Source organism: Ochotona princeps, chromosome 24, assembly GCF_030435755.1.
Source record: "Ochotona princeps isolate mOchPri1 chromosome 24, mOchPri1.hap1, whole genome shotgun sequence".
NCBI classification, from domain to species: domain Eukaryota; kingdom Metazoa; phylum Chordata; class Mammalia; order Lagomorpha; family Ochotonidae; genus Ochotona; species Ochotona princeps.
This window is the reverse complement of record NC_080855.1, coordinates 19781081-20030246: the sequence shown is the minus strand read 5'-3', so window position 1 is coordinate 20030246 and position 249166 is coordinate 19781081. Positions and strand designations below refer to the sequence as shown.

The 249166-nt window shown below is 38.9% G+C and overlaps 5 protein-coding genes, 1 non-coding gene and 1 pseudogene across 11 annotated transcripts; 1 reads left to right on the top strand and 6 right to left on the bottom strand.

The window, feature by feature from the left end:
- Positions 1 to 9692: 9692 nt before the first annotated feature.
- On the bottom strand, positions 9693 to 79423 carry LOC101526661 (phospholipid-transporting ATPase ABCA3-like). 5 transcript variants are annotated; one of them, XM_058680722.1, is made up of 31 exons: positions 79320 to 79423; positions 78798 to 78885; positions 78238 to 78490; positions 76484 to 76611; positions 74300 to 74441; positions 68367 to 68626; positions 66676 to 66786; positions 65872 to 65989; positions 62912 to 63085; positions 58789 to 58970; positions 55753 to 55887; positions 53742 to 53859; positions 48270 to 48424; positions 44439 to 44594; positions 43901 to 44111; positions 42237 to 42387; positions 39408 to 39506; positions 35723 to 35888; positions 34071 to 34362; positions 30861 to 31107; positions 30535 to 30739; positions 27872 to 28091; positions 27238 to 27402; positions 24594 to 24778; positions 22376 to 22501; positions 21929 to 22123; positions 17965 to 18152; positions 16934 to 17104; positions 16375 to 16565; positions 10477 to 10550; positions 9693 to 9895 (listed from the first exon to the last, which is right to left on the bottom strand). In XM_058680722.1, the coding sequence occupies exons 2-31, from the start codon at positions 78855 to 78857 to the stop codon at positions 9737 to 9739; spliced, it is 5037 nt and encodes a 1678-aa protein (XP_058536705.1). In that variant the 5' UTR covers positions 78858 to 78885; positions 79320 to 79423; the 3' UTR covers positions 9693 to 9736. The 5 variants fall into 5 exon arrangements, with proteins under 5 accessions (XP_058536705.1, XP_058536703.1, XP_058536701.1 ...); XM_058680720.1 differs by lacking the exons at positions 66676 to 66786; positions 68367 to 68626; positions 74300 to 74441; ... (2 more) ...; positions 78798 to 78885; positions 79320 to 79423 and having other exon boundaries at positions 16468 to 16565; positions 65872 to 66010; XM_058680718.1 differs by lacking the exons at positions 66676 to 66786; positions 68367 to 68626; positions 74300 to 74441; ... (2 more) ...; positions 78798 to 78885; positions 79320 to 79423 and having other exon boundaries at positions 42237 to 42369; positions 65872 to 66010.
- LOC118757804 (U2 spliceosomal RNA) lies at positions 23349 to 23530 on the bottom strand. The gene has a single exon (XR_009247616.1). It is a non-coding gene; the product is annotated as a U2 spliceosomal RNA (small nuclear RNA).
- Positions 24869 to 27130, bottom strand: LOC105941909 (deubiquitinase OTUD6B-like; annotated as a pseudogene).
- A 2936-nt stretch (positions 79424 to 82359) lies between the features above and the next one.
- On the bottom strand, positions 82360 to 142400 carry LOC101526410 (phospholipid-transporting ATPase ABCA3-like). The gene is made up of 31 exons (XM_058681090.1): positions 142057 to 142400; positions 138528 to 138655; positions 136602 to 136752; positions 132457 to 132716; positions 129840 to 129956; positions 129412 to 129529; positions 128616 to 128725; positions 127678 to 127738; positions 125520 to 125693; positions 124614 to 124792; positions 121535 to 121669; positions 115681 to 115810; positions 113239 to 113393; positions 112852 to 113007; positions 111929 to 112139; positions 107908 to 108058; positions 106512 to 106610; positions 106070 to 106226; positions 104596 to 104893; positions 102160 to 102409; positions 101805 to 102009; positions 95000 to 95216; positions 92650 to 92817; positions 88667 to 88845; positions 87484 to 87609; positions 87032 to 87226; positions 85413 to 85600; positions 84587 to 84757; positions 84010 to 84191; positions 82984 to 83057; positions 82360 to 82627 (listed from the first exon to the last, which is right to left on the bottom strand). Exons 1-31 carry the CDS (start codon positions 142289 to 142291, stop codon positions 82487 to 82489), a joined length of 5121 nt encoding a protein of 1706 aa, XP_058537073.1. The 5' UTR covers positions 142292 to 142400; the 3' UTR covers positions 82360 to 82486.
- Positions 142401 to 150391: 7991 nt separating this feature from the next.
- On the bottom strand, positions 150392 to 209316 carry LOC101526161 (phospholipid-transporting ATPase ABCA3-like). The gene is made up of 31 exons (XM_058680882.1): positions 209083 to 209316; positions 207250 to 207372; positions 205450 to 205702; positions 203154 to 203275; positions 201943 to 202105; positions 198578 to 198834; positions 197070 to 197186; positions 196723 to 196840; positions 193765 to 193938; positions 189696 to 189877; positions 186514 to 186648; positions 183775 to 183907; positions 181557 to 181711; positions 181166 to 181321; positions 180684 to 180894; positions 176616 to 176766; positions 174775 to 174873; positions 173596 to 173743; positions 171284 to 171581; positions 168763 to 169012; positions 168405 to 168609; positions 164476 to 164698; positions 162235 to 162393; positions 161038 to 161216; positions 158391 to 158516; positions 157940 to 158134; positions 153809 to 153996; positions 153187 to 153357; positions 152657 to 152847; positions 150971 to 151044; positions 150392 to 150590 (listed from the first exon to the last, which is right to left on the bottom strand). Exons 2-31 carry the CDS (start codon positions 207307 to 207309, stop codon positions 150456 to 150458), a joined length of 5028 nt encoding a protein of 1675 aa, XP_058536865.1. The 5' UTR covers positions 207310 to 207372; positions 209083 to 209316; the 3' UTR covers positions 150392 to 150455.
- Positions 209317 to 209416: 100 nt separating this feature from the next.
- CRYM (crystallin mu) lies at positions 209417 to 231139 on the top strand. 2 transcript variants are annotated; one of them, XM_058680964.1, is made up of 8 exons: positions 209417 to 209494; positions 213032 to 213185; positions 215070 to 215132; positions 219463 to 219564; positions 221153 to 221336; positions 227686 to 227807; positions 228361 to 228445; positions 230884 to 231139. In XM_058680964.1, exons 2-8 carry the CDS (start codon positions 213045 to 213047, stop codon positions 230946 to 230948), a joined length of 762 nt encoding a protein of 253 aa, XP_058536947.1. In that variant the 5' UTR covers positions 209417 to 209494; positions 213032 to 213044; the 3' UTR covers positions 230949 to 231139. The 2 variants fall into 2 exon arrangements, with proteins under 2 accessions (XP_058536947.1, XP_004587157.2); XM_004587100.4 differs by lacking the exon at positions 209417 to 209494 and adding an exon at positions 211552 to 212506.
- Positions 231140 to 235042: 3903 nt separating this feature from the next.
- ANKS4B (ankyrin repeat and sterile alpha motif domain containing 4B) lies at positions 235043 to 246201 on the bottom strand. Its single transcript, XM_004586803.4, has 2 exons — positions 245900 to 246201; positions 235043 to 236977 (listed from the first exon to the last, which is right to left on the bottom strand). Exons 1-2 carry the CDS (start codon positions 246061 to 246063, stop codon positions 235891 to 235893), a joined length of 1251 nt encoding a protein of 416 aa, XP_004586860.2. The 5' UTR covers positions 246064 to 246201; the 3' UTR covers positions 235043 to 235890.
- Between the last annotated feature and the right edge of the window lie 2965 nt (positions 246202 to 249166).

Below are 249166 nucleotides of genomic sequence, written 5' to 3'. Positions count from 1 at the left end.
GGGATTCGTCCCTGGCTGTGTTCTGTGAGCCACGGTGTTGGTCCTTGTCCGCTTCTCGCTTGGTGAAGCCTTTTCTAGATCCTTAATCTCCGTGAGAGCAGAGGCCTCGTCCAGGCTGTGTCCCCCAGAACAGGCCGGGGATGCACGTCCGTGGGTTCGAAACCCAAGCGATCACAGCCAAGGACCATGCCCGCGTGGAATTGACTTTTGGGGGCTAGTGTTTTGCAGAGAAGTGTTTTCTCTAGGAGAGTGTGTGCGTCCCACAGGAGCAGAAAACTGCCTGCCCAGAAAGTGGTGTAGCGATCGAAGGGAATGAGTGCGGAGCTGAGAAAGTGTAGGCTGCCAGGCTAGAGGTTAAGGCGTGCTACGGGGCCCGTGTTTCCTGCTTGGGAAACAAAGTACCAGCAGGGATATCATTTGGGAGTTTTGTTAGAAATGTTGAGCTTCTAGGTTCCCCCATTGGATCCAGTCTGGATCCTGAGGTGGCAGGTGCGTGTTTGAAGTTTCAAAAGCTCCGGTCATGTAGACGTTAGAAGGCCTAGCCAACAGTGGACGGTGTGCCCAGATGCACATGTTGGATTTGGTGGTCCATTGGCACCCGCAGAGGACATCTGGTACCATAGCACAGGAAGGAGGACAGTACAAATTGGTCAACTACCCCAGCCAAGCATCGACAGCAATTATCTGGATGAATAGAGACTAAAGCTGGGCTATGTCAGCCAATGGACCTTGGAAAGAATTCCCCCTCATCCTTGGAGCAGTGAGACCAAGAGCATTTCAGAGCTATGGAAGCCACTCTAGCAGAACCCTCAGCATGCTCCACATCAGGGACCCTGGATGACACTGGGTGGCTGTTCTGCATTCCTGGATACAGAGGCAGTGTTGGGAGGCTAGGTGAGGCTTCTCCCCTAAGTCCCTCCCTTCCCCCAGATACAAGAAGAAGAAAAGGAAAATGTGTAAAACAAAGGTCTCACCCACTTTTCCACTTAGCCTTCCCACCCTAATCAACTATGTAAACATCATCAAAAATAAAATCAAAGAAAGGAGGCATGGCTAAATCTGTGTCTTCTTTTTGCCTGGTCGCAGAAATTCTCCACGTGTACATATGTCTGTGCTCTTTCTCCCCAGCAATCTTCCAGTAACCGGTTATGAAGAATCTGGTCCATTCTAGTAAATCTTAAATTTTTTTTAAATAAAGTATTTCAAAACAAACAAAAAATGAAGCCCAGGAAATATTTTTGGTTTGAATAAAATATTTGTATTCACATTTAAGAAAAGTTTACCTGGGAGGCAGAGGATACAGAGAAAGCAGCAGTAAGTCAGCTATCTTCCATCTGCTGCTTCACTGCCCAGCTGGCTGTTCCGGCCAAGACGGTGCCAGGCCAAAGCAAGGAGCTTCGTTCTGGTCTCCCGGGGTGTGGCAGGGCCCCAAGCATTGGGTTCATCTGCCACTTTCCCCAGGAGTACTAACAAGGAGCAGAATTTGAAGTGGAGCAGTTAGGAGACACAAACCAGTGTTCAAATGGAAGGTTGGTGCCCAAAGGTGGTGGCTTGACATGCAACACTACAACTCTGGCTTCTACTGTCACATTAAAAAAAAATTGATAACTAATGAACATAAAACAAAGCAGCATGCATACTTACAGTGCTTGCCAGACGCCATGGTGTCGGGGAGCGAGGGCTGCCAGTACTCAGGTCTTTGATGTGACTTTAGGAAGGCATTCAGGAGCTATTGGGACAAAGGCAAAGAGTGAGTAGCACGTGTTTTATTGGGAAAACAAAGATACATACTGAAGAGAGGTGGGGCCTCGGAGGAGAGTGGCCCTCACCAACCCATAACCACCCGTCCAATCCATACTGTGTGATATGTTTATTTGAAAGGCAGAGGGAGTGTGAGATCTTCCACCTCCTGGTCAGATAATTACCCTTCATGTGGTGCATGTGATGGTTTCAAACTGGTACATGAAAAAGCACAGTTCCATTTTAATAGTTTATTATGGCGAACAATTCAAATTATGAGCTTCCTCTTTAAAGACATTTACAAAAGGAAAAGTTCATTTAAAAAATGTTATGTAGGGGCTGGTGTTGTGGTTCTGCAGGTTAAGCAGCTGCTTTTGATGTGCATCCCATATGGGAGTCCTGGTTCCAGTCCCGGCTGCTCTGTTTGCAAGCCAGCTCCCTGTGAATGTGCTTGGAAAGGCAGTGGTTCAAGTGCAAGGGTTGTTGGTTCAAGTGCAAGGGTTCCTGCCACATGGGAAATCAGGATAGATTTCCAGTCTCCTGGCTTCCTCTTGGCCCAGCACTAGTTCCTGCAGCCATTTGAGGAGTAAACCAGTGGGTGGAATACCTTTCTCTTTCTCTACTCTGGTGCCCTGAGTTTCACACACATAAATCCTTTTTTTTTTTTAAAGATTTATTTTATTTTTATTACAAAGTCAGACATACTGAGAGGAGGAGAGATAGAGAGGAAGTGGAGCTGCCGGGATTAGAACCAGCGGCCATATGGGATCAAGGCGAGGATCTTAGCCACTAGGCCACGCTGCCGAGCCTTTGCACACATAAATCCTTTAAAAAAAATGTTAAGCAGCTATTGGTGATTTGGATACATGGCAAAATTCATGAAAGTATTGTACTGACAAGAGAAGCTTTGGAAATGCTCATAAGTTTTCTGTACTTCAAACTCTTCAATGACTTAGTTTTTCAGCATAAAGTTCAGCTTTACTCATGTGTCATACAATACTATTTCTTTTTTTTTTTTTTAAAGATTTATTATTATTGGAAAGCCGGATATACACAGAGGAGGAGAGACAGAGAGGAAGATCTACCATCCAATGTTTCACTCCCCAAGTGAGCCACAACGGGCCAGTGTGCGCCGATCCGATACCGGGAACCTGGAACCTCTTCCGGGTCTCCCACGTGGGTGCAGGGTCCCAATGCATTGGGCCGTCCTCGACTGCTTTCCCAGGCCACAAGCAGGGAGCTGGATGGGAAGTGGAGCTGCCGGGATTAGAACTGGCGCCCATATGGGATCTCAGGGCTTTCAAGGTGAGGACTTTAGCCGCTAGGCCACGCTGCCGGGCCCTACAATACTATTTCTAACACTTTTTAAAAACTTACTTATTGGAAAGTCAGATATACAGAGTTAGAGAGGAACCCGCACCCAAATGGGATCTCAGTGCATGCAAGGCTAGAACTTTAGCCATTAGGCTACTGCGCTGGGCCCTGTTTCCAACACTTTTAAATTACCACTCCCAACTTAGAATCTGAGCAGTGGAATGTTATCATTTCGCAGTTCAGGTAAGATGGCAGTGACACACACATCTCCATGTACCTGGGCACAGACATGTGCTATTAAATGTTCCCTTATAGGGCCTAGTGCAGTAGCCTAGCGACTAAAGTCCTCACCTTACAGGCGCTAGGATCCCATCTGGGTGCCGGTTCTAAACCCAGTGGCCCCACTTCCCTTCCTGTCCCTGTTTGTGGCCTGGGAAATCAGTTGAGGATGACCCAAAGCCTTGGGACCCTGCACCCAGGTAGGAGACCCGGAAGAGGCTCTGGGCTCCTGGCTTTGGATGGGTGCAGCTCTGGCCATTGTGGCCACTTGGGGAGTGAATGAGAGGATTCAAGATCTTCCTCTCTGTCTCTCTTTCTCTCTGTATATCTGACTTTCTAATAAAAATAAAATCTTAAAAAAGTTCCCTTATAACCCACATTGTAACCCAATCTACAAATGTTACTGTAAGCATAATCTCCTAAAGAATAAAGAAAACTCTATTCAGACTGTGGGGGGATTTGAAAAATTTATATAATCTGATAAATAAACTATAAAATATGTAGTTGATCCAGTGGTTTTTTTTTTTTTTTTGAGCCAGTGTTTTCAGTGTTACACAAGTTCCTGTCAAGCTTCAGACCATACAAGAGTGCCATCTTGTGGTCAGATCTACTACTACCACATCAAGTGCTCTACCTGAATTGACTGCGGCTCTTGTGGAGGGTTCTGCCTTACATGGTCAATTGATATTTAACCTTTGCCTCCTTTAACTAAAGAAACAAAACATGATTGGCGTTTCCAGACATAAGTAGAAGTTGAAAGGCTAGTACAATTAACTCCTCTTTATCTGTCACCCAATTTCAATCATCATATTTTCTGTGTTGAATTTCAAGTTCCTTAATGACACGATTGAAGGTGGCGTTTGTCACAAGCGAAGGGCCAGGATATGTGTCACACCTAAGGGAGGGTAAGGCACTGGTCTTGCTACCCTCACAGGTATGTGTGGCTATATCCAGGGGAAATGTCGGGCCACAGAATCTAAATCATGCACAAATCTCCATAGCTAATGTTCTTTCTCTGTCTCTCCCCATCCAGCCTATTCACCTATCTCATACACAAAGTCATGTATCTCTATTATTTGCAAGTGACTAAATAAGTCCTGGAAGCATCCTGGTGTGTTCTCCCGGTAACCAGGTAAAGACGTGGTAGTAACTATGTTACTAGGCAATGTTACTTATGGTAGAAACAGACCTTGAGAAATGATAGCTGGACAGGAGAAGCACACACCTGACAAAGAGGCCATGCCCTGGGCATCCTGGGGTGCAGTGACCTTTGTCACTTGGGCTTGCCAATTGTGGAGACTCTGGAAGCTCAGCCTGTGGGATTGTGTTTCAAGAGAAATGGGCACTTGTGGGATATGAGGCTTCAAAGCCAGAGATTTCCCTACCTGCTATGAATTGTCTTTTAGTGCCTTAAAAGAAAAAGATTTATGTTATTTTTATTGGAAAGTCAAATTTCTAGAGAGAAGGAGAGAGACAGAGAGGAAGAACTTCCGTCTGCTCACTCACTCCCCAAGTGGCCGCAAAGGCCAGAGTTGAGCTGATCCAAAGCCAGGAGCCAGGAGCTTCTTCCAGGTCTCCCACAGGGGTGCAGGATCCTAAGGCTTTGGGCCGTCCTCGACTGATTTCCCAGGCCACAAGCAGGGAACAGGAAGGGAGGTGGAGCAGCCGGGATAGGTACTGGCGTCCATACGGGATCCTGGCATATGCAAGGTGAGGGCTTTAACCACTAGGCTACTGTGCCAGGCCCTTCTTGCGCCTTCTCATGCCACAAGAATTTCAGAAGAGCAATACATAATGCTGCTGTGTCATCCTGCTGCAGTTTCTGCCCTGTGTCCCTGAACAGACAGACGTACCAAGTATGGCCTTTGATAATCTTATGAAGTACATGTTATTTCAAAATAAGACAGTTCCTGGTAAGCTTATGATGGATCCACAGCCATAGAGAGTGAGCTGGGTCTTTTTTTTTTTTTTAATCACAGTTATCCCATATCCGGTTGCCTAGGATCAAGCCTTAGCTGTGCTGCTGACTCCAGCTTCCTGCTGTTGCACACCTGGAAGGCAGCAGGAGACGGCTCAAGTACACTCGTGTGGGAGTTACGGAGCACTGCTTCCTGCCTTAGCTGGCTTAGCCTTATATGTTGTGGGCATTTCAGGAGGGAACCAGTGGGTGATGGATCTCTGTCTCTCTCTTTAATCTTTTAAAAATGAGCAAAGGTTGCAAAAGGAACTAATCAGGTTGTAGCAGTTTCTGCTAGGGAGAATCTTGTTTGAGTAACTAAAGCCTCTTGAATAAACTCCCTGTCTTAAGATTAGAATGGGTGAGGGGAAAGCCATCCTCTTACCCGAAGTTATTGATGAGTTTATTGTAAAGTCAACCAGCAGAAGGGCACCGGCTATATTTTTAACAATTGGCCATTGTGGCCATTTGGGGAGTCAACCAATGGACTGAATCTCTGTGTCCCCCTTTTTCTGTAACTGTCTTTCAAATAAATAATCTTTAAAAATATATTGAGTACCTCCTATGGACTGTATACTATGCCAAGTACTTAATAGTCTTACTGTGAAGAGCATGTCTGTCTCAAACTCAAAAATATCAGTAATCATATGAGTTCATTCATGTCAAAGTGCTGGTACATGTAAGGTGGATGCTTGAGGTCTCATTAGTTAAGCAGGAATATGCAAAATAAGGCCAAAACTAGTTACATTTTATACCCATTTAAGTAACATATTTGGCTGCAGGAGTTGGACAGGATGTGAATCAAGGCTTTGACAAGTTGGAAGGGCTAATGTGAATCACCACAATATTTTTGGAAAATAACTTAGCATTATGTTGTTGAAGTTGAATGCTTCCCTACTTTGTCACTCATGAATTGCTCTTCTGGGTCTAGTGACTAAGAGATGCTTTTACACTAACATAAAAGCACCTGGAAGGACATTACATTGTGCAGCAAACAGGAAGTATCTTCAGTATTTGATAATGGATTATTGAAATTATGAAAGATTAATTATAGTTATACTGAACAACACAGTTGAGTCTTAGAAACTGCTAATTTAAAAAAAAAAAAACAGGGCCCAGCGGCGTGGCCTAGAGCTAAAGTCCTCACCTTGAAAGTCCCGGGATCCCATACGGGCGCCGGTTCTAATCCCGGCAGCTCCACTTCCCATCCAGCTCCCTGCTTGTGGCCTGGGAAAGCAGTTGAGGACGGCCCAAAGCTTTGGGACCCTGCACCCGCGTGGGAGACCCGGAAGAGGTTCCTGGTTCCCGGCTTCGGATCGGCGCGCACTGGCCCGTTGTGGCTCACTTGGGGAGTGAATCATCGGACAGAAGATCTTCCTCTCTGTCTCTCCTCCTCTGTGTATATCTGGCTGTAATAAAATGAATAAATCTTTAAAAAAAAAAACATTCAGTGACCACATACAGTAATGATGCCCCTTTTGGGGTTCAAAAGAAAAAACTACACAATACAGTAAGTGCATGTGTAAATGATTTAGACTAAAGAGAGGGAACAAAACCCATAATTAGTAAAAAAAAAAAAAATGGGGGGGATAATTTGGTGTGAACTAACATGAGTAGAATCTATATGGTGAAAAATAGATCTACACATTCAATGCACTATAATCAAAATCCTCAAAGATCTTTTTACAGATACTAAGAAGGTGGCTCTAAAATTTACATGGAAAAGCAGTTTTAAACAGGGGTGATTCAGATGCCAATATTCCACATTTAAGTCCTTTGGTTCAATTCTCGGCTCCAGCTCCTGACTGTAGATCTTCCTGCTAATGCAGACCCTGGGAGATAGCAGTGAAGGTTCATGTGGTTGGATTCTTGCCACTCTTGTGGGAAATCTCATTTCCAGCTCCTGGTTTTGGTCTGGCCCTGTCATGGTTATTGTGGGCATTTGGTGAAGCGGACCTATGGAAGGAAACCCTCTCTGCCTCTCAAACAAATCACATGAAAAAAAAAGTTGAAGTAACATAAAGGCAGGGTATATAAACTTGTAAAGAAACAGTGAATATAGTAGGAGAGTCCTGGGAAAAGCGGAGAGGAGAAATTATTAAATAAGGAAAGACATTTTTCCAGAGTCTAAGAGTTGATATTCAGAGTCTGTTGGGTGACAAAATGAACAAGATGCTAGCAATACCAAGAGTCATTGTCATGAGTGTCAGGGATAGAGGAAAAAAAAAAAGATTTGAGGGAAGCAAAGAGCTGGCTGTTGACTTTACCTCCAAAGGAGTACTCATCGGTAACTCTAGATGTCAGGAGGGAGACTGCAGAAATATCCTCAATGATTTGAGAAACTACTCAAAGTAGGATCCCATACATTGACACTCCGTTCTTCTTCCCCTCAACTAGATTACATGTGATTTTACTCTGGCAATAGGATAGTGGAGATCAACAATTAGGAGAAGTGTACTAGGAAAAATGGGATCCAGGAGGATAGTAAGATGCCAGGATAATGATGCATACAAATTTAGAACCCTTGTTCCGTGCATATGAAAATTTGGCTGCTGGTCTTTCATCTTTTTTATCAGATAACTCTGATCACACTTTGTCATTTTCCTTAACCTTCCTGAGAAATCTGTAGTAGATGTCAGGTGATGGCCCCATTTCCTATGCAAAATGCTAACACCTATGTCTCCATCATCCTCATTTTTGTGGCAGTTGTTCTACTTTTCTAAGAGGTAAATGCCGTGTGGCTTTTGGCATAGACAAACATGACAGGTTGGATGAATTGTCCTTAGGGTTCCTTCCAAAAGCAAGGTTTAAAACCGGTGTGTGAACTAGGAATTACAGAGAAAACAGTCAGGTATTGTCAAACCATGTTCTCTCACTGATGGGAGTCCCACTTGGGCAGCAGCATTTGTAAATATTTTCCAGAGGTACACATACACGATTATACTATTAAAAGATTAGCTTATTTGAAAGGCAGAAATGATGCAGGGAGGGGGGTGGTGGCTGGCAAAGGGAGGTGACAGAGAGACAGATACACACTGATTTTCCATCTGCTGGTATACTTCCCGAAAGACTGCAATGGACAGGTAGGAGCCAGAAATTCCATCTGGGTCTCCCTCGTACAGACCCAAGGACTCTGGCCATCCCAGGTGCATTAGCAGGAAGCTGAGTCAAAAGTTGAACATCTGAGACTTGAATAAGTACTTTGATGCTGGTGTTGCAAGTGTGTTTAACTGGCTGTGCCACAGCACTGGCCCAGGATTATAGAATTATATAAAATTGAGGAGCTAAAAAAAACCATATTGACTGGCATCTTCTGATATCTGAGAAAATGTACTGTAAGGCATTCAAGTCAGAATCTCTTTGCCAAAATCGGATGGGGAGACAGAACCTTATTCTAAGACTTCTTTGCAGGCCAGAGGGGAGCAGTGCGTATAATTACTGTAATCACTGATATATCCCACTGACATTATCAGTGCTGCCAATCAAGCAGGAAGTGTGATACTTTACAAGGTAGATGCAAGTGTTTTCAAAGCCTGTTCAGCTGGTTTGGGTCTCTGACTTGGAGTGTGGTGGAGGTCAAACATTGTAGGTTACCTCTATCCTGTTCTTTGAGTTCTATCGATTGTAACCTTAGAAACTGTATGAGACAAATTAATTTATCTCAGATTTAAATGGTTGATTGAAGGCATACTCATGGAGAAATTTTTCCAGAGGGCAAGACGATATAGATATTAAAGATAGATATTACTGGGACACACTTTTTCAGGAGTCTCTTGCATTTCTGCATGAGTTATAAGCAGAAGTATTCGCTAATTTTTGTTCTAGACTATTTTATTTTTTTTGGAAGCATGACTACAGAACAAATGGCCTTTGAAGAAAGGCAGTATCTGACTCTGGACAAGAGGGGAGATTTACTTTAATGTTCAATATAACGGGTGTAATAAGAGTGTTTTCTTCCAGAGCAAACATCAGGCAGGTTTGCTTAGTGACCGTTATAAAGGAACTGGGTTCTGCAAGCTCAGGATTTCTCTCCTATCATAGAGCAAACATCATTTAGCTCTTTGGGCTGCACTGTGACAACTGGGGACTGTTGGGGAATTGGCACTGTTTACATTCTTTTATTGCGATTGCTGTAATAGAGTTCTCTGATGTTGTCCCAGGATTGCCCCTGTGTTTTGCCATCACCCGCAGAAGTGTGGGCAAGTTGATTTGTTCATTTGGAAGAAAGGGAACATCTCAGATCCTCTGTAGTTCTTGACAACACATCACTCACTTTAATTCCCCCAAATGGTGAATTTTCTTCTTTGGAGTTTCAGTTCGTGTTTGTCTGCTTGTGCACAGAGTGCGAGGCCAAGGGCAAGAGCTCAGAGGAAGCGTGCGTGCAACAGAGCAAAACAGCTTCTCTGTGTGTGCAGTGGCAGGTAGAGGCTGAGAGACAGAGGTCGGTCACTGACTGGAGCTGCATGTCACAGCAGAGCTGTGATGACCATCTTGCATTTCATCAATATCAGCATAAGTCAGGAAGATTTCTTCCAGTGTTATCTTGCTGATGGAATAATCTTGTAAACTGAGTAACACTTTCGCTTCCTCCAAAACACGAAACACCTTTAACAGAAAAGGAAATCACGGAGTTACCACTGCAGTATCCCCACATGAACCCACCCACCCCCACTAGCATTCCAGGTTTATGCTTAGGGATAAAAAGAAAAGAAAAGAAAAGAAAAGAAAGGAAAGGAAAGGAAAGGAAAAGAAAGGAAAGGAAAGGAAAGGAAAGGAAAGGAAAGGAAAAGAAAAGAAAAGAAAAGAAAAGAAAAGAAAAGAAAAGAAAAGAAAAGAAAAGAAAAGAAAAGAAAAGAAAAGGCTCAGAGCCAAAATACAACCTTTCCTCCACCAAACCCTAAACATCCATAAGGGGAAAGTAAAAAGAAAAAAAAGAAGGAAAAAGATGTCTGAAAATCAGGAGAGCAAGCAGTTTTATATTCCCATTTTCTTGATAGGGATGGAATAGTAATAGAATTTAGGTTCAGAAGTCTCAGTTGAGTGCGTGGAGCAGTCTCTCAGCAGTAACTTCCAGTGTCTGATGCTCTGTTACTATTAGGATCCCAGTCCATATGCTCGAATTCAAACGCTTCCTAGCAGTCCTCTATTAACACATCATGTCAGAATCAGACGAGTTCTACAATCACCTTTCCCCAGCAAATTTCCTCGCTGGGAATGTGGCAGAAAATAGTCCCTTGATATTCTTGGTTTATGATGTTACCTAAGGAAGGAAAGATATTGACAAGTGAGTAGTGAAGAGAGGATCCTTATTAGATAGAGGTTAACAAAATCCCTAAATAATTCAAATTCCAATTATCCAAACTAATTGAGCTCAGAATATAACCCATATGCAGTGAGTACATAAACCAACTATAGTATATAACCCAATTATAGGCCAGGAAGCATTTATTTTATTTTTGGTAAAGTTAATGTAAGTAATATTGTTTTTTTACTTTAAATTTTGTTTGTCTACTGCTGGTGTACAAGAAAGTGAAATATTTCTTTATATTAACTTTGTCTTTACCCTTACTATATAACAGTTTATTAATTCCAGGAGTTTTTGTCAATTCGTCCAGGTTTTTCTACATAGATACTCGTGTTCTCTGTAAACAGAGTTTAATATTTTCTTTCCCAAATATGCATAGATTTAATTCTATCTTTATCTTATTCTATGAACTGGGTCTTGTAAGTAAGGGTGAGAGAGAACATTGGCCTTGTTCCTGATCTTAGCAGGAAAACTGAATTTCTCACCACTGAATAAGCTAATTACCATCTTCATACACATACTTTTTATAAGTTGAGGACGTTTCCCTCCCTTCCTAGTTTAATGAGATTTCTTACCATGAAGTTGTGTTGGATTTTATCAAACAGTTTTGTTTTCATTTATTTGCACAATTGTATGGTTTTTCTTCTTTAACCTCTTTCTGTGATGCAGTCTATTAACTGAGTTTAAATGCTGAAGCTGACTTTCATATCTTGGATAAATCTCACTTGGTCATGACGTATAATTATTTTATATACACTGTTGGGTTCAGTTTAATAATGTTTTTAGCTAAGGGTGTTTGCATCTCTGTTCATGAAAAATATTTCTCTATGGTTTTCTTGGAATATCTTAGGTATTTTTCATATTAGCATATTGTCAGCCTTACAAAATACTAGACAGTATTCTCTGTATGTTCTGGAAGATGCCATAAAAAACTGGTACAATTTTTCTTTTAAATAATTGGTAGAATTCACTAATGATCCCAGTGGGACCTGGTGCTTTCTGTCTTGGAAAGCTGTAAACTATTTATTTCAATTTCTTTAATAAGGTAGAACTATTCAGTGTCTTTATTTATGAGTTTTGGCAGATTTTCTTTTTCTTTTTTTTTTTTTTAATTATTTATTGTTTAACTTCAGTAATTACATTGTATTATGTGACACAATTACATAGATACTTGGGTTCTCCCCACCCCTCCCCAAACCCTCCCACCATGGTGGATTCCTCCACCTTGTTGCATAACCACAGCTCAAGTTCAGTTGAGATTTCCCCATTGCAAGCGTATACCAAACACAGAGTCCAGCATCTTATTGTCCCGTCAAGTTCAACGGCTTCTTAGGTATACCCTCTCTGGTCTGATGACAGAGCCAGCAGAGTATCATCCCAGTCAATTGAAAGCTCCAACATACCATCAGCAAAAATTTACATCATTATGGAATTAATTGACATAGTAATGAGTAACCAATATGTTAAAAGTAAATGCGGGTTCCCAGCCACCTTCTGTGACCACCTCACCTATACTTCAATTTTAGTTTATACACAACATATAACATTCAAAACATAACATGTTATACATAACATCATATCATCTTAAATTAAGGCAAACATGTGGTATTTAACCTTTTGGGATTGGCTCATTTCCCTTAGCATTATGGTTTCCAGTTTGGCCCATTTGGCCACAAAGAACTGCATTTTGTTTTTTTTAATAGCTGAGTAGTATTCCATGGAGTAGATGAACCATAGCTTTCTTATCCAATCCTCTGTTGATGGGCATTTTGGTTGTTTCCATGTTTTTGCAATTACTGATTGTGCTGCTATGAACATAGGAGTGCATGTTGGTTTCTCATAAAACAAGTGTTCTGGATATATTCCTAGGAGTGCTATTGCTGGATCATACGGTATGTTGAATTTGAGTTGTTTGAATATTCTCCATACTGATTTCCATAGAGGCTGTACCAGCCTGCAGCCCCACCAGCAGTGGAGTAGGGTTCCCTTTTCCCCGCAACCTCGCCAACAAGTGTCGTTGGTGCTTTTATTCATGTGGGCCAGTCTTACTGGCGTTAGGTGGTACCTCATTGATGTTTTAATTTGGATTTCCCTTATTGCCAGGGAACTTGAGCATTTTTTCATATGTTTATTTGCCATTTGGGTTTGTTCCTTTGTGAAGTGTCTGCCCATTTCCCGTGCCCATTTCTTGAGTGGGTTGCTTGTTTTGACATTTTGGTTGTTTTGTAGCTCTTTGTATATTCTGGATATTAGCCCTCTATCACCTATGTCGTGTGCGAAGATCTTCTCCCATTCTGTGGGTTGCCTTTTTACTTTGTTGATTGTTTCTCTAGCTGTACAGAAGCTTCTTAGTTTGATGAGGTCCCAATTGTTTATTTTGGTCTTGATTTCTACTGCATCTGGAGTCTTTTTTAAGAAGTGAGGGCCTACCCCTAAGTGTTCCAGTGTGTTTCCAACATTTTCTTCCAAAAGTTTGAAGGTTTCTGGATGTAGGTTTAGATCTGTTATCCATTTAGATCTGATCTTAGTGTATGGTGAGAGATGTGGATCTATTTTTTTGTTTTGGCAGATTTTATTTTTCAAGGAATTGGTCCAATTAACCTGCTTTCAAATTATTGTGCACAGAGTAATTCATAAGATTCCTTGATTATGCTTTTAGTCTTTATGACTTTATAGTGATGTTCATTATTTATTTGTGATATTAGTAATTTTCAACTTTTTATTAGCCTGTTCAGAGGCTTATCAACTTTATTGATTCATTGTTTTGTTTTGCTTTCATTGTTTTTAATTTCATTACTTTTGATTGTATTTTTATTTATAATTTTCCCTTATTACTTTGAATTTGTTCTTCTTCCAGTTTATATGGAAGCTTAAATGCATGATTTTAGATATTTCTTCATTTCTAATAAATGCATTAAATGCTATAAATTCCCTTCTAAACTCTTCTTTCACTGTGTCACACAAATTTATATTTCCATTTTCGTTTAGTTCAGAGTATTTTAAATTACTCTTGAGATTTCCTTTGTGAGATGTTATTTAGGAGTACATTTAATATCCAAATATTTTGGGATTAATCAGTTATCCTTATGATACTGAATTCTAGTTTAATTACATTATATCCTGATGCCAAGCATTGTATTTGCATTCTTTTAAATTCGTTAAAGTGTGTTTTATGACTTGCAATGTGGTCTGTGTTCAGGAGTATCCCATGTGACCTGCAGAAGAATGTTTCAATTTTGCTATTCTTCATTAGGTCCAATATCAGTGTTGTCAATTTTTGCATGAAACATCTGTCCACTTCTTGTGGAGGAGTGCTGATGTCTCCCAACTACATTTTTTTAAAAGATTTATTTATTTTTATTGGAAAGGCAGATATAGAGACAGGAGGACAGACAGGAAGATCTTCCGTCCGATGATTCACTCCCCAAGCAGCCGCAACGGCTGGAGTTGAGCTGATCTGAAGCTAGGAGCCAGGAGCTTCTTCTGGATCTCCAAAGGCATTGGGCCGTCCTGACTGCTTACCCAGGCCACAAGCAGGGAGCTGGATGGGAAGTGGGGCTGCTGGAATTAGAACCGGCGCCCATATGGGATCCTGGGCATTCAAGGCGAGGACCTTAACCACTACGTTATCGCGCCAACTACATTAATGGACTCATCTCTCTCTGTTCGCAGTCTTGTCAGTTTTTGCCTGATGTATGTTAATGCACTATCATGACAACACATACACTTCAAGGGCCATTATGTCTTCTTTCAGAATTAACGCCTTTATAGAGTGACCCTCTTTTCTCCTAACTTTCCCTGAAGTGTTCTCTGTCTGAAATGAATATAGTTACTTCTACCTTCTTCTGATGAACATTAGTATTGTATATAATTCTCCATCCATTTAACATAGATATATGACTTTATACTAGTGTGTGTGTTATAGACCGTGTACAGGTGGGTGTTCTTAGATCCATTTTGAGAATCTCTCTCTCTTTTTTGTTTTTGGTAGAAACCACTGACATTCAGCAGGCTTACTGTGTTTAGGATATTTTATTACTATCTGTTGCTCTTGCTCTTTGTTCCTATTTCTGCCTTTCATCCCTTTTGGTCTTTTGCGGTTTTAACTGAGCATTTTGTATAATTCCATATTCTCTACTTTACCATTATATTAGGTATGCTTTTTAAAAACATTTTTGTTCATTTTTACTGGAAAGGCAGATTTATGGAGAGAAGGGGAGGCAGAAAGAAAGATATACTATCTGCTGGTTCACTCCTCAAATGGCCAGAGCTGAGCCGATCCTATCCGTAGCCAGGAGTCATGAGCTTCTTCTGGGTTTCCATGTGGGTGCAGAGTCCCAGTGATCTGGGCCATTCTCTGTTTGCTTTCCCAGGGAGCTGGATGGGTAGTGGAGCAGCTGGGATATGAACTGGTACCCATATGTGTTACTGGCATTTGGAGATGGAAGATGGGTCAATTGAGCCATTGTGCTGACCCCTACAGTTCTGGTTTTTCACTTAGGCATCCATTACTTGTGTGGAAGTTTTGGCTCCTGGATCCTTCTCCATAATCTTTGGGGTGTTCATTGCCACTTTCACATATTTTAGAATTGATTTTTCCACTTTTTAAGTTTTATAAGGTACATGCCTTATGAGATAATTAGGATTAGATGAGGCTGTGAGTGGAGTCCCATAATTTCACCTATGGTTTTCTGAGAAGGGAGAGGTGCACTTGCGCTGTCCTATCATTTTATGCAGGAACAAGGTCCCCTCACAACCTGCTGAGTAGATGACAGTGTCATACGCTTGGGCTCCCTAGCCTACAGAACTGAGAACTTTTTTTAAAATGTCCCAGTCTCTAGTATTTTATTGTAACAGAAAGTGGAAAGGTACCGGGCCTGGCGTGATAGCCTAGCGGCTGGAGTCCTCGCTTGCAGGCACTAGTTTACCATGTGGGTGCTGGTTCACATCCCAGTGGCCCTGTTTCCCATTCAGCTCCTTGCTTGTGGCCTGGGAGAGCAGTCAAAAACGGCCCAAGGTTTGGCACCCTATGCCCACGTGGGAGACTTGGAGGAGGCTCCTGGTTCCTGGCTTTGATTGGCTCGGCTCCAGCCACTGTGGCCACTTGGGGAGTGAATCAGTGGACAGAGGATCTTCCTCTCTGTATATCTAACTTTCAAATAAAAAATAATAAAAAGAAAGGTACCTATCAAATCAAAATTATTAAAATGTTTGTTATAAATCTGTTTAATGATTAGAATAAAGTAGCAGGGGTAGAAAAAAAACTAGATGCTATAAATGACTATTGTACTGTGTGTACAAGGGTGACTAACTGAAGTCGGCAAATGAAGCAGAATGATCTTCATGCAACTTTTCTTGGTAATTTCCTTAAGAGGAGAACAGCAAGTTGATTCTTTCTGTTTATATTTCTTAAGTATTGGCTGATTTAGGAATCAGGAAAAGGAAGAGAAAGTGTGCTCAACAAGAGAGGGACTTGAATTAATGAACAAAGATTATAAATAAGACACTGATCCCCAACAATTTATCTTTACACAAAGACAGAAGAATAGGTTTATCCTATTGGCTGATTCCTATAAGATATTAGCGAGACCGTCTACCATTCTGTGCAAGCTTCTTAGCATAATTGTGACAAGTTCATAGAAATTATGCAAAAATGAGCTTAATATAAATGCTCAATGCACATCACTGTATTATTGGAAAAATAATTATTTAGGATATGCAGCAGCTCAAATAAATATGACTTAACACAATCCCCACAAGTCAGCCCTACTTACATTACCTGGAAAAGTATTTTCAATGAAATTTTTGAACATCTGTAATTTTTCTTCATTCTTATCAATATTAATTTTTGCTGTCAGAATGCATATATTACCATACTTTTTCCTGAGGTGCCGAGGGCTGCCTAGGTAGGTGAATCTGCCTTTTGCCATGATGGCGAGCCTGGTACAGAGGGCCTCGCATTCTTCCATGCTAGGAGAACAAAGGAGACGGGGCTGAAGAGACTCCCTTTCAGAGGACAAATACTGACTGCCAACAGCCAGGACTGGAACACTTAGAATCAGAAAGCTTAGAACTTCATATCTGGGAAGAGATTTTACAATTCAAAGTAACCCATTAAATCCATACTAGGAAATTAATTGCTTTATTGTCTCTCAATTCCTGATTCTAATTGCTCAAATGAGGATTTCTGAACTACTTGTTTAACATGTTCGGCCTCTACCCACGTGCCCTCCTCTGCAGCTCATCTATAGTGACTGTATTCTTGACTCCAACTAATTCTATTTTATATCGATTGCAACCATTTATATTGTTCAGCTGAGCCTGCCAATGTGTCGTACCTGTGAGAAGTTAGGATGATAGCTTTACCAGTTTTACAGATCCATTTAATGGTATCCCAGAGGAGATGCCGGGCTATTGGGTCCATGCCAGTTGACGGCTCATCCAGGAAGACAACTGAGGACTGTCCCATTAGGGCGATAACAGCGTTAAGTCTACGTCTGTGTCCTCCACTTTGAAGTCAAAGAAGGAGAAAGAAAAGTGGAGGGAAAGAAAAAGATAATGACACACGACAGAACTAGCTCATACACCCAGAATGCTGATTTGGTAATAACTAACAAAGCACACCGACATCCAAATGTATGTATGTATCAATCCATTTCCATGGAAATAATTTTTTTGGTAATTTGTTTCAACATCATCAATGATGAACTGTTTTTGGTTTGGGGGAGATGACAAAATAACCTCAGGGAAATAGAAATAAAAGTGTTCTTTTTCTTTTTTCTAAATCCAAAGGCTATGGTTCATGTCAGTAAAAAAAAAAGTCAACATGTAAGTGGGATTTGCCTTATTACTGGTATCTGAACCTTGACAGCACATTAGGTTTATTTCAGTCATTGGCTCTGTGTGATTGAGATTTAAAATGAGTTTGGGGTCCGGCGCGATAGCGTAATGGTTAAGGTCCTCGCTTTGGACGCGCTGGGATCCCATTTGGGTGCCGGTTCTAATCCTGGCAGCTCCATTCCCCATCCAGCTCCCTGCTTGTGGCCTGGGAAAGCAGTCGAGGACGGCCCAAAGCCTTGGGACCCTGCACCGGTGTGGGAGACCCGGAAAGAAGTTCCTGGCTCCTGGCTTCGCATTGGGCGCAGCACCGCCCATTGAGGCCGCTTGGGGAGTGAATCATCGGACGGAAGATCTTCCTCTCCATCTCTCCTTCTCTCTGTACATCTGCCTTTCCAATAAAATAAATAGATCTTAAAAAAAATAGATGAGTTTGCAGGCTTGATGCTAAACAGTAGAGTCAGGTATTAAGTATAATCAAGTATTAAGCATGGGCAGGCAGCTTACTACTTGCAGCAGTGTAATGTCTCACCTGTATGTGTACACAAACTTGTCGGCATAGGCATCCAGGGACACGGAATGCAAAAAGGCTTCCACATATTTGCAGATATCTGGCTCAGGGACACCCCACAGCCTGGCATACATGACCAGCAATTCTCGACCTGTCATGTGGTTCAGCATGGAGTCAGGCTGAGGACAATAACCAATTCTTGACCTAACCTGAATCAATAACATAACTGTAAGTCACAGACCCACATTAACTAATACACCCAGCATGCAATTCACAGAGATGAAATTGAAGACCTTGAAGTTTTTGACTCATGACACTAAAAACAATTTCATCATGAATTTTTCACAGAACTTTCATTAAGAATTATTTTTTTCAGTTCTATAGAATCTTTATAGCTGGAACTTACAGGGGTAAAATGGAATACTAACATTCATAACTGGGATTTTCAATACATTTATGCTGTATGCTATTGTGCACCCAAAGTTTTTTTTTTTGTTGTTGTTAGATGAAGTTGCATATCCAAATATATTAGGAAAAGGAGGGGATGTTGTGTTACAGAGGATTAAGTCACTACTTGGGATGCCCGGATCCCATATCAGAGTGTCTGAGTCCTAACTCCTCTGCTACTGATCCAGTTTCCTGTTACTGTAGAGAAAGCAGTGGGTGATGGCCCAAGCACTCGGCCCAGCCCTGGCTGGTGCAACCCTCTAAGCAAGGAACCAGTATATGAAGATTTCTTCTCTGACATTCTGCCTTTCAAATGAAAAATAAATGTTAAGTATTACTATGAAATAGTTCTAGACATTAATACACAGAATTCTAATTCTAGTAATAGTCAAGCAACATCTATTAGATCAATGCTTTCAAAATAATTAATTGTAGGTCATATATTGATACGCCTATGAATCTATTGTATGGAAGGTACGTATAGCTAGCTAATGCTATAAAAGTTAATGCTATAAAAAAGTGAGATATCAGCTAATGACTAATACAAAATTTTGATGTGTGAGTTCAGCCATCTTAAATGCCTGCTGAACACATTCAAAACTACTTGAATATAAAAAAATGAAAGCATTCTATAATATATTATCACAAAGTTAAGGATGCAATCAAAACTAACTGAAAAGTGAAGAACTGGCAAATACTACTCTTATTTCAGGGAAAAGAAAATGGAGACTGACTCCCAAATAATCAAGTTATCAAGATGATCAGAAAAAGCTTTAAAGAAATTCTTATAATTATGCTCAAATAAGTAAAGGAAATTAGAAAGAAACTTACATCCCACACAATAATGTCCCAGCTCTGCTTCTAGCTTGCTGTTGCACATCTTGGGGGTCGACAATAGATGGCTCAAGTATTTGAATCCCTGCCACGTACCTGTGAGACTGTAATCAACTTTTGGGCTCCGGCCCCGCAGCATGGCCTAGCGGCTAAAGTCCTCGCCTTGAACGAGCCGGGATCCCATATGGGTGCTGGTTCTAATCCCTGCAGCTCCACTTCCCATCCAGCTCCCTGCTTGTGTCCTGGGAAAGCAGTCGGCCCAAAGCTTTGGGACCCTGCATCCTGGCTGTTGCGCTCACTTGGGGAGTGAATCATTGGATGCAAGATCTTTCTCTCTGTCTCTCCTCCTCTCTGTATATCTGACTTTATAATAAAAATAAATAAATATTTTAAAAAAACCAAAAAACTTTTGGACTCCTGGCTTCAGCCTAGTCCAGCCCTGGCTATTGTGCGCCTCTGAGGCAGTGAACTGATAGAGGATCTCTCTTGATCTATTTCTCTTTATTGCACTTTCAAATAAATAAATGCTTTAAAAAAAAAAACCCTGATAATAGGCTGAGTAAGTCTGCGGTACATACTGGCAAGCATGGGAACCCGGGTAGGGGGCAGGCCTGTTGGGGGATATGGGGAGTTGCCCCGACTAGGCTGCAGCTCCCACTGGTTTGCATGAGGGCTGAGTATGAAGTGGGTAGGATTGGGCTGGACTGCAACACCCATTGGTTTGCGTGGAAGACAGGGCTGGAAACAGAACTGACCCAGCAGTTGCAACCACCAGCATATGCATGAGCTGACTGGGACAACAGACTGTGCCGGACCCTGTACTGGCAAGCACACACAGGAATCAGGTCTGGGATCACCTCAGACGAAGTTTCCTTGGAGATCCCTCCAACTGAACTGCTGATCTCAGAACTCCAACCATGAGGAAACTATGTCAGCCAGTGGATTTTGAAGAGATTTTATCGTGCCTGGAGCAGCGAGATTGGCAGCAATTCAGAACTGTTGAATTATCAAAACTGCCCGAGCAGGACCCTCGGAGCATGCCCCACATTGAGGACCTGGGATGGGTGGGAGGTTGGGTGGGGCTTTTCCCTTTGTTTTTCTCCTTACCCAGGATACAGAAAAAAATTATATTAATGTGGAAACAATGGTCTTACCCACTTTCCTGTAACCCCTGACCCTTTGTGCCCTAATTAACTATGTGAAGATTACCAAAATAAAAGATTTAGAAAAAAAACTGATAAAATGCCCCTATGAAACCATAAGAGAAAAAAAAAGATTCTATCTGTGGGGTAGATATAACATTTAAATGTTCTCATTGAGGAAAAATGAAGAAGAAAAATCTTCATAAAAATACAAAACTGGAAAAAACAATCCCTATATTGGTAAAAGCTCCTTCAAAAAAAAAAAAAAAACAAAAAACAAAAAACTGTATTAACTTCAGAAGCCCTCTGAAAACATAATGTCTATGAGCAAGTGGTTTGTTCCAGGATGCAGCGGTAAGTTGGTATTAGAAAATTTACATAAGTTCATCCTATTAATAGCTACTCAGAAAAAGACTATAATCTCTTCTATGGATAGCAAAAATCTTTTGACAAAATTGAACAACCACAGGTTAAAAATAGACATTTAAAAACATTAACAAAGGAAAATAAATGGTCAATTTATTAACATGTTTCATCTGAAAAGAAATCCGTTTTGGACACAAAACATAAGTAATTCTCGTGCACCATAAACCAACTAGAGAAGGTAACTCCTTGACTATGATGGAACAAGACAGAAGTAAGGTTCTGCACCTATGGACCTGTATCTATGTACCTATAATCTGTACTTTTCCTAGTAACAAAAATTTGTTTAAAAAGTTACCAAAAAATATTAAATTGAACAAAAAAAAAAAGAAAGAAAGAAAGAAAGAAAGAAATATGGCTACTCCACGACTATGGCGGAAATAAAAGGGAATCACAAGATTAGTACTGACACAGTCAGGACTCAACGGGCACCCATATGAGATACTGGCATTGTAGGTGACAGCTTTATCTGTTAAGCCATAATGCCAGTCCATACTATTTTTTTTAAATAAAATTGCTGTTTTATTTCAAACTCTAATTACGCTGCTACAGGTTAAATGCAATTACTATTCTTCCTATTTCCAATTTGACCTGCTTACAGATGTCCAGCAGCCAGAGGAAGGCTTGCCTTTCCTCAGAGTCAGTATGTTACCACGCCTATCACTGCTCATCGGACTCTTGTTACTTTCTGGAAAATAAAATTTATAGTTTCAATTCCCTTAGTTTTCTTTCCATGTCCCCCATCCTGCCTGGTTACCTTCTTTAAAGCACCAAGTCAGTGATGAGGTTGAAAAATACTTTGCTGGGGTCCAGCGCGATGTCTAAATGGCTAAATCCTTACCTTGCAACATCAGGATCCCATATGGGTGCCAGTTTGTGTCCTGGCTGATTCACTCTCCATCCGGCTCCTTGTTTATGGCCTGGAAAAGCAGAAGGTGGCCCAGAGCCTTGGGATCTTGTAACCACGTGAGAGACCCGGAAAAAGCTCTTGGCTCCTGGCTTTGAATCAGCTCAACTCCAGCCATTGTGGTCATCTGGGGAGTGAACCAGTAGGCAGGTATTCCTGTCTTTCCTGCTCTCTATAAATATGATCTGCCTTTCCAATAAAAACAAATACATATTAAAAACAAGAAAAATACCTTTCTGATATGTTCAACGATGCTAATGCCATCAATTAATACAACTCCAGAGGTGACGGTCTCATCTCCAGTCAACATTTTGAATGTGGTGGTTTTTCCAGCTCCACTTAACCCAAATATTCCAAAGCATTCTGACTTTTTGACTACGAGGGAGATATTTCTTACAGCTTGCACAACTGGACATTTAAAATAAACCTGAAGAAAAAGCACACACACACACACACACACCACACAATGTAAAGCAACACTGACTATGGGTAGTCAGCACCACCATAACCTGACAGATGGCCTCCTGTGGACGTTTTCACAACAGTTTTTCCCTATTAAGCTCTCTAGTTTACCAGAATATATATAGAACCTGTGGCACTCCAAATGAACTAGCAGGACCAACCACAAATTCTTGGCAAGGAAAACAGGTATGGCTCAGGACGATGGTGACCGCTTTACCTTTCCAAGTTCTTTGATAAGCAGCGGAGCTTTCTGTGACCTTTGAAGCATATTCAGTGCTTTATTTCTTTCATTTTTAACATTTTCATCTTCATAGTGTTTGGTTACTTCGTTGGACACTGTGGCCTGCATTTTCAAGACAAGGATTATAGATGTGAGTACTCTTTGGACAACTTATTTAAAGTGAGTTGCTTGAAGTGATATGAGAATGTCAACTCCCAGAAGTTGGAAAATGTAACTTTTTGGAGCCTTCCCACCAATTTCCTGGGCTCAAGCACAGACACATTCTTGGTTTGTTTACTTTTGGCTTGTTTATATATAGTCATGAGCAAATGTCTACAGATGTAAGTAGGCAGTATGTTCTTGCCAGTAACTTAGACAATTAATGGAAAATAAATCCGATACTACTAATTAGTTATTGTTTGATGTGATTTGTTTCAATTAAAATATATTCAAGACACCATAACATGCAGGAGAGGAGAGAACAAACTCATTTTTTCCTCTGAGAGATGGCTTTTTTATGGGTAAAATATGAACTGAATTTGAAGAATAGGCAAGAGTGTATTCAGAGAATGAAGATTTCAGAAAAACTGAAAAGCCATATTAAAAAGTCTGTAGTAGAGACTTAGAAATACATAAGAATGAAATAATAATATGGTATGTTCTGTGATCAGTAATTTGTGTTGATTGGGCAAAATCTTACCAATTTCAGCATCAAGTGAAGTATTAGTTAAGGAACATTTAGGCTGAATACGTTAGTTAAGTCTACACGCTAAGGAGGAGAGCTACCTTACGGTGTATAGTTGTACAGGAGTGGAGAAAATGGTCATTCTTGTCCTGTTTTCAATCGTAGTAGGAAAACATTTGGTCTTTCACCACTACGTTGGCTGTAGGCATTATATAGATGCCACTTATTAGGAACAAAACTAGCTCCTTTTTAAGTATGCTGTTGCTCCCCGCCCCCCCCCCCCCGAGTGGGTGTACCATTCCTGGAGGTACTGCAATACCATGTAAATGCACGGAGTGGAAGGAGAAAGCTCCTATTCCAACTCTTAATTCCAAAAATCCATTTACTATATTGTTTTTGGATAGAGGCCATATCAGATATTAAACTGATAGCAGAAAGTATGCTGTTCTTATGGTAAATGAAGTTGAAAAATTTTAAATGTTTTTTTCCTGAAATAATTGATATCACTTTAAAAAAAAAGATTTTAGTTTTATTGGAAACTCAGATACACAGAGAGGAAGATTTTCTGTCCGTTCACTCCCCAAGTGGCTGCAACTGCCAGAGCTGTGCCGGTCGGAAACCAGCAGCCAGGAGCCTCTTTCGGGTCTCCCACGTGGGTGCAGGATCCCAAGGCTTTGGGCTGTTCTCAACTGCTTTACCAGACCACAAGGCGAGGACTTTAGCCACTAGGCTACCATGCCAACCCTGACATGACTTTTTTTTTAAATGAAGATATTGAATATTGTGGAATACACTGATTCAAACATTAAGTCAACCTTACATTTGTGGAAACAACACCACTTTTTCTATTATTCCTTTCATATTCATATTTTACTGGATTATATTTGTGACTATTTCGTTAAGCATTTGTGTATCTACGTTCCTGGGGAATACTAATTTCTTGCATTTTATTTCTCTAGTTTTGGTACCATGGTAATTATGACCTCTATAAAAGTTGGCAAATTCTCTTTTCTCTTTTACTTTCTGGAAGAATCTGAGTGGAAAAGATGTTTCTTTTTAAAAAGATTTGTTTTTATTTGAAAGGCAGAGTTACAGGAAGGTGTGTGTGTGTGTGTGTGTGTGTGAGTGAGAGAGAGAGAGAGAGAGAGAGAGAGAGAGAGAGACTGACTCTTCCACCCACTCTTCACTCCCGAGGTGTCTGCAATGGCCACAGCTGAGCTGATCCAAAGCCAGACAGGAGCTTTTTCTGAGTCTTTTACATGGGTTCAGGGAGGCCAAGGACTAGAGCTATCTTCTGTTTTCCTAGGCCAGAGGCAGGATGCTGGATTGCAAGTTGAACAGCCAGGACACTTATATATGGGATGTGTCACAAGTGGAATATTAGTTTGCCACCATGGCGATGCCAGCTCAGTTTGGGAATAATTTAGTGATATTCTATGAAATAATGGAGGTATGCAAATGTAAACCTATACCCTCTGGTATAATATTGAGCTTTCTTTGAATTATTTAAAGTCCACATTTGTTACTCACCTTTCTTTTTATGATTTTCTTATAGACATCAGACACAATGTAATAAAAGATACAACTTTTCAGGCTCCACAGTACTGTCTCCAGAAGCAAAAGCAAGAGGAGGAAAAATAAACCCATGACAGCCAATGTAATCAGGAACTTTGCAATTCCATGTTCTCCAAAATTATAGACATTGTTCTGAAGAACTGGGGATGACAGGAGGTAGTCTTACTTTAACAACTGATCTTTAAGGTGGAACTAAATAGTAACATATATAGGATGACTTGTTCATGAGTTTAAAGAAATATCTATAGAGAAATATAGAATACAGGAAACAAGTAATTGCATTGATACACTGTTTGATCTTCTTTGATATCTTTGATTATTACAGTTCTTCAGTCACTCATCCTTGTTCTGGTTAGTATCAGCTTTAAATTCTTTAAAATGAATTTTAAAGACTGAGCCTGTGTGAATAGAATACTTAGTAACTGAATAAAGCATACAAAATAAAGGTATCTAATCCTTACTATAGACCACGCAGATATCCTTAAGAACCTTCAAAGATAACTCTATTCCATAAATATGAAAAAAAGTTTTAACAGAGCATACTCAAAATAACTTGATAAATAAAATTTAAGAGCACTATAGCTGAAATTTTTTTACCTTACTACAGAGAAAATTTTCTAACAAAAACAATTCTATTCTGGATATGAAAATAAGGGACATCACTGAGAAGCAAAGATAATAAAACCATCCTCTTTTTATAATAATTGTATTTTCTGTCAAATCTATGTTAATATACAGAAATGCACTATGAATTTGTTTTATTCTAATATTTACCTTTAAAAAAAGATTTATTTATTGGAAAGTCAGATTTACAGAGAGGAGGATAGACAAAGATCCTCCATTCGCTGGTTCTCTCTCCAAGAGGCCACAATGGCTGGAGTTGAACCAATCTGAAGCCAGGAGCCAGGAGATTCCTCCAGGTCCCCCATGTAGGTGAGGGTGGCAGGGCCTTGGTCCATCCTCTACTATTCTCCCAGGAGTTTGTAAAATGTGAGCTAGAGCTCTCAGCTCAAGCTGACCTCCCCATGCAGCTGTGTTTACAATTTCATTACAGTACTTTCCAAACTTCTAAAGTATACATATTTCTCACACTGGGGCTTGTTAGAAACGGCAGGAAGTCTTCCACATGGCTTTGCATATATTCAGCATCTTACAGCTGCCACAGTCAAGAGCACAATTCTGTTCTTTCAGTTGATCTTCAATGCCTCAATCCATACAACGGCCATCTAATGTTATCTGTTTAATTTCCAATTGTCCAGCAGCCAATATATGAGCACGTGTTTCATTTTCTGTATGTCTAGCTCCTATCTCTATCCTTAATTTCAGCTTCTGCTATTCTTTGTTCCCCTCCTTTTCCAGTGCAGCTTTTATTGTGCTTTGGGTATGGTGGTGGCTGCTTCTCCAACACTAAGTTTGAATTGCTATCAGCGACAGAACCTATCCTGTTCTCAGACATTAGCTTTAATAGACCTAGCTCCTCTTTATGTGTCTGTTTCAGTCTTGTTCCAGCCTAGCAACATTTTCAGTGAGCTGCTTCCTCATCTTTTTTCATTCTTGGGAACAGCAGTTTATATACCCTGAATTTTGGCTTGCAACTTGTTCTCTTTAGGATGCCTTCTAAACAGCAGCTCCTTTTCATCAAGTTCTTTAGCAGACACTGCCTCCGTGATGCCCAGGTAATCTGGCACATGTGACAGAGGAAAGCCTTGGATGCTGTAAGCAGACACCTTCACCCCTCAGCTCTCACCTGGAGCGCCATAGGCTCTAGGCAGGACTTAATAAGTTTTCTATGCTGTGATCTTTTTTCTTTATTTATGATACTAGATTTTCTATCTTTGTCTATATTTACAATTCTGTGATGTATTTAAATAGCAGCATGTTAACTTTGTAACTTAATAAACAGTAAAAAAAATAAGGGGGGAAATGGTGGGAGCAGAAATTGGGGAGAGACAAAGTTGGAGGGAAAATGGGGAACCCCTATACTTAAAAGATGTATCATGAAAAATAATAAAAATAATTTAAAAAGTCTTACATTGTTTCCTTTGCATTAAGTAATACTTCAATGACTGAAGTGATTTTGAAACAGATAAAGTTCTTCCCTAGTTTTTCCTAAAATCAAATATTTATCTATACACACATTTCTTACCTCAATATTAAAATTGTTCTTTGACTATTCTGTGAATTTACTGCAGCTAAATTTCCATTTAATAATAAAATATTAAATTTCATGACTGCCATCATCTACTTGAAATTAATTCTGAAGTCACAATCTTAGTGAAATATACTCAGCTATACATATTTATTATACATAAATTAATACTGAATGTTACAAAAAACCACATAATACTGGACTTAAAACTACTTGCACATTGTAGGTGAATGACTAATACTCATTCTAAATATGGTAATGACTTAGTGACATTTATCTTGGATTCTTCAGTTTTCACTCTGAAAATAAAAGACACAAAATAGCCAGTCTTACTTGTCTCCATTGGAGTGATGACAAGCTTTCACTTACCTTGCACACTCTGAATCTCAGTACAAAAGGCTGTAATGGAATAACATTGTTTTGGGGAACTTGAGGAGTCCAAATACTCACATGGTATACTGCAGTCCAAGTAAACATTTCGAAATGGCTTGGCACACAGTTTTTTCACCTCATAATCATCAAACAATCTGCTGATACTCATTGCAAAGTTGTATGTAGGAAGCACCATTAATATAGTACTTACAAGGTTTTTAGTGGGGCCGGAAAATTCAGTCTCTGTGATAAAAAAGATGATGGATTATCTTCCATTAAATTAAAAAAAAATATGGAAACTGACTAGAGAAACAAACTCCTCCGTCAATGTTTAAACCATTCAGAGTCGGCAGTCTACTAGATTATCCTAAATTTGTTGACCCAGACAGTTTGTGGTTTCAGTTTGTCAATTACAGAGTTCAAAAGAGAAGCATTTTGTAACAATATTTCCCTGGCATCTGTCTTCCTCCCTTGTTATTCTGTTCCCTTTTATCCCTCCCCCTTTTCCACTCACCCTTCCCTCCTTCCTTTTTCCTCTTCCTCACTTTCTCCAGACCTATTTCTCACGTATCCACTCAATAAATATTTATTGATTTCCAAAAAAGCACAGGCTTTTCAAAATTTTTGTATATTTTAATCTTCGACCTTTTCATCCCAATGTATTTAAAAGTATTTCCCAGAAAAAAAAAGGAAAACTGTGTGAGGCTCTTACCATGATTTTTTATTACAGTGTGAATGATGATACTGAAAACGGTTGAAAAGTAGTTAAACAAAGTAAGCTTGATGTAGGCAGTGGTACTACTAGAAAACAGGAAACTTCCAAGATAAATTAGAGGAACGACACACCAGCCGTACAACATAAAGATCAGCACTGTGTCTAGGAAGTGGTAATCCACCACAAAGGCATCCACGTCACAGAACACGAATACTACCTGGATCGCAGGGCATAAAGGCAAAAAGCAAAGTCAAAGAAAGTGTGCGACAAGTCAAGACAGAACACTTAGAAAGGAAAAACACTTCATTATGGCACGGGAAATTTCCTAACTTAAATCCCTTTGTTCATAGTTTTAAGAGTCTTCACTTTTTGAACCCGAAGTGAACAACCCAGTCCTTCCTTAATATAGAACATTCCAGCCAACAGAATGACTATACTTGTTTTCTCTCTTCGCTATAGTTTTAATTTTTTCTATGACCAAAGTCAAAGAAATTACGTCTGCATAAAGTTGATTTTTGAATTATCCTAGAAAAATGCATAGGAAGCGACTGAAGAGTTGCCCTACTCCTGTCACTCGGACTGCACCCTGGTCTCTGCTATGCTCTGGTCTCCATCTCAGTAATTCGGGTCCTGGAGTCTTGAATTGTTCTTTATTGTATCTAAGAATCAGACAAGGCAGTACAAATTTAGAGTGGATTACAAGAAGAGAGACTCTCAAGAGTGATTAAAAACTGATTTTGATTGGTAAAGTTTCCCCAGTTACAGCAAAGTGACTGTCTCTTTTTGAGTGATCAAATGATCACTTAGAAGGCTAACTAATAGAAGGAGAGAAGGGATAAATGAATAAAAACATCATTAGAAGTTTAGAAATAGTCTCTACAGGTAGTATATCAAGACAATAGCGACAGAGGGTGAAAAAAAAACTAACAGTTACAATTATCGTATGGCTCCCTTTATTGCCATGTTAATACACATGTTAATATAAATAGGGAGTTAATAAGGGAGTCAGAACTTTTTTTTTAAAAAAGATTTATTATTATTGGAAAGCCGGATATACAGAGAGGAGGAGAGACAGAGAGGAAGATCTTCCATCCGATGATTCACTCCCCAAGTGAGCCGCAACGGGCCGATGCGCGCCAATCCGATGCCGGGAACCAGGAACCTCTTCCAGGTCTCCCATGCGGGTGCAGGGTCCCAAAGCTTTTGGGCCGTCCTCAACTGCTTTCCCAGGCCACAAGCAGGGAGCTGGATGGGAAGTGGAGCTGCCGGGATTAGAACCGGCGCCCATATGGGATCCCGGGGCTTTCAAGGCAAGGACTTTAGCTGCTAGGCCATGTCGCCGGGCCCCAGAACTTTTTTTTTTTTGAAATAAGATAAACTGATTTCAAAGTTTATCTATAACATGTTAATATAAACAGGGAGTTAATAAGGAAGTTGAGAAGCCTCAAACCATGAAAGTATGGCTAAATTTCCTATAAAACTACCATAATTAATATAGACTGATAGTGGTACACTAGAGTTATGACAACTCAACAGAAAAACAATATAAGATACACTGAATGAATACTGTTAGTCAAAACAAAATGAAAATAATGTTTCAAGACCATGGAAAACAATGTTTTTTAAATTAAAATTACTTTTATTTACTTTTTATTTTTCATGAGAGAACAATGATTTTTTAAAAAGATGTTAGAAAACTGGGTTAACCCTTATAAAAAATCTTTACTTGCTTTCTGGCCTGGAAGGGGGGAAAAAATCTTCCTATAGACTTTCTAGTACTAAGCTGTACGAAGATGCAAAGGGCATAATTTTGAGGAATATTTCCAAATCAATACTGAATTATCTGTGTAATCCTTTGGCAAGACCAGTAATTTTAATGCTGACTAGAATTTATCAACAGATAAACCTTGTCTATCTTCTCTCTGCTGTATTCATAACAAAAGCAGGAGCTCAATGTTTGTTGTATAAATAACTTTTTACATTCAGGCAGCCCTCCAAACAGAATGTTTGTGTGTCGTGAAGGGACAAGGAGGATTAGCACTGAAAATCAGCAGACATTGGTGACAGACAAGTGACAGATATCATTTATACTTCCACAGGAGATTTTTGCACAATGATGTGCAAACATACAGAATGCGAATGTAAGACAGACTTTTCAAAGAAAAACGCTATTCTTGAAAAAGAAAATTTGTGCATCAGGGTGGTGGCATTTCAGGTGACTTCTCAACCTGTGGCAATGGTATGCCACATGGAACAGCCCTGGCTGTTCCATTTCCAATCCAGCCCCATGCTAATGCAACTGGAAAAGCAATAAAGGATATCCAAGTCCCTGGGACCCTGCACCAACACAGGAGACCTGGAAGAAGCTCCTGACTCCTGGCTTTGGATCAGCTCAGCTCCGGCCATTGGGGCCATTTGGGGACCTCTCCCTCCCCCTCCTTCTCTCCGTAACTTTACTTTCAAATAGAAATACAAAAAGAGAACATTCACATCATGAGATTTCCATCATACATTCTCTGGCATAACAAGACAACATACTTTCAAATCTTTGATAAGCATTAGTTTCAGGATACAATTAATTGGACAGGTTTTTTTTTTGAGGGGGATGGGGGAGAACATAAGTAAAATGACACTTCAGGTTAATTTCAATTAACACTCACCAGTAGTAAGCAGCAAGAAATGAAGAAGCTGATGAGGTCCCACAACAAAGCAGAAAGCCAGTAGGCAAGCACATAGACCCCACTCACAAACTGGATGTGCTTTGTTTTACTGATTCTCTCATTCACTGTCTGAAGACAGAAGTTACCCACCACAACAGAAATGCCAAAAGCCAAACATAATACTATTTGTAGTCCATTTGTAGGCCTACAGAAGATGAAATCAAAATGAAATGGTGATTTCACTTCATATTTTCAAATGAATTTGCCCAGACATCAACAGAACATCTTAGGGCTCAATTTCAGTAAAAAGAAAAAAACATACATACACCATGTTAGAACCATAGATGGGGAGGGGTTGAGGCTTGTTGGTCACTCTGATGGAGGCATTGAAGCCAGAAAGCGACATAAAAAGTACGTTGTCTAACACTGCCAAGGATGTTGGAGCTGAATGATATGCTTCATTGTTGAACAAAATAGTCAATACTATTTTGTTTTCCTCAACCTCAATGGAAAGTGCAATAATGCAGAGCTCACGACACTCATTAGTTTGGATAATGAAATCCTTTACATTGCCTAAAATAAAGAAATGGGTCAATGAGTCAGTATCTAATATATCACCTACTATATATGTAGGAGAGAAAGGATCAAAAAAAACATTTTTGGTCATTCATTATTGCTTTTTTAAAATTTCCCATAATGGCTATTTCAAAAATTCATCTTTTTCTTCAAGAAATTGGCTCTATCACTAATCCCTACAATAATCTCAGATACAGTCGACAATTCAATAGAAGTTAAAAGTTTAGCTGGAGCCTGGCGGCGTGGCCTAGTGGCTAAAGCTCTCGCTTTGAATGCACTGGGATTCCATATGGGTGCCGGTTCTAATCCCAGCAGCTCCACTTCCCATCCAGCTCCCTGCTTGTGGCCTGGGAAAGCAGTCGAGGATGGCCCAATGCTTTGGGATCCTGCATCCATGTGGGAGACCCAGAAAAGGTTCCTGGCTCCTGGCTCCCGATCGGCACAGCACCGGCTGTTGCGCTCACGTGGGGAATGAATCATCGGACGGAAGATCTTCCTCTCCGTCTCTCCTCCTCTCTGTATATCTGACTTTGTAATAAAAAAACAAATAAACAAAAATAAAAAAATAAAAATAAAAAGTTTAGCTGAATTATGATAGAAACGGCACTGAGCCAAGATAAATTTCGGAAGAACTGCTACCCTAACAATATTTAGTCTTCCAATCTCAACACAAAATGTGTCTCTGTGCATGTTTACTTTTCCTCAACAATATTTTAAATGCTTCCAATTTTCATTTCTTTTGTTAACTTCATGAATACAATTTTGTTTCTGAAGCTATTGTAAGTTTTTATCTTATTATTATTATTCTTTTTATTTTAGAGGCAGTTAGAAAGGAAAGGATACAGAGAGCAAGAATCTTCTATCCACTAGTTCACTCTTCAAATGGCTGCAATGGCCAGGGCTGGGTCAGTCCAAATCCAGGAGCTAAGAACTTCTCTGGGTCTCCCACACGGCGGGTGGGGACCCAGGCACCTGGGCCGTCTTTCACTACATTTCCAGGTGCATTAGCAGGGAGCTGGATTGGAAGTGGGGCAGCTGAGACTAATTGGTGCCTCTACGGGATGCTGGCACTGCAGACGCTGGCTTAACCTGATTAGCCACAGCACTGTGCCCAGCACTGAACACTTCAGATTAGCGTATTTCTTTCTATGTGGTTTCCTTTTGGTGATTCTTCATTTGCACCTTTTTGATTTAAGTACATATTTTAGACTGTAGTGTTTCAAGTTCCTTTGTTGTTTGACTATCTAAAAAGTTTATATTTGGAAGATGGGAGAGATACACCAAATTTAAAAGCTGCTGGTTCATTTCTTAAGTGCCTGCAATAGCTAGGGCTGACAAAGATGGCAGTCAGGAGCCAGGAACTCCATTTGAGTTCCCCACATGTGTCACGGACTTAAGTACTTGGAATATGGTTGACTGCCTCCTTGGTTCAGCAGAAGAAAGTTGGATCAGAAGTAGAAGAACCAGAATTTAAACAGGCACTGTCACATAAGGGGCATCTCAAGCAGTGGCTTAACCTGTTGTGCCATAATGCCTGCCTTCGTTTTAATATTTACATCTGTTATGAACTTTTTTTTTTTTTTGGCCAATAGGTGCTCTCATTTCTTCACAAGTAGCAGATTTACTGTCCAGTTTCTTCATTTCGGAGTGAACAAATCTCTTTAATATTTTTCATAGGTAGCAAAGTTTGCTGGTGATCAATTCTATGTGTTTACATGGGAATGCCTTTCTTTTCACTTGCTGAAGGAGAAATGTGTTAGATGTAGGATTTTTTCAAAGACTGATTTATATTTATGGGAAAGGCAGATTTACAGAGAGAAGGACAAATAAAAAGATCTTCTGTCCACTGGTTCACTCCACAAGTGGCCACAATGGCCAGAGCTGAGTCGATCCAAAGCCAGGAATCACGAGCTTCTTCTGGGTACCTCACGCTGGTGCAGCGTTTAAGGCTTTGGGCCATCCTCTATTGCCTTCCCAGTTGCATGAGCAGGGAGCTGGACGGGAGGTGGAGCAGTGTCCACATGGGATCCTGGCATGTGCAAGGTGAGGATTTAGATTTACGTCAACATGGGAGACCTGGAGAAGAATCGGCTCAGCTACAGCCATTGTGGCCATTTGGAGGAGTGAGCAAGAGATGGAAGATCTTTCTGTGTCTCTCCTCTCTTTGTAAATCTCTTTTAAATTAAAAAAACCTTTAAAAAAAAAAGAGTCTGGCCATTTTAGAATGGCCATTATAATTAACGTCAACTTTCAGATTTTGGAATTGACATTTTACCCTGTGAGAGTTCCGCGACATGTCTGAACATAACCTGGTTAGTTATAATAAAAATTCTATGCTGTTGTACTATAGTATTTTGATTCTGAAAGTTAATGCAAGTAGCTGAAAGGTCTCTTAAAGTCAAAACATATACACTAATTATTAAGTTTTGCTATCAACTATCTTTTAAAATTCTTTATATTTATTTTTATTGAAAAAATAGATTTACAGACATAAGAAGAAGAAGAAAAAGAGAGAGAGAGAGAGATCAGTCTTCCATCCTCTGGTTCACTCCCCAAATGGCCACAATGGCCACAGCTGAGCTGATCTGTAGCCAGGAGCCAGGAGCTTCCACCAGGTCTTTCACACGGGACCAAGGTCCCAAAGCTCTGGGCCATCCTTCCCTGCTTTCCTGGGCCATAAGCAGGGAGCTAGATGTGAAATGGAGTAGCTAGGACATAAACCAGCACTCATATGGTGTGCCAGCATTTGCAGGTAGAGGATTAGCCAGTTAAACCATCGTGTTGGCCCCACCAATAAATCTTGAAGTGAATGTTTTTTTCTTTTGAATTAACAGTCTTCATTAAGGTGATAACCAGTTGAAAAGAAATAAATGAGTAACTGAAAGTCAAGAGATATAAAGTTAAGTTCTTTCCAAGAGATATAAAAATCATCTTCTTATATGCAACCCTATGGATTTTACCTGGTACTTTCTTTAGTTCTTGGTTTTTGGTGTGTAGAAAAATCTCAAGGTTCTTTATGAGTTTCAGAGCCAGGTCAGAATTCCCTGAAAGTGAGTAAGGAACAGTAGTTCGACCATATTGACTCAGATCAATTTCTCTGGCATGCACATTTCTTACTTCCAGACTTAATAAGAGATACGAAGTAACAACTAAAATCACTATTATCTGTAGCAACATAAACTTCCAGTTGCGCCAACTGAATAATGCCCTTTTTATAAACATGGAATAAAATTGCTGGAGGTAAAGTGGAAACTAAAAAAGAAGAAAACATTACACTAGTTAGTGATTCAAGTAGGATATTCATGCTAAAAACCATTAATATACATGCTTAAAAATTACATGGTGAAAATATATACACTTAATATTATCATAAGCATTAAAATGAACCCAAGAAAAGAACAAAATATTGTATTTAAGGTATTAAGTAAAAGGATTAAGACCTGGAGTCTTGTTTCTTATATCTGCAATTGGATATCCACTTGCCCCAACAGCATTTATTGAAGAGACCAACTTTTTTCCTTAAGAAAATGGTTTTCCGGGCCCAGTATGGGTGCTGGTTTGTGTCCTGGCTGCTCCACCTCCCATCTAGCTCACTGCCTGTGGACTGGAATAGCAGTCAAGGACGGTCCAAAGCTCTGGGACCCTGTGCCTATATGGAAGACCCAGGAAAAGCTCCTGGCACTTGGTTTCAGATTGGCTCAGCTCTGGCCATTGTGACCACTTGGGGAGTGAACCAGTGGGCAGATCTTTCTCTCTTAATATCTGCGTTTCCAATAAAAAATAAATAAATCTTTAAAAACGAAAAAAGGAAATGGTTTTCCTTCATGAACATATTGCATATTTCAGATGAGATAATCAAAATTACATATTATTTTACAAACAACTATTTTTTTCTGTCTCATAAAGAAAACATCACCAAAAAAATATGATTTTTTGCCTGGCTGTTACAATTTATGGTGAGAAAAATGTTCTCAATTTGGTAAAAAAAATATCATTTGAGTACTATATTACTAAGTTCTGGCCTTGTTAGAACTGAACAAAGGGTAAATTTGCAAGGCAAACTTTTTTTTAAAGATTTATTTATTTTTATTACAAAGTCAGATATATAGAGAGGAGGAGAGATAGAAAGATCTTTCGTCCAATGATTCATTCTCCAAGTGAGCGCAACAGCTGGTGCTGTGCCAATCGGGAGCCGGGAGCCAGGAGCCAGGAGCCAGGAATCAGGAACTTCCTCCAGGTCTCCCACACGGGTACAGGGTTCCAAGGCTTTGGGCTGTCCTGGACTGCTTTCCCAGGCCACAAGCAGGGAGCTGGATGGGAAGTGGAGCCTCCAGGATTAGAATAGGAGCCCATATGGAATCCCAGTGCGTTCAAGGTGAGGGCTTTAGCCGCTAGGCTACGCCACTGGGCCCAAGGCAAACTTTTAATCTGAGAAATAACAATAATGAGAGCAACAGCTGTAATCTTTATCTAGAATCTATTTCTTTTGCATCTCTTAATGGGAGTTACAGTGCTCATTGGCCCAAATATTTTTCTAAGGATTAGATAAAACCAGTGTGAAGATCTTAAACCCCAAACACATTAAGTTAGTGTTTTTAGTGAATATACTTACCCCAGTATTAAATTTAATGGCAGCCGTGTCATGCAAATTGAAAGTAACTGTTCTTTCACTTTCTTTGGGCATATTCATATTCTGATTCTGCTTTACGTGTTGGGCTTTCAAATAAAGGGAGTTGAGAGCCCGAACTTTTAATTCAGATGTTGCCAGCTTATTGACCCTATAAACACACACACAAAAAGCAGAAAGCAGCTTGTTTCAATCATATCCTCAATCTATCTTACTTGAATGTTGGAATTTTAATTACAGAAGACTCACTCATTTTTCTCATTTATTGGAAAGAAGAACACTGCATAGAAGTAGTCTGGTGACAGTGATTCCCAAGAAATAAGTCTGAGAAATACTGCCAGTCTATGGCAGGGTTCTGTCATTCCAATTGGAGTAAAACACACGTGAGAGAAACATTTCTGATATACCGTATCTCATTAAATTTAACTTGTCTAAGTTAAATGACTCACATTTAAGTTCTCCTTTTTGGGGAATTCATTTTGAAAATTTTATAAAATGATAGAGACAACTGAAAAAAAAAGTCTTTACAACTTCTGTTATTGCTTATGTCTGAAGCTTGGTCTTTAGGTGTGGATATTTAAAGATTAAAGAGATATACACAAACAGTTATAATCTAAGGAGCGAAATGCTCAGTACAGTATTAGAAAACAAGGTGACAGCATAGCAGCAGAATGGAAAATTAATTTTAACAGTAGAAGTGGTAAAACACTGGGTGGAAAATAGTTATCCAAAAGGTATATTCTAAATCACAGAGCTATTAAAACCACTTATATATCTTCCTGATGGCAGTTACAGAATACGATATGAGTAAACTCTCAACTATGAGATTCACAATGAATAAATCAATGTTTTAGCTGACTTTTAAAAAATCAAAAGTCAAATACAGATTCTAGAACTTCAAAATGTCCCTGAAGCTTGTTTTCTTGCTTAATAGTAAAATGACTGATGACTATGTGCTGTAACATATAATTACTTAACATTTTATCATTTGTAAGCTTTAGAATTATTTATAGCTTATTCACTGACAATAAATTTTCACTGGGACTATCTCATAAGAAGTAGCCAATGAACCTCCAGATGCTATGTCTAGGTGGCTAGTATGCACTGTCCATCATTGACCAAAACATTTTATGTGGCACATGATGATAAAGCAAAAAGTGACATATTTTGGTTTATAAATAACATCTTACCATTTGTTTTCCATTTGCTCTCTTTTATCTTTTAACTTTCATTTGGAATCATCAGATTTTATTACAGTTTTATATTTTGTTGGCTTGTGTATTATAAACTCAAATGGTTACCCTAGAGACATGTTAAAACATGTATCTTTGAATTACTCTGATACAAATGAATGGTTGACTACTTTCAAAATTACATATGCACCTAAACTAATTCTATATATCTATCCAGTCTATCTTTTGCAGTTTTGTAAACTTTAATTTTATACACATATTTTTAAAATTAAAAATTATAGTAAAAGACCTTTGAGATTTACTGTATCACCTATTTAGATGCATAGCTCACTATATTAAGTACATCTCTATTTATTTTTTTTTTAAGATTTATTTTTATTGGAAAGGCAGACTTTACAGAGAAGAGAGACAGACAGAAACAGCTTTCATCTGTTGGTTCACTCCCCAAATGGCTGCAACAGCCAGAGCTGAGCTGGTTCAAAGCCAGGAGCCAGGAGCTTCCTCCAGATCTCTTGTGTTGGTGCAGGGTCCTTGGGCCACCCTCTGCTGCCCTCCCAGGCTAGAAGCAGGAAGCTGGATGAAAAGTGAAGCAGCTGGGACATGAATTGGCACCCACATGGGATCCTGGCACTGGTAGGTGGAGGATTATCTAATTGAGCAATTGTGCTGGGCCCAAGTATATTTATATTTCCATGTAATGATCACCACCACTGATCTTCAGAACTGAACTGTAAATGGAGCATCCAGGACACAAACTGGTGCCCATATGGGATACCAACACTGCAGGTGTAAGAATAGTCCCACTGTGCTGGCCCCCAATCTGTTTCTTTTAATTGGAGAGTTAAGATTATTTATACTCAAGTTTATTATTGATAATTACTTGGTCCCATTATTTTGCCACTGACATTCCTCATGTTCTGGATTTCCTTTGCAGTTTTACTAGGAGATTTCTTCTTCACATTCATTCATAATGACGACTATTGTTCTCTGTTTCTGTGTGCAGCACATCCTTAAGAATCATTTGCAAGGCTGTTTGATGACAATTTCTTCAAATTTGTTTGTTTGGGAAGGTCTTTATTTCATCTTCATTTATAAATGAGAGCTATTCTGGTACAGTAATCTGGCTTGACTTTTTTTTTTTCTTGTAGGACTTGGACCGTTTTCTCTTAACCTGTAGGCTAATCAACTGCTAGTGTAATTGGGGATTTGGTAAAGGTATTTTGGCATTTCTCTGGTGTATATTTTAGAATCTTTCCTTTATGTGTTAATGTCGAAAGCTTGATAATAACGTTTTGCCTTGAACATCTTTTCAGATCATGTCTATTAGGCACTCTGTGCTTCCTGTACTTGGGTGTCCCTTTCTTTCTCCAAATCAGGTAGATTTTCTGATATTATTTCACTGAACAGGCCTCCTAATCCATTCTCTTTTCACACCATCAGAAAATCCTAAGACATATGTTTGGTTGTTTGATACTTATTCCTATAAACCTTAAAGATTTCTTATTTTTCATTCCTTTTTTTTTTTTCTGAGATATTTCCAAAGACGTGTGCTATAGGTTGAGATTTTCTTTTTCTGCCCAACTAGGACTTTCCACTGTCTTTCTGGGACACATTTTGACACATTTTTCACTTCTAATATTTCAATTTTATTTCTCTTCAAAATTTCTATCTTCCAGCACAATTTTTCATCCATATTGTATATTGATTTCACTCATGTACAGGGCCTGGTGTGATGGCTTAGTTGGCTAATTTTCCCCTTGCAAGCATTGGGAACCCATATGGATGCTGGTTTGTGTCCAGGCTGCTCTACTTCCCATACAGCTCCCTGCTTATGCAACTGTGAAAGCAGTGGAAGATGGACCAAAGCCTTTGGACCCTGAATTAACTCATGTATTTTTGCTTCTATGCATTTTTAAAGTAATCTTATGACCATTCGTTTGAATTCCTTTTCATGCATTTCATCAATCTGTTTTCACATTCTAATATTGAAGTGTCATCGTGTTCCTTTTGGGAAGTCATATTGCCTTCTTTGTTCATGTTTCTTCTTTTTCTATATTTATTTTTAGGAATTTGTGGAACCACTTGTTGGTTTCCTCCTTTGATGAAACGTTTTTGACTTTGAACTATTCTGTGTCTTTAGGGTTTCTGCTCCTTCAGTGGATATGTAAGGATTCTGGGTAGGGATAAGGGAGCTTTTAGCCAGTGCTCAAGAATGGGACAAGAACTAAGGTGACACTTGTATCAGACACAGAAAAATTCTATCAGCTGGATATCGGATATGATCTAAATGGCTGCTGTCATGGCATCAGCTCTTCTCTGTCACACAGAGAGAGAGAGACAGAGAAAGAGAGAAAGAGAGAGAGAGAGAGAGAGAGAAAGAGGGAGAAATAGTTGTATCTTCCATCTGCTTGTTTACTCCTCAAATATCTATAACAAACCAAGCTGGGCCATTCTGAAGCTGGGTCTTTATTACTCACTTAACATAGACATCTTCCATGGTAGTGACTGAAGCACTGAAGCTGGCAATGCCAAGGTCTTTCTGTTTCATTTCCAGTTCATTAAACAAACCTTCAAATCTAGAAGGGCAGAAGAAATAAGGAACTAGGATTAGATGTATTAGATAAATTTTATTTACTTAAATTCACTTGAATTAATGAAAAATCTGAACACTTCTCATTTAATATTTCCAATTGTCTTCTTCCCTATTATTTTTATTGTAGTAGACTGTATAATATAAACATTCACCATTTAAATTAAAATTTTTAACCACTGTATGAATTTTATCAATAGAGTGACACTAATATAAGTGGAGGTGGTCTTGTTCACACAACACAGGACTTTCTGCCTTACAGAAATTATGTACTTATTTATTCCTCCCCTGTTTCTTGCCCAAAAATCCTCTTTATGCATTTACTGTAAGAACTCTGTAGATTTGTTTCCCTCCGAAGAAATGACAAAAACTGTTGAGTGTACCACCTTACCTACCCCATCCATGGGAGAAATGTATTCATTCAGAGAGAGTATTTTGTTGGCTCCATTTAAAATTATTTGAAGTATACAATTTAAGTACCACTAAGTACCTTCACAATGCCATACAGCCTAATTATGAAACATTACCTAATTCTGAAACATTTTTGATAACCCAAAGTGAAACTCTATATCCATTAAAGAATAATTTCGCTCTTCTCCTTTCCTTTTAGTCTCAATTCTTCGTTTCTTTGAATTTCCAAAGAATACAATATTCATCTTTTCGTGTCTGGCTTATTTCAATTAGCATGCTTATTTCTGGATTCTCTCATGTTTTTAGCATACACTACATATTATTCCTTTTTCTAAAAGAAGACTGAATAATATTCCTTGTTATATATCGCATGTTGCTAATCTAATTTCCAAATTTTGTGTACTGTGAATGCTGCTGCCGTGGACACTGGTGTACAGATTTGTGCTCCAGTGCCTGTTTTTAGCTCCTTGGGTTATTACATACACCCAAACGTGGAATTGCTGCATCACACGGTAATTCCATACTCTTAGTTTCCACTTATCTTAACTAGGATGGTCATTCTAGCTAAAATTATCCTTCTTGTCTGTTCCTTCTGCAACTAATCTGGCTAACTGCTGGGGTCAATCTTTGTGTCTTTGTCACCTCTACTCCGAAATAGTTATCCAAACTACCTTTTACCCTCATCATTTAATACATTTATATAAGAAAAGTGATACACTATTAATGTATTACCATGAGTTATCCTTATAACGCCAATAAGCAATAGCCACTAGGTTGCAATCTCTCCCTCTCCCTGCTCATCATCATTCCCCCCTCCAAACCCAAGCCAAAAAAGAAAATATCAAATATTGCTGGGGGGCCTGGCGGCGTGGCCTAGTGGCTAAAGTCCTCGCCTTGAAAGCCCCGGGATCCCATACGGGCGCCAGTTCTAATCCCAGCAGCTCCACATCCCATCCAGCTCCCTGCTTGTGGCCTGGGAAAGCAGTCGAGGACGGCCCAAAGCTTTGGGACCCTGCACCCGCGTGGGAAACCTGGAAGAGGTTCCTGGTTCCCGGCTTCGGATCTGCGCGCACTGGCCCGTTGCGGCTCACTTGGGGAGTGAAACATCGGATGGAAGATCTTCCTCTCTGTCTCTCCTCCTCTCTGTATATCCGGTTTTCCAATAATAATAAAATCTTAAAAAAATATATTGCTGGGGTCTGTGTGGTGGGTGTGGAAGACAGGAGGGTGTGAAGAGTTCCATTGTTCCATTGCAGGCAGGGCCTCAAGGAATTTCCCTCTGCTGCGCAGGGCCCTGGGGATGTCTCTACAACCACCTGAATGCAGCTCCACCTTTCTTTGCAGGGACACCGGACAACCCCGCTGAGAATTCTGTAATCTATTTAGGCCTTGCCTGCCACTGCGGGAGTTGGTGTTTACTACCAATGTGAGCTTGGAAGTTGATGTTGCTGATACTGTTTTAGCATAAAGGCCTTTTATTATTCATGCTGTTTCGGCCTTCCCCATTGAACATATGCTAATCAAGGGTGTTAAGTCTCCCATTGATCATATGTTAATCAAGGGTATAGCAGGGACCTATGCTTAGGGTTCTCCTGCCCCCACTGACCATAAGCTAATCAAGGGTGTTAAGTCCCCCATGTGAGTAGGAATCTATTCTTCCCTCTCTTCTTTATCTTTAGCTCCCTCCTCTGTGATGCTTTCCCTTCCTTAACTGATTCAAGTTGTAGAATGACGATTGTAGCAGGAATGTATTACTGATTGATATGTGCCATCTATTGAGAACTTCCTGACTACAGGATTAGGATGGCAGCTATCCTGCCTCAAGGAAACATGGCAAAATATCCTTAGGAATACCCGCTTGACCAGGTGTGAAAAGTCTATGCCAGCCTTTGTGATAGCTTCTGTATAAATAAAGTGGATAGCTTTCTCGTATTGTCCATTATGATCCTGGAATTGTAGTGGTCCATTTCATTTCTCTTTGTGCCTCATCCACGCACCCTTTGCAAGTTCTGAACTCAGCTGGAACTGGACTCCAGCAAAATATGTCTTGAGAGAGCACCGAATCCTAACCACTAGACCACCAGGGAGCCTTGAGAATACTGAATATATAAGGCCGTCTTTTGTTTAGTGAGAGGTCTCTTCAGCTAGGAGCATCCTAAGTCTAGGTGGTGAATGACAGCTGTTCATTGGAGAATTGCTAGTTACAAAAACATTGTGCACTAAGCTTATTAAATCTACAAAAATTAAAAGAAAATGATTACTGGTCACTCCAAAACTATTCATCTAGAACTCTCTGGATCCATACCTTGTTGTATATCTTTTGGGCAAGATAAATGATAATTCATCTTCATTATCATTCTCCATAGTGGCATTTGGAACATGAGAACGAATCACTGTGGAGATCTTTTGTACATCACAATGTGGTCCTTTCTGCAAAACTATATGATATCCAGCACCTGAGAGAAACCATTTAGAATAACAAAGGAAGAAATTTCTAATTCCCTTGTTGGGATCAACTTTGACTGCCAAGGTCCACAAGGATGATGGTGTGGTACGTACATGACATTTGGTTATGACTCTAACAAGGCTCATATTTAAAGCTTCCAAATGATGCTTTAAAAAATTGATATCATAATAAAACATACTTCCTAGCCAAACAAGAGAGATAATTGAACAGAATGTTAAGGAAATATAAAGCAGATAAAGGACATATAAAATGTTGAGGAAAGATTATTATGCTGAGACAAAGGTGTAGGTATCGTGACATCCTGTGTTAAGCTACCACATCCTACGTCAAAGTGACAGGGTTCCAGTTCTGATAACTCCTCTAATCAGGTTCCTGAAAATGTGCCTGGAATGGAGCAGGTGATGGATTAAGTTCATGTTTCTCTGCCTTGCATGAGGGAGACCAGAGAGTTCTTAATTTTTGCGTTTGGCCTGGTCTAGCCCTAGCTGTTGCAGGTATTTGAGGAGTGAACAATAAGACAGAGGATCTCTTTTTGTCTGTATCTCTTTGCTTTTCAAACATGTAAAACCATGCACTGAGAGGATGAAAAGCCAGTTAAATAAATCATCACCTAGAAGGTCTATACTTAAAGCCTATTATCTATTTTTTTGATCTACATAAGAAACTTAAACATAAAAACCTGTTAGGTGATCATAAACTCTGAACTAATGGGTATTTAAATATGACGGTAGAAAAGTTTTGTTGATATGTCTGGGTGAAAGTTAGGTATTTTATAAAGTGAAGCTATTATTCTGAATTATTTTCAATAAAACTGGGTAGTATAACAATCAATATACAGAATATAACTGAAATTGAATCAAAATAATACCAAATAATTTATGAATCACTGAAGTAAATAACCCTTAATTATTTACACATACATTTATATCTTCTCATTTTAGAAGCCTATGTCTGTAATTTTGGCTTCAATAACTTATTGTTTAATATATCCATTTTATCTCCCTTGCAAGCTGCATATTTACCAGAGTCCAGAACATTTTTGTTCTACTTATATAATCCTTTCATTATGCACTACATTTTTACTGTCAATTGTCACATTTCAGAGTTATCTCAACATTTCAGGGATTTTATGTCAATTTGGCATAGCATCAGGGTCATAGATGTCTTATTTCTCTTCTTCTCATCAATCAGTTACTCAAATATATCTGGAGGCACAATTGTGTTTTAGGGACAAACAAAACTGTCATTGAGTACAAAATTTTACAAATAAGCATGGTCTTCATAAGTTGATAAGAGGACTTTCTGTGTCTGACAATCACGGGGTAAGTACATAATGAAATATACACACTGCAAAAATCAACTCTAATGGCTAAGACTCAGGAGGACAGAGGGCTGTTACTGAGTTTTGGGTATATGGGCAAAATATAATAATGAATATCACTTTAGGATAATGTTATTAATACAACAATATTTTAAGAATGATCAAAGAGAGATAGAGAGACCATATATTTGTTTCAGGAAGACTGAAGAGCCACAACAGTGCAGGGTCCCCATGACCATGATGGCAATGCGGTCACCCAGAATGTCAGCTTCATCCATGAACTGGGTAGTCATTAAGATGGTACGATTGTGCTTATATCGCTGAAGGAGATGCCAGGTGACCCTCCTTGAGGTTGGGTCCATGCCAGATGATGGTTCATCAAGTATCACTACCTAAAGTTAGAAGGAAAATTCCATGACCACTGATGATGATATGCCACTTGTAGGCTTACCTACTATTTGATGGGAACACATTGCAGCCAGGATACAGAATTTAGAGTTTTTTTTTTTTTTTAAATTCTAGGGGAAAATAAAGATTTCCACTCTATGATATGACAGCTAGACGAACATTGTGTATCTCTAGCAAGCCTCCTTTTGGCATCATATCTACTCTTTGCTTATTGTCAGTTGAGTTTTCTAAGATAAGCTAGCAGGATCTAATGGTCATTGTCCCATCCCCCATACTGTGTGCTGTCTCTCCTTCCCCATACCCACCAATACCTTGGCGCCCCCTATAAATGCTATGATGATGGACAGTTTGCGCTTCATTCCTCCACTCAGTGTCCTTGGGAAATCATCACGCTTTTCCAGCAGGTTAAAAATAGACAGCATGTGGGCAATTTCCATAGTATATATCCTTTGAGGCACTCCTTTTAGCTAGAAAGAGGACAGAATTTACATAGTGTTCTGACCTTTTTTCTTTCTCAGAAAGCTCTTGGATCACAATATCTTACATATGAGATGAGATATGCTTTTGAGAGGGTTTCTCATTTTTTTTGTCCATAACTTATAAAGAGATTGGACATCATTGCAAGGAAAAGAAAGCACATTGATGGCTTCAGGTATAATGGAGCAAATGCACATGCCTCTTAATTTCCTACTGAATTCAAACATTCAACATGAAGAAAACTTTGAAAAGTCAAATATCAGCAGCTGGGGCAGGATGAACACAAAAATGAAGGTATTACCAAAACAGTGGTGAGTTTACTATTTCTTCCCTGCAGATACACTAGTCTGAAATCAAAGCATTCCAAAGCACAATGAGAGCACTGCAGTCTAAGCAGAATGAGATTAAGCAGACACTCTCTCATTCTTGATTTAGGAAAGGAAAAGGACACTCCCGAAACTAACAGAGTTGGGGGCAACTACTTTTTTTTTCTCTGTCCCCTTGTTCCATAATTCATGGAATCCTTGTGCCAGGGATGGTGAGAAGAACAGACAAGAATGGAAATCCTGCAAGAACTAAAACTCAAGGAAGATAGACCTTTTTCACTTCAGTGAAGATGTGGCTGCAAGAGGGAAGAATCAAACCTAATGGAATTATAATGCTTGCTATTTTTATGCTACTGGTACATGTTACAATCAAGGAAAGTGGGTGATTAATAATGACTGGAGGATAAAGGGATCCTGAGCCATCAGAGGGCACTGGCAAGATAACAGGAAATAAGCAAGAAAGTGATATTACAAACTTGCTTATGTATTCTTGCACTTACTTCAAAATTTACACAAATCCTAATTAGTAATTTCATACATTAGAAATAGTATAAATGAGCCCAGTGTGGTAGCCTAGTGGCTAAGGTCCTTGCCTTCCATGCACTGGGATCCCATAGGGGGCCTGGTTCAAGGCCCAGCTGCCCCGTTTCCCATCCAGCTCCCTGCTTGTGGCCTAGAAAGGCAGTGGAGGATGGCCCAGAGTCTTGCAGCCCTGCACACGCATGAGAGAACCAGAAGAAGATCCTGGCTCCTGCTTCAGATTGGCTCAGCTCTGGCTATTGCGGCCACTTGGGGAATGAATCATCAGACGGAAGATCTTCCTCTCTGTCTCTCCACCTCTTTGTGTAACTGATTTTCCAACAAAAATAAATCTTTTTTTAAAAAAAGAAATAGTACCGGGCCCTGTGGCGTGGCCTAGTGGCTAAAGTCCTCGCCTTGAATGCCCCGGGATCCCATATGGCCACCAGTTCTAATCTTGGCAGCTCCACTTCCCACCCAGCTCCCTGCTTGTGGCCTGGGAAAGCAGCCGAGGATGGCCCAATACCTTGAGACCCTGCACCCGCATGGGAGACCCAGAAAAGGTTCCAGGTTCCCGGCTTCGGATCGGCACAGCACCAGCCGTTGCGGCTCACTTGGGGATTGCATCATCGGACGGAAGATCTTCCTCTCTGTTTCTCCTCCTCTCTATATATCTGACTTTGTAATAAATAAATCTTTAAAAGAAATAGTACAAATGAGTAGGCATCTGCCTAGTTGCAAGCCTGATGAATATTACAACTATGGGAGAGACTGAAATAGCACTGTAAAGACTTTGCATACTGATTTGGTACGTACAACATAGAAAGGTTAGAAATAAGAAGTAGAAGGGCTGGCTAAGCTTTCACCTTTGGCACTGGCATCCCACATGTGTGTCAATTCACACACCAGTTGTCCACTTCCAACACAGCTAACTGCTAATGTGGTGAGAAAGCAACAGAGAATGACTCAAGTCTTTGGGCTTCTGCACCCATGTGGGAGACCCTGAGCAGACTCTGGGCTTCTGATCGTCAAAGCTCTGCCTGATGTGGCTATTTTTGAACCAGCAGATGGAAGATCTTTCTCTTTTTGTCTCTCCTCTTGTAACTCTACCTTTCAAATAAAGATAAGGCTTTTTAAAAAAGAAATAAGATGTAAAGTCTCAATGTATTACTCAAAATATCCAGAATAAAACCCAAAATTGTTTGGCATACAATAAAAAAAAAAAACCAAAAATCTCACCTTACATAGGAAAAGACAAAGAGCAGACACCAGTGGCACGATTATCTGGGCTCTGGAATTATTTTCCAAACTACCAAATGTTAAAATGCTTGAGTAGGGTCCATCATTGTGGTGCAATGGATTAAGCCACTGCCTGTGATATAGGCATGTGATAGGAGTGGAGGTTCAATTTAACTGTTCCACTTTTTAAAAAAAATTATTTATTTAGTACTGGAAAGCCAGAGTTACAGCGAGGAGGCATCCCAGCATTTGGAGGTAGGACCATCACACCACGCCTTTTGTAAATTTTTAAAAGAAAATTTTATTTAACTAATTAATTAATTAATTAATTACTTGAAAGGTGATTGCAATGAGAGAGGGAAAACTTGGGGAAGAGACAGAGATTTCCCCATCTGCTGGTTTGCACCCCAAATAGCCATAACCAGACAGGAATAGATCAGGCTGAAGTCAGGAGCCTGGAACTCCAATTGAGTTTCCCACATGGTTATTAGGATCCCAAGCACTTGGACCATTTTTCACTGCTTTTCCAGGCACATGAGCAGCAAGCTGGATCAAAAGTGGAGCAGTTGGTCCCAGTACGGTAGCCTCGAGGCTAAAGTCCTTGCCTTGCATGTGCTGGGATCCCATATGGGTGCTGGTTTCTGTCCCAGCTGCTCCATTTCCCATCCTGTTCCCTGCTTGTGGCCTGGGAAAGCAGTGGAGGATGGTTAAAGGATTTGGGGTCCTTATCCTGCGCGGGAAACCCAGAAGAAGCTGCTGGCTTCTGGCTTTAAATCAGCTTAGCTCTGGCCATTGCGACCACTTGGGGAGTGAAGCAGAGGATGGAAAATATTTCGTTTCTTCTCTCTGTAAATATGTCTTTCTTATAAAGAATCTTAATAAGTTTATAGAAAAGTGGACAAATTTCACCTGTCTTGTAATACAGATTTAGGAGCTTAGTGATGCTTCCCATCCTACCCTCCTTCGTACTCACATTCCCCACCCACCTCCATTATTATTATTATTATTATTATTATTATTATTTATAATAGCATACTTTCAATTCAGTTCACAATGACAGACTTATTACTCCATCAGGTAAAGATATCAGCACACAGTAAGGAGAAAATAATAATAATAAAAAGAATTTTTTTTTAAAAAAACCTCACTTATCTTCAAGACTATAAACAAAGACTGTACACAACAATCAAATCCTGGAAAGTCTGTTTTGCTGTGCTACAGATTACATTTTTGTGCTCTGTGCACTAGTTGTGAAAATCAGAGAAAACATATTATATTTGTATTATTGGGACTGGCTTATTTCACTAAGTATAGTGGTTTCCAGTTAGATTTAGAAGGAAAAGACAAGATTTCATTCTCTTTTCGGACTGAGTGATCAAATTTTCTTTTCCAGTCACCCATTGATGATTCCATATCTTGGAAATTTGGAATTCCAAGTTGATTCCATATCTTGGAATTTGTGAATTGAATTTCTATGATCATAGGGTACAGATGCGTTAAAAGTTATAGATCTCTACACATATTAAAAGATAAAAATGTCAAATTTACTCTTCAATTTCGTAGAATACATCTCTGACTCACCACTGAGTAGAAAAAAAGATGTTCTGTTACTGTCAAATCATTGAACAACAAGTCATACTGTGGACAGAAGCCCAGGTTTTTTCGAATTTCAATTATGTTATCTGAAATGTCACACCCATCAATATAGGCCTTCCCTCTGGTAGGAGGAAAACGACCTAGGATTAAGCAAACAACACCTCATATTAAGTCTGCTTGTGGATTACTCAGGAAGAATAGTTCAGAAAAAATATTAACCCTTGCATCAGGATATTAGGATTCAATACATTTTATTTTCTCTTTTTCCCTTTTCCTTACATTTATACTTTCTACAATGACTATGGGATATATTGGTAACTAAAATAGTTAAATAGTTTCAAACACTCTAAGTGTAGGTATTGCAATCAGTTATTAAACTTGTTAATTATATTAGGTCCTGTTGTAGATGCTATGAAAAATGTAAATATCAGGAATACATGTTGGTTTTCAAGAAACGTATATATTAGTAATAGACATTTATGTGTTGCTAGTGGTGACCAATCTATATATTACAAGGAAATGTTTGGTTATCTGTGAATCAGACTATAATACTATTTAAAATTATTTAAAAACATATCCTCCCCATTATGAATATTACTCATTGAGTCTCCTCTATGGAAGATGAGAGTGTGGCTCCTCCCACTGCACATAAACACACAAGTGTTTTCCAAAAGGCTTGTGGAAAATGAAATTAAAAGTTGAACTTATTTTGGTGCCAAAAAAAAAAAAAATCAATCAATAAAATGCCAAAAGAAAGAGGAATGAAGCTTGAAAAGTACGGAGAACCTGAAATCTTATTTTCATTAAGGTCTTTCTCATATTTTTGCATTGGGAACCGTTTTTTTTTTTATAAGAGAAAAAGTGACATTCAAGTAAGACCATGTTAATTGAGCAAGATAAACTACAAAAATACAAATCAAAAGACAGCTGTAAGTATCCTGTGGCTTTTGTCATATAGTGGTATGCCGGTTGATATTTGCATATTGAACCAACCTCGATGTCCAGGACTATATTCTACTTAGTCACGATGTATCACCCTCTGGAATGTATCATCCTCTGGAATTTTACTGAGAATTTTCTGTGCTACTATTTATTATGGAGTATGTATAATTTTTTTTCTCAGTTTCCCAGGCTGGTTCTATTTCAGGGCATAATATTGGCTTTATGTAATGAGTTATTAAGGTTCCTTTATCTTTGTAATTTTTCTTTTACTAGGCAAGGCATCATGTCAGTTTTTTTTTTTTCTAAACATTTGGTAAAGTTCTCCTTGTTGAGAGAGGTTTTTTATTTTATTTACTTAAAAATTATATAAATGGAACAAATGTCATGTATTTCTCACGCACAGTTTTGAAGGTGTTATTCTTCCCACCCACCCCTCTCACCTTCTGCTCCCTTCCTTATTTTTCTTTTAACTTTCACGATGATATGCTTTCACTTTTTCTTGTACTCACAGGTCTAACCTTCCACTAAATGAAGAATTTAATAAGTAGTAAGTAGAAAAAACTACTGTTTCTAGAGTGTATAGACAAGGGCTACACAATTATATCTCAAAATGTCAATTTTGTTCACATAAATGACATTTTTTTTGTTCCTCTGTATATCAGTCACCACAAATCAGAAAAAAATGTGGCATATATTTATTTATCTGAAAGGCAGAGTTAGGGAGAGACCAAGCTTCCACTTGCTGTTATATTCTCCAAGTGACTTCAACAGCTGGGGCTGGGCCAGGCTGAAACCATGAGCCTGGAACTTCCCAGTCTCCCAAGTGAGTCCAAAGCTGTTTTATCCATTACTGAGGGTGAACTGAAGTTTCTCATTACCAACGTGGTGCTGTCTGCTTTTCCTGTTGATTCTGTCGATATTTGTTTCATACATGAAGGAGCTCTGATGTTTCATGTATAGACACCTAAAATTATTTGTTCACTTCTGGTTGCGTTTATTCTTTTCTTTACTAATTTTTATTTGTTTACTCTTGCAACATTTTTATTTATGTCTATTTTATTTAAAATTTGTATATATTCTTTATTCTCTTTGGCTATAATTTGCATGAAAAAAATCTTTACACTCTCCCTTTCAATTTATATGTGTTCTTAAAGTATTTTTAAAAAACATTTTATTTTTATTTGGAGCCTGGTGTGGTGGCCTAGCAGCTAAAATCCTCGTTTTGCATGCCCGGGACCCCACAGAGATGCCAGTTCTAATCCCGGCATCCCCACTTCCCATCCAGCTCCCTGCTTGTAGACTGGGAAAGCAGTCGAGGACTGTTCAAAGCCTTGGGATCCTGCACCCGCATGGGAGACCTGGAAGAAGCTCCAGGTTCCTGGCTTCGGATAGGCACAGCACTGCCCGTTGTGGTCACTTGGGGAGTGAATCATCGGATGGAAGATCTTCTTCTCTGTCTCTCCTCCTCTCTGTATACCTCACTTTCCAATAAAAATAAAGAAATATTTAAAAAAAAATTTTTTTTATTTTTATTTGAAAGGGAGAATTACAGAAAGAAAAGGAGAGACAGACAATGAGAGATATTCTGTCCGCAGGTTCACTCCCCAAATGGCTGCAGCGACCAGGTTGAGCTGATCTGAAGCCAGGAACAAGGAGCTTCCTCTGGATCTCCCACATGGGTTCAGGTCACCAAGGGCTTGAGCCACACTCTGCTGCTTTCCCAGGCCACAATCAGGAGCTGAGTTAGAAATGGAGCAGCCAAGACAAGACCTGGTGCCCGTATGGGATGTCAGCAACACAGAGCATTAGCTTCCTACGTCACGGTGTGGTCCCAGAGCCAAAGTATTTTATAAAAAATGTATGTTGGGTACTGATTGTTTTTTAAAGAGTCACTTATTTTAACTGCAAAAGCAGATTTACAGAGAGGAAGATCTTCCATGTGCTGGTTCACTTCCCAAATGGCTGTAATGGCTGGAGCTGAAAAGACCCAACGCCAGGAGTCATGAGCTTCTTCCCTGTCTCTCACGGGTGTTCAGGGTCCTGAGACTTTGGGCATTCCTCTCTGTTACTTTCCCAGGTCATTATGCAGGATCTGGATGGGAAGTGGAACAGCTGGGACACGAACCATTGCCCATATGGAATGCCAGCACTTGCAAGTGGAGGATTAACCAATCAAGCCATCATGCTGGCCTGGATATTGACTTAAAAAAAAAAAAAAACTAGTTGATCACTTTAAGCTTTTTGGTAGAGAACATAATCTTTACTTTTAATAAAGAGGATGATAGAAAGACTCTTCCATCTACTGGTTTATTTCCCAAATGCCTACAATAATCAGGAGTAGCTCAGGGCAAAGCCAGGCTTCTAGACTCAATGCTGAGTCTCTGGGCACCCAACCACATGATTCACCATTGCCTGCCTCCAGGACATGCACCAGAAAGAAGTAGTTCAGGCACTCAAACACCAGCACTCCAACATGGGATACAGGTATCCCAAGTGATGTGTTAACCACTGTACCACATAAGGTCCTCAACACCAATTTTTAATTTGCTGTTTCCTTCATTCAGTGTTGTGCCCATTTGTCTTGTTTTGCTTATCAATTTTTCTGCAGATACACTGAATTTTGGAATTCTGATCTGCCATTTTGCTATCAAACAGTTTATAAGCTGGATATAGATGTACCAATAAGATTTCAACAAATTAAAGAGTTGTTTCAGGCATTCCCAATGAAAGGAAAGGCATGAACACCCAAGATGAGAAAAAGTTTTGTGTTCTGACATAACATGCAAAGCACGGGAAATGTTCCAAAACGCCTGATGAAATACACATATTATGTATATACTATGAAAAGGGTAAAAACAAACTATACCTAATGTTATTCATGTATTGATACTTTTCTTTAAAGAATCATTTTATTTTATTGGAAAGGCAGATATACAGAGAGAAGGAGAGACAGAGAAAGATCGTCCGTCTGCTAATTCACTCCCCAAGTGGCCGCAACAGCTGGAGCTGTGCCGATCCGAAGCCAGGAACTCACAGCTTCTTCCTGATCTCTTAGATGGGTACAGGGTCCCAAGGCCTTGAACCATCCTTGACTGCTTTCCCAGGCCACAAGCAGGGGCGGGACGGGAAACAGGGCAGCGGGGACATGAACTGGCACCCACATGGGATCCCAGGCATACAAGGCCAGGACTTCAGCTGCTAGGCTACCACACCAGGCCCATGTAATGTTACTTTTAAGAAGAGTTTTGACTGAGATTGGCGGGCGTTGGAATATATAAAACAGAGGAGAACATGGGTAGAATGTGTGCCGTCTCATTTAGTTTTGATGTCATTCTTTTCTTCAAAAGAGAGGTTTTACTACTCCAGCTCTTAGGCTCAGTCTTGTCTAAACCTCTAGGAAGTGTACTAATCTCACAGCCAACACTGGAAGTACTGTACTTAGTAGTCACAGGTTCCTAATACTCTTTTTTTTTTCTCAAAGATTTATTTATTTTTATTGCAAAGTCAGTACACAGAGTAAAGGAGAGACAGAGAGGATAGATCTTCTGTCCAATGGTTCACTCCCCAAGTGGTCGCAATGGCCAGAGCTGAGCTGATTCAAAGCCAGGAACCTGGAGCTTCTTCCAGGTCTCCCAAACAAGTGTAGGGTCCCAAGGTCTTGGGCTGTCCTCTCCTTCTTTCCCAGGCCACAAGCAGGGAGCTGGATGGGAAGTGGGGCCACTGGGATTAGAACTGGCACCCTATGGGATTCTGGTGCAGTCAAGGCGAGGACTTTAGCTGTTAGACTACTGTGCTGGGCAGCCTAATACTTTATTCTTACTTTCTGGTGAATTCAATCTTTCTAAAGTGTATACTTGCATCAGATAGCCTTACTTGGTTTTCTATTGCTCTTAGCATAAATTAATTCTGTATCATGGCTTCACCAAGACTTTTTTTCACTTCATTTTTTGGTTATTTATGTAGTTTCACATTTTTACCACTGTTAATGTTTCTTCTTTGATATAGTTACACCAGTGTCATGAATTCCTAAGTACTGTTTGCAAATTCTATAATAGTTCTTGTCCTTCCCTTCACTGCACATTAATCTACAAATTCAATGTCACATCCCCCCCTTTATTGGGTAAGGAACATTCTATCATAAAATCTCCCTTTGCATGTGGTATTGTAAATTCCAAATTTATTGTCTGTATCTCCGCTAGAGTACAACATTGAGAGAAATTATTTAATAATCAATATCATACTATAGACTCCTACAAAAATATCTGACATATACATGAATATTTTGACTAAGTAAAAAGTTAATTTATTACATAATATAGTTGTATTGCATATTTTGCAGGCATTACAAAGTGTGTATGTATTACAATATCTTGACTGTAAAAAATTGGAACTGTAGCAATAATTACAACTTTAAGCATCACTAAATTTATTGCGCATTTATTGGTAAAATTCATTGATGTTTCTTCAGTGTTAGAAGGAACCTGACTTTTGCTCTGGACAGAAGTGAACACATACCTGTGAGAATAGACAAAACTGTGGTCTTTCCTGCTCCATTATGCCCCAGAAGAATAGTGATCTGATCCTTATACACATTCAAAGACAAGTCGTTTACTGCTGTGTTGTCATCAAATTCCTATGACATAACAGACATCTCTCATCAAAATTGACACCTATTATTGCTATTTGTGAGAGACCAACACCCACATACATTTTTTTGCCCAAAGAAATGATACTATATCATTAAGCTCATGTTGTCAATAAAGTATAATGTTATAAACTAGGGATAATGTTTTTAGATGTATAGGTTTCTATATTCATTAAAATATAGAAGAGGAACAATTATATTTCCATTTATCACAGGTTTAACAGTAATTATGACTTCAACTATTGCGGTAAGAGATGGGGCTGCTCAGAAAAGATGCCAATAATAAAAGAGTTGATGCTATGATTTCAGCTAGAAGTTTGGGGAATTCAAAAAATATTTTGGAAAGTATTAATATTCTTTTTTCATTTTGAATTTTATGGTACAACTATGTAGGGTCTGGGATTCCCTTCAAATTCCCACCCTCCACTGACTTTCTCCATATTGTTACAATAGTATCGTCCTTCATAACAAGTTATAATTCCATCAGCCTGTTATTTAAGTGTGCCCTCACATTGCAATGTCAGACAGTCCAGCATCCCATTGCTTAGATATGTCCAACAAGAAGCTATTAATATTCTAAGAAGGAATTAGCTAACAAAATGTAGCTTATGACCTGTTTTTGTATGGAAAATGAGCTAGAAATTGTTTCTATAGTTTCAAAGAATTGCTTGAAAAAGAATATTCAGTAGGCACTGAATTGTGTAACTGGCCCTGGAAATTTGAAAAAAACTTATCTGATACTTCATAGAACACACTTGACAATCTTTCCAAAGGGTTTCCAGCTAATAAAGCCTCTGCTTTAAAGATCCTCTTGGACAGGAAGATAATATAAAAGATACAGGTATGTAAAATAATTATGGATTAAGATCGATATCGCAAATAAAAAAAGAGCCTGAATAATGGCATATATGACAGCATTACATGTGACAAGTCACTTTACATGTGACAAACTTTGATTGTAGGCATGAGGCAACAGAAGACAGTGATTCTAGACAAGATGGAAAACCAGCAAAAGAAGAGTAAACCAAATAGTGAACAATCCTGTGCTAAAATGGCAGGACCAAATCACTATTTATCAATACTAACCCTGAATGTAAATAGTTTTAACTCATCAATCAAATGTCACACATTAGCAGACTGGATCAAAAAGCAAAACCCAAATATCTTGCTACAGGAGGTGCTTCTCATCAATAAAGATATGCAGAAACTGAAAGTGACAGATTAGAAAAGAATATTCTAGGTTAATAGAAAGGAAAAACAAGCTGGTGTAGCTATTCTTCTATTAAATAGTATAGTTCTTTATCTAGTAAAAGTACCTTGCAGAAATGAAAATGAAAGTAAAAATAATTTCAGGAATAGAAAGTTTGAGACTTGTTGGCATATCCTCCCATTCCCACTCAGATCTAAATGTTACTATTACATCACGCTTATTTTCATCATATAAATTATTATGCAAACAAGTATCAGTTATTGCTAAGTCCATTGGATAATATTCAAAGTAATGCATAATGAATGGAGAAAGTCAGATGATATTTGTAGAACTTCATCTATAAAAATGGCATTAATAGGTAAGTTTAATATGGTATAAAACATTTCCAATAAATGCATAATTTTTCCATATGTGTTTTACAAATTCTTTGAAGTTTGCTTAGTATGCATGTATTTCAAAAGTTGTTTTTGCTCCAAAATTAACTTGTCTTTTAGTTATATTTCCCTAAAACTTTGAGATACCCTCCTATTTGTTCCAGTCAAGTTCTGCCTCTTAGATAGCAGCTGTATTATGACTCTACATTTGTTTTCTTGTAATGGCCTGTTAGGAATACTTCCATTGCATGTGGACAAATGAGTCTCCTTACAAAAATGATGTACTAGAAATCGTACCTTGTGCAAACGTTTGATCTGGATACCTGTCACCAAACTAATAGGTTCATCTTCAAAAAAGCGGCTTTGGATTTCCTCATGGTCTTTGATTTCTTTGTTCGTATTCATTCTTGGTTTTCCACACCAGTATGAACGCTAAAAAAAAAAAGTAAATGTTATCACCCAAATGAATATTAATAAAGGAGGCACTCTATTTGAATAGATTCATTAGCCAGCAGAGATTGAGTTAGTGATCAAGAACCTCCCTAGAAGAAAATTTCAGGACCAGATGACTAATTGAATTATATGAAACAACAAGTAACAATAGTCTTTCTCCAACTCTTCCAAAAATACAGAAAGAAATATTTTTTAGCTATTCTATGAGAACAGCATTATTCTGACACTAAAGATATGAGGAAATAAACTACAGAAAGACTTATAAAACCCTTTAGCAATACTGATATAAAGCTTCAAGAAAAAAAAAACTACTGTCAATTTATTTCCATAGTAAAAGGATTATAACAAAGTGTTATTTATCCTAGGGTTGCAAGGATGGTCCAATGTATGAGAAATCAATCAGTACAACACACCACATTAATAGAAGAAAGAAAATGAAGCTACAAGAACATTTCAATTGATGCATGATAAAGATACTCAGAAAATTTGGCATAGAAGAGGGGTTTCTTAAAAACAAAAAAGGGTATTTGTGGGAAAAAAAATTACCATTGCTAACATCATATTCAATGCAAAGACAGAGTTTTCTAAAGTGAAGAAAAGGGGTAGCTATGTCATTTGCTGATTAAGATGTTCCTTGGGATGTCTGCATTCTGCATCAGAGTGTCTGGTTGCTTTCAATTTACCTTCCTGCTAAAACATACCCTGTGAAGGCCTCAGATCATGACTCAAGTACTTGGGTTACTGTTTCTTGCACAGGAGACCCAGCTTGATTTCCTAACTCCTCTCTCCTGCCTGTTCCAGTCCTGGCTGGACCACGTATCTGGGGATTAATTAAAAGATGAAAGAGTTCTGTGTTTGTCTCTTCATCTTTCAAATGAAATGAAAATTCTTTCAAAAGAAACTGTAGTTTCAAATGAAATCAGGAATGAGACAAAAATGCTTGTTCCACCCCAGCTATTCATCCCAGTTCTATAAATTTTTCCCCAGAGAAATGACGCAAGGGAAAGAAATAAAAAGTTTTTAAGTGCAACAACAAAGGTGTTTAAAGATAACATTCCTACATAAAGTATTTAAAGAATCCACCTATCCACCAATATATCTACACACTATTGGTCCCAACAAATTCAGCAAAGATGCTACATGCAAAAGCAATATATAATTATTACTTACCAGAAAAACACAATGCTGCAAAAATTTGAATAATTCCATTTACAACAGCATCCAACAAGAATAAAATAACTCAGGAATAAAGTTAAGCACGTAGGGGGATAAAAGCTCCCGCATGGGAACACAACTTTGGCATCCTATATTAGGATGCCAGTTTAATTCCTGCTATTTTGCTTCTGATCCAGGTACCTGCTAACGCACCTGGCGAAAAGCAGCAGATGGTCCAAGTATTTGAGCCCTGAACATCCATGTGGGAGACCAATGTAGTTCTAGACTATGGCTTCAGCCTGGCCCTGAGCCCCAGCTGATTACACCATTTGGGGAGGAGTTAGCAGATGGAAGATCTATCACTTCTTAAATAACTATCTAACCAACTGATTAAATAAACCCCAAAATAGTTAATCAAGGAGATAAAAGACTTCAAAACTCAAAACTGTTTAAAGCTGCAGCCAGATGAACTCAATCTACAATCCCCAGGGAACCACATCCACTGTCAGTCAATGTGCACATTAGCAGGAAGATGGGATTAGAAGCAGAACTGGAACTTAAATCCAGGTACTCTGATTATGGGATGTAAGTATCTCAAGTGGCTTCTTAACTGCTGTGCCAAATTACCCTGTGAACAAAAAAATTTATTCATAAAAAAAAGAAGTGTGAATTTCTAGAAACTTTGGAATGTTTTGCTATGTTTTACTCTGTGAGATGGAGGAAAGTTTAATACATAATCATATACAAGGATCATATTTCATGGCAAAATTATCTATGATTTGAATCTCCAGTGTGTAGAAGGAAAGACTTCATTTTAAAATACCATGCTCAAAATGCAGAGACAAAATTTTCTATAAAGTGAGATCATAACCAATGCATTTCTCTACATCTGCTCATAGCATATTCTTTGTAACATATATTAACAGTGACGGTAGTGAAGCATAGAGGGTGAGATGCAGCTGTCTCCTACTCAATATAAAGGGATATAACCACTGAAATTTGCTAATTGTGAATATACAGATCTCTCATCAAACCTCTCATCACTACAATTTAAGAAACTCACATATTAATCTAGATGTGAACTTTTTTTCATTTAAAGATTTATTTATTTGAAATGTAGATGCATACTAATTTAGATGAAAACTTTTTTTCTGTAAAGATTTATTTTTTAAAGGCAAAGCAACAGAAAGAGGAGACACAAAGATCTATTACCCACTGAATCACTCTGCAAAAGACCTCAAACTGACCAAGCCAGCCAAGTGAGCCTGAGCCGGGACCCTGTTACTTTATCTGAGTCTTGCATAAGGATGGGTGTAGCCCAGGTCTTGGGCCATCTTCCACTGATTTCCCAAACACACTGGCAGAGACCTGGACTGGAAGAGGAGCAGTTCGATTCTTGGATACAAAATGTTGGTGCCATAAGTAGGAATTCCTTTCGCAGACTTTCAGGTTTATTTATCCTCCAATATATATCATCTGGGTGCTTAAACGTTACAGAATTCACAATTTTAATTCAACAAAGGTTTTCAGGGTCTTATCCCCAGATGTATGTATCTGCATATGCGGGAGGTTTTGAGTTGTATGAAGAAACAGCTAGCGTCTCAGTAGGTAAAGTATATACAGAAGAGCAATTTGCCATTTGATCTTCTTATTTGATGATAAATATTACAGCATAGGCTCTTACGGACTAAAGCCTTTTGCAATAACAGTAGCACTGAAGCTTACCATAAGGAAAAAGTACCATGGTCGGGGCAAGCCATTCTGCCCGGGAAAGACAGTTTCTAGATACCAGGCAACAAGGCCATACAAGAAAGCATCAAGTAAAAGCATTCCAACTAGATAGCCAAAGACAAGGTTATCCTCAAGGATGGCCGGTGTCCAAAAATTACGCCATTTAACACCAATCTCTGAAAAAAAAAAAAAAAGGTAATTAACGTAAGTGAGAGCTCTGTGAGTTAAACAGTAAAAAAAAAGCTTAACTGTTTCAGTTTTCCACTGCAATTTAATCTACCCATTATATTACTTTGTATTTAGATCTAGAAAATGTTTGCATATATATCACTGTAAAAATTAAAAAAATAGGAATGATTAATTGAAAAAAAGATGATTGAAACAAAAACAAGCAATAACAGTAAAACAGTAACAGTAAAAAGCAGAAGTATTTGGTCCTACTGTCCTGCCAGGCTAATCTTCCACTGAAATAATTATGAGTCTGTATAAATTTTGAGAAAATAATGCAATAGCACTATGGGTAAATGCTAATTATTGAACAGAAGAGAAAAAGTAGCATGCTTAGCTAAATAGGCTTCTACAAAAATTTAGAAAAATAAAGTCATCAATATGGTCCTTCACTGTTTATCAACAGACAAAAAGAATAACAAGTAAAGCATTCGGTTGAGACTGAACCATTAATTCAAAGCACCTTGAGAAGAACATTTGCGAGTATTGTACATTTTAGCAAGATAACAGAAAAGATAATAGATGTAGAAAAAATATTTATTAGAATAAAAATGGCTTACTAAAAAAAAGCCATTTTCAGAGGCAGTGAAGAGAAAAAATAGAAACCACAGCGAAAAAAAAAAGAGAAGGCAGAATATCCACTTTATCAAGGCTCCTATAACTTGAGAAATTCTCCTGCCCCAAGCACAATAAGAGTTCCTGATAGAAAAAAAAAATAAGTGACGCAAAAAACAATAATAAAATGATATAAAATAAACTTGATAAAAAACAAATTAGAAAACCAAGAATGGTAGAGAAAAATAAATTATAAAACAGAAAACCAAGAATGGATATTCTATTTCGGATGAAACCAATGAGAATCCCACAAGCAGATAAAGCAACATAAATTTTACTGTTTTATGGATACAGACTTATATTAGTGCTTGTAAATAGATTACATATACACATATACATTCTTAGCATTGGCTATTCCTTGAAAGATTTAAATATAATAATGTTTCTAATTCCAAACAGAAATTTTCATAGAACTTGACTGATCCTAAAATTCAAGCATAAAGAAAAGTAGTAAGGAAAATAAAACAGAAAGATGGAAAGACAAAGATTAAGAGCTAAAATATAATATACAGCTAAGATGGGTAAAACCAGTGTGGTGTTGGAACATAAGGAAAATAAAAAAAGACAATTGCAATAGAAATGCTTGCCAGAAACAGATCCGTGCATATGTGGGAATATATGTGAAACAAAGGTGGAATAGAGATCAGTGGACAACAAATGCTCCAGTAGATGTCATAGTTCAGTTGTCATACACAAAAAATAAAACAGAGTTCTTACCTCATGACTAATAGAAAGAGAAACTGATTATTGAAAAGCTAAATATTAAGATCATTTTTGTTATTAAGTTTTAGAAGAAAGTGTAAGATAATTATCTTTATTGCCCTGGGTAAGGAAGAACTTTTTTTGACAAGATTTAAGTATACCAATGAATAAAAAGACTGAAAATTTTAATTACATTAAATTTTTGAAAGAAAACAACATAAACCCAAGTCTAATGAGCTGCAGATTAAGAATTGTTATGATATTGATAATACATATAGGATTCAAATTCCTCCTCTCACCCAATCTGAAACACACTGAGGTGCCATTAAAAAGAAAAAGTTAGAAAAAGTTGGGCCCGGTGGAATAGCCTAGTGGTTAAAGTCCTCACATTGAATGCTCCGGGATCCCATATCCCTGGGATCCTGGCTGCTCCACTTCCCATCCAGCTCCCTGCTTGTGGTCTGGGAAAGCAGTCGAGGAAGGCCCAAAGCTTTGGGACCCTGCACCCATGTGGGAGACCTGGAAGGAGTTTCCTGGCTCCTGGCTTCGGATCAGTGCAGCACCGGCTGTTGTGGTCACTTGGGGAGTGAATCATCGAAAGGAAGATCTTCCTCTCTGTCTCTCCTCCTCTCTGTATATCTGACTTTTCAATAAAAATATCTTAAAAAAAAGGTAAAATTATTTCATGGTGTAAAGGATATAAAAATTTGATAAATATGCCTAAATTGGTTCATACATTTGGTCCTGGATTAGTAAACCTGTTTTTCTTTATCCTGTATCTAGGGTTATATTATTTGGGATATAGCAATGTAAATGTAATCTTTTTTTTTTTTTTTAAAGATTTATTTTATTTTTATTACAAAGTCAGATATACTGAGAGGAGGAGAGCTAGAGAGGAAGTGGAGCCGCTGGGATTAGAACCAGCGGCCATATGTGATCAAGGCGAGGACCTTAGCCACTAGGCCACGCTGCCAACACAGTAAATGTAATCTTGAAAAGAAAATTTTATTATAGAAAGGAAGACACAGAGGAAAACCAGTACTATCCCACTCCAAGAAAAAAAAAATTTACTAACAAGTACATGGGCTCCATATTTCCTATTGCGGGGATACTACAGGGAAGAGTTTAGCTTGTATCAGTGATGAACAGCCGCGTGATGCTGTAGTTGTACTGGTACTGTTGGAGTGAAGCAGTTAGAGAAATGGACCTGCAGGAGTGGCGGGCCCTGTGCCTGACATCTTTCTTGCAAGTGACATTTACAGCCTGAAGAAATCTTTATGAGTTTTTGACGGCCAAAGAAAGTCTTAGGAGACAAGTAAGTGGTTGAATTCTTTCAAGGCTGGGGCATGTGGCTAAAATTAGGACTGCCAACAGATGCGTGAAACTGTGCTATACTTCACATTAGTAAGGGTCCACATGGCAGCTCAAGCCAGGTACTTTGCTACAGAGGCAAAAGATCCAGAGAATGAAAAGAGTTGAAATCCCCATTTCTAAGATCTCATCAATTCTCACCTGTACCCATACCACCCAGAATAAGGGAAAGGAGAAAAATTTATACAACACTGATTCTTTCAGAACAACCTCCATAAATATTTACATCAGAGTCATACTACCTTTAGTTTTTTTCCTCTATAGTGAAAAATTCAGAGGAAAAATGGTTACAGGAAATTAAGAAATTATATTAGAACAATGTATTATTTGAAAAAATGTGGCAAAACTCATGTATTTTTAGCACAATAAACAGTGATATTTTTCTGTGATTCAAATAAAAACTAAGCTGTAAATATTTAATGCGGATTTTTTTTCAGATTACTATGTAGCTAAATATATGTATACCATTATGGATAACAGGAAAACATTGGGAATACCCTAAACATGCATTGATACAGATTGACTTAATTAATTGTAGTACTCATTTATAGCAGAAACAGCACTTAAGGAACAAAAAAAAAAAAAGAAAGAAAGAAGCATATCATTATATTAGAAGAGATCCAAGGCGAATTATTAAGGCAACAGAGCAAGTTATGCAATATTTAAAATTATTTGATTTGGAGCTGGGGCAGTTCCATATCACCACTAATCCTCTGCCTGTGGAGCCAGCATCCCATACAAATGCTGATTCTAGTCCTGGTTGTACAGCTTCTGATCCAGCTCCCTGCTAATGGCCTGTAGCAAAAGGACAATCTAAAGCTCTGGGCTCCTGCATCCATGCGGAGGCTTGGAAGAAGTTCCTGGTTCCCATCTTTGGATTGGCTCAGCGCTGGCTGTTGTGGTCAACTGCGGAGTGAACTAGCAGATGTAAGGTCTCTATCTGCCTCCCTCTGTCACTCTCTGTGACTTTCAAGTAAAATAAATTTTTAAAAAAACCTATTTGATTTGATAATGTAATTTGGATTAATTGTGCAGGGATGGGAAAACTTAAACAATGTTTCATAGTTCACATAATTGCCTTACATAAAATAGAAATCTGGCACAAAGACACATTGTAACACTTAATCTTTGCATCCACTGCATTCCTCACAATTCCTTGGCCCACTTGCTAAAGAACTGAATCAGAAAAGCAAACACTCACCTTTTGTTTCCAACTTGAACAAAAGATTAATCCCCAGTGCCAATGCAACATTTGAGCTGAGACAGGCAACTACCTTGTAAGCAAGAGTTATTTCTCCATAGTGTTGAATGATAAAGTTAAATGGAAAGAAACTGGCAAAAAACAGGATATTTCCAGCAGAAGCAGCCAAAGGAACTGCAAGGAAGCAGGACTTTATCAAGTCAGTTAAAGGCAGTCTGTATAATAGTGAATTACAATTAACTCTTCATACAAGAAAACACTGATATGTAAACTTTAAGAGGAAACTCGTGTCTGTTTTTCACCCCAATATCACAGTGTGCTCAGTTAAAAACATGCTAACACACAAATTTGAAAAAGAACTTCTCCCACAAAACTTAACTTCATATGTGTACTAGGAAACATTACCTTCCCTTCCTAAAGCTCATTTATGGCTTTTGCTTGAAAAATTATAAACGTATAGCATTGTTATTAACTAAATTGAATCTATAAAGTTCCGAAAGAGTTTGAAGTTATAGGTTGAAGAACAGAGCTTAATGAATTTTAAATATATGCTTTTGGTCTAAATTTAAAAAACTGAATAATAAAAGAACAGTTGAATACAATCGTAAATATTGAATATTGAGACTTGGATGTAGTTAAATACACAAGCATGAGATTCTGTATGCCTATAAAAGAATTTGAGTGAAGATAAAACCAGATAAAAGTATGACATGCTACTCACTAATATTATGGACTTGCATTCTTCTATTGAGTTTATCCATATTATATACTATGCCCTCAATAATTTACTTAAGAATCTCCAAAATGCATCTGTACAAAAAATCTACCATTTTAATTTTATACCATTAACATTATCTTAATCTAAGCCATCATACATTTTCTGGACTTCTCTGTCCCAGTAATTCTTTAAAAAGTTTTATTTATTTTTATGGCAAAGGCAGATATACACAGAGCAGGAGAGACACAGAGACAGATCTTCCATCTGCTGGTTCCTTTTAAGAGTAAACATATTTCTCTGGGCCTGGCAGAGTGGCCTAGCAGCTAAAGTCCTCGCCTTGAATGCCCCGGGATCCCATATGGGCGCCGGTTCTAATCCCGGCGGCTCCACTTTATTACAATTTTAGATTTTTAATTATGTCTTATCATGAATTTATTTGTGTTTCCCTAAGCTTCCTATCTTCAATTTCACTTATTCTATACTCTTATTATTTTCAAATCTGTAGTTTGGTTCTTATTTGCAGGTTTTACTTTTTTTTGGCAACACTTTTATTTTCCATCTGTGTCAACAGAACTCTTAATTGCTTAATAAACTATCCTTAAGATGGGTGCTTAAATATTTTGTCAGATAATTACAGTATCTGTTTTATGTCAGTTGATATCTGTTGTAATTTTTCATTTTTAAAAAAAATATTTATTTTTACTGGAAATGGAGATTTACAGAGAAAGGAGAAACAGAAAGAAAGATCTCCACCCTCTGGCTCAGTTGCCAAATGGCTGCAAAAGGTCAGAGTTGATCTGATCTGAAGCCAGGAGACAGGAACTTCTTGCTGGTGTCTCACAAGAGTTCAGGGTCCCAACGCTTTGGGCCATCCTCTGCTGCTTTTCCTGGCCACAAGCAGGAAGCTGGCAGTGAAGTTTAGTAGCTGGGATATGAACAGGTGCCCATATGGGATCCTGGTGCTTGTAATCAGAGGATTAGCCAATTAAGCCATTGTGTCAGGCCTGTAATTTTTCATTCTTGTGATTTTGCTTTTTTCTTGACATGATTTGTAATTTTCTTGTATCCATAATGACACAATGTAGGTAAGGAAAGTGTGGGGGAACAGAAGGCTATTTAGGGTTGGTTCCTCTTCAGCCTCCCTGACACCAGAGGGTTTATGACAACTGACTTGTCTCACCTACTCACCTTATTCAGTCCCTCTGATTCAGTGTGGTGTGGGGTGTGGCAGTTCAGCTCATTACTGGTTTCTGATGTCAGTTCTCTAGTAGTGGCTGGAGTATCATTTGGCTCCACAGGACAGGTAAAGAATGGAGGAAAAATTTCTATGACATTCGAGAGTGAAGTGTTTCTACTGGGTCTTTGGAGTATGGCAAGAACTAGGCAAAAAAAAAAAAAAATCACTAAAGTGCTTTTCAGTTGTTAGGCAACCCTTTACTAGTCCTTTGGTTTGGGAGACCAGCTCTTCCTGGATCTTGTTGCCTGTTGGTGATCTGGAGGTTTTGACAGTGCTTCTGGAAAGATCTATGTATAGAGAGCAATGGCAAAAGCACAGGGAAGGGAGAGACCTGTCACTTTAAAGTCTAAGTTATCTAGGCCTGTCACCTTTTCATTTACACATTTCAGAGACTTCCCATACTTGTGAGGGAGACGACCTACGGGGAATGGATTTGTTGAGCCAGAAAGCCATCTATCCAACATGTATACACTTTGGTTGGGGTGACTGTCTTTTTGTGTCTGGCTTATAACACGAAATACAAAGAGTTCCAGTTTCATCTATCCTATAAATATCAGGATCTCATTTTTTAAAAAAACTTTTGTTCTGAAAAAAAAAAAAAAAAACCTAAACATCTTCCACTCCAAAACGAGTGAGCGAGTGAGTCATCATTGTCAGATGTGAGTTGATGAAGATAAACCAAGACATGAATGATAGTGTCAAAGTAAAACAACAATGTAGAGATGAATATTTATGTGAAAAGGTTTCATTTGTAACTAAGAAAGAAAAGAACTGTGAGGCAGGACAAACATGCACAGGCCAGGGCAGCCTCTGGTATGCCCCAGTAACTCAAGAAGGTCTGAGTTTATTAGGGAAAGAAAAAAGTTGCGGAAGGTGTTTTGAAAGGAAATTCATCACCTATGTTAAAATATATGCAAAGCCTGTACATGAGGCAGCTAAAAGGAGCTTCCACCATATCTGGCAAATTAAAATGGAACTTTTGTTACAGGAGCCGTTGTGACTCACCTTTGTTGAAAAATGTGCTAATCATAAAGCCAAAGAAGATTGCCGCAACGGCATAACACATCAAAAAGAGAAAGATGAAACTTGTGTCACTGTAGCGGAAGATTGGCCTATTAAAAATCTGAAAGAAAACAATTACACACCATCAGCGAGGACATGCATTAAGTAGTGTCACAAAAATTCAAGTGAAGAGGAGAAAAATTATGTCCTAGTGTGGTAATTAGTGATTAAATCTCAGTGAGATGAAGAGTTAACCTCTTCGTAAGAGGATGTAAGTCTAGCCTAGAGACTGAGCAGCCTCTGAATCTCAGGAGTAGTGGAATCAATGAAAAATCCTTATTTCATTTTCCTGGCAACCTGAGGCTGATCAGTCCATGCCAGGCTTGTTCTTTCCTTCTGCAGAGCTGCAGTACAATGCCCACAGGTAGAGTTCAGTCATGTATCCAGTACTCAGCCACATCAAGCTCTCAAGCACCTGAAATGCAGCTAGTATGACTGAGAAACAGAGGCTTTAGTGGTATTCAATCAATTTGAATTTAAATAAAAATACCACATTAAACATATGGATTTTGAATACTTTACACAAAAATTGTAAAACAAGTCAAATTTTAAATAGCTTATATTTCGACACATATATGTATGTGTGTATATATATATATATATGAAATTTGAGCTAAATGTTTGCTGAAAATTTTTCACTTATTTCTTGTTACTTTAAAAATTTCTAGTAGCTACTAAAAGTTAAGATTACCTATATGGCCAATTGCATTTATATTGGACAATATAAAACTAGACACTTGCCTTGACAAAGAACAGCGCACACAGGAAAGAGATAATAATTATATACCAAAGGAAGAATGTCAAGAAATAGGCAACCCAGATCATCCAGCTTTTGAGTCCAGTTATGAGTTGGTATTCCTGTAGGTAATACAACAATAACCAAATATCATATATATCTTCAGCTTATAGGGCTTACATGTAATTTAAAAAATTTAATCCTTGTAGAAACCTTCATAAATGGAAATAATACCTCTATCTTATAAATGAGAAAGTCAAGGCTCAGAAAGTCCAATGTATTGATAAAAAAAAAGTGTAGTTAGAAAAGGTAGGTAGTACTAGCCTAAAACATATTTCTCCTGAGTTCATAGACTTTTAAAAATATGCTACACCTGGTTGGATCAAAACAAACTAACATTTCAAATAAAGCTTTAAAGCACCAAGATGAGTATTGCATTTCTAGTATATCCTGCTTCCAGGAATACTGGAGGAAAATGTCTACAATAATGCCTTTTTACCTCCTATAGTTTCTTAAAGTTTGAATATAATATTTCTTGTATTCAACTTTTAGATTCTTTCTTCAGCTGGATCAGGTATACTGACAAGTCTGTCAATAGCATTCTTCATTTATGTTAGTGTGTTTTTCATATTTACAAATTTCATTTGATTGTTATCATTCTGATTTATTTGCATGTTATCTACTGTGTAGAAAAAGAATGCAGAAGGTTTGAGTCTGAATCGGCTATTGCTAGACAACGTTTGTATGATTGGTTCTTGGCTAGCATATGGGTATGTGGTGTCTGTACAAAGAGTACAGTTTATACTGTGTATGTAATCATGATGTTTAGAATTTGGAATATTTTAGACAAAGGGTGAGTCTATATGACCAATTCTGAATTGAAACCTTGGGTGCTGAATCCCTCATGTATAGAAATTTTACTAACATATGACGGGGTTTTCACTGTTAAAGTAGGACTACTCCCTAAATCCATGTGGGTTTTATATGAGAAAGCCAGCAGGTAGATTTCCTCAGGCTTTGCTTATGTCTTTTCTTCTCATGACACACCTTTGAATTCTTACATCACTATTATATACTAGCTGTGAGATAAACTGGATGCAGAGTCCAGCACTCCTTCTAACGAATCTCCAAAAATATGACTGATCTTACAGATTGTGGAAAGATCCCACTTTTCCATTCACAGACTTTAAAATATTGACTTTAAAATATTGACCAAAGTTATTTTAAATTTTTTGACATTTTCAACATCTGTGTCATAACAGGGTCTGGTAACTGATGACTTATTTGGACTATCTTTTTCTTGCTTTTTATATAATTGATAATTATTTTTTTGCAAATCAGACATGCTGTCTGAGGAAGTGCACATTAAAATACACACACTTAGTGAGGAGACTTAATTTATACAGGAGATGGTTTTGTTTGAAGTGCACCAGTACTTCTCATATAGGAGACTTTATGTTCCTCTAATGACCACTTTCTGTCTCCCTCCATGAATTATGGTGCTTCTCAGGGTCCGTTTGTTTCTGAAGTTCTCCCAGCTTTAAACATTAGTAAATGGCATCAGTATTCACTCTTTTCTGTAGTTGAATTTACTGTTACAGGTTTGTAACAACCCTCCACTAAAGCTGAATAAGTAGAAACAATCCAATTTTCCATACAAAAGTTTTAAAAATCTTGATAGAAATTTCACCAGTGTTATTACCTTTAATCTTTTCTCCTTTTCCCACACAATGTATCGAACATTGGAAAGTACAATTGGAGAGAATATGAGTATGAATATCAAAGGCAGAAAAGAACCAATGATCTTAAGTAATCCATCATGACAATAAGCTGGGTATGGAAACCTCTGTATAAAAATGCTAATACCATCAAACAATTTTTGTCCAGTGTTGTTCTCATGATACAGCATGATGGCCTTATCCAAGGCATATTGTATAACCATGAATCCTTCTTTGATATACCCTGCATGACAGAGCAAACATTGTTAAGTGAAACGGGCCACAGAACAGCTCAGGCACAAAAAGAAGAAGGAAGTTCAAGTTAAGTCATAGTATGTCATTTACAAAATCAAAATTGAATTCTGTATGAAGACCAGTTATACACAATTACTGTATCTATCATAAATCTGCATCCTTATGGAAAACAGAATTAGAATAGTTAGACATTAAGAGAGAAATAAATGAACATATGAAATACAAAACAATCAGGAAGAAAAAAAGAACAGTACATCAAACTAAAAGGTCACATCAAACTAAGAAGTTATTTGCACAGCAAAGGAAATGACCAATCGACGGAATGAATGAATAACCTACAAAATCAAGAAAAATATGTATTACATATTAATGACAAGAAATTAATATCCAGTGTGTGTATATACACATATGCATACATTCACACATGTATGCAGATGCCCACACACATTATTTATATATGAAGAACTAAAAATAACTAGATTATATATGCACACACACATACATACATATACACACATGTAGATGTACATATGTGCACATATATAAAAAACTCAAAACAAATAACTAGATTAAAAATGGGTAATGTCAGACTCTGGAAGGCAGCAGTGATGGATCAAGCAATTCAATTCCTATTATGCATATGGAAAAGCTGGGCTGAGTTTTCGGCTCCCAGCATGAGCCTGGCCCACTTCCAGCTACTGCCAGCATTCAGAAATTGCATTTATAAATGGGAACACACTTTCGCTCTCACTCACTCTGCCTCTCCAATAAATAAATTCTAAAAAAATCACAAAAAAAGAAGTGTTGGAATGTGGCCAAAGATGAAGCCTACACCATCATGCCATTTTTTGAACTTTTTTCGATCTATATCAATTTTTTTTTTACCTTTTACCATTTTTTTTAAGATTTATTTTATTTTTATTACAAAGTCAGATATACTGAGAGGAGGAGAGCTAGAGAGGAAGTGGAGCTGCCAGGATTAGAACCAGCAACCATATGGGATCAAGGCGTGGACCTTAGCCACTAGGCCACGCTGCCGAGCCCACCATTTTTTTTTAAAACACCTTTATTTGCTTTAAAAACGTAAGACTTCTTGTACAATAAAGCATAAGCATGTTTCATCTACAAAGTCAGAATATCTTCCTCATGGAACACGCAGGAAGAAAGGAAAAACACACACGGCAAAGTAGTCACAGATTACCTCTAAAATAATTAAGACTTCCGGCCAGAAAAATTAATCTTTTGAAAACAAAAGTATAACAATAACAAAAAGCCATATTTCACACCTGGTACTAACAGTAAACATTCACAGTACAAAATTATCTGTTAAAATCAAATTCCTTATTGAAAATATTAATATCATCAAAATACCCATCGTACTTAAAGCATTTTACAAGCTTATTGCAATCTCAAAATACCAAAGACATTTTTTTTCTCATATCTAGAACATTTTTTTTTAACTATTTTTCGGATCGACATCATTTCATAACAGCCACATCAATCACAGCATGAATAACAACAGCAACAACGTCAACAACAAATTGTAGCACCTTGATTAAGTAATGTGCCACTGAGTAGGCAGCACATGCTTAACTAATATGCTTTTTTTTTTTTTTTTAAGATTTATTTTATTTTTATTACAAAGTCAGATATACTGAGAGGAGGAGAGACAGAGAGGAAGTGGAGCTGCCGGGATTAGAACCAGCGGCCATATGGGATCAAGGCGAGGACCTTAGCCACTAGGCCACGCTGCCGAGCCCCAGCACATGCTTAACTAAAAGGAAACACAGAAGTCTCTTAGGAACTATGTTGTCATTGCATACTCCATGGGCACTTGATGAACTCCACTAGAGAAAAGAAATTATTTGGAAGCAAACAAACCGACATAAAAACATTAAAACATCTGAGACAGCCAAAACATCCAACAGACGCTCAATGGACTATTGGAGTTACCCTTTCCATGTTGGCTTCCTTATATGAGAGAGAATATATGGTATTTATTCTTTTGTGACTGACTCATTTCGCTGAGCATAATGGTTTCTAGTTGGGACCACCTGGTTTTAAATAGAATAATATCGTTCTTCTTGACAGATGAATAAACCATTTTTTTACCTATATAAAATTTTCACCTTTTTGTGTGTGAAGAGAACCAATTATTAACAGCACAAACAATAACCAACACAAAAGACAGTGCTTCTACTTCATAATTCTGACTGAAAAATTGAAGAAGAGTAAACTTACATGTAGAAGATAAAAATCTGATCTATAAAAGTATAGAAAAATAGTTACCAGAGTCTAGGAAGGCTACAGGAAGCAAAGCAGCAGAAAGGATAGTTGATGAGCGTAAGGATGCAGTGGGTGGGAAGAACAATTTCTAAAATAGAGTAGCATAGTAGCTTAATTATGGCTGATTAAAGCTAACTGTATACTTCAAAATCTCCAACAGAGAAGGTTTTGAATATTCACAGCTCAAACAGATGATATATTTTTAACAGAATGGATTACAGTACACATTATATACATGTACTGAAATGTACCTTGTGTCCCATAATTAGGATACTTTATGTCAATTAGAATATAAAATATTTTAAAAGTAGCAAATAAACAGGGAGTCTGGGGAGTGAGCCAGCTGATGAAGGATTTCTCTGCTTCTCAAATAAAATGAAAATGTGGAAAGTTAACGTCATGCAATCTGTAACACTCTGTCTTGTATGTGTTTGTGATTTTATTCCCCCTGCCTGGAAAATTCATCCAGTTAACCCATACCAGTTTTTACCAGGTTCAAATTAAATACCTGCTTTATCAACAGAATTCGTAAAGGCTATTTTTAAATGATTGTCCAAAAGGTTCACCTATTTTCTTACTGATTATTACTGTGGTTTAATTTTTAAATTTGTATTAGAATGCGCATAACTTTTCTGTTCTGTTGAGCATTTTCACAGTATGTATCTCCACTCTTGAATAAAAGATGGACTCTTAATAAAACTGTTACATATATCTTTTTCAAAAAAAAAAGACTTATGTATTTTTATTGGAAAGTCAGATACACAGAGAGGAGAAGAGACAGAGAAGAAGATCTTCTGTTTGATGATTCACTCCCCAAGAGGCCACAATGGTTGGAGCTGAGCCAATCCAAAGCCAGGAGACAGGAGCCTCTTCTGGGTCTCCAACGCGGGTGCAGGGTCCCAAGGCTTTGGGCTGTCTTCGACTACTTTCCCAGGTCACAAGCGGGAGCTGAATGGGAAGCGGGCCTGCCAGGATTAGAACTGGTGCCCGTATGGGATCCCGGTGCATTCAAGGCAAGGACTTTAGCTGCTAGGCTATCGCGCCGAGCCCTGTTAAATATATCTTGACAACAGAATGAAGGACTTTCTATCATTGTCTATACTTACAATGTCACGATACACTTAAATGGAAGAATGATGGTTTTTTGACTGTTGTTGAAGGATTATACTATTGTTATGATATAGGGGAAAAAAGTGGGAAGGGGAAGCGAGGGTGGAAGGTGAAATCCCTGAATTTAAGGATTTGTATCATGAAGAAATTTTTTTGTTATATTTTTATTTTGAATTTTTGAATTTTGTGGTACAATTTTGTATAGACTGGGATTTCCCCCCCGACTCCCACCCCGGACAGATTTCCCTCATGTTGCTACAATAGTATAGTCCTTCATAAGGGGTCATAATTCCATCAGTCTCTTATTTAAGTGTGCCCCGATATTGCTGGTACAGATGGTGTCAGACAGTCCAGCATCCCACTGTCTACACATTTCCAACAGTTTTATTGGGAGCCCATCTTTTATTTGCAAGCAGGGATACATGTTGCATTGTACCCCCACATCTGGATGTGGCAGACCCCAGTACTCCATCAAATACATTTCTATAAATGAGAAGCCATGAAACAAGGCCAACAACTGGTATGAATTAGAACAACAAACACAACAACAACAAATTGCAGCACCATGAGAAAACAACACATGGGTGACAAAAAGGGAACACAAAAGTCTCTTGGGAAAAATGATGCCACCATGTAATCTATGAGCCAGTGATGAATTCAACAAGAGAAACGAAAGTATTTGGAATAAATGAAACTGAAATCAACAACATCAAAACACATGGGATGCAGCTAAAAAAAAAAAAAACCCAAGTATGGATCGGGTTATTGGTTACACTTTCCATGATGGTTTCCTTTCATGAAGAAATTAAAAAAAAAAAGATACATTTTATGAATTGGCAAATCTGCATGGCAGATAATTAAATATGCAAAGTAAAAAACTGAATTAAAAATTACCAAGACAATTTTGTCTGGCCCAGAACCTTGTTCCTGCCAGCAGGGTGGGTACTAGATTCATGAGTCCCTGGGGCAGGGAGTTCAGTGGGGCCCTGGGTTCATGTGCCTGCTGGGTCAGTGGGTGCCGGGTCCATTAGCTCCTGGGGGTTGGGAGTCCAGTGGAGCTTGGGTCACCTAGCCCAGCTCTTTGTGCCTGTGGCACGGTGGATGCCAGGTCCATGAGCCTTGGGAATCAGGGTCCGGTGGGGTCTGAGTCATCTGACCTGGGTCCTTGTGTCTGCTTGCATGGTAGGTGCCTGGTCCATAAGCTCCAAGTGTGGGGGTGGGAGGTCTGTTGGGGCCCAGGCTGCCTCACCCAGGACTTTGGGCCTGCCTGCATGATGGGTCCTGGGTCAGCGGACTGCTGGGCCCAGGTTGCCTGGCCCAGGTCCTTGGGCCTGTGAATAGGAACTGATCCTCCTCAGTGGAAAAGATGAAGCAGTGAATGGCAGGCCTAGATACACATGGAGGATATGGCAGGATATGGTCTGTAGAGGTCATCTGGTACCATAGCAGAGGAAGGAGAACAGAATAAATTGGACAACGATCCCAGCCCAACGACAGCAGCACATAACTGGGTGAATGGAGACTCTAAAGTGGACCATGTCAGCCAATGGACGTTGAAACTGTTTCCTCATCCTTGGATCAGTGAGATTGACAACATTTCAGAATTATCACAATCATACGGACAAAACCCTCAGAGCATGGGTTATATCGGGACCATGGGTTGACATTGGGAGGCTGTTCCCCATCCCCAGGTATAGGGGTGGTTGGGAGGTTGGGTATGGCTTCTCCTCTTATTTCCCCTCTCCCCCCAGAAACAGGAAGAACAAATAGAAAATTTGGAAACAATGATTACACCCATTTTACCCTAACCCTTAATCCTTCCAACCATGATCAACTTGGTAAAAATCATCTAAAATAAAATCATCTATAAGTTAAAAAACATTACCAAGACAATTTAAAACCTTTTACATATTGTCAAGAGAAATATGTATAGGTACAGATAGGCAAGAAATGTCAATAAATGTAAATTTACATATTTGGAAAGCAAATTACTCAACTACAATTATAAAAAGATAGGTACATTGTTATAAGAACCAAAATTGAACAAAATACAATGTTTATAGCACAGTTTGGCATAACTAGAGCTGAACATTTATCTTGACAGAAAAAAAAATTTCAATTGAAAAGCTCATCACCAATTAGGAACAGACATCTTTTCTCATTTGTTAAATAAATTCTGTAATGGGTGCACACACACCCCCAAGTCTGTGTTCTAGTACACAATTGTGATAAAAAAAAAAAATTCAGTGTTTAAGGATTTGCTTACCAGGACTTCCTCCGTCAGACTGAGATGGGTTCCTGGGTCCTACAGAGGGACGATTAGGAAAGAGAAAGCCTGTTTTCCATCCTATCCTGTCTGGCCACCAAAGAGTCCTCTGTACCCTAGCAAAACGCAGATGATATTTTACCTAGAAGTAGCAACAGGAAACAAGCTATGTTTAAATAAAAACAAAACTGAAAAGCAAATGTTGAAAACATGAAAAGTTAAAAACAAATGGGCAACCATGTGATGTGGAACACAAGACTTATCTGATGTCAAAATGATTCTGAGTGTCTAAGAATGACAACTCTGAACCATAACATAGATTAGTATGTTCCAGTTGAACCTGATTTGAATTTCACTCCAAAGGCAGATAATACACATAACAAGATATGACACACATATAAGGAAAGAGTTTTAATGTAAGGCAAGTCTTAGAAATTCGCTATCAGCGCAGTTTCAGGTTTGGAGATTCTGATTCAAAGACAGCACCTTGAACACTAAGTCCTCTGCCAGGCAGTAACACTTAGTCCCCCCCATGGCAGAAGGTAAAGGATAGCAGTGCAAAGAGACAAAAGGGGACAAACTCGCTCTTTTATACCAGTATTAATCTCACTGGCGGATGGAGCTCACAAGCCTTAATTATTCTTCAAAAGTCCCCTCCATTAATACTCTCAGAACAGCAATTAAGTTTCAACATAAATCTTGTAGACAACATTCAAAGCATACCAGGAATTTATTCTGCTTCAAGGAACATGTATGTACTAAACACCTCCAAGAATATGAAGAAAACATGTGCAACTTTGTAAATTTATCTGTGGTGGAAATACATCTGAATTAATTTAATTGCTTCCAGGGAGAAGACTGGAAAATTATGACATGTCTACATAAGAATGTATTATTATCTGTTCATTGTATTGCCAGAAAACAAACACCATATCCCGCAACTAAAAGGGCAAGAGAATTCTAAGTGGGCAAGTAGACAGAAACAACAAGAAGCGGTCATCAGACCTAGGATGAAGGTAACAGAAGCAAGAAGTGGGAATTAATAAAAAGTATAAACTGACTGGAAATACTCTGAGGGACTGACACTCAGAAATTTAATGGGGGGGCGTCAGCAAGGTAGGACTTGGTTTCTTTTTGGTTTTAAAAAATATTTATTTATTTAAATGGCAGAGTTATACACACACACTCAGACAGGGAGAGATAGAAGAGAGAGAATGGAAGAATGGGGGTAAAGGGAGGAAGGAAAGTAGAGGAAGGCAGGAAGGGAGGGAAGAGAGAAAATTTTTATCACCTGGTTCATTCCACAAATTGCTGCAAGGCTAGGCGGAAGCCAGGAGCTTCATCCATGTCCCTAACTTGAGTGTTCAGGATTCACACTTGAACCATTTTCTGCTGCTTTCCTAGGCACATTAGTAGGGAGTTGGATTGAAAGTGGAGCAACTGGGACTTGAGCTGGCACCCATGTGGGATATTGGTGTTCCAGAAGGCAGTTTCATCTGTTAGACCATGATGCAAACCCCAGAACTTGGTTTCTAAGGTTGACAGAGAGGTACTCTGAGACATGGACTCAGACCTCCAAGTAGGAACAACAGTTTCTTGGGACTTGTATCTTTGATAGGATGTGATAAGAACGATTTTTTAAAATTTGTATTTTTCATGATAGAGTTCCATAACCTTAGGGATTTCCCCTTCCACCCTCCATATTTCTCCTTCCCCAATTGTCAACTGTTCCCCCCCCTTTTGGGAAAATAAATAATATTTGGCAAGTGCTGGTCAATTTGAAGATCTTTAAAAAGATTATACATAGCAACACTCAAAGATAATGAAAAGAATATATATATATAGACAATCACATAAAATCAGGGACGCAATGCATAATGTTAATGAGAAATTTAGTAAAAAGAATACTGAAAAAAAACAGAAATATTGGAAATGGAGAACTCAATGAATCAAATAAAAACATAGTTCAAAGTCTTAAGAATAGGTAATAACAAGTAGAAAAATCTGAAATTGGAGGCTGGTTTTTGAGACATTCAAGCCAAGGCTTCCTCTAAACCTCAGGAAGGAAGGAAAGAAAGACGGAAGGAAGGAAAGAGGGAGAGAGAGGGAGGGACTGAAAGAAGGAGGAGGGGGAAGGGAGAAAGGAAGGAGGAAGAAAAATAAAGATAGCTAAGATGTTCTTACCTGAAGTGGTAGAGAATCATCTTTACTTTTGAAGTCATGGTCAAAAACAATGGCAGCTAGTGCATAGTGAGATGAATAATCATATTGAATGTACTTCTCAAACTCAGTTTCTGAAGAAAAGCCCCGAACTATAGAGAAAAAAGTCTACTTCCATAAAAATATTTAACAATACATCTTTTTGAGAAGTTGGATACTACTTCACATGAACAAAATGCTATCTAAATATTATAATTTTTTTTGTTGTTGGCACATCAGGTTAAGCTGCTGCTTAGAATGCCTGCAACCCATATCAGAAAGGTCAGTTTGAGTTCCTGTAAAAATTATAATTTTTAATGTTTCTCAGATATTGGCAACATGACTAACTAATGGATATTTGACACACAAAGCAATGTAAGCCATCCAATGAAAGACATAAAACACAATGGGAAAATACTTCACACCCAGTGAGACAAATGCATATATTTTTAATGTTGAAAGAAAATATTTCTTAACCCAGAGTTCTATATTCAGTAAAAATATTACTCAGAATGAAACTCAAAAACATTCTCAGGTGATGGCAAACAAAGAGGATTCACTAACAACAAACCTACTGTGATAAATTGTAAAAGGAAGATTTTCAGTAAGACAAAAATCCTGACCTTCAGGAAAAAGGAGTTAAGATCTTTAAGTATTTTCCTCTTTCTTGGTTCTTTAAAACCAATTTAAGCAATAGCCATGGTAAAGATTTTAACTTTTTAAGTTATTTAAAATATTTTTGTGAATTATTAAATGTTCCCGGTGAAGTTCTCAATTTTTTTTTTTTACTTTTTAAAAAATTGTATAATACAGTTCCATAGGCTCTGGGTGTTTCCCTCTCCTCTCCCCAAAGCCCCTTCCTCCATTGATTTCCCCTATATTATTACAACAGTATAGTCCTTCATAAACAGTCTTCAGTCAGTCATACTGCCATTTAAGTGTATTCTGACATTGTAGCTATGAACAATGGCAGAGAGTCCAGCATCCTATTGTCAAGATATATTTAATAGTTTCATTGCAAGTCAATCATTGATTTGGAAGTAGAGATGCCTACTGCACTGTATCTTCACATCTGGACATGACAGTCTCAGAAGCTTTCAATTTTTTAGATAAGAAAATTACAACATAAATAGAAAAATGTAAATTTGCCCATTATGATAAGGATTCAACATTACAATAAAGTAGTAAAACACTGGATATGAATAAACTCAAGAACAACCAATTGTTGTTTATTTTAGCATTATATACTAAAAGTCCTAGCTTTGTCTTTTTTTAACCTCTATAGATCATGATATTGATGTAATATCTAAGGATTATCATAAGTTGCAAAGATTTTATCTTATAATCTTTCCTAAATGATTTTAAAATCTTCTTACATTTAGATCCGTGAGTCACTGTGAGGTTTTTTTTTTTTTTTTTGCCTAAAAATTAAAGTTTTCATTGCTTTAGCTATTGGCGTCCAATTGTGCCAGCAATGTTTGTGGAAAAAATTATGTTCTCAATGAATTCTTTCATACTGTTGCACACATTTATTTTGGCATGTTAATGTAGGCTTATTTCTGGCTTAGCTATTCTTTTCCATTAATATGTGTCTATACCTCTACTGTCTGAATTACTATTCTTGTATGTACATCCTAAAAAGGAGGAAAGCAGTTTCTCCAACTTTATTTTTCACCAACATCATTTGATTAAATGACTCTAAAATCAGTAATTTCTTATAGAAATCTTTAACGACTAACCTCTTATACTGATGTTGAGATTCCTCTTCACATTCTCAGTGATTTCTTTTACTACACTAATATTAGAAGGTACATAAACCAATTCCCAGTTTTTTGAATTTTTAATGAAGGCAGGCAAAGTACTGATGGGTTGTGAAGTGTAATTGTATGGTCCTTTAGTCTTTGCATCAGTAAGTGCACGGAATACCAGAAGCATTGCTGCAAATACCAATCCTGAGACGATTTCCAAAATCAATGTTGTCCAATGCCTCCTCTAAAAGAGGAACAAAGGGGTGGTGACAGTCAATAGAATACATTAGATGCAAATGGACAGTTCTCTTTTATTGAACTTTCATTTTACTCTATGTCAGCGCTGCCTGGTCTGTGTCGTTACCTCTGCTAGACATCACATTATTGAATCACTTAGTTTTACAGATTTGTAAGAACTGTCTACAGCTCTAGAGTAATTTTGCTAAAGCACACATGTGTGTGATCAGCTGCACACACACACACACACACACATACATACAGAAATGGAACAAATGGATAATTATGTCTACTCCATGGCTGCACTCACATACCTTTATGGTAAAATTTTTCCAGAGGAGTACCGCAAATTGGTTGAGCGTCAACAATTTCATTCTTCCACTGAATGGAGAAATTCTTCTCCTAAGATGGAGAAAAATCATTCTTTGAAATGCAAAGTTACTAATCATCTGAACATCAAGTAAATATTAGGGCTGTTTCTTTTTCTTACTCTTCTCCTTAACCAGTCTCAAACATTGATAGCAAAAAAGTTTATGTAATTAAAATAAAGAAAACTGTATAGGTCTTTTTCCTTCATTTAATACCCAGTGAAGTTCTACTATGTATAAATTTTGGGAAACAGGGAAACAGAAAAATCAGCATCGATAAGATGTGGTTCCATTTGTCCAGGTAAAGTTGGCACAAAGCCAAAGAGATTTGATTTTTTACACAACTTTCATTAAAATAGTTGATAGTATATACAATAAACATATCACCATCACGGCAAACCATAGCAGCCCAATCCCTTACTCAGCACAATTCCTTACCCAACACAACCCTTACTCAGCACTTCCTACCTTCTTCCGCCACCTGGTGACACCGAGTGACTGCGGGCCCGGCAAGTGGCCTCGGGTGTTTTCGGTTCTGCAAGGTGAGATGTGTATTCTGTACAACTGCATGCCAGTCCTGTTACAGGAAAGGACCACGTTATGGCGAAAAAAAAAGCAAATTTTTATTTTCTACTAAAATGATTTCTTTCCTTTTCCGGGGTTGCGCGCACTTTTCAAATTTTGCTAATTCAATGAGAGACTTCGGGGATGGCGGGTCCTTCACAGTCCTCATCCTCTCATCCTTTTTTGGGGGGAGCATGTCGGGCCACTCAGGGAACCTTCTGTTTATCTCGCTGTGTGACCAACCTCCCCCTTGGAGGTGGCCGCCCTGCCTCCAGGATTCCCATTTTATAAATGAGGAGGGTCGGCACCCGGAGCGCCTGCTCGTCTCCGGAGGGCGTCCTGGGGACCTGCAGGACCCCGGAGACCAGGGCGGCCACCGTAAGGCGCCTCAGGCAGGAGGAGGAAGAGCAGGGGGGACAGCCTGGGCACTCACCGCTCAGGCGTCGCAACCGCCACGACCGCCGCCGCTGAGGGGAGCCAGCCTGGAGCGCGCGAGGCCGCCTCTCAACGCTCCTCACAACCGCCCCACCGCGCAGGCGCCCCGCGGGCCTGGGCCCGGCGCGAGCAACTGGAGGGAGCCGTGTCGGGGCTGCGTGAGTGGGAAGGAGCCAGAGGTACCACCTTAATCTCCCCTCTACCTGCTGCTGCTTATCAGCCTCGGTGCTGACTTCCGAGTTTCAAGCTGTTTACTTTTTTTATGGCACATTTGCGTAAGCTCGATAAAAATCGCTTATTTTTGCAGCAGGATTTTTTTTCTTTTTCATTTCTTTTTCTTTTTTCCAGCAATGGTGGTTATACTGCCTAGGTTCTGCATGCATGAGATTTTGTATTTTTGGACAGGCTCAGATGCCTTTTAAGGCGCTGGGAATTCTCTAGGAAACTGTAATAGCCCTTGGGGAAATCGGTCCGATACCTTCTCCGTACATTTGTTTTAGGGGGCGTTCTGACCTTTTGGTTTAGTAGAGTGTCACTGTCTAGGAAACCCCGAGAAGATAAAGTGTCTTGCAGCTACTTGAGGTGAAACTTGAAGGGGAGTTGCTGGGTTGGCTTCCTAGCCCGAAGAGGCTGCTCCCTCCCTGTGCAAACAGCCCAGACAAAAACTTGCTCTCCCACACTCTTGCAATCAAACAAAAGAAAAACAAGCAAATAACCCTCCCACCCCCAGACCCTTCCGCATATAAAAACCCCTGCTTGGCACTAGCTTGCAAGCCCCTGTGTTCTCTTTGAGGCTGCTGGACAATTCCTTTGCTTTGCATAAATAAAGTGTGGCTCCTGATCCGTTGAGGTCTCTCTTTTCTGATTAGTTTTCCTGACAGGCCTGACTACCCCGAAGGATCTGCAGTCAATGTACCTGCCAGATCTGCTGTTTGTAAACTTACCAATGCCTTATTCACCAATGTGGTCTTCCACATAGCATTGCTTCTGCATAAGGAACTCAATTCAAAGCGGAAGATGTGCTTGTGGGCTTCACTGGGCTTAGAATGTTCACCACCACCCAAAAGCAACTAGTTTTATAGAATGGTCAACTAGAGAGAAATACTTTGAAGGACTGCAGATGAGTTTCTGTAGAAACTTCCACATGTTTCTGAAGCAGTCTCCTATGGCTATTTCTGCCACAGTCAGGACTCATTTGGTCCAGAAGTGGCTGGGTGGAAGTGGCAGTGAACTGACTCACAAGCAAATGTCTTTCTATCCTTGCAACTTTATGTTCTTCTAACCTTTAGCACTCAGCTACAGAATCAGAGACACTTTCACTAAGCGACATTTAATTGAACTGGACCTGGCCACCTGGCCACTTTGGACTCATTATGCCCTTCAATCAATAGGCAAAGAAGGGAGTTACTGTGCTCATTGGAGTGACTGATCCTGACTGCCAAGGGGAAACTGGACTACTACTCCAAAGTGAAACTAAAGAAGAAAATATCTGAATTATAGAAGATACCTTAGAACATCTTTTTGTATTAGAATGCCTTATGACTAAAGTCAATGGAAAAATACAATAATCCTATCCAGGAAGGACTGCTTTTTACTTACCTGGTAAAGACCCATAATTAAATGAGGTGTTAGCTGAGACAAAGGGAATACAGAATAGCTGATGAAAAACAATAGATATAAATACCACATACAAGCAATTCATAAGGCTTTTTAAATATGTAATTTTATAGTTGGCCACATACAATTAACAATCTGAAAATGGGGTTGGTGCAATGGTTTAACTGGCTGATCCTTCATTTCTAAGCACCGTAATCCCATATGGTCACTGGTACGTGTCCTGGCTGCTCCACTTCCCATCCAGCTCCCTGCTTGTGGCCTGGGAAAGCAGTCAAGGATGGCCCAAAGCCTTGGGACCCTGCATTCACCTGGAAGACCCAGAGGAAACTCCTGGCTCCTGGCTTAGGATTGGTTCAGCTCTGGCAGATGCAGCCACTTGTGGAGTGAAACAGAGAATGGAAGATCTCTCTCTCCTTCTCTCTGTAAATCTCCCTTTCTGGAGCTGAGCCAATCCAAAGTCAGAAGGCAGGATTTAGTCACTGAGTCATCACGTGGAGCCCTGAAAATAAATATTTAAAAAGAAATCTGAAAATGTTGAATAAGCCATCCCCAAATACAGCAACTTTATAATCTAATTCTATAAGAAACATCTTAATTGTTTCCTCATCCGCCCACAAATCCTGGATATGTGCTTAAATTTCTCATGTTGTTTATGGTTACTCTATATGATTAGACATGCATCAGAAAATCTCCACTTCCTACTATAATTCATTTCTCCTTTATTAGAAACTAGAGTAAGCAAGTGAAATGCTACTTTTAAACATTTTTTTTTTCTGTGTACTTCTAAATGTTCTTGGTACAAACATCCTCTTACAATTAAATTATAAGATTTATTTTGGGACTAGTGTGGCCACATTTCACTCATCTAAATCTGAAAAGAAAGGAACAAAGATTTTTGTTCGTGAAAATATTTATTAAATGAATATATTTATACCAAGCTATACAAACAAGAAAATGTCTCTCTATGTAGTCAGGTGTAGTTTAAGAAAGCTAAAAGTGTCACTGACTGCAACTGTATATCATGGCTTCTTTTTTGGAGCATAAGCATCTACGTCTTCTGGATTAGCAAAGGTGAGAAAGACTTGTTCCAGGGTGATCTGGCTGATAGAATAATCTTCTAAATCCAATTCCTTTTTGGCGTTCTCCAAAATGCCAAACATCTTTAGGAAGAACAAAAGGACAGTGAATTGGGATCTGATCACCTTCCTGGACCCTTATCGAGATTGAGTTTTTCCTTCACTTCTCCCAACTTCTGTCAAGTTGATGATGGAGGGCAAGAAGTATAGAAAGGGGAAGTGAGAAGGCAGAACTGGGTAAGTGGGAAGCCAAGAGGAGTTTTCCATCCTCATTCCCTTTTGGACCTGGAATCATGCTGCATTTTGCTTGAAAAGTAACCCAAAGGTTTTACTCCCCCCACAATACCAGGATCTCACTTCAAATTCCTGAATCCCAATAGTTTCTCATCATTAGTACTGTTTTAACCGATTATGTCATAAGGCATAGTTTCTACCATCACCTTTCCCCAGCTTCTGTCCTTGCTGGGAATGTAGTAGTTAAGGATCTTTTGATTATGGTGCTTCAAGATACTACCTAAGGACGGAAAACAAAACAGGTGAATAATCTTACAGACTCCATTTATAATTGTTGAAATATTGCTGCAAGCACTTAATTACATACAATGGAGGAGTGAACAGATGGGGTTAGTACAAAGTGGATATGATTTCCCAAACCCCCTACCTTTTTGACGTACATGACATAATTAATGCTTCTGGTTTATTCATGATGAGCTACATTGAGTATGCAGAGTTTATAGCAATTATGTCAACAAACATGTCAACTTACATAGTCAATGCAAAAAAATCCCAATTTTATAAATTTTATTGCTATAATACTTTATTTCTAAACATCAGGTTATAAAATATGAATTGGGAGAATTTTCTTTCTGGTTGTGTGTGTGTGAATACAGCATTTGAAAGAGGTGAGACTGGCACAAATTTGCATTATTATGCTAAAGAGTATGCACTCTTTCAATTATGTGAAAGAGTAAGTCACATAATATGAATCACTGATGGGATTAAAGATAAGAAGGTGGTTTTGTTTCTAATTTAAAGAAAAAAATGCATGGCTATAATTATGTATAGATTTTCTTAGTATTAATCATAATGCATGTACTGTGTTCTTGTTTATGCAAAGCTCTTTTTATTTGAAATAGGTGCATTTCAGAGCATAATTAAGTATTCCAAACAAGCACTAATGAAATCACCCCATCTAGGGCAAGCATTAGTAATCCACTCACTCACACATGTAATTTCCCAATCTCTGCATCCCCAAATCAACACCTACATCAACATGATAGGCATTTCATTTTTTGACTGATCTGTTCAAATTGGCATAACATTTAAATGTATTTATTCCGTACAACATATTGTTTAAAAGATCACTATTAACTTATTGTAAAGCAGTACTGAAGATCCAAGTTCTAAAGATGGTGAGAACAACAAATACAATACATCTCTAACAAAGTTAGCACAACCTTATTTACCTGGAAATGTGGTTTTGATAAAATTTTTCACATTTTCCAACGCATCATCACTGTTGATCTTGATCTTCACGATGTAAACATTGCCGAACTTGTTCTTGAGATGTTGAGGGCTGCCCAGGCACATGAACCTCCCCTTTACCATGATGCCTAGCCTGGTACACAGAGCATCACATTCTTCCATACTTGCAAAATAGGAGAAGAGAACAATATAAGACTACAAAGTTCTGTTTGGGAGGACATGGTATAGATCAATCGAGCTAGAACTTGGTGATTTTCCTTTCAATCAGGAGCTGTACGTTTAGTGATAAACAGCGTAAGTTTAGTGCTAATGTTTAGTGATAAACAGCATAAGTGAAACATTTCCATGAACTTCATTTTTGCTTCCTACTCTTGATTTAAAAAAAAAAAAAAACTCACAGAGGATTCTTGGCAGCTTTATTCATCATGATTAACACATGAATAACAATTCCTTGCATTCAAGCAAGTTCATTGGTGCAAATTCTTGGGCTCAAATATTTCCCTCTTATAGTCACTATAGCTCCTGCCAAACTCGGGTATGCCTCTCCAAGAGCTATACCTGTGTGAGGTGATGACAATAGCTTTTCCATGATCCCGTGTCTTGGTCACTGCATTCCAGAGCAGGCGTCGGGCTACTGGGTCCATGCCGGCTGATGGCTCATCCAGGAAGACGACTGAGGATCTTCCCATTATGGCGATAGCAGTACTCAGCCTGCGTTTGTTTCCTCCACTTCACAGCCAAAGACAAACAGAAAGCGGGAGAAGAGGAGGCTCTACAGATCAGTTATTTAAAAAGAAACAGCACAAATAACTTAAATGCTCAGAGTCTCAGCAAACAGGTTGTACATCCACAATGCCAGCAGATAGGAGGACGAAGAACATTTTTGTATATACACCCGTGTACATGCATGCTCCAAGTGTTTGCGCGAGTATACACACACACACACACACACATTTTAACTGAAAATATAGAAGAATAATTTTATTTGTCACATTTTGGCAACATTATCAGAGCTTACATTTTTTATGTTGTTATGACTTCTCAGATACATAAACCTAAAGGGCACACATTCCTCTTTATTTGGAGAAAAAGAACCATAGCAATGCAATATAAAAGGGTGCTCCCCTTTGAGATTCAGAGGCTAAAATTAAAATAGAAATAGATTTTTAAGTTTCATCTCAACAAAGGGAAAGATATTGAACCACATTTGTCTGTTTATTACTGAACTCTGAAAGAAGATTGCTATATGGTTTCATAATTAGTAAATTATGTGACAGAGGAGCTTAGGTAGAACTGTGTGCACTTATTTCAAACATCAAGAATGTCAGGAAACACCTTATCATTAACAACAACAACAAAAAGAGCAGCAAGCTCAATGACTCACCTAAAGGTACTGATAATCTTGTTAGCAAGAGGCTCCAGTTCCATTGAATTCAAATATTGGTTCACATACAGATGAATATGGGACTCAGAGACTCCCCAAACTCTGGCATACATTATCAGTATTTCTTCAGCAGTCATATATTCCAGCAAGGCATCAAATTGAGGACAATAGCCAATTCTTGACCTCACCTAATTCCAAGAATTGCCTTACATAAAGACCCAAGTCATCCATCACACTGAACATCTACAGATGGCATGGAAGAACCTGCAGCCAGGTCTCAACTGGATGAAAGACTTAAGCATATAAACTAAAGCTTTAAACTCTTAGAGGAAAAAAATAGGTAGAGACCTTCATGGCACTGGGTTTAATGATAAGTTTGTGAGTATGACTTTAAAGAACAGGCAACATAAAATTAGGTAAATTGGGCTTAATCAAGTTAAAGATCATTGTGTATCAAAGGATATTGTAAAAAGCAACCCACAAAATTGATAAAAATAATAAATCATGAGATATATGAAGGGACTAATATCTGAAATATATGAAGAAGTTCTTCAACTCAACTCAACTCAACAAAAACCCAAAGTGTGCAAAAGACTTCAACAGGCATTTTTCCAAAGAAGATACAAATGACGAATAAACATAGGAAAATGCCTGGCATCATTAACAATTAGGGAAATGTCAATTAATACTACATTGGGATATCATCACAGGTGTTCTAGGATACATACTATTAAAAAGGAAAGTAAAAATTATTGGTGATAAACGAAGAAATTGCAACTCTTGTGTACTGTTGACTGGAATGGGAAATGGTGTAGCTGATACAGAATACAGCGTGGAAGTTTCTCCAAAAAAATAATAGAATTACTACAGATTCTGCAATTACATACTCAAAATGATTGAAATCAGACTCAGATGTTTGCATGTCATTCTGACAGCAGTATTAGATGCCATAAAGGGTGAAAACAACCTAAATGTTCACTAACAGATGAATTAATATATTATTAATGTTCATACTAATATATATTGCTTAAATCTAAGCTAACTAAAATTCTTGAAGGCATTAACATAGATGGAATACACTAGACACAAGGATAAATATTTTAAAATTCTACTATATGAGGTACCTAATATATAGTTAAATTCATAGAGATGAATTAGAATAGTGGTTAGCAAAGCGGGAAGGTTTAGACTAGGGAGTTCCTATTTAATTGGTACAGGTTTTAGTTTGATGTAATGAAAAGGTTTAGGAGATAGTGGGAACAGATGCGTAACAATGTCAATGTACTTAATGCAAATAAATTGTATTAGGCATTGTAGAAATGCTTAAAATGGTAAATGTTATGTCAAGTATTTTACAACAATAAACATCAATCTAAACATTTTAAAAGGCCTGAATAAATGGAAGATAGAACTACTTGTCACCTGAAATATGAGAGATGTTTCAAAATGGCAAACTTGAAGAAACTTTCAACTATTTCTCACCTCAGATAACACTGATGGCATCTACAGTATCAATAACAAAACTTACATGAACTCCCATCTATTAACCCTAGACATTAGTGTTACCTACATTCTTGAGTCATTATGCTTCTCAAATATCATACTATAATAAATCTTACCTTTAGGATATTTTTGTTGATGCTAACACCATCAATCAACACATCCCCAGAGGTAGCACTTTCCTCTCCAGTCAAAATTTCGAAGGTGGTAGTTTTTCCAGCTCCGTTGAATCCAAGCAAGCCGAAGCACTCTCTCTTTTGGATTGCAACAGAGATGTTTCTCACAGCCAAGACGGATGTATAACTAAAGTATATCTAAAAAATTCATAAAAGATAATGAAGAATGTTTACAGGTCAAAATACCACTAGTATCTCAGTATCCTAAGGATCATCACTTCAGGCAGCTTCTTAAGAACACCTCTGCTCAATTGAAAGGATACAAATAGTTTGAAGGAAATAGGTATGCATAAGTATATACCTATTCAGAGATGGGTAGGTAGACCAGTAGGCACCAAAGTTATGTTCTTAAGTAGGAATGAAAACAGCATATGTTGGTCACTAAATGACATTACCTTTGTGAGTTCTTTAATAAGAACCATGGAATTCAGAAACCTTTCAGGATGCTCTAATATTGCAGTTCTCTCATTCTGTACATCCTCATCTTCAGATTTTCCAGATAGTTCATTGGTCACTATATTCTGTATTTTCAAGACAAGAATCATGGAGGTGGATACTCTTCAGGCAAATGCTCTAGACTGAGTGGCTTTGTAAGAGCTAAACTGAGGGATAATATCAGAGATACAAAAATAGAAGGTTTGAATAATTTCCAGGAGACTGTAATGTTAAGAGGGGCAGTTTGTAATCCGTGACAACATGGATACCTACATAAATTAACACTAGGAAACATTGTGTTACATCATGAACATTACGTTAAGTAAAGTAAGTCAAGCACAGAAAGAAAAATACCACAAGATCTTGCTTATGTGTGGAATCTATACAAGTCAAACTCACAGAAGTAGAGGATGGAATGAATTTTTAAAATTGCTGAAAGAGATTTTAAATGTTTTTACCACAAAAAAACTTGCCTTTTACAAGTAAATGGATGCAATTGGAAACCATTATACTTACTGAAATAAGCCAGGCCCCAAAGAGCAAACTTGCATGCTCTTTGATCCATGACAACTAACATACACAGCACCAAAAGACATAATCTTTGTTAATCAGATTAGCATACTGGGAACTAACTGTTGTTTCTAGCCTGCACCAATACTCCTAATAGCAGGATCTCCATTTTAATTTTACCTTATTTTGTTCTTTCTCCTCTGCTTGCTATGTCATGACTTATTTATATATCTGAAAGTTAGACCTGTTACTGTGAAGTGAAATGAATAGCTATTGTAATATTTTGGAAAAAATAAGGAATATGTATATATATATGTGTGTGTGTATATATGACAGAGAGGCATCTCTATGGTTCTAATTTGTATCATGAAAAATGTGAAATTACTCATTTTATATAAAAAAGCTTAACAAGTAAAAGGTAAGAAAGACCTTAAAATATCATAAGAACAAGAGGCAATATAATTGAGAATCAAGTTGATCTAATCATTACAAATGTAAACATATATCAAAATATGACATTGTATACCTATGAATATATATAATAATCATAAATCATAAACATGCAATAATCAGGATTTGGCTTTTCAGGTTTAATCTGCAATTCTCTTAGTGCTCTTCTTAAATTGTACTCACCTTCTTGAGTATCTTATAGATTCTAAAGAAAACTTGTTGATTGAGAAATGCTCTTACTCTCCAACAAGTAGTCTCGCAAAGTAAAAGCAGGAGAAGTAAAATTAAGCCTGTAATTCCCATAATAATAAAATACTTTCCAAGCATACCCTTTTCCAAAGAATAAATATTCTTTTCAGTGTCTGAAAAGACAGGGAGAGAAAGAGGGCAAGGAGACAAGGAGAACTTAATGTTATTGTACACTGATAATAGAGACTTTCATATAACCTTAAAACCCAGTGTCCCTTACTAACCACACACATTAATGTGCCCAACATCAGAATTAATAAAATGGCAATACATTAAGTAAAGTATCTAACTTAATCATATTTCCTAGTTTTAAAAATATTGTGTTCCATAATCCAATCGAGGATGCCACATTTAGTAGTTGTGTCTCTTTAGATTCATTTTGGCTGGTAATGTCTCATATTTTCCTTTTTTTTAAAAGTCACTGACATTTTTTGAGAACTGGTATTTTGTAGAATTTAAATTAGGAGTTCTTTAACTGTATTGTTCATTTTATTTTTCATGAATCAGCTGGGGTTATGGATTTTTGGAAGGAAGGCCATAAAAGTGCTGTTTTTGTCACATCAAAGAAAAAAAGGATATATACTAACCACATGAATTATCATTGTTGAGGTGATCTGCATCACTTAGTTTTTTTTCTCTGCTGTGAATTTCTTAATCCTCTTCCCCATTTTATCATGCAAATTATAAATTTCAATTATAGGTAAATATAATATCAGTTAAATAAATTATTCCTTTGACACTTACATCAAAATATACTGACAAATTTTTTGATACTTGGGTTTATAATATAATACTGTATTTTTTGCTCAACTGTGCCAGTTTAGGCACCTGTATTCTTTTTATGAATCATATGTTGTTCTTATAGTTCATACATAAAATATAATTGAATTTTATGGTTATATTTAATTGAATAGCCACATTTAATAAAAATCTAGTAATTAATAGAGTCATTAGATATCTGGGTAGACCATCTAACCTAGCTGTTTTTTCACTTCTCACACTTTAGAACTGTAGTAATACCAAATATTACTTCATACATATAAATGCTAAGTATAATATCATAATGGAATGAATCGCTCCCCAAAATTAAAAGTGTGAAAATAGTTGGCAAATACTTATGTATATCTTCCCATTTCTGTCATCCCGAGGTAGCTACTGTGATGAACTGTGTTCTGCATTCCCACTCAATTGACATATACAAGTGAATTATTTTATGCATATTTAAATAAACAACATTAAAATTTAAACTTTATAAAATAGTATCATACCCTATGTCACCTTTGGGAACTTGTTTTCTCTTAAAGAAAAATCTACTTTAAAAAAAAAACTATCTTTTTCTGAACTTTTTTTTCTAAAGATTTATTTATTTTACTTGAGTGAGTTACAGAGGATAGAGTTCCATCTGTTGGTTCATGTCCCAAATGGCAGTAAGAGCCAGAGCTGAGCCAGCACAAAGTCAGGAGATCTTTTGGGGGTGTTTCTCATGTGGGAATTGGTGCAAAATATCTTGGGCCATCCTCCACTGCTTTCCCAGGCCACAAGCTGGATTGGAGCTGGAGCAATTGGGACATGTACCCATGCTCACATATATATGATATTTGTCCTTCTGGGATTGGCTTGTTTCACTGAACATAATGGTGGTTAGTTGGGATCATTTTGTTGCAAATAAAGAATTTCTTTCTTTTTTAATGGCTGAGTAGTATACCATGAAGTAGATGTATTACAGTTTATTTTTCCATTCCTCTTTTGACGGGCATCTGGGTTGTTTCCATGTTTTCAATACTTCAGATTGTACTGCTACAAATATAGGGTTGTAGGTCCCTTTTCTCCTATGCAGATTTCATTTTCTTTGGATATATCCCCAAAATTGGGATGGCTGGTTCATTAGGTAGATTAATTTTTAGTTGTCATAGCACTAGTGCTCCATACTTTCATTTATGCAAGATAAAGATACTACACAGATCAACAAAGATAATACACAGAATCAACAAAACACTCAAGAAATTGACAAAATCAATCAAGAAAGAATAGATGATAAGCAATATTAGGAATATCATGAATGAAAACTGGGATGTAACTATAAATCTTACAGAGGTTAAAATATCAGATCATAAACAAATTTACTCCAGTAGATCTGACATTTATATGAAATAAAACAAAATGAGTACTAATTCCTTCCTCAAATTATTAGTATATACTGAAATAATTTTACATTTATAAGAAACAATCAACAATTAAAAACTTTCCTAAATGAATATTTCCATGTGGGAAATCCAGGTGAACCCCCTGGCTTTGGTTTTGCCCAGTTCTGATCTTTGCAACCATGTGGGGAATAAATCAGCAGACGGAAGATCCTTTTTCTCTTTCTCTCTTTCTGTAACTCTGACGTCAAATAAATATATAAATCTTTAAATATTTTATGTAAATCCCAATAAAAATTTAGGCTGTAGTGTGTCTGTGTGTAGCATGGATTCTCAAATGTACCCCAAATTATCAAGTATTAAGATGCAGCCAAGTTCCAATTTCAAAACTTACTATAAAACTACATCATTCAAGATGGAGGTGGTAATGCAGGAAGGACAAATGTTTTCATTAATGTAATAACTGAGAGTCTAGTAATCAATTCAGATTTCTATGACCAACTAATTTTGGCAAGAGTGCCAAGTCAATTCAGTGACAGAAAGTCTAACGAATGGTGCTCAAACAACTGGATAGCCACTGTGAAATAATCAAACTTGAATCCTGTATTATACCATATACAAACATCGAAAGATGCTGTAACAGCTAAAATTATAAGCAAACCAAAACAAGAACTAAAAAAAGGGAGAGAGAGAGAGAGAGAAAGAAAACAAGGACTAGGCTTCAACAAAAGTGAAAACAATGACACTCAACATCACCAGAGGAGTAATATAAATCAAAACCACGAGATGCAGAATCTACCTGGAGGATTATACTAAAAACAAAACACACACACACACACACACACACACACACACACACACACACACACAGGAAAACAGCAAGGGTTGGGAAGGATTTGGAGAAATTGGTACTCTCAAACATTGCTGCATAAAAATAGCCCCAGGCCCACCACAATGGCTCGGCAGCTAAATCCTTGCCTTGTACTTGCCAGGATCCCATATGGTTGCTGATTTGTCTTGGCTGCTCTACTTCCCATCCAACTCCCTGTTTGTGGCCTAGGGAAAATAGGAGAGGATGGCTCAATGCACCCACATGGGAGAACCGGAAGAAGCTCCAGGCTCCTGGCTTTGCATTGGCCCAGCTCCGACTGCTGTGGCCACTTGGGATGTGAGCCAGCGGACAGATCTTTCTCTTTGTTTCTCCTTCTGTCTGTAAAACTGCCTTTCCAATAAATAAATAAATAAATAAATAAATAAATAAATAAATAAATAAATAAATAAAATAACCTCAGCTCCCCTGGAGGCTCAATCATATCCTAACTCCTCACATCACTATATTAATATTTCTTTCATTTTTTCTCCACTTCAACATATCCCCTAAATTTTACTGTCTATACAGTTTATACTTTTCTCACTATTACCTCTTAAAATCATTGACTATTACACAGGTAGGATCAGGCTTACTAATCATTCCTTTCCTTCTCACTTTACACTATCACAACAAAGATTTCCAGATTAACTAATGAAAGATGAAGTTTTATCACACAGATGCTAAAGCTAAAAGTGCATGTTTGCCCTTTCCTGTTTCTTACGCCGTGTTCTTCCTGTTCTTCTCATTTCTCTTCATTGTGCTGCTCTTTATCATCCACATCACTACTTGCTACCTTGAACTGAACATGTTTCCTAAAACTCTCTACTTTGGAAGAAAGGCAGTTCTTTTGGATGTTTCCTGGTCTGCCCTTGAAAGCGATTTCTGTGAGGCTCAGACATACTTACTTTCTTTACTACAATCAAGTATGGTAGAAGGAGTCTTTTGAGAGAGGCACAGTATCTTCAATCTGTAGATTCTGGTATATTCTCCTATGCACTTGGCAAGGTTGTAACTGGGAAATAAATGGAATGACTCGCGTAGCAGCTTTTTGGTGTTGTTTGACAATCTTCCCACTTTAAAAATGATGACAAAATCAGGTTACTTTACAAGAAATGAACTACCTCTAGAACAACAAGCCCTCCCTAACAAACAAGTCCAACTCTAGAAATTAAAAACCAGATGATTATTTTTGAAGGATGTTGATTATTTCCCCCAACAAATTTGTTACAGTTCATAGCTGGTCACACAGCTTGTGTTGATAAATGTAAAATTCTCAAGCATTTTTGGTGAAGTCTAGGTCTTTCATTTGCTTGTGAAAATGATTTTTAACTATTAGTTATTTGAATTCGTGTGTTATATTTCAAATTTTTAGATTTTCTTAAGTAATACTTAGTAAATTGCCTTTTTAAAAGAAATACAGCTACAATTTATTCAAAGTATACACAGTTGTTGGCCTATATTTATCATATCATCCTATGTTTTAATAGTATTTAAACCTTGTGTGTATCTGTAAATACATGTATAATTGCATATACTTTATTTACATTTTTGTTCAGATGTCTATCTCCTTTTTATTGCTAATATTTTACTTATTAGTTTTCCTTTTTCTTTTGATGGACCAGCCATTTTATCAATTTGATGAGTCCTTTCATCTAACTATTATGACCTTATTGAAAATTATTTATTAAGATTTTACTTAGTTAATATTTGCTTTCATTTGTTCATTTGTTCTACTTTGCTTTGTTATTTTTCTGACTTTAGCCATTCTAATGTTAGCAGTGAAGGCTATAAAATTTCCTAAAAATAATTATTTAGCTGAAGAGGTTTTATGTTACTCTTCAGTTGTATCTATTTTCTAATTTCTGTTACGATTTCCTCTTTTGTCCTTTAATGATATGAAAGTACTTTTAAGTTAATTGTGTGTTCTTTTCTCACATATCACTTACTGATTTTTAAACTAATTGAACAATGGTGACAGTATCTCTATATATTATTCTCATGGTCAGTTTTTGAAAGGCTCAATGCATGTTTGAGGCTTTGTGTTCTATATTTGGTTATTAACTGTGAGTTTGTTTCTAGCATTTACTCATTTACCTACTGCTTTAACCATCAATTACAAGAAGATGGGTTAAAATCTCCTGTGATGCTTATTTTACCTCTTATTTCAGACAATTCTAGAAATTCTGACTTTATACTTATAAGTAAATAAGCTTGTGCAATTCTTACAACTCCTTGTTTATGTGAATTTGCTATCTTGTGAACATGTTTATCTAATGCCCTCCACTCTGGGATTAAAAATAGCCACGTCAGTTTTACTTGTGATATGTCCTTTACTATTCTCGAATTTGCTGCATCTTCATTTTTTTAAATAGTACTTCCTTTAAACACTATGAAATGAAAATCTAAAGTTGAGGTGAATCTTTTAGAATGGCAAATCTGTCACTTATCTAAAAAACATGTTTTGTTGCCACTCATTACTGACACATTTGAGTTATTATCACATCACTTATTCATTTTTAAATTTCATCTTTTTCCCTTTTGCATCTTTTGAATATAATTTAGTTTTAAATTCCACTTCTTTTCTTTTGCTTATCTATTGCATTTTTCCAAAATGCAGTGATACTTGAAAAATATTCAGTGGTTATGCTGGACATTTAAACATGCAGATTTCAGTTTTTTCTCTGGCTGCCTAGAGTGTATTTTCTTTATCCTTCATGTTCTAGTTTCATGGTAACTTATCTTGGCAAGGATTAAAACAGAAAAATTCAGTGAACATCCTGAAACTGGGGATTTCTGTCTGAACAATGCTGAAAATGCTCAGCCACTTTCTTTTTTAAAGCACTATTTTCTTTTTCTTTTTCCTTTTCTTTTTCTTCTATTTAAAATTTTTCTTTAATTTTTTTCTTTTATTATTATTTCTTTGTGGGCATATATTTGACTTTCTCACTTCTTCCTGCTAAAATTTCCTAACTCAGGTGCAAAACAATCCTTAAGTCATATGTTGGAACTCTAGGAGGCAGTGGAGACAGAGAAGATGTATCCTGTCAGAGGACCAGGTACACAGGCTCAGTCCTGGCGTTTTAATATGAGGATCCTGGAGTTGACATGACACCTACCACACAAAGTTCACTGACTTACATCAAGTATAGATTTCCACCCCTACACATACAAGTTCTTAGGTATCTGTAAGTCTATTCCTGCTTACTTATTGGCTGCTCTCTTCTTGAGGAAGTTTTGTTCAGCCTTTACACTTACTGTAATCTACCGTGCTGTCTATGAGAACACAAAGAGTGCCTGAAAAGTAGTTGAGCAGGATTAGTTTGATGTAGGCAGAAGCTGCTCCAGTAAACAGGAAGCTCAACACATAGATGGAGGGGATGGCAGACCAGCCAAACAATATGAAGATCAGCATTGTTTCCAGAATGTGGTATTCCGTGATGTAAATATTAAGTCTGTAGTATCTGAATGCAATCTGAAACACAGAGCGCAGAGAGTGGGGCAAGATAACAAGGTGAAGGGCAAGTACAAACAGAAAAACACATCAGAATACTCAGAAAAAGAGACAGTAAATTCCATTTTACATAGTACAAAGGTACTCATTAAATGACATAACCTGCCACTTAAACACACCTTTGAGATGCACCAAGTCAGTTCCACAACTCCAGAGGACATGCTGGTGAGCAAAACCCACCACACTTGATTATCTTGTCTTCTGTATGGAACAGTTTTTTTTTTTAAAGGTTGGATTAGATGAAGATCCACGGCAATAGGCTTATTTTAATTTAATTGCCTCTTTGATGGCCCTATCTTCAAATATAGTTATGCTGTGGCTTACAAGGATTAGGACTTCAACATATCATTGTTGTGGGGATAGAGTTCAATCTGCAACAAGTATCAATAGGGATTGTGAAGATTTCAATACACATGCTTCCTGGTTAAGCTATATACATATTTCCATGGGTACCTGATGGGAAGTGGAAAAACTGGGTCACAGGCTATGCATACATTAATTTCAAAAGATAATGCTAATCTGTTTCCAGAAGCTACTATTGTTCCACATCACTGTCATTATTTTGAAATGCATTTTTATTAAAATTGTTGACTACTATATAATGGTATATCACTATGGTTTACATTTTCACAATCTTTTTTTTTTTTTAATATTTCTTTGGAAACACAGATTTACAGAGAGAAGTAGAGATAGAAAGAATTTCCATCCGCTGGTTCACTCCCCAAGTGGCCACAAGAGGCAGAGCTGAGTTGATCCAAAGTGGGTCTCCCACGTGGGTGCAGGGTCCCAAGGTTTTGGGCCATCCTCTATTGCTTTCCCAAACCACAAGCTCAGTGCATTGCACTGGTCCCACAGGCAAAATAATAATATAGGTCCAGGTGGTCCTCAGACCAAACAGCAGGCAGGTTTTGACAAGATCAGCACCACCAACAGCCCACTTATTTACTAGGCACTGCTCCAACCGGAAGTAGGAGAAAGGTAATACAGGCACGGTGCAGCCACAGCACGGGATCACAGGAGGTGCAGGAACTGGAGCTGCAGACACTGTGGTGGAACCTAACACAAGAATCCAGACCTGAAACTTGCTGGGGGGAGGGGCACAAAAGACTACAAAGAAAGAACCATGCACCAACCAAAATAAGTAAAGTTGAATTATAGACCTTTGGGTGACACAGTATAGGAACCTAAGGAGAAGAATATGCTAACCAGAAGTACAATGACCAAGAGCAAAATGACAGAGGTGCAATGAATATTATTGATGCCTCTCCTGCAAAGGAGAAAAACCCTTTCCCAACCTCAGAGTTAACTGAGGAAGACATGGAGAAAATAGGGGATAAAAAACTTCAAAAACTTGCTATAAAGCTTCTTAGCAACAAGAAGTACATATAGGAATTTAAGGAATTTGTTACCTAGGAAATAGCAACACTGAAACAAAACCAAGCTGAATTGTTAGAAATTAAGGACACAATGGAGCAAATTAAAATTCAGTGGAAAGCTTCAACAATAGAATGATTGAGGCACAAGAAACTCAGAATTGGAAGATATTTCTTTCCACAATGGGGAAACAATCAAAAAGCTTAAAGTGTAGTTGGGTCAAGCCAGAAAATGTACTCAAGAATTAAAAGACACTATTAAAAGGCCAAATAGAAGAGTTATACGAGTTCCAGAGGTGCAGAAAGACAAGCTGGGTTTAAAGATGTATTCTATGAAATAATAAATGAAAACTTTCCTAATATAGAGAAATAATTGGGAAACAATATATAGGAGGGGCACAGAATTTCCACTGGGATTGACCAATAGCGATCTTCACCACCAACAGATGATAACCAAGCTCTCTTCAATTGAACATAAGAAAAAACTCCTCAAATGTGCATGTGAGAAAATCAATTAACATTTAGAGGAGCCCCAATCAGACTCACAGTTGACCTCTCAGAGGAAACTACAGACCAGAAGAGAACAGAATGACATATCTCAGATTCTTCCACAGTAAAGACAATTTCAAAGAATTTCCCTCTTCCAGGCTTGCCATACAAATGTTACTTAAAGATGTTCTCTTGACAGAGAAAAGGACTAGCACCTACCAAAACCAAAAGAAAATGTAGAGAATATCCCAGTAAAATGACAGCAGAAGGCTAAATCAGTGGACAACCCAGAAATGACAGGACCAAATTACCACATATCCATCTTAACCCTGAAAAAAAATGGCTTAAACTCATCAATGAAATGTCATAGATTAGTGGACTGGATAAAAAAAAAAATCTATCCAGTGCCTACAGGAGACACATACCAACAAAGATCAATGGAAATTATACATCATGGATTTTGATGTTTTTGTTTTTAGTTTCATTTCTTCAAAACAGTTTTTTTTGATCACATTAAATTTTTCACTGACTCATAGGTCATACAGTAGCATCATTTTCTCCATGAAGGTTTTTTATGTTCTTTTTAATTTCTTCAGAGACACATCAGTCATTCAGTAGATGATATTTAACTTCATGGCATGGTAAATTTCTATTTTTCTTCTTGTTGTTGATTTTGTTTTGTGGATTTTCAAATAAGGGAATGTATTGTTAACTGTGTAATAGAGACTATTATATCCAGATGTGAGGATGCAATGCAGTATGCATCTCTATTTCCAGATCAAAGATGGACTCCCAATGAAACTGTTAAATATTCTTGACAATAGAATGCTGGACACACTGCCATTGTGCATTTCCACAATGTGAGGACACACTTAAACAGCAGAATCATGGACTAATAACTGCTTATGAAGGACTATACTATTGCAATAATACAGAGGAAATCATTGTGGTGGGGAGATTTGTGGAGGGGGCAAGGGAAATCCCAGAGCCTATGGAACTGTATCATAAAATAAATAAAAATGAGAAAAAATAAAGCTTTAAAAACAAAGCTCTGGCTAAAATTTCCAGGACTATTATGTGAAGGAGCATGAGAGTAAACACCCTTATCTGGTTCCAGATCTTAGAGAAAATGTTCATACCATTCTTTCTAGTCAGTGTGATGGTTGTTGAGAGCTTTTCTACAAAATCTATTGTACTGAGACATGCTTCTGCAGCATCTGATTTCTTCAGTTCTTTTTCTTTTGAAATTATAAATGGATGTTAAATATCGGGGTGCTTTTTCTAGATTTACTGAGATGACAAAATGCTTATCCTTCATTTTGTTAGTATTGTTTGTTGATTTACATATATTGAACTATTCTCCATCCCTAAGAGAAATATCCTTTGATCATGATAAGTGTTTTTTTTGATGTGTTGCTGGATTCATGTTATTAGTATTTTTGTGGAGAGTTTTTACATCTATGTTTGTCAAACATTTCTCTAAAGTTTCTGTCCTTGTTTGTGTGTCTGTTTTTGTCTAGCTTTTGAATTCAAGGTAATATTGGCTTCTAGAATGAGTTTGGAAGGGTTCTCATCCTTTTAATTTATTACTATTATTATTATTTGCAATTGACTGAGAAAAAGTGTTTTATTTCTCCCTGAAAGTTTGCTAGAATTCAGCAGTGAAGCCATCTGCTTCTGTGTATTTTTATGTTGGAAAATTTGGCTCCTTCAATTTTAGCAACTATTACTGGTCTAATCAAGTTTTCTATGTCTTCATGGTGCAGTCATGTTAAGGTACATGCATTCAGAAAGTTGTCTATTTATTACAGGGTTTCTGAATTATTGGTATGTAGTTGTTCATAACAGTCCCTAACGGTTTCTTATATTTTTAATGACTTAAAATGCATTATGTTCCTCCACCTTGTTGCATGGTGGGAGGGTTTGGGGAGGGGTGGGGAGAATCCAAGTACCTACGAAACTGTGTCACATAATACAATGTAATTAATGAATTAAAAATAATAAATAAAAAAAATAAAAAACAAAAAATGCATTGCGTTTCATCTATTTAAATATTTCATGTAGTTTAGCCAAACGTTTGTCAGTTTTTGTTTACTCTTTCAGAAAAAACCTTCAGTTCATTGACCTTTTCTACTGATTTTAAAGTTTTGATTTACATCTGCTGCAACCTTCACTGTGTTTTTTCTCCTACTAACTTCGAGTTTGGTCTTTTTCTGTGACTTTGAGATACACTGTCACGTTGTTTAACTTAACATTTTTCCATTTTTATATAAATACTTATTGCCATAAACAAGGGTACTGCTTTTGCTATGTCCCAAAGAGTTTGGTGTGTTGTACTGTCTTTTACACTGTTACAATGTGTTTTCATTTGTTCATTTACATTTTCCTTTCTTCAGTTCTTACCTATGATTCAGTTGGGAGGATGTTGTTCAGTTCTCAGGCTTTTGTATAATTCCTAGAGTTCTTGTGCTGTTGATTTCTAGCTTTATTACATTGTGTTCAGATAAGACACATGCTTTTAGATTTTTAAAACTTGCTAAATCTTTTGGGATAATATGTGCTCTATCCTATAGAAAGTGTATTCTGGAGCTGTGGGATGGGCTGTCTCTAAATGTGATATATCCAATTGGCCTATATTACAATTCACTGTTTCTTTGTTGGTTTTTCACCTGAGTCATCTGTTGTTGGAAGCCCCTCAATATTTGCCAGAACTTGCTAGTCTTTACAGCTAATGTCTGTTTCATTAAATTGAGCTCATTGTTATTAGATGCACATGCACATACAATTGTCATGCTTTCTTTCTGAAGTTTCCTAAGTTTAAGACTGGATACTATGAAGTTGCTTATAGTAAATTTAGGGCAAACACTCTAAGACACTGATGTTAGGAATAATTTCTTGGATATAGTCCTATTGCTGCCCAGGCCACAATGTTAGATCACAACACCAGTTTTCGACCCTTCAATACCTGCACAGCATTTGGTAGAGCTAAGGCCCATGTTGCTATGGGCTGTCTGCTGCTGAGGTGGGCTTGCAGCTTGGAGCCACTACAACCTAACACAGATAATGCCAGCCAGGATATAAATCCAGTTGACTGGCACAACAGGTCTCCATATGAGGGACTCCATCCACAGGCACTTACCTGGGGACAGCGACCACTAGCATCTACCCAGTGATAATTTCACCAGATCCAAGATACATGCCTGTGTCTACTTTGGTATTCTAATCTTTGCTGTCTTCGTAGTAGGGTTGGGGAAGCAGAGATAAAGGAAGATATTTGGCTTCTCAGGCTGACACTAATAATGTTGCATTTGAGTTTCCACAGCTATAGGGCCCTTCTTTGTCTCATGGAAACACGCCAAGTCTATGAGAATTTGGGGTCATGCAAGCTGAGATTTATGTCCATTAAACTATGGTGTAAGTCTGTGCCTGGTGCAGAGCATATACAGAGGCTGCACCAGTGAAAAGATGCTGAGGCTTTTGGCTTTACGTGATGCTGCATCTCACCACAGCAGGCCTTGATGCAATACTAACTCCTAAGCTCACCTTCTCACTACTTTTTGGAGGCAGGTGCTTAAACCTGCTAACTTTTGGGAGGTTGGGGAGATGGCATCAGACTGCTGTCATGAGCCTGAAATTCCATCTGAGTCATCCACTTGAGTGGCAGGGACCCAAGTACTTAAGCTCTCATCTACTGCTTCCCAGGGTAGTCATTAGCGGAAAGCTGGATCAGAAATAGCAGAGGTGTTATTCAAGCCGGGCACTATGATAGTATGGGAAGCAGGTGTCCCAAATTGCCATTTAACCACTATGTCAAACAGTTGCCCCCAACTTTTTTTTGATAGCCATTCTAACAGATATGATATCCCATAGTTTTGATTCACAATTACATTCTGATTAGAAAAACAGAATATTTTATATACTTGTGAGCCATCTTCACATTTTCTTTGGAGAAATGTCTATATAGTTTTTGTTAATATTGTTGGATAGTGTTCTGGGAGCAGGGTGGCCTGCACTCAAATGTTTTATTTTTGCTGTAATTTTTCAATTGTTGGTATTATATGGATATGACTTTCATGTGAATAAGGACAATCAACCGCATTTACCTCTCCAGAGTATGACGTATACTTACTCTCATAGAGTCTAGGAATGCAAATCGTGGAAAACAGCTTAACCTTACAATAGTGATTGTGCACACAGTGCTCCAACAGGAGCTTGAGATGGGACTTAGATGTAAGTCAAACTAATGCTGAGTCCCAAGATAGTGTCCAATTTATAGAATTATACGTGTGTATATAAACATATATGATACATTGAAGAGATTCAGAGTGAAGCCACAGAAGATGCCAGTGGTGTAAGAGAGACAGAAGGATCACCAGACAACAAAACTGGTTACATGAGACATGGATAACAGTTTTTCTATCTGTAGAGCAGTTGTGATAGCTAGCATAAGTTGATAATAAATGGGACACTGGTCCATGAATAATCTGTGGTGTTGCCAAAAAAAAAAAAAAACAATTCCACTATTGAAGGATATGGGAGAAAAAGTTTCTACAGTGAGATTTAGAATGTGTTTCAAAAGGTCATGAGAAAGTATGTTACTGGCAGAGCTAGATTTGCAAAAAACACTTGGAATTTGTTTCATGATACAGAGAGAAAGTAAAGTTGAGAAACTTTACCTAACACTTACCAGCAGTAATAAGATAGAAATGAGGAAGATGATGAAATCATACAATAAGGCAGAAATCCAGTACACTAAGACAGAGGTTCCACTCAAAAATTGGATCTGCTTTGCCTTGGAGATTCTCTCAGTCACTGTTAGGAGACAAAATCCACTGATCATAATAGCTATGCCAAGTTGCATATTTGAGGCCACCACATTTCCATTTTCTAATCTACAGAATAAGGAACAAAAGAAGATACATAAAAAATCAAAAAGATAGGAAATACACACTACTATAAATAGCTATTATTGGCATGTATCACATAGGCTGGAAAAATTATTTAAAGTGTGAAACTTAGTTCTAACGAAAAGGATAGCATACCGTCGCTTTTCCTTATTTATAATGCTACGGCGTGGCTGAGGCTTATTGGAGATTGTTAATGAAGCATTCTTGCCAAAAAGTGACATGAATAGAACGTTGTCTAACACTGCTAAGGCCAGAGAGGGTGAATGGTATGCTTCATTGTTGAACAGAGCAGTGAATATTGTCTGACTTTCTTTAATGTCAATGGAAAATGCAATAATGCATACACGTTTATCTTTATTTTCCATCAAGTAATTCAGTAGGTTACCTAGGATGAGAAAACAATATTGGTTAATGTATCCATAATTCAGGTCAATTTCCCATAATGATTGCTTAAGATAATTGTTATTCCACTCGAGTACATTATTCCATCATTAAATCTGAAACTCTGTTTAAAATCTATAATATAAACTATAACTTCAATGAGAAAACACAACATGAATCTCTCAATTTGCTTAGCTGTGTTATACTTAGGTATAAGTAGTTCCACTTACAGCAATGATTGCTTATATAGTACAGCTGATAATACTTTATACAAAACAAGAAAAGATATATAAATGTATGTATATGTATACATAAAGATTTTATTTTCTTGGAAATTCAGATTTACAGAGAGAAAGAGAGACAGAGAGAAAGATATTCCATCCACTGATTCACTCCCCAAGTAGCCGCAATGGCTGGAGCTGAACCAATCCAAAGCCAGGAACAGGAGCTTCTTTGGGGTCTCCCACGTGAGTACAGGGTCCCAAGGCTTTGAGCCATCCTCTCCTCCTTTCCAAGGTCACAAGCAGAGAGCTGGAAATGGAGCAGCCAGGATATGGATTGATGCTAATATGGGATCCTGGCACATGCAAAGTGTGGACTAACTACTAGGCTACCACACCAGGCCTGATCACATATACTTTTTTTTTTTTAAAAGATTTATTTATTTTTATTGGAAAGGCAGATATACAGAGAGGAGGAGAGACAGAAAGATCTTCCTTCCGATGATTCATTCCCCAAGTGACCCCAATGGCTGGTACTTGCCAATTCAAAGCCAGGAGCCAGGAGCTCCTCCAGGTCTCCCACGCGGGTGCAGGGTCCCAAGACTTTGGGCTATCCTCGACTACTTTCCCAGGCCACAAGCAAGGAGCTGGATGGGGAGTAGGGCCACTGAGATTAGAACCGGCGCCCATATGGAATCATGGCGCATGCCAGGCGAGGACTTTAATCATTACGCTATCGCGCTGGGCCCGATCACATATACTTTTCTTTTTTTATATTAATTACATTGCATTATGTGACACAGTTTCACAGGCTCTGGGATTCCCCCAACCCCTCCCCATACCCTCCCACCATGGTGGATTTCTCCACCTTGTTGCTCTATTACATTTCAAATTCAGTCAAGATACTTTCATCGCAAGCATCTACCAAGCATAGAGTCCAGCATCTTATTGTCCAGATAAATTCAATGGTTTCTTGGGGAGACCATCTCTGGCCTGAAGGCAGGGCTGGCAGAATATTATCCCGATTAATTTAAAGCCACAACATAACACCAACAACAATTTACAACGTTGTGGAATTATTTGACATGGTATTGAGTAACCAATATGTTAAAAAAATGCAAGTTCTTACCACATACTGTGACTACTTCATTGACATTTCAATTTTAGTTTATATACCATCAGCTTCTATACACCTTAAAATGGCTATAGGGTACTATTCAGTTGTCTCGTGTCTATTTTCATTTTAGTATTTAGCAGTTTATAGTGTTGAAGCATAATTTTACTGAACCTGGCAAATTTTAGGATAGTCTAAACTGGCTTATAACTCTAATAAGGCTTATGTCAACAGTTGAAGTGCAGAACAGTTTTAGGAGGGATGTGCAGAGAAATCCTCAGTACTTTTAAAGAACTTCTTTGAGGGTAGTGGAGATCTAGAAAAACAATCTACATCAAGTGACTAAAACCCTGGGAAGAGTAAAACGCGTTAAAGGAAGTTCAACATTTTACAATTCCTTTTCCTTTATTTATTTAATGATAGGTTTGTCTTCATAAAATTTAGAGTTCTCCAAAATGGCTCTCTAAGCAGTGGAATGTTCTAACAGTAAGCAAGATATAAAAGAGGCATTCAAAAAGTTTATGAAAAAAAATGAGTACTGCAAAAAAATGTGCATGGTTTAAAAATTATTTACATCAAAATAAATTGATCTTTTGATTACATATCTCCACAAACTTGTTGAAGTACCCACATAGACTATAATAATTTCAACTAAGCCTCAAATCAACTTCAATTCCTGATTGGATTTATTGCTTACCTGTAAAATCAATATTGATGGCTAGCAGTAGAAAAAGACAAAAACAAAAAAAACAGACTTAGTACACAAATATTATAGTTAAGATTCTTCTTTAAAAGTAAGAAAAAAGAGTACTTAAGAACACTGTTTCACTTTTATTTTCTTTTACTGGATCTTACCTTTGACTTCTTTAAGTTCCTGGTTTTCAGACGTTAGCTTACTGTCAAGAAGTTTTAAGAAATCTGTAGTGAAATTTGAATTTCCAGAAATGGAAAAAGGCACAGTGGTCCGACCATAGTCACCCAGATTCATTTCTCTGGCATTCTCATCAGCACTTGAAGGCTTACCAATCTCAAACATAAAGGCAAAGGAAGCTACAAGTCCCAGTGTCTGTAACAACACTAGTTTCCAGTTGCGCCGACTGAACATCATTCTCTTTAAGAACATGGCACGAAACTGTTGGCAATAAAGCTGACACTAAACACAGAAAAAAGAAGAAACAAAAGATTATGATAGTACACACCTAAACCAATACTCCATGATGAAATAAATTAACATGAATGCACTGAAATGTTATGATATGAAGATATATAGTATAATCATACAAACTTCACCTACATAACATGGACTGGAACCTGAAGCAAAGTATTATAGGACACACTAGCATGATCTACTTTTGTGGTATAAGGCAGGTGAGAACAAATTATGGCCTGTTATTGTACATAAAGTTGTATTGAGACATAGCCATGGCCACTGATTGCTGGCTTTTGATATAGTACTTGAATCTCAACAGCAGGATTTTCCTTAGATCCTGATAACCACATTAACAATGTACTTTACTGGAGGAATAAACAGTGCAGAATGAAAGAGATGTGCTAACTCAGAGACTTCCCATGTGAGAATCACAGTGCTTAGGGGATGGTCTGATAGGCAGTAACAGCTTCCACTGCAGAAACTTAAAAACATACTGTTGAATATTTTAAGAATCAGGCTCACTAATCCCTTATTCTATCTTCAGTGGAGCAACAAATGTCTGAGTTATCAATTTGGAAAGAATATAAAAAAGAACAGAGGAATGACTGATGTTGTCTTTTTCTTCCAAGGTATGTCTTTTCTCCATACCCAGAACATACCTTACACATTACCCAGAACCTCTCTTCTGTAACAGTGTATCAGTTAGGTGTGGCACAAGAGACTCCGCATTTCTTGTTGGGGCCTCGGTGACTGAAAACTTCAAATGCCCTGCACTTAATCATTAAAACGAAATGCAGGGCCTGGCGTGGTGGCCTAGCAACTAAAGTCCTCGCCTTGAAAGCGCTGGGATCCCATATGGTCGCCGGTTCTAATTCCGGCAGCTCCACTTCCCATTCAGTTCCCTGCTTGTGGCCTGGGAAAGCAGTTGAGGACGGCCCAATGCATTGGGACCCTGCACCCGTGTGGAGACCTGGAGGAGGTTCCTGGCTCTTGGCTTCAGATCGGCACAGCACTGGCTGTTGGGGTCACTTGGGCAGTGAATCATTGGACAGAAGATCTTTCTCTCACTGTACATCTTTGTAATGAAAATAAAATAAATCTTAAGAAAAACAAAAACAAAAACGAAATGCACTTTACTCAAACCAGAAGTATACCAGATTTCTCAGTCAGAGTGCTTACCCCAGTATTAAACGTAACAGAGATTTCCTGCGGCATGGAAGAATGCACTTCTCTGACTTCTGATGCATTCCTATTCCAGTTCGTGGTGGGTTGAACCTCTTGGGAGGAAGGTTGCACAGCTTGGGTATCTGCTGGTACATTTTCCATCTGACTGACCCTGCATCCAAACAAAAAGCAAAAGCAGAGAAACCATAAACTTTGCACTTCAAACTCCTCCCCACATGTTGGTTAGAGAGTGTGAATAGCAGTTTCCAACACAGAAGCTTCCCTGGTTTGCTCACTGGTTGGCAGGGACATTGCTTAGAGGCAGCAAGGTCACTAAAGTAGAGTAGTGGCTCCCAAATTCACTTCCACCTCCCCAAAGCCCACATATTTCTAGTTGGTCCTTCCCACTCCAACCCCTCCACCCAAGGTTTACTTTTCTCTATACATTATCACTTACCTGAGGAAGACTTCTTCCATGGTGGTGATAGAGACACCAAAGCTAGCAATACCCAGTTCTGCCTGTTTCCTTTCCAGATTAGTAAACAGAGCTTCAAACCTGGAGGCAGACAGAGTAAGAGCTGGCAACAAACTAGATGGCTTTCATATGTGTATCTTCTTATTCTAAACTGATTAACTCTTATCAGTGAGGAAAATGTAGCTAATTCTTCACTTCATTGGTTATTATTTCATGCTTTTGGTAAATCAGAAATGTGGAAAAACAAATAGAAAGAAACTAATAAACTGATACAGCAAATTTTCCCACTGTTCCTGGTTCTTGGATAATTATGATGATTTTTTCCAGGTTTATCAATTTACTTTTTTTTTTTTAATTTTGAAAGGCATAACAAGAGTGACTGAGTAAGTGAGTGAGTGAATAAGATATCTTTCATTTGCTTTAACTCTCCAATACTCACAACAGTCTTGGCTAGGCCAGACCTTAGCCAGGAGTTCAGAATTCTACCTAGATGTCCCGTGTGGCATTAGGGACACAAGCACTTGAGTCATCATTCGTTGTCTTCAGGGGGCACCTTAACCTGAAGTTGGATTTGAAGCAGAGGAACAAGTGACTTCACTAACTGCTATTGCCAAAACCCCACTGCTGTTTGTTTGTTTTGTTTTTTTAAGGATTACCACAGGCAGAGTTCTCTCTCATACTCCCTTTGATGGTAACTGGAGACTTTCTACTGCTTACTGCCTCTGAATTCTTGTTGCCTTAATTCTAAAAAGTACCATTTAAATAGTTTCACTTTTAAATCACATTTTTAAAAAAAGATGTGTTGATTAGAAAGGCAGGGTTCAGAGGGAGGGAGGGAGGGAGGTGTGAGTAGGAGACAGGGAGACAGGGACACAGGAGGGAGGGAGGGAGAGACTATCTTCACTATCTGGTTCATTTTCCAAATGACCACCAGAGTTGGAGTCGGGCCAGGCTGAAGCCAGAAAAATGCACTCCATCTTGGTCTTCCCACATGGGTGGCAGGGGCTCAAGCACTCGGGCCACCTTTTCCTGCCCCTCCCCATCTTTCCAGAACATTTGTAGAGTAGCTGGAACTTGAATCAGTGATCATACAGGAAGCCAGTGTCACAGGTACTGTCTTCAGCTGTTGTTCCACAATGGCTCTTAACTGAACTTTCTTACTACTCCTCTTTACTCACCAGCAGTGATTTTTAGTCCACCAAGAATATACTATACTCATGGTTATAGTCATTAGGTAATCTCTCTCTCCTCAGTGCAAATGATAGCTTGAAAAGAAGTTATATTTTAATAAAAAGTTAAATCTTAGAAGAAACCAGGAAAAACTACAATGATTTCTGGATATTTAAAACCAATCATTTAGTACTTTATAGATTCATACCTGTATATATACTCTTGGGGTAGAATAAATGACAGTTCAGTTCCAACGTTGCTCTTCATTGTAGCTACTGGCACATAATTATGAATCAATTTTGTAACTTCTTCAACATCACAATGAGGTGCTTTCACCATGACTATGTGGTATCCCACACCTGAGAAAATTCATTTAGAGGAAGAAATAAAACAATTTCGGACTTCCCATATTCTTGTGAGACTGTACTTAGCTTCCTATTGCTTGAATGAGCTAAAAATACAGCATGTCACAAGTCATTTGATTACAACTCTAGGAAACCTAGTAAATTCTTCTTTTTAGAATTTCATTAATTCTTAGAAACTGATAATGATCTGGATCATATAACCAGCTATGGAAGGTAGGATGAAGTCTCTGTTATCTGACTTCTAATTTTATTTTGAGGAAATAATTATTTACTTGAAAAGGCAGAGTTATAAAGAGAGAGAGAGAATTGAGAGAGAAAGAGAGAATGGAGATGAGACTGAGGCATACAGCAAAAACAATATCAAGAGCCATGTTTATAGAAGCTTGTTCTTACATTAAAAACACAGAAAGATTCTAAACAAATGATCTAACTGTGCATCTTAAGGACTTAGGGGACTATACAAAAGCAACCAAAGCCAAAATAAACAGGAGGCAAGAAATAATATTAATTAGGGCATACGTAAATAAAAATTCAAACTAAAAAACGATACACAAGATGAACAAAGTGAAAAGCTTTTTATAGTAAGTTACAAAGGAAAAAGGGAGAAAAACTTTGAAATCAGAGATGAAAAATAATAACTAATACAACAGAATACTAAAATAATAAGAAACTACTATGAATAACTGTATGCTAGAACATTGGGAAACCATGAAAAAATGGACGAAGTCCTAGATACATACAACTAATAAAGATTAAATCAAAAAAATTTTGAAAATCTAAAAAAAAACCCCCAAAAACAAGTAACAAGATTGAAGCAGTACTTAAAAGTTTTCCATCAGGGCCCGGCAGTGTGGCCTAGTGGCTAAAGTCCTCACCTTGAACGCGCCGGGATCCCATATGGGCGCCGGTTCTAATCCCGGCAGCTCCACTTCCCATGCAGCTCCCTGCTTGTGGCCTGGGAAAGTAATCGAGGATGGCCGAATTCTTTGGGATCCTGCACTCTTGTGGGAGACCTGGAAGAGGTTCCTGGCTCCTGGCTCTGGATTAGCACAGCACCGGCCGGGTCACTTAGGGAGTGAATCATTGGATGGAAGATCTTCCTCTCTGTTTCTCCTCCTCTCTGTATATCTGACTTTGTAATAGAAATAAATAAATCTTTAAAAAAAAAAAGTTTTCCACCAAAGAAACATCTAAGGCCTGATGGCTTTACTACTGAATTCTACAAAATATTTAAAGAGAAGCTAACTCCAATACAATTTACATAATTCCCAAATACTGAAAGATATAGAGCTCTACTAAACTCTTACAAGGTCACACTAGCAAGGTATAATAGCATTGTACTGGCATGAGAACCAACACACATAACAAATGCTGGCAATGGCCTAGAGAAAGGTGAACTCTGATGCGCTGGTGATGAATGCAAATTAATGCAGCCACTGTGAACAATAGTTTGGAAATATAATACACACAGAAAAATAAAGATATGCATTATTGATTTTTCAGCAGAAACTGTGCTAGTCAAAACATGATGCAGTGACAGTATTACAGTTCATGGGCAAATTTCAGCAATATCGTGTTCTACAAACAGCAAAAATATTTCAAAACTTAAGACAAGCAAAAATGAGGCAATTTATTACCCACAGATGTTCATCTGTTTAAAGGATGCACTTTAGCCACAAATAATAGTACATTTTCACTAAATAATAATTAAAATATAATTTGTGTGATGTTGCTAATAAAAGGGTTTAAGAATAGAGATGAACCTTTACATCAATAACCAAGAAATAACATCAAGTTCATAAAGCAAAAAGCTCAATACTATTAAGAAGCTCATTCTTCCCCAAAATAACATACAGATTAAAAGTAATATGAACCAACATTCCATAAGATTTGTATGTACCATTTGATAAAATGACTAAGATTTAGATGGAAACAAAAAGGCCTTAAAATAATTCAAGTGATTTTTTTTTTCTTAAAGAAGAGAAAAAAATGGGTGGATTTAAGTTACCTGTTTTTAAGAGTTCAGTAACTCAAGATAAACTATTAATGACTGGTAATCCTAAATGATTAGTTTTAGATTAAACAACAGAAAATTTGGACATAGATGTATTTGCAGATCATCCAACGATTTTCATCAAAGGTGTTAAAGCAACTCAATTAGGGAAATAGGTTTTCAACAAATGGCTCTAGATGATCACATAGTAAAACATCACTTGCCTAATATCATTTGCAAAAATCAACCTGAACTCCATCATAAGTCCTTAGCATTGTAAACTTAGGATTGTAAAATGTCAAGAAAAAAAAAAAAAAAGATATCTTTGCAACCTTTAGGTCAGCAAAGAGTTCCTAGGAAGAACACAAAGAGTTTCAAAAAAAACAAAAAAGAAAGAAAACAACTGGTAAATGGGACTTTACAAAATAAAAAAATGAATTCTTATCAATGGATACCATTAACATTGACAATATACACATTTACAATAAAAGACCCAAATAGCCAACTCCCAACAGTAGGTCATGGGGGGGGGGAACTAGGCATTTCATAAAGTTTATATAAACAGCCAAATTATAAAACCACATCCAACATAATTAATTATTCTTTAGTGAAAGGTACATTAAAACCACCAATTAATTCCAAAGTTAACAATATCATGTTAGTGCAGATATGGAGGAAGTGGAATTCAAAATTAGGCTGGCTGGCATAAAAATATACACTTTGGAGAACCTTTTTGATAGAATATACATGAAAGTTTTGATGAGTATTCCACTAATAAGTACCAGAGACACTTTACTACTAAGTACTTTTATCCAAAATACAGTTTTACCCAAGAGATTTTTACAAACATGGTACAGTTTTTCATGACATGTGACAACCTAAACTGACCTAAAACAACTCCCCCAAATCCATGAAGAGTACAAAGTAGATGCTATTGACATATGTGGCAGTACTGATGAATCAAAGACCTAAAGTTAAGACCTAAGACTATGAAGTTATGAAAATATAGGGGAAACACTACCATGCTTTGGTAAAGAAATTAATGATATTCAAGAGCAGCAAAACGAAAGCTCAAAAACAGCTACTTCTAGTGCAGGTGAACTGCTAGAAAGTGGCTCAAAGAACTTATGGTGTCATGTCACTATTTAGTATCTTGCTTGGCTTGAAGTAAAATGAGTATATATAATTGCAAAAAAATTATTAAACATAATTTACTTCAATTTAAAGAGTCCTCACCTTCTAGAGAAGGTGATGAAGAATTTATTTTACATTAATCTAGAATGTATGAGAAAAATACAAAAATATGAAATATTGATCATGAAAATGGCGAAATTTTATTTAGGAGGTCAAAGAAGACTGATGCATAATGAATCCTAATAATTACCAAAGAGACTTTAGGAAGCTGTTAGGATGCATTTAAAAAATTCTTTAGATTGGAAAAACTCTTCAGAGCAGAATTAATTTAATAAGGATTTAAGAAACAAGAAACCAGAAACAGAGGTATCTGGTACTCTACAAATGCTCTATAATCCATCACTCTAAATCAATCGATTTACCCACCCACCTACCTATCTTGCCAACCACCTATTTCAGAAAAGAGATAGATTAAATTTAATTTTAAGTAGAAGCCATATGGTAGACACAAACATGAACAATGGAGAACACAGTAAATATAAAAGTGGGAAACAATTTTGAAGTTTGAAGAGAATATGAGTCTTACTTCAAAAGGGCTTATAGTTGAAAGTTTAGCATGGTAGAGGGATTAACTGAAGTACTGGGTAGATAGTCAATAGTGAAAATTACAAGGACATTATTAATACTTATTGTATTATCAAGGCATCAATATCCTAGGCATGATCAAAAAGACATACCATATAATTTTTTCAGGAAAATTGAAGATCCATAGCACCGCAAGTATCCCTGAACCATGATGGCGATGCGGTCACCCAGAACGTCAGCTTCATCCATGTAGTGGGTGGTCAGTAACATGGTACGGTTCTCTTTATAGTTCTGAAGGAGATCCCAGGTGGCCTGCCTCGAGGCTGGGTCCATGCCGGATGTTGGTTCATCAAGTATTACCACCTGACGACCGGGAAGACAATTCAATGACCATTGTAAATATTATGTCTAGGTGCCAATAGTGTCTTCCCAGTCATGGGTTTCTTTTGGCTTTGCTTTTTCAGTTACTTGCTCAACTAAGGCAGTAAGTCAAGGTAATGAGATAAGAAAAGACAGTAAATGTGGAAAACATTGAAATTAGGAATGTTAGAATAATTCTAACCATTTGATCATTTCATAGAAATGAGACTGATAATGTGAACTCTTCACTGATTTTCTTTTTTTTTTTAAAGATTTATTCATTTTTTTTATTACAGCCAGATACACACAGAGGAGGAGAGACAGAGAGGAAAGATCCTCCGTCCCATGATTCACTCCCCAAGTGAGCCACAACGGGCCGGTGCGCTCCAATCCGAAGCCGGGAACCTGGAACCTCTTCTGGGTTTCCCACGCGGGTGCAGGGTCCCAATGCATTGGGCCGTCCTCAACTGCTTTCCCAGGCCACAAGCAGGGAGCTGGATGGGAAGTGGAGCTGCCGGGATTAGAACCGGCGCCCATATGGGATCCCGGGGCTTTCAAGGCGAGGACTTTAGCCGCTAGGCCACGCCGCCGGGCCCTCTTCACTGAGGAGGTTGCTTCTAAGATGTTAGATCCATAACAGCTCCCAAATTTGGGTTGCCAAGTATTTTAGGCAGTTGTAACATACAATGGAGCTAAAATTTTAGTTTTGTTTTACCTTGGAGTCCCCTATAAGTGCTATAATGATGGAAAGTTTGCGCTGCATTCCTCCACTCAGTGACTTTGAAAACATATCACGCTTTTCCAGCAGGTTAAAAGCAGACAGCATGTGTTCAGTCTCCTCTAGACACTGCTCTTGAGATACTCCTTTTATCTAGAAAAGGGTCAGATTAGATGGGTGCTTCCAACTCCATTCTTAGAAATATTTCACATCAGCTCTTTCCTAAAATCATTTATATGGTGATTTATTCCCTTTGTCACTCTTACATCTAAAGGAAAATCCAACAGAAGTCAGTCTCAACTTTTATAAGGATATTTCTAGTTGCTAAACTACAAGTACATAAATGGGAGTAGGGGGTGTAAAGAAAGATCCTCTTCGGCTCACCGCACAATAGAATTGAAGGTGTTCTGACACTGTCAAGTAATCAAACAACAAATTCTGTTGGGGACATATCCCCAGTGATTTTCTGATCTCAGTCATCTGGGTTGAGATGTCATATCCATAAATGTAGGCCTGTCCACTAGTAGGAGGATAGAGACCTAGAATCAAGAATATATGGACAGCAAAAGCTTTTCTGAGAGAATTTCACAACTAACTACTTACTAGCACTTCAATTCTTAAATATGCATGTGGATTATTCATTAGATTGAGCAATATATCTCACATAGGAGAAAAATCCAAAAAATGCTGATATTTTGGGGACATTAAAAAATACTTTATTTCTTACTTTTCTATATCTTTATGTTCTAATTTTCAGCAAAAAAATCATTTGAATAATAAGCACTGCCATCAGTCATTTGGTGACAGTTATGAATTAAGTTATAATCTGTACACTGCCTTAGACTACGACAAATCCTTAAATTCTGAAAATTCAGGGCAGTAAAACCATTACCCTTAGAAAATTTAAAATCCAGTTAGAGGAAACAGCACATAGTAACCTCAAATACACTTAAAATCATTCAAAAACATGTAATAGCACATCATCCATAGCTGTTACAGTTGATTAAATTCAAATGGGGAAAATGTCATTTTAAATCTGGTAATTTGGTAATCCTATTACAAAAACATTACCAAGAAGCCAGATGTGTTCAGAGATATCCATTATAAGAGACCATATGTCCCAAATTGCTCCTGTTTTCCTAAGTCTCATTCATTTGACATTTGTTTCACTTATCATTTCTAGCCAGTTACTGTAATTTTAATTGCTTTAATGTGAGATTATTTGACCCTTTCAATTCTAGTTTCTGTGAAAGACTTTTCAATTTTGGCTTTAGTAACTGAATCTGCTTTATTTCTCCTGGCTCACCTCATTAAACTTTGTTACTTCTAATATTTATTAAAAAGAACATATTTTTTCATTCACTTTCTGTAGTATTTTATTATTCCCAATTTTGTTCACTTGTATAATCTATATGTATTTTCCTCAACTTGCTTTCAGTTTAATTATTTTCCTAAAATGCAGTCACTTATAGTCAGAAAAATTATGACTCATGACAAAATTGTGGTATGTTGTATCTTGATTTATATCAAATATGTCCTAATTTTCTCTCTGATTTTTTTCTTTGATCATGGGTACTTAGAGAAAATTTCCACAAATCTGTAAATTTCCAAAATTTATGTCACTAATTTACAACTACTCATTGTGATGATAAACTAACTACACGTTCTGAGGTTCAAATATTTTAAATGTGTTGAGGCTTGTTTCATTGCTTATTCTATCACCTATGCTGGAGAATGTTCTATGTGTGTGGTTGAAAGAAATGTTTCGGAATATTCTCCAGTTATTTTTAGAATCATATACCTGTTCCCATTGTTTACCTGTTAACATTTGTGGAAAACCTATTAGCCTTTGTAACTTTGAACATAAAACGTGTATCTTGCAGACGGCATAAACCTGTATTTACTTTTTAACCCAGACTCATCATTCCTGCTTTTTGTTCAGGTTATCTGTATTTATATTTAACATAATTGCTGATATACTTGAATTTGTTTCTGCCATTTTATTTTTTGTTTCTCTATCTCTACTTGATTGCTATCTTTTGCATTAAAAACATTTTTTTTTGCGTGTGTAATCTTTTAATTCCTTTGGCGACTTTCATTTATTTTGCTAGTGGTTCCTCTACAATTTGCTATAGTTTATCTTGTCAGAATCTACAGATCAAATTTATAATAACTTAACTCCACAGAATTATATAACAATTCTACACAGCCCTATTCTCTTTTCTTTTTTTAAAAAGATTTTTTAAAAATTTGAGAGGCAGGGGCTCGGCAGCGTGGCCTAGTGGCTAAGGTCCTCGCCTTGATCCCATATGGCCGCTGGTTCTGATCCCGGCAGCTCCACTTCCTCTCTCTCTCTCCTCCTCTCAGTATATCTGACTTTGTAATAAAAATAAAAATAAATCTTTAAAAAAAAATTGAGAGGCAGAATTGCAGGAATGAGGGACACACACACACACACACACACACACACAATCTTTCATACTCCGGTTCACTTCTCAGATCCCCTCAACAGCCAGGGCTGGCTAGGTCAAAGACAGCAGCCAGAAGCTTCAGCTAAGCCAATTGAATCGCTGCCAGTCTTGCCACTCCAAGCATGATGAGGTCTTTGAAGAATCCACTGACTGACATGTCCATCATAGAGTCTGGATTGACCTTTTTTTGTAATCATATAATAATCCCCAAAGGAATATTAAATTTAATCATTTGCCAACTTTAAAGTTTACAATACTAAGCTATGTGTTTCTGAAATGACCATATAGCACAGGATAATGGAAAGCCTCACCATTTCTATATAAAACCACTCTTTAAATAGAATTGAAGACCTACCTGACAGAATTGACAGAGTAGTGGATTTTCCTGCCCCATTGTGTCCTAGAAGAACAGTGATCTGCCCTTCATACAAATTTAGAGACAGTTCCTTTATAGCTACTTTCATAGTGCCCTTATGGTAGAATACCTATGGGGGGGAGGGAAGCCACAAATGCTAATTTTATATCTATCACAATTATTTTGGAGCAAGAGCTCGTATCAGCTATCTATAGAAGAAACAATGCTATATGATTGATCTCATGAGAAAAAATAAAATTGTGAATCAATGAGTTTGTAAAAAAAGGAAAAAAGTAAAAATATTTGAAGACACAACAGGTACCTTACAACTTCATAGAATTACAAATATCTCCTGAGTATTCTTATTCATTCCTGCTTTGTTTCAGCTGTCATCTTAAAACTGATAATATCACACTGTTCTTCAGCCAGTCTGCCTAATTTGGAGGAATGGCCAATTCAAAACTTACACATGGATGTTCACCCCAATTTCCTTAACATGTAGACAACAAAGAACACCATTCCTATGCTAGTGGCAAACAGAAGTTGAACCATTTACTTTTCTTGAACAAATGAGAGAAGAGAGGCAATCAACTAGCTTAAAATTTAAGCAAAGATACCTTTAATGAGAGGTGGTATATGAATATCTGCTTACCTGGAGCAGATATGGATGTATGGATGCTATTTATGCCTCTAAGACAATTTTGACAAAATTTTCAATACATTGGAAGCAAAGAAATATTAAAATGCAAAGGAATAGTATTAAAACCCATGTCAGCTGGCATGACCTAGTAGGTAAGCTGCTTCCTAAAATACCAGCACTCCACCTATGTTCAAGTCCTAGCTGCTCCTCTCCCAATCCAGCCCCCGGCTAATATTTGTCGGGGGAGGCAGCAAAAGTTGACTCCAGTGCCAATGGATGGGAGGTCCCTCTCTCTGTCTCTCCATCACTCCTTCTCTGCCTTTCAGAGAAATAAATACAAACAAAATCTAGTTCAGAATTAAGTCACATATTCCTTCCAATACAATTTATTAATCACGAATAAAAGCGAATATCTTGCTTAACCGAAAATAAGACATTATTTCCTTTCTACCCCAAATGGTAGTTTTTCCCTTACCTTTATTCATCTTGCTATTTTCCTAGACTTAAGCATAAGGTTTGTGTAACTGCTTATGAGATTTCTGCTTAGATGAATGTCTAAAGCGCTTATGCTCAAAATGGAGCTCTTCAGTTTATACACCTATACTTAGAACCCAAGCCCCTCCGCCTTTTTTTTTTTTTTTACAATATGATCAAATAGAAGTGCCCAGCATTCACCTTCTCACACATGTAAGAGAACCAAAATGACAAATAAGTAGCTACATTTTTAGGTAAGTGCCTGAAAAAGAATACAGTAACTCAGTAAAGCAGTCAAAAGAATTGAGAAGGAACAAAGTTAACATGCAAACAAATCCCTAACCTGATGGTCAGAATTCCCGTTTCTTAGCAGATCCCAACTACCTGGACACCTTGCACTAGTAATCGTAGCAACAGGAAGAATTTATGTTATCACAGAGTAAGGAGCCCAGTAAAGGAGAGCTACCTGCAGAATTCATGGTGGCTTTTAACAAGAAAATAAAAACATAGGTTACCCCCACAAAATCACAGATGTGGTAGTGTTTCACCATCAAGAGAAAGGATCCACCGATGGAATCCCTCCAGCTGTACAATACGGAATTCTCTGCATAACCACTTTCCCTGGGGCACCACAGACATCCCACCTTATTAGCAAAAAAGTCTGTAGTTTCATTGATCCAACGTGATTCAGCAGAGCAACAGTGACCCCTAGCATCATCTCTTGCACAGCACTCTATATTACATGGGACAGTAGAGGCAGAACAGAAGTGTGATCCTGCTCCCAGGACTCTATTAGCAAAGCACCTGCCCTTTCAGACTTGTGGACTGTCTCTCCACAGTCCTTCTACCCTGGACACCACTGACTACTACTAGGATCTTACCCACTGGGACTCCTGGCCACAGATTTTATGACCATTGTCTGTTCTGTTTCCCAAATGCGTTCAGAAATGTACTTGTGCTCAAAAATGTTCACATCTGGCAAATTCTCAGTCCCGGTGCTAACTCCATGGTTCAGCCTGCAGCTGAGGGCATGAATAACGCTACCCTTGGCACTAGCATCATTCCCAAGGCTCTGGATACTGTCACACGTAGCAGCTGGGGTCTGCAGCTAGCCTAATTCTTGTGCCAGTCAGGACTGTTTCTTCTTCTTTTTTTAAAACAAGATTTGTTTATTTTTATTGGAAAGTCAGATTTACAGAAAGAAGGAGACAAAGAGAAAGATCTTCCGTCTGCTGGTTGACTCTCCAAGCAGCCACAATGGCTGGAACTGAGCCAATCAGAAGCCAAGAGCCAGAAGCTTCTTCTGGGTCTCCCATGTGGGTGCAGGGTCCCAAGATTTTGGCAAGCACGAGAACCAGGGCAGGGGGAGGTTCTGGTAGGGGTTATTGTGGGACCTGCCAGCTGGCGCTGCAACCTAGCCTGGCTGACCCGCACCCATTCTGACTCTTGTGCATGCCAGTGGGTATGGCAGCCCGCCCTGGACTGGACTGCCCCTTGTCCTAGTCTCACAATCACCAGTGGAAGCAGCAGCCTGATAAGGGAGAACCCGAAGTTCCCCTAACAGGTCCACTCCCAGCCCTGGTGTCCACTCACACACCTGAGTGTTCTATCAGGTGCTGCAGCCCACTCTGAGATGGCCTGCCCCTAGTCTCCACATTTGCCAGCAGGTGTTGCAGCCTGGTTCAACCCATCCCACCTCCAGACCCAGCTCTTGCTGGCAGGTACAGCAGCCTAGACTAGTGTGGCCCACCTCCAGCCCTCATGTGATCTGGCAGGTATTGAAATTCAACATGACCTGGCCTGCACCACTCAGCTGCTGATGCCTGTGTGGTAGACAGCATGTCCAGATGCACATGGGGGACATGGTGGTCAGCTAATCTAGGCCAGCAGAGGATGGAGGATGGAAAGCAGAACAGGTTGGATAATTCTTCTGGCCAAGCTTTGCATTATGTTCCGGAGTCTGTGGATACACTAAGGTAGACTTTATCAATTAACAAACTTTGGAAAGATTTTCTCAACCCTGGCACATCAAAACCAACAAGTTCTCAGAACTATCAAAACTACTCAAGTAACACCCTCAGAACACTCTTCCCCACATCATCGAGGTCTCGAAGGCATCATCCAATGACTGCCCCCAGGGTGATGATGTAGTTTGACAGCAAGGAGCAGCCCTCTGTCCCTTCTCCTTTGCAGAGTCAAGACAAAACAAAGCTAATGTTTCAGAGTCCTAGATTTCTCATCCTATGTCTCAGTACCACTGATTTACAATAATACTCTTATTGATCTTCAGACTTTTGGCTAAGATCAAGTGTATAATAACACTCTGAATTCAGATGAGATCGGGCGTGTTAATAGTGGTATGACCGTAGACAACACTCTGAATTCAAATAGCTGAGAATTTAACTTTATCTAGAGTTTTATTCTTTTTTTTTTTTTAAGAAAAGATTCATTTATTTTTCTTGGAAAGGCAGATTTACAGAGAGAGAGAGATGGTGAGACAGAGAGAAAGATTTTCCACGTGCTGGTTCACTCCACAAGTAGCTGCAATGGCTGGAGCTGAGCCAATCTGAAGCCCAGAGCTTCTTCCAGGTCTCCCATTTGGGTTTAGGGTCCCAAGGCTTTGGACCATCCTCCACTGCTTTTCCAGACCACAAGCAGAGAGCTGGATGGGAAGTAGGGCAGTCAGGACATGAACTGGTGCCCATACGGGATTCTGGTGCATGCGAGGTGAGGACTTCAGCTACTAGGCTACCATACCAAGCCCTAGAGTTTTATTCTTATGAGTCAGCTTAAAGCTTAGGTCTCAGCCTTCTCTGCCCTTCAGTTGCTGAGGATGAAAATCTCTTTCTATATTTTCTGAAAGACTCACTAAATTTCACATTGGACTCAATTTCACACTTGTCCTCAGATGATTAATCACATAGAGCCTTTCAGCCTTTGTCTCCAGAGTAAAATTTCTCCCCAACAATTGCCATCAAATTACAAATGACTAATTTCCTCATAATTTCAAGTGCTGGATACATGTTACTAGCTAGTGAGCTTCGTTGCCTTGGTATACCATCTTAATTCACTATCTATGAACACTATATTGCTACTTTCTACCCAAATGTACTCTCAGGTTATCATTCACTTATTCAACTAACTCAGGCTATCAACAATCACTAGTTAACTTTCCCCTAAAATACAGTCTAAGGTATAAGTTGACATACATACAGGAAGAAGACAATTAGTACACAGGAGTGCTTTTGAGACAAACATCTGTGAAAATAAGAGAACAATATAGATATGGGGAAAAGACTAGTTGGGCTTCATTACTATAACAACAAGATCAACTGGACAAGTTCTATGGCTTGAAATACCATTAAGAACAGACTTAGGACAGATGAAAGAGCAAGACCTTTAAAAGTCCATCTTGAATATTTATTGAATAAATTCGCCAGAGAAACAGGCGAAATTTGGACAAGGCAGTTCTATTCAGCAATTACTATTAAAGAGAGTGACCAGCATCCACATGGCTGTTTGCTGAGGGACTTCATTGTACACCCTATCTGAAAATTCTCACTTTGCCATCTTACTCTTAACTGCTACATCATCACCCCACTTATATTCATATTGGTGTTTACTATGTACTATAAACATCTTGCTTGTTCATTTGATTGCTAACCCAGTTTAATCACACTAGAATCTAAGTTTCTTGTGGGCACAGATCTTATCTCATTTTTCATCACTATATCAGTACCTAGAACTCTTTCCAGTAACCAACCCCTTCCATCAACCTACTTCACAGGCTAATAATATTCACACAAATGTTTCAGATAAGTAGATTTTCCTGAAGGTATCAGGTAAAATATTGAGTTTTACCAAAAATTTAGACACCACGTAATATAATGAAGGCAACAAGGGATAAAAGAGCTTAAATACTCCAAAAGTCAGTCAATTTTCAAGTCTCATGGTTTTTCCAAGTTATGAAAGTAGGGGCTCAGATCAATACTTCTTGCCTGCAAATTATCTAGATAAACTAAGAGAACCAACTGTCTCTCCTGATACACACTCAAGCAGAGGACATTTCAAGCGGATGTATGTAAACCATTTGTGAGCAGAGATCAATGTTATTATAGTCAAATCACAAAGGCTCCACTAGGTTCTAACTTTTAAAATAAGACCTACTGTACAAGATATTGTTATATTTCACAAAGAACTTCATTCAATTCTGGAAGAAAGAGAAAATGTAGCTTTTATTATATACTACATACATCTTGATCTTTCTTAAAGGGAATAAAAATGATGGCTAAGACCTTTTGGTAACAAATGATATTTTCTTTTTTTTTTTTTTAAAGATTTATTCATTTTATTACAGCCAGATATATACAGAGGAGGAGAGACAGAGAGGAAGATCCTCCATCCGATGTTTCACTCCCCAAGTGAGCCGCAACGGGTCGATGCACGCCAATCCGAAGCCGGGAACCTGGAACCTCCCCCGGGTCTCCCACGCGGGTGCAGTGTCCCAAGGCATTGGGCCGTCCTCAACTGCCTTCCCAGGCCACAAGCAGGGAGCTGGATGGGAAGTGGAGCTGCCGGGATTAGAACCGGCGCCCGTATGGGATCCTGGGGCGTTAAAGGCAAGGACCCTCAGCCGCTAGGCCACGCCGCCGGGCCCACAAATGATATTTTCTTGACATTTTCAGCAATGAATGTTTATAATACAATCACATGAAGAAAAAGAGATCTCTGAGACAATACCTTGTGCAAGTGTTTGATTGTGATACCTGTTACCAAACCAGTAGGTTCAGCTTCAAAATACTTGCTTTGGACTGGCTCATGAAATTGCTGTAATCCAGATGTTTCCACAGCTGGTTTCCCAGACCAGTAAGAGTACTATGAATGAAGTAAAAAAATATATATAATCACTGGCAGAGAACTTAATAACTCAGTATCAGAAAATATCTCTTGTCTTTTAGCTTTTGTATTGAGATGTATTACGGAAAACTTCCTGAGATTCAATTTTGCAACTATTTGGCTATAGTTTGGTTCCATAGGGCACAAACCAGACTATTATATTAAAATCATGGCAGGGATAAATACCACCTGATACGGGTGAATGATCTGCCTAATGTACTGTTATTTCATATTGGCTAGTATTTTGTTCAGGATCTTTGTGTCTATGTTCATCAGGGATATCAGTCTGTAGTTTTCTCTTTCTGTTGCATCTGTATCTGGATTTTGTATTATGGTGATACTGTCCCCATAGAAAGAGTTTGGAAGGACCACCTCCATTTCTATTGTTTGGAATTGCTTGTAGAGAATTGGGGTAAGTTCTTCTTGAAACATTTCGTAGAATTCTGCAGTGAAGCTATCTGGTGCAGGGCTTTTCTTGGTGGGGAGGGATTTAATTACTGATTCAATCTCAGTCCTTGTTACAGGTCTACTTAGATTATTAATTGCCTCATGATTCAGTTTTGGTAGACTGCATGTGTCCAAAAAATCTATCCATTTCTTCAAGGGCTTCTGATTTGTTGGCATATAGTTGCTTCTAATAGTTCCTAATAACTTTATGTATGTCTCCAAGGTATTTGTTATATTTCCTTTTTTGTCTCTGATCCTATTGATTCGTATCTTCTCCCTCCTTTTTTTGATTAGTTGGGCTACTGGAGTATCTATTTTGTTGATTTTCTTGAAGAAGCAGCTTTTTGATTCATTGATCTTGTGTATTGTTCTATTGGTCTCTATTTGGTTCAGTTCCTCCCTTATTTAGGTTATTTCTTTTTTCCCAATAATCTTGAGATTGTTTTGCTGTTATTTTTCTTGCTGCTTCAAATGTATGGTAAGCTAATTTATTTGGTGCTTTTCTAACTTCTTAACATAAGCATTGATTGAGATGAAATTTCCTCTTTACACTGCCTTGATTGTGTCCCATAAGTTTTGATATGTTGATGCCTTCATTATTTCAAGAAATTAAAAAATTTCCCCTTTGACTTCCTCCACGACCATAACATCATATTAATATCATATTATTTAGCCCCATCTTTGCATGTCTTTTGGGGGTATTTTGACTTACTGATATCCAGTTTCACTCCATGATGGTCTGAATTGGGGATACTCTAAATGTAAATTGATTTTTTTTCACATGCATATTTAAGGATCTTTTCCTTAGTTCATCTGAAGAGATTTTGATTATCATGTCGTGATAAGGTTCACTTTTTGAGATCTATTGGGAGTTATGTGCCCCTCCTGTATGTTGTTTCCCAGTTATTTTTCCACACTAGGGAAATTTTCTTTTACTATTTCATTGACTACATCTTTAAGCCCAGCTTCTTTTTCTGTGCCTTTTGGAACTCCCATAATTCTTATACTGACCCTTTAATACTGTCTCTTAAGTCTTGATTACATTTTTCAGCTTGACTCAGCTCGACTTCCAGCTTTTTGATTGTTTCCCCACTGTGGCAAGAAATATCTTCCAATTCTGAGTTTCTTTCTTGTGCCTCCTTCATTCTATTATGGAGACTTTCCACTGAATTTTAATTTGCTTCATTGTGTCCTTAATTTCTAACAATTCAGCTTGATTTTGTTTCATCGTTGCTATTTTCTGTGTGACATATTCCTTAAACTCCTTGAACTCTTGCATGTGCTTCTCTTGTATTCGCTTTAGAGCAGGTTCCTAACCTGTGTCACCCATAGGTCTACAGGTCAATTTTATTGATTGCGTTTGGCACCCAGTTCTTTGTTTGCAGTCACTTGGGCCTCTCCCTCCAGCAAGTTTCAGGTTTTGATTCTTGTGTTAGGTTTCAATCACCGTCTCTTGTAGCCCCAGCTCCTGGCTCACCAATCTTCACTTCTGTGATCCTATGCAGGGGATGCACTATTCCTTGTACAACCTTTCTCTCACTTCTGGTGTAAGCAGTTTCTAGAATTAGGGAGATGCCAGATGTCCTAAATAATTGGTTTGTTGGTGGTGCTGATTTTGCCAGAACCTGCCTGCTGTTAGCTCTGAGGGCCACCCAGACCTATTTTTAGTGGAACCTGTAGAATGCAAAGTCAGTACTTTTTTCCCTCTGGGTCTAGTGCAACGCAGGCACAGCTCGCTCTTATCCTTCCAGTATCACAATCTTTGCCTCACAACACAAATTGGTTCCTGAAGTGGCATTGTAGCAATATGGGCTGTGAAATTCACCCTGTTCCTGCACTGCCTTCTTGGGTTCTGCTGCTTTGTTTCTGCTGTGGTCAAATCAAACAAATCAGCAGGACAGGCCATTTTTTTGCCTGGGTTCACCTCCTGAACTCCCAGTGAAGTCCCTCCCACCCGATTGCCAGAGGAGCTCTGGCTGCTCAGTTTACCACTTGCTGACTGCTGCTGGAGTATTTGGTTACTGCAAAACTACTTCACTGTCACTGCTGCTTCCCTGTGTCCACAGGTCTCCAGGTACTCCTCTGCTGTCAGCCTGTCCTCTTCTATTTCCTGGAATGCACCCTCTCTGCTTCTTTCTGGCTAATCATTCTCTGTAAATTTAAACCTGCCCACACCCTATATACTATCCTGTCTCTCCCAGAGCCAGAAGCTTCTTCTGGATCTCCCACATAGGTGCAGGGTCCAATGGCTTTGGGCCATCCTATGTTGATTTCCCAGGCCACAGACAGGGAGCTGAATGAGAAGTGGGGCATCTGGGATACGAACTGGTGACCATATGGGATTCCAGTGCATACACGGTTAGGATTTAGCCACCAGGTTATTGTACCAGGCCCAACTCATGTTAGTTTCTAGATAATGAAAAATAAGTTCATCAGACCTTCTGCCTCTATAAATAATATTAGAATTAGAACTCACCTTCAAGAAAAAGTTCCATGGCTTTGGGATACCATACTTTCCAGGACATACAGCGTCTATATACCAAGCCACAAGGACATACAAGAAGGCATCAATTAGTAGCATTAACAGAACATAGGCAAATAAAAAGTTGTCATATCCGTTTTGTGAGAAGAGATTATTCCATTTAATTCCAGTTTCTAAGACATAAGAGAAGACATTAAGTGCCTGCTGAAACTAAAACAGAATTATGCTTCTGTATTGTAACTAAATAGTGAAAAAAAAATACCATACTAATGCTCTCTTGCGATTTATACCAGAGTCAAACATTTTCTTACACTCTCAGATTTAGGTTGGCCCACAGTACATCTGAGTTAGTAATCATATACTGTCCCCCTACTAGATTCTAAAAAAAGCCCTTTACTAGAAATGATTGAAACAAAAATCAAGCTTAGCAAAAATTTTGGAAAGTAGCTTTAAGAAAAATAAGCAAGTGTACAGGTTAAAATGGTGGTTCATCTCTCTTCACTTCTCCTCATAGTAAATATTCATGTTCACTGGCATTTATAACTTTAAAAAAAACATAATCACTGAAAAGTAAGAGTGGATTTTAACTACAAGACACAAGACTAAAATATTTTTTTAAATATATAATACACTGGAGACAAAAAAAGAGAAGGAATTGTGTCGTTTCACATCCCTCCAGTAGACAGAAGGTTGTAATTCCAAAAGGAGTAGAAAGAGGCATTACTACATTTGTAGTATGTGGAGAGCATGTGGCACCACGTACATGCTGCAAGTGGTGGTGTAAAGCACAAATTTTTGAAGGGCAGTTTAGCAGTATGAATCACTATCCAAACAAAGAATACACAGTAAAATTACAAAAATATCTGCTGGAACAGCGCAATGTATAAGGTCTATACTCACTCGTCATTTCTGATTCAACTATGAATTTAAATCCCAGTGCCAATGCATAATTTGAACTGAGACACCCCAACAGCTTCTGCAAGAATGTCAGCCTCCCATAGTCGGCTAACAGGTCAGCAGCTGGGAGATAGCTGAGAAAAAAACAGAAACCTCCCAAAGTGGCAGTGAAATAGGCTGCAAATAAAAAGTAGGTAATTTAGGTGTCTTAAATATAATAAAACATATATTTGCTTTAAGAATGTAAAAAAACAAAGTTCTATAAGAAATAGACACTTGACTTTTTTATTCCACATTGTTTCTCTCAGTACATAATATCTGGGACACGGTAAATGCTCAAAAATAAATAAGTAAAAGGCCAAAATGTGATAATTCAGGAGCCAATTGATTGTGGAATTTATCATTCTTCATGTATTGGCTATGAGCATTATATTACTTCATTAAAATGTATAGATTCATTTGTTATTACTCAGCATAAGTAATTTAAAATGTGAATATTGCTACTAGTACAATGTAGATTATGTTTCTAGATATTATAAGACTTAGTCTAAGTCATGCTACAGGGGACGGAGGAAAGAAGGATGGCCTAGAAAAGACAAAGTCAGTGTAAAAAACAGATGCAGCGTCAAATATTAGTAGTTTCACGGTGTGACTCGAATATCCAAAGAGACCACTTTATAAGACTGGAAATGCCTCAGTGTCAATAAAAAATGATGAAGAACAGAAATAAAAAAAAGAATATCGCACATGATCATAAAGAAGAGAAACACTATCACTTCATGTAGTGGCTACGAAACACTGTCACTGAGGATACTCAGAGGAGGGGAAACAGAGAGCAACATTTTCTGTCTCTTGATTCACTTCCCAAGTGGCCATAACAGCTGGAGCTGAGCCAATCCAAAGTCAGGAACCAGGAGTATCTTCTGGGTCTCCCATGTGGGTGCAGGGTCCCAAGATCTTGGGCCATCCTTGACTGCTTTCCTCGGCCACAAGCAGGGAGCTGGATGGAAAGCAGGGCTGCCAGGACACGAACCGATGCCCATAAGGTGTGTGCAAGGTGAGGACTTTAGCCACTAGGCTACACTATCAGGCCCTTTTATAACCTTTTTCAAGAGCAGAGGGAATGCTAAGTAATTTATAAAGTTAGCATGACTCAGAACAAAACCAGAAAAAAATGACAAGAAAAAAAAATCCCATAAACCAATAATATATCTCATAAATGTAAAAATATTTTATGCAATGGTAGAAAAATTAAAACAGTGCATAAACTAATTATATGCTAAAATCTACTGGGACAAAGTCAAGGTAGGTAAGGCTGGTTCAAAATTCAAAAATTCATTGATGGGGCAAGTGTTTGGTATAATGGCTAAATCATCACTTGTAATATCCAAATGTTGTATTAAAGTGCCTATATTCAAATCTGTTCTCCATTCCATATTCCAGCTAATGGTCCGCTTAAGAGTCAGCAGGTGTTGGTTCAAACAGTTGGGTCCTTACTATTCACATAGGAGACTCAGACCGAGTTCCTGGGCTTCAGCCTGGCCCACCTCAGGCTGTTGAGAATATTTGAGGAATGGACAAAGAAGTGTGAGATTTGCAAATAAAATATAAATAATATATAATTTTTAAAAAATCAATTACACTGACATGATAAAGGAGAAAAATAACATGATTATATCAATAGATACAGAAAAAGCATCTGATAAGATGCGACACTCATTTCTAAAAAAGTAGGAATAGAAGTGTGATATCTCAACTTGTTAAATGCTATCTACAAGAAGGACAGTATCTAATTTCAAGACTTAGTTTAATACTATGTTATAATAAAGATTATGCAATATTGGTCAAAGAATAGACAAATCAGTGAAACAGAACAGAGAATACAGAAATCAATCCATGTAAATACAGTTAGTTCTCTGGCAAAGGCACAAAGTGAATACAATGTGCAAATGTATTTTATACATCGTATTAGAACAACTAGTCATTCATATGCAAAAATTCCAGTTAGACTTGGATGTTATATCCATCAAAAGTACTCAAAACAGAACAAAGACCTAAATGTAAGAAACGAAACTATACTTCTGAGAAAATAACTCAGAAGAGCACCTAGGTAATCTTAGGGATGTTCATTACTTTGGCATAATGCACAAAAGATCGCTACTAAGAGAAGGAGAAGATAAGCCCACAAATATGGCTTTTGCAAAATATTGCAAAAGATACATCTGATAAAGAAGCATTAAATCAACTATGCAAATAACAGGCCTTAACAATAGGAATTATACTGTTAAAAAAACAGCCCAAAGACCTTAACAGATACCTCACCAAATATGACATACAGACAGCAAATTAGCATGTGAGTATTTCTCAGGGAAATGCCAATAAAAACTAGAGATACCACTACACTCTTAGAATGGCCAAAATCTGGAACACATCACTAAATACTGGCAAGAATATGCAACAACAGATACTCTTTGCTGTTAGAATGCAAAAAGGATACATTATCACTTTAGAAGACGGCTTGGCAATTATTTACAAACTAAGCTTATAAATCAGCAACTATACATTGATGTTCACAGCGCCTTTAATTCTTTTTTGAAAAAGGCTTTGTTTTTATTTGAAATGCAGAGTTAGAGAAAAAGAGAAAAGCAGAAGAGGGGAGAGAGAATGAGAGAACACGCGCGCGCGCGCGAGAGAGAGAGAGGATATCTTCCATGTGTTGGTTCACCTTCAAAATGATCACAATGACAGGAGCTGGCCCAATCTGAAGCTAGGAGCTTTTCTGGGCCATCTTTTGTGGCTTTTCCCAGGGATAAGCAGATAGCTGGACTGGAAGTGAACAGCAGGGCAATAACTAGTGTCCATATATGATATCAGTGCTGAAGACAGATGCTGAGCCTATGTTGCCAAGGTGTAAGTACCCAATAACATATATATATACTATATATATACTATATATATATATAGTATATATTATATATTTTAAAGATTTACTTACTTTTCTTGGAAAGGCAGAAATACAAGAGGAAATACAGAGAGGAGTAGAGACAGAGATGTTTTGTCTGATGATTCACTCCCCAGTGGCAGCAATGGCCAGAGCTGAGCTGATACAAAGCGAGGAGGCAGGAATTTCCTCCAGGTCTCCTGCATGGATACAGGGTCCCTAGGCTTTGGGCCATCCTTCACTGCTTTCCCAGGCCACAAGCAGGGAGCTGGATGGGAAGCAGAGCGAGCACATGAACCAGTGCCCATATGGGATCCTGCACATGCAGTTGGGTCACAATTGTGCAAAACTGTTCTTCATAATAAAATTTTTATCTGGCATAATAAATTTCCTGTTGCTTTTGTTTCTCTGAAGAACCTTTGTATTACTATAACTTTCAAATATTTTTGTGCGTAGGATTTTTATTACTGTCATGTCAATTCAGTTCTACAGGGGAAGCATATTTCAAATACATAACAGACATACAATTAAGCACTTATTGGCTGAGTGTTAAGAAGCATTTTTTTTTCTTTTTCTTCACATGTACCAGGATCATCACCACAGGCAGCATTATCCCCTTCAATATAACAAAGTCATTTCCATCTCATTTCTTCTCAGTGAGAGGGTTAGACAAACACTACATCTGAAGTAGCAGCTAAACTTAAAAAGACCCCTCAAATCCAATGCTATTATATTATACTGTAATCATATCAAGCTGTTAATCATAGATGTTTTCTTCTATATAGTTATCACTCTCTTCATTCCATTTCAAATCATTCATGTGAATGTGGCATTTGTCATTTTAGATCATACATAAACAGAGGCTAGCATTAGGGTAGCAACTAACACAGTAAGGTATTTCAAAATACAATTTTGTTTGGGCATTGAACCACAGGAAAAAATCTTAAGACTCACCATTACTGAAAAATGTGCTAATCATAAAGCTGAAGCATACTGAGGCAACAGAATAAATCAGCAAAAAGATGAAGACAATAATTGGGCTACTGTATTGGAAGACTGGCACAGATTCAGTCTAGAAAAAAAAAAAATTAAAAGCCAGGTTAATCGGGCTTGAAGTGGTATCACAGCAAAATGAATAAGGATAAAGAAAGCATCTTTAAAAATTTCAATAATCCCAGTGAAACTGATAAGACTACACAGTGACATGAAGAATTAGTAATTCATTTTCTACAGAAGGTTTAAAATTTGGTTCATTGAGAGACTAAGGAAACCCCAGTTTCCCACAATCAACACAAGCTATTTTTTCATTCCCTAACAATCAGAGATGTATTAGCTCCACAACATGCTTCTCAGTTTAGCTCATGCACAGTGCAGATACTTGCCTCAACATAGAAAATTATGCATATAAAAATGACGATAATCAAATACGAGACTAGGAATGTGAAGAAATAGGCAGCCCAGAGCATCCAATTACTGAGTCCTATCATGAGCTGGTATTCCTGTGGGAGAGTTAACACAAGTCAAATATCAAATAAAATAATTTAACCACTTAGTAACTAAAGTTTTCAAAGTTGAATACATAAATATTATCTGCTTTAATATCTGTAACCACAATGGATGAGGTGACAAATGCTATTTAGAGAGAAGGAAACCAGGGTTCAGCATACTAAATAACCTCATTAAAACAATTAAGCTGGTAAAGCCTGTGAATTACACAATCCCATATAGCACCCTCCTGGCAATTCATCTCACATCAGTGGTAAGGCATCAAAAAAAGCAACAACAACAAAAAAAATCTTAAATTGGTATTTTTACTTCTTTACTTTCTTTTCATTATGTCCTCTTTCAGGGAGTACTAAAGAATTCTACCCCCATGCTTATTGTAGCTGAATTCACAATAGCCAAATTATAGAATTAACCCAGATGTTCATCAACTGATGACTGAATACAGAAAATACAGTATATCTACAATGTGGAAAGTCTCAGCCACACACACACAAAAATAAAAGTGTAGTCTTTTGTGACAAAGTCAATGCCAACTGGGAACCAATTATGCTTAGAGAAATAAGTTAGTTCCCAAAAGACAAATATCATTCACTCTGATAAGAGGAAGTTAATATAGATTACAAAAAAATGTACATGAAATAAAATGAACGTCTTGCGATTTGATTATTGTCTCCAGCCCTTGCTTATACTCCTATGGGTCTGTGGTGTTTCCACTTATCACTTGTTGGATATTGCAGTTAGTGGTGCATTATGCCTGTGATTATATAGTGGACTGAAATTATTATATATATCTATATCTATATCTATATCTATATCTATATCTATATCTATATATATATATTGCAGAATGAAATCTTCTATTTCACAACAAAATGGATAGAGCAGGAATCAATTATACTTCATGAAGAAGCCAATCCCCAAAAGGCAAGTATCATGTATTCCTTCCATGATAATTAATAGAGTACAAAAAGCATAATTTGTATAGTCATATCAGCATACTGAAAATTAACTGGTGTTTTCAGTCTGCATCCATAATCATGAGCATAAGTAGGACTTCTATTGTAATTTTTGAAAATTTTATTTTCTTTTTCCTCTACTTGCTATGTCATAATGTCTTTATATATCATAAAGTTAAGCTTTTTACTGTTAAGTGAATGAATATGCTATCTTAATAGGGAGAAAAGAATAAAGGAGAGAAAGACAGGCAGGGAGGAGGGAAGGTGAGGGAACCCTACGTTTCTGATTCTACTCGGTGAAAAATGAAGTCTACTCATAAAATTATGCAAAAATAAAAAATATGTTTTTGCAAAAATTGAAGAGAAAAAAGAAGGGAAGTGTTAAGGGAGGCAGAGAAGAGAAGTATGCTTATCTTCTCAGAATTGGACCTATGGAATACATGAAATCTAAATGTCTTTATATTAATATTTAAAAATGTAAATATGTCCTAATTCAGTTATAAAGGCTAGAAATAAGAATTAAACATAAAAATGGATAAAATATGTGTTACAATGCTCATGAATTTTACATTTGGAAGTAGAGGCACTCTGATACAGGATGCAGGCGGCCTAAGTGGGGTCTTTACTGCTATACCAAACACTAGTACTTCTGAAAACATTTTGAAGGTCTGAGTCTGCCTAGCACACACAAGATTAAATAAAGGACATCTGATTTGAAAAGGAAAATATCAAACACTGCCATGTTTCAGCTGAGTAATTCTAGATAAGGAGACTTCCAAAAACGTGTGGAAAACAAAATTAAAGAATAAAAAATAAAAAAATGTGTTACGTAGCTATTTATAGCTCACAACAGGTTGAGTTGTAATAGTTTTTCATAAATTTCATTCAATATTATGACAGTCATGTAAATCAGGTATTAATACTCTATGTTTATACCTAAGAAAAGAAGTTGGAAAGGTTATGTGACATATTATAGAGCAGAAAACAAAGCCAGGTTCATGGGCATTCCAAGAACAAAGCAAGTACTTTGTAATTAGTAATAAATAAGCAGAAATATAAGTAATCAGTGAAGAAATCATTGGTTAAATAGATTAGTGGGTTCTAAAATACTGGACTTAACACAACATGTGATAGACTAAGATACAATATCTGGAAAAACTAAGACTATTTAGACAAAAAATTAGAGATTAAAAATTGGTCTTAAAAAAAATCAGAGGACCATACAGTCTAGGAATTGAGTCATGTCTCAGTTGATCTAGATAAAATTTCAAAGTACAGATCATTTCTTTGTTCCAAACATGTTCTAGGACATTTGGTGTTTAATACCTATTTGTAATAGTCTTGCAATTTTCTATAATTATAACTAAAAATCCTACTAAGAATTCCAGTGGGAAAAAAACACTTTAAATACGCATAGAACTAAGCACTCAGTACTTGACTGCTGCTGTTTCATGTGTGCAGAAGTAATTCAACCCTCCCAATACAGATTCGTAATTTCCTATAGAAGTTCTACCTACCACAAGAAAAGTGGAATTACCTTCAGTCGATTGGCCTTTTCCCACACAAGAGATTGAAGCAGGGTAAGATGATTTATAGAGAAGATACACACGACGATGAAAGGTATGAAAATGGAAGCAAATAAAAAGAAGGCATCATAATAATATGATGGGTATGGAAACCTCCTAACAAAAATCCTGACATCATTAAACAGTGCTTCTGCAGCTGTTCTGTTATGATACTTCATGATGGCCTTATCCACGGCATGCTGAACAGCCAGGAATCCTTCACTGATGTACCCTAAATGAGGAAAACAAAGATTGCTGGGTGTAACAAGCCAAAATATAGCTCAGTTGAACAAGGAAAAGGCAATTAATGTACAGCCACATGCCCCACAGTAACATTTCAGTAAAAACTAGACCACATACACAATGGCGGTCCTACAATATCACAGAGTGACATGGTATCTTTCTCTGTGCAAGTATACTCTGATGCTCATACAGTGACAAAACTGCTTACATCAAGGCCCTTCTCAAATCCTACTCCCAGTATACATGACTATATCAAAGGCAAAAACAAAAATAAAAATAAAAGCAGGGTTATTGCAGTGGTATATTTGGGCTAATCTTCCCCTATGGGAGCTGGCTTGACTCCCAGCTGCTCCACTTCAAATCCAGCTTGCTGATAATGGTGTGGAAAATGGCAGAGGATGGTCCAAGTCTGAAGACCTTGCATGTGGGAGACCCTTAAGAAGTGCCTGTCTCACAGCTTTGGACCAGCCAGCTCTGCTGATTGTGGCCATTTGGGGAATGCACCAGCAAATGGGAAGTTCTTTTTCTCTCTGTAACTGACTTCAAGTAGAGCAAACATTGTTTTTTTTTTTTTTTTTTTTTTTTTGAAAGAGCAAACAACAAAATTAACTGTTGCAAAAGGCTCTTCTAATACAAATACATAAAATAATTTCATTATTTTAAAACTTTTTCTTTTCTTTCCAGTATATACTAGAATGTCAGTTATGAAGCTGAGTATAAATGATAAAAAGTATTTTACTTTATTCCTAACATTAGGAAGGAAGGAATACATTCAATACTGTACCAGTAAGCTACAATTTTTTTTTCACATATCAAGAGAATGCACCAGTTCAGTTGGGAAGTTTAAGGATATATTTATTTTATGCTGGAAAAAAATCTAATTTTATAGAAAAGTTACAAAGGCAGTATAAGTCTTCCTGGTAGAAAGAGTAGAAACTAATTTTGTATTTTAAAATGTATTTAGCCCATTTACATACGTTATCTTCAAGATTTCACAGAAAATTCATATTGTAAGAAAATTATGCATGGATCTCAAAAATGTATGGACCCAGTTTAGCTTACCTTGAAAATTCTTCATTTAGTTTTATTTTCACTTACAAAGCAAAAGAAACAGAGATTTCCTGTCTGCTGGTCTACATTCCCAAATGCCCATAATGGCTAGGGCCAAGCTAGCCTGAAGTTGGGAGCCAGGAACTCAAATCAAGTTTACCACGTGACTGGCAGGAACTCAGCAACTTGGGTTGCTGAAGATGGAAGTGATAGCCTGAGCTGGGACTCAAACCCAGGCATTAATACAGGATGTGGCATTTTCTTCTTCTTTTTAGAACATTTTTATTGGAAAGATTTACAGAGAGGAGGAGGAAAAGAGGAAGATCTTCCATTAGTTGATTCACTCCCCAAGTGGTCACAACAGCTGGAGCTGAGCCGATTCAAAGTCAGAAGCCCGGAGCCATTTCTGGGTCTCCCATATGAGTGCAGGGTTCCAAGGCTTTAGGCCATCCTTTACTGCTTTCCCAGTCCACAAGCAAAGAGCTGGATGGGAAGTGAGGCTACAGGGACATGAACCGGTGCCCATATGGGATCTTGGCGCATGCAAGGCAAGGACTTTAGCCATTAGGCTACCACGTCGGGTCCAGGATATGGGCATTTTAATCGGTACGATAAATACCCTTTTAAAAACTTACTTTAATTTTTAAATAATTGCTTATTTGTTTATCTTCATTTATTTGAACAACAGAGAGAGAGAAGTGAGAGACTAACTAACTGACTCTTCTGTGGCCCAGTCTGGCATGGTCCGTCTCACCTAGGCGTTCGCCAGAGGGTGCTATAGCCTGGTCCAGCCCAGCCCACCCCTAGCTCTAGCTCTTGTTGGTGGGTGCTTGAGTCTATCCAGCCCTGCCAGCCCCAAGCCCTGGCCCTACTGTGAACTGGCTGGTGTTGCAGTCTAACCCGGCCTGTTGTGTCCCCTGTCATGGTTCTGAGATCTGCCAGATGATGTTATAAACTACCATAGCCTGGCCTGCCCACACACCTGACCCACATGTATGTTAGCAGGTACTTTAACCTGGTATGGTCTGGGTTGCTCCCAGCCTTGATTACTGCTCTCACCTGCAGGGACTGAAACCTGACAGGGAGTTCCCCAAGCTCCTCTATCAGATCATCCCCCAGTGTCAGATCTCACACACACCGATGGGTGTGTGGCCCAATTAGGACCACCTCCTGGCAAGAGTAACAGCTTTGCCCAACTGGTCCACACCTATTCCGGCTCTTACTGTTGGGTGGTATAGCCTACCCACATCTGGTCCATCCCCAGACTAAGTTCTCACATGGTTCAGTAGGTGCTGAGACCCAGCCCAGCCTATTCTACACCCATCCTGGCTCTCATGAACACCAACAAGTGGTAAAATCCAGTCCAGCCAGGCACATCCCAGACCCAGTCCACACCCATGCCGAGGGACACTGCAGTCATGTTCAGGCCAGATCACTGCCCCCATTCCAGCTCTCATGCTCACCAGTGGGAACCACAACCTTAGCTCCCCAATCAGGCTTGCTCCCAGCCACAGATCTTGCACATGCCAGTGGTTGTTCTGACCCAGCTCGGGATAGCCCATCCCCAAGCTTGGCCTTTGCCATCTAATGCTGCAGCCCAGCATGGCCCAGTATGCCCCCATCCCTGGCTTTCATGTAAGTCAGTAGGTGTGACAGCCTGACCCAGCATGGCCTGCACTTAATCTTGATCCTGCACACGCCAGTGAGCTAAGGTTGGCCCAGTTCTTCCAGGTCCACCCTGCTCCAGAACCAACCCAAATACTTACTATCTGATAGAGCTGCCTTGCCCAGCCTGACCAGCACCCAGGCTTAAATCATAAGCTCACCAGTGGGAGCTATAGTTCAACAGGGGTGCCTCCCAAGTTCCCTCACCAGGCCCACTCCTAGACCCAGATTTTACATGTACCAGTGGGTGCTAGGCCATAACCCAGAATAGTCTGACTCCTCTGTCTCGGCCTTTGTGTGAGCTGGTGGATGTTGCAACCCTGCCTGCTGCACATGGGATTCTTGGGTGTTCATATGGGTGTTGCAGCCTGGAACAACCCGGTATGTTCTCAACCCCAGTACCCATGAGTGTTGAGGGGGTTCACAGTCACGTGTAGCTCAGCCCATCACTACCCCCTATTCTTGAGTGAACCAGCAGATACTGCAGTTTCACAAGGATGAGACCACATATCTCCCACAGACTCTGACCCCAGACCCAATTCTCTTCCATGCTGGCTAACATGACCCATCCCCTATCACAACACTCACTGGCAGTTACTGCACCCACGTGGGAGACACAGAAAAAGCTCCTGGCTCCTGGCTTCAGATCGGCTCAGCTCCAGCCATTGCGACCACTTGGGGAGTGAATTAGCAAACGGAAGAGCTCCCTCTCTGTCTGTCTTCCTCTCTGTATATTCGACTTTCCAATAAAAATAAATCTTTAAAATAAAAGGTTTAATAGTTAAGTTTAACTTATAGTGATAGTGAAAACTGTTCATCATTCCAACAGAATAACACAAAAAATATCATTATCTGTGTCAGTACCCAAAAACACATTAAGACAATAAAGGCAAATTTTACAAATAATTCTACATCTAAATATAAAGACATACAATTTCTTTTATCCAGGAAAGGCAAAAAGGTCATAAAATGGACTAATCAAGTGTATAGTTTTGGTATGTGGTTCTAGATAATGAAAATTTAAATGAAAAAAAATTAGTGTGGTAGGTTAAAAATAACTGGCTTTCATCACAAAGCTGAAGGAATGAATGTAAGTACTAACTTATAACAACTCTTAACATACAACTGGGAAATTAACGAACATATAAAATCCACTCACCAGGATTTCCCCCAAGTGTGTCATGCGGATTTCTGGGTCCCAAAGAAGGGAAGGATGGAAAGAGAGAATCTGTTAACCAAGAATCCTCTTGAAATTCGTACATAAATCTCCTGTTTTTTTTAATACTACTAAAACGCAGGTGGTATTTTACCTAGAAGAAATAATAATGAATAAACAATATTTAAGCAGGAAGAGTCAGAAACACAAGGAGACCAAAAGTACATGTGGTAATAGGTGATTTTAAGGCAGATGGAGCACCAAAACACTGAACACTAGGAGGCGACAGCGAACGCCTCATCAGGGACACAGCAGCAGGCTCAGATCACACCTAAGCTTGTGTGTGTTTCTCTTTTAATCTGCCTCCCTTAACTCTGCAAAATTGTTTTTAACTGAACTGTCCACAACATGTGGATGTTTACTGTAGAGCTGAGGTACGCAAATACAGTGGAAACCTGTATATGTCATTGTGAATGCATTTTTTCCTAAACAGACAGCTAGGAAATAAAATGTAACGAAAGAAACACTAATTTATCTTCCCATTATGCAGGCCAAGCATTTTAAGTAGAAAGTCTCTTCCTCTCCTAAAAGCTATTTTAACTTAAGACTCTTAGAGGAGGACAAGGCAGTAATGGCCTAAGTGATTAAGTGTGGAGTGTTACATATTTTAAATTATTTACTGAAAAGATAATACTAGCTCTGAACAGCCGAGTTATTTTCAAAGTACATCATGCTGTGTCTAAATAGCTTTAGATGACAACAAATGGATCGAGAATTTCAAAAAAATCTGAAGGGTCAGATGAAAAACATCAGTTCAGAAGGATGTGCAAGTGAATATTCACATATTCACAAATCAACTCACAACCTGCTAAATGAAGACAAATGTTTCACGAAGCCATATACTGTTTAAAGCCCCTTTACACAATTAGCTCAAATTCTAGTTGAGGAAATATTTGCTAATTACATTGTAGCATAAAATTCAACTGCAAAGATATGCTTAGGACCTTTAACTGGAAACTAAAGGAAGAGGGTGTGTTGGAAGGATAGACAATGTAGAGTCAGAGCAGCAGTCTTAGAGGGTCAGGAAGGGCGAGCACCGTGAGAGAGGCAAGGCTAGCAGGACTATACAAAGGTAGACTAGGCAAAGATTTCAATTGTATCAAAAACATTTTGCCTTGCTCTACCCACAATGTTGAGCCTACATCATCAGCCCACACTGAGTTAGTAATGAGGGAAGTCGACCTATGGAAGTAATAAGGGAGTGATGGTGCAGAATGAAGAAATCCCTTCTACTTTGCTTAGAATGTGGTGACCTTCTTTACTTCTAGTTATGTTGACATCACTGTGTCCTAAGGACAGTATTGTGGCTCCATGCATGCCAGCAGAGACCAATTCAAAGCACTGTTTTCATATTTCCCAGGCCATTATTAGAACTTTTCTCTGTGTCTCCAGATGCCATAATTCTAATTCAGACTGGCTAAGCTTCAGAGTTATTCTCTAGATTTAGAAGTAGAAATGGGGATATAAAACTGAGCAAATGTCTTTTCCTGCTGTGTTCCTCACTACCGCACATGCATCTGCTTCATCACAACAGATACTTTGATTTAGGAAATGTACAATCACTTCACTTCCTCCGGGCTGCAGATAATGGCCACACCAGACACAGTGGTGAAATAATGTTCTTACTTGATATTTTTTTCTTGGGATATTAATAGGGCTTGGTAGGCTATAATAAATCCCTCATCAAAATAAACCACTGATAAAGAAGTTACATTTTGAATCAAATGCCTTGCTCTAACATGTATAAGCAATGCAATCTTGGGAAAGTTAGTTTCTCCACTTACAACATTAAATAATGACACTTTCACTTCATTAAATCTCTGGAAACTGGAAGTACAATTACGAGGTTTCTATATAAAGTTTTCTTACCTGAAGTGGCAGGGGATCATTGCTATTTTGGAAGTTGTGGTCAAAAACAATAGCGGCCAGAACTTTCTTACTGTTATTAATTTGTCTAACATAATCTTCAAAGTCTGTTTCCAAAGAAAAGCCCAGAACTGTAGAGACAAAGAGAAATCTGGTATGTGAGCTGTCCATATAAAGGTGAAATACATGGCAGCACTTCCCCCCTGAGAAACTATTTTCATAGACAAAGCATTACCATACTAGTATAAGTTTCAAAATGCTGTTCTTCAAAAACTGGCATAACAAAATCATAGATATTTGGAGTGCACAAATTTAAATGTAGATAATGTTTAAAACTTCATCACAAGTTTAAAATAGTAATATTTGATACATATTGAAAAAGGTGTTTCAATGCTTTGAAATTTCCACATTGAAGATTAGAAAGAAACTGGTTCACAAAATTTAAAATTTTATCTTAAAATTTTAAAATCTATATACAAATACTTAGAAGTTTGGGAATGAAATCATTTTACAGTTTAAAGATTTATGGAAGTTACACTCAATGTATGAAATAACTGATTTGGGATAAACTTAATTTAACCTGACTAAATTTTTCGACTTTCTTAATTTAAGTCAAAATATTCATTTTAAACATATGTATATGATTTTCTTAACATATATTTTCTGTATGTAGGATATCAAGGATTTTAATAACCCATTGAGGACTTGGTTCCTGGGCTCCAAGACCTAACTCTTTCTGAATATCACAGACTATCATTAAGTCATTTCCCCAAGCCACCTTGATCTACTAATTATTTACAAACAAATCTCTCCAACTTTTAGCTCCCAGTCTTGATAGGGTCTTTTCTAAGTAGGAAACATATGGAACTCTGGTGAAGACTCCTGTGTTTTCATCATCTAAAATATCTGCACATAGGTGGATGTGGTATTTTGGTATGCTGCATTAGCAGTATTGCTATCTCATAACCGCACCACAATCTTCGGAGTCAACTCTGCCAAATGTTTGAAAGAATCCATGCCTGCCAAGTTTGAAAAGTCCCAGCAAACCAGCTCAACCCTACCTAACAGAACTGAAAACAGCCCTGACTGTGTAAGCCTCTAATCTGCAAAAATAGCATTCTCTTCCCTTGGTAGTAGTGAGTCCCTTTCAGGTCTGTTCCCAAATGACCTTGTTTAGCTGTTGTGTTTGTGATCTCTTCTTTGTCTTGTTCTACACTAACAGGGTACATACTTGATACTTGCCCACAAAGTCAGTCATTCCTACAGCTGTCTGTCTGTCTATCTGTCTGTCTGTCTGTCTGTCTCTCTCTCTCACACACACACACACGAATAACCTGGCCCCAAAGAAGAAAAGGGGGCATGTGTTCAGTGCAGTGATTCAGACAGACACCACGTCTCTTATTGGAGTACTAGGTTCTGCCCTGATCCCAGCTTCCTATTAACATGCACCCTGGGAGGTTAGTCTCCCATATGAGACCCAGATTGAGTTGATGACTCCTAGCTTGGAGCGGTATGTTAGTTTCCATGAGTGGGTTGTTATTTTAAAAAAGCAAACAAAGATACATACACACAAATCAAAACTAGTCCTTCCCTGTCTCTGGTTTCCTATATTACCATGTAACTTTTCCTTCTAGCATCTGTTCCCACCTTGATGTCATTTGTCATATTGTAATGTAGGCCAGAGGGCCCTGATTGAAGGTCAAACAGATATGGCCACACGACCATGGTCAGTCAACCTCCCAAAGTATAAGACAGATAAATCTCTATTCTTTATACATTATCCAGCCTTAGAAATGTTTTAATAGCAGCAGAAAATTGATCGACACCCTTAAGACTTGCATATGCTTTGTATATAAACTACACTTTAAGTAAATGACTGCTGAGTATGCATTCAGAATAAAGGCTCATGATGACCACGTACCTTTGTACACCCCTGGAGTTACTCAGAAGCACAACTAAAAATAAGGAAGACTTCATATCACAGAAATGGAAAGCAACCCAGAATAATACAAATCAGCCATTGAATTTTAAAATATTATTACCTTTTCCAGACTCTATAGAGAAAAAATTGCATGCATCAAGTTTAACAGAAGTCCATAATATATTTAGGAGATTAATACCTAGTTCTCATGGTACATTACAAGGTTTTACTTGAGAGTTCCATTTGTGAAGATTCAGTTAAAAAGGTATGTCTTTATAGGGGGAATCAGGAGCGATCCTATGATCGCTAACATACCTAACAACCTCTTAACAGTAGGTCATGTGCACAGAGCAGGGTGACCCCACAGTGGAGCAGGTGGACAGGAGGCAGCTTGTCTCCCAACCCTGGAGACTCCGGATCCTCACCAAGGACTATCCGTACAGGCACCAAGGAATACATTCCAACTGCCAAAGAGACCACGGGGAATTGGAGTGCCTTCGGAGGCCAACAACTCTGAGGTCACCCACCCCCATTTGGATCTACCACATGGGATGGAAAAAGCCCAAATCCTTCCTCGCAGGATCCAAGGTCAACGGAACAACAGCCAGGAGCCCTGAGCGGTCCGCAGAAACAAAAGAACAGTAAGCTTCCTTCGGGACTAGGGAGAGGAACTTTCTCTGGTCCTTACTTAGTTTCAACTTTGGATCATCACCCTCTCTTGCAATGACCATCAGGGTCGCTCCGGAGCCCCCAACCCAAAACACTCATACACATACACACAAAAATTAGAATAGATAGAGAACAACAAGGAAAGCCTAGAACCAGACAGAAAATGGTCAGCGTGGACTCACACATACCTTACTAGGTAGGACACAAAGATCAGTTACTCCTCACTAAGGTATTGAAGATTTCTCTGCACACCCCCTCCTAAAACTGTTCTGTACTTCATCTGTTGATATATACCTTGTTAGAGTTATAAGCCAGTTTAGACTATCCTAAAATTTGCCAGGTTCAGTAAAATTATGCTTCAACACTATAAACTGCTAAATACTAAAACAAAAATAGACACAAGACAGCTGAATAGTAACCTATAGCCATTTTAAGGTGGATAGAAGCTGGTTGTATATAAACTAAAATTCAAATGTCAATGAAGTAGTCATAGGATGTGGTTAAGAACTTGCATTTTTTTTAGCATATTGGTTACTCAATATCATGTCAAATAATTCCATAATGTTGTAAATTGTTGTTGATGTTATGTTGTGGCTTTAAATTGATCAGGATGATATTCTGCCAGCCCTGCCTTCAGACCAGAGATGGTCTCCCCCAAAAAACCACTGAATTTATCTGGACAATAAGATGCTGGACTCTATGCTTGGTAGATGCTTGCAATGAAAGAATCTTGACTGAATTTGAAATGTAATAGAGCAACAAGGTGGAGAAATCCACCATAGTGGGAGGGTATAGGGAGAGGTTGGGGGAATCCCAGAGCCTATGAAACTGTGTCACATAATGCAATATAATTAATACAAAATAAATAAATTTTAAAAAAGGTATTTCTTTGCTAAAACAATTCAATAATATATTTTTTACAGAAAAATCTTAATTTCTAACCTTTCATATCGACGTGTAAACTTTGTTTCACATTTTCAACAATATTCTGTACTACTGTACTTTTGGAAGGCACGTAAGCCAGTTCCCAAGGATAGGGAGTAATGGGGGGAATCCTGATGAATGCAGGTACGTTGTCAACATTCTGAGCAGCATAATGGTAAGGTCCACTCTTCTTTGCAGCAATATATTTGCGTGTTAACAAAACCACAAAACAAAAAACAACCGTCAAGAACATTTCGACAAGTAAATTCAAAACTCGCCGCTTCTAGAAGTGGAAAAGAAAATAAGATTATGCTAACTGATCTCAGAAGTCTTTAACTTGACAAATGCTTAACTCTTTTACATTGACAGATATATCACAGAAAAAGAATATGTAAGTGGTCATCAAGTACAGTTTCAATCTGTAATAGCAAAACCCTGACTCGTTTTCATTTTCATTTCTATGTGGTATTCTATTGTTATTTAACTCTGTGGGAACTCTATATTTGTACATATAACCCCAGACCTGGAACTGGGAAAATGAAAACATAATAAATTGATACAGTGGATCAGGTTGTCATCACTCTCCTGTGTGGCCTCAGAGCTGTTGCAACACAACTATAGAAAATTCAACTTGCCTTATAAATAAAATTCTTCCAGAGAAGACTCCTAAAAGCTCTGCACCCCAACCAGGCCATTCTTCAATGAGGGAGGAACTTCAATTCTGCAGAGAGAGAAAAGATTTAAATAAAAAGGAAAATAATTAAGAATAACCAATAATATGCAAATTTCATACACTTACTTAGTTTATTTAATTTTCTAATGAAGCTTTAAGGATAATAATAAAAAATGATAAGCTTTTAAAAAGTTAAAGAAGATGTTTATTCCTGTATTTTTAAACAAAATTATTAAATATCTTCTGCCATATACAAAATTTCAAGCACAAAATAAAGATAAACAAGTTGTTGATACAAATTCTCAGGTGAATTTGGCCAGCAGCCTTCCCAAGTCTCTTCAAAATGTTAATTAAGAAAAATAAAAAACAAATCAGCAAACTATTGATACTAAGGGTACAACCATGAAAAACATCTTACCAACGTATGTCTATCAGAAACTAACAGTGAGAAACCAAGTAAAATACACAGCCTCCAGGGTCACCCTGCACAACCCCAGGGTCTGAGCCTACACAGCACACACAGCTGTCAGTCAGGCCCCTACAGACATAGGATCTACAACTGTCCAGTGCCATAGCATCTGTATCATAAGGCTCAGACTAATACCTGGCTGCACTGGGCCTGTGATACTCTTCTTCTAAAGCCTGAAGATCCAGAGCAGTACAGCAGACTCACTCTCTGGGTTTTCCCTAGTGTTAGGCTAATTCCAGCGGTCTCAGGCTCCAGCACAACTCCAGCACTAGCCAGGACTTGAAGTCCCCAGGTTTTAGGCTCAAATCAGCATCAGTGCCACTCCCAGAGAATCAGGTTCCAAACCCACCTGAAGGCGAGTCAGACCCAAAAACTCTGGTTTTTAGATTACCCCCAGACACCATGACTAAGGCATGCAGGCCTATCGAAGCACCAGACTAGCAATGGGACTCAAATCTAAGATGAGAACCTGCAGACAAAGGCTACACATCTCCTGTAACACCAAGGCCAGCCTTGGTAGACTCAGGTCAGCAAGTACAAACTCAGCATTAGAACACAGAGGTTCCAGGCTGGCCCTCACAACCCCAGACCTTCAACATGCTCCAGTGGCACCGCATCAATACCCATTTTTAGATAAAAAGAGGTATGTGGACCATCTTGCAGACTCACTGATAATTAATGAGACCTTTTGCTCTACCATTTGGCTTTGTCAATCTTTTGACCATTCTAATATCTTTACGGAGATAGCTCATTTTGCATTTCTTTTTAAAATTTTTATTGTTGATGATGTTTACATAAGTGACCAGGGTGGGAAGGCGCGATGGTTAGAGGAAAGTGTGTGAGACCACTGTTTCCCAATTTTCTGTTTTTTTTTCTTCCTGTATCTGTGGGAATTGGGGAGACAAGGGAAGAAGCCACATGCAGCCTCCTAACCTTCCAAGCACCCAGAGATGGAGAATGGCCATATGACATCAACCCAGGGTCCCCAGTGTGGAGCATATCCCAAAGATTCTGCTTAAGTGGTTTCGACAGCTCTGAAATGCTGTCAATATCACCAATCCAAGGATGAGGAAATCCTTCCAATGTGCACTGGATGACACAGTAGACCTTAGAGTTGCCCAGATATTTGCTGTCACAGTTTAGTTGGGGTAGTTGATCAATTTGTTCCACCCTCCTTCCTCTGCAGGCCCCAATGGGGCCACATACCCTCCATGTGCATCCTCCACTGCTCCATTTTTTCTGAGGAGGGTGGCCTGGACCTCCCAACTCATGGACCTGGCACTCACCATGTAGGCGGGCCTGAGGCAACCAGGGTGCTGCTGGACACCCCCGTCCCCGGAGCTCACAGAATCATCACCACCCTCCCCCACTCACACACACACACTTATCATTTAGAAAAAAATATTGAACAGGCAAGGTGACTATGCTGGCACACTGATACGGCTAACATAAATTTGGCATTAACCAGGCCCAGTATGTCCGCCAGCTATTAGCTGCTTTTCTCCCAGCAATGTAACCTAGGCCATTGCTCACAGCTGGGGTCATTTTGCTTTTCATTTGCATTTCATCAATAGCTATGTTTTTCCTGTGCTTTATGACAGTGCACACACACACACACACACACACACACACTTTTATTTCATTTTATGACAGTTTCATAGGCTCTGGAAGAAGGAAAGGTTCAAAGAGGAGGGAGAGAAAGATAAAGCAACAGACAAGGCTAGGCCAGGCTGAAGCCAGGAGACCGGAATTCCACTTGGGTCTCCCATTTGGTTGGGAGCACTTGGGCCATCTTTTACTGCTTTCACAGGCACATTACCGAGGAGTTGGATTAAAAGTGGGGCAACCTGGACTAGAACCCACACATATATGGGAATTTGGCATTGGAGCTGGTGGCTTAACCTACATGTCACAAAACTGGCTCCTGAATGTGAAATTTTTTTAGAATACAATATACCAAAATGTAACCACTTAGATGTACATCACAGAACGATTTTCACTGAAGAAATTCAAGTCACTGGACACAACAAAGATACATCTCATCAAAGTGCTAGATGTTTTCTCACAGAAATTCTGCATATCCTACAGATTCTAACACTGATTAAACTTTCCAGAACATAGGAAGATACTCAATTTTTTCCTAGAGTTCATTTAGCAAAGACTGAACTCAACACATCCTTCCATTCACAAAACAACACCAATTCTATAATAATCTTGGATAGAACTGTGATAAGCATAATCCAACAGCATGTTTTAAAATAATTTTCCTTCATTGCCCATACACTGAGTGCATTAAGACATCTCTGCCTATCAGAAGTCTACCAAAACTTCCTCCTATGTTTTCTTTTAAGAGCTTTCTAATTTAGCTGAGTGTGTTCTGGCCATGGAGTGAAGCTGGCACAGTAAGTCAGGACGTTAAGCTTTTCAGTTTTTGTCCTCTTTCCAAGCCCAAGGATTCCTGCCTCTTAAACCAGTATTTCTCTGCTCCTTGCAGGGACACTCGCTCCTCCTCTGTGGAGGTTGTCTGCCTGGGACCACCTCACCAGGGCTCACCGTGTCCTTTCTCAGGCCCCAAAGTGATGGTGGTGGTGAGGGGCTTTGTGCTGAATATGGAGATCATTGCCTGTGAAAACTCTCCTCTCTGACACCCGGGCGGGCTGCCTCCAGCACATCCCCTGGTCTCAGTAACCTGGGGCCAGTTCTCCAGCAACCCTAATATCAGCCTCCCAGACTCCTCAAAAACCTCAACTTTCTATCCTGTTCCATCTAACTTTTATTTTACTCAATTTTGGCAAGGCTGATAGGATTTGAACATTTTCCCAACTTACAATTTCCCTGGCTAGTGTCCCCCTTGGAGGCCCGCGTTCAACCTACCCCCACTCCACATTCCCACCTCACAGATGAGCCCAGGAGAGGTGAGCCCGACGGCTGGTAAAACGGCGGAAGAGCCGCGAGTCAGGTCCAAACCTTCGCTTTCTGTCATGCGAGTTACAACCACAAAGAACGGATCCCAAACCCCTCAAGTCCGTCACGGTTCGTTTAGCTTCTGAGGACAAGGTGTGGAGGGTCGGCACCCGGAGCGCCTGCTCGTCTCCGGAGGGCGTCCTGGGGACCTGCAGGACCCCGGAGACCAGGGCGGCCACCGTAAGGCGCCTCAGGCAGGAGGAGGAAGAGCAGGGGGGACAGCCTGGGCACTCACCGCTCAGGCGTCGCAACCGCCACGACCGCCGCCGCCGCCGCCGCCGCTGAGGGGAGCCAGCCTGGAGCGCGCGAGGCCGCCTCTCAACGCTCCTCACAACCGCCCCACCGCGCAGGCGCCCCGCGGGCCTCGGCCCGGCGCGCGCACTCCAGGGTCTAGTGCTGGGAGCCAGCTGCAGTCCCCGCTGGATCCACCGGTTGTCCTGCCGCTCGAAGCGCACCGTCATCCCGCCTCGCCTAACGCATGGGGCTTTCCTCATGCGACCCCAACAACCTTGTTTCTTGTGTTCTGTGTTCTGACCAAACCCACCCGTCTCCTGCACGGACTTTTGTCATGCTCACGAAGTTCTTCCCCTTTCCTGGACCACCGCTCCCCTCACAGTGGGTCCTTTTAAACAACCTTTTGGGAAATCTGGGCGCAAAGACCACATCAGACAAATACTAAATGCTAAGTTAAAAGTTAATGAGTTTCTAAATACCACATGTTTGCCTTAATTTGAGATGAAAAGATGACAACCTGATAGTACCTGTATATTGTAATATTATTGCAATCTCTAACAACCTGTACCCAATACAATAAGATAATGCGATATAATCTATAAACCAACAGTTAATGTCAGAATACTTGAGATCTACATCGAAAAACTGTAAAACCTACTATACCCTCAATACGCTATGTTAATCCGTAATGGGGGGGAGTGCAGGGAAGCCTTTCAGGACCATAAAAAGAGTGAGGAAAAAGTACAATATAGCCTATCAAGATCAAATCTGGTAATTCATAGACAACAGATTCAAAGCGGCACTAAACAATAGTAAAACTACTATATCAATGCATGAGGGGGGAATCGGGTGTGATGCTGACAACCTCTTAACAGGAGGTCATGTGCGTGGAGCAGGGGGGCACTCCAGGGTGAGCAGTTGGCAAGGAGAAAGCCTGGATCCCAACCATGAAGACTCCCAGACCTTCACCACAAACTATTAATACGAGCAACAAGGACTATATCCCAACTGCCAAGGAGGCCACAGGGAATTGGATGCCCTCGGAGGCCGAGTACTCTGAGGTCACCCACCCCCAACCGGAGCTTCCGCTGGGGATGGAAGAAGTCCAAACACTACCGTATAGAAACCAACGTCATCGGAAAGACAACCAGAAGCCCTGAGCGGTCCGCAGAAACAGAAGAACAATAAACGTCCTTCGGGACCAGGGAGGAGAGCTTTCTCTGGTCCGAGCCTGGCTCCACCTCTGGACCCCCACCCTCCCTTGCAATGACCATCAGGATCGCTCCGAAAACCCCTCATAGCAAACAAACAATCATACAAACTAAAAAAACCTAAAATAAATAGACAAACAACAAAAAGAAAGAGCTTGGAATCTGACAGGAAAGAGCTGGCATGGATTTGCTCATGCCTCGCTGGGTGGGACACGCAGATTAGTCACTCTTCACGGTGGTGTTGGGGACTTTCCTGCACACCCCCCCCCCAAAAAAAATGTTCTGCACCTTAATTGTTGACAAATGTCTTGTTAGAGTTACAAGCCAGTCTAGATTATCCTAAAATCTGCCAAGATCAGTAAAATTATACTTCAACACAACAAATGGCTAAATACTAAAATGAAATAGACACGAGACAGCTGAGTGGTACCTCATAGCCATTTTAAGGTATATAGCAGCCGGTCCTGTATACAAACTAAAATTGAAATGTCAATGAGCAAATCATAGGTTGTGGTTAAGAACTTGTTTTTTGGTTTTTTTTTTAACATACTGGTTACGCAAAACCATGTCAATTCCATAATGTTACAAATTGCTGTTAATGTTATATTGGGACTCTTAATTGACTGGGATGATATTCTACCAGCTCTAACTTTGGACCAGAAATGGTCTCCCCAAGAAACTGTTCAACCCATCTGGACAATAAGTAGCTGGACTCTGTGTTTGGTATATGTTTGCAAGGAAAGAATCTTGATTGAATTTGAACTGTAATACTGCACCAAGGTGGAGGAATCCACCAGGGGGGAGGGGCGTGGGGAGGGGTGGGAGGATTCCCAGAGCCTATGAAACTGTCACATAATGCATAATAATTAATAAAAAAAAAACAACCAAAATAAAGTCCCCACATGTTACAAGGAAAAAAAAAAAAGTTAATGAGTTTCGGGCCTGGCGGCGTGACCTAGCAGCTAAAGTCCTCGCCTCGAACTTGCCGGGATCCCATATGGCCGCCGGTTCTAATCCCAGCAGCTCCACTTCCCATCCAGCTCCCTGCTTGTGGCCTGGGAAAGCAGTCGAGGACGGCGTGGCTCACTTGGGGAGTGAAACATCGGATGGAGGATCTTCCTCTCTGTCTCTCCTCCTCTCTGTATATCCGGTTTTCCAGTAATAATAAATCTTTAAAAAGAAAAGTTAATGAGTTTCCTTTTCCCCTTTTAAAGAAGGCCCACTTGGGAAACCAGTTTTATAAATTCTGAAATTGGTTTCCAGGGATCTATAGCACAGGTGTGGGAATGAAAACTGAGGCAGGACATACTCTAGCTGAAACCAACACAACAGAGACGGACTTCTGGACGTCACTCTAGTACTCCATAAGCAGCTATGGCTGTAACAACTTTTGAACAAACCATCCCCAAATACAGCAGCTTCGTGGAACAGTTCTACGTTGGTGATTCAGTAACACCTATTCCACCTGTCTGATTATCTGTCTGACCACAAGTCCTAAAGACCGGATTAGGTTTCTCATACTGTTCATGGGCAGCAGTTAAGCTGTCTCTTGGGATGCCTGCATTATTTATCGGAGTTATTTACCTGGATCCAAGTCTTGGCCCTGTTCCCATTCCTACTGTGCATATGTTGGCAGGCAGCAGGCTCAAATACTATCTACCACACATTTGAATTGGGTTTCTGGTTCCCAGTGTAATGGAGCGCCACCACTAATGGCATACACCGTTTGTCAGTTTGACAAAAAGCAGACAGGGCACTGAAACTGAGTCTCGGCACTCTGCCGTTCCTACCTCCTCTAGCATCATTCAGGTTAACTGAAGGCGCCTAAAGTGCACACTGCACCTCCTGCCTTCCACAGCATTCACAACTGACAGCATGTTACTCTGGAGGTTCTGCACACCTGGCCCCTCCTGCCGTGCTACCTTAGGTTAGTTGACTGTAGGAAAACTTTGGGTTCTAGAAACTTACTTCCTGCCTGAAACTTTGTACTGCATGGCTCTCAATCTGGAGGATGAGAGCTTAAAAACCCGTGACTTTTGCTGCTTGGCGCAGTGGCTCCTGGAGTGTAGTGGAAGCTGGTGCTGCCAAGCTTAAGATTCCTACTAACATACTACACTTGGGTCCAGTGTGATCTCGCTCACACTCTGCAACACCAGTTTCTACTTGTCTCAGGATGTTATGGACGTTGAAGATGATGCCTTTTGACTAAGTAAATAATTAAAAATTGAGATGAGGACATTCTTGATTTCTTTCCCTTTCCACTTCATGACTTCTTAATGAGAATTAGGGGTGGGCCAAGGATAGAAAGAACACTACCTAAAGGAATGTTTGCTTCTGCTCTTGGATTCTAAAATGGTCTCAAGAGTGAAGATTCCCTTACAAAGGTGGTATGTTCCTTTGAGTTGACTTTAGACTCATGATATAAAACCCGTGTGTACCCGTGCATGGGTATCTTTACGGGAAAGAAAGATTTACTCCAGGCTTTATTGCTTCATATCCATAACCTGATGTGAAAACATAATATCATAAAGCAACATAGGCTGTCACATTAGCTAGCACCCATTTCTGGGTATTTCTGTTCAAACATTCAGGATGCTCAGGAATAACCTTCCCACTCTGATAAATGGTGCTCCCCTAGTTCTAGGGGTGAAAACAGGAATTTAATCAACTGTCTTTAGATTTGCAACATGTTGTATGCATAGGCCACCCACTGAAAACTGCAAAGAAATCGAAACAAATTTTCTCACTGGGGAAAATCTTTATTACTTAAATCTATTTACACCAAGATATACAAACACAGCAGTTTCTCTCTGTGTATCCAAGAATAGCCAGTGAAAGATACAGGGTCACTGACTGTAGCTGAAACTCATGGTTCCACATTCTGACGACCTGTTGTAGCTGGATTAGCAAAGGTCAGGAACACTTGTTCCAGGGTTATCTGACTGATGGAATAATCTTCTAACTCGAATTTCTCTTTAGCTTTCTCCAAAACTCCAAATACCTTTAAGAACAGCAAAAAGGACTGTTAGCATTGCAATTTCCTCTCCAGCCCCCAGCCTGGATTAGTTTTTCCTCCACTTTCTCCACATCATGTTATGTTTACTTGGGAAGACAAAAGTTATAGAAGGGGAAGATGAGAAAGAACAGGAAATCATGAAGTCCAGAGGACGCAGGTCACCATTCCCAGTTTCCTGACAGGTGTGTATCAATAGTGGGACTTACGGGAAGCAACAGAAGCAATCGGGTTTTAGAGGTATCTGAAAAGAAATCTAAAGACTGCTTCTATAATGCTGGGATCCCATTCCATCTGTGTAAATTTCAGATACTTTCCACTATTAGTGCCCTCTGAGGATGTTAAAAGGGCATAGTTTGAGCCATTACCTTTCCCCAGCTATTTTTCTTGCTGGGAATGTAATAATTAAGGAATCCTTGACTCTCTTGTGTCAATTTGCTGCCTAAGAAAGGAAAAAAAAATACAGGTAAATAATCTTCTAAGCTTCATTGATAACTGCCAAAACACTGCTTCATTAATTTAATCATATGCAGTGGAGGAGTGAGTAGGGTTAATATAAAAGGAGATATAATTCAGAAAGAAAAAAAAACTCTTTTCAGTATACATGACAAGGTTAAGCATTCAGAAGATGTGTTCCCAATGGAATAATTTTATTATGTGGAGTTCAGGGGAATTCTTTTTTTTATTTCATTTCATTTTATGACATTGTTTCATAGTCTCTGAGGTTCCCCCAACCACTCCCCACATGCTGGATTACTTCGCCTTACTGCAGTATTACAGTTCAAATCCAGTCATGCTTCTTTCATTGCAAGCATGTACCAAGCATAGAGTCCAGCACCTTATGGTCCAGATAAATTCAACAGTTTCTTGGGGAGACCATCTCTGGTATAAAAGCAGAGCTGGCAGAATATTGTCCCAATCAATTTAAAGCCATAACATAACATCGATAACAGTTTACAACATTATGGAGTTAATTGACATGGTATTCAATGACTGATAGAAAATGCAAGTTCTTAACCACATCCTATGACTACTTCATTGACATTTGAATTTTAGTTTATATACAACCGGCTTCTATCCACCTTAAAATGGCTGTAGGATACTATTCAGCTGTCTTGTGTCTATTTTCATTTTTGTATTTAGCAGTTTATTGTATTGAAGCATAATTTTTATTGGAGTTCAGGGGAATTCTTAAAGACACAAATCATCTCAAATGTCCCAAAAACCTGGGCCCTCCAAAGTTCTGTTACTACCAGATTTTATTCCTAATACTCAATATACATTCAGTAAGTATACGGAACATTCCATGTATGAGGATAATTCAAAAAGTTCATGGAAAATAGCATTAAAAGTTAAGTTTATTTTGGTCCAAAAATTCAAAATCCATGAATATTGTTGCCTTCAAATTTCTGATGTTGAAAGAAGCCCTAATCACCATGTGATTTTGTAAATGGGGCCTCTAAGGAAATAATGATACTTAAATGAAGTCATTAGACTGTTAATTCCCTGTGATTGGTGTCCTTAGAAGGAAAGCAAGAGACAACAGGAATATGCACACGCAGAGTAAAAGTTCTAATGAGGACAGAGCAAATAAAAGTTTCTCTTCAAACCAAGGAGAGAGACCTCAGGAGAAATGAAGCCTGCTGACTTTCTGAACTTGGACTTCTAATCTCTCTGCTGTTTAACCTATCCAGCTTCTGGAATTTTCTTATGACAATCCCAGCATAAAATAACAGATTATTTGTTCAAATAATTGAAGTTAGGCTCAAACTTTGTGGCTTGAGATAATAAATTATATGGATAGTCCAAACATACATCTGCCTAATTAGTCATGCAAGAGACTGGTGAATAGTTCTGTATCGGGGAAAACTTCTTAGCATAACCAGACACAAGATGTTTACAGGAACACACATCCAAATAGAAAACTCTATGTGAAAAGTCAAATATATAAATAACTCACATGAAAAGTTATTGGAGACATACAAGATATAGGTAGTAGGTATTATTAATAATATCTAACACATCTCTAACAAAATGAGTCCAAACCAACTTACCTGGGAAAACTCTCTCAATAAATGATTTGAATTCATTTACTGTATCCTCATCTGTATCAGGCTTGAATTTGATATTCACAGTGTATACATTGCCAAATTTATTCTTGAGGTGTTGAGGGCTTCCCAGGCACACAAACTTTCCCCGTACCATGATTGCCAGCCTAGTACAAAGAGCATCACATTCTTCCATGCTGGAAAAACAAGATATCAGAAAGGTTAGCCTATAAATGTCTCACTGGAAGAAATTCTGTAATCGATTCAAGATTCTGCTAACTCTCCTTGAAATGGGAAGTTGCATTTTATAATCACATGGATAATAGGAAAAGGAGCTTTTTTTTTTTTTTTCAAATTAAACACTGAAGGAAAATCTTGGAAGCAACTGCAATTTCTATCCATTTCCAGAAATTCTTGGCTATTCCATTCATTCTGATCACAATGAAGCTCACATACTCAGGCAAATTTATAATCCAATGTTGATTGTCCCAAATAAATTCCCTCATATGATTGTTTCAACCCCCTCTAGTCCACACCTGTGGGAGGTTATGATGACAGCTTTGCCAGTTTCGCGTGTCTGTGTCACCACATTCCAGAGAAGACGTCGGGCTACTGGGTCCATGCCAGTTGATGGCTCATCTAGGAAGATTATTGCAGGTTTTCCCATCATAGCAATAGCATTGCTTACTCTACGTTTGTTTCCTCCACTTGGTGGTTAAGGAAGAAGAAAAAAGAAGATGAAGTTAAACATTACAATGATTTAATACCCATGTGTGTATATTTATATGTAATCATATTTATGGGGTGTAGCAGTACAAGATTTTTAATTGACACATAACAATTGAGAATATTTATGCAGTACAGTATGTTGTAATGTATGTATATAATGTGTGATGATCAGATGAGAGGCTCTTCTGTAATTCAATAGCTGCAATTCAAACGGAAAAAGGTTCATTTTATCACTGCAAAAGGAAGACATAGTACTAGTGCATTTATTCTATTGCTGGTTTTTCGACCCTGGAAGCACATTTGATTATTTTATAGTCATTCTCTGTCTGTGGAATGCAAATTAAAATGTGGGCATTCATTTCAAAGAGCAGAATCACAGATTAACACTCTTGGCTGCAATCATTACACTAATATGGTGTAACATCTCACCTGTAAGTATAGATATACTTGTCAGCATGGGATTCCAGTTCCAGCAATCTCAAAAAGTTGTTCACGTAAGTGGGAATCATACTCTCTTTGACACCCCACAACCTGGCATACATTGTCATTATTTCTCGAGCAGTCATGTATTCCAGCAAGGCGTCAAACTGTGGACAATAGCCTATTTTTGACCTTATCTAAAATAACAGAATGGTAACCAAGCAAATGAACAGTAAATATAGATGGCATAGAGTATCTAGTAAATATGGATGAAACAGAGGACTGGAAATTCTCCAGCCCATGGTTCAAACGATGTTACCCACCCCATCACCACACACTTTACAAAGAATTTCCTGTCTTCCACTGATTATTAGATCACTGTAAATGGAGGCTATTATCATGCACTGGAATCATAAGATGTGTATAAGATAAAAACCTTATAAGATGTAGTTATCTTTTTATCATAAGGTCATCATAAATACATGAAACAAATGAAAAATAATTTTAAAATAGAAGTAAAGTATGCCTCTTTACAGAAGCATATTCACCTGAAGGAGGAGAATAGATAGAAAAAGATTAGTGTACCATCGACTGAACCTTCATTCACTGAGGCTTAAAGGAAGTTCTTAAAAAAGTAAATGTCACCCAAAATTGGTAGTGTGACTGTGAGGTCTACTGTTGATAACAGGATGATTTTTAATCTTAGGATCTTATTTTCTCCAATAAATCTGAATGAATTCAACCTAAGAGATGCTAGAATATGAAATTCAAATACTGTCACAGAAGGAGACCTGGTTGGTAATAATTACGATGGATGACAGGTTATCAGGTGGGTTACCAATCTCCCTAATGTATGCATTATTGGTTTTCGAGCATCATCTAAGATGCAGGTGAGCAGAGCTGGCATCTAATTTCTAATTTCAGTCACAAATGAGGAGGCTCCAAAAAGTTCATGGAACGCTTGCATATTTTTTTTCCACGAATTTTTGAAGCTCCCAGCATTAATCTTAAAGAAAATCTTAACACAGTACAAACAGCAGATTATATTCAGTCTAAATATCTGAATTTATAAATCTACAGTAAAATGATGATATGTATTGGCTTGCATAAGAAATGGGACTGGAGACAAAACTGACCCAGCAATTGCAACTACCAGTGTGCGTGTTGGCTGATGTGGATGATGGATTGAACAGACCCTGTGCCAGATACTGTACTGGCAGGAACAGGCAAGAGTCAGGTCAGGGATTACCTCAGTCTAAGTTTCTTTGGGAATCCCCCAACTGAGCCACTGGACTCAAAACTCCAACCATGGGGAGAATTGCATGATCTGTGGACAGACCACACAGTGCATGTGTCATAACTGGACCTTCTCAGTGGCTAAGACAAAGCAGTGGATGGCAGGCCCAGATGCACATGGAGGATATCGCAGCCCATTGTGGCCTGCAGAGAACATCTAGTACCATAGCAGAGGAAGGAGGACAAATTGGAAAATTATCCCAGTCAAGCGTTGATAGCAAAAGTCTGGGCAAATGGAGCTTCTAATAAGATGGATTATGTCAGTCAATGGACCTTGGAAGGATTTCCAAGCCAAGAAGCTTCTGTACCGCAACGTTAACCATCAACAAAGTGAAGAGGCAATCAACAAAATGGAAGAGAACAATAAATATTGGTAAGGATGTGGTGACAAAGGTGCCCTAATCCACTGTAGTGAGCGTATAAGCAGGAATGACCACTATGGAGATTTCTGAGTGACTTAAAAAATAGATTTACCATATGAATCAGCCATTCCACTCCTGGGAATTTACACAAATAAAGTGAAAGTAGCATATAAGAGCTTCATTTACACCTATGTTTATAACAGCTCAATTCAAATAGCTAAGATATGGAATCAACTCAGATGTTCATCAATTAACGACTGGATAAAGAAAATGTGTATATATACACATGTATATATATACACATACACACATATATAATATTAATAATAAAATAATGAAATTCTGTCTTTTATAACAATATGGGTATAACTGGGAACCATTATGCTCAGTGAAATAAGCTAGTCTCAAAAAGATAAAAACCATATATTTTGTCTCTGATCTATGGCAGTTAGCACAGAATTTTATGATTGTTGTTTTTAGCCCTTGTTTATACCCTATGGAACTGTGGCCATAACTGACTGAATATTATGGTTAGTGTTGAATTAAGCCTGTGAATGCAGAGTGGATTAAAACTCTATATTTTAAAACTGATAAAAGGAGAGAGAATGGGAGACTGACAGCTGGAGAATGGCTGTCTTCTTGGAACACTGCCTATAGAATGCAGGAAATCCGTTCTACTTACACCAATAAAAAGACTTACAATAGTAATATGAGAAATAAGCTATTGATAAAAACTAGAGATAGACTCTTCAACCTTGACTAAGTAAGAGGGTAACTTCTGTGCAGCAAAAAAAAAAAAAAAAAAAAAAAAAAGAAAGAAAGAAAGAAAATGAAATCAGTGTACTGAAAAAAACATCTGTTCTCCCATATTCACTGCAATGAAGTATTATCCACAATAGCCCAGATATTCAGACACCCTGTATAAATATCACTGGATTAATGGATAAGAAAACATGCAGTATATATACACAAAGGAATTCTATTCAGGCCTTAAAATTAAATGCTGTAACTTGCAGTAGTACTTACAAACCCAGAGGAAATTATATTAAATAAGCTAGGCACAGATACAAGTAAGAATTATCTCAAACTTGGAACCCTTTGGAAGAGTAAAACTCAAAGACAGAGTGGTAGTTACCATCGACAGGGAATTGGGGAGAATAGATACTTGATGAGAGGATACAAACTTTAAGTTAGGCAGAAATAATACTTTTAGGATGTGTACTTGAATATTGCTAAAATAGCATATTTTGAATTTTCATGACAAAAATAAGCATTGCATTAATAGATTTATTAATTAGGTTTATTTAATGATGAATCTCTCTCTTCTTGTCTGCTCGGATGAATAAGGCAAGTTGGATTTGGGTAGTTTCCCTACTACAGCTATTTAGGCTTTGATAAAACCCCAGCAAGTTAGGCTTTTATCAGGTAATTCCTGCTGGAGGTATGACACAGGAACAAATGCTGTACATATGCTCTTTCTCCTGTCTCATTCAGGATTGCAGAGGGATTTTTCTAGCTGGTGCAATGGCTCAGCTGGCTAATCCTCCACCTCTAAGTGCAGCATCCCATATGAACAATGGTGTGTGTTCCAGCTGCTCCACTTCCCACCAGCTTCCTGCTTGTGGCCTGGGAAAGCAGTGGAGCACAGCCCAAACTCTTGGGACCCTGCACCCGTTTGAGAGACCAGGAAGAGACTCCTGCTCCTAGCTTCAGATTAGCTCAGTCATTTGAGGAGTGAATCAGCAGATGGAAGATCTTTCTGTCTCTTTCTATAAATTTGCTTTTCCAATAAAAATAAATATTTGAGGAAATAATAACGAATGAGGCAAGTGGTAAGAACATCAAGAAACAAAACTCACAAAAAGCTGGGGCTCCCAGAAACTGAGTCCCCATGGAGCTTTAAAACCCAACCTTGTGAATGAGCCTCCAGCAATGCACCAGTAGTGGTTCAAGTTTTCCAGACCTGGCACTCATTCCCTCTGAAGTCTCTGCTCAGGATTGGAGCTCAAGTGAGCTATAATTTGATGTATCCACTTCTTAGCATCTCCAACTTGGAAGCAGTGATGTCCTCTGTGACCTCCCTTATCCTTTGATCTAAAAAAGTGGTTGTTCAGGTCTTCACTTGTTTGGATGGAGTTGGTGATCTCCAAGTTTCTTAAATATTAGGCCAGAAATTGCATGTCCAACTAATTTGAAAGAGATTCTAGCACTTTATCTGACATATAGTAGAGGTATTGCTTAGAGAATTTTCCTTTTACTCCAGTAGCTTCAAAGAATTCAAGATATTCTCGATTTACATTCTTCAAGATAAAACTGCCTTTATCACCTCCCTGTTCCTCTGCTAAAAAAAATGTATTTATCCATTGTTAATCAGTACTATAACTATCAATGCTTTACCATGATTCTTTCCTATAATCTACCACTTGCCTCTTACTTGCACTCCAAAGTCACCATACTTCTCACATCATAAATAGTGTCTTACCTTCATGTTATTTTTGGTGATGCTAAAGCCTTCAACGAACACATCCCCGGAGGTAGCAATATCCTCTGCAGTCAAAATCTGGAAGGTAGTTGTTTTCCCAGCTCCATTCAATCCCAGCAGCCCAAAGCACTCCTTTTTTTGGACTGCAAGGGAGATATTTCTCACAGCCAGGACTGCTGGAACCTTAAAATATATCTTCAGAAAAAATTAAAAACATTACATGCATACATACACATATGTATTTGTACATGTGTATATAAACATATAAAGACCACTATAAGTTAAGTACAATCCATACCTCAAATCCCCATAGACAACATTGCCTGACAGTACTGTAATAACTCTTATTCTACTGAGAATACAAATAGATCCCAAAGAAGGGCGATAAGCCCCTGACAACACTGTTAAGTGGGGATGAAGCTGGCCTATGTTGGTGAGTGAGTGGCATTACCTTTATGAGTTGCCTAATAACAACTGTGGCATTCAGCAACTTCAGGGGCTGGCTCAGAACTCTGTATGTTTCCTCTTCTACATCTTCATCTTCAGATTCTCCAGATAATTCCCTGGACACAGTTTCCTGCATTTTCAAGACAAGAATCATAGAGATGGATGCCCTGTGGCATCAGGTTCTATACTGGATGACTTCAGGAAGGCTGAAGTGGGGCTAATTTTGAAAATATGAAAACAAAAGATTTCAATAACTTCCAGGAGACTTCCAGTATATCGCCTCAGTTCTCAAGTACAAACTAATCCCCTGCTGTCGAAGTTCAGAAACTTGAGTTCTTTTGCATGAGTAAGACGCATGTTCTATCAAAAAAGACACCACAAAACACTGTATTTTTAACAAATGCCATTAATTTTAAAGTTTTAACAATATGTATTTGAAATGTGGAGATACCCACAAACACACACACGCATACATACACACAACGGGCTCATCCATCCACTGATTTACTTTCCAAATGGCCGCATTGGCAAGGAGCATATAACCCCATCTGGGTTTCCCATGTAGGTGGCCAAGGGCCCAAGTGCTACAACATGTACTGCTTCCCCAGCTACATTAGCAGGGAGCTGTACCAGAATAGAACAGCTGAACTAGAAGTGTACTGATATGGGTTGCTAGCCTCACAGGATATGGTATATGACACTCTGCCACAACACTGACCCCTACCAATAATTATATTTGTTAACAAGGAAGTATATCCTGATCTAGAAGATACAAATAATGTTAAGAGTATGGAAAAGATTGTTTTTCCCTTCGCAGATAAAAAGAAGGGAAAACCAGGATTTTATGCAGAAAATGTCTCAATTGAATTTAAAAACAGTAACCAGGAATTCACGAAATCTTTTAACAGGGAAGACCAGAAGGGTAGGGCTATTATGTCACTAGCTGATAAAATCTTATTGCATCACTGTCCTTTGTGTTGTCTATTCATGATTAAAATGTAGTGTCAATCCACTGTTGGTGTGAATGTAGACTAGTACAACCACATTGGAAGTCAGTATGGAGAGTGCTTAGACAACTGAAAATTGATCTACTGTATGAGCCATTCCATTCCTGGGAATAGACCCAAAGGAAATGAGATCTGCATTTGAGAGAGAGCTATCCACAACCCTATGTTTTTATTAGCACAATTCACAATAGCAAGCACATGATCTAAACCCAGATGCTCATCAATAGAGGAACCGATAAAGAAATGTTGGTACATATACTCAATGGAATACCACTCAATCATAAAGATGAATGAAAGCTTGCCATTTATAACAAAATCCAAGACAAGCAAAAATTGGAGTATTAATTGGAGTTTTGATTGCTCTTACTCTGGTCTAGCTTCCTGTTAATATGACTAGAAAGATGAAGATTCAGCTTCCTGGCTTTGGTCTGGTGCAGCCCTAGCAATTGCAGCCATTTGGGAAATGAACCAGTGGATGGAAGATCTTTCTCTCTTCCCTGCCACCCTACTTTTAATTTTAAAAATGTCAATAAATATTGATGAAAATAAATTCTTCCTTCTGATAGTTCCCATTGCCCTCAATATGAAGTACAAAATCCACAGTCCAGCAATGTGAGTCCTTGCCTGACTTCGCCCCTATCATCTTCCACAGTCATTTTTTCTGGGATTTGGCTCAGGGCATAATGAATTATTTGTACCATTTCCAATCTCCTTGCCTTTCCTAAGCTGATTCATCTTTGAATTCACTTGTATCACACAGTACCCAAAGTTTGGCAATGCCTCTTAGATATACTTTCAGTATTTTGTGATTTTTTTTTTAATCAGAACACATGCTTATTTTCCTGGAATTTTTTTTTTAGTTCTAATTTGATAGAGACTAGCAATTTGTAATTTAAAAAACAATCTGCGGGCCAGGTATAACAGCCTAGTGGTTAAATTCTAGCCTTGCATCCACCAGGATCCCATATGGGGCTGTTATGCGTCCCAGTTGCTCCGTTTCCCAGACGAGCTTCCTGCTTGTGGCCTGGGAAAGCAGTAGAGGATGACCCAAAGCCTTGGGACCCTGCATCCACATGGGAGACCCGGAAGAAACTCCTGGATCCTAGTTTTGGATCAACTCAACTCCAGCCATTGCAGCCACCTGGGGAGTGGAACCAGCAGACAAAAGATCTTTCTGCATCTCCTCCTCTCAGTATATTCGTCTTTCCAGTGAGAAAAATAAAATAAATATATATTTTTAAAAAGCCAATTTGCAGGATTCTTATAAACACCAAAAATAAGAACAGCTGTTTCAGAGAATTACTAGAAAATGTGTTTCAGACAAGCAGAACCAGTATCACCTGGGGATTTTAGAGGTATGGAGCAGGGGAGAGGTGGGTGGAACTTGAATGAATGGGAAGTTCCTTAAGGAAAAGATTTCTATTATGATCCACTCAGTATACACTGCATATTCAGAGTGGGAAAGGACACAATATTAAAAAGAAAAAAAGTCACAAAGTTCAAGTTGTGATGATTTCTGAATCACGAAGATCCTGATCAACATGGATTGAATGCTTTTTCACACAGCTAGAAACTGAGTGAAGTATGGGTGATGCTATTCATTTGTTACAGAGTAATCTCTATGGCCCACGGTCTGTCACTTACCTTATTAAATTTTTTGTAGACACCAAAGAAAATATATTGAAACACAAATGTTTTCAATCTCCATGCATATGTATCCAGAAAGAGAATTAATAAAAAGTAAGCAAATCCTGTGGCCGCCATTGCAATCACATACCGTCCAATTGTATTGTCATTCACACTATATACATTGCGTCTATTTACTGATGACAAGAATAACAAATATGGTAGGGGCTTACTCTTTTTTTAAAAAAAAATTAAGACAATGAACAAACTACAAGAAACCAACAAACGGGAAGTACTATAGCATCAAGTTTACACAGAATCAATGTATTTACTGGTTGTTTGCTTTGTATGCTAAGCAGTACATAAACATTCTTTAAGGGACGCAGGCATTTTTAATCCTGCAGTTTTTATGCTGGCAGTAGTTATAAGTATCCATAATCAACATGTACCATAAAGTCGCCATCATTTGGTGAATGCATATTCACACTAAGCAAAATACAGAGTAGAAACAAAGGCCCTCTTCGCTCCTAAATAATCTTTCCTTTGATGATATTACAGAGGGTAGTTCTGAAAGCATAGAGTAGTGGCTCTACAAAACTTTGATTGTAATATATTTTGGCATGGATTTTATTTTAACCTATTGTGGGTTTACTCTATAGGTTTTTATATTTTATTTGCAAGAATTTCAGCCACTATTTCTTAGACATTTTTTTTTTTTCAGTTCCTCCCTCCATCACTTCTATTCTGGACCTCCAGTGTTATAAAAGGTAGACCTTTGGTTATGGTGCCACAGAATTCTGAGGCCTGGCTCTTTCTTTTCTTTCTTTCTTTTTTTTTTTTTTTTTGACTGGCTAATTTATATTCTAGCTTGATGATTCCACAAAGGATAATGAGAAATTTAATATTAAACTGGCACCTTCCACTCAAAAACTAGTGTACTGGAAGAGAAGTATGACAGAAACACAAATATTAACAGACCACAATTATATACATGTCTTAGATATTCACTGCCACATAAATTTTAGCTGTATTTTGTAGAAGCTGTGTGACATAAGCCAAGTTATTTACATTCGTATAAGATTTTCCTCAAAATAAACATAACTATGATGATGCATTATTTCAAAGATTCACAATATTGCACATAGATTGCTCACATGTGCTTAGTAACTGACCATTACTGTCTCTGATGGGCTTTGGAAAGCTCCAGATACTCACATTCTTCACACTTGGCAGTGGTAGGAGCGTTTGTGGAGGAGGAACACAATGCTTTTTCTTCTTGAAAATCATAATACTTGCAAATGCTCATCCCAAGGTTATAAAAGGGCACCAGCAGGAGTGTATTAAGTATGACATTTTTTATAGTAGTGTTTACGCCTGTGATTGAGAAGATAACGTAAGTATGCTTTATATGGAATGACTTGCCTCAAAAAGAATTAAAAAAAAACAGAATATTCCCAAGTTAACCATGTTAGACTGAGAAAATTACAAAGCGCCACAATTCCATCCTCACAAAAACTCTAATGCCTTGCCAAAAAAAATCCTGTCTCTTCTATCTTAACACCCTTTTGTGCTGACAGAGCTTTAGAAAATCATTTTAGGAAAGTTGATGTTCATTTAAGCTGGCTTCCTCTCACCTGATGCGGACAGGAAACCAACACCGATTATTTCACACATTTCTTATTCAGTGTGGTCAATAATGAAGTAATGTTATGAAATTTAATGACCAATTCAACAGTGGGAGAGAAGAAATAAATATTTTGTCAATGATACAATGATAAATATCCAGAGAAATAAATACTCCTACATGAAGTTTCTGTAAATAATGAAGTAAATTTGTATAATAATTGAATGTCAGGAAATATAAAATGTCATTGAAAGTACTTAAAGACTGAGTACCGATTATTGGAAATAAAGATAAACACAAAGGCAGATTTGTACAACCCTGACGAAAGAGTGGTGGTCACCTGAGTGAGGTTGAGAGAGGTACTAAGCTCATTTGAAAATTCGATAGTGGAGTTACATCAAGCAGCCCCAAAAAGGTCAGAGTTGGCACAGATATGCATAAATGGATAGCCAGAAATAACTGTGGACATTCATTGGCCACTTCAGAGTAGATGTCAAAAATAATAAAGAGCTGTACAATTTAAGTCCTTCTCTGTAGAGTACAGAAGTATCTTCCACCTCCAAGGAGCAAGGGGATATATTTCCATCTAATAAAGAGTACAGGGCCCAGCACAGTGGCCTAATGGCTAAAATCCTCACCTTGTATGCACTAGAATCCTAAATGGGCACTGATTCATGTCTTGGCTGCTTCACTTCCCATTCAGCTCCCTGCTTGTGGCCTGGGAAAGCAGTCAAGTTTGGCCTCCATCTAGAGCACTGTGCTTAATTAGGTGCTGGGTCTCACTCTGGAGGGCCTGGCTCTGAGTTCTAAAGTGAAGGACCTAAGACTTCTGTTGCCCTGCTCTGCAGCAACTGGAATCTTGCTCCACTTTCTGCCACAGGTTGAGAAAGAGATGGTGGAGGCTGTCCCCTGGATGCCTGAGTCCAAATATTCAGTCTGTAAGTACAGGCCTGGGGTCAGGAAACTAAGATGCTGCATTTTATCACGGTGGGCTTGGAAGTGGCTCCCAAGCCTAAGGACTTAATATCCTTTCCTTCAAGTAAGAAGCACCTCTCTATATTCTGTGAGATCTGGAGCTAGGGGTGAGGCGACATAGGCCTTTATCTCTTTCCTTCCTGCTTTCTTCCATGTTACTTTCTATTGCTTTCTCTTACCTAGTTTCTATAGCTTTTGTGACACAGGTGATTTGGTGTGTGAACAGCTATTCAATTTGCTTTTCCTGTGAGAAGCTGGTAACTGGAGCATCTTACTTACCATCTTGCTCCATGTCCCGGGGGCAGGGGGCTACTTAGACCAAAGCACCTCTTTATTCTTTGTCAATAACAGAGACTTACAAATTCTAGCGCATTTCACCCCCAGAACCAGATGATTTAGACAGCAGTTATCTCTGACTGGAACTTTAAAAGTTAAGGTGCCAGGCATATGATAAAAACCTTTGCTCCTCAGGAAGAAGGTGCAAGTTGGGGATTGTATCCCTAGCGGGGAGCTCATGGGCCAAGCTGGCATATCTGAGACTTTGTCTCAGATTTTCCTGCCTTTTTTGATGTGGGAATTTTCTTATTTGTGCAGAGTTTGAGGGTTTCTTTAATAGTTGACATCTTCTTTCCATAGGAATCAATACACGAGTATACATTTGAGGAGGGGTGAGATAAAACTTGCTTAAAAATAAATTTGTGTATGGCCATCCCCTCAAAATGTGAGATGTCTGGAATATCAACTGGAATAATGTTTAACCTGTCCATGAAATGTTGAAACATTAGCTTATGTAATGTAATTGTGTGGAACTTAGAGTAGGGAGCAGTGTTGAGAGGCACATCACAGGAAGCCCTTACCCTGCATGCTGTTTAGCACAAAATCCATAACCACACCAAAAAATCCTATGCATTGGTTGAATACGAAGAGCTTCATGTAGGCACTGGTGCTACTATTAAACAAGAAGCATGTTAGATATAAGAAGGGAATAACAGACCAAGCAAAAATTGTAAAGATAAACAGTGTGTCCAGATAGCGGAAGTTCTTGATCAATAAATCCAGCTCAGCGAGTAAGAACACCACCTAAGACACAGAATACACAAAATCAGTGAATCAAACTATGCAACATCTAACAACTCAAGTTTCCAAATTTACAGAAGGAAAAACTTATTTTAAATAAAGATTATGTATTATCACACAGAATTATTCATCGATGAAAATATGTACTTATGAGAGGTACATACACGTCTTCTTTAAAAAGACTACTTATTTGAAAGAGTTACAGAGAAGGAGAAAGAGAGAGAGAGAGACAGAGAGAGATGAAGATCTTCCACTCATTGGTTTACTCCCTAGATGGCCACCACTGCTAAGGCTAAGCCAAGTAAAGCCAGTAGCTACATCCAGGTCTCAACATGGGTGGCAGGGTCCCAGACACAGCCACCAGCAGGGAGTTAGATAAGAACTGAGCAGCTGGGAAAAGAATGGGCATCCATATGGGATGCCAGTGTTGCAAAAAGCAGCTTTACCCACTAAGCCACAATACTAACCCCTCCTTTAGACTTCTTCCTTACCAATAAGCAGAATCACTATAATTGCATTTCTAATTATTTTTCATTTTGCGTTCTTCCTAGAAGAGACCAAAGTACATTCTCTCCTCTCTGAACTGCAAATAAGTCAACTCATGATATTTCTAGGGCTCAAATAACCAAGCAGGAAAACCTTTATGTAATAATATGGAGGAAATAGTGGGGAGAGAGGAGAATATGGGGAGAGAAAAGAGAGATGGAGGTGGAAGTCCTTATACCTACAAAACCTACATATCATGGGAAAAAGAAATTCTCCTTCTGAGTTGCAGGCCACACTCGCCTTTTGCTCCTTTCCAATTTTACATTCTGCCTTTGGCATTATATGTATATATATTTTACTTCTCTTTTTCCCATCTCAGCCACGTGGCTGAGAAGCAATATTGACAATCTTCCTAGGATTTACAAAACCAAGGGAAACATGGGAGACACTGGGCATCATGAAAGTACAGGAGGAAATACTCATTAAAACATCACTCAAAAGAGAAGGATAATAAAGAAATAAACACATTCACATTCAAACAAAATTCCTATTCCTATTCAAACAAAGTTCTAACTTTTTTGGCCATGAAACCCTCCCTAAAATAAATATCACAGACGATTCTTCAGAAAAGAAAAAGTGATCCAAAATAAAAAATGACCGGGAAGAATGAAAAGGAATAGAAAAAAAACCTGTGTAAACATTACCTGTAAAAGAAACATTCATTCATTAAAAATAAGTATGTGAAATTTAAAAATGCTTGATCATAGCAATGTATAATGGAGAAGGAAGCAATTGAAAAAAAATGAGGTTCTTTGGGCTCAACACTATCAGGGAAGTTGAAAAGCAATGTAAAGCTAATAGCAATTAACTAAATGCCAAGGTCATCATCAAGAGAGATATGAAAGCAATTATTAACAATGAAACAGGAGAAAATGGGTAATTCCAATAGAAAAAGGGTAAGGTGATAATACAAATACTTATGTCACTCTCATTCTAAGCTATATCATCTGTGTGGGGAAAAAAAATCTAACACAAAACCTTATTACTTACAAGAGACTCTTTTAAGTATGAGAACCGAGACAACTGAATGTAAAAGAAATGGCAAAACAAATATCAAGAATGGAGTGATAGAACAAAGTGAGGATACCTTGGTGCAGTTGGTAAAATGCTGCTTGGGGTGACTGCATTTCCTATCAAAGTGCCTGGGTCTGAGTCCTGGCTCCAGTTCCAGGTACCTGCTAATGTGCATTTTGGGGGGCAGCAGTGCTGACTCAAGTAGCTGAGCTCTGGGGTTGGTGTGCAATGCTGAGTTCTCCTGTGGGAACAGGTTCACTGGCTGCTTCATCTCAGAAACCACTTCCTGCTAAAGGCAGACTACCAGATGGGGAGATTTCTCTCTCTCTCCCTCTAACACTGACATTCAAACAAATGAACCTTGGAAAAAACAAGGGGCCAGTGTAGTGGTGTGGCAAGCTAATTCTCTGCCTACAGCACCAGCATCCCATTTGAGTGCATGTTAGTGTCTCAGCTGCTCCCATTTCAATCTAGCTCCTTGCTTATGAAAAGAAAAGCAGCAGAGGATGGTCTCTACAGCCAACTAATTTTTGGCAAGTAAGCCGAAATCAACACAGGGAGAAAGGGCAGTCTTTTCAACAAATGGGGCTGTAAGACGTAGGCATAGACACGTTATTTCTTTGAAAAGATCTCACAAGCGCAGGCAATTAAAGCAACAAATAAACATATGGGACTAAATCAAGCCAAAAAAGCTTCTGTAGTACAAGTGGAATGGTCAATAAACAAAGCAAAGAGACAGCTAATGGAATGCAAGATGAAACTTAAACAGCCAATAGACAACAAGCTCAGGTTGTCCAGGTATCAGAGAAACGCAAATAAAAACCACAACCAGCTTCCATGTAACTTCAGTGACAATGACTGACACAGAGAAATCAACAAATAAGAATTGTACATAGTGGCTTGTCCTTGCATTGCTAGGTGTATGTCTTGTAACTAAAAATGTAACAGCATTGAGCTTCTTTCTGCAGAGGGACACATGGCAGAGGGAAAAAGATTATCATGACATACTCACTTTCCTGGATCTGACCACAGACATGCACTGCACTCCTTAGCACTTCCACTCTCTAATCCCTTCTTTCTGCTCTAGTTTGCTAGATCCTAGCTTTCTCTCTAAATCAAAAGTTGCAACTATCCAACCCTATGGTAAGTTCTAATGACCATGTGATCTGGTACAATTAGGCTCCAGACCCAACATTTCGTTTCATGTGCTTTAACTTTTATAGCACTGTCTCAATTATCCTTTCCGTAGGATAGGGGCAGGCACTTGTAAAAGAAGATGTCAGATGTGGAAAGAAGAAAATAGGAAACACAGATATGTAAAAAAAGTCTTTTAGGACTTTGCTTACTGTGGTGTATGTATTAAGCATCTGTTCAGTATCTGTTCAATACTTTACTATCTTCTTTCCCAAAAGAAGTCCTTCCTACACACACACAAACACACACACACACACACACACACACACACACACACACACACACGTGCTGAGAGAGAGAAAGAGAGAGAGAGAGAAAGGCAGAGTTGGCAATACACTTGATTTTAGCCAAAAGGCCGAGAAGCAATGGCAGGGTTGGCAATAAAGAGAGAATTTAAAAGGTCCATGGCACAAAATTAAAAATTCTTTGTTATAAAATTCTCATGTATTATTTGTAGATGAAAACTAAAAATAGCATATGAGTTATTTCTTCATAACAATGTAAAATGGCAAATGATAAAGAAACAATGGGGTCATGAAAAATATTTGTCTTTTTAGTATGCTATGTCTGATAATGGGTTATATCCTTCCATATTATAGCAGCTTTATAAGTTTGTTTCGGGGGACAGGGTAAGCACACCAAAAACCAGCTCAAGAGATACAATTTTGTTTCAACAGACTATATATATGTGTATATGTGTATATGTGTATACATATATATGTATACATATGTGTATATATGTGTAAATATATATATATATTTTTAAGGAAAGGAATGTAAAGGAGAAATTATTCACTAAGAGACATATTCTACATTGTAGTTTCTGGCAAAATGTGCAAAAAGTATGTTGATCTTTCTTTATAGAGATACAGATTAAGGTTAATATTAGCTAACTTAAAATTTTCTATGGTGTATAGAAGACTTGAACCCTCAAGTCACTTGACCCAGCACTCACCAGCAGTAAACAGCAAGCTAAAAAGAGGATGATAAAATCCCACATCAGAGAAGAAAACCAGAAAATAAACACATAGACACCACTCAAAAACTGTATGTGCTTTGCTTTAGTGATTCTCTCATTCACTGTCAGGAGGCAAAAACCGCTGACCAAAATACTCATACCAAAAAACAAATTAAGGGCTATCTGGATTCCTGATGTTCTTCTACAAAAGAATGAACAAAGGGGCACATTGGTAAAACAATAAAATGGAAAAGACTAACAGTAACTTTTACTTCAGAATACAGTCAAATATGGAAGTATATATGTAAGGCAAAAAGTAAATACTAATAAAATATATATGTATATACATACATACCTATCTCTGGGTGTATTACTGGCACCCCGAGGCTGAGGTTTGTTGGAGACTGTAATGGAAGCAGAAGAACCAGAAAGTGACTTAAAAATAGTATCATCTAATAGTGCCAGAGATAATGAGGGTGAATGGAATGCCTCATTGTTGAACCAAAAGGTGATGGTGGTTCTTAATCCAACAACTTCCACGGAATATGCAACAATGCATGAATATGTGCACTGTTGATCTTTTGACAAGTATTCCAACAGGTCACCTGGAATGAGGAAACAAAATAACACTTCATGAACTTGATGTATAATGTGGATAACTGTGTAATTCAGAGACAGGAATCCCCTCAAATCATACCTGGCTGGCATAGTTTTCCTTTTCCAATGTCTCAATATCCCTGATCTATTTTGGGTATTCACCTTAAAAACTCATTACTAATATACAGTTACCACACCCATTAGTTCAATTTCACTGACAGCACATAAACCCACAAAATAAAACTGAAGGAATCAATAAGCTAGTAATGCAACAAGAGCTTTGTTTTAAAGATTTATTTTATTATTTTAAAGGCAGAGTTACAGAGAGGAAGAGCAAAAGTTACAGATCTTTCATCTACTTGTTTACTCCCCACAAATGGCTGCAACAGCTGGTCTTGGGCTAGGCTGAACCCAGGAGCTTTGTATTATGGGTCTCCAATGTAGATGCAGGGGTCCAAGGAACTCATCCTTGGATTGAGCTTTCTCAGACACATCAGCAGGGAGTTGAATGGGTTGTGGAGCAGCCAGAACTCAAACCCATATGAGATGCCAGCTTTGCAGGTGGAACCTTAACACGATATGCCACCACATTGGCCAATACCAAGAGTTTTCAAAAGTTTTACAAAGGGTCAGTGTTGTGGCACAGCAAGATAAGCAACTGTTAGGACAGCAGCACGCCCTATTAATGACTGGGAAGGCAGCAGAAGTTAGAAGTACTTGGATCTCCACCACCCATGTGGGAGACTCAACTGGGAGTTCCAGGCTCCTGGTTTTCACCTAGCCAGCCCTGGTTATATTGGTTATTTAAGGGACAAGACAGTTATCTATCTCTCCTTCTCTCCTTCTCTCCTTGAAGCTATGCATTTAAACAAATAAACATGTTAATAAATAATTTTGTGAAATGTTTCATGAAAATGAGGAGACAACAGTCTGAAGTCTACCCAAGCAGCTACAATACAGAAATCCAACATCCAGAGTGAGAAAGGCAGAGAAGGCATCATCACACTCTGTTAGGGCTGGGAAATGACCTGAGCTCTGATAGTTTCGGTCGTAAATGAAGAATTATTACTCCATTTTGAATTGGTGAGTAACAGAAGAAGGCACAAGAGGGAACAAAAAAGAACAAAATAATTATTGTTTGTGATTTTGTAAAAAAGATTTGTTTTATTTTTATTTGAAAGGCAGATTTTACAGAGAAAGGAAAGAGAGAGATCTTCCGTCCAGTAGTTCACTCCCCAAATGGTTTCAATGGCCGTAGCTGAGCTGATCCAAAGCCAGGATCAGGAGCTTCCTCTGAGTCTCCCATGAGGATGCTGAGGTTCATGTACTTTGGTCATTCTCCTCTGATTTCCCAGGGCATAAGCAGAGAGTTGGATTGGAAACAGAGCAGCCAAGACACAAGATGTTACCAACATGGGATGCCGGTATCACAGGATGGAGGATTAGCCTGAGGCTCCACAGTACTGGCCCCTATTTGTGACATTTTTATATAAAGATTCATTTATTTGAAAGATAGAGTGGCAGAGAGAGGGGGGACAGCAACAACTAGATAGTCAAGACTGATACAGTGGCATAGCAAGCTAACATTCCACCTGCAATGCCAGCAACACATTTAGGTGTCAGTTTGAGTCCTGGCTGCTCTACTTCTGATCCAGCTCCCCGCTATGGCCTGGGAAAGCAACAGCAGAAGGTGGTTCATGTCTGTTGAACTCTGAACAATGTGGGAGATTCAGAAGGAACTTTTGATTCCTGGTTTCAGATCAGTCCAGCTCTGGCTGCTGCATCCATTCGGAGAGTAAATCAACAAATGCAAGATCTTTCTTTCTGTCTCTTCTCTGTAATTCTGCTTAGAAATAAAAATAAAGTGAATCTTTAAATAAATTTCCTACCAACAGCATATGTTAAATATGTGTGATTATTGTGTTTAAAATGTATAATTCGAGTAGCCAAAAAGCCTTCAGACCTGTATGCCTTACAATCTCGGAAACTTGGGCAGTAGTGTGCCTGGATTTCTATGAAAATTCAATGCTAAATTTTACAACAAAAGAAATTGGTTACTTTCGATTTCTGAAAGATAATCCTCATTCAAACTCAATAATCATCAGCCTTTACAACCAGCAGCCCAGAAGGCTGGCTGACTGAGCTGCCTTTATGAAGTTGATTACTATCAAGAAAAAAAATCAGGTGGTTTAATACTCCAATTATGGATCTTCTGTGAAAGTGACATAAGCAAGTCATCTGCTAGATTATTTTTCCTGTTAAAAAAAAAAAAACCCTACCTTTTACTTCCTTCAACTTTTGTTTCTTAGCTTTCACTGTTTCTTTCAGGGTTTTGACAAAATTCTGAACAAACACATTGTTGTCATTAACTGAGTAAGGCACGATGGTTTGACCGTATTGCTCCAAATCCATCTTCAGGGCAGGCTCTTGCTGCCTTGCAAAGGCCACACCACTCATTAGAAAATAAATGGTACCAAGAAGCCCCACCAACTGGAGCAACAGCACCTTCCAGTTGCGCCAATTGTACAATGCCCTCTTCAAGACCATAGCATGGTACTGCTGCAGGAAATGGTTCCACTAAAAAGACAGAAACATAGCATTACAATGGTCACAGAACTTAACAATATCCATTGACATGAACGTTTTGAATCTTATGATAAGTTGTATATATTTTTAAAAATACAACCTTGAGCAGAATGCAGCCTGCTAGTAGAATAAGCAATCAACAAAATTTGTTTTATCTGTAATGCGTTGCTTGAAAGGAATAATGCAAGACTTCTAAATCTAATTATAATGAACTCCCCCAACAAAATGATTTTTTTTAAACCATCAACATACTTTTAGCATTTCTGTGAAGAATAATATCACATTCCTCTCTATTGGTATAAAATAATTACCTTTCAGTCCTACCTCCATTTCATAAAAGAAATATACACATAAAATATGCATATGAAATATATTTCCATTACCAGACTTTAACATATGTGATTTGTAGGACTGTGGAAAATCAAGAGAATAGAAAATGAATTTATTTTTAATATACAATATTTTTGCTTTGATGTCTAAATTTAAGTGAGTCCAGTGCTTGCTTCAGCAGCACACATACTAAAATTGGAATGATACAGAGAATATTAACATGACAAACTGGTGAAGTGTTCACCCCACCTCAAAAAAGTGGGTACAATCAATAACCTAAAATATGTATGTAGATTAACAACAAAATCATTGCTTTAAAAATATGTTCATCCTATTTTCAATTCCCCATCTCATAATGAGAAAACACCTCTAACTACTGATCAATATTAGAGATAAGACAAAGTTTAGAAGGAGAATTGGGCCTACTGCAATGGCTCAGTGGCTAAATCCTCGACTTGGAAGTGCTGGGATCCCATAGGGCACCGGATCATGTCCTAGCTGCTCCACTTAAATTCCAGCTCCTTGCTTGTGGTCTGGGAAAGCAGTAGAGGATGGCCCAAAGCCTTGAGACCCTGTACACACGTGGAGCACCCAGAGGAAGCTTCTGGCTCCTGGCTTCAGATTGGCTGAGCTCTGGCTGTTGCGGCCACTTAGGGAGTGAGCCAGAGGATGGAAGATCTTTGTCCCTTTCTCTCCTTATGTCTAATCTGTCTTTTCACTAAAAATAAATAAATCTTTAAAAGAGAAGGAGATTTTTTTTCTCATATTGTCTTTATTCAGGAGGAAGTATTTCCCGGCTTTTGGAAAACCAGTTATTGAATATACTTCTAAAATCTATTACTAATCTAGGAATGAACAACCTTTAGGCTAGTCTGCCCCATCTGCATTCATGTGCATCCTGCCAAGAGGAAGAAATGGGGGAAAGTGACAGGGCAGTGGGAATGTGTAAAAAGGAGAGAAGGAAACATTTCTTACATATCTGACGCAGATCAAACAACACACAACTTACATTACACTGGCGTCAATTTCATAGAGTAAAACTGAAGCACATATATGTTATGTGAGCTGGCCAAACACAAATTGTTTTTACTTTAAAGAGTGGGAATTCCAGCTCTATCTGATCCTAAATTCTACACTCTAGTTCCATCTACTCTGCCTCACAACTGGTGTGTAAGTCCCTCTGGGCTTGCTTATAAACAGCTTGGAGAAGTAAATCCCCCACTCTGTAAAGCTCCAGTCGGAAACATTAGGGAAAAATCACAGAGAAGAGAAATTAGAACAACCAAAGAAATGCTAGACAAGCTAACAACGTTTTTCATGGGAACAAAGTAACACAGCAGTTTGAAAAAAGCAGACAGTAACAGCATATTCAAATGTATAATTTTAATTGTCTTTTATGCATGCGAATGAAAGTAATGACTTTTATCAGAACCCTTTCTCAAACTCCGAATAAAGTAACAATTTCAAAAACAAAGAAAAGCAGCTACCGGGAGTAACAACAGTTAGAGTACAATCTGATCTTTACCTAAAATATCTCACATTTAAGTCAGAAAATTAAATTGCTTTACAAACTTCAAATCTCCTTTAAGTTGGAGCACTAAAGCAAAATGTACCTCTTTTATTCCAAACAAATACAAATACAAATTAGCATCAAATTCTTAGCAAAAATGCTTACCCCACTATTAAGTTTCATGGAGGTAATAGACTGACGCAAGGTGCTACGACGTGTACTCCGAACCTTTCTGGGTGCATTCATATTCTGGTTACGGTATCTGTTTTGTTTATTTTGAGGACTCTCTTCTCCCTCTGCCTTTTCACTGACCCTATACAAACAAAATACACATATACATGCAGCAAATAAATTTTAGTCAAAACACTGCTTCCTAAAATCCAGCCGATTAAAGATTGCCATAAATGGACAGGAAAAACAGTTGGCCAGAACAGTAAGGACTGGACCAGGCTCAAGGCAGCAGCCAGGAGCTTCAACTAGGTCTCCCAAACATCTGCGACATCTTCCACCACGTTTTCCAAGTGCAGCAGCTGGGACACAAATCAGTGCCAACATGGGATGTTGGTGTCACAGTCAGTGGCTTGACCCACTACTCCAGGAGACCAGCCGTATGAATTTCAAATGTTTTTCACCAACAATCTATCTTTTCATTTCACTCCCATGAACTTTTGAGAGTATCTTTGCACATATGTAGACTTACTTTGTTAGCTTGAGGATCACTCTAGGCAGGCACCAAAACTGACCAGATCGTAAGACTGAGGGAATGAAGTCTAGACCCCAGATAATATGTCACCCCCTTAGATGTATCCTGAATCCCTGGATACTTTGTCTTTGAATTTACACACAGTGCAGGGTTATCTTAGAATACAAACCATGTGCAAGTTAAGTAGGTTATAGTGCCATGATAAGATTTGAAATAAGATTTTTATTATTATCTCCTATAGCCTTGAATGACACAGGCACCTGTATCTAAGCCGAGAAGTTGCATATGCGGTCTTCTTGCCTATTAGTCTCCTGTCCTGGGAGTTCAATATGTGGTGTCAGTGGTTTTGTGCTACTCAGTATTCTCAGGGTTAACATAGAATAACATGTGTCCCTAATCTCACATCCGCTACTCTCACTCCAGTCCTACAATGCAGAGCAGCACCACGGCACCAGGGGAATGAGGTACATCAGCAAATGCCTCTGGTGTTCACTGAGTAGCACACCCGCCTAAACCATGATTTCTTCACTACTCCAGCCTTACGCAGTGTGAGGACTGCTTTCCAAAAGAGATATGATATTAAAAGAACAGGTTGTTTTTTGTTTGGTTTTGTTTTGCCATCCTCGTGCATTATCACTTACGCAAAGAAAACTTCTTCTAAGGTAGTCATAGAGACACCAAATGCTGCTATGCCCAGCTCTTCCTGGCGTTCTTCCAGCTCAGCAAACATGTCTTCAAATCTAAATGAACAGGGAGAGAAGGAAAAAGGGTTAGAAGCAAAATAGATTATTTTCATATTTATACTTTTTGTTTCCAATTAATTTCTCCTCCGCTGTACTTTTCATGCCCCTATTACAGATGTGAAACATGAAGGAAAAAACCCAGCACATAGCTTCTTGTTATCTGATAAACCTATGGATAAGTCACTTTTCAGGGATGGCTAAATCCAGTGCCTGTCACGTTGACATCCCATATAGGTGCTAGTTCATGTCCCAGTTGCTCCACCTCCGATCCAACTCCCTGAAAATGGTCAGGGAAAGCAGTGGAAGAAAGCCTGAGTATTTGGACCCAGGCCACCCACATGGGAGACCCGGATAGATTTCTAGGCTCTTAGATTCAGCCAGGCTCACCCCTGTCTATCCTGGTCATCTGGAAACTGAACCAGCTTGTCAGCCTTTCAAATAAATTCACACATCTTTCAGAAATCACAGTTTCATAAAATCATATGTGGTTACCATCCCAGAAATTTATGACTTTGCCATTCTTTTAATGTCAGTGATTTTGAAAAATTTTCTCTATATAGGCAATTTCCATGTTTGTTTTCAAAACAATTTCCATGTTTGTTTTCAAAACAATGTATTTGTTTATTAATATATTTATTACTTTAACTCAAAAGTAATGCTTAATGACAAGATACCTAAAAACTACAGCTAAAAATATTTTAAAATAACATGAACATTATACATGATGTCATAATTATGTAATTTATGTCATAAAAAATAAGGATGCCATAACACTATAAATTTTACTAATTGTAGTAACTTTTTTTACTAATTGTAGTAATTGTGACTGTTTTACTACTTTATTGTAGTTACAAACTGTGTAGCCTCCTAAATGTAAAAATATGACAGGAAAATGTTCAGCAAGGCAGCAGAACAGGAACACCTGGACCCTTCCATTCCCTTGAAAATATTTATTCAGTAACTATTCATGGATAAATTCTCTTTGTAAGAAATTCTCAGTCAGGTGAAAAGCTACTGTACCCCCAAGAAAATGGAGTATTAGACTTATCAAGGCTCTTGGGGAAATTCAAGGCAGACACCTTCTCCTGCAGACTCTACTTTTAGCAGTCACTCCTCCCGCGCCCGTCCCAAGTTGAAGAATGTAAGAAACTCTATGAACTCAAAGGGAGAACTTACAGGTTCACACAGACACTTAATCAAGCTTTCACGAAACAAAGACTAAGAGAAAATCTTGAAGGCAGAAAGAGAGGAGCAACTCATCACATATAATAGGATTCTGAATTAGCTGAACAGATTTCTTAGGAAAAAAAACTCTGGAACCCAGGAGCAGTGGACTGATATATTCAAAGGGGATAAAAAAAAAAGCCACCCAACTATCCTTCAAAATATGAGGTCAGGAGGTGGTATAAGACATTTCAAGATCAGCAAAAGCTGTCAAACCTATAAAAAAAATGCTCAAGAAAATCCTGCAAGTTGAAATAAGACACTGGAAAATAACTTGAAAATGTATGAAAACAAGCACATTCCTTAATTTTCTGTAACTATACTTTTGTCATCTACATAATTTACAGATTAATACATTTTTAAACAATTCCAGATCAATTAATAACATCTTAAGGAAGTAAATATTCTGACTACTTATCAGCTAAGAGGTAATTTTGCTGTTGAGCACAATGAAACCTGGAAACGTAATTTCTGCTGACCTAACATCTTTCGTCTGGCATTTTCTACACCCATACCTGTATGTATACTCTTTTGGTAACAGAAATGATAATTCAGCTGCAACATCGTTCTCCAAAGTGGCAGTTGGTACATAATCAAAAATCAAGTCAGAGATTCTTTCAACATCACAGTCGGGATTCTTCACTATGACTAAATGGTATCCCACACCTGAAAAAAATCCAACCAGAAGAACAAATTCAGCAATTCTGAATTTCTTACTTTGAAAACCATGCTTAGGGGCCCGGCGGTGTGGCCTGATGGCTAAAGTCTTCGCCTTGAACGCCCCGGGGTTCCCATATGGGCGCCGGTTCTAATCCCGGCAGCTCCACTTCCCATCCAGCTCCCTGCTTGTGGCCTGGGAAAGCAGTTGAGGACGGCCCAGAGCATTGGGACTCTGCACCCGTGTGGGAGACCCGGAGGAGGTTCAGGGTTCCCGGCGCCGGATCGGCGCAAACCGGTCGTTGCGGCTCACTTGGGGAGTGAATCATCAGACAGAAGATCTTCCTCTGTCTCTCCTCCTCTCTGTATATCTGACTTTGTGATAAAATAAATAAATCTTTAAAAAAACAAAAAGAAAGAAAATCATGCTTAGAGCTCATGTTTTGATGTCTCCAGATACACAGGTTAGATAAACATGCTGTGTCATAAGCCTGTAACTCGAAGGAGGTACATTCCCAGAACTTACAAATGCTGCTCTAAAACTTCAGTGATGGGGTTTGGCGCGACTAAAGTCCTCACCTTAAAAGCACCAAGATCCCATATGAAGGCTGGTTCTAATCCAAGCAGCCCCACTTTCCACCCAGCTCCCAGCTTGTGGCCTGGGAAAGCAGTCGAGGACGGCCCAAAGCCTTGGGACCCTGCACCCGCATGGGAGACCTGAAAGAGGATCCTGGCTCCTAGCTTCGGATTAGTGAAGCTCCAGCCATTGTGGCCACTTGGGGAGTGAACCATCAGACAGGAGATCTTCCTTTCTGTCTCTCCTCCTCTCTATATATCTGCCTTTCCAATAAAAATTAAATCTTTAAAAAATTCAGTGAAGGTTTTTCTGGTGGGTGGGGTGGCCTAGTCCTGAAGATACCACCCAAGAGTAGAAGCTGACATACCCCCTCTCTCATGTTGTAATCAATAAAGACCATTCACACCGGGAAAAATAAGCATGTGTAGGGACAATAATAATATACGTTATGTAATCAAATTTAGAGAACCATAGAAAAGCTCTCTGTTATTTAGTCTCCTTTCCTGTGAAACTGCAATCTATAAATTAGGAGGTCAGCAGGACACATTAATTTACTGAATACATATTTATTGCACATCTGGTATGAGCCAGGTAGTATTTTACATACAACATACCCAATAAAGCCTATGACCATAACAGCCAAAAAGCTAAAAATAATGAATTATATTTAAGTTAGGAAATACAATAATCAGTAAAACATACAGTGTACTGTAGTGTCAGTACTTAGGAGAAAAGTAGGCAATTGTTCAGAAAATGGTAATATTAAATGATGGAGTGTTAGCAATGACTGGAAGGAAATACTAGAAAAAGTCTATTTGAAGTGAGGCAGCTCCCAAGTATAGAAAAATCCCTTAGATGAAAAAAAAATCACAGAGCCTTAAAAATGCTTTCATACTTCAGTCCTTCATTATGAAAACAAAAAGGTAAGTCTTCTTAAGCATCAAAAGTTGTTTTGAGGGACTAAACTATTGTTACAATATAGGGGAAAGAGGTGGGGCAGGGAGAAAGGAGAAAACCCTGAGCCTAAAACAACTGTATCATGAAAAATAAAGAATTTTTGAAAAGTTGCCTCAGTATTTGCTCTAACTCAGTCACCTATGCAATAAAGAAGACATAATTATTCTATTTTGGGAAAAAAAAGGATTGTCCCTCATTTACAAGTTATTGAAATTAAGTATGCCCTTAGTGTTCCTATACAATCTCCAAAGTAAAAATTTTCCCTATGCTCTTCTTCTGACACAGAAAGTCATTCAATTTTTGAACCCTCATTTTAGAAATTAATTATTTGTGTATGAATATAGGGAGTCACTGAGATCTGAATTATTCCCAGCACCACTCTTGAATTGGTCACAGAACAAGGTGCAACCATCTATTGATACTGATAATGACTGAAGAAAGGAAGAGTTGATACCCTGTTAACAGGGCTTGTAACATACAAAACTGTGCCATTTTTTCATTAATACATATTCAGGTTAATGGATACAATTAGCACATAAAATGTTGGAAAAGCACTGAATGGCAAAATCAGTATCTCTAAGCCAAGCTTAACTTCCACGTTTGGGTTGTATGTGTATAAATTCATTCAAGTTGCTACTGACATTCTCAGTTAAATTTTGTATTAAAAAATATTTAATGCAATCTACCCTTTAAAATACATAATTATTCCACTCAGAAGATCAACTGGCTCTTACCTGTTACAATCTTTTAAAGAAAACCATTATGATTATATCTAAGAGGAAATGAACTTCAAATTATCTTAAGCTCAGTAATTTCTGGGTTGTACTAGTTTTGTAATCTACCAAAACTTCAATTTGTTTAAATAACATTGTTTTATATCTTATCCAGATTTACGTCCTTTTACCTCTCATTAAATATAATCAAGTGCTGCATAACAATTTTCAATCAATTATGGATTGCAAATATGATGGTGGTCTCATAAAGGAACTAAAAAATTCATTTAATTCACTAAGTCACAGAGTAAAACCCATCACTCATGTGTTTATGGTAATGTTCACATAAACAAAACTACTGCACAATCAGTCATGTAAAGTGCAGCAATACACTTATGTAAAAATCATAATATCTTATCATGACAATAAACAAGTTATTTCTGATATATACCAAACTTGCTCTGAAAACACAATGGGAGAGAGTAAAGAATGGTGAAGACAAGAGGCAATATATAAAAACCCAAAGTTGATGTCCAAGTTTGTCACTTACTACATGTTGCAAATATGCTTAAATATAAGCCCCATTATCTCCTTAAAATAGCGAAGTTCCAAAGATTAGATTATGTGTGTAAAGCATGAAAACTAGTATACACATTCACAGAAGTTGTTCAATAAACCTGGGAGGACTGAATCAAAATACACAAGCTAATGATTAGTGAAATGAAGCCTTCTTCATCAATGATTCTCATGCCTCATTTACCTCCTGCTAAAATATTTTTGCATATCAGACATATAAACTCAGAAAACATTATCTGTGATTGTATATAGTTCGTTTTTGATGAACTGTACTTACTTTCTGTATACTCATCAAAGACTATATTTTCCCACTATTTCACTTCCTGCCCAATAAATAATAATTGTCTGGCTATCACAGGAATATTTCATTGAAAATACCTTAGAAAGCACTTAGCACACTGCACTAAGAATTTGATACACATTTTGCAAAGGACAAAATTCAGAAAAAAAACCAGAAGTATCTGATCCTTAATTTTCTCCCATGTAAGCTACAAATCCACCTAGTGAATCTATTGAATCATAACTATTCCTGTGGCAAATTAACAATTCAGTAGAAGGTATATGGGAAAATTCAATATGATTTCTGTGGGGTCAATAGAGAATATTTTATATTAGAATATATTAGGATTTATTATAGGATATATTGGGATATATTTATTGGGTCATATTTGAAGTTACTGAAGAGATGGTCTGTGTCTAAATTTGGCATTTGGTGCAGTAGTTGGATGTCATTTGGAATGTTCAGAGTGCCTGGATTCAAGTCTCAGCTCTGCTTCTGATTCTAGTTTCCTACTATTGTGCATCTTGTCAGACGAGCACTGATTCCTCAAATACTTGGGTCCATGCCACCCATACGAAAAATCCAGCTTTTGTTCCTGGTTTCAGCATGGTCCAGCCCAGGCTCTTGCAAGCATTTGGGGAGAAAAAGAGCAGAAGGGTGATATTCTCTCTTTCTCTTCCTATTTCAAACAATAAACATGTATTTAAATTTAAAAAGAACCATAAAGTCCAATTTAAGTAGTTTAGACCTAATGTAACAAGACATAAGGATCTACTGAACGTGCAGAGAGACTAAAATTATGATGTTAGAAAAAGTTAGGCACCATATCTTTTCTTCAGAAAAATGGATGAGCCACAGCACTGCAGAGTCCCCTTGACCATGATGGCGATGCGGTCACCCAGGGTGTCTGCTTCATCCATATAGTGGGTGGTCAGTAACATGGTTCGACCCTTTTTATACTGCTGGAGAACATCCCAGGTGCTTCTCCTTGAGACTGGATCCATGCCAGTTGTTGGTTCATCAAGTATCACTACCTAAAGATCAGAGAAAATTTTCAAACATATTTAATCCATTCTGTTACTTTATGGGGTAACTTCCTTTTCATACCACACATACTTAATCTAATATACAAATTCCAGACTATACTAGAGGTACGGGCACTGCAAAACCCATGGCAACATTATATCAGCTACATTAGTGAGATGAATTCCCTCTGATTTCCACTTGGGAAACTTCTTGTGTCGACTCTGGTTGTTTGTATTGGCTGAGTTTGATGTGGACAGGGACTCATTATAACTCATTTACCTTGGAGCCCCCTATAAGGGCAATCATAATAGAGAGCTTGCGCTTCATGCCTCCACTGAGTGACTTGGAAAGTTCATCACGCTTCTGAAGCAGGCCAAAAGAAGCCAGCATTTTGTTCATTTCCTCCGAACGACTCTTGGAAGGCACTCCCTTTATCTAAAAAAAGAAGTTAGAGTTTACATGGGAGTTTCAATTTTATCCTTAGAAAATTCTCACATCAGAATTTCTCTTAACGCAGCTATCTAGAGGAAAGACATTTCTTTTTTCCCTTTATCATACAACACCACCTCAAGAGTGACATTTTTAATAAAGGTAAGAATGTTGACTCTTAGTCGCACCACCTAAAATACGTGAAAAGAATGGAGGAGAGGAACACATGTATCTGTCTCACCGCACAGTAAAAAACAAGATGTTCAGAAACTGTCAAATTTGGGAACAGCAGGTCATACTGCGGGCACAAGCCCAAGCTCTTCCTGACATGAACCATGTCCTTTGAGATGTCATATCCACTAATGTAAATCTTTCCACTGGTAGGAAGATAGAAACCTAGAATGAGGTAGGAGATATTTAGCTTTGGCAAGGAAATTCAACAATGTACTGTCATCAGCACATAGTATCCTTACAAATTATCTGAAAAATGTATTAGTATCTCCTATAGGAGAAGTACAACAAATATCAATGGTGATCTTCAAGAGAAATGGAAAAAACAACCTAAGCTTTTTTATTTACTTACATATTTTAATGTTTAAGGCATACAACATAATAAAAATTATTTCAGTAATATCTGAAAATCATTATGTACACAGCCTAAACATGTCATATTATTTGGGATACAGTTATAGATATTGTTTTCATTGAATTACGCCATCTACATAACAATATATGCTCTTTCCTCACTTTCTGGTTATTGTCATGAATCTCACATTATGCAATACTAATATCCCTGTTTGCAAGATAAACAGTGTTATATTTATGTATACATCTAAATAGCAAGTAAATATGACAAAGTACTAAAAAGTGTTAACTCTAAAAGGATATATTTGTGTTTTGAATAATTTTCTATACTCTAAAAATCTAGTACTTCTACCAGCCATTTGACAATACATTTGTATCATGTTATGATCTGAACCCTGAATTATGAACACTATGGTTGATTTTTTTTCTAAAAAAATCTCACGACACAAAATCATTAAACTTAACAAACTAAAATTTAGGTAGAAGAAAAAACATAATCAAATAGTCTAAGATAATTAACGTTTGTGCTTGAGTGGCAACTTGGCTAGCTGTGGGTGAAATATTTGCTCATATACTACATATAGCTACAAGCTACTTAAATGTCACAATTCATTAATTCCAATAGAATTCAAAGATAAGAACTCAAAAAGAATGATCATTTTTTTTCTATCTACACCTTGCCTCAAAATAAAATATTCTAGTTGATCTACAAATGGGAAAAGAAGCCTTGCTCCTGGTTTTTACTTGACATTCATTTCGTCTTTGTCATTTATTGTTGTATTCTGTCTTAGTGTTGTATTCTCTATCCTCATTTCCTGGGACTGAATGCCCTGGTAGTATGCATAGCTCTTCCCTTGTGGTCCTCTTATCAAACTGGGATTAAAGTTGATTTGCCCGCATACCTACACATACCTACATTTATTTACGGTAGCAGGATGACATACTAAATTCAAGCTCTGTTTTCTGACTTGTTAAGCTATGCTGTAAAATTTCTACTCACTCATCAGTGTCCCCACTCAACAGTAAGGACCTTCTAGATAAAGACTTAGTAGTCACCCAGTATTCTCACTTTCTATCTCAATTCTCAGAATACTAAAAAAATCATGTCATGAAATGGATGAAATTATTGCTTCAAGCAAAATTTATTGGTAATAATGAGTGATAAATGAAACACTTAAATAATGAATTTTCTGAGATTATAGTAAAATTATCTGCCTTAATTAGTATCAAGATAACAGAAATATATGAGTATAAACCAAAATTCAGGAAGTAGACACTTGAAATATAAGCATTTAATTATCACAAAATTTTATACCAAAAGAAAAAATCTAGTTTATATACGATATGCATGACAAATTATTAAAGAGAAAGCATATTCATATCTAAAACTAACTGAAATGTCTAAAATGGATTAACAATATGTTACAAGGATAGTAAAATATTACAAGGATAAAAACCATGTTGTGGCTTTATGGGTATTCACTGAAAAACTTCCAATTAGATATATTTGAAATTTTCATAATCCATACATGTTTTCATTTAAAAATTACACAGTTTACAATGAAGACAATGCATATCAAACAGAGGATAATTACTTCCTATGAACTGGGAGAGAACAGAAGGGAAAGCAATATAGGAAAAAATGAACAAATAGATGAATGAAAATTTAAAAGGAAAGCATTTGCAATGATCAGTAAGGATGATAGCCTAATAAATGGGAATTTTGATGCAACCAATATGAACAAATAGACACAATTTTCAAAATTTGTGGTATATTTTACTTTAAGAAATGAGGGGGTTAATCATCAGATAGATGTATCACTTAAATGACAGTGATGTCAACATCAAGAGTATATACATTCCCAAATACACACCAGTAAGAATAGATAAGGTGGTTGTCTTTCCTGCTCCATTGGGTCCCAGAAGCACTGTGATCTGGTCCTCATAAAAATTCAAAGTCAAGTCTTTTACAGCTACAAAGGTAGTATTATTAGGTAGTTTGAATTCCTGTGAAAATTAAATTAGAAAAATAATAATTTATTACTATTTCTTGAACTTATCAATTATCTGGAAAAATAAAAAAAAAACCAGATTATTAGTCTCAAAACAATTTTGGAGCTGCTCAATAAGTTAAAGAATAGGATCACTATATAACCCAGCAACTTCACTCTTAAATATGCACTAAAAGGAACTGAAAACTTACATTCAGATAAACTTTTTATAACAACATTCAAACAACACTATTCATAGGAGTCAAAAGACAGATAAACTGATCAGCTGATAAACAGATAAACAAAATATGCTAAAAATGTGTAATTTGTCCAGTCAAGTTCAACGGCTTCTTAGGTATACCCTCTCTGGTCTGAAGACAGAGCCAGCAGAGTATCATCCCAGTCAATTAAGAGCTCCAATAAGATGCTGGACTCTATGTTTGGTATATGCTTGCAATGGGGGAATCTCAACTGAACTTGAACTGTGGTTATGCAACAAGGTGGAGGAATCCACCATGGTGGGAGGGTTTGGGAAGGGGTGGGGAGAACCCAAGTACCTACGAAACTGTGTCACATAATACAATGTAATTAATGAATTAAAAATAATAAATAATAATAAAAAAGATGTTAAGAAATGTGTAATTTAATGTTATTCATACACAAAATGAAGTACCAGTACATACAACAACATAAAAGAATCTTGAAAACATTAGCTAAGCATAAAAACTAACTACAAAAAGCTACACATATTACCCCATTTAGATAAAATATTCAGAATAGAGAAATTTACAGAGACAGAAAGCAGACTAACATTTTCCAAGGGCAGGAGGAAGAGGGAAATGTTCAGTGATTGATAAGTGATTGGTTTGGTCTTTCCGTTCAAAAGTAGACAGCAGTGATGGTTGAAAAACACTGTTAAGGGCCTGGCAGCGTGGCCTAGCAGCTAAAGTCCTCGCCTTGAACACCCCGGGATCCCATATGGGCGCCGGTTCTAATCCCGGCAGCTCCACTTCCCATCCAGCTCCCTGCTTGTGGCCTGGGAAAGCAGTTGAGGACGGCCCAATGCATTGGGACACTGCACCCGTGTGGGAGACCTAGAAGAGGTTCCAGGTTCCCGGCTTCAGATCAGCGCAGCACCAGCCGTTGCGGCTCACTTGGGGAGTGAATCATGGGACGGATGATCTTCCTCTCTGTCTCTCTTCCTCTGTGTATATCTGACTTTGTAATAAAATAAATAAATCTTTAAAAAAAAAAAAAAGAAAAACACTGTTAATATTCTAAATGCCACTTAACTTTGAACACTGAAATGGCTAGAAATGTAAATTTTATGTTATGTACATTTTAATATAAAAAAGATTTCCAGTCAGTCTTCATTCACAACTGTTTTTTTTATAAAAATTGGCAATGTATACATATTAAACTATATTGAGAATTTTCTGTATTTCATAAAATGCTTTTATTCTTCCATTTTTTAATGCTTATATGTCTTTATTTTTCAAAAATTACTTGAAAGAAGAGATATGTAAAAGGGGGTAGGAGTGAGCTTCCATCTACCAGTTCATGCCACAAGTGGCTGCAACAGCCAGGCAAGATTTCAAGGCCAGAGCTGGGAGTTGGGAATTCAAACCAGGTCTCCCAAAGGGATGGCACAGTAGCCTAGTGTCTAAAGTCCTTGTCTTGTATATGCCAGGATCCCATATAGGCACCAGTTCACATTCTACCTGCTCCACTACTCATCCAGCTCCCTGATAGTGGCCTGGGAAAGCAGTTGAGGATGGCCCAATGCTTTGAGACTCTGTACCCGTGTGGGAGACCCAGAAGAAGCTCCTGGCTCCTGGCTTTAGATAGGGTCAGCTCCGGCCACTTGGGGAGTGAACCAGCAGATGGAAGACCTTCCTCTCTGTCTGTTTTCCTCTGTAAATCTGACTTTCCAATAAAAATAAATAAATCATTAATGTAAAGAAGCTTTTATATAGAAAATTGGATATCGTGAGAACATCAGCAATAAAGCCTAATTTTCCTATCTGGGTTTACATGTTTAAACCAGAATCCAAACGTATCAGAGGCATAAAAAAACAAACATCATAAAAAAATTCTCACTCCCTCACACACACAATTAATGGAAACTGAAGAGAGAATTCTAACATCCACAAATTGTGAGATTAAAGGCTTGATTTAAGCTGAAGCCCCTACAAAGTAAGGCGAATGTTAGAAAATCTAAGGTTTACCTAAATAATTCATGCCTTGAGTTGATCCAGATAAATGGGATTGGACAGAAGAGTGTTCAATCAGAAAGCCTAATGTAAAGCTTGTCGAACAAATACAACCAGAGTGAACAGAAGTGAATATTTGCATATCTATCACAATCATAACTATGTTCTACCTTTTATCATGGAAGAATCATACAAGAGATAGTTCTCACCTACAAAACTAAAGAAGACAGGAAACAAGTGGATTTCTATTCTGTTTTCATGTATTTCATTTTTACCTTGTCAAAGCTAGTAAACATGCTAATTAACACCTTAAATTAACATAGGAGTACAGGTAGGGCTATGACAAACATTTCATTTACATTGTAGGTTAACTTTTACTATTATTCAGAAGAGACCTATAAAACAATACCTTGCGCAAATGTTGGATCTGGATACCAGCCACCAAACCAACAGGTTCAGCTTCAAAATAGTAACTTTCCTGAAAATCTGAAAGCTCAATATTTTCATCTATCTTTGAGGTTGGATGCCCAAACCAGTAAGATTTCTGAAAGAATAAAACGAAAATATTTTTATCAATGAAAAATGAAATGATTTTTACACTTATTTAATATGATACTGTCCAAGGAGCCAGCACTACCTACAGTGCCAGCATCCATATTAGCATGCTAATTTGAGTCTGGCTATTCCAGTTCCTATCCAGTACACGTAGGAAAAGAAGATTCATCTTCATGGAAGACCCAGATGAAGTTCTTGGCTCCTGGCTTCAACTTGGTCCCAGCCCTGGCCATTTTTGGCCATTTGGAGAGTAAATCCATAGAAAGAACTCTTATCCTCTCCCTTTTCATGTTCTTGTCATTCTGCTTTTCAAATAAATGTGTGGGACAAAAGGAAATCATCTCAAAATGGCACAGTGAAAATCATTGTGTCATGTTCAGTCGAGGCTTTTCATTTGGATATCCAGTCTCATAGTGATCCCTAATCACTCCTTGAGCTTTCAATTTGTCTTGGGAGAATCAAAATTGTTTTCAATGTGGGACTAGCACTATGGTATATCCAGTGAAGTAGCTGCCTGTGATGTCAGCATCCCTGATAGCACCAGTTCAAGTCCTACCTGCTCAACTTTCAATCTAGCTCCCTGCTAATGGCCTGGGAAAAGCCATGGAGGATGGTCCAAGTACCTGCCCAAGATCCCACATGGGAGAATCAAATGAAGATCCCATCTCCTGGCTATGGCCTGGCCTGGTGCCATAATACAGAAGAGTAGCACAAAACTGCATTAACCTGTGCTTGCCTTCTTCACCATCAGAGACTTAAGAAGGAAAAAAGCCTCCCTCATTTAGTATATATATATATATATGTGTGTGTGTGTGTGTGTATATATAATGTCTAAATAATACATATTTATAAAACTACACATATATAAAATGGAAAGATTTCAAAATGGAAAAGTATAAAAAATGGAAACATTTCCCATATTCACTGATTGGGAAAAACTAATATTAAAATGAACATACTACCCAAAGTGATGTACAGATTCAGTGTTAACCACCATCCCATCAAAATATTTTTACAGAACAAAGACAAAATAATCGTAAAACTCAAATAGAAACATAAATAAATTTGAGTAGCTGAAACAACCACGGATACAAAGAACAAAGCTGAAGATATCCCAATATCAGACTTTAAATAATAGCCAAGCGTTACTGAGACAAAAACACACTGTACTGGCACAAATGTAGCCACAGAGGTCAATGACACAAAACAGATTTCGGAAATGAACCGATGACTCTGAAACCAAGGGATCTTTGATAAAGATGCCTAAAATATATACTGGAGAAAAATGTTTTCAGTAAATGGTGCTGGTAACGTTGGAGACTCGGGCAGCGTGGTGGCTCAGTGTGCCCTGCGGAATCAGCATACCATATGGGTGCCAGTTCCTGTTGCAGCTGCTTCACTTCCCATCCAGCTCCCCGCTGTGGTCTGGACAAGCAGAAGAGGATAGCCCAAAGCCTTGAGATCCTGCACCTTTGTGGGAGACCTGGAAGAGCTTCTGGCTCCTGGCTGTTGTCTCCTGACTTTTGATTGGCTCAGCTCTGGCCATTAAGGCTATTTGGGGAGTCACTTTAACAGATGGAATATCATCTTTCTGTCTTTCCTTATCCCTGTAAATCTACCTTTCCAATAAAAAAAATTTTTTTAATGCAGATCCACACGCAGGACACTGAATCTGGATCTCCCATTGACCCATATATTTCTCATCCTATTAAAAAAATCAGCTCAAAATGTATCACAGATCTAAATTTAAGATCAGAAACTATTAAACTGTTGGAAGAAAAATTAGGTGAAATACTTTGTATTTCATTGGTAAGGATGATTACTTTTTAAATATGACCCCAAAAGCTTGGGAAGCAAAAGCAAAAATACACAAATGGGATTGTATCAAATTAAGAAGATTCTGTACAGCCAAGGAAATAATCAATAAGAGTGAAAAGATAACTCGAACAATCAGAGAAAATGTAAAGTATTCATCTGACAAATGATTAACATCCAGAATATGTAAGAATCTCAGGAAGCTGAACAAGAAAACAACCCAGTTAAGAAGTGGGCAAAAGATCTGGACACACAATTCTGGAAAGAAAAATACATTAGAAAATGCTCAACACAACAACCCTTCAGTAAAAGTAAACCCAAACCACAGTAAGATTTTATCTCAGTATAAATACAGTGGCTAGCATTAAAATGGAAAAAATTTTTAAACAACTCATGAGGATATGGAGAAAATGGAGCCCTTACACATGATTGTTGGGAACACAAATTAGTATAGCCATTATGGAAGAAAATATGATATTCCCCCCAAAATAAAAAAATAAATGCAGCATCTGATCAAGTTATTCCATTTTTGAAATATATTCAGAGCAAATGAGATCAGCATATAAAAAAACCACATGTACTCCCATGTTTATTGCAGAACCGTTGATCATAGCCAACATGTACCTATCAACAGATTAATAAATTAAAAGATACATATGATATATATACACAAAGGAATATTATTTCACCAAATGTTTGATTCTATGATACATGTTACAAAGTTAACCAATAATAGTTTTAGTTGAGATAGGAAAATAAAATACCTGTCTTAGTACATAAGAGTGGGACACCATGAGGAAGGTATTAAAGCCAATGATGTTCTGGGATCAGCACTGTGGCATAGCAGGTTAGGCCATGGCCTACAGTTCCAGCATCCCAAATTGATGCTAGTTTGAATCCCAGCTGCCCCACTTACAATCCAGCTCTCTGCTTATGGTCTGGGAAAGCAGCAGAGGACAGCTCAAGTCTTTGAACCCCTGCATCAATGTGGGAGACTCAGAAGATGCTCTCAGCTTCTTGCTTAGGTTTGGCCCAGCCCCAGTCATTGCAGCCATTTGGGAAGTAAACCAATGGATAAAAGATCTCTCTTCCTCTTTCTCTCTTGTCCTCTCTCTGTATAACCCTGTCTTCCATATAAATAATTTTTTTAAAGGCAATGGCTCTACAAACCAGGTACAGAAGTGCTAGGATTTCTCTAAATAGCGAAGCATCAAGACTCACCTGAACAAAGAAATACCACCGCTTGGGCACACCATACTCCCCCGGAAAGACGGCTTCTATATACCAGGTCACAAGGCCATACAAACAAGCATCAACTAAAAGCATTATAAACACATGGCCCAAAGTGAACGTGTCTCCTGGGATCACTGGTGAAAAAAGGTTATCCCACTGGACTCCAACCCCTGAAACATAATAGGATATAGTTACTTCAAATGTTCAACTATGACTAGAACAAAAATCACCTGACTGCTACATGATTAAACAACAAAGAAGAATGTCTCAAAATAGGTATTGCCTTTTTTTTTCACTATGTGAAGATATCTTTGATTTTAGATGGTCTAAGAGAAGAATAAAGTGTATGACAACGTAATAAACCTCTTTGGGTAGCCAAAAATAGCTCTAACCCCTTCTAGCCATTCAACCAGTCATAGAAAGGGGAAAACTGAAAATCACTAGTTTCATGATCCAGGAAAGCAGGCTCACCAAAAGCCTGGGACTTATCATAGGACTCCAGTATGCGTTCTTTCCCTTACATATTATCATCACACAAGTAAAGGCATACATACACTAGGATTCTTTCCAGCCATACATCATGCTCACAATTTAGCTTAATAAAAGTGAAACTACACTAAAAGGTACATAAATGGTTTAAGACACTGAACTATGGTAGCAATGAGGGAATGATTGGATCAACAACTCTGATTAAGATTAGAGCCAGATGGCATACTTCATGCATCTAAAGCAACAAGTTAACAGACAACTAAAGAAAATAGCTTGACCAAACCTTTGGTGTACAGTGAAGAGACGAAAACAAATCAGTGCACAGAAAAACTTGGGGTGACTACTTACAAATCACAGAAAGCTGTTTCTTTACTAAAGACAACTGTCTAATTGCTCATACACTAATACAATGAAATAGATTGCGATGACATGAGATTAGTTTTCACCTCATAACTGTGGCCACTCAGCAATCAGGGTTCCTCTATTCTAGCATTATGTGGCAGGTACAAATGAAACTTTCTTTAAAAACATCTTACATAGATTTTCTCTTTCCCTGATAAAACCCAAACCTTTTCCTTTGCTCCTCAAACTTACCATGGGCCACTTCTGTCTGTGCATGTGTGTCCACACTCATAATCTTATTCTTTGCTATTCCCCAAAATAAAGCATATTTACATACAGATTGGTGTTTACATGTTTGTTTAACTTCACCTGAGAAAATTCTACATCACATCACTGGGTGAGAGAACAGAGGTTTCCGGGACACAAAACAATACAGACACAGCAAAAGGAGTCTGGAGAAATCACTAAACAGAAGAATGCAGCCCTCAACAAGCAAAAACAATAAACACTAAAGAGAAAATATGATTTCCAGACAATATTATCACAAGATAATATTAAACTGATAAAAACAATTCACAAGGCATCCAGACATCAAACTTATTAGAAAAGTCTAGAACTCTATTGTGTTAAATTTGTTCAATAACGGACCTCATGGTGGCACACAAGCTAATTCTCCACCTGCAACTGGCGGCATTCCATTTGAGGGCTGGTTCATGCCCTAGCTGCTCCACTTCCAATCCATCTCTCTGCTCTGGTCTGGGAAGGCAACAGAGGATGGCTCAAGTCCTTGGGTCCCTGCCCCAGTGTCACCCATAGGTTCCATCGTTCTCCCACTGCTCCAGAGCTCTGACGATCAGTGCCACAAGCACAGAATTACACAGGGTAACCAATCAGGATCTGAGAACAGCCCTCCCAACCCCCATGCTGTCCTTCACTTCAAGATCACGGCTATTGCAGTCACGAACTCCAGTGTGCCTGCTAGTTGATTCTAATAGGGCCATAAGGAATTTGCGCTTTTGGAGGCCCACAACTGCTGCAGAATCACAGCACTACTTCTGTGAACTGTTGAAGTCGAGAGAGTTGTCGCACCAGACGACAATGACACTGATTACGGCTGAAGAAACCACATGGAGGATGCACTTCAAGGTTTACCTAGAACCAAAGCCAAAACTAACAACTCAACTAATATCCCACATTTCATGTAAACATAAATGTCTTTCTCAATGAAAGATACTCCAAAAAGAAAACAGCACCAGACATTGAGCACAAAAGCACAGAGATCAACATGGAAACACGAGAAATGTGAAGAAGCAAGGAAACAGGAGCAAGGAAAACTCCGAAGGACCACAGTCTATCTCCAGAAATAGATCATGATTTAAAAAGAATTTCAAGTAATGATTTTATAAAACTCAATGAAACTTAAGAGAATATAGACAGATCATTTAAAAATATGAGGAAAATAATGCATCATAGATATTATTTTAAAAGAATCCATCATAAATATTACATATAATATACTTTTGGAAAGAACACACCTTCTCACCCTAAGATTGGGTACAAGGCAAGAATGTCCAATTTTACCACTCTTATTCAACACAACACGAGAAGTTCTAATCACTACAATAAATCTTTTCTGAAAGTTTGATGTTTGTTCTTGCTGCTGTTTTAGCATTACTCACGTTACTCTGACAGGGTTTCTTTTCTGACACTTTAAATCTTCTAGAGTTTCAAACTAGAGGCCATTCACACACGTGGCAGTAAGTTAGTAAGTTTCAATGCAAAACATTTTAAAAGCCGTGTAAATCTTTTGATAATACATTTTCCAGGAACTTTATGAAGACTCTTCATACATGTAAAGTCATATGTAATGATGTCTAGCACATATTATTTGAAAACAGAGTTGAAAAGAATGTGCAGTATTCTACTATTGTTATAGCAAGTTTGAGCAATAAAATACATAAACTTTGTGATGTTTTTTAAAAGAATGAAATACAGGATCAATAAACTAGAAATAGTAAAAACTAATCACCTATAGACATCAGATAAAATGGAATAGTAAGTGAGTGACGATTCTTGTAGTATAACTTCATTACATTATTTGGTTTGATTCCTTAAAAATTCTGTGAATCGGGCCTGGCGGCGTGGTCTAGCGGCTAAAGTCCTCGCCTTGAACGCGCCGGGATCCCATATGGGCACAGGTTCTAATCCCGGCAGCCCCACTTCCCATCCAGCTCCCTGCTTGTGGCCTGGGAAAGCAGTCGAGGGCGGCCCAAAGCCTTGGAACCCTTCGCCCACTTGGGAGACCTGGAAGAGGGCCCTTGCTTCAGATTGGCTCAGCTCCAGCCACTGCAGCCAACTGAGGAGTGAACCAGCAGATGGAGGATCATTCTGTCTCTCTGTGTAAATTCGCCTTTCTAATAAAAATAAATTTAAAAAAAAACTTGTGTGAATGTCTTACATACTCAGAAACAACAACACCAACAATAACAGGAAAAGGTTGAAAATACATAAACAAATGTATCTATTCCTACTTCAAATGGATAACAACTACACTGAAAGTAAGAAAAAGCAATTTTTTTTATCACGACACAAGTACATTTCCGTAAATAAATGCAGAAATAATTGCAAACAGATAATTATATTGGTTGTTTACAGTGACATGAATTCTGTAATTACTTTCTGAAGAAACTACTGACATACATAAAATGTGGACATATTTGAGGGGTCTTCAAACATTTCCTGAAAGTGAATACTATGGAAGAAACTGCATGAATCTCAAATTTTCTAAACTAAAACACTTTTAACTTCATAGTCGATGAATATCCCTTTATATAGGTAATACAATATATAATATGTAACACTAATGCATTTATTTATATGAAATATACAGTATAATTGAATTTGTATTTATTATGGAAATATATACATTATTTAAAAATATGTATACATTTAAAACATTTTTGCATCAAAATAAACTTCTCTATTTATTTCCATTTCCCCACATTTTCTACACCATTTTAAAGTATCCTCAAAACTGCATGCATGTATAATATATGTATACATAGTGCAAATACATAATTTTTGTGATCTGGAAAATATAATTTAAAAATACAGTTAAAGGCCAAAAAGGTTCTTTTGCTCCCCTCCTCTTGACCAACTGTATACTGCCTGCCTTTTCTTTCTAGGGATAAAACCATTAAAAGCGCTTTTGCAAAGAGAGACTCACTTTTCATTTCCGACTTGCACAGTAAATCAATCCCAATAGCTAGTGCAATATTTGCAAGAAAACAGGAAGTTATCTTCTGAGTGAAGCTCATTTGTGCATACTGAGCTACGATGATTACTTGTGGAAAGAAGCTGACAAAATAGAAAAAACCAGTAATAGCGACAGCCAAAGAAGCTGAAAAGAAGATAGAATCTGTTTACACAGCTACAATGTCTTGAAATAGAAATATCTTTACTTTATTACAAAATAGCTCTAGCATGTAAACTATAAGTAGCAGAATTGTTCGGTTTTGTTTTGTTCACTGCTGTATCACTGGTACTTGGCACAGTGCCTAACACAAAGTAGCTGCTCAATAAATATTTTTATTTGAATTAAAATAAATTAATGATGAGAGGAAGAAATTTTATAATTTATCCTCCTCCTTCTTCTAATACTGCAAATATTTTTTCTTTGAAAGGGCTTATCCATATGTTTATAAATTTTTAATTTGTGTTCATCACCACTAAGCCTAACAAATTAGATGTACAATATTGGTGGTTCAGGTTAGATGAAGATACCTACACAAGTTCCATTAATTTTTTTTAATTTCGTAGACAAAAATTAAAAACATAATAATGCTTTCATATATAAAATGTCAATCTTATTTATAATACTTTAAGCACATACTTATGATACTCTAAGAAGAATATCTAAAATAGATAATAAAGTCGTTTATTATACAGAACCACATGGTCTAAGTTGCAATTATAGGAATTGCATTATTTCAGTCTAATGCAGACAGAAAATATCCAGATGAGCTTTTTTTAAAAACATCTGTTAAGCGTCAGGGAGGTCTTAGGGACAACACATAAAGTCAAAATCAAGACAAGAGGGTGTGGCAGGCATTTGGTACAATGGTTAGAATACAGCTTGGGAAACCCACATACCACATCAGAGTGCGTGGGTTAAAGTCCCAGCTCCATTTCTGAATCTAGCTCATTGTTACTGTACACACTAGAAGGCATCAGGTAACGGCTCTTGTTCCTGAGTTCCGGCCTCCCATTTGAGAGTTGAGGGTTGAGGTCCTGATTCCCAATTTTGGTTAGGTTCATCTCAGGCTGTAATAAGCATTTAGCAGTGAACTAACAGATGGGAGTGCTCTTGCTCTCTCTCCCTAACTTCCTTCCTCTCCTTCCCTCAAATTAAATAAATAAATAATGTTTGAAATCAAGGTAAGAATATGCAGAGTTACATCAGCAAGCTGGCTGAATAGTTGTCTGACATTCATCCCTTCCATTAAAAGGGGCAGAATATATATTCTAACTGTAAAGACTGAATAAAATGATTTACCAAAAAATAAAATCAACAAGACTTTAGCTACACTGGTAAATCTCAGAGATTTAAGACAACACACTACTATAACCAATACAAGAAACACAATCCTTAGAAAGTATTATGGACAACTGCTTGTCAAGAAATTTTAATGCTCCCCACTAAACCCAGAATGTGGCTATATATGATTCCAGTCATACAAAATATCCAGAATCGGTAAACCCACAGAGGCAGAAAGGCATTAGGAGTTGCGAGGGTTAAATGGAAAATAAAGCCCCAGAAAAAATGGTTGTTTTATTAATGAAGTAATTCCTTGGTGGTTGCCTACATTATACCATTCTTCAGCATATCATTTTAGTCTTTCTTACATTGGTATAACAATTTTTATAACCATACTTTCATTGTGTTGTTATGTGTTAATATGGCTCTCTGTTTTGTAAGAATCCACCCATAGATAGTAGTGTTATTGCTGAAAACAATAAAAATACCAGTGGAATGTAATTTTTTTGCCATAAGATAGCTTGCTTCATAGGCTTTGTGGCCTAAATGGCCAACAGAATGTAATAATTCTCAACAGCACATGACACATAAATTTTTTTAATGCTGAAAAACCTCTTGTCTGAAATGAACATTTTCTTATTTTTTAAATAACAAAATAATGGTGCCTAAAAAAGTACTCTTTAAATATCCGAGGTAAAAGAGTTTGGATCTCCCCCAGAAACATATGCTGCTCCTCCTCCTCACTTGTCAAACACAACAGAAGGAAAACAATTCTTATCTGTTTGTCTGTGTGTGTGTGTGTCTGTGTCTGTGTATCTAACACTGATTTAGGGACATAGTAAATTATCCCACGACTTCAGTGAATAAAGTGTCTATTTCTATATGACTCAATTTAGGTTTATATCTGCCTGTCACATATGACCTTATCTTGATTGTTAAACTCTTCTCAAATGCGTTCCATGCATGTTAACTTTCATGGATCTTTGCAATTCTCAAACCTCTTCACATGCATCTTATTTCTCTTGATTCACAATTTAAGTAGAAGATACATAGGAAGTGTCATCTAAACTATAAATAGAGCTCTCAAATTTTTAATCAATTTAGGGCCCAGCACAATTATCCAGTGGCCAACTTCTTGTCTTGCATATGCCAGGATCCTATACTGGCGCCAGTTTGTATCCCCGCTACTCCGCTTCCCATCCAGTTTCCTGCTTGTGGCCTGGGAAAGCAGTACAGGGTGTCCCAAAGCCTTGGGACCCTGTTCACACATGAAGACCCAGAAGAAGCTCCTAGCTCCTGGGTTTGGCTCAGCTCATCTCCAGTCATTGAGACCACTTGGACAGTGAACCACTGGATGGAAGATCTTTCTTTCTCTTCTTTCCCTCTAAGTCTGCCTTCCCAATAAAGAATAAATACATCCTTAAATTTTTTTTAAAAATCAATTCAAGGGGGCTCGGCAGCATGGCCTAGTGGCTAAGGTCCTTGCCTTGATCCCATATGGCTGCTGGTTCTAGTCCCAGCAGCTCCACTTCCTCTCTATCTCTCCTCCTCTCAGTATATCTGACTTTGTAATAAAAATAAAATAAATCTTAAAAAAAAAATCAATTCAAGCACGAATACTTTAACATAAAGAAGTTCTACACTCACCATTAGTGAAGAATGTGCTAATCATAAAAGCAAAAATTATTAAGCTGGTGACGTAACACAGGAGAAACAGAACAACGACTGAGGGGTCACTGTACTGAAGGACTCTCTCATGAGCAAGCTGGCAAAATAATCAGGAATCTGGTTTAGACACATTCAAAGTGATATTACAAAAACAAAATGATAGGAAAACAAACATTTGGTGTTTGGGCCACACTGCTCAGTGAGATACAAATTAACTGAATAATTCATTTCTCACAGAATGCCCCTAAAATGCATGACCCACCCCAATTACTTTACACATGTTGAAGTTTAACTGGAAATACTCTGTATTAAAACTGATTACTTGCCTTGAAAAATAGAACTCCATACAGTAAAAGGATGATAATTCCATACATGATAAAGTATGTGACAAAATACGCAGCCCAAAGCATACTATTACTGAGTCCTATCATGAGCTGATATTCCTATGGCAAAGTGGACACGAAGCAAATACGAAAAATGATTACTGATTTTCAAAATGCATTCACATGCATTATCGATTTTAATTAGCACAATGACTTAAAACAGGGTAAATACCATAATATCCAAAACTCAGAATGGTCTGGTGACTAATCAAAACCATCCTCCTTGGAAATGACAAAGCTGAAATTTCAGCTCAGATTTGAAAGTCTGGTGATCTTCTCTCCAATAAATTACTAGCTGTGGCTCTGATGTAAAGAATCCTTAAATAAACATCTTAAATGCAAAATGATTGCCCTTCTTTTAATTCTGTCCCCCCTCAGGAAGTAATAAGCCAGAAGGATAAATAAAATTGAATTCTATTGTAGATTATTATAAGGATAGGCAAACCACAACCCATGAGTCAATCTGGATATCCCATATACATTTTTTCTTGCAAATAGTTTTATTGACACACAGACAGGTTCATTGTGTGTTGTCTATTGCTGCTCTCATCCTAAAATGGGACCTAAGTCCATTTTTCAGACTGGAAAACCTAATCCACAGAGGTCAAAGCCTTGGGACCCTGCACCCTCTTGGGAGACCTAGAAGAGCTCCTGGCTCCTGGCTTCAGATCGGCACAGTACCGGCCGTTGTGCTCACTTGGGGAGTGAACCATCGGATGGAACATCTTCCTCTCTGTCTCTCCTCCTCTCTGTATATCTGACTTTGTAATGAAAATAAAAATAAATCTTTAAAAAATATTTTTAAAAAAGAGATGTAAGATATTATAACCATTATGGAGGAAAGTATATGATTGCAGAGAGATTTACAAACAGAGATACCATATGACTCAGCTATTCCACTCCTGGGAATTTACCCAAATAAATCAGCATATGAGAGCGTTATTTATATACTTATATTACAAGATACCCATCAACTCAAGACAGGATAACAAAATTTGTGACATGTATACTCTATGGAATACTACTCAGCCATAAATAGAACGAAATTCTGTCTTTTGCAACAAAATGCACACAACTGGAAACCATTATGCTTAGTGACATAAGACGCCCCAAAAAGGTAATTAATATATGCTTTGCCTGATTTTTGGTAATTAATATTCAAAGAGTATAAAAACATGTAATCGGTATGAGTGAGACTGACATTTTTGACCCATGTCCACAGCAATATTTTTAAAATAGCATTTGCTCAATAAAACTACAAACCAAACCAGGAATTTAGTTAAAAGAAAAAATCAGAAAATTGATAAATGGTATAGAGTAGGTCTCATTGACCTAAATTTGCGCATGGTTACAGCAAAAAAATTCACTAGTGCTAAATGTATAGGCATAATCAAATCTTCCACATACATCTGTCCCATAGGCCCAAAATGTAACAAATAAAATGAAGTTACCTTTAGGCGGTTTTCCTTTTCTGACACAATGGTCCCAACAATGCTAAGTACATTGTGAGAAAACACAAATACAACAATCCAAGGAAATAAACCTATAAAAACCCACATAAAATTATCATGGTGATAGGCAGGATATGGAAATCTTCTAGCAAAAATGTTCAGTCCAGCCAAGGTTGCTCCAGCATTGTCACTATGATATGAAATGATAGCTTTATCTACGGAATGCTGCACAGCCAGAAACCCTCTCCTGATGTACCCTAAATGAGAAAAATAAAGATCATCAAGGACAGTATACTATGAAACAGCAGGAAAAACTGAAAAATTCTAACTCAGAGAATAAAATAATTTCACAAACACTTATTGTGGTTCTGGACCTAACATACAATACATCACATGGAAAGGTATTACCATCATCCCAAAACTACATAGTACATGAAAATGATACCACTGTTTTATGCAATTGCACTAGTCAAACTAAAGGAGAATTCAAACACATACTACACAGACCTTTTGCTATACTTTCAACACACACGTCCCTCAGAATTCAAATGTTCAAACTTCATACCCAGTGTGTCGGTGGCCAAAGGTAGAACCTTTGGGTAAGTGGGCAAGTCATGCATGCCCCGCCCTCACAAGTGAGATTAGTGCTCTTATAAAACAGACCAAAGAAATGTCTGCTATGATTCAATATGGTTTGTCTCTCTCTGAATTCATGCATAAGGCTAATTCCCAAAAACATATGTTAATTATATTAAGGTGGAAACTTATGACTATCATGTTTAGGATAGAGCTCCCATGATTGATTCTTACTTGTTTTACAAAGGACGGATGTACAAAGCCACAGACAGGCATGGACACTCCTTGTCTCTCTTCACGTGACACCCTGTACTGCTGAAGGACTGTGCCAGAAAGTAGGCTACCTGCCACACAATGACACAGCCAAAAGGAGTCCCCCAAACAGCCTGCACTCTGCTGTTTAGCTAAAGCTAAAACTTATTTCAGCTTGTTGTGGTAAGAAAAAAATATATATGTAATGTAGGGCTTTTGCTGTGGCGAGTGTCTTAAATCTCCACCCATGGCACTGGCTTCCAAAAGGAAGCTGTTCTGGTTCTAGCTGCTCCTCTTCCAGTCCAGCTCCGTTTATAGCTTGGGAAAACAGCAGAGGATGGCTCAAGTCCTTGGTCACCTGCACTCATGTGGGAGACCTGGAAGAAGCTCCTGGCTCCTGCTTTTAGATCAGCCCAGCTCCAGCTATTGTGGCTATATGGGAAGTGAACTAGCAGATGGAAGATATCTCTCTCCCTCTTTTTTTCTCTTTCTCTCTCTGTCTCTCTCACTTCGACTCCCCTTTTCTCTGTAACACTGCCTTCCAAATAAAAACAAACAAACCTTTACAAAATTAATGCAAAAAACTGGGTTAGAGCCAATTACTCCATTCTCATTCCCCATACCTTCCTTTGAAATGCCTGTTCTGACATTAGATCCTGGAAGTATCCAATTTTGATTATTTTTTTTAAATTATTATTTTACAAGACTAATGGATTTAAGAATTTGTCTTTAGTCTCAGATGAAAATTTAGACTTTTCTATTAATGCTGGACTAAGACCTTAGAACTACTGAGAATAGAATGGTTGTGTCGGAGAAGGATATGAACTTTGGTGGACGAAGGGCAGAACACTATCATTTCTTTATGGTGTATTCCTCTGGATTCATGTAGACATTTAATTCCCAAAGTCATATGTCAAACAATATTAAAATGGCAGCTACTTAATCTGACTATGGTGAACTAAAATAAATCTTTTTCCTTTATAAAGTAGTCCATATCAGGAATTCTGGAATACTAGAAAAAAATTTATTAATATAGTACTTTAATCCCTGTTGCCCATTTCACTTTCTACCATGTAAGGACCCAGCAATTGTCCCCTCCAAGAGATGCAACAAATTCCCAGTTTGGAAGCATGCAGCAAACCTTTGCTAGAGAAGGAATCTTCTAATACCTTGATCTTACACTTTATTGACTCCAGAATTGTGATAACTAAACATTTCCATTATTTTCAAATTACTCAGTCTGTTGATATTTTATTACAGCAGGCTGGAACAGATTAAGACTCCACTCTACACTGAACATATAAGTCAGTATATTCATTAAATTGTATTTAAAAATATATATGAAACTTGTTCTCTTTTATTAATAAAAGAATACAAATATTAAAAATAGAAATAAAGCTCAAAATAAAAACTTATACAATCTGATTTACAGTAATATCAAATAAAAAATAAAATATTTAGAAATAAAGTTAATGAAGGAAATAAAGAAAATATTTGCTGAAAACAACAAAATTGCCGACAGAAATTTAAGACACAAATAGTGGAAACACACTCCATGTTCATGTATTTGAAGAAATACAACTATTAAAAATTTCTACACTGGGGCCAGTGTAATAGCGTAGTGGTTAAAGTCCTCACCTTGAATGCGCCAGGATCCCATATGGGCACAGGTTCTAATCCTGGCAGCTCTGCTTCCCATCCAGCTCCCTGCTTGTGGACTGGGAAAGCAGTCGAGGACGGCCCAAAACCTTGGGACCCTGCACCCTCATGGGAGACCTGGAAGAGCTCCTGGCTCCTGGCTTCGGATTGGTGCAGTACTGGCCGTTGTGCTCACTTTTGAGTGAATCATCAGACGGAAGATCTTCCTCTCTGTCTCTCCTCCTCTCTGTATATCTGACTTTGCAATAAAAAATAAATATTTTTTTAAATTTCTACACTAGCAAAGGGAACATTAATTTTTAACAGCTGCTTTTTAATATATCAAATAGTCTATTATATTCTTAACCCGGTCCTGAATACAGATTTCTATTGTTTACATTTTTCACTGATAATGGCAAAGTACATGTAGTTTTTGTCTACTGTTGAATAATTTCCTAAAGAAAACTATCAGATATGTTAAAAACATAACCCTTATTGGTGTTCTTTTTTCTTCAAGGTAATTTGTAAAACTGAAAAATCATTTAAAATTGTCATTAAAAAATCATTCAACTCAAAATGGTATAAAATACAGGCCATGTTAATATTCAAGATATGTGTCCATCCAGCAGATGAAAATCTAGGATCATATAAATAGATAAGACAATATAGATACATAGGGGTACAAAGCTTGGGAAATTAGTTAAGGTAATAAGAGGATAATTTAAAAATGTATAAAGCTCTATATGCTTAATTAAAATAGATGGTTAAAAATTTACTATGACAATAAATACCTTTTCATGTGTTGAGAAAATAAATCATATATGCAATAAATCACATATCCACAGGCAAAAAAAAAAAAAAGTAATAATGTAAAAATGTGTGCTGAAGGGTTTACTCACCAGGATTTCCTCCATCGCTGCTTCTTGGGTTCCTGGGCCCTAGCGTAGGCACTGCTGGAAAGAGAAATGCTGTATCCCAACTTGCTGACTGTTGACTCCAGGTTGACCTTTGTAAATTATTATGGTCAGAAGTGTAATTACTAAAACGTAGATGATATTTTACCTAGAATGAACAATAGAAAACAAATCCTTTAAACCAATGAACATTAAAAGGCAAATATTATTAGTGAAAAGAAATAAAGCATTAATTTTTAAATTGTGTCTTAAAGGAAGTATAATAACTTCGGATTCTGAGTTATGAAAAACAACAATATCACTATAATATGGGACAAACAGAAAACCACACAAGCTGGTAATACATTCCAAAAGCACAATCAGTACAGGTTGTAGCCACACCCTGTCACTTTATGACATTTTACTTCTGAGTTTCAAAGATAACAATCATGTTATTTTCATCGTCACTGTGAATATGTTTTTTCTAGACCTAGAATTGGTGTGCCTACTGAGTGAACATCAGATGTCTCTTAGAGGGACATCAATCAGATGTAAAACAGCAGATCCGAGGCTTCACCACATAATGAAAAGCTGCCAACAATTCACAGACAAGATGATCTTATTTTGGGGGAAAAAAAAGTCATCTATGTGGTTCACAGAGCTGAATGTAACATGCACAAAGGGCAACAGCATCATAAAATGACTGAAAAGAGCAAGAATAAGGAACTAACAGCTAACTTAAGTGTTTGAGGCAAAGCACTGTTGTGCACAGGAATATAAGACAGGGCTGTAAAGAGAATGAAGATTGACAGAACACTCCCACATACTCCTGTAGCTCAGGTAACTCCACTTGTTTTCTCCCAAAATTACCAAAATGACCCCAACTGAAAAGATCCCCAAGAGTATCTTCTGAATCTCCCATGTGGGGGCAGGGTCATCCACTGCTTTCCTGGACCACAAGCAAGGAGCTACATGGAAAAAGAAGCAACCAGGACACGAACCAGTGCCCATATGGGATGCCTGCACTTGGAGGTAGAGGATTAACCAGTTGAGTCAATATGCCATCCCCTAGATTGAAATTTCTATTCTTTGTAAGTGAACAGTTATATTCTTGGACAAGCTGCAATTTCTCCCATTTAGAAAATGGGACTACATCTCACTAAATCCCTTAAATCAAAAAAAATATTATTATCAGGTCTTTATATAAGCTTCCTTACCTGAAGCGGCAAGCTGTCTTGGTTTTGGAAATCATGATCAAATACAATGGCAACCAGTACAGGAGGAGAATTTTGGCTGTTAACATAATCCTCAAATTTTTTTTCTGAAGGAAAGCCACGAACTGTAAAGACAAAACTCTTATGATGAACCTTTACTATGAATATTACAATCCTGTCATGATATAATAAATTCCAAAGCATTGCTTAAATGTTGACATCATTTACCACCTTGACCCTATAGAATACACAAAAACAAGATAAATATAACATAAAAAGAAATTTTAACAGGCAGTATAGAATAAATTTAGGTCAACTGTCCATATATACACAACAACAAAGTCCCCATTTGCTAATATGAGCAAATACTGTCATGTTAAAAATAACAGAAGGAGGGTCTGGCACGGTAGCCTAATGGCTGAAGCCCTCACCTTGCATGTGCCTTTAGAGAGGAAAGGAGAGATAAAGATCTGTAAAGACAATAAAGGCAATATTCCTCTCTAAAAAACTATTTATTTTTATTGGAAAGTCATATATACAGAGAGGAAGAGAGAGACAGAGAGGAAGATCTTCCATCCGATGGTTCACTCTCCAAGTGACCACAATGGGTGGAGCTGAGCCAATCCAAAGCCAGGAGCCAGGAGATTCTTTTGAGTCTCCGAAGCGGGTGTAGGGTCCCAAGGCTTTGGACTGTCCTTCACTGCTTTTCCAGGCGACAAGCAGGGAGCTGCATGGGAAGCACGGCTGCCAGGATTAGAACCTGTGCCCTTATGGGATCCCAGCACATGCAAGGTGAGGATTTAGCCACTGAGCCATCACAGATGACCCAGGAATTTATGTTATTATTATTATTGTTGTTATTATTATTATTTTACTTCACCATTCTTAAAAATATACCACTAACATTGAAAAAGCAAGATACAGAATGAGACAGCTTATAAATGATACCTATTTGAAAAAAAACACATAAATTATTTACATAATGCGATAGGAGAAAAATAGCCAATGCAATACAAATATTAATTCTAAAAATCTAAATAGATTTGTCACAAAAGCGGATATACAAACAGCTAATAGTGATATGAAAATATTCAATTAAATCAGCAAAGTTAAAATTACAATGATTTTACTGCACAACTGCACACTAGCTAGAAGTTATATCAGTATTTGTATCCAAGATTTGGAAATCATTCTTTAGCTTTCTTTCCTGTTCTCTCGTCTATATACATAATTCAAGCATAATTCATGCAGTCAAGATGTCCTGTAAGACTCTTATATTTCCATCACCCTTTTCAACATTATTTTATTTTGTTCCAAGTGGTTAATTTTGAATGATTGCCTTCAGATTCATTAATCCTGCTACATGACCAAGTGTACATTTTTCAGATGTGTTTTGTTCTTTGGTTCAAGAATCTCTTAGGTTCTTTTCATGGTTTCTTTTTATTACTCATTTTGTTTCTGCATCAATTTCCTAATTCACTCAGTTTGTCTATATGAGTTTTCTTGTACCTTATTGAGATTCTAGGACAATTTGAAGTCTTCTTTCAAACTATCAGCAGATCTCCATTTTGTTGAGTTTTCTTGCTTTGTTTGCTTATTAGTTTCCTTTGGTGGCTTCATGTCTTCCTGATTGTTTATTATCCATACAATGTTTGCATTAGCATTGCTTTTTTGATTTTTTTTATTGGAAAGTAAGATATACAGAGAGGAGAAGAGACAGAAAGGAAGATCTTCCATCCATTTATTCATTCCCCAACAAGCCACAACAGCTGGAGCTGTGCCGATCTGAAGCCATGAGACAGGAGCCTCTTCCAGGTCTCCCATGCAGGTGCAGGATCCCAAGGCTTTGGGCCATCCTTGACTGCTTTTCCAGTCCACAAGCAGGGAACTGGATGGGAAGTGGGGCCTCCAAGATTAGAACCTGTGCCTATATGGGAACCTTGCACGTCTACAAGGCTAGGACTTCAGCCACTAGGCCACGCCGCCACCAGGCCCAGCACTGCTTTTTTTCAAAGAGCATGTATTTCTTCCAATCTTTATAGATCTGTTTAATCGAATTAAGCCCATTTCCTCTCCCATGCTAACGGAAGGGTCTCCAGGATGAGAAATCCTTGCACAATTTTTCCATGATCCATATTTTCTGCGACCTTTTTGAGGATCCCTGGTATGCACAGATGTCAAGAACATTTGAAACAAAATAAACATCTTTTAATACCATTTTTCATACATGACTAAAGTACCCTTACACAGTATACCAAAAAAAATTTTTTTAAAACCCTCAGATATTACAAGTTCTAACCTGTGAAATTGACTTTTAAATCCCTTTTCACCAACTCAGTAATGTTTTTTGCTACTTCACTATTAGAAGGCACATAAACAATTTCAAATTCAGGTTGAGTAACAGTGATGGAATTGGGTAGCTCCAACGAAACAGGATTAAAAGTAGAAGCATTAAAAAGTGGCTTTTGTGTATTTCTGCGCATAGTCAAGATCAAATGAAAGAATAGAAGTGTCAAGAGTATTTCCACGACTAAACCAATTATCTGTCGACCCTAGAAGGGAAAACAAGACTGTTAATTACTCTAAAAATTATCTGTATGTATTGATACTCCTATAAACATACAACATATACACAATACAAACATATCATTCTTTTATTCTACAATACAGGTAGTTTCCTAGTTTGTACACTATTGATGGAAATGTAAATTAGTGTAGCTCCTGTGAAAAACAGTGTGGAAATTTCTTTAAAAACTAGATATAAAGTCTCAATTTATGGTTTGTGTGCACTCTACCTGCAGCCCAAAACTTCAAGAGGGCAGTTCTGGCATTTGGAAACACAAGTCTGGTGTAGTCTCCTGCCTAGACAAAGTAGAAAGAAAAGAATACGGGGGGAGGGTGGGGGGGGGAGAATCCCAGATTCTATGTAATTACAACACAATGTAATTAATGAATAAATTTAATAATAAAAAAAAGAAAGAAAAGAATACAGAAGAACACAGGCCCAATAGTACTTTTAAGATATTTTGGTTTTGACTGTGTGCAGTACTAAGGTGGAATCACTGCTATGCAACAGCTGGCGGTACAGCATTCCCGCCTGCAGGACTACTCTTGGGGGCTTTGGAGGCCTGGGGTGCTTACCAGCTCTCTTAGGACCACAGGGACATTTGGAGTTTCCTAGCTACATTTGGGACCTTGCCTGGCATTCTGAAATTTAGATTATATCATATTGGAAAAATGTGTGCCTGCAGAATTGCAGGTTCCAGTTTGCTGGTGATCACCAAAGTTGGAATTGGTATGTTAGAGGGACCCCATCAGGTAGCACCATGTCCCAGCCCAGTCTCAGGCATAATTAAAAAATCCCTAAATTTCACTATTTTCAATGTATTCTGGAAATAAGTGTAACATTTTTACACACTGCAATGTTTCAGCTTAAAAAATGGCACCGAACCTGGCAGGGGGAAAATTAATCTTTATTATTAAAGACTATACAAGGGTGGTAAATAATGTTATTGTTCATTCTATTCAATGTCAGTGGAATTCATTATGTTAGGTGAAACAAGTCAAGCACTTAAAGATAACACACATAATCTTACTCAAAGTGGAATATTAAAAAGTTTATCTTACAGAAGTTACAGTACAGTGGTTATCACAGGATTGAAAGTAGCAGGAAGAACGGGGAAAAGTTGACTAAAGCCAATTAAGCTATAGTAAGATACCAGTAGTAAATTCTGTCATACTGGTGCACAGTAGACTAACTATATGTAATAATAATGTATTGTATCTGTCTCCAATAAAAAACTAAAATAATGGATTTTGAATATCTTTGCCATTTGAAAATGTTCAGTCTCTAAGCAGATGTACATTTTTGCCTTGAATTAAACATTATGCACTATATACATATATGGAAACAAGGACAGTAACCCATAATATGTATAATTCTCACATGTCAGCAACAATAACAATTTAAAAGATAAGTGCTACCTCTAGCCTTGGAGTGAAAAGAAAAAGAGACTGAATTGAAGGTGAATATGCTATTAAAAAATTTACCCTTTGGTTTCATTAGCCTTTTCAACCACTTCCCAAAAATTCTACCTACCTTTAAAAGAAAATTCTTCCAGAGGAGGGCTGAAAATTGTATGGGCCATGATGAAGTCATTTGATCATAAATAATAGAAGTTCAATTCTTAAGAAGGAAATAAAGTTTAAACGTTTAAGTCACCTGCAAGAATATTAAATTTAATCAATTAAAAGGATGACTTGATTGTTCTACTCTTGCGTTTTTATTTGACAAGCAGGGAAACATAGTGATCTGGAGCCAAGAACTAGCTCAATCCAAAACTCCCAACTGGCTGGAGCCATTACTGGTACCTCTGAACATTCAAGAGCCAGAACCTCCTGTTATACCCTGATATTTCAACTTGGTATACAAGCACCTTACCTGATATTTTATTCACTAAGCTTAAATACTCAGCCTTACTCAATAATTTTTCGCAAATTCTGAAAAAAACATGATTGAAATAACTATTTGTCTGCTTCTATATGCATCGCATTAATCCATTAAGTACACACCAAAGGATTTATATTATGTATAAAGACATTAGGCAATACTAACATAAAAAATAATAACCTGCAACTTATTTTCACGAAGACATAAAGTATAAGAGCAAGTAGAGCAGTGCAATGGGATAAGCACCAGTTGGGATGCCTGAATCCCATATCTAAGTGTCAGTTCACGTCCAGTCTACTTCCAATCCAGCGTCATGCTGCTTCCTCTAAGAATTGATGGCCAAAGTACTTGGATCCCTGCCACCCACATGGGAGATCCAGAGTTCTAGATTTCTTGCCAAAGCCTGACCTAGCCCTGTATGTTGTGGCTATTTCAGGAGTGAATCCGTGGATTAAAAAAAAAAAATCCTTCTCTCACTGTCACTCTGCCTTTCAAATAAATAAAGCTGCTTTAACAAAGAAAGATGTAAAATACAAATGCATTATGTCACCTATTATTTGTTTAGGCTCTGAGAGAATTTCACAAATTACAAGGGTAAATATCAACTTTTAAAATACCTACTCTGTGTCATGCCCCATGTTAAATGTGAGATCAATTCAAAACAAGATCTTTGCGCACTATGTAGGTGATAGAGGGCTAATCTCCAGAATATACAAAGAAAGTAAAAGACAAAAGTTCATGCAAAAACATGTACGGAAATATTCATAGTGGTATTATTCATAATAAGCAAAACCAGAAGAGACCCAAAAGCCCATCAAACAAAACAAACATACAAAATGTGGTACACGATTCAATGGAATATTCCGTAACTTATGAGGGAATGAAGTCCACATATATGCAGGAGCCTTAGAGATATGCCAGGAGGGCACAGCCACGCTCAAAAAGGCTTTGTTACATGCTTCTACTTCTACAAAATTATCAGAATTCACAACCCACACACCAGTTTATTTTGGTGGGGGGAGGGGAACAAAGAAAATGCTCTGGGAATAGTGATGATGATTGCCCAGACTTGTGAATGTAGTAAAGGCCACTAAATTGTATGCTTCAAAAGTATATGTTAAAAGAAAGAAAAAGAAACAGCTGATAAACACAAAACTTCATATTTAGCCAAAACTCTGAGCTAAAACGCTATTTCTATGTACCAGATGAGACCCACAGAGATGAGAACCAAAATAGAAGCAAAGTTCCCAAGTCCCACTGAGTTTCGGCCGTCCCAGTTGCCAACCCCGCGAATCTCTGCTAAGAACTAGTAGCAAGATCCCCCCCAAGGGCTCTCTTTTCCCTCAGGCCTGAGACGAAAACTCCGGCCAAGGGCTCCCTAAACTGCAGCCTTCTCAGCAGTACCAGCCGGATACACACACAAGGCACAGTCCCCACTCGTGAAGGCAACTTCTGTGATGAAGAAAATACACAAAACTCAACCTGAACTCCCTGGTGGGCTTTTTCTTTGCACCCTTGGCCAGGACACCACCTGAGGCGACGCTACCGACGCTACCGCCACGTCCGCCTTCGCCACTGAGGGGCGCGCGTCCACCGCGCGCGACGCCTGTTCCCAACGCCGCCTCAACCGCCCGGCCGCGCAGGCGCCCCGCCTGCCGCTGTGCGGACTCCGCCTCGCGCCCACCGAAGGCGCGGTCGCAGGAGGACGCCGGGAGGACGAGGAAAGCCCAGGGCACTCGTGAGGGGAAGCCGCGCGTGACGGGAAGCCACGCCTGAGGGGAAGCCGCCGGCGGCGTGTGAGGTGGCAGCCCCGGCGTGAGAGCGCGGCTTTAGCTCCCCCGGTGTCCGACCAAATATAAGGGGAAACCAATTCAGTGAAGTATTTCAATACAGTGTATGTGTATATGAAAATTTTATTTTTTTTGTTTTTTTTTTGTTTTTTTTTTTTAATTTTATTGTATTGTTGTTGACAATCTTTATATAGTTAATTGCGGTTAAAAAAAAGGTTCAGGGGGTATAGGGAAGTGGGCAATACTATTATGTCCATATTGTTTCCATCATGTATCTGAGGTAAAGGGGGATATTGAGGGAGAAGCCCCACCCGGTTTCCTGCCCACCCCAAGTCCCGGATGTGGGGCATGCTCTGAGATATTTGCTCAAGTGGTTTTAATAGTTCTCCAGTTATGAATCGCTGCCAGTTAGGCTCGATGAGGTCGTCCACTGATTGATATGGTCCATCATAAAGTCTCCGTTTGCCCCATATTTCGCTGCCAACAATATACAGCTGAGATGAATGATTGACCTGTTCTGTCTTCTGTCTTTTCTTGGTTAGAGTTCTGAGTCCAGCAGTTCGATTGGGGAGATCTCCAAAGAAACCTTGAGGTATTCCCAGACCAGCTGATCGGGGTAATGGACTGTGCCGGGCTTTGTGCTTGCTAGAACATACAAGAATCTGGTCTGGGTATATTAAAATTTTAATATATAATTATAATATAATTATCATGAATTATGATTATAAAAATATTGTAAGTCCATGAGGGGGCGATGTAAGAGTCTGAAAATATCAAGAATTCTGATCCTAGCTTTATTTAAAAGTTTGTGCTTGTTTCTTTTTAACACATCGCTTTAAGGTGTTTTATTTTACTATTCATCTTGAGTCCTGAGTATTTCGAGTGCTGGACATGTCTCGTGAGTTTTGTGAAGTGAATACCTCAGTCTCTGAACTTGCCATAGCCTAGTGGCTGCTCTGGGCTGTTGTCACCTTGGTGTGGTGACGGGCCATCCAGGAAGGTGCTGAGGACCTCCTCCCCACAGCCATGGGAGTTCATGGATGCCCAGAGCGAAACTGGAAAGAGACAGCCACTCCAGCCTCTTCCTTACTAGTAAGTTCGTTACTACTCTGTGAAGCCTTTCTTGCTAATGGTAGTCTCATTGTTTAATAACAAGCTCTCAATCATACCTTTTTCATATACTACTTAATAATAATACCTATTTAATACATACGCACTACACAAGTGGCAAAATGATCTCATTTATGCCTCACCACAGCTCCGGAAGGTCTGTTCCAATATTACTGATAATATCTAATTTTACAGTTGAAGAAACAGGGTCAGGGTTGTGAAGTCTCCTATTTGAGATTGTCCAGCTTGTACCACTGGCAGAGTCACGTTTGAACCCAGTCTGCCTGACATCAGAATCCTTATCTGGGAATTACTAAACGTGAAGTTCCTCATCCTTTACTGCCCACGCTGAGATCCCAGCAGAAACATAATAGCACTCTGATTAAAACAAAAACAACATAGGAACAAATTGAGATAATAGAATATTTGCATATCCAGTGGATCACACCAATGAGTTAAAAAGGAGAAAATAAACTCAATTCCAACCTGCATCTAAAATTCCCACCGTTCTGATCAAAGTTTTTTTTTTTGTAAAATAATCACAGAAGGGTGCTTATTTATGTATCACCCAACAGTGTGTTAACCCCACAAGCTATGATGTCCCACTTCAAAAATCCTCCTCTGGCTTCTGTAGTACTAGGGACAGGGCAGGGTTTATTGTGCAGTTCCTTTGCCCCAGCAGTCCCCAGTGCAGCGACAGTGTCTATTGCTTAATGCTCATGTTCTAGTATTCAGAATTAACTAATTAGTGTACTTAGCACCAGTGCTGTTACTGCCAGGTTAGGGAGGAGAAAGAATCCATCCCCATCCCAGCTTAGTGGGATTTCTTTTCTACTGTTGGAAACTAAAGTTGGCAACTAAAACCTTATGAAGAAGCAGGTGACATTATGCAAAGTCAAATAAGGAAAAGTACCTCCTCTGCTGACTTGTGGGGTAACTTTGAAAAAAATCTTTTCTCCTCTCAGAGCTGGGAGCTTCACCTGACTGCAAAGTTAACCATGTTGCATATACACCTCAGATACTGCTGTGCAACTGAGTGAGACCGGGAACTACCCAGCACTAAGAGCAACAACCTGTTGCTGTTGTTTTTATTTCAAACGTTGGTTTTTCCTTCCAGCTCCTTTCCAACACCCTTCTCTAACCAATTCAGGTCAAAAGGACCTCTTTTCTACCAAGACACTTGCTTTTCCTATCACTGATTTGGCTCACAACTCCTGGAAGAAAAGACCCCATTTTGGCACTTTGTGTGAGAGGCCAATACACCTTGCCCTGGGCAAAGGTTAGCTAAGGCAGTTATCCTGGGAGAAACGGTGACGGGAGCATGATGGAATCATTGGGATTAAACTCCAGAAGGGGACAGAACTGCAAAGGAAAGTGTTCAAGAACTCACTGTCTGCTTTAATCTAAGATCTCTTCGCAGCAGGCAATGTTTCAAAATAATAATGATGATAATAATAAGGGGCCCATGCTGTTTCTCACCATCGCTTGTTCCCCAGGCCAGCTGATGCCACAAATACTAACATTTCAAAGAATGCGGCTACTACAACTTGTCACAGGAATTGAGAAGAGCGGACGCAAAGAACACCAACTTGCAGCTAGCTTCCCGGATTCTGTCCCTAGCTCTGGGGGACCCACCTCGCCCACGCTTAGAAGTCGGGGTGGGGCAGAGGGGCGGAGTCAGGCCTGAGGGGTGGGACGGGTTGTCCCGCCCTCGGAGGCTGGGCTGGCGCTGGCAGGCGTCTCCGCAGCATTGCGGGCCCTCTCCCACACAGAGCCTAGCCCGGCGGGGAAGTGGATTGCGTTCCCGAGCTTAGGGTAGAGAGCAGGTGGCACAACATGGACCGGGCGCCAGCTTTCCTGAGCGCGGCCGAGGTGCAGGAGCACCTCCGCAGCTCCAGCCTCCTCATCCCGCCTCTGGAAGCGGCACTGGCCAACTTCTCCAGCGGCCCCGACGGAGGGGTCATGCAGCCGGTGCGCACCGTAGTGCCAGTGGCCAAACACAGGGGGTGAGTGCGCGCCGTGGTGCCGGGGGCCATCGGGGTGGAGAGGGGGAGAGGGGGAGAGGGCGGTGAGTGAAGAAGGCAGGAGTCAAGGGCAGGAAAAACTGGAAAAGAGGAAGAGGAGGGAGCGCTAAAAAGAGGATTGGGGTAAGAGAACTGGCTCAATCACTGCTAATTAGCCACTTAATCGTGCGCTACCTACTGTGCCAAGTAGGTGCGTTACAGGTGTCACCCCGTTTAATTCAGCACATTTCTCCCAATAGGTGGGTACCGATTAGCCACCTGCAGGTGGAATCAGACACAGAGAAGTTAATTGACGTCCCCAAGCTGACCGAGCTCACAGTGGCAGAACTGGGGTGATTTTTGGATCCAGAGCCACACTCTGAAAGGCAAAGGCATAGGAATGGGCAGATGGGGACAGTGCCTGTGGGACAGTGATGATGGAGTGGTGGAGTTAGAGAAGACTTAATAGGAGACCTCAGCACCAATGGGAAGGTTTGAAGCTGCTACCTCCCGCTCTTCCCTCTGTAGCTTCCTGGGGGTCATGCCAGTCTACAGCGCAGCAGAGGATGCTCTGACCACGAAGCTGGTCACCTTCTACGAGGGACACAGCACCACCACCACAGTCCCCTCCCATCAGGCTACGGTGCTACTCTTTGAACCAAGCAATGGATCCCTGCTTGCGGTGAGCAACTCCCTATCCTGGGGGTGGGTAGGGATGAGGAGGTCTGGGGGAGTGGAGTGACTGGGAGTTCACATGCCCCCTTTATGTTTGAGTATCCATGACAGTGAGGCTTATCTGTGACCATCTCCCACTTTGCTGTGTGTAGGACTGCCTGAAGGTGACCTCGGTGTCAGAGCCCACAGCAGTGGCAGGAGTGCTGCAGTGTGGGAATAACACCATCACCTCCTTCTTGCGTGTCTTCTTGTCATAGATTCACATGCCCCGATACAGAGATTGGCCCAACCTGACACTGGAGGAAACCAGTGCTTAATGGGCATCTGTTGACATGGAAAAGAAAGGACATTTTATAGTCTGTGGGAGTCTTTTCTAGGGTGTATCCGGTGACCTGCAGCTGGAGCTTGCATCCGCTGTTGTTGTTGTTGTCAAGTTGACAGAGACTGTTCCGCACTTCAAATGTACTAACCCTCTTGAAACTTAAAATCACCTTATAAGATAAGTAATATGCACCATTATCCACATTTCACAGATGTGGAAACTGAGGTACAAGGCAATAATGCCAGCTATCCAGATATTTGTACCTACTAAGTATGAAGGTAACTTTAAGAAATTTGTGTATAATGCATATTGTTTTGTTTAAATGTGCATGTACATCAAAAAATGCATCAAAATGTTATCTTTTAATTTCATTTCTTACCAGCTTCATAACATCGCTGGGCTTCATGCATGCTCAGGCTGTGTCCAAGACTATAACCTCTAATGCCTTTTAAATTGTCACTTATTGAGCCCTTATCAGCCAGGGAGGAAATATAATTGATCATGACAAATTCATCCGTGGAAAGTTTTGTTATTTCCCCCTTCCCAGTTTCTGATGAGGTCTCTGAGGCCAATTCTCAGAGCCACTTTACTTGAGCTGATTACTGAAAGACCCAAAAATCACTCCTACGCTGTCTACTGTGGAATTCATGCTGATAAATCTTATGATCTGTGTTCTGCAAATTGGCTGTTAGACCCTGCTTATTGTTCTCCCTTGAATTTCTGGCTCCGTAAGCAATCTATCTGGTACTCCTCTGAACAGAGAATCAAGCCCTTCCCAATCTGTACTCACCCAATTTAGGTGCCATCCTAACTACCTACCAACAGTGGTTCCCCCAGGAAAATAGGACCTGGGCCTTTGAAACTCAACCCTAGGACTTTAGATCTCTGCTCAGTAGCTATGTGGTTTAGTTCCTCACCTGTAAAATGAGAGTAATGTCTGCCTTCTGAGGTCAGCAAGGTTGGGTAACTTATTATCAGACTATAGTGCAAAGGATGGTTATTAATATTAGCCATGCATAATACTTAGATTTTACTGTAACAGAATCACCTAGGAAGCTTATAAAAATAAGCTTCCCCTAAAATTGCAGATTTAGTTGTTCTAAGGGTGTTGTCTTGGTGTCTATTTCTTCACAAACTCCCAACATGGGTACAGTTGAGAACCATGAACGTGATCTTTCATGACCCTTCTCCAAATGTCAGTGGCAGTTATATTCCACAATATTCTTATTTGGGTATTTTGAGATTCCTAGAGCTCAATCATTGGCCCGTTTGAGGGCGTCCCATAAGCTGGATGCGTCCATATGGACCTGTGCGTTTGATACTCACACCAAGCCTCTTGATTATTAGGAATATTTTATTTCTACAGACAAGGAAATCAGTCCTGAGAGATGAAAATGTTCAAAATTGTGTCTCAGGAATGGAGGAAATTGCTCTGAATCTGACTCCAAGGACAAGGCTTTTTTTGTAGGATTCTGTAAAAAATTTCCAGAGTTGCTTTTCCAGAACCACTTCATCAGTTTATGTGGTGGACAGGGATGCCCTTGCTGACTGCCTCTCCTTCTCTCCAAGGTCATGGATGGAAATGTCATAACTGCGAAGAGAACAGCTGCCGTGTCTGCCATTGCCACCAAGGTAAGAGCAGTGGTTTGCTGTGCTGTCAGGATGAGTTGGCGGGTCGGGTTGGGGCATCTCAATCTCGAGAGACTAAAGGAGAAGTGAGGAACGTGTTCTGGTTTTCCTGTGGACATAGCTGGGACTGCACATTGCCAAGTATAAGATGTCAGGTGGACACAATGGTCAGTGGAATTATTAGCTGTCATTTGCTATACAGGACCAGATTTCAAGCACGTTACCTCAATCATTCCTTATCTTCTAATCAAAATTAGTCTCTCCATCTGCTGAGCTTAGAGATTGTAGCTCAGAGAGATAGTGTGATGTTCCCAGGGTTGTACAGCTTATACGTGATGGAATTTTAAATAATTTAAATTGTGACCTGTCTGATTCCTGGGACTGTGTTTCTACCTTTGTATCAAACAACTCCTGATTGCTCCATGGGTCAGAACCAGTACTGCACAAGAGACAGCAGGTGGACAGACACTTCTAAGGCAGATTCACACGCTCATACAGTCTGTGCTGGCTGTGCTCCTACTGTGTCAGGTGCTCTTCTAACTACTAGGGCTACAGCAGTGAGCAAGACAGAGTGACACACACAAGGAAGGTGGACAAAAGACATGTTTAAAGAGTGAAACCATGACTTTCCTTAAAAAAAAAAAACTTTTGAGCTCAAGAGTGTTAATAATCATAGCCAAGCTGTTAATATATTTAATAATTATGTAATTATTAAGAAGTAATAGTGAAAAATAAAATCAAAATAAAGAAAAAAAAGAAGTAATGGTGTGGGCCTACCGCAATAGCCTAGTGGCTAAAGTCCTCATCATACATGCATCAGGATCCCATGTGGGTGCCAGTTCTAATCCCAGCAGTCCCACTTTCCACCAGCTCCCTGTTTGTGGCCTGAGAAAGCAAGACCTTGGACCCTGCACCTGCGTGGGAGACCCGGAGGAAACTCTGGGCTCCTGGCTTTGGGTTGGCTCAGCTCCAGCCATTGTGGCCACTCCGGCTGTTGCGGCCACTTGGAGAGTGAATCAGCAATTGGAAGATCTTCCTGTCTCTCCTCCTCTCTGTATATCTGCCTTTCCAATTAGAGTAAATAAATCTTAAAAAAAAAAAAAGAAGAAGAAGAAATAACGGTGTGTTTAGATTTTGCTAAAAGTAAAATGCACAAAACCACATTGGATGCTAGAAAAATGACTATAAAGCAGAATGGAGAGGTATTGGGAGGGGGTGGGATGTATTTAAAATTATCCAGGCAAGGTCTTACTAAGAAAGCGAACCCTGCAAACACGTAGAGGCCAAGCCAAGCAAGGGGAACGGGCAATGCTGGGAGTGATGATGTTTCTAAGCAGTGCTGAAGCACTCTACCAGAAAGGTGATATTTTTAGGGTCTGAAGAAGAGAAGGCTTAGAAAATGTTGTGTGTGAAAATGACTAGAGTCTGGAATCCTGCATGTTGAAGGAATATAAGCTCTTAGGCTGCTGCTTTTCCTGAGCATAAAATTGTAGTGTGTCATGGAGTGGTTGGAGGGAAGGGGTTAAAACAGCACAGACAGGTGTTCAGATTGAATGTCAAGGTTTGCTAGATACATGATGGAAGGAATAATCCAGTAATTGTAGATATGGGAGTAGAAGACCATACCCAGCTCAGTGAGCTGGTTTTTAATCTGTGGAAACTGAACTAAGATAAAAAATAAACAAAAGACTCCTTGAGAAGTGTTACTGGTGACTTATGATCACATGATTCTTACATTGCCTTACATTGTAGAGAGTGTTGGTTTCTTTCAAAATAATTCTCATTGTCTGGATTTGGAGTTTCGTGAAGAAGGCAGAGCAGATGTTATTATTGGCCTCATCTTGTGCGGACTACGGTTCCCTGAAATCAGCTGAGCAGGTACCTGAGGTGTCCTCTAAGCTGCACAGTCTAAGTCAGTATTTTTGAAGAAGCTAGACGGCAGCATTACCTGGCACTTTTTTTTTAAAATACAGAATCCCAGGAATTTTTTTAAAATGCAGGATCTCAGGACTACTAAATTGGAATTGCTGACAGCTGAATCTAGGAAACTAGTTTTTTAAAAAAATGTCCATAGTCAATTCTGATGACAAACTAGGTTTGGGAATGTACTCTGGTGGACCCAGCCCTCAGGGTTCTGAGTAGGCCTTGTTAAATTAAGAAACACCTGCATTGCCAGATAAATTTAGAAACAAAATTTAAATTTAGGCTGAAAAATTTAGGCTGAAACGTCCCAGCTTTATTCCTAAGGGCTCTTGTGGGCTATCTCATTAAGAAAGAATCCATGTCTTTATTTTTTGGTCTTGCTGAAAATTTTCTTGTTTACCTGGTCTCTTTCATTTAAAGCTTTTGGGTAAAAAGTATAGGGCTCTCTGATGTCTGATGGGCACAGTAACTTCTATGTGTTTGGATTTTACATAACCTTAATTAAGTGCTTTGGCATGCTTTACTAAGGTGACAGAATATATCAGAATTTATCCCTGACATGCAATTATTCAATAAATATTTGAGCATCTCCCAGGTGCCAGGCTCTGTGCCCAGCAAGGGACAAATGAATGAACAAATTCAAATATAGCCTCTGCCATCATGGTACCCAGGGTCCATCTTGGGACAAAGAATATTAATCCAATGATTACCCCAGTCAACACTGAACTACTACCCTGAGAAGTGCTGTGTGAGCATTAAATGGGTGGTCTATAAAATTCAGGAAGATTTTTGAGCTCAAATTTGAAGAGTAATAATTCCTCAAGAGAAGTAAAGAGGAAAGTATTCCAGAAGAGGGAAGAATCTGCAAAGACAGAGGCATAGACATTGGCAAAGGCTATGCTGGGGTCTCAAAGACAGAAAGTGCTCAAGGAATGTGACCTGAGGAGGATGGAGAGATGGAGAGATCCTGTAAGCCTTGGTAAATGCAAAAAAAATGTATTTAATTTGTTTAAATAAGAAACCCTATTGTATTCACATGCAAGTTCTTATTTAACTGCAAGCTAATGGGGGGAAAATGAAATGCCACTAATCCTGATGTGATTTCATAAATCTTTTCTTAAACTATTTAAGAAAAAAAAGATGTCAATTTTAACATTATTGCCAAAGCAACAAATTTTCAAGTAAGGTAACCAAGGAGAATTTCAGATTTACTTTCCAAAGTTTAAGATCACTTTTACAGAATCCTGTGACAATTTCTGAAGAACAAATACATTTCCAGGAATAGATTCATATTAACTGAGAACAGAAAAAAATGGTAGCAGTTAAGGAAATATTATTCTCTTTATCAAACAAAAGCATAAAATGGTGGATCTTTTGGATATTTTCATTTTGAAACCACTTCAGATCATGTTCTTTGAACTGTATTTTATGGTGGAGAATAGCACTGCTGTTTCTGTAGTTGGAGTGATTTGAATCTGCAACTATTGCTGAAACTCTCTTTTGTTACTAATTAATCATACAGGAAACTTCCCACTTTTAAAGTTACATTGCAGAATATCAATAAATTGCATCATGAGGAAGTGTAGACACAAAGAGCTCAAATATTATGAAATAGGCAAAAAGCAACAAAATGTTCTGTGGAAGGCAATCTTCTTTCCTCTTTAGCAGTAGTTCTAAACTGAAGAGGATTTTACTACCTGCCCCTGAAATGCTCAACAATGTTTGAAGACAATTTTGGTGGCCACAACTAGCAAAGAGGGAGGAACAACAGGTATCTCTAAACGACAGAGCCCAGAGATGCCAGTCAGCTCCTCTGCCTCTCAGGGCAGTACATTCCCTCACAAGGAAGGAGCCAACCCGAAGTTCAGTGGTGCTGAGGTTAGGAAGCCCAGTTCTATTTGTAGGTCATAATGTGTATATATAATTCTATACAAAAGACTATGTATAATAAATACGTAATAGGTATGTATAATCCTATGCAACTAGATTGCCTCTGTCTTTGTGGGGGCTTACAGGTTAGGACAAGAAAATAAATCTGTAAATAAATGAATACATGGGAAGTCAGAGTTGACCCTTAATGTTACTTGCTGACAGACTGCTGACCTCAAATATAGACACACATCTACTCTTGGGGGTACCTTAGCTGTCAGCTCTAAAGGAACAGAGAAGTTATGAAATGATCCACCAAGAGTGGATCTTTTCTTTTGTTTTTTTGCACCAAAATAAGTTGATTTTAAGAATATATATATATTATTTGTATATTTGAAAGGCAGAGTGATAGCAAAGGAGAGCCCACAGGCTCTTGAGAGAGGTGAAAATAGGACAAATGTCACCTGAAATTCAAACTCTAATTTTCACTTTGACTGCTCGTTCTCTTTTGGCTGTGTCCACTTCTTTTTCTCTCAAATAGTTCTTGAAGCCTCCCAGCAGTGAAGTGCTGTGCATCCTCGGGGCCGGAGTCCAGGCCTACAGCCATTATGAGATCTTCATGGAGCAGTTCTCGTTCAAGGAGGTAAGGTCTGGGGCGGGGAGAAGAGGGAAAAGAACAGCAATGAACTCTGTACTGATTTACTGGACCATTGGTTATTCAGAAAATTAGGTGGAGAGTCCGAGCATGATCTTTCTTGGAAATACTTCCCCAGGAGCCCAGGTGGAGGTAGAGAGCCTGAGAAAAGTCAGATCACCTCTTTTCAGGTTCCCGGTCCACGGGGCATGTACCAGGCGCTTCCTCCAGGTCTCCCACATGGGTGCAGGGTCCCAAGGCTATGCACCATCCTCCACCGCTTTCCCAGGCCACAAGCAGGGAGCTGGATGGGAAGTGGAACAGCCAGGACAGGAACTGGGGCTTCACTTGATGGTGGAAGATTAACTAGCTGAGCTATCACATCACCCTGAGAGAGTCTTCAGTCTCTATTTTCAGTTGAAGGTTCACCACCTTGGACTCATCCCTTGAAACCTATTGATTTGTAGGTCCACAGCTCTTGATAAACTTGGCGACACGTATCAGCCCCTAGCATCTTCCAGAATTGTAATTATAGCCACCATTCTTGGCCTTTTCACTGGGCTTATCATTAGCCTACTCTTTACAAACCTGTACAGCTGTTAGAAATCAAGTTATTTTATTTTATGTGGGGCTCTGCCAAAATCATCATCATGTTTATGAATCTTGTACCTGCTACATCACTTCACAAAGATTTCATAAGTATGAATCTGATACTCGACTTGCCCAGTTGTCATTTCCATTTTTACAGACATGATAAGCAATTAGAGGCAGCTGCAGAAAGTTTAAGAAAAATTGGTACAGTTAAAAACAACAACAGCAATGCATGGATTTCAAGATTTTTGCACCCCCAATTTTTTATTCTATTTTTCGATAAACATTTAATTAATTTGTTTTTATTGAAAAGTCAGATATACAGAGAAGAAAAGACAGAGATAAAGTTCCATCCACTGGTTCACTCCCCAAGTGGCTACAACAGCCAGAAGTGAACCAGTCTGAAGCCAGGAGCCAGGAGCTTCTTCTGGGTCTCCCATGCAGGTGCAGAGTCCCAAGGCTTTGGGCCGTCCTCCACTGCTTTTCTAGGCAACAAACAAGGAACTGAATGGGAAGTATAGCAGCCAGGACACTAACAGGCGCCCTGTGGGGTCCTGGTGGATGCAAGGCAAGGACTTTAGCTGCTAGGCTACTGAACTGGGCCCTTCCATGCAGTTTTTGAAGTGTCCTCACTTAATTTCGGGAACAGTAAGTGACAAAAGCAAAGATTGATTCCTTGCATGCCTGGCTCCATTCCTCAAACTGAAAAGTAACTGTCGAGCTCTTGAACCTGTGTGTCCAGGGCTAGAACTGAAGAAGGTCTACTCTTCTTCTTCATAATAAGAGAAAGTGCTAGAGAATCTCAGTTGGAGTCTACTCAAATACCTGGCCTGGCATCTATCCAGATGAACACAGTGTCCTTGATCCATTCTCCCTAGGAAATGGTTTAGAGAACCACTAACCTCCATCCCAGAGTGATTCAACTTTCCCTTAGCACCCCAGGTCTCAGTGGAACCTGAGAAACCAAACTAAGGCACTGATGTCCCTCTTGTTGTCCCCAATGAAGGTGAGGATATGGAACCGCACGAAAGAAAATGCAGAGAAGTTTGTAGACACAGTGCAAGGGGAAGTACGGCTCTGCTCCTCGGTCCAGGAGGCTGTGACAGGTGCTGATGTGATCATCACTGTCACCATGGCAACAGAGCCCATTTTGTTTGGCAAATGGGTGAAGCCAGGAGCCCACATCAATGGTAAGTACAGTGATTCTCCATGAGCCGTAGGTGAGTGGTGACCAGCTCCCTCACCAGATGACACTCAGGAGCTCAACTGCAGAGGCTGGTTCACTCACTATGCAGCATGACCAAGACTTTAAGGATCTTGAAAGCAGATTAGCCCTGAGGAAAATATTTGCTTCAAAATATAAAAAGAAATTAGACATGAAACTAGCAAATATTAATGAGTGTCCTATAAAAGGTAACACTGTGGCAAATAATTAAGCATAGTTCAGTTAACACATGAAGCATTCTATTCTTATGAAGTACTGTTGTGATGTTTCGGTCCATGTAGATAGATGTTGCATAATGTTCAAATAATGGTAAGCATATCTCTCCAAACATTTGCCATTTTTTAGTTAATTAGGGGGGAAGAATCTTCAGTGTTCTGTGGCATTGTAGGGTGACTATAAAAAATAATAATGCATTGAATGTTTCAGAAAAGCTAAGAGAAAGGATTTTGAATGTTTTCACACCTCAGATAATAAATGTAATGAAGTTAAAACACAAAGGTCAAATCAATCACTTGAATTTTCTCGAAGTTTTTATTTACATTCATTCTATTTGAAAGAGATTGGTGGAAAGAGATGTTCCATCCACTGATTCACTCCCCCAGATGCTAACAACAGCCTGGAGCCTGGAACCACATCTAGTTCATCCTCTTGAGTACAATGACCCAAGAGTTTCAGCCATCCTCATCTGCTGCCTCCATTTGTGTACATTAACATCAAGCTGGATTGGATGCAGGGGACCTGGGACTTGAATGAGACAGTGATAAGAGATTCAAGCATTCTGACCAGCAGGTGTACCATTGTATCAAACAACCCTCTCCTCTAATCATTTTTTTATATCAGGACTATAAAACTTTTCCAATGGGCTGGCATTATGGTATAGCCAGTGAAGCCACCACCTCTAGCACAGACATCCTGTTATAGTTCATATCCCAGCTGCTCCACTTCCAATCCAGCCCCCTGCTAATGACCTGGGAAAGCAGTGAATGATTGCCCAAGTGCTTGGCCCCTGCCATCCACATGAGAGTGCCAAATGAAGTTTCTGGCTCCTGGCTTTGGCCTGCCCCATCCCTGGCCATTGTACTGCCATCTGGGGAATGAACAACAGATGGAAGATTGATTTCTCTTGTTTTTTGCCTCTCTCACTATAATCCTGTCTTTAAAAAACAAAAACACAAAACAAAAACCCACTTTAAAAAATACAGTACTAAAGACATTTCATGTGACATGTGGATGCTTTTTAAGATGTATGATGGGATGGAAATCAGAGACAAGATTCTAAACATTGGAGTACCTTTTACCTCTGAAGATCTAGGAGTTACAGCAATAGATATTGTTTATCAAATACTATTGAACTATTGGGTACAGTATCTTATATATATTGTCTTGTAATCTTTACAACAACCTTATGAGGTGAGAACTATAATTGTGACCGCATTTCACAGGTAAGTAAATAAAATCATGTAGAGATTAAGTAATTTACCTGGAGTCAGAAGTTCTTAGAGGTAGCACTGGGGTTTAAAGTGAAGCACTCAACTCTCAGATGCCATGCTCCCAAATAATCTTTGATATTATCTTCCAATTCTGGTGAGCAGAACAGGCAAAGATAAAGGATTTAAAGTCAGTATCAGAGGGCAGGCATTGAGACACAACACTTAACATCCACTTGGGACACCCACATCCAATACTGGAGTGCTTGAATTTGAGTCCCCACTGAACTCCCAATTCACCTTCCTGTTAATATGCACCCTAGGAGGCAGTAGGTAATTGCTGAAGTCCTTGGGTTCCTGCTACCCATGTGGCAGATTCTGGTTTCCTGGTTTCAGTCTGGCTCAGGGTAAATAAATAAAACTTAGGAAAAACATTTATGTGCCATATTTTGGTTACAGGTACATGGTGTGAACTCAGAAGTTAACTCTACATACATGGGCAGATGAGTAGGCAAGAGCCCAATAAAATAACACTCTCGTGTACTAACATCTGCTGAATCACTACCATGTACCAGGCATAGGTCCAGAAGCTGAGATGCCGCAATTAACTGTGTACTCAAGGTCATTGATTTCCAGGCGATTACATTCTAGCAGAAGGAGATAAACAACAAATCAATGCACACTAGATGGATATTTCTGACTAAAGATGGGACTTTAAAAGACGTAAGGCACTATGTAAAACAGTCTGATAGTAGAAGGCAGAGTTATAAGGAAAGAGAAAGATCTGTCTCACTTCCCAAAGGGTCACAATGGGCCAAGCTGAACCACTCTGACGTCAGTTTCTTCTGGGTCTCCCACATAGTTGCAGGATCCCAAAGCCTTGAGACCACTGCCCAGTCCATTAGCAGGGAGCTTGACTGTAAGTGGAACAGCTGGGACTGAAATCAGCACTCATATGGGATGCTGGCACCACAGGTAGAAGCTTATCTTACTACACCACAGCACTGGCTCTTCTTTATGAGCTTTAAACAGCTTGTTGTCCTCTCCCAGCTTCTGTGGTTTGGGAACTGAGGAGCAGGAGATCCAGGTCCTTGCTTAGGCTCCTGGGCATAAAATCAGGTGCTGTACAGGCTGCCGTCTCATTTAGTGCTCCAGGTCCAGCTTCACCCACTGTGGAACAATAAGCTACTTACATCATAGGATGGAGGCCCTGCTTCCCAGGGGCTTCCCTCGGCTCCTGGGAACCTCCCACATTCTTTTATTTATTTATTTATTTATTTATTTATTTATTTATTTACTATTTTTAATTCATTAATTACATCGTATTATGTGACATAGTTTCATAGGTACTTGGATTCTCCCCACCCCTCCCCAAACCCTCCCACCATGGTGGATTCCTCCACTTTGTTGCATAACCACAGTTCAAGTTCAGTTGAGATTCCCCCATTGCAAGCATATACCAAACATAGAGTCCAGCATCTTATTGTCCAGTCAAGTTCAACGGCTTCTTAGGTATACCCTCTCTGGTCTGAACACAGAGCCAGCAAAGTATCATCCCAATCAATTAAAAACTCCAACATACCATCAGCAAAAAATTTACATCATTATGGAATTAATTGACATAGTAATGAGTAACCAGTATGTTAAAAGTAAACGCGAGTTCTTAACCACCTTCTGTGACCACCTCATTGACATTTCAATTTTAGTTTATATACAACATATAACATACATAACCTAACATGTTATACATAACATCATATCATCTTAAATAAAGGCAAACATGTGGTATTTAACCTTTTGGGACTGGCTCGTTTCCCTTAGCATTATGGTTTCCAATTTGGCCCATTTGGCCACAAAGAACTGCATTTTGTTTTTTAATAGCTGAGTAGTATTCCATGGAGTAGATGAACCATAGCTTTCTTATCCAATCCTCTGCTGATGGGCATTTTGGCTGCTTCCATGTTTTTGCAATTACTGATTGTGCTGCTATGAACATAGGAGTGCATTCTTCATCTTGTGGATACTTCTCCCTTTAAGCCTCCCTTAGGTCATGCCCATCTCATACTTTGAATCTCTCTCTGGGAAAAACTGGGTTGATTTTGAGGCAAGGCTTTCTACTACAGCTCCCTGGCTTAGGAACAAAACAGGTTTATATGTCCCCAGAGGGATCAGAAAAAGCTGAAAGACGAGTGTTGCAAGAAGACAAGAGGCCAACACCAACTGCAGAGTTTACTTAGTTTGCAGATCAGACTGAGAGGCAGGTGCAATTCCACTATTCTCCACAGCTCCCCTGCCTTTGCCCTTACAGTACACATCCACCTGTCCTCCAACCCCCCACTCCATCTCACTGCCGCTGAAGCAAGGCCAGAGCTCAGGCTGAGTCAGACCCTGCCGTTGCTGCCTGGTCCCCCTCCAGCTGCCTGAGTGGCCTCACACAATCCTTTGAGAACTTGCTCGTAAGTGGTGACTGTATGAGGGAAACAATGCAGTGCAGACGGGTGGACTGAGAAACTCAGGGTTTTTTTGTTTTTTCCTAATGGCTTATGATTATTTACAAGCTTCATTAGTTAAGGCTTTTGTTCACTAGAACTCCCCACACAAAATTTACCTTGAAGCTGGATGTTTTTACATCACTCTTTGAAAATCAGAGAGAGAACAAAGAGGGACTAAGTCGACAAAATTGGAATGTAGTGCAGGAAGGCATGCCAGTGCTGCTTAATATCTATCCAAGGCTTTATAGCTGTTTTCAAAGACTCACTCCCCGGATCTAGCCAGCATGTGTTAGGTTTGGACCATGGAGTGTTGTAGAAATCCAGAAGTAACACATGCCAGTGTATTTCCTACTGCCTCTTCTTCTTCTTTTTAATACAAAAGAAACATTGGAATATCCATTCACAGCGGACATGCACTCGCACATGGCAACAATTAACTGGGGCTGAACAATGACGATCCCCTGCTTTCTTCTGCGCACCTCCTCACTCCTGACAACACTCCAGCCAGTGGCTCTGGCCAACTTGGCTTCTTTTCATTGCCTGCCTGGCTCTGCAGGCATTCTGTTACAGCCATGCCAGTGCCAGGAGGCCTGACATGCTGCATTCACTGCTCTGCTCCGGGCTCCTCAGATTAGAGGGAAGTCAGGAAAGAGCCAGGTTTCTTCATACTGGGGTTTTATTGGCGACCTGGACGCTGGGCTCTTTAATCATGAGTTGAGAGAAAAGTGGTCGGGAGATGAGGAATGGGAATGATTGAAGAGAGAGCAAGCAGACAGAAGGTAAGGAAGGTGGGGTGTGGATAAAGCCCTGATTCTCTCTCTCTGGAAGTTCTGCTAAGCAAGTTGTTGCTCTTGATAAGTGGGAGAGACGTGAAAGCCAGGGTGCTCTCACAGAGCTAGTTCACTGATGTGATGCAAAAAAGTGTGAGGAAGAGGGAATTAGATGGGGTTTTTTTGGTACGCAGATTTTTTTAAATCCCTGCACTTTTTTTTTCCTATAATAAGCATTTTCCAGGGCCCGGCGGCGTGGCCTAGCAGCTAAAGTCCTCGCCTTGAAAGCCCCGGGATCCCATATGGGCGCCGGTTCTAATCCCGGCAGCTCCACTTCCCATCCAGCTCCCTGCTTGTAGCCTGGGAAAGCAGTCGAGGACGGCCCAATGCATTGGGACCCTGCACCCACGTGGGAGGCCTGGAAGAGGTTCCTGGCTCCCGGCGCCGGATCGGCGTGCATCGGCCCATTGCGGCTCACTTGGGGAGTGAATCATCGGACGGATGATCTTCCTCTCTGTCTCTCCTCCTCTGTGTATATCTGGCTGTAATAAAATGAATAAATCTTTAAAAAAAAATAATAAGCATTTTCCATGACCATTTTGGAGATGATTTATATGATTGAGTTCAATTTTCTTTTAATCAAAATACATTTACCTGTTTTTTTTTTGAGAAACTGTTCTTTATCTGTGAACAAATTTATTTTTAGAGATCCTCATTAATAGGTTATCACAATTTCTTTTTTCTTTGTGTTTGTGTGTGTATCTGCACACATGCGTGTGCACACAGAGGATGGCTTAGCTCCTTGGGCCCCTCCATTTCTTTTTTTTTTTTTTAAGATTTACTTATTTTTATTGGAAAGGCAGATTTATATAGATTAAAGGGGATACAAAGATCCTGTGTCTGCTGGTTCACTCCCCAAATGGTTACATCAGCTGGAGCTACACTGTAGCCAGGAAACTCTTCCCGGTCTCCCATGCAGGTGCAGGGTCCCAAGGCTTTGGGCCATCCTCCAATGCCTTCCCAGGCCATAAGCAGGGAGCTGGATGGGAAGTGAGGCAGCCAGGACACAAACTAGCACCCACATGGGATCCTGGCACATGCAAGGCAAGGATTTAGCCAGTAGGCTATCGAACTGGGCCTTGTTACAGCAATTTTGAAGGAAAGAACTTCATTCATCTTAATTATTTTCCAATACACAGAAATTTTTATCTTTTAATTCCATTTTCCATGAACATTTTGAAGTGCTCTGATAGATAACCTTGATGAGAATCTTCACTTCTCTGAGTTTCAATTTACACACCTGATAAATGGAACTCAAACATTGAAGCATACTTGTAAGAGCTATAAATAGTTCAAGCTAGACATCTCTCAGAGAGAAAGCACCCAATAAATGAATGCCAAGTCAGCTCAGATCTTTTAGGAATGAGTTAGGGCACAGAATGGATGAGACAATAAATAGCAAGTCTAATTCTTAAGCATTCAGTCTTATTGATTGGAAGGGGCTTGGCCTGGGGACAGGTGAGGAGTGCTTCAAATCTGGATCTCCCCATTGGTTCTCCCTCCTGTCCCCAGGGAGCCCTTCAGTTTCCCCTTCAGTGCTCAGGGTCTGTTTCGCTGTCCCATAGCCATCGGCGCCAGCAGACCTGACTGGAGAGAACTGGACGATGAGCTCATGAAGCAGGCAGTGCTGTATGTGGATTCCCAGGAGGCTGCCCTGAAGGAGTCCGGCGATGTCCTCTTGTCTGGGGTGAGCTCCTTCTCACCTGTTGGGGTGTCATGAACTTTCCCTTTGCTTGGCCTGCCCCAGTCTGGTCACCAGACTGCCACATGAGGAAGAAACTATTTTACAACCCATTCCAGAAGAACATGGCCATTATGGTCATAGCATGTGCCTTCCTGTCCTCTCAGCTTGGTGAGAGAAGCTTGGCAGATTTTTCTACTGGGCTAGTCACTAGGATAGTTGGATTGGGGCAACCCAAAAACCTGCCCAGTATGGTTGGCACAGTAAGTCTCTGTTTGGCCAGTTCATGGCTGCCTTTTTCTCTAATGAAACAAGCATATATATGTTCAGATTAGAAACTGCCTATTCCTCATGAATGGACATAGAAGTGGCAAGGCATCCTTGTAGGCACAGACTCGAGGCTCCTGGTTCATGCTATCACAAATCCTGATGCCTCTCAGAATTCTGGGGGCCAGGGGCCTGATATCATTCACTTCACAATTTATCCTTTTATGATTGCATTTGGGGACAACCTGTGACTTTACCTTCATGCCTGGGTCAGTGTGTGTTTGTTTTGCAGGCTGAGATCTTCGCTGAGCTAGGAGAAGTGGTGAGGGGAGTAAAACCAGCCCACTGTGAGAAGACCACAGTGTTCAAGTCATTGGGTAAGAACCATCCCTCCCAGGACCCAAATCCAACTAGAGCGGAGGAAGGTTTGCCCTTGGGGAAAAGGAGATGAGTCATCAGGCCCTGTAGTTAAATCATCCATCTTTTCTTCTGGTCAATTATTTACATATCTTAGCATAGCAGTTAAGCCCTTGAACCCTGGAATTGTGCAGTCCTGGGTTGGAATCCCTTCTCTCTACCACAGACTGCATGTGTGTCCCTGGACAATGACCTGAATTCTGTGAATGAACCAGTTTCCTAACCACCTGTTAACCTTGAGTTGTTTGGACAACCAAGACATGAATGCAAAATTATGTGTCAGCAGATCAGGTTTGTATCAAAATGAAACTCAGAAATACTGTCCTTCAAAGGTAGAGGGCAAGAAATAAAGATAATAAAAGCAGGGAGCAGGAGTGGTGGCAGTGAGTGAGTCAGCCCACCATCTGAATCAGAAGCTGGTTCAAGTTTGCCCTGTTCCACTTCTGATGCAGCTTCCTGTTAATGGACCATGGAGGCAGCAGATAATGGCTCAAGTACTTGGGGCCCTACTACCCATTTGGAAGACCTAGATGGATCTTCTGGCTCTGTTTCTGTCTGGCCCAGCTCTAGTCATTGTAGCCATTTGAGAAGTGAACCAGTGAGAAGAAGATACCAGTCTTTTTCCCCTACCTTTCATGTAGATGAAAATAAACAAACATGGGGCAAAGAGGTGAGAAGAAGTTTAAGGGAAATGTCAGAGATCCAGCCTGCATGAAATTCAGCAGGAAACATACCCTGAGACAGCTTCATTCCCTTCTTCCTTACCCTCCCACTTGCTTCTTTAAGGGGGTTTCAGTGGGACACTCTGTGCCACCCGAGCTGAAGTGGTTAGAAGTCCAGTAAAGGGTGGGCTCCCAGTGGCCTGCCTGCCCCTTGACTCAGCTCTCTCATTTTCCCAGATTTAAGGAGACAGAAGCACATGGAGACAGGTGATAGTCATTGCTACACCTAGAAATATTGAGGTACTCCTATATTTGTTGGCCAATAGCTGCTACCCTGAGCACCTGGCAAGTGCTTTCTCTCTCTCTTCTCAGGCCCTCCACACTTCACAGCTAAGCCAGGAAAACTGAAAGATCTGATATGAACATTGATAATGTTCTGCCACCTCACTCCACCCCCAGCAACCATACCTTGCAGGTTGTTAAATATTTTAAGGTTGCTCATGCACTGAAACACAGAAACAAGCAGAGGCAGGGTGAACTTTGCCCAGGGTCTGGTTTGGAAGCATCACCCTGACCCAGTTCTGTCTGAATGTTTCAGAGTTCACACCAGATCAGACATCATCCAACCCACCTGGTCCATGAAATCCCCAGTTTCTAATTCTGCAGCTATTTCAACAACATATTATTTCAAAACTTCTGTAAGCGGTATTGTTGCTCAATTTAAATTTTTACAGGTGCCTTGTAAATAGGCCAGTGGAACACACATTGCTCTTGAAACCTGCCCTCCCCTTTTGAGCAGTTTTTCTTCTCATCTTTGGAGATTGGGACATCCTTTCATTTAGCAGATGCATGTGAAGCACCATTGGGTATCTACGCTGGGTGCAAAGGTTAAGATCCATCTCCCAACCTATAGTTAGAGTATCCCTTATCCCAAAAACCTTAAGGCCAAAAGTATTTCAGATTTTGGAATATTTGCACCAGGTTATCTCTAGTCTAAAATCTGAGACCTGAAATGCTCTGAAATCCAAAACTCCTGGCGTATATGAGCATTCAAAAAGGTTCAGACTTCAGAGCATTTTGTGTCCAGAATTTCCACGTGAGGGACACTTGTACTAAGACAAAAGGAAAGATGTTAAAGAAAGTAAACTTTGAACTGGGCCAGGGGGTCATGAAACTTTCAATAGTTGAACAGTAAATATTTTAGGCTTTACAGTCATATAATCTATATTATAATTACTCAAGTCTGCCCAAATGGCGGAGAAGTGGCTTCAAGTTTGCCCTGCTCCAAGTATCCAGCTGGGTTCCAATAAAACTTCATTATGGGAACTGATGTTTGAATTTCAGATAATTTCCATGTATCATGGAGTATCCATTTTTAAAAATCACTTGAAAATATAAACTCCATTTCTAGCTCAAAGGTCATGCAAAAATAGGTGTTGAGCTGGCTTTTGCCATCATACTGTAGTTTGCCAACCCCTGGCCAAGTCCAAACATTACTTCCTTTAGCAGCCTTGAAGGAAACACCATTTTCTGAATGGGTTTCTCTTGTTTCATAGCATAATCCCTCTGCTGACCTTCCAAGACTGAGCTTACTCTTAAGTATCAATCCATATTATCCTATGGGCACTAACAATAAAAATACACATCGGAAAACTTCCAGTCTTGGGACCTGGGTTGTTTCAGGAAGAAATTGTACTGACAAATTGTGCTGTCAACAGTATTTCTGTCCATTCCAGGAATGGCAGTGGAAGACATGGTTGCAGCCAAACTAGTGTATGACTCCTGGTCATCTGCTAAGTAAAGCAAAGAACTCTGTGTTGTGGTGGATATGCTGCAGCTCAAGGGATGTTGCCATTTGGTAATCTCATCATTTCTAGATCAAATGGGGGAGTCCAGGCCCCAGTGAATTCTAATGTTGTACTTAAGTCTAACCCTAAATACTGAAATTCTCCTCTTTGTGGCTGGAGACCAAAACTGAGTAACCATCCCTCCAGTTATGCCAAGTTACAATAACATCTCTTTTCCTTGTTCTTCACTACCCTTGGTACTTCCCTTTAATAAAGCATTTTCTGATTCTACAGTGCTTGCTCCACTAACTTCTGTTCTTTGTGGCTAGGGCTTGGTGTGATGGATATTTTAAACTTTTTTTTAAATGAAGATACAGCTTACATGCCATAAGATCACCATTTCAAAGTGAATAATATAGTGGTTTTTAGTGCATGCACCGAATTACACAACTACCATCATTCTCCAATTCCGGAACATTTTCATTACCCAAGAAGGAACCTGATGTTCATTAACAATCATTATCCATTAATCCCTGATCCCAATCCCTGGAAACCACTAGACTACTTCCTACAACTATAGATTTGTCTGTTCTGGACCTTTCTTATCCACGGAATGATACATTATATAGGCTTACTAAAATATAAAGGAGCAAGCCTCTATATGGGTCAGGTCCTCTTGGGTCACAAGTGGTAGAGATCACAACCCAAACCACTGTAAGCTGAATGAATAGATGAATGAGTGACTGAGTGAGGAGTGAAATATGTTGGCTCTTGTAATCAACCAGTACCCAGGTAACGGGTTTCAGCTGTAGTTGTGTCCAGGGGTGTCAAGTGTCATCAGGACCCAGCATTATTCCTCCTTCCCCTGGGTTCTGGTTTCTTTAGCTTTGGATTCATTATCAAGCAAATTCTCCCCTGCTGAGGCAGGACACATGCCAGCAGTCCCTGAACTATATATCCTGCTTTCTTTAACACCTCACATAAATATTCTTTATCCACAGTTAGAAGACTCACTGAATCACCTATGTCATGTACCCATTCCTGAGCCTGACACCACAGCTGGCTCTTCTCAGACATGTGCCTGCCACTAAACCATTGTGTTGTCCGGGGGTGGGGATGGGGAGGATTTGATATTATCCAGGCCTAGTTCACGTGCCCATCCTTGAAGTCAGGAGTAGAATCAAGGAGTCTTTTACCCTCAAGAGGGAAGACAATATCTTGTACAAAAGACCACTAGGGAATCTGTCTTGCAAAGGTCAGCAAGACTTCTAGCCTCTGCCTTCTCTATATGCAGATGGGGAATCTGAGTTGCAAAGATGCTGTTTTCTGAATCATTGGTAGAATTACGTTGTCTTGTACTGCCAGGAGACCCTGTCCAAATCTGGCACCTACTTCACCCCAGACTGGCCACCAAATAAATCAGTAGCAAAATAAGACATGTTATTTTGCTTTATTTTCCTATTCATACTCCTCCTGGCAGGGCCTGTCCATGTTCCAGTTGACTTAGCCAAAAACATGAGTTTGTCAGGCAATCTAGACAGGGACCTTTGCGTTGAAATAAAGTCCTCACATGAGGTGAGCCTTTGCCCTAGCTCTTAAGTCAGTGATAAGAAGGCCCTTAACCTACGTTTAGTGCCTGGGTTTAACCAGGTTCCAGCTTCTAATTCCAGCTTCCTGGCAGTGCAGACCTAGGGAGGTGGTGATGATGGATCAAGTGATTATTGCCATCTACAGGACAGATCTGGATTGAGTTTCTAGCTCCTGGCTTCCACTCTCTGGCCACTGTAGGCAGTTAGATCTGCTGGATAGGAACTCTGTTAAATAAAAAGCAAAAAAGAAGAGGAAAAAAAAAACATGATCTAATTGTGCACACAACATGAGAGTTCCTGAAGATAAGTGTAGAAAAGGGTGTATGATGAGGGGAATGTTCATTGATTAATTGCTTCCTTTGTTCTGTCCACAAATGCCCCTGTCCTAAAATTGTGTTACTTTGCTAAGATACAGCTGTAAAGAAGTAGGCTTCAACCACTTGAAGAACACACAGTCCAGATGGTAAGAGTGAATATAATAATTATACTACATTTTCAGGAACAGCATATCTGCAGGAAATAGAGGACACAGATAGCATGATTGAAGAGAACTTAATGAAGATTAGAACATAGCACCCTGAGACTAGCAACAGTAGGAAGCTGCTGCTACTGCTAAGCTTGAAAGAATAGCACATGGATGACAGCAACTACAGAAGCTGTAGCAGTGGCTGCCAGACAGTAGCTGAGGGAAGGCAGGTATTTTCCCACAAGAAAGAAACAGGTAGAATAAATACCTCTCTTCTACTCTCTAGTCTCTTGGTATTACCTCCCTTGGGGCAAAATCAACAAGAATCCACAAGAGCAAGGGAGCTTGGTGATGTGACCTGCCCAAGCCAACCATCTGAAGAACAGAGTGAGGGTGAGGTGTAAAATAGCAAGAGAGGAGATCTGGACGGGCAAACAGAAGACCACCTGAATAGCTAGAAAGACTTCTCCATACAAACTACTGGTATAAAGAAGGGGTGAGTCTTAATGATACTTAAAAGATGTTCTCTTGACAGAGAAGAGGAACAGCACCCAGCAAAACCAAAGGCAAATGTGGAGAAAATCCCAGTAAAGTAACAATGGAAGACTAAATCAATTAACAACCCATTGCTAAAATGGCAGGACCAAATTACCCTTCATCCAAATTAACCCTTAATGTAAATGACTTAAACTCATCAATCAAATGTCATAGAGTATTAGACTGGATTAAAAAAACAAAACCCATCTATTTATTGCCTACAGGAGACACATTTTCTTTTGGGCCCCTTTTGTTGCCACTTAATTTGAAAGTTTTAGATTTTTAGAACGTGTATAAACTTTTTTATAGCATTATATAAGCCTTTATAAAGCCTTTTTTTTTAATAACAATGCTGTCTGATGAAAGTGCTGTCTTTTCAGTGCTAAGAAGTTGGGAGAACTCTTACTTATTAATTCTGTAAATCTGAAGAGGCCTAGAAGAACATGAAAGTGTCTGATGGGACCCACAGGGACCTCCTATAATAGCAAATATCTCCCCTCCAAGGGGTTAAGTTACATAGTCAGGCTCATTTCTTCCAACTGAACTGATTAGTCTCTCCTTGTGATGTAACTTGAAGTGGGAAATGGTACCTCATCAGAAAGATTCTGGGGACTATGTGGAGGGGCCAATCCTGACACCTACAATAATGAGATAAAGCAGAGGCAAGTGTAGACGATCCTGAATGCTTGCTATCAGCCCAGCTGCTTTTGTGCACATTGCTGAAGACAAATACAACTTTGAGTTGATCCCAAACCAATTAACCAGAGTATCTGTAAATATAATTATCTCCCAATGCAACACATTTAGTCAATGAGTTACAGGCTTTCTGAATTCATCCATTTGGGGAAACCTGGGCCAATTATACATCACATTTGAGCCCATGGATCCTCCCTGAACTTATTTCTTTAGTGCCTCTTGGAGTCCACAAAAGTGTGCCAAAGATAAACAGTTGTTTCTATCTTATAGACACAATCACTAGTAAATTCCAATTGAGGTAAGCCTGGCCATAAAAATCCAATGAAGCTTAGATATTCAGCAGGGTTTCAGTTTGAAATTGGCATTGCCATTCAAAGCCAGATTGGCTGCATCCAGCTATACTATGTCCAGTTTATGTGTAGAAACTAACACATTTTCAGACATGCAGCAATGGTGATAAAGAACAATAAAAGATATATGCACAATATATGCATGGAAATGTCAAACTTTATAAGCAAATTTCTCTCTACAATAAGCCTAGATTTTCTTTCCCTTTTTAACTTGCAAGTGTCACCCCTAGAAAAGGCATTAGGTAACATTTTTTTTTCCATTTCTGTTTTCTCTTCCCCTGCCCTCTTGCATAGGAACCACAATTCTGTTCTAGGGTTACCAGGACAAAACACCACAGGTGGAGTGGTTCAAACTAGACATTATGTTTTCTTTCTTCACAGTTCTGGAGGTCTGAGACTGGGAAGATGTCAGGCTTGGTTTTTCCTGGGGCCTCTCTCTTTCACATGCAGATGGCCACTATGAGACGGTGTTGTGTCCTCACGTGGCCTTTTCCGTGTCAACAGGCATCCTTAGCATCGTTTTCTTATATGGACACCAATTACATGAGATTAGGGACGCATCCTTAGGATCTCATTTATTCTTAATCACCTATTTAAAGGCCCTCTCCAAAAACAGTTACACTGATGAATTAAGTGCACTTTGGGTGCGATTCAATTTGTGACAGGTGCCTTATATTTTCTTTCTTTACTCTTCCTACCTGCCACTCTGCGTCTCAGCTAGGAGTATGACAGACCCACTTCCATTATTTGCGGGCGTGCAAAACTCTGTTAAAAGGTTAGATGGATTGCTTCTCGGCCTTTTGGCTAAGATCAAGTGTAGTAAAAGGTTAGAGGCACTGAAGTTGGGCATCAAGCCTCAAGCCGATGCCTCCGTTGAAATTGTAGTCTCCACCGTCAGATAAAGTCACAGAGCCAACAGCAGAACCAGAGTTAGAATCCCAGCCTATGATGATTAGAAAGTAAGCAGCACACCAGTATGATGAGGGATTGTACATTTAAACCCAAATTTAGAAAAGTGAAGAAAGTTTCTTTCCCCTTTCTGTCATCCATTTGACCCTTTCTTCATCCACACACATAAAAAAGACAATTGGAGAAAAACGCCTTTTTCTTGTTCATAGGTCATCTTCAGTATCTGGGTAATGGTTTATTTGGATGGGGTACAGAGAATTTCCCAGACAAAATTTGGACTTCTTTCTCAGGTAGGCATCTCTAAAATCCTAGGAGCCATTCCCAATGGCCTGGCATGGAGTAGAGAAGGGACGTTGCCTGGAGTGCTTCTCAGTGATGTGAGCTCACTCTGTGGACCTACCCCTCTCCATCAGAGACTGGTGTCAACCAGCTGCCCAGGCTCTTGCAGTACTTGCTTCCTTCTATTTATGGCATTAAGAACTTTCTTCCTGGGACCTAAGTGCATTTGGATGTTTTGAAGATCCTCGTCAGAGCAAAGCAATAGAGCTTCTAGATCAATCTCCTCTCTCATCAAGATGGGGAGGACTTCTTCCAGATGATGGGACTGCAGGAACACTTCCAGGGGAGTGGCGTTGGCCACGTCCTCTTCCCACTCCACTTCAGCATCATCCCAGGGCAGATCATCTTCGGGCCTGATGTCCTCTCCCTCTTCATCAGCCTCGGCTTCATCAGCCTCTGCTTCTCCTCTCTGAAGCAATTCCACAGGCATTTGAAATCCCAATTCCCTCTTTCTGTCTGAGACATCTTCAAGGCTTGATGCTCTGTTTCCTCGAAAAATGATGTTTCCTAGACCTGGACGATTGAGAATGGATTCATGTTGCCCACTGCTGCCCTCCTCTGCTGAGATCTGGAGCTTCCCTCTGAAGCCCTCTAAGAAAGAGTTTTCTTCCTCTTCTCTGAACACTTCCATCACGTTCCTCTGCCCAATTCTATCTTCCTTTTCCATCTTTTCTGCTGTGTCTTTGTTCTTCTTAAACTTTAACTTGAAAGTGTCTTTAATGCCCTTAGACAGTGACCCGAATGTACTGGAGGCAGAAGCACTTGAAAAAGATGCGTTGGAGAAGGTGCCCTTGGACAAAGAGAGGGTCCCAGATTCTTCCTTACTGTAGGAACGGGCCATCTTATGTTGGTGCTTCTCTTGGAGCCTTTCGCACTCTTTGATCTGCTTCCTGGCATTCTTCTGAGCCTGTTCCTTCAGCCTTGTGACCCTCTTGGGGTTTATGCTATTCTGGGTAGTGGCAGCATTATCCAGGAGGGCCACACATTCATTCTGCTCCCTGCTGGCAGCAGCATCCAGTGGAGACTGTAAGTCATTATCCAGGGCAAAGATGTTGGCCCCAAACTTGATGAGGAATGAGACACAGTGGGCATGGCCGTTGGAGGCTGCATAATGGAGAGGAGTATTTCCCCAGATGTCACATCTATCAGGATCCCCTCTGGAAGAGAGAATAGAAAAACATGTTAAGCTTTTTTTTTTCCTCTGCAAATGAGATGTAAAGAAAAACAAAAAAATAAAGAACAAAATGCATAGTGATGCAACCATGTCTCTACTGCCTTGACAGTAAGTCAGACGCTGTGAATCCAAAAATGTTACATCAAGATATCACATGTCCAGAAAAACGCAATTCTACTCTGTATCTCTTTTTCAGGAGAAAATCTTTCCAAGAAATTCTCTAGCATAATAATTTCTATGCCTCTTTGGCCAGAATTGGGTCATATGCCTAAGGAAGGGGAAATACAGTACCATATGTCACTTCAATTAGAATTTCCCCCTGAATCTAAGTATAGGATTTTTCTATGGTGGGCTGGTAACTTTATAACAACTAACTCACCTAAGAAACTCAAACAAAGGTTTGTTTTCATATCATGTGCCAGTTTCTATTGTATAAATCCTGTCACCATGGCAAATGTCAAGCTACCAGTATTTGGATGCAGAGTTTGGAAGACATGTGCATTTGTATATTTTTGAATTACCGAGGGAAGGGCTTTATTTATTACAGATATATATGTAATTTTGTTTCTAATAATCACTATTTAACTTTCCCCTCCAAAAGTTGCACTTAACTTCCCATAAGCTAATAAGAGGTGACCCCACCATACTATAGCTAACTTCCTCTGAGTTATTTGTAAGAAAGTAAATATCTGAACAAAACTGTGTACCCATCAGCAAGAAAAAAAGAGAAGAATAGATGTTGGGTACATGGGAAACAGTTCTTGCTATAACCATTATTTATAGAAACGATAAAACACTTCCCTTTATTCCTCAGCTTAATTCCAGTATCATGTATGTGATTTGTAAAATGAGTGTTTACTAGAAACCCTGCTCCCAAGATATCAGCCTCGCTCTCCTGGGAGAGTGCAGACTCCAGGGAAAGACACAAGAGAGAAACTGAGAAGTCCTCTTAACGTTTCTGGAGAATAGAGTATAGAAACCGAAGAATAGGTCTACACGCTTGTAACTGACCTGATCATGTACTATATAATCCCCTCCACCCCTTGCTACTCAAAGGTTGGCTCCTGGACCAGTAGCCACAGCAGCAGTATTACCTGTGAGCTTGTTAGAAATGTACTATCTGCAACTCCAACCAAGACCTACTGAAATCAGAATCTAGAGTTTAAAAAGATTCCTGGATGATTTTTAGACTCACTACAGAATGAGAAGAGCGGCAACCTCTCATTAGATGAAACCAATTTGTAACCCCTCCTGCCTCAAGCTTTTCAATTGTGAAGCACTTTCACGCTCATTGTCCACCCACCAGTGTCCACCAAAATCCCCCAACTTAAAGAGGAAAGGGATAATTATCACAGGAGTAACGTCAGACTTGAGAACATTATGCATTAGCCAAGGATGTGATGCCAACAGGCTTAACACTTGGGTCTGTTGGGTCTTCAAATCTAATTGTCTCCAACACAACCCATCACCTTAGGTTAACACATTCCAATTTTTCCCACTTTACCAGCTACAATGCTTCAAGCTTAAATGAACTTTTCTAGGATTTCTGGTCTGTAAATTGGGAATAAAAATTCTACCCAAAGAGTTGCAATGTTAATTAAGTAACTTAACAGGCACAAAGCATTAGAAAAACGATGCATAGTGAGTTGTGTAGAAACATTTGTTGTTAGCATTTCCATTGCATCTAAATTTATAATCCTTAAATTCAGATATTTTTGTCCTAATATCCATCTAGTAAATTTCTGCAGCACAATAGCCCTTCAGTCTGAATGCCAAATCTTTATGCTTGGTCTCCCTCATTAGATAATAATTCCCTGAAGGCAAAGTCTAGGTCTTTTCCTTCTTTGTGTCATCTATTATTAGCTGGTCTCAAACCCAGCCCAAAGAAACCAATTAGATACTGAAAGTGACTGAATGGGGCCAACTTTGTTCTTCCCTCAAAGTCATGGTGAAGTGTGTGTTCTGTGTGGAAAGGACAGTAGTAGCGCCCTGTCTCTGATGCTACTTTAAATGAAAGCAGATACAATATTCCCGCAGAGTCCATTTTTCAAGCAAAGCCAGGGATGTGGAATTTCACGTGCAATTTTTTTTAAGTGTTGGCTCAAATTTGAAGGAAAAATAACAGTGAAGTCCAAATAAAACACATTTGTGGGCTAGATCCAACTGGCAAGTTGGCAATTGGCAATCTCCTTCTGTGCAGAGAGCAAAGCACACGAGCAGATGCGTGCATGGAGTGAATACCACAGGGCACGCCTGGGGAACTAGGAGTCTCTGTCACCATGTCCAGAGTGCATGGAGCTGGGGGCAAGAACAAAGTAAGGAAATAAAGTGAAATGGAATCTAAGGAAAGTAAATATGAAATAACCCAGCTTCGCTGGCAGCCCCTCTCAAGATGGCTCTGATCAGGCAGTGTGACTGAGCAGCTCCACATTGAAGACGTCCTTTACAAAGCTAGCACAGTCAAGCATCTTAGAGGAGCACAATGCCTCACCCTGTCCCCAAACGTGATTTCACTGTATTTGTTTTAAGCAAACACCAGATTCAAATGACTCCTTAAGTACACTAAACACAAAAGGGATTGTGTAAAACATCCAAGATGTCACTACAAACGGAAACCAAAACCAGACTGATTAAATTTGCCTATAATAATCCCTAGATTGAAAAGAAAGTTGAAAAGGAAATTATTGGGAGGCGTGAACTGTAGCAGTGGTACGACAAGGTATTAAATCAATTGCTTAAGGTCATAGAATAGTAGAAGTTTGCCAACTCAGTGGATCTCAAGAAAGGAGGAATGGCATGGACAAAACCTGCGAGGATCCCAAAAGTAATGTCGTTTGAGAAAATGTCAGTGCAAAATTCTAAATTTGCTGATTTCCCTACTACATTTAAGCTGTTTCTATATATAAATAATCCCTTTTTTACAGACCACTTTCCAAGTTTATGTATAGCATAATTTTAAATATTTCTACTGACACATTTCGTGGGGTCCCTCTGCATTCTGTCCCTGTCACCTTTCATGTGAATACTTGCCCAGTCTCGCGATCAGCATCTGACAATCTGCAGCCAACACTGATGTTCTGTGGTTCCCTTGGGTTACGTTGAATCCAAGCGTTGACTTTTTTTTCCCCTGTATTTTTTCCCAAAGAGAAATTCACTGGAGAGATTTTTGAATAATTGGTAGATTAGTGCACTTGAGCAATGCTTTTAAAGCTGGGTTGGTGTTATTGCAACTAAATACACAATCAGCTTAAATCAAATTACTCCAAGCATCTGTTCCATTCCAATTTCTTCTTTTGAAGTTGAATTGATTTTTCTGTGAAGTTCTCAGAAAACGAGCGGTCTTTCAAAAGTGTTTTTCTCTACATAAAAAGGAATTAGTTGGACTAGTATCAAAGAAAGGCAAATTAAATGATACGTTTCTAACTTTTTCCCTATTTGACAGGCAATGAAATAAAATAACAATACTTGATTGTAATAGGAGTGTAAGGGAAGAACTATCACTGGAGGAAGAATGATCCAATTTCCTTGTATAATATCTGCCATAAGTCTTTAAAACATGGCACCCTTGTAAATCAACAAATTCAAATTTTCATATCAACAAATTCCTAATGTCAAGAAATTATCCTAAAGAAATATCTGATCTTTGGGTAAAGATTGGTAAGTAGAAATGTTCATTCCAACTTGACTTATAACCATTGTCAAAATAAAATGAGTCAATGGGCCCGGTGCGATAGCATAGTGGTTAAAGTCCTCGCCTTGAACGTGCTGGGATCCCATATGGGGGCCGGTTCTAATCCCAGTGGCCCCACTTCCCATCCAGCTCCCTGCTTGTGGCCTGGGAAAGCAGTCGAGGACGGCCTAAAGCCTTGGGACCCTGCACCTGCGTGGGAGACCTGGAAGAGCTCCTGGCTCTTGGCTTCTGATCGCACAGCACTGGCTGTTGCGCTCCCTTGGGGAGTGAATCATTGGATGGAAGATCTTTCTCTCTGTTTCTCCTCCTCTCTGTTTATCTGCCTTTCCAATAAAAATAAAATAAATCGTTTTAAAAAATGAGTAAATGGGCTTGGCAATACGGGAGCTAATTTCTATCCTAACTGCTCAACTTCCAACCCAACTCCCTGCTAATGATTTGGGAAAAGCAGTGGATGAAGGCTCAATACTTAGCCCCTGCCACGAATACAGAAGACTCTGATGAAACTGAAGGCTCCTGTTTTCAGCCTGGCTCAACCCTGACTGCTGGGTCACATGGGAAGTGAATTAAAAGATGGAAGATTTCTCTCTCGCTCTCTTTCTCTCAATTCCAACATCTCCCCCCTCTCTCTTTTATACTTTCACGTAAATAAGTAAATATTTAAGAAATAACTAAATATGTGTAGGCACTGAATAAATCATGGAATCACTATTAAACACCTATCAACAAATGACTAGATAAAGAAAATACGATATTACACACAGCAACATGCAATTCAGCCTCAAAATTAAGGAGACTCTGTCATTTATATGGATAAGCCTGGAGGATGTTGTGTTAAATAAAATAAGCCAGGCACAGGAAATCAAATACTGCTTGATCTCACTTAGACAGATTCTAGAAATGTTGAACTCATAGAACTAGGGAGGGCAAGGAGTTACGGAAGTGTTAAAGGAGACGAAATTTCAGTTAGGAGGAAAAAGAGATCTATTGTACATATGGTGACTCTTGGTAATAACAAAGCATCATACAGTATTTTTTCCATACACATACAGACACAAAAGATAGGTATGTGATGCCATACAAATGTTAATTTGCTTGATTGAGCCATTCTGCAATAAATAATATCTCCAATCATAATCTATATCATAATACATACTATTTTTATTTGCCATTTAAAAATAGTGATTAAACTATAAGTCATCATGTCATGAGTCACTAAAACAGTGGAATGTATCTCAACTTTTCAAAGGGATTGTAATATATTGTTTAAAAAAATTGGAAGGTTTCGGCACTGGTTGTAGGACTTTTAAAAAACAAAGTTACATGTCTGCTGGGGCCTCAAAATAAGTCCAGAAGGATATATAGATGATCCCCAATTTGTGATGGCTCTGTTTAACAATTTTTTGACTTTCCATTGATACAAAAGTGGTAACACAAACTCATTAGAAACTGCATTTCAAATGCTCATCTCTGCCCAGGCTAGCAAAATGCCAACAGGATACTCTGTAGATAGAGTCTGGGTAGTCCCCGTAGCAACAGCAGCTCTCAACTGTGTGACCGTGAGGGTAAACAACAGTGCCTTGTGTTGCTAAGCTATGATGCCCGGCAGGAAAATGACAAGTGCCGTTGGGACGCAGTGTTGCTGTGAGCCATGGAGCATCTATGCCGTGTATCCATAAGTTAATGATTGTAAGAACTGGCGTGCGATTTTTTCCTTTCATGACAGATATATTGCCAGTCTGATGTGAAATGTTACAGTAAATCTATACTCCCTTAGGAATCAGAGAGAAATAAAAGTTATGTTCTTTTTAGAAAATAAAACTAAACAAACTCAAACACGGGCAGGGGTAATTCAGAATTCCAGTGTAATGAATGCTTTCTGTCTTTAAATTTTAGAAGAAAATGTTTTCTCAAAGCTGAGCTTGGGTACTACAAGTTAACATAATTAGTTAACTAATATTAAACATACAATCAGATGGAAATGAATAGATTCCAAATTAATTTTTTTCTTCTTTAACCCCCTTTAGTCTAATTAGTACTTAGATTTCACATTTTCCCTAACAACTGGCTATGATCAAAATGGGAGGTAGAGCACAGGCAGCCTAGAAATTAAGATGCCAGTGTCCCATATCTGAATGGGTGAGTCCAACTCCAGCTCTAACCCCACATTCCAGCTTTTTGCTAATGTAGACTCTGGCAAGCAGTGGTGGTGGCTCAACTCATAGATGAATTCTCAACTTCTTGCCCCATCCTGGTCTGGTCCCACCTGTTGTGGGCATTTGGAGAATGAACCAATGGATGGAAGCTCACTGTTTCTTTCTCCCTCTCTTTCAGCATAAAAGGAATTCCCAATCTCACCAGTAACCAAAGAAAACTAAAGTCACTCAGATGTATCATTTTGTGCCTATCGTGTTGGCAAAATGAGTACCTATGTTGTGAAGCACAATTTGCCAATTTCAATCAGTCTTTAAATTGCGCACTTGCTTCTGTGATTTGCTTGTTTGTGTCCTCTCTGAAATTGATGCTGAAATTCAATCTTCAAAGCAATAGCATAAGGAGGTATTGTCTTTAGGAGGTGCTTGATTGACAGGCTCCACCCTTATGAACAGGACCAGGTACCCTAGTAAACGGGCTTGGCGGAGGGAATTCTCCTGTGTCCTCTGTCCTCAGCTCCCCTCTCCTTCCTTTCTGCCTGGTGAGAACACAGCATTCCTCCCATAGGGAGAAGCAGCAAAGCACAGTCTCTAGGCTCTCATCAGACGACGGAAAGTGATACAGCCTTAGTCTTGCACTTCTACGTTTCTTTGCTTTGTTAAGTTATCCTATTCAGAGTGAGCGTGTGTGTGTGTGTGTGTGCTTTTAGAGCAGCTCAAACAGACTAAGATGCATGCCAGCTGACCCAGAAATTTCACTTGAGAGAATTGAGTCTCAAAAAAGTGTGAGAAGGGCCTGGCACAATAGCCTAGTAACTGAAGTCCTCACCTTGCACACGCCAGAATCACACAGGGGTGCTGGTTCTTGTCCTGGCCGCCCCACCTGCCATCCGGTTCCCTGCTTGTGGCCTGCGAAGGGAGTGAATCAGCAGATGGAAGATCTTCTTATCTGTCCATCCTCCTCTGTGTATATCTGACTTTCCAATAAAAAATGTATAAATCTTTTAAGAAAATGTATGAGAAAATGTTTATATTGAATGCTCATCATAGCACTTTTCTTTTTTTTTTTAACATTTATTTATTTTTATTGGAAAGGCAGATATACAGAGAGGAGGAGACACAGGGAGGAAGATCTTCCGTCTAATGATTCACTCCCCAAGGGAGCGCAACAGCCGGTGCTGTGCCAATCCGAAGCCAGGAACCAGGAACCTCTTCCGGGTCTCCCACGCGGGTGCAGGGTCCCAATGCATTGGGCTGTCCTCGACTGCTTTCCCAGGCCACAAGCAGGGAGCTGGATGGGAAGTGGAGCTGCCGGGATTAGAACCGGCGCCCATATAGGATCCCAGCATGTTCAAGGCAAGGACTTTAGCCGCTAGGCCACGCCGCCAGGCCCCATCGTAGCACTTTTCAAGCTAGGATAAAGCAAGTATATGTACAAAAGGGGGAATGACTAAGAAATGTATTTATTGACTTAGAATACTAAGTCCTTGAAATTCATATAAGAAGTGTTGATGTACATATTGACACATGTACATCATATACACTGCATCTATATATAAATGTGGTAATCACATGTAACATATAAATGTTAATTTCATAGCATTACAGGACTTTTTTCCTTTATATTTTGTTTACATACATGTGGCTTAATTTTCTGGGTCAGCGTCTTTTTCCAGTCCTCCACAAGGGCCTCAAATCTCTCAGGCCTCAGTTCTCACTATTATAAAAGCACCCCACTGTTCAACAGAGTGTCAACACCCACAAGTCGACCACGTCAGAACCTGGGGGCCTTGACCTTCCCCTTCTATTACCTGCGTATACCAGTCAATCCTTGGGTCCGCATCCAAACTGCCACTCCAATCCAGCCATGCCTCTTCATTCCCACTGACACTGACATAGTCAGTCATTTCATCTCTACCGTTAAAACAGCCCCTGGACACATTCTCCCTCATTACAACTCCCTGGACAAATTTTATAAACATAAATTTGCCTGATGATTCTCCTGCCTAACCCCAAGACATAACTTCTCCAGGTCCCTAGTATACCCCTTAAGAACCCTTTAACAGTGTTCACAGGATATTGGTGACATGGTCTGCTTTCTTCTCCTTATCCTGTCCCCATGGAAACCAAGACCAGCTACATCTAATCTCTTCAGTTCCTAGATTCCACAATACTTCGTCTTGGGGGAAACCCTTTCATCTTCACCCCTTCTCATCTTCAATCTCAACTGAAACACTTACCCCTTAGTAAAGATTTTCCTAAAACTTGCGGTTGGGATAGATTAGTCTGGGCTATTTTGTGCCCCTCTTGCTTTAATTTCTGTAACACATATCCTCCACTCTCCAATCTGATCACCATGAATGACACTGTATCTTTCTTACTACTGTCAATATCCCCGAAAAGACTGGCGCATAACATACACAAAATAAATGGTTATTGAATTGAATTGACTTGGCCTTGTTGGTTACACCTTTTTTTCCTTTCTTCCTCTACTCTTTTTTGGGTTGTAATTGTTAATACTGCCTAATCCCTCTAGTAACAGAAAAAGTAGAACAGAGGAACTAGCTAGGTGCTAGGTTAAAAGTTGGAGTTGTGGTGGTGGTTGTGTGTGTCTGCTATTTCTGGTAAAGCTTTCACTGGGGTTGAATGTTAACAGAAGGCTGTGGCATTTTAAAAGCACTTATGAAAATTTCTAATAAAAATAAGCCTTTCTTCCAACCAAGGTTGAGAATTCAAAACCAAGTAGAACCATGATTTCTATTTAAATTTCAGGGGAAAGAATTTTAAAAGCAAAGAATTAACTTGTTTCTGCCGCACGCAGGGCAGCTAACCGCACCTTAGAGTTCAGGATCTCTTCTCCGTGTGTGCTCAACAGTGAGCCACTCCTGTGGTGCTAGTTCCCACTGTCGGAGACGTATATCCCTTGGCACATGTTTCCCCCTCTCTGAAAAGTCTAGAGAGACAGCAAGTGTTTGCATGGACTTCTCTACCTCCTTGCTGCTGACTCCAAAAGTCTGTCACTAACGCTGTGTTCCACAAGGAACCACTGGGTTAAACTTACCCTCTGCTGCATATTATTTCTAGGGCTTCCAAGTTCCCATGATAGGCTGCCAGGAGAGTAGGAGTCATGCCATCTTCGTCAGAAAGATTCAGATCTCGCTTGGTAGCCTCTTTCAAAAGTTCCAGGTAGCTATCGCTAGCAGCTTGGTGGTAACGAGTGGACATCTTTCCTGCTCACCAAAGGTTAGCCAGGTGTTTCTCCCCCAGGCACAGCAGCCTGTTGGCAGGAGAGCCTGAATACACAGCTCGTTAATCAGTTACAAGAATTACTGTCACACAGGGGCAAAGCTCATGGCAGCCTCCCTCCATGGAAGGGAACCAGAAAGGCCCACGTCCATGAACTTAGGCCTTTCTGGTATGGCCTTGATGTCACATATTAAAGCCTGCTGAATATTATAGCCTGCTGCTTCATCTTGGATATTCTGAGGCATATTTAACTTTTTATGTCCATGTGTGTGAGTTCTGAATGTGATATTGGTCATCTAGGTGTGGGATGAAGAAAACAACTTCAAAAATTTTCAAAATTAGTCTAGTTCAACGGAGAAGTCTTTTTGCTTGTTTCCATTTTATTTGAAAGGCAAAGGGAAAGAGAGACACTGAGAGAGAGATCTAAATACTTCCTAAATACCCGCAATAGTTAAGGCTGGGCCAGGCCAAAGCCAGGAGCCAGAGATCAGGCCAAAGCCAGGAGCCATGGGTAGTAGAGATCCACGTACTTGAGGCAATACCTGCTGCACATTAGCAAGAAACTGGATGGGATGTGGAGAAGCTGGGATTTGAACCAGGCACCTCAGTATGGGATGTGGCATCCCCAAGCAGCATCATAACTGGGGCATCAAGTGCCCCTGTAGATGGTGCAAGGCATCTAAGCTGCTACCTGTAATGCTGGCATCCCCTACCTAGCTGCTCTGCCTTTGCGCAGCTGTTTAAAAAAAAAAAAAAAAAACAGAAAAAGAAAGAAAAGGAATAAGAAAAGAGAGACAGAAGACAGAGACCTCAATGGATTAGGAACTCCGATTTAGGCAGGGCAGACAGAGTGGGGATGGGTCTCACCGACTGTAACAGAAGGCAGAAGCCTGAAGCAGGTTGCATTACACATTTTGGTCTCCTGAATCCACCAATATTATTATAAAATGTATGAAAGTATGTTTCTTGAAGTCTGCAACAGCTTATTCTTCCTATCTCTTTTTGTCCAACATAATTATTAGTCAATGGTCTTTATAAATTATTTGCCCACTCTGAAAGAAGCGTGAACTTTCATTTAGCTTTTCCACAAGATTGATTGGCTTCAAGGGTTCCTATTTGTTCCTATTTATTCCTTTTTCTGGTTTCTGTGTGAATAGCAGTTGAAAGCATAAAGCACTGTGAAGGGCAGTGCTGTCTGTCTTAAAAAGAAAGAAAGAAGACTTTTCCCCCTAGAAAGAGCAACATATCCACATGCGATTGTGGATACTTTGAGAAAAAGACAATGCTTGATCCTCAATTCAGTTTTACATGATTCATTTTTTTTATCTGGACACAATTATATTCGTTAATGGTTCTTGAAATAGAAAAAATACACATAACTTGAGAGAACATTTCTCAAAGATGGGTTATTTGAAGTAAGATCCTAATCAAAGAGTCTGTGATCAGGAGAAGAAAAACAGGAAGAGGAGATTGAGGAGGCAAAAAAAAAATGGCAAAGCAATTATGGAAGAGAGGGAGAAGGATCGAAGGGCAAGACAAGGAAGAGAAAGGAGTTTCCTGGCTTCAGTAGTACTTACGCACTGGATTTAGTCTTCTGTGAATGGCAAAACATTGGAACTGAAAAAAGGGGGGCAAGAGCGGCTAAGATCCTGGCACTGTCGGTATTTCCTTGGAAAAATTCCTTTCTTGGAGAAGAGTAAGTACAGATGGAGAAGAGAAGTGAGCCAAATGCTTCTTAAGTTGAAGTTATCCCATACCTGACTTCTTCGACCTGCGGTTAACAAACACGGCTGAATTCAGAATCCAGGCTCAGGGACAAGTTACTCTGAGTTTACATCTCCTTGAGGGATGACATTGGGAGATGTTGCTAACGATCATAAATCATCATTCACTAACTTCACAGTAGTAAAGATGAAATGAAGTTAAATTCCTTACAAACTACAAAATATGATTTTACAAATAAGGAGTTATGGGGTTGTGGTTTAAGGGAGTAGACAAAGCAAGAGTTGTAGCTCCTCGATTGATCTGTATTTTTCTTCTCCAAAAGCCCAGAGGAAATAAAATTCATGAGAAATAGCAATGGCCAAAGTTAATGAAAAAGAACTAAGGCAGATTTGCATGAGACGTAGACACTAACTCCTTCTGATGAGTCTCGGTAATTGCAGGGCAACTGAGGATTCTGGCTGCAAGCTTGGTTTGTATGGTGTCTTCTGGAAAAAAAAAAAAATATTGAACCTGTCCCAACAGTACGCTGCTGGGCTCTTGGAAGGTCAGAGAAGAATTGCTGCCACACGCTTGGTGAGTGGCTGTGACCTCTGGTTAAGGCTCTCACCTAGCTCCCTGTTGGAGCCACACTCTGTCCCTACACGTCTTCATACATCTGCAGTGACAGTACACCTCTAAGATTGTCCTTCCAGGGACTTTTGTGTCCCCTTGGCGGTCATTTTTATGTTCAGAAGAAATAGCTTTTACTTCCTCATTTTCCTAAAACTTTTGACACCTTAGCCTATTATCTGCAATGGCACTGTTGACTTCTCCCTGTTGTAAGTTTGCAGCCTCTACTGTCATAAAAACAGTAGCCACCTGAGACCGAGGTGACTCTAAACAGGTATTCCATATAACATGGAGCTCAATCCTGGCCTAAAGGAATCAACTTGTGGATGAACAATTTACCCAAGGACTATGACTATAAAACAAAATCTCATGTGTTTCTTTGCTCAGAAGGGGAAAAAAAGGATGTGGGGGAACAAAGATTGGTAATAATCGATAGTTTCAATCTATCTCCAAGAAAAACCAACTGGCAAAGTACAAACAAAACTTGTCCCGCATTGTTCAAAAGTTCATTCATGGTTAATTGGGAAATCAACTCAATGGCTTCTAGAACTTAGAAACACATATTTTTAGTAATGAGATTGCCCCCAGAACCCTAAGAGATCTGGTTTTCAAAGCTTTGTTTGTTCTCTGAACCTATTCATGTTTAATTACAGAAGAAATTCATTTGGATTGGGGGGTGAGGGGAAGCATATTTTTGCATAACAAGAAAAGAGAAAGACCTGAGCAGGGAACACTGTTGTTGTTTTTT

What these genes read in the sequence shown, in the direction of transcription:
- LOC101526661 (XM_058680722.1), bottom strand. Translation starts at nt 78,857, where the DNA reads ATGAAATTGTTGACGCTCAACCAATTTGCGGTACTCCTCTGGAAAAAT. An exon ending in AGTTTTGTCTATTCTCACAG is followed by an intron (nt 48,425 to 53,741) that starts GTATGTGTTCAC and finishes GCTTAATCCTAG; the next exon opens with GTCGTTTTCCTCCTACCAGA. An exon ending in CACTGTAATAAAAAATCATG is followed by an intron (nt 27,403 to 27,871) that starts GTAAGAGCCTCA and finishes TTTTTATCACAG; the next exon opens with AGACTGAATTTTCCGGCCCC.
- ANKS4B (XM_004586803.4), bottom strand. Translation starts at nt 246,063, where the DNA reads ATGTCCACTCGTTACCACCAAGCTGCTAGCGATAGCTACCTGGAACTT. An exon ending in GAAATAATATGCAGCAGAGG is followed by an intron (nt 236,978 to 245,899) that starts GTAAGTTTAACC and finishes TCTCTCTTCCAG; the next exon opens with AGGGGATCCTGATAGATGTG.
- CRYM (XM_004587100.4), top strand. Translation starts at nt 212,337, where the DNA reads ATGGACCGGGCGCCAGCTTTCCTGAGCGCGGCCGAGGTGCAGGAGCAC. An exon ending in TGTCTGCCATTGCCACCAAG is followed by an intron (nt 215,133 to 219,462) that starts GTAAGAGCAGTG and finishes TCTCTCAAATAG; the next exon opens with TTCTTGAAGCCTCCCAGCAG. An exon ending in AGCAGTTCTCGTTCAAGGAG is followed by an intron (nt 219,565 to 221,152) that starts GTAAGGTCTGGG and finishes TCCCCAATGAAG; the next exon opens with GTGAGGATATGGAACCGCAC.
- LOC101526161 (XM_058680882.1), bottom strand. Translation starts at nt 207,309, where the DNA reads ATGACTTCATCATGGCCCATACAATTTTCAGCCCTCCTCTGGAAGAAT. An exon ending in AAGACAGCTTGCCGCTTCAG is followed by an intron (nt 202,106 to 203,153) that starts GTAAGGAAGCTT and finishes TGTTCATTCTAG; the next exon opens with GTAAAATATCATCTACGTTT. An exon ending in CAGCGATGGAGGAAATCCTG is followed by an intron (nt 198,835 to 201,942) that starts GTGAGTAAACCC and finishes TTTCTCATTTAG; the next exon opens with GGTACATCAGGAGAGGGTTT.
- LOC101526410 (XM_058681090.1), bottom strand. Translation starts at nt 142,291, where the DNA reads ATGTTCTTGACGGTTGTTTTTTGTTTTGTGGTTTTGTTAACACGCAAA. An exon ending in TAGCACATTTTTCAGTAATG is followed by an intron (nt 128,726 to 129,411) that starts GTGAGTCTTAAG and finishes CTTCCCATCCAG; the next exon opens with CTCCCTGCTTGTGGCCTGGG. An exon ending in TCTATAAGATACTCAAGAAG is followed by an intron (nt 87,610 to 88,666) that starts GTGAGTACAATT and finishes TTGAAAATACAG; the next exon opens with AATATAGTGACCAATGAACT.